General features: G+C 33.8%; 13 protein-coding genes and 5 long non-coding RNA genes across 28 annotated transcripts in view; 7 read left to right on the forward strand and 11 right to left on the reverse strand.

Annotated features, from left to right (window-relative positions):
- Positions 1–275: 275 nt before the first annotated feature.
- On the reverse strand, positions 276–56082 carry LOC145727868 (uncharacterized). 2 transcript variants are annotated; one of them, XM_081977714.1, is made up of 9 exons: positions 55445–56082; positions 31129–31337; positions 29072–29355; positions 16791–16900; positions 14265–14474; positions 7296–7474; positions 4287–4451; positions 3447–3573; positions 276–1487 (listed from the first exon to the last, which is right to left on the reverse strand). In XM_081977714.1, exons 1-9 carry the CDS (start codon positions 55476–55478, stop codon positions 1174–1176), a joined length of 1632 nt encoding a protein of 543 aa, XP_081833840.1. In that variant the 5' UTR covers positions 55479–56082; the 3' UTR covers positions 276–1173. The 2 variants fall into 2 exon arrangements, with proteins under 2 accessions (XP_081833840.1, XP_081833842.1); XM_081977716.1 differs by lacking the exon at positions 7296–7474 and adding an exon at positions 4960–5090 and having other exon boundaries at positions 55445–55981.
- Positions 26087–29052, reverse strand: LOC145727881 (uncharacterized). The gene is made up of 2 exons (XR_014177943.1): positions 26811–29052; positions 26087–26742 (listed from the first exon to the last, which is right to left on the reverse strand). It is a non-coding gene; the product is annotated as an uncharacterized LOC145727881 (long non-coding RNA).
- On the reverse strand, positions 50886–51572 carry LOC145728716 (uncharacterized). The gene is made up of 2 exons (XR_014178145.1): positions 51107–51572; positions 50886–51031 (listed from the first exon to the last, which is right to left on the reverse strand). It is a non-coding gene; the product is annotated as an uncharacterized LOC145728716 (long non-coding RNA).
- Positions 56083–60238: 4156 nt separating the features above from the next.
- Positions 60239–61998, forward strand: LOC145727480 (uncharacterized). Its single transcript, XR_014177890.1, has 2 exons — positions 60239–60801; positions 60898–61998. It is a non-coding gene; the product is annotated as an uncharacterized LOC145727480 (long non-coding RNA).
- Positions 61999–63944: 1946 nt separating this feature from the next.
- pbl (epithelial cell transforming 2 pebble) lies at positions 63945–88331 on the reverse strand. 3 transcript variants are annotated; one of them, XM_081977056.1, is made up of 14 exons: positions 87986–88330; positions 85946–86295; positions 84386–84601; positions 84182–84325; positions 82139–82924; positions 78382–78590; positions 77218–77362; positions 75188–75442; positions 74258–74528; positions 73541–73956; positions 71376–71555; positions 70225–70332; positions 66008–66157; positions 63945–64639 (listed from the first exon to the last, which is right to left on the reverse strand). In XM_081977056.1, exons 1-14 carry the CDS (start codon positions 88074–88076, stop codon positions 64520–64522), a joined length of 3441 nt encoding a protein of 1146 aa, XP_081833182.1. In that variant the 5' UTR covers positions 88077–88330; the 3' UTR covers positions 63945–64519. The 3 variants fall into 3 exon arrangements, with proteins under 3 accessions (XP_081833182.1, XP_081833183.1, XP_081833184.1); XM_081977057.1 differs by lacking the exon at positions 70225–70332 and having other exon boundaries at positions 87986–88331; XM_081977058.1 differs by lacking the exon at positions 82139–82924 and having other exon boundaries at positions 87986–88326.
- A 387-nt stretch (positions 88332–88718) lies between these two features.
- On the forward strand, positions 88719–95180 carry IntS4 (integrator complex subunit 4). Its single transcript, XM_081977703.1, has 12 exons — positions 88719–89355; positions 89419–89621; positions 90511–90763; positions 90822–91117; positions 91180–91378; positions 92287–92920; positions 93297–93540; positions 93596–93746; positions 93804–93984; positions 94039–94262; positions 94317–94542; positions 94954–95180. Exons 1-12 carry the CDS (start codon positions 89299–89301, stop codon positions 95172–95174), a joined length of 2889 nt encoding a protein of 962 aa, XP_081833829.1. The 5' UTR covers positions 88719–89298; the 3' UTR covers positions 95175–95180.
- A 1223-nt stretch (positions 95181–96403) lies between these two features.
- Sld5 (DNA replication complex GINS protein Sld5) lies at positions 96404–97421 on the forward strand. Its single transcript, XM_081977726.1, has 4 exons — positions 96404–96562; positions 96629–96825; positions 96884–97041; positions 97100–97421. Exons 1-4 carry the CDS (start codon positions 96443–96445, stop codon positions 97348–97350), a joined length of 726 nt encoding a protein of 241 aa, XP_081833852.1. The 5' UTR covers positions 96404–96442; the 3' UTR covers positions 97351–97421.
- Positions 97422–99679: 2258 nt separating this feature from the next.
- On the reverse strand, positions 99680–136952 carry LOC145727863 (uncharacterized). The gene is made up of 12 exons (XM_081977704.1): positions 136611–136952; positions 133584–133699; positions 132716–132884; positions 131672–131805; positions 128130–129293; positions 120179–120430; positions 119685–119771; positions 105548–105645; positions 105362–105490; positions 102493–102717; positions 102223–102313; positions 99680–102160 (listed from the first exon to the last, which is right to left on the reverse strand). Exons 1-12 carry the CDS (start codon positions 136831–136833, stop codon positions 102077–102079), a joined length of 2772 nt encoding a protein of 923 aa, XP_081833830.1. The 5' UTR covers positions 136834–136952; the 3' UTR covers positions 99680–102076.
- Positions 136953–138181: 1229 nt separating this feature from the next.
- LOC145727873 (alpha-soluble NSF attachment protein-like) lies at positions 138182–141535 on the reverse strand. Its single transcript, XM_081977724.1, has 5 exons — positions 141400–141535; positions 139310–139541; positions 138773–138984; positions 138560–138717; positions 138182–138406 (listed from the first exon to the last, which is right to left on the reverse strand). The coding sequence occupies exons 1-5, from the start codon at positions 141502–141504 to the stop codon at positions 138241–138243; spliced, it is 873 nt and encodes a 290-aa protein (XP_081833850.1). The 5' UTR covers positions 141505–141535; the 3' UTR covers positions 138182–138240.
- Positions 139709–144645, forward strand: LOC145727872 (cAMP-dependent protein kinase catalytic subunit beta-like). 3 transcript variants are annotated; one of them, XM_081977723.1, is made up of 6 exons: positions 139709–140420; positions 141819–141971; positions 142847–143076; positions 143136–143301; positions 144073–144240; positions 144295–144645. In XM_081977723.1, the coding sequence occupies exons 1-6, from the start codon at positions 140403–140405 to the stop codon at positions 144610–144612; spliced, it is 1053 nt and encodes a 350-aa protein (XP_081833849.1). In that variant the 5' UTR covers positions 139709–140402; the 3' UTR covers positions 144613–144645. The 3 variants fall into 3 exon arrangements, with proteins under 3 accessions (XP_081833849.1, XP_081833847.1, XP_081833848.1); XM_081977721.1 differs by lacking the exon at positions 139709–140420 and adding an exon at positions 141587–141766; XM_081977722.1 differs by lacking the exon at positions 139709–140420 and adding an exon at positions 141587–141719.
- Positions 144646–146216: 1571 nt separating this feature from the next.
- On the reverse strand, positions 146217–151220 carry LOC145727870 (uncharacterized). 2 transcript variants are annotated; one of them, XM_081977717.1, is made up of 5 exons: positions 151062–151220; positions 150687–150938; positions 148832–149588; positions 148182–148380; positions 146217–147642 (listed from the first exon to the last, which is right to left on the reverse strand). In XM_081977717.1, the coding sequence occupies exons 2-5, from the start codon at positions 150909–150911 to the stop codon at positions 147387–147389; spliced, it is 1437 nt and encodes a 478-aa protein (XP_081833843.1). In that variant the 5' UTR covers positions 150912–150938; positions 151062–151220; the 3' UTR covers positions 146217–147386. The 2 variants fall into 2 exon arrangements, with proteins under 2 accessions (XP_081833843.1, XP_081833844.1); XM_081977718.1 differs by having other exon boundaries at positions 150687–151001; positions 151062–151209.
- Positions 151221–151562: 342 nt separating this feature from the next.
- Pcif1 (Phosphorylated CTD-interacting factor 1) lies at positions 151563–165017 on the forward strand. 2 transcript variants are annotated; one of them, XM_081977706.1, is made up of 11 exons: positions 151563–151662; positions 151717–152195; positions 156419–156572; positions 156632–156753; positions 156815–156947; positions 157531–157666; positions 157722–157922; positions 157976–158113; positions 158176–158465; positions 160681–160950; positions 161003–165017. In XM_081977706.1, the coding sequence occupies exons 2-11, from the start codon at positions 151832–151834 to the stop codon at positions 161217–161219; spliced, it is 2025 nt and encodes a 674-aa protein (XP_081833832.1). In that variant the 5' UTR covers positions 151563–151662; positions 151717–151831; the 3' UTR covers positions 161220–165017. The 2 variants fall into 2 exon arrangements, with proteins under 2 accessions (XP_081833832.1, XP_081833831.1); XM_081977705.1 differs by having other exon boundaries at positions 151612–152195.
- Positions 165018–165554: 537 nt separating this feature from the next.
- Positions 165555–184684, reverse strand: Ge-1 (Enhancer of mRNA-decapping protein 4 homolog Ge-1). The gene is made up of 19 exons (XM_081977702.1): positions 184523–184684; positions 184340–184396; positions 180359–180564; positions 179960–180149; positions 179737–179885; positions 178648–178832; positions 178477–178589; positions 178202–178417; positions 177971–178148; positions 177767–177916; positions 177360–177716; positions 176486–176779; positions 174444–174581; positions 174164–174379; positions 173934–174099; positions 170231–170402; positions 169825–169981; positions 168364–168590; positions 165555–166208 (listed from the first exon to the last, which is right to left on the reverse strand). The coding sequence occupies exons 2-19, from the start codon at positions 184384–184386 to the stop codon at positions 166019–166021; spliced, it is 3351 nt and encodes a 1116-aa protein (XP_081833828.1). The 5' UTR covers positions 184387–184396; positions 184523–184684; the 3' UTR covers positions 165555–166018.
- On the forward strand, positions 172318–173216 carry LOC145727880 (uncharacterized). The gene is made up of 3 exons (XR_014177942.1): positions 172318–172353; positions 172419–172622; positions 172810–173216. It is a non-coding gene; the product is annotated as an uncharacterized LOC145727880 (long non-coding RNA).
- A 26659-nt stretch (positions 184685–211343) lies between the features above and the next one.
- Positions 211344–231777, forward strand: Fer2LCH (ferritin 2 light chain). Of its 4 annotated transcripts, none has more exons than XM_081979242.1 (3): positions 211344–211347; positions 228664–228783; positions 231076–231777. In XM_081979242.1, the coding sequence occupies exons 2-3, from the start codon at positions 228669–228671 to the stop codon at positions 231630–231632; spliced, it is 672 nt and encodes a 223-aa protein (XP_081835368.1). In that variant the 5' UTR covers positions 211344–211347; positions 228664–228668; the 3' UTR covers positions 231633–231777. The 4 variants fall into 4 exon arrangements, with proteins under 4 accessions (XP_081835368.1, XP_081835365.1, XP_081835366.1 ...); XM_081979239.1 differs by lacking the exon at positions 211344–211347 and adding an exon at positions 227567–227730; XM_081979240.1 differs by lacking the exon at positions 211344–211347 and adding an exon at positions 228120–228385.
- LOC145728764 (uncharacterized) lies at positions 218890–219558 on the reverse strand. Its single transcript, XM_081979244.1, has one exon. The coding sequence runs from the start codon at positions 219460–219462 to the stop codon at positions 218971–218973; it is 492 nt and encodes a 163-aa protein (XP_081835370.1). The 5' UTR covers positions 219463–219558; the 3' UTR covers positions 218890–218970.
- Fer1HCH (ferritin 1 heavy chain) lies at positions 220494–227529 on the reverse strand. The gene is made up of 4 exons (XM_081979243.1): positions 227286–227529; positions 222611–222888; positions 220898–221038; positions 220494–220764 (listed from the first exon to the last, which is right to left on the reverse strand). Exons 1-4 carry the CDS (start codon positions 227347–227349, stop codon positions 220621–220623), a joined length of 627 nt encoding a protein of 208 aa, XP_081835369.1. The 5' UTR covers positions 227350–227529; the 3' UTR covers positions 220494–220620.
- An 11761-nt stretch (positions 231778–243538) lies between the features above and the next one.
- The window catches only part of LOC145728363 (uncharacterized), a 581-nt gene continuing 327 nt past the window's right edge, over positions 243539–243792 (reverse strand). Inside the window, exon 2 of the long non-coding RNA XR_014178072.1 lies at positions 243539–243792. This exon is cut by the window's right edge and continues 95 nt beyond it. This is a non-coding gene — a long non-coding RNA (uncharacterized LOC145728363).

Consider the following 243792-nt stretch of genomic DNA (forward strand, 5'->3'; position numbering starts at 1 on the left):
ATACGCCCCGCAGAATGTTAACTGCCTCTGTTGTTTCATCTCCAGCGTTGATTTTTATGGTGGCTGTCTGGTTCCAGTACAGGTTTTGTATAATTCTGAGGTCTTTATCATCCATTCTACACTTACGAATTATTATTTAATTATTTTCCACGGATGCAAAACATAATTGAACTTGGAAACCGGGAATAAGTTCACTACAAATTTCTCCATTTAAGTCCCAATACTAACTTGGGCCACACTATCGGTTACCTCCTAAACCACGCCAAATAATAAACTTTTTAAAAAATAACTTTTTTATACTTTTATTCTGACAACATTGAACAAATATTATTCCAAAAAATATACATTTTATACGATTAAATAATAACAACAAACTGACAGTCCTTAAAGTTACAGTTTACAAATCCTTATCAGTTAATTTGCAGTGTTGCAAAAAAATATATACATATACAAGTCAATATTTATAAAACTAGGAATAATAGCAAAAACAGTTCAGATTAAGTCAAATTGATGAAATTTGTATGTGTATCTTAACTGAAAAAAACATGATAAATCGATTTGACTTGCCACATTTATTGAATTACCTTGCTTGATTCAAATAATGAGTATTAACCGCAATGAATCATGGAAAGAAAGGTAAAATAGCTAACTGATATTTATATACAAAACAGTACATAAATTGGCTTACCTATCTAATAAAGACAATATGCATTGCCCTCTTTAGTATTTACAATAAAATCTAAACATTTATTTTAAAGAGAGCTCCTTAATACCAATTTTTGTATTAAATTAAATATAAATTTTACATTCGAATTTTCATATTAGCTTAATTTTAATCAAAATTTGTTCAACTACCTTTACAAAAAAAAAAACATGTTAGTCAAAGTTTACTAATATAAAAAGGCAGTTGTGTAATGTAGATTTCATTGATTTGGAGGATTTCTGATTTTTAGTTTAGGTCTAATTTTTACCTAAATACAATCAATCCAAACCAACATTTTATATACAGGGGGTCGTAAAAGCTAACGTTTTCCCCTAGAGATCTGACAGGTCAGTTCATTGCTAACCGGGTTATCACGATACCTCGAGTTTAGCAAATTTTTACTCAAGAAAACCTGTACATTAGGTGTATTCTAACCACACTCTACTACTACATTTAGGGCATTTTACGCATTACGACCTTTCTAACGAATGCGTTTCTATTACATGCTCGCTGATCACTTTTGCACAATTGTTATTGTTGTTGTTAATCACCATTGGCGAATGCGGCGAATCTGAATGAAATGTATCGGAACAATTCGATTGTGGACTGGGTGAAGCTGTTTGTGACATGCACATAGCATTGTAGTAGTCAGCTGGGCCTCTGTTTTGCGGTGAATGCTGTGAATAAGGGCTGAGTTTTTGATGAGGCTGGGCTCCGTAGATATAACTATTGTTTGTATGTTGTTGTTGCAGGTGGGGTAGCCCCGAGGCTAGTCCGAATGAGTCTGTAAGAGAAAAAATACAAGTTAGTGAATATAAATGATTAAAGTATACACAAGTTATTAACAAACATAATTTAAATTGGATATTATTGTAAGGTTATAAGTAAAAATAGAATTTTACTTTAGAGGTAAAAATATCAAATTTACATTGAATGATCGTCCAAGAAATTATTTTCTAAGGTAAACAGGGAATTCTATAACAAACCCAGAGAAGTCCCAGACGAATTCGAATTCACGGAAAACGGTAAATTATCAAGAATTTTCTTTTACAAATATTCTCAGGATTTTGAATATTCTTTCCCTTCATTAAACTCTCAGTAAGTTACTGTGAACTTACGCCTCTTTATATTTGCAGTTATGAATAAATGCTGTTTACCGCAATGAAAAGTATGGCTTTGCAACAATTTAGGCTTTGCATAGTCTTTAAAACCTTTTTCACGTGGAAAAGCTTGAAAATTAATTCAAACCAACGTTGCCAAAACGAAAACGCTTGATTCAGTCATTTGGGCAACTCGAAAAGCTCAAGAAGCTTTTAAAACATGTGGCTGGAATAACATGGACCACTTTGGCAAACTGAACTAGCTCTGTCAACTGACAGACTGTCACCTGTCAAAATTAATCAAACAGTGTATAGTCAAAATTTTACCCTTTGAGAATGACGTCAAGCAGGTGAAAAAACACGCATGTCTGGAATTAGATCACAAATTTTAACCTACAAATGCTTTGAAAAATGAGTGATCATGAGAGTTTCAGTTGACATCCGGAAACTGTTTCTTTTCGTACTCGAAAAAAAGCAGCACATTTAGAATTAGCATTTGGGCCTTCTCATTGTAGCGCAGCATTTTTATACCTTTGATATTCGTTTAAATCAAAGTGACAGTAAATGTCAACGTTTTTAATTTGACAGGACGACAAAATTAACCACGTGCCTTTTTTGCTAAAATTGTTTATTTCATATGTTTGATATGCGATAAACAAAGATGTAAAAAGATGACGTCATTCTCAAAAGGTAAAAATCCAACTATAGTGTAGTTGCGTATCTTTAATGAAACACTGCAAATTGTTATTCTTAACTCTGTGTAATTAAATTTGGCAATTCTTACATTAAGTGACGTTAAATTTGACAGTTATGAGACTTAATGACACTTCACAGAGTGGAATGACACTTCATAGAGCACCAAATTTAACATTTGTAAGACTAAGTGACACTTTCTTATTTTTATTTCGTCACCTGACATCTACCAATTGTCAAAACTGATTCAGCGCTAACATACAGGGTGTCCCAATAAGCCGTGCACACCGCTGTTTCTCGAAAACTATACATAGTATGGCTAAGAAAAAAAATTTTAATTAGTAAATGTGGCCAAAGGAAAATCCTGGATATAATTTTCAACTTTATAAATCCATCGCTAGGGGGCAAATAAGTAAAATGAAAAATGTCCAAAAACTCTAAAAATTTAAATGGAAAGGTAGAGTAAAAATCACATAAAAGTAATCCCCTATTCTCTACGAAGAATTTTCTATTTAACTTGTTTTTTTTTTGTCCAAAGTTTGCTTTGAAGGAAATGCAATATCTCGAAAACAGCTAATCGTAGAAACTTCGTTTTTGCGGCATTTTAAAGAGCATTTTCTGTTCTGTAGAGTGTCCCAAAACAATGTTCCATTTAGTTTTTGGTCTTTTCGATAGAGGGCGTTTTTACAAAAATTGCACTTTCATCTTAGATATCTCGAAAAAATGAAATGCAAAGCTTCCTATTACTTATTCCATAAGCAATTAGATTATCTATCGTTGTGTGTTCATCCGTAGCTTCAGAACTTTAAAATACAATAGGTCTTCGAGTTGTTGGAACTTCTTCTCTTTCTGAACCAAGAACTTACCAACAGTTTGTAGTGGCAATGTGAGAAAAATGGCTTACATTTATTTTCATTTAGCTTTAGGCAGAATATTTAACCACAACTTACCCAGTGAGGTATTTTCTAGTTTAACCGCATTTTCCAACTTGATTCTGTTGTTCATCGCTGCCCGGTTGGAAACTGAATTTCCATTTGACTGTCCTGATTTACTGCCTTTTGGTTTCCTTTTTCTAGTCTGAAATAAAATACATTTTTTTTTAAAATGTATTTACTGAATACTTTAGTATTATTACTAAAATGATGTGAAAAATCTGTGATTTGCGTACAGTGTTTTAATTTTTTGTAATACTAATAATAAATTCACTTACCATTAGCATTAATTTGTGAAAAAAACTCCAGTCATTCAGTTAAACTTTTCATCTCTTGCTATACAGAAAAAACTAGCCAGTCTACTGGCACCACCACCTGATTGGTTGGTGGGAGAGCATTATACAAATATATTTGATTCGCAAGCAACAGAAATTTCGAGTTTGGAAATCAGAAGTAAGTAACTGATATCATTAATCAATTTAATAGTCACCTATAGAACATCTGATAATCATGGAGAAAAGTTACACTTGTTACGGATATGAAGGAGTTTGATTTGGATAGAAATTGTTCGAATAAAATCATAATAAAACCTACAAATAATGAATAAATATATGTATTTAACTTGTAATTTGTTTCATTATAGAATAATTAAAATTTAACAATAGGAAATGTCATTCATGAAACGTAAGTGACTACACATTTTGCCAAACTTGTTAAAATCTACTTGTAACTTACAAACTAGTTGTGAAATAGGCCACTATGTAGGTGTATGAAAAAGTAGACTTATAAAAACGAATAAATAAACTCTGATAATGTTTTATGGTTAATTAAATGATTGACAACACCAAATTTTCTTACCTGAATTGTATCTTTTTTCATTGACATAGGTCGGTTAACTGAATGTAGCTTATAGTACAGTCCGCAAGCGTTGCAGACAGGTTCTCCTTGAGCATTTCTCCTCCAAAGTGATGTCTGAGTAGTTTTGCAGTTCGTGCAAGTCAGCCCAGCCCGCCGTGATGCAGACTATAGGAAATAATGTGGATGTTATTACAAGAAAGTTTAAAAGACAATAAAATGTTAAGTGAATGAAGGAGGAAACTGCCGATGGTGAGAAAAGCCATTGTGTGTCTGACCAAATCTGCACGAAAAAGTTCGTTATAACCATTTAAAAGGAAAAGTTGGTTTGGCTTTAAAGAAAAAAGGAAAGGACTATGATGAGTCTGAATTATGTGCAAATTACCCTCATTTTTCTTTTAGTTTCTTTTCAAACAACTATATGTATTTTGCATCAGGTTTTTGTTACTTTTCTATGTAACACAGGGTTTCCTTTTACTTTGACTTTATCCTTTCCCAAGCTTAAAACTTTAGTTTGCTATAATTCTTCAACGATCAGTCTGAAGTTCTAAGCTGATTTTTCATCGTATACAAACAAACCGCGTACATTTAATACGCATGTATGGGGTTTTTAGCAAAAACTGTACGAACTTTTTTGTGCTATAGAGTTTAGAAAGGAACAAAGAAGTGAACCTACCAATCGTCGACTACTGCTTTTCTCCTCGTTAATTATGGTAGGGGGAACGGGCGTGCGGGCTGCCCCGTTGTACCCTTGATAGTAGTTCTTGAAGTAATCCGGAACACCCCCGGTACCCGGTTCGGCCGCCACTGGAACAACGCAACAGACGGGGGTGAATAATGTACGCTTTGACAATTTTACAAAAAAAAAAACAAAAATTTTAATGAACCGACTCTTGCAGCAGCTCAGCCTCGTATAGGTACACTGGGGGTGTTTGGTTTACCATAGAAGTATAGTTTGGACGAACGAAAAAGCATTAAAAATTTGGACACAAATTATTCAAGCTTTAAAAACTAACATAGTGTGCAATGTGATGATGCAACCGGTATACCACGAAAGTCACCGTACTTACCTAAAATAAATGTTATAAGCTTCTTATAGCGCGAGATCTGGTATAAGAAATATATACCCTGTTATTTAATAAGCAATATAGTATTATGCTAGATAATGATAAAACTGCAATATTACAATATTAAACTTTGATTAGTTATTACAGCTCTGAGATAGTGGCTCATCAGCTAAGATAATATGTTCTAAGACATAGGAAAGCAAACTTTTCTCTCTACTGTGGAGTTTCCAGGTATACACAGTTAAATTAAGGTTACCAATACACTCTGGTAAGTTATTTTATCGAATTACATATCAAATGAAAGGCTATATTATACCTAATCTAGCTGTATGAAGCTACCATATCAAAAAGTTCGATAAATCCATGGTTTGCATATAAATACAATTACTTACTTTTGATACTCTCTGGAAGAGTGTGAAAGTCACTCAAAAATGTCACTTTCAAAGGAGCTCTGGCAAAATTCGCAAACTCAAATTTAAGGGTTAAGTTCACCATTGAAAACGTTATGCCGAGGTCTACCAGATTTCCATACTTTTGCGGGCAGTAATTGTACCGCTTTGGTAAGTTTGCTTTAATTTCAGTCTTAAATCAACCCCTTGGCCTGCATCGATAAGGGAATGGCTGGAAAGATTGGAAAGGAGCAGACATTCGCCGATGATGTGTATCTGAAGGATATAAGACAAATTTTGAAATAATGGAAAAAAAAAGAAAAACTGCATGTGGAGAAGGCTTTGACTTTCTGCAGATGGGTGAAGTAAAAGTGAAATATGAAAAATGAATTCAGACTGAATAGGAAAGTGAAAACGTGTAGCAAAGCGCAATGAAGTGGGATTAGGAAAACCGTCACAACAGAGCAATGGAGGAGGGTGTAAGTGAGGCGTATGAGAAAGGGAAAAGGGTGATTGAGATGCTGATCGACAGCGGCATATGCTGCAAACTCCCAACTTGCACAGTGTGATTGAAGAAAAGGGAGAAAGAGGGACAGAGTTAAACCGTAACAGTTAAGTAAGTAAAGAGACAAAATTAGGGTATAAGGGAAGCGACTATGCTGGTGGGGAGTGCGAGAAAAATAGGTGCGAAACTAGACTTGGGTGATTGGGATGTTAGATTTAGAATGACAAAGGAGAAAAAGTAAGGAAACTGTATGAAATGAGTAAGTAGGTTAAAAGGTAAAAGCCTCGTTGTCCTAGAAGAACACGATGGCTTAAAGGAGTATTTAGCAAAACACAGAAACAAGGTCTTTTGTAAGTGTGATTTGCAAGAACAACTATTATCTCAGACTCATCTCAACTCTCGTCCAGAAAGTTTTAACATTTTAATTCTGGGAAACCATAGATTCAGCAAACTTTGTAATAAATCAACTTAGTATTGTTGCATTGGCAGGAAGACAACCTTTCGTTTGATACGTAATTCGATAAAACCATTTATGAGTGTATATTAATAACGCTTACCTGTTTATACCTGAACACTTAACTTGAGGAAAAAGTAAGTTCCTTGAAATATACCCCTTAAGCTGATAAGCGACTTACATAAATCATCAATCATTGCATAGTAACCTTTTTGTCTTCTATCAATACTTTGGAATAAATAACTGTCCAGCATTATATTCTATAATCTTTGTTATCATTAAATAACAGATGAGGGCATATATTTCTTATTCCGGAGGAAATAAAAAAACCTTTTATTGTCATGCAATCATCCCATGCAAATATTCAAATTTAAAATTTTTCGTTCGACCACACAAACGGCCTAAACTAACAGTTCCATTTGGCTTTGTTACAACCCATCAAATCATTTGATATGACGAGTAACCGTCACCGCATTGGCTCCCGTTATATTCTTTTTGAACATGGTGGCGAATGCGGCAGGTTGCGTCTCACCAGAGCGGCAAATGTAATGGCGAAGACGGTGAAATGGAAAAGATAAAAATAAAACAAGTAAGTACCAATCTACGAGGCTGCTTGACTAAAGGTCGGTTCATGCCGTTCATTTTGTGGTATAGGCCGCAGGCATTGCATAGGTAGTGGCCAGTGCCGTCGCGACGCCATAACGGGGTATCAATGGCGCCGCAATTTACACATTCTCTGCCTTCAGTGAAGTACTCGGCAGTAGTACCTGGAGCAACTAATAAAAAAGAAATCTAATGATCAAATTACACGGGTTAGGATACCTGCAATAATGTTATTACAGTACATTCACGTCCTAAAATGTAAAAATAATGAGTATATCTGGCTTCACATTTTAAAAGCTATTATGATCAAATCAAAGTTCATTCAAACAATGCGTTTTTTGCCAGGTTATCCAAAATTTTGCAAGGCAAAATTTTTATTAAAAAGCACAAAGTTGGTTAATATAACTCTTAAATATTAAACGTTTACTAATATACATTTGAAAATTGAACCACAACACTTGGCCCACTTGGTTCAAGAGCGTAAACTTTGAGAGATACAAACTGAAAGGAGGGCGTATAGTGGCATCAATAAAAATGTTCATCAACTAATATTGTAGGTGAAATAGTGCTCGCACAATATGGTGAACGCAAATTTCTGTTTAATCGGAACTACCTTGTGTTCTCGTATGTGCAGTACTGTGAAATGTATTATTGTTAATTGGCGCGTTGCTATTGGTAAAAGTGGAAGAACCATTTGTGCAAACAATTTCAAGTTTCACTCACTGTTACTGGACACCCTTTACGGTCTTGTCATTTGAATTATAGATATAAATCTGATAATATGGCTTAATTCAAGACTGAACACTGTTAAATCCATTTTTTGGAAAAATCGATATTTCTTCTGACACATGATGTTAATTAAGAATCGCCCAAAAACGTCCCGAGGTAATACCCTAGACAATTTTTAGCCATTTCTCTGTAACATTTATGTTTCAGATCCGCCTAGAACTCAGCGAACCAGCTTAGCAGCCTACGTGGATGACACTACGATCATGGCCCGGAGCAGGAGCGGCCGACTCCTGACCCGATACCTGCAAGAGGAGACCACAGCATTGGAGAAATGGTGCAACAAATGGAAGATCGACCTAAACGCGGAAAAAACGCAGTCGATTGTCGTCAAAAGAAGACCAAAGATGAGGATAGAAGGCAACGTCAGGTTAAAAGACATGGACATCGAGTGGAGCAACAAGGCGACATACCTTGGGGTCAAGATGGACAAAAAACTAACGTGGGAAAGCCACATAGAATACGCCAGACAGAAAGCCAGAGCGACCAGAGCAAAACTGTACCCCATGACAAGATGACAAGCAGGACATCGAAGCTGGCACTTCGGAACAAAGTGACGCTCATCAAGGCGGTTCTTCAACCGCACCTGACCGCGCAAAGAAACTCTAAGCTGTGGAAAACATTGCACTCCGGACAGCGATGGTCGCCCCATGGTACCAGACGGACGAAAGCCGGCTGTTTGGACATCCTATAGTTTGCCAGGACCACCAGAGATGGATGAGCTGATGATGAAAGAAGAAATGGACGACAAGAAGAGCCCCTCCGTCGGCGGGGGCATCCTTCTCCCAGGATAGAGGATGCCGATGTAACTCTGGGAACTTCCCGAAAGGGAAAATTCCTGGACTTTTAGCGACTTCCTCTTCCAGACCTCTCCTTTTGGTCTACAGCGATGGGAGAGTAAAATGCAGTAGTCTTGCTTGACCCATCTATCAGAGGCCGCATTCCCAGCCAAAGAATATTGGCGCGCACTCTAGACAACAAGTTACTATGTAAGAAAATAGTGAAAAATATTTATTAGTAAAGTGACTGCAATTTAATACTTTTCTTTTTTTGCACACGTTCTTGTCCCACTTTGATTGTCTCTAGCCATCCTATATGGTCTTATTGGTCATGGGTTTACTTTAAAAATTATGTAACAGATAATATTGGATCTACACCCAACTAAAATGACACATAAAAAGCTGCTGCCATAACTTAATTCGAGCTTGAGGACTGAATGAGATCAATCAAACCAGTTTCCGTAGGACCACCCTGTATTTCATGTAAATGTGTAAAAAAGCAATAGTCAACAAATATGCTACTTATCTTTCAAATATCTCGCTTATTTTGCAGTTTTTATTAATGTTTTGTGTTTTTTTAAAACTATTATACCTTAATTTTTAATTTAATAAGCTCAACTTTGTTAAATAAATACTCGACCGATTTGGTTCAGCACTCTTATTTAAAGAGTGGAGTTAATCACCAATTTTTTATATGTTTATAAGGTAACTGCTAAATATAAAATGAAAATCCGTTTGTTACCCTAAAAAGCCAAAGGCCACCTCTAATCAATAATAATAATAATATTAGAAATAGGATTAGTCATGGTGTCTGCAAGGCTTTGAGAGCAAATGTACAAGAGCGATTCCCATTTAAACCCTAAAGATTTATGGGCCGTTTGCATTTCATTTGCTGGCATTTGTAAAAAATTGGCGCCACTAAACCCTATAAACAGATCAAATTTGTTAGGTATTGGGTTACCTACCCATTTTCGGGTCTAGTGTTTTCAAAATCTGGGTGGGCGAAACCGATGACAAGTGCGCCACAACTTAGAATAGGCGCGTAATTATTGGTAAATAATTTGAATATTCTGCCTGGCATACGAATAGTCAAAAAAACGTATTAAAGGAATGTCCAGTATTGTAGAATGTATTTCAAATAACAGAAAAATACAATTTCGAGTGTATGAGGAGCCTTAACATATTGATTTTATTAAGAAAGAAAAGGCAGAGAGATCGGTGAGTCACTGTCTTAATGTCGAGACCCAGCAAGGTGGGATTTTTAAAACAATGTTGGGGTTTGACGATTGTCTTTATTTTTACAAAAGGTATATAGACAGATCGGGCGGAAACAGGTAAATCGACAAGGATGCTTTACGACAGCGATGAAACACAGGAAATGTCAGGGTAAATGGTTTCATAGACGTTATTGGAATTGAAGGTAGAACGAAATGGGCAAATAACTGCAGACAGGGTCGTACTAGTATATCTTAAAAATGAATTTTCTTAAGCAAACTTTCTCGGATGCACTACAAATAAAAAATAATTATTTTATTCGTACCTACTGCTAATATAGTCAAACAAATCCTGCATCCACTACACACAAAACAAGTACTTCATTTCATTATTTTAAAAATACAAAAATAAATAACAGTACGGATCTGGTATGAAAGAATTCTAGTTTTGTCCTTATCATGGGCGCGTGCCACTAAACATGGAACATGTCTTCCAACTTTTCTTATCTTAATTACTCCGAACCTAACTTGCCACTTACTGCTTAGACAAGCTTCCTAGTTACTATTTAAAGTGTCTTCTTTTCTTCAAAAATAATAGACTTAAGCTAAAGTCAACAAATATTTCTCTTGTGTAAGTTAATCCCTTAAGGCGGTTAAATCACCTTTCAGATTTTGCATGACTCGAAAAAGTGCAAGAATAAAGTTGCATTTCCGACTGGCTTGGTTTGATTCGAAGTGGGTTGCAATTGTTTAGACTACCTTCGATTTTTCGAGACAAGTCATAATATGCGCGTTAAAAACGTAAATCAAAACTAAGATAAAACCAACCAGTAGGTCTGATTTATAATATACAGGGTGGATCATAAGTAAGGGAACATGCGGCTAAAGTATATTCCTGACCTGAAGATAATACGATTTAAGTAAATTGTCTTGTACCTTCTTCTTCTTTTTCTTATTCATATTTAAGATCTTGCAATCTGTTTGCAGGTTCCTCTGGATCAGTTCCTGGGAGGTGGACTGCCAGCTGTCCTTCCATCTCTTAGGTGGTCTTCCGGGTGCACTTTTCCCTATTGGTTTCCCTTCAAGTGCGATGCGTGGCAGTCTTCCTTCTTCCATTCTTCTCACGTGAGCGTACCAATATCGTTTTCTTTGTCTCAACCAACTTACGATGTCTTGCACTAATGCCAGTGTTCCTAATTCGGTCTATTCTTGTTTTTCCCATTATAGTCCTCAGCGTTTTCATTTCGGCTACTCGAAGTATTCTCTTCGTTTTTTTGGTTTCTTCCCTGATTTCTATTCCGTATGTCATGGCTGGCCTGATACAAGTCTTATAGATCCTGACCTTGCTATCTTTTCGCATGTATTCGTTCGCGCATATTATCTGCCTTAAGCAGCCCGATAGAACCATACCCAGATATTTGAATTGTGAGACTTGCTCGATGATTTTGTCCTAAACTACCAGTTTACATCTTAGGGGATCTTTAGCAAAGGTTATGCTTTTCGTTTTGTCCATAGATATGGTCATGTTCATCGCTTGGTTGACCTGGCAGAATTTGTGTAGTTCTCTGTAGATCGTCCTCCGTTTCCGCGAACATAGTTGCGTATTACGATTCAGTATGAAATAAAGACTATATTTACAGCGTGGTTTCTCAAAGAAACACATCGCCTTCTCTTAAAGTCTTCTAAAATTCCTTAATTTTTTAAACAAAATTTCTAAGAATTTTCCATCTCTAGCTTTGACAATGCAGACTATTCATTAAAACAAATAAAGTAAAAATACTTTAAAAAATTGTAATTGAACGCTTGTAATTACAAAACTATACGATCCACATATAAAAAATGCCTTGTTTGATAATATGCTTATTAATAACTAATTTTGAGTAGTTAATAACATCCGTGAGTAATTCGTTGACAGCTGATGCTATTTTAATTTGTATGTCTGTGAAATTTTTGCCTAAAGAGAGTATTGGTTTTACTCGAATGTAATTGCTATCACTCACTCAAAACTTCATCTTTGCGTGTAATAGCTATCATATTACATGTTCGGTGAATAATAAATATATCATTATTGTTTTCTAGGGTTTTAAAAAGACTCGTTGTTTTTAACACTTAAATAACCATTGTTTACGACTTTTTTATGGGTAAGGTATAGCTATTGCAAAGTTTTGAAATGTCAACTAACAAGCACGTATCAACATGTTGATAAAACATTGACCGAGGTTAGTTACTGATATTTATATGAAGTTAAATGCATATTTTTAACGCGTGTTAGCTCATTATTAACAGCTATCAAATCGATTGCGAAAACCGGCCGATGTTTAATTATCAACAAAACCTAAACTTGACCTTAGCCACGGTCTTTTCGTATCTTTTGCCACTATTTCGAGAAGTAAAGTATTGTTTGTTCGCCCGAATATGCCTATTTGGATAGGCTTTTATAATCGCTGGGTAAACTTACCTTTGACGTATTTAATTTTGAATCGTTATGAAGTAAAAAGATAACATTTTTGGTGGTGTTAGTGCCTCAAGAAAAAATATCGCACTTTCTAGGGTGTAGTTTCCGTTTTGGTACCTCGGCGCCCCGTCAGGTATTTGTGGCTGCGAGGGTGGAAATCCGATATCCACTTATAAAAATGTTTTAAAATATAGTACAAGAAACCCCACTTGTAAAGCCATAAATATTAACGGATTTGAAAGCTCAGAGGACCGATAGGTTATAAAAGACTAAAGGACGAGTGGCAAAAAACCACACACACGCAGCTTAAAACACACACGTTTTTGGGTAAAAGAAACCGATTTGTTTGACGCCCCCTTATCTGGTCTGTATCTCCCATCAGTTATGTTAATCTCGCGTATTTCGTCGCTAAATCGTTCGTTTTCATTTCAAGAAATAAATAAAATTTATGCCTTTTTAAGACCTTTGCTTAATAACAAACTGCTCACAGAAAAAATCGGATTTCGCCCGGTATATCCGAAATCCGTTAGCCAAATTTAATCATCATTTTTTAAAATGAAATAAAAACCATTTCGTATAGAATGAAAATAAGTAATAGAATATTTTTTTAAAAATAGACAAAGTATGACAAAATTTAATTTTTTGGTATCTCGGAACTTGTTTTCCGGTTTTTATGGTCTACAAAAAAAAATAGTGTTTTCGAAAAATTGTACATTTTGTAACTTCATCTTTTTTGATGAATTAGAAATTTCATTGTTTCTAAAGTCAGTGACGTACAGGGTACTGACACAAAAAAAATTCATAAAAAACAGGAAAAAAACTCTCTCTAGTCTTTTTATTATTTACGACGCTGTACAGCGTTTTTCAAATCTTAGTCATTTCGCCCAAATAATAATCAAAAATTTCTTGTTAATGCTAATTTCATATACAGGGTAGTTAAGAATTTAATACGAAAACTTAATCCGCGTATTATTTTGTAACCGTTTTTGCAAATGACTTTTTTTTTCAGAAAATACATATCAATAATTTCATACTGCAAATTAGTAGACAAATTGGGTGAATTGTTTTGTTAAATTTTCTCAAAAACTGTAGAACAACAAAAATAAAAAGCAAAAAAATAAACTTATGTAAAAAAATCCAAAATTCCATTCCAATTCCATTTTTGTGATCATCATCTTTCTTTTTTCTTATAGAACAAAAATATTGAAATTTTAGACAAAATAGTGCATTTTCAGTTATTGAGTTATTTGCAAAAGGTGCAAAAATAACATTTTTGGCTTAATTTTACAGTAACTAATTACGTGACGCATCATAAAATAAGTTTGGTGAGCAAAAAAAAGGAAGAAGTTAAGAAAAAATACCCTACAAAAAATATTACAACGCTTAAGCAGTTAGCTGTTATCCAAATTTGTGCACAAGTTCTCAAAAACTGCATAAACTACAAAAAAAATGGAACAAAGATTAAAACCCTGTTTTAATTAGAATTTGTCACCCCTTAAAGTTCGTACAAATACTTAACGAACACCCTGTTTAATAATTTAATACACATTTTTTGTAGTTGACAAATTTGCTAATAATTTTTCTTCCTATATCCTGTATAACAATTTTATCCAATTTTGGGCACTAATTTTAGAAAAAAACGACATTTCAAAATCGTTTTTGCTTATTTATAACCATTCGGATATTCAGACTTCGGACACAACTTTGTAAAAATGTGACAAGTACTTACTCGCTGATAAAGTCACAGCAGCACTAGGCCTGTTTCTTGCCATCGGTGAAGAGAAATTTCCATCAGCATAACCAAAGTCTTCATAGTTAATGTTTCCGTATGGGGTAGGTCTAGGAGTATTTTGAAACGCCAGCCTGCTGAATGCCGGTAAGGAATTGTTAACCGATGTTGGTACTTCTTGAGCCATCATTCCATTGTTGGGATTAACACCTTTATTAAAAAAAAATATTGAATATTATTATTGTTATAAATCAATAGAAAATTGATAATTAAAGTAAAACTATAGAAGTGTGGAAATTTGATGTGCGAACAAATGATATGGAAAGAGAAACCCCCTGAGTTAATGATAAAGACAGAAGACTAAACCTAAAAGTGGCATCCCTATTTCTCAGCAACAAATTGTATTAGGATAAGTTTGTATCTTCATATCAGTATAACACAATGGACAGTTGTTAAGTTACGCCAAAAATATAAATGCAAGACTATTTAAAATTTAAAGAACGCTGAGAATATTATGATTGCTACATTAAAATGCAATAAACACGAAATGGATTATTACACCTTTACCAATAGTTAAGTAGTAGAGTTAGCAGTAATATACTATGCTAATGGTATTCACGGTTTCTGTACAATTTAGTGACTTTAACGTGTGAATTACTAGATTTTAAAAGATTTTTTTAATCACGACTACCCATTTCACGTGCTTTCTATGACGTAAACTAATATTCAACAATTTAGTTTTTTATGACTGAAACACCCTAACTGTGTACTTAATAATAGTGCAAAACCGAACACGTTCGATTGTTTATGTCCACATTTACAAAGCACATGTTTTCAGAACGAAAAAAATTAACTGTTAAAGATAAGAAAGGCAAATAGAAATTTAAGAAGAGAATTAATGGAAATAAGACTGCAAAACAAATAAACATTTACTACAATTTACTTCAAATTAGTTGTTCTTGACTTTCTGTGGAAGCTTTCTATTTCGAAAATGACACATAAGTATGTAATAATTTATCACCATAAATAAATAAACACTGTATTACGCAAACAAACATATCTTTTCAAGTTGTTTTTGAGGTACATATGCGGCAAAAATTCAAAGTATTTTTGTTCTATAATGAGTTTTGCAACATTAGTTTATTTCAAAAAACATCGTTATACCAATATGAACAAAATTAATATTTACTTAGTTAAATTGCTTGTATTATTTGACAAACTTCTTGTATCTAAACACTCAAAGAAGTGTAATTGAAAATGTATTCATTTGAAGCAAAAGTGGGCTACATTGACATTTTGTTTTGTTGCCTCTGAAGGAATATATTTGTATGAGAAAGTTCATAACATAAATAATATTTTATCTTTAAATGTTTTATTAGTGGAGACCAACAGTGTATTCTTATAATTACTGATTGTGGTTCGAAAATGAATTGTAAAGTAGCCAATTTTACGTGTAAGTACTTTTTCATAATTAACTGTAGTTAGCATGCCAAATTTTGTATATACTTTAAAATACCGGTTTTCCAAAAATCACTATAAGATTAAATATTCATGGAATAACACCTTGCCTCATGCTTTTTACAACACCATGTAACGGTTTTTGAGTATTTATTTTCGTGATCTAATGAGTTTTCAATTAGATTGTTAAATAAATTTCACACTGTTACATAATGTAATTTAAAACTAGTTTTCAGGAGAAGAAAATTTTATTTTACGTTCATTTTGAGTTAATATTTTGATGTTAATTTTGAATTAAATTTTGGCAGTATTTTGAACAATGCACAATGTATGAGAAATTGTTCCGTACTTAACTGGCAACAGAACTAACTTTTTTTAACACTTATATTTTTCAGATTTCTCCGGCATTGGGTGTATATGAATTCGGTTTAGTACATATTTAGGTCACCCTGTACAGTTACTATTATAAAAATACAGAATCTGTCCAGTTACTGCTTTATAACGCAATCTTTATTCACCCCCAAATAATTTCTTTAATACTTTCGATAATTTCCTGCGTTTTGCAATAATCAACTAAAAAGGATTTAAGAGTGCAAGAGGGTCACAAGGAACCTAATCACCCTGTATATAGAAAAATAACATGACTAAAAAACCGCTAAGCCATTAGATTCTACGGAAAATAAAAAAAGTTTAAAGATGTCTGAGACACGAGGGTACCTCAAAAGTAAAATTTCTCAATTTACCACTGTTTCTAAAAAACGAAAAAGTTTGCGAAAATTCTGTTAATTTTACAAAAAAGTAGCAGTTTACCGATTAACGAACAATTTAAAAATAACAAATATGAAAAAAATCACTTGAGGTAAATTTGTTCATTATATCATATTGTATTATAGTTGGATATGTTCCGGTAAAGAGTGAAAATTAATTTAACTAGAAAACATTTTGGGCTTTCTGTTTAAGTCAAATATACACCATGTAAAGAATCTTAAACAGTTGATATTCTGAGAGTGCGTGCTTTTTTCAATTCACATGATTTATTTTATCTTAATTTAGATAAAGCAAACTTACCAGTGTTAGTCCATAATTGTGTTTGAGGATGAATTTCAGGTGAACCATTATTATAGTAATGCATTGAGGAGGCACCATATCCGGTATTTCGTGAATGTGAAAACATCGAACTGCGAACAAAGAAAAATTTTGGTCAACATCAATTTCAAAAATTTCAGGAAAAAAACACAAAACAAACAAAGAATTTTAAAAACTACACATTAACAAAAAAAATAATATGACAATCACTAACTTGTAATGTGGAGAAAAGCTATTCAAATTGTCTCTATAAGTTGAATCCATTGGTAAAGACATGTCGGATACAAACTCAAATAAAAAATTCGAACATAAACAAAAATCACTCTGAACCGACCGCACGATAGCGAACTACTAAACACGAAGAATCAACTGAACTGATACTGTCGACTGAAGTCACACAGACACTCAGTACGAAACTACTAGCACTACTAGCAGTACTGGCCATTGAGACCGGGCGGATCTTCTTCGCAATGGTCAGGTGATTAGGTGACGTCACAGTTTTACGCCCCTACAAAGTGGGGGTTGTAACTTCGTTATGTAGACCTTCAAAACTTGTTGTCTAAGAAGAAAATTATCATTTTTGTTTTCACTTTTATGTTGTGAATTATGAAATTTTTTTATATCGCTAAAGCGAATGAAGTAGTAAAAGAAATCACGAATCGCTTTTACTCACATTTGTTGTATTATTAGCAACAGCACCTAACATACCAGGTGTCCAAGAGCACCCTGGACATAGGAGATTAACATGGGTAAATGGTTTTGATTTTGTTGCGCCTGTACGGTTCATTTAATGGAAAAACGCTTTAGATAAAAGTTGTAGAGCACATTTTCGGCTATCAACTTGTAATTTTTTCAACACCGTAGATTTGACCATTAAGACGAAAAACGGATCTAAAATTCGGAAATTTTAAATCTCGCGCCAAGCGGTCGTCAAGGAACTGTGCTACCAACCTTTCAAAATCATAACAAATCGCTGTCAGTCATTCTGTAATCAAAACATTCAAAACAAGTTTATTTAGTAATAATTTTTGAGTTACTACCCACATAATGCGAAGAAAATACAAATAAATCGTGATAAAAATACTTTATTAGTAGCCACAGCCCAAAAATGTGGTAAGTTGCGTTTATAACCTCATTCAATTTCTCTACTCAACTTATTTACTTTGTAGCAAAATTCTTTAAGAAAACACTGGTTTTGCTTGCATATATTTAATGAGGATGACCGAATCACCTATCTCAAACATCTTCATAACACTACCAAACGATTTAAAGTGATGAAAACAGTGGACAATGAAGCCAGATCTTTGAAGATAAGTTTCCTACTGTACAGGGACAACAACAAAGGGGCCAAATACTTCCTTCAAAAGTGGTGTGATTTAGCTTGATTGACAACACAAAACAGAAAGCCAAAAGAGCAAAGACAAAAAAAACTGGTTAAAACTGTTTCTAATCCAGTGGTGAAAAAGTATAGAGGAAACTGCTTGGAACACAATTTTTCACTTTTTGGTTTGGACTAGTTAGAAGGTGAACATGGGGCCTATTCTTGAAAGCAGGAAACGGTATTCTCAAGAGAAGTGTTGATAGAATGTGACAGAAGCAGCAGACAATTGAGGGTTTTGTCACATTCCACAGGTCTTTCTCTTGATAATTCCCTTCCCTCCGTTCAAGAATACACACCCATATCAAAAGTACCCGCCCGTAGCCCTTAAACCGGAGGTAAGGGGAGGTTTTCAAAGTCTCATTTTTCGGTTTTCTGTTTAGATCTCGAAATATAATCTTTAGAGTTTTCGAGATATTGGACCTTGAACTTTTTTTTAATCACATGTTTTCTTTTTTTGATAACTCTTCAACAACGCAAGTCTAATTCAGTCAGTATTTTCGAAAATCGGTTATGCCACTGAAATTTGCTGTGTAATTAGTAAACTGTCCTTAAAATCTAGAGACGTACTGTATTTTTTCCATAAACAAACCGTACTTTACTGAAACTGTAATCATTACTATCAAAAATTAAAGTCAGTTAAAATGCAATGAAACCCAGTTTCAGTCAGTATTTTTGAAATCTGGGGGTTACGGCCCTGAAATTAGCTGTGTGACCAGTAAATTGACCATCGAATCCAGGGACGAATAGCATTTTTTCCATAAACAACTCAACTCAAACTATGAGAAATTGTTTGAAAATGAAGGAGAATGTGCCCAGCAAGGATGAGGGTGTAATTTAAATTACCCTGTAGAACCTTTACTTTATTTCAACTGTCTATTTGTCTTGGTTTTTTACTATGCATATCACAACTTTTGTGTTTTCTATTTGTCCTATTCGGACAATAAATCCAGTACCTGCCTGTATAACAGTTCAGAAAGGTTACATGTGCAAACATCTTTCCGGCAATAGCTTGAATAGGTACAGGCAATATATCAAATAGGTATCAAAATTTATATTTATATTTAAAATAGTAAATTAACAAAATATGGGTAAAAATTGCATTGATCGGTTGATCAGACCTTACGATTTCAGGTAAGGAAAAGTTTATCATATATCAAAACCTCCTTTGCTGATATGTCAAAACTTTGTCCGATCTAAAGATATATTCTCTATATCAGGAAGAATTTTTCTCTTCAAAATATTCTTCCTGCAATGGAAAACTTTAACTTCCTGAGTTATGGTATTTTCTAGGAATGGTAAATGAAGATATTCCACAAGAATATGTAATGTTCAGTCGTTGGGACCGACGTCGAACCGATTTACAACAGATGTCCAGAAATTTTTATTTAAATTTTTAAGTAGTAAACGAATGATAAGTGTAACTTTATTCACAACAGAGTTCATTTACATTTGGCACGTGCCCAGCACGTTCCTCTATGTAGACATGCAAAGGAAGTTAGTACCCTTCAGTGAATACACGTGTGTCCTTATAAAATGCTGCAGTTCCTATGTAAAAAACCTTTTTTGTCATTAAGTAATTACCCTTCTGGCGACAATATTGACCAGTCGTATTTTCTTCCGGACACTAGGACATAACCGGTACATGCAGTACTACTTAACTTCACCGGAACTGCCTGTGTGTTTTGTTCAGCACGCGCCTAATGGTTTTTCCTACAAACGGAATGCTTTGCTTCCGGATTGGTTTTAAGCTTTTTGTTAATTTTACATGAACATACAGAGTGATTTTTTGTTAAGAATGTTAAGGGGATTGTCAAAATTCGATCAAGGCTGAAGATAGATATTTTACATTAAAACAGTAACATTATTGTTAAAAACATATAAAACCATTGCAGCCTGTATAATAATAGACATAATAGAAATCATCTGATACTCACCAAGTTGTGAAGAAATAGTATTTGGTCCACCTTTTTGTCATTCGTTCATAAAATAACTTTTTCTACCGTCAGCTAATATTTTTGTTAAAATACACTTCATATTTGTTAAAAATTAAATTTACTACTGACACCTTTAATAATATTGAAAAGAATTCTACTGACGTATCAAACATTTTGTACGGGGAAAAACTCAAAATTTACTTCCGGATGATAACAACTTATCAGCACTAGGAAAACTATACAGGATGCTTTCTAACATTTTCCACTCTACCCGCCATTTCCGACAGTTACTCTCACAAACTCAACTAAAACTTTTTTGATCACACGGTGTTTTGCTTATTCTGCTGCGGTGAACGATTGGTCATGACTTTGATTATTGTAGCTTCATACGCACCTAAACAAACTGCCTCAAGGTGATTGAACTATATTTGTTAAACACCTAATTGGTATTTAATTAGTTTGTTAGACCTGAGTGTCGACAAACCAATAATAATTATTTGCTGTGGAATTTTATCAGATTTTAGGGTTACGCTTTCTTAGTATTGTTTTATCTAAAAAATGTTTACTGTTCATCCTAAATACATTAGTACTTAAAGAGTCGTTCTCATAAGAAACTGTCATAAAACTTAATTATTTTGATTTTAGCTTTAAAGGAGTATTTTGCAGTATTTAGTGCAATTATTAATGAAATTAAGAGTTGTTGGTTAAAAAATATGCAAAAATTATGTATGGTCAACAAGTTTAAAAATGATGACTTAGCAAACCAGAAAGAAGGAAAAATGCAAAATGAAGAGTATAGTCTGGATATTATGATTCTTTTATGTCATGATCGTCGTCTTCTTCTTCTGCTGCGTGTCCATTAATGGATGTTTGCGATCACCTTTGTCCACTCTTCCTTATTACGTATGGTATGCATTAGTTCTTACATTGTCCTCAGTCCTGTCCACTGCCTAACGCTGCGGAGCCATGACATCTTTTTCCTGCCGATTCCTCTCTTTCCCTCAATCTTCCCCTCAATTATCAATTGCAGGAATTGGTACCTCTCGTTGCGTATTACGTACCAGGTATGCTGTTTTTCGACGTTTAATGATGTCCAACAGTTCGCGGTCTTTATTGATTATCATTGAATCCTCAGTACACGCTTATAGACCCAAATTTCGAATGCTTCCAGCTTGTTCATAGTGCTCATCTTCAGTGTCCATCCCTCCATGCCATAAAGCAACACTGTCCAGACATAGCATTTGACAAATGTAATTCTCAAGCCAAGATTGAAATCAGTATTGGTAAGCACTTTTTTGAATTTTATGAACGCACTTCGGGCATTTTCAATCCGGCATCTGATTTCTGTGTCTGATTCTCATATGTTAGGCTTGAGTTTTGAAATTCTTGTGGCTTTCGAGTAATTATCGAAAGAATATCCCGCAAATCCATGTTATCTGCAATTAGAACTGTATCGCCCAACAAATCCTATTTAAAATATAAATTTTATGCTTTTTATTGTTTTCTCTAAACGGTTTTTAAAAATGGGATTAATAGTGTAAAATATTTGAACGTAAAACAGACCGTGTTGCAATAAAACGCTTGACAGGGATAACTAATTAATGTGTTTTCGTTCTTGGGAAAAGGGCATTCGACCAGTGCGCGTTCTTAAGGGATAGACGTTAAACAGATGCAGAGATTTAGGATAATAAGGAGTGATGTTTGATGGATTTGAAGAAAGTACGGTTTTCGCGGTCGTCTATGACTTACATTACAAGTATCTGACATTTTTCAATCCAGAGCGATCTGATCAACCGATAGTTTGTTTTTTTTGTCGATAATTATTCACCTTCAGAGCATTTTTTAATTTTTCATTGGCTTTTTGACGAAATCCGTAATCTGACGGCTAATCCTATAATAACAGAGTATTTTGGAGATAAGGGGTGAGTTGAATCACAGTGTAAGAGGTTTTAATAGTTATTTTCTACGACCCCTAAAGAAAATAAAATTTTCCCTCATTTGAGAGATGAAAGTATTACTTTCACAACGAAGGGAATGAAAGTGCCATCAGTAAAAGTCATATTTTCTAAAAACCGTTTTTTCTTGACAAATTGACAAACATATATTTTCTAACAACACATTCTTTTTCAGCCAGGTATTTCTCTACGTAATTTTTTCTACGATCAATGTTATGTTTTATGAAAAAAAGCAGCAGTTAAATACTATGTTAATACCTGGCTGAAAAGGAAGGTTGTTTGTCAATTTGTCAAGAAAGTGTGACTTTTACTGGTGACACTTTTCCTCCCTAGGTAGTGAAAGTGATACTTTCATCTCTCAAATGGGGGAGGAAAATGTTATTTTTTATAGGGGTTGTAGAAAAAATCCATTCGTTAAGTTTTCGTTGTTTCCATGTAGCGTCAAATCGAGGAAAATCTAACACACCATCATTAGTTTCTGTCTAGTTTATTGTGATAATTACTAATAAAGTAACAATGTCGATGACTTTATCACAATCTGCACCACTATGCTGGATACAGAAACTCCCATCAATTTGTTTGTAGAACGTATTTTCGTATTGACAGACAATAAAAAAAGAGAAGTCAGAAAGAGTGCATTACCAGCGAAGAATCAGCTAAATATTGTTCTAATAACGTTTGCAAAATTTTACCAGTTGCTCAAGCACCCTGGTTTATAGGGATCACAGTTTGTCAGAGCTCGTCAAATGTTGCAGTCGTTGCAGTCAAATAAATCTTCTTGGTAAAGTGCGTATGAGACTCCCTGTCAATGCCTTTATACCTTTGATGTTTCGGTGATGTTTCAGCGTTTGTTCAGACTTTACGAACCAGACTCTTGGCATTTCAGCGAGTCAGAAAAAAAGACAAATTGACAAATCGAAAAACAAACAATACCTCGCGCTGATCAAGCAAGTATCCCGTTTCTTAGCGAATCCGCACTTTAATCTTGGCTATCTAATGTAGCATCGTGTGAACTTGCCGACCGCCTACGAGTTAGCAAATAATTAGTATACTTATTTAAGAGTCGAATTTCTGTTGAATGAACCACGGATGTGACCCATATTTGTAACCGATATCGTTTTACGTTCATGTTTGTATGTTGAATTATATCTAGTATCTAGTTACACTAAACTGAAAAATGTGAATGACTTTTACGAGACCTGTAGCATAATCCTCAAGCAGTTTAGTTTTGCTGAAGTATTTCAATCCGTTGAGTCGAATTGGTCTTGTGGAGAAACGTACATCAGATCTAACAGAATTCTCATTTCTTTTTCAAACACCGCACTTTTGCTGGAGTGTGAAATAAATGTTTGCCTCAGTGATGTTAATGTTAATCTGCTACCATTTTTGGCAGATACTGATTTATAGTCCAGTTAAATCTTTCCACCATCCCATGAGACAGAGGATACAATGGTATGCCCAAAGGTCGCATTATCCGTGGGAACACTGCTGACGTGGCTCATGTTCAGTGGTTTACAAAATTCAACAGTCAGAAAAAACGGGGTTGGAAGGAGGTTGGGGGAAAGTCGGTAAGGAGAATTTTTTATTTTACATGGAAGAAAAAACTATTACCAAAAATTTTAAAGTTGAGAATGCAGTAGGGAATTGAGGGGAGTGAAATCTTATTGTGGAAAAAAGCTGCTGATGGTGATCCCAAGTACATAGACATCACTAGCAACACAACAGAGGAACAAACAGAACATGTAATTTGGTTGGGTTAGGGTTGCAAATGTTTGCACTTTAGGATACAATCGGTGATTGCAGCGCCAGTTTCTGCTGTTTCTAAATTACATGTTCTGTTTGCTGCTCTCACATCAATCGCCAATTCGAATAGAACACCTCTAAACCGGTTGTCCATCAACTCAGTTGTTTTACGACACCAGTAAAGTGTTGATTACTTAAAAAGGTCCACCATTGTGCATTTCGGAGATAGAAGGTGGAAGTTTATTGGGCCCAGAAACTGCAGTAAGTTTCATCAAGGACATGGAAAGGTAAAATGTAACATAATCTGGAACCACGAGTTGACTAGGACCGTTCCATCAGTGCTTCTCCATAACATCTTTATAGTAACCTATTATCCATCAAAGAGTCCCATGGAGTCCATAATGCTTTCCAAGCCGGACCCATTGACTTCTGGACAAAGCGTCTCAATTTCCGTGGGCTCTTCCTGGGGATGTTCAAACTTGAAGACGTATTGTTAAATCCATCTGACTATTTGTCCCCCTTATTTGTAAAAGTAATTTCAATTCTCCATGGTCAGTTCTGATCAGGAACCTTTTACTATACAAATAGCGAATTATTGTTCGTTTTGAACGTGAGAAAGTACAGCACCTATTCTAAAATTTCTTGAAACATCCATCCTTGGTAAAGTAAGCTTGGACTGGAAGATACAGCCTTCCCAAGTCTTGCAAAAGCCTGATTACATTAACGGGTCCTTGAAAATGGTGTTTGGTTTTCTGTCAGTTTTGTAATGTCAGCAATCACGTTACGAATCTTCTGTAATAGGTGCATAATCCCAAAAAATCCTGACTTCATGTTTGTCTCGGTGAATCCTTAATAGCAAAAATCTTACTTTCATTGGCGTTAATGCTTTTCTTCAACTCGGTTTGCCATAAATACTCGAATTGATTCTGAAATCAACTGCATTTCTTGTAGTTTAACTAAGATAGGCATTCCATACATGTTGAATATATTTTTAAGATTTCTGACAAGTTTCCCGAAATCTCTGCTTATGGCAAATATGTCGTATAAATACACAACACGTTTTCCATGTCAGCCCTTTTTAAAAACAAGCTCTATTAGTGGCTCAAAAGTAGAACGACCAAGGTAGAAAATCTTTTCCCATTCCGTAGTCATTTCCTTGTCATAAATCAATCAAAACAATCGATTAAAAGGTCAGAGTATATGTTATGCATATGATCATTCTCTTTGCAAATAGTAATGAAATCACGTTGATAAGTTTTAAATCACCAAAACAAAAGAGCGGTGAAATTTTCAAACTTTAACGATTACCACTGACAACTAAAAAAAAACCATGAACCAAGAACGCCTTGTAGTATCTAACTTGTTTCTACTTACAGCTTACAAATTCATTGTTTGTTAACTTTATATTTTTTAATTTTCAGAATCAAGGGCTAAATTAGAAAGTAATACAAAGCAAATGTTCTGGCAAATTGCCCTATAAAGGCAGCAGAAGCCATATTCCCCTAGTTAGATAGGGGATTCAGGAAGAAAAGCAAATGCACTTTACTTTATCATTGGGACACCCTGTAGAAAACATACGGGTAGAGTCGATTCTACACAGGTCGTTTGAGAAGTGTTTATGTGGTCATCGTAAGATATCTTTCATGTGTGTCACGTGCAATAAAAATCTGATTATTTGCGTTATTGTACTGTTAACAATCAATTCATACTTATCAAGATAATTTCCTTTGCTGAGATAACAAAAATAATGGCCTATAGAACATTCAGGTATATTAGCAAAACCTCTTTTTCAAGGACTCTGAAATACCTCAGATGACAACTGCTTTAACAATCACCTTTTGATGTTATTATTAATAATTTTATCGATCGTCAATACCATTAGCACACAACAATGTGCTCTATTTCCGCCGAAAAATTACCAGTATTTATGATGCATACCACAGATCATTGATTGTTCGGATTTTCAGTACTTGACATTATTAGTCAATATAGTTAATATTTATTGTTTTGCAGTCTTGAATAATAATTGTGACTCATTGTCAAGAGGTACTGCTTTAACTACTATTGTTTTGTATTAGGTCGGTTTACATGTTTTCTAACAACAAATGTCGTTTCTCTCAGCACGGTAGCATATTTGCGGACGATGCATGTTTTAACCACAAATGATATCAATTGTGAAATCGCGATTGAATAAAAACATATGATTAATAACAATGCTTTGTTTAAACTTTTAGTAGTGTTAAACACAAAGGAGTGCAGTAAGAAATGATGTATTGATAATCTAATTTATTTAATTTTACTGACTTGATCAGATTACTCACACGTAGATAATGACAATTAACAAATCTAGATAACATTTATAATAAAACGAAATTTAAACACATTCATACATTAAAAACTGCGTGTTCTTTGTAATTACTATGGACCGATAATGGTTACCTAAACAGATAAATGTTAAAAGATCGGTTAAATTAGACCAAACTTGAGAAATTTAATGTCAATATGACGTCTGAACATTGTTGCCAAATTTTGTTCGGTTGAGGAACTATTAAAAAATTTTTTTCTTTTAAATTATTGCGGAACTGATTTATTTATTTTGACAATAACATTTATGTCATTAAGAATTTAAGTTTTAGTTTACTACAAACCCCTCTAAAAACGCCAAAAATTCTGTTTTTTTTTTTTAATTTTTAAGGTCAACCGGTGAGTTGTACGGAAAAATGTTATATTTAATAAAAAAGCGTCTCTTTGAGGGGCATACATAGTAAAAATTTCACATTACCGTTTTGCTCACTCAAACCGTTTTCGAGAGATCGAGCAAAATGTCCGTTAAAAGGTAATCAAATTTAACGCCCTCTAGCGGCCAAATGGGGCAACTTTACAGTCCGGCTCAACGTCACGTGATAGCTGCCATTCATTAGCTACCTACGAACATATGATATGTCTAGGGAATCTTTCAAATAATCAATTCATTTTTGGAAAAATGCACCTACATTTTCCTTCAAAGGGTCATTTTTAACTAACTTTGGCATGGAGAACATGAATCTAGTGTCCGTTTTGCTGTAACTGATGCGGGCAGACATTGTCGTACATGCGCTTGCAGAACATCGCGAATGTATCCATCTGTATTTAAAGCTCCATTAACAACCACCAACTCTATTGGTGCCCCTAAGCATATTCCACCCCAGACCATCACTGAGCCTCCACCATAAGAGACAGTGGGAGTAAAATTAAATTGTTCATCCTGTTCTCCTCGGCGGCGATATAATTTCCCAAATTTCCCAATTTTCGTGCTCCCTAGCAAAGCCTAGTCTGGCCACACGATGACGTCGCTGGAATAATGGAGCTTTCTTGGTTCTATAGGCCTTCAAACCAACTTCCTTAAGCCTTCTGCTAATGGTCCGATCACTTGTTCTTCTTCCACGTACTTTTTCCAGATCGCTTCTTAGTTGCGGTACTGTTTTACGCCTATTCAATAATGTTTGCAAAACTATGAATCATCATCTTCTCTAGCTGTGGTTGACCGTTTTCTTCCTTGACCTCGTCTCCTCACATACTCTCCCGTTTGCCTCCAACATCTTACATTACGATATATCGTAGATTTTGATTTTCCTAACATGTCAGCAACATCGCTGTAACTTGTACCAATTTCAATTAGCAGTAGAAGCCATATCACCCATGTTGGATTTGTTGGAAGAATCAAAATGATGAATGTTCTTGACTTTCGCTTGACAAGAACCAATGACGTATAGCAAATTTGATTAGGAGACCATGGCAATAGATTACCTCTAAAACAGGTGTGGAAAAATAAGATCAATATCCACATTTTCTTCGAAACCCTGTATTTGGTTTAATAATTGAGATATCAGAGGGAATAAAAAAGGGAAATGTTCAGAAAATAACGGGCTACCATTTGATGTTATAAACTGTATTCAATTCTCAGTTGTCACTCTACAGGGTGTCTTAAAGAGCACAGAAAATTCCTTACTTCCTTTTCGTACCTGTATATGACATAAAGACAAAACATTTAGAAATCGTAATAAGACAGATGTATTCATGAAGAATCAAGCTACAATTCATAAAATGAATGATCAAAATCGAGCGAAAAATTGAAGAGAAAATTGATGTTAAACTAAGTCTAAATTTTCACCGTTCCTCTAATTTTACCGGTGTGTACGTCAACTGTATTAGGTACTTGCAATTAACACACGTATTCACATAAAATATTGTATGAAAGCTTTTAAATGCCTAGAAAACCACTTGAACGAACGGTAAACAGGTCATAACACACCGCAATTACGTTATCTATTGTATAATACGGAAGCTTTGACTGGCATTTTAGTTGGTGAAAAAAATGACAACTATAAAGACTTCTAAACCCTAAATTTAGTAAATAATGAATAATTCCAAGAGTCACATTAAACCGGAAAACGTTTTGCGATAAGGAAGCTTCCCGCTACGTTTGTTATTAATGCTAAATGCGGTTAAAGCTTGACAGAAACTCGGAAAAGTCTCGCAATTGGTGGAAATTTTACATTCTGCTCGGTTACCCACCATAATAAGCCTGCATTAAAAATAATAATTTATGCGGGCGAACTTTGTTATCAACCGAATGGGGTAATGGTCTCGTTCTGGGTTTGAACTTTACTGATATGGACTGCACATTAAAGTTAATGGTATAAATAGGGCTACACTGACAATGAAAACACTATAGGAGGAATACTATACTATTTATACAACTGTATAAAGAAACATACAGGTTAAACTAGTCTTATAGTTTAGTAGTCTACAAACTGTACTAGAAAAGAAATACAGTATGGAGTATGGTAGAAAGTATGGAATAAATTTTATCATTCAAATTTAGGGAGTTATCTTTCAGAAAAATGCTCGGACACGTATGTTATCATTTTTAACTGCGCATTTTTTGAGAAAAATATACAGGGTGTCCCAAAATTGAAATACGACCTTTGAGTTGACATTTTCAAATGAGAACACCCATTTTTTATTGCATTTATGGATTGTACGTAAATTTCTGGGTATTTTTCATGTAGCATATCCCATGTCAATATACAGCTGTTTTCGAGAAAATAAAATTTAGTTTTGTTACTTAATACATATTTAGTAATAATTTTAATAATAATAACTTTTTAATAATTAATAACCAGTAATTTCTTGACGAAACAGTTTTCGGATATCGGCTTATTTTTGGAAATATTTTTTTTAAGAACATTGTTATAAAAACTAACTGACCTGGCCAAAGCTCCACTAGAGATGTTCGGTCCTTCTAGTCCCCCTCCCGTGTAACTAATGTGCGTAGTAAGCTGCGTTAGCTGAGCACCAGATGGCATAATGGAACCAGAGTCCTCAGCTACTCCCTGCGACACTCCTATATTGGAGTAAGCCGTCATTTCCCGACTTGGTGAACTTGGACTAGGAGTTCCACTTTGTTGAGGAGACGTTCCATTTGAGATGTGCCCTTGTGTGGTTCCAAGTTGTAGCAACGTTGTTCCAGGATCTGGTTCTTCGATATGGACCTAAAAACATCACAAGTTTTCAAAGTTTGTTATATAATAATAATTATCTTTATTTCCAATTACATAAAATTAAGAATGTAGACGTCGATAGGTGGTCCAATGTATAAGCATATCTAAGCTGATAAACAAAAACTTATTTAAAAAATCATTCTATTACATCTTTCTTACCACACCTAAAAGAGGTTATTCTTTACTAGAGCATTTTAAGCACATACCTATATACAAAACTTCTTTCTAATCAAAAGTTAATCTGTGAACAGGAGGACAATTTACATCTGTGCTCGTGTTACAAGTATGGAACGGTTCAAGATTAAAAATATACTACTTTTGTACTCTCTTAAAACTGTTAATAGTCAACCTAAATTTTCTTCTGAAGATTTCTTAAAGGCCATTTTTAGTATAATTCTTATAGCGCGCTTTTGAGCAGAGAGAACGGACTCGAAGTTTGCACAGTACCAAGTCGTATACTATTTGTATGCTACAGGTATTTAGATGTAACACTTATTCCATAATGTATGGCAAGTCTATGTATCAGCCTTTGCATATGTTCATCCCAGTTCAGAAATTAATAAGTTCCAAGAATTTTGTTCTATGCAACCTCTGCCATTGCCAAGAGGTAAAAACTGCGGTCTTTCTGTTTTTGATTGTGTAGTCCTGAATAGCATGACTTTTGTTTTATCATTAGTAAGCAAAAGTTTATTTACTGAGAATCACTGAATTACTCTATTACCGAATTCCTACTGTGATCAAATCTCAATTCTCTATTCCCTACAAGAAGATTAGTGTCACCTGCATAACAAGTAAGATTTGGCTTTAATAACGTGGGGTGTAGTATTTTTGGAACACGGATATTGGGACCTTTTATACTTTCCACCAGATTTTAACTGCAGAACGTTACCTTATCTTATTAAAAGATCAATTACAAGAAAGTTTAGGTATTCTGCCACTAAAAAGAAAATCTACAAAATTGCTGGTTCCCACAAGACGGAACTCCTGCTTACAACTTCGAGAGTACCTGTCTCAACGGTTTCCAGAAAGATCGATAGGAACTTATGCTCACGTTTCCGGGCCAGCACGATCGCCAGACTTGACACCACTCGCCTTCTTCTTTAGGGGTTACATTAAAAACCAAGTTTACGTTCACCATTTTGACACTGAAGACCAACTTTTGAGAGCAGTTACCGAAACATTTAATTTAATAACTCAAGATCTAGTATCCATGATTGTAATTTCAACAATTCAATTTTTAGATAATAATGGTTACCCTTTTGAACATTTATTATAAACTTTTTTGATTCTCGTTTCAGTAAGTTTTAAAAATGACACATACTCCTCAAGTTGACAGATAGACGTCTAAAATTTGACCTACTATGCTGTTTTTTTATTAACATAATTTACATGTAAAATAGGCATAATTTATAAAAAAATGTTTTTTTTTACGTAATAACCAGTACAATTCATATTGTTATACATTGATGAATTCTCTATTAAAAAGTAGAACTCAGAAAGGTGGCGTGAGAAAGAATTTTCTCTTTTTTGATATGATTTAAAATAACTTCCAAAAAAGCTTTTTTTTCTATATCTCCGCTTTTTTCTAATTTAACCGACTTCCTATCTCTTACGGTTTCGGAGATTTCCATGCAATGCATTCTATCTTGTGTTTGTTTATTGTATTAAATAGTAAACATAGTAATAGCGCTATCTATAGTCGGACTTGCTAACCACTATTTACACGTAGCGCGCTCTTGCGACGCTTATTAAAACTATTCCTACCTCATCAAAGCGATAAAACCCATTTCCGTGTTCTTCTGGTATCAGATTAATTCTATGGTAATTATCTTCGATTTCAGTCGGCTGGTACGTCGCAAACTCGAGTGGGGGTGTGGCAGCCTGCGAATGAGGCGATAGGTCCGCCCCTTCTCGTTGGGAGGCGGGACTGTACGACGTTGCCAGTTGTTGCTGATCTTCCCCATACTGTCCCTCTAAAATATTATTTTTTTATTTATTCTGTATGTCATGAGTAATTAAATTCTACATTAGCGCATAAGTGGTATGAGAACATTTTTTTATTTAGAAAAAAGTTTGAATAATTTTTGTTTGAATTTGAAACACCTTGTATTTGTGAAAAATTATATACCTATAAGTTATTACCATTGCTAAAAGTTATTTACTTATTTTAGTACTACCACAATAATTATACTATTTAGACAGTAAATTTATGGTACTTTGTATGTTTTGGCCAACTGTACTTTTTTGCGTTTTACTTTTTTCTCATTTAGACATTTTTGTTTAGTGCACGTAAAAATAAACTAACCAGTTATAAAATTCATTATTACACATAATTAACATAGAAATCATATCAGATAATTACAATATGAACGCTTTATTACAACACCTGTGATCTATGATAAAACCAAAATATAAACAGTATGACATAACCAATGTAATAGACAGGTTAATTAAGGTTTTGAATTAGGTGATTGCTCATTTATTTGTTCATATCATATACGTTATTAGTATTTTAATCTGGATTTTGTTTCATTTTTGCCAAATTCAACATGACAAAGTTCAATTAAAAAATTGTTAGTTATAAACTGTGGTTTGTGCATGGTTAAAATAACATTTTTGAGTCAAATTTCCAAGAAATTTCCAAAAATGTAAACTGAATTTCAACTTATCATTTCTTTTTTGCTTCAAGAGCTACCAAGAAAACGTAAGAGGAAAGTTGCAGAAATTTAACTATCAGCAAGAAATTTTCTTCAAAAGTCTATGGAAGATACTTCTTAAAAACTGCAAAAAAACACAAGAATGACACTGTATACGAGTTTAATTGTAAATGTAAAAGAGAAAAGTTGTAGGAAATTTAATTCTTCATATACAAGATTGAAAAGAGACAGGAGCATTTAACTCGCAAAATTCATTGAAAATACTTCCCAAAAATTGTGATAATTGAACAAGAGTGCTAGTGTATTATAAATATAATTCCAACCAAATCAAAAATGCGTAAAAACGGAAAGTTGTAGGAAATATATAGTTCTACGTATACCTACTAGAGTGAAGGGGGCAATTCTGTTCTCAAGGTCTATAGAAGTTACTTCCCAAAAAATGCAAAAAAACACAAAAATGCTAGGGTACCTATATGAGTTTAAATCCAATTTATCGTATCTTCATTGCTTAAAAAGCTATAAAAAAAAGTAAAAGAGGTAACTTGGAGGAAGATTAATTTTTCATAAACAAGAGTGAAAGAAGGCAATTTTGCTCTCAACATCCATGGGATATACTTTCCAAAAACTGCAAAGAAACACAAGGATAACAGGTGTATATGAGTCTAATTTCAGAATCTTCAATTGCTGCAAGAGTTATCAAGAAGACGTAAAAGATGAACAATACATGATGTTATAATATTTTTGAATACGGGGTTGCCAACAGAAATGCTAATTACGTATCTGGAATATATTGATAAGCCACCAAGTAAATAAAGTTTAAGTGTTTAGAACATTGTGTTTACAAAAATATTGTACTTTAGTAGAACGAACAGAGAAGAACTTTAGCGTCCTGAAGATTGGACATCAACAACAGTTTAATCAGACATTTTTTGTGGGATCATTTGCTTCAATTGAGCTGTACAAGATTTCTTCTCATTATTTTCTTAAGCAGATTATGTAAAAAATTCCATGTGAGAACAAATAGTGTTTATTTATATTTTGATTTCTGTACTGAAACAATGGCACTGATTCATCAAGACTGTGCAGGTCATTGATATAAATCATATAAAACACAAGTAAAATTTTCTAGAAGTAACGAGTATTTAGTTAAACGATCACTTTTTCCACCCTAAATTAATAAAAATATAAAGTCTGACGTCTTAGCTAATCTTTAGAGATTTTGTCATTTCAAAACACATGTATCACCGTGTTTGGGTAATTTTAGACTTGCATATATGCAGTGATATTGTATCCCATAAACATGAAGCCGTTATCGAAGTTGAGGCAGGTCACTGTCGCACGAAAGGTGCGTTATCACAAATTTTACATTTTATATTGGTATGAACGAACTTTATCACAAACACTACTACTTTTATGGGTTATACGCGTGGGAAATTGAATGCGCTGTCATCATGTAACCATAATTCCCATATTTATTTGGGTGGTTTGTAGTATTGGTGAATGCGTTAGGATCGATATGGTTTCACTGATTTAACGCTGCGTCACTTCAATAACTCTTACGAAACTGGGCAGCTAATTAGCCCTGCAATCCGTTTATAATTGGATATTTTCTTAAAAGCTCAATAATCTCATTTGTTATTTCTAAAATCGCTGGATAACCGCAAAGATATAAATCAGTCAAGTCGATTGGTTACGTAAGCAAAGACCAAGCAGTAGCGCTTTCTTGACCTTTCGGGTCGAGCTTTGCTTTCATTTGATTCCAACTGGATCGAATTTAATTTCACTTCTCTTGTGATTTTAGTTCACATTGAACGAAATAAATACTGATACACGTGTGTGGAATGTTATTACAGGAAATTATTGCTTATTAGTGCTTTGGATTAAAACAAAGATGACATTACAACAATTGATACAAATAAAGAAAAAAGTTTTGGCAAAGAAAGTCGGTTTACTAGGTCAATGACAGAAATAAAGTTCAGTCACAGAAACAATGATTCAAATTAGTACACTGACAACTTTCCGTGTCAAATAACATAAATAACCCTGTATGACACTGTGCTATGACTAAACATTGGAATTCTGGTATTATAGCGGTATCTGATGTGATATTTTGCGATTAAAGCAGGTTTTACAGTTTGATGCAAAGAAATTGACCAATCTATTCATAAAGTAGTTTCAAGAACGAATCTTATCAGTGTAAAACCAAATTGTATGTTACCTTCAAACAATTTTACGTTACACACGTTAATTGTTTTGTTGTATAAGAAATAAGACTGGTACTATTTTCATCCAACTTGTTTGGTCCGCAAGTTTTGCATGTTGCTAACACTTCGAACAATATTTCATTTCTTCCAGATCTCAAAAAAGTGGTTCAAATTTTCTTGAAATAAGCCACTACTTTTGGGTTTTGACATGAGAACTGAAAATAGTTTGAGACAAAAATGGACCAATCTTATTTGTTGGTAAACAAATTTAAAAACTATAAAACATTTTTTCAAAAAGAATTTTCACATTTCTGACATCTCTAGATTATTGAAAAAGTTATCTTTAGAGGGTTTAAATAAATTATTAATTTCTTCCAGGTCCAAAATAGCTTTATTATGGTTCAAATTTGCTTAAAGAAGCTAATTAATAAGCTATTTTAATCGATTTTGCCATAATAACTGAGAATAGTTGGATACAAATGACATTCTTCGAAATAAGTCATTCTGCATTTTTTTAAAGAAAATTTTCACATTTTTGACAAATTTGTGGATTTTGTGAAAGTTATCTTTAGAAGTTTTAATGAAATTTTATTACAGCAAAAACAACAAATACAATTATAGTTCTAATGTGTTTGACATAAGCCACAATCTTAATGAATTTTGTCATAAGAACTGCCAATAGTTTGAAGCAAAAATGGACTTAATGATTTTATTTTTTACGAAACAAACTAAGAAACTAGGCATTTATTCATTAAGAATTTTCACAATTTTGACACATAAGGGTTGTTGTGAATATGATCTATAGAAGGTTTAATCAAAGACTTAATTTCCAAGTCCCATACAGCTTTATTATGGTTCAAATTTGCTTGAACTATCCTAATGGGCTTCGCCATAAGAAGTGAGAATTTTTGATCTGTTACTAAACAAATTTAGGAACTAGGCAGATTTTCACTGAAAATTTTGACATTTTTGACACATTTGTTGTAAAAGTAATTTTTAGAAGGTTTAAATATTTCATTTCCTGCAGGTTTCAAAAACAACTCACTGACAGAATCTAAGTAATAACTAATTTAGTAGTAAAAACTTCAGAGAATTTACCTATACGGTCAGTTCCGGAACAGTCAAAGCTGTAGAAACCATTATATGGGTATCCAGGATGTTTTTAAATTTTCAAATTAAAATATCAAAAATACAACAAAAACAAGTACAAATAGCTATATAGGGATCTAAATACTACATTCTCTTCGTTGGTGAAGGTGTTTTTATTGACAGCTTTTGACTTGAAGTTCATGAATTTATATGAGGAATAAACTTGGATAAAATAAATGTGTCCAATTCCAACACTTAATATTCCTACAAATTATGAAGCGTAATATGGAAGCTTGTACTTGACCACAATTCTTGAAACAAACATGTTCTCGGTTAATTTTAGATTCTGGGAGTTAAATATGTGTGGTTTATTCTGATTGATGTACAACAGCAAAACATACCGCAATGATGAAATAACTGCGGTATGATAAAATGAGAAGTTTTTATACACTTTAGTTTTCTACCAAAAATTTGCATTAATCTACTTATGGTGGTTTATTTGAACGACAACATAAGCCAAGCTATATAAATTGAAACTGATGTCTGCAGTCAGTCAAAGTCATAACGCAAGCACAAATGCCCTAAGAATCACTTTCGTGTGCAGAAAATACATCGGTCATTGACATTATTTTTCTGAGGTTTAATTTATCATTAAGATACGGACACACAAAACATCAGTAGCACAAACCAATCAAAATCAGTTTGAATCCAAGAAACGGTAACAAAGAGTAAACTAATTGAATGTATAATAATTTGGTAAATAATAGTAACTAATAAATATGTCTGCTTTAAAGCAATAAACAAAAAAACACATTTTACATAAATATACGCATTCGATTGGCTGGATGGGTGCAGCTTATCAAACAACCCAGTCCAGGAAGTCCGTCGCCTGCAAGACAGGATAACCACAATCTGATAACAATCGTCAACCATAAATAAACAATGACATACTCCTCGTTTTATCGACAATGCACCATATTTGCTGACACGTCAAAATTTGTCCTTTTTATCTGTGCCAAGTTTAACGCCCCTAAACTGCACCGAGCATCGATGCTTTTTACTGATATCGGCAAAGAGTAACCACATCACATAAGTTCTTTTGTTTGTAGTTAAGGGATGGCATTCAACTTCACAAGTGATATATTCAAAATTAATTTTAGTTTAATAGTCACAGACTATACACTTAAACATGCATCAAAGTAATTGAATTACTATTACAAACTACAAAATGTAGCAAGTAATTCAATTATCAGTTGCAACAAAATTTAAATAGTACTTGATATACCAATTACTTCTGCAAAGTAGTTTAAAAAAGGTAAGGTAAACTGTGTTATACAGTGCGTTTTTTTAACGCGCAACATAGGATTTCACGTGTTAAATTTTTAAGCCCATGTTATTTTGGAACTACAGATGTAAAACTTGACGAGTGTGTCTTTAGTACCCAATTAGCAAAAAATCATCTTTTTTCGAAAAGATTTTATCTTTCCATACTCCCGTCTATATGGTATAGGTGTTTTTGATACTGACAGGGCAAATAGCAGGTAAAATTTGGCGTAGAAAGTAACCAGGGTGGTCAAAATCTGAATATTAACTTTATATCAAGAAAGTTAAGTATACAAGAAGCATTTTTTAAATTAATTGTTCAATTTGACCTCGGTTTGAAGCCAAACAGTATCCCAAACATTAATTTTAATTCCATTACATATTTTTTAAAGCAACCCCATGACCAATAGAGGGTGGCTAGAGACAATCAAAGTGGGACAAGATCGTGTGCAAAAAATGAAAAGTATTAAATTACAGCTACTTTACTAATAAATAATTTTAACTTTTTTCTTACATAGTAACTTGTTGTCTAGGGTATTACATCGGTACGTTTTTGGGCATTTCTTAATTAACGTCATGTGTCCGAAGAAATATCGATTTTTCCGGAAGATGGATATAACACTGTTCAATCTTGAGTTAAGCCATATTAGCAAGTTTGTATCTATCATGCAAATGCCGTTGTACAACATTATCTGTTACATAATCTGAGTACTTTTCAGGACAAGCCCCATATTTTCATTTCAATCCAGCGACAGTGAGTGAAACTTGAAATTGTTTGCACAAGTCGTTCTTCCTTTTAACAGTCTCTAATCACCCTGAATGATTCTATCGGTCAAGGGAGTTGAGTTAAAATTATGCTACACATAATATGGGACCTATACGTGACCTAAGATGACAGTTGAAAGCTACTGTCTTAATTCAAGATTGAGCACTGCTATGTCGCATTTTTTGGATAAATCGATATTCCTTGAGTCACAGGATGTTAATTGGGGATCGGTCAACGTCCCCGAGATATTTACCTAAGCAACACTTTCTTATGTTGTAACCAACCAAAAAAAAAAAATAATCAATTGGGGACTACTTCAAAATTTCACTTTTTTGCACCCTGTATAGTACAGTGGCGGTACATTTAACTCTGTTTTTTGAGTTTTGGTTAATGATAGTCCAAACCGCATCAAAATCTGTCGCTTCGTTTAGAAATGGTAAGGTTTTAAAAATAAAAAATAAAATTTGAAAGCTTTTTAAATTTATTATTTTTTTTAATTTTCATCTTTTATCAATAGAATGATGAACACAACGCAAGTTGTAGATACAATTTTAGATATTTTGAAAACGGTTTTAAATATTTTTGTGGAATACCTGAAGAGGAATAACATGCAGTCCTCTCCACTATAACGTTGTTATAGTTGTTATAGTAAAGCAGTCTGTGTGTTATTCCCTCCTTCTGGAATTCAAACACCTTCACTAAGAGAGATAAATAGACTTCTACTTCATATTTGTTTGAAATTTTTGTCAAACTGGTAAATAGAATATAATATAATTCATTTTGTGATTGAATTTTACTTTAAAAGTACGTATGAGTACGAATTTTTGCTTGGGTAAAGTAACAAAAATGTCAAACTAAGTAAAAGTACTTCTTACTTTCTTAAAATTTATAATCATGTTTCTAAATGCTTTTGAAATAAAGCTTTGAAACATAAAAAAAACTCACGTTGGCGCTGTATAGAAAATAAAGTGTCTTTTGTGGTACTTTCACCCAAAACATCAAAAAGTTTGACATAAAACTGAATATTTGTTTCGGGTCGGATTAAAAATATTTGCACGTGCATTGGCAGTTGATCATCCTTAAAGTGCCGACTCAGAAAACCCCAAAAATATTGACTAAAACAACAAACTAGTTTCGAATTCAAACCGCAAATCCGTCGTCCTTGTAGGTAAATATTGCCCAAAAACTTGGGGCACATTATGTCAATAATTGTGGATGTCGCGTGGACGATTGATCTCGCTCGGCCTAGTGTATTTAGGACTGTTTGCCGATTTGTAGGCTCACTCAAAATTTCACACTTAACCACTTTTGAAACCCCTCATAAAAACTGTGTTTCTTAAAAAAAAACAAACCTATTTAAGCCTTCAACACATCGTTTAGTTAACCTTTCAAAACTATCATTAATTTGGTCCATAAAATCGGTTTAATCAGTGTTTCAAGTACCTGCAAACGGCTTTTTTTAAAAACGGATCATATATCTAAATATTTATGGGATAAACGGATGATACGATATCGGAAACATAATCGTTCCTCCGATAAACTTGAAGCCCTAATCCCGAATGTCTAGCCAGAAAGGTCACACATTGAGCAGTAAACCCATTAATCAACATTCAGATAAGTATTCTTTAGTTTTACGAGGTAATATAGCCATCAAGGGCACTGGAAAAAGAAAAGCTTAACGACGGCGCTTGCCATAAAATTGAATTATTCTTTACATATTTCAATTTTAATTGCTATGCAAAAATTGCACATTTGTAAGTAATACAAAAAATGTTTAGTGCATATGAAGGAGAAGAGGAATTTACAGTTCCAGTTACTCCGAAAATAGAGAAAAACTTTACAGCTGTTTTCTTTCGGTTTGTGATTTCGGATCCAAACGCGTTATGATTCAAAAGTCACGTGACCTTCATGTGATTTTATAATCATGCTGTCATGTGATTTTTAGATCATAATGCGTTTAGATCCGAAATCATGGGTCGAAAGCAAGCGTCTCATGATTTTAGTTTTGATGATTTAGTTCTAGTTTTGATCTGACTGAGTCTAATATCAAAACTGGCATGAATAATTTGCTTAATTTTTGCCACATGTTTGCTTACTTTAAATAGATCACCCTGTATTTTATTTGATCAATCGAAAAAACATTTTTTCTGATTTCAAATATATCTAAACAAAATAATATCTAAGGTGGTTACTTTTTAAAAATATAAATTGTAGTTGTCAAACGTAACAGTATTGTTGCTATGAATACTAAAACAATTTAATTTTTTGACTAATATTAGCAAGCTCAAAAGTGCATTATCAAATTCACATGGTGTGTCTCTTTACAATTTAAGTTTTTCCAACTATCTAAATTTAATTTAATAAATTTTCAAGTTTAGAATGACATTATCAACATCATGCTTAGCTTTCACAACTGTCTAAATTTGATTTAGCAAATTATGACAGTTTAAACAATTTGTATGGTCACGTGACTGTTTTGACAACTGTCAACTGGCCTATACAGCGTTGCAAGCTTCAAAATGGGATTACCAAAGTCACGTGACATGTCTCTTATATATTTGAAATCAGAAAAATATTATTGTGTGTTTTATTTCAAAAAATCAAAACATGTCAAAAAAAAAAACAAAAGGAGGGTCGATTATGAAATCGGATTCAGGCAAATTCAGTCAAAATTAAAAATATTACGAAATAATAGTTCTCAAAAAGTTAAGATAAAAACATGCAAGCCGTTATGCTCTATCTCATTCATTTTTCAAACGTATACATATAGGTGATAATACATAAAAAATATTTGAAATCGATAGGACTAATCAAAAATACAATACCATATAAGGTATTCCAATTAAAATAAGCAAGTTGTCATCAACTTCCGGTTAAACCGGAAGTGACAGAAAGATGAAAATATTATTAAAACATAGCACTCATCAAATTTTTTGAAAAAATTCCAAAATTTTAAGTTTCTATTTAGATTGGATCCTAATAAACTTTTAAACGGTTTGGGTGGTTAACCCTGTATAAACAGTCGGCCTGTATATAATTTTAAACTGAACACTCTGTATAGTAAAAAAGCATACTTAATCCAACTAAAACATATTCAATGTTTTAACACTTCTGATTATACCGAAAGAGGTACCAATTTGATTGTTTAAAATGGAACATCCAGTATATTATGTTTTTAAATACTCCCAACAATTAAAGGTATCAAACTGAATAGGAAAAATGTAATTTATTAAAAGCAAAAAAAGGTGAATCAGAAATGAACAAGGATGATAGGTCGGCGTCAAGTTGTTTCTGCTTGTTGGCTTCATCAGTCATGTCCTCTATAATACCTGTCGCTGGCTTATCATCCTTGTTCATTTCTGCTTCACCTTTTTTGATAAATAATTACCCATTAAACCACTTTTTTTCGATTTCAAGGTTAAATTACATTTTTACATTGGAGTGCCATAAAAATAACTAAACAATTTGTCGCTCCGCACCAGATTGAGATAAAGCAAAACGGTTTCCATGTTCCTATCTTAACTTTTTGAATACACTCCTCACATGACAATATTTTTAATTTTGACAGATGTCCAAAAATTTTACAACAAAATTTCGCCTGCCAAACTTCAAACGTGATTATCTCAGCAGTTAAATATAGACATAGGTTAAGATACATACATGAGACCCTAAATAATTGGGAGTATTTAAAAATATAATAGTATACAGGGTGTTCAATTTTAAATATTTGTGTGTAGTTGGTTATTAAATTATTATTAATATTACAAGTGCCACAACATTTTACTTGATTAGAAGACTAATTTTCTTTATATCGAAGTCTTTCGTCCTAGGACACTCCGTACACAAGCTCAAAAAAAAGGTGCAACTAACAACCAACTATTTTTAGGTAATTCTTTGCCAAAATAAAGACTAAATATCTAAACTAGACGACTTATTTAATATGTGGCAAAGCCTAGCTAAATATTTTGCTTTCTGTGTCGTTTCTCAAAAGGTCATTTGACGGAAACCACCTGTAAACACAAAATTACGGCAAGTCAATAAGGAAACGTTCCGGTCAGAACAATGGACCTGTTACGCTGTGCTAGGTGACTGACTGAGCTTGATTTTTTCTCCTTTTGCAATACGAAACCCGGAACCGTTAAATGGTAGTGGGCCCTGCCACTGGTTGACATAATTTCCATGTCGTATCAGGAATTTATGACTCTTTGAAATATGAGTTTGCTGACGGTCGCTATATAGGCTCGGATCGATTCGACTTGGACTATAAAAATCGAGAAAAGTTAGAAGCAGGTCGATTTGATTTTTTTAAGTCATAATTCATTATTTTTTTTTATCGGAGAAATCACTTATATATTTTAAATTGATAGGAAGCAGCTGGGTCAATCACACAAAATTGTAGTGTTAGGAGTTTTGCCTTTGTGACCATGTGAACCAGTATATATGCTAAAAATCAAATAAAAATAGGATGACGTAACGATGCAATAGTATGGTAAATTTTTCGAATGTGATAAACATCTAACCTTTTTGTTTAATTTTCCTCTAAAAAGTTGTTTTCGTTTTTCAACTAAAAACCGCCTCACCATTGAAGAAAACCCAGAAGAGATACCAAGGTGCGTATTCTTGAAGGAAGGGAGTAATCAAGAGAAAGGTCTGCAGAATGTGACAGGATCCCGTCAGCTGTTCCTGTCACATTCTATCAATTCCGATCCCTGGTTTCAAGAATTAGGAAGGACCCAGGTCGATTAAATTGCGACAAAGTTGGGCCTGTATAGGATATCTGTTATAAAAATATAAGGAAATAAAATTTAAACATCAACTTACTGAAACAAGTTAGTTGGTTATTATATTAAAAAATTTGCCTTTAAAATATGCAATAAATTAAAATCAATAATCAAACTTTTCATATTGAGTATCTATTACAAATCACTGCAACAGAGAGGCAATACACTAGTTTTGCACTAATCATCAATGATGAACACCCCACATTAAATCGTAGCAAAATGTTGGAATAAATGTTTAATGTTTACACTTAGAGAGTGCCTTTAGAACCTTATTCCTGGATTCCTAGACAGCAAGACATGAAGAAGACATTTATTGCTAAATTGGCACACCCTGTAGAGTGAGTTAGTAGAGTACGGTGTTTTAATCGCACATTCAGACGAATTTGGGACACTATACAGTTGTGAAGCTGGTGGCATTTTCGGTTACACCGGAAGTTTTATTTTAAAAAGAACACTCTGTATATTATTACATATTTGGATTGTACACAAAAGTCTGACCAACTTTTGTGTACATTGGATGTCTTTATTCAGTTGGATTTGCAACAAAGTAGCCCAAAATTGCAATTTCTATGTTTGCATTGTTAACGATTGGTTTCGTTAATATTTTCAATATTTGTCTGACAGCTTTTGGTGATGACTTTTGTTTTTGTTTTTTATACTTGAATCTTTCTTCCTACAAAATAATACATTTATTTTAAAGATCAGTGAAGGTTACAAGCATGCGTGCAATACAGTAGCAGGTTGAACAAATTAGGTTTTTGCCTTGCAGTAAAGCGCTTTGTTTAATAGGTCAGCTTATCGCAAAGTATGAATAATGTCTGATGCATACGGCACGTTGTTATTGCTTTACGAGCGACATGTTTCCAGTACGGTTTTAATAAATTTAAATAGGAATTCTGCTGTTTTTCTTCAGTAACGATAACGTGCTTATTATTTTGCTTGATTCAGCAAATACGCCAAAGATAATAATAAGAAATTTGATTCTGTCGATATACTTGTTTGATGATTTAATGTTGTTTATTATGGGTTTAAATAATTTACCTTATTTGGTTTGGTCGCGATACACTGCACTTAAATACAACACAGGCTATAACCGGTTTCACTCGTACTTCCACTACCATTTACCTGAGAAACACACTTACTCCAGTAACCCAACACGTTCCGGAATCAGGAAACGACTGAGTCGCTATAAAGCTGGTAGAATGCACCAAAACAACACTAAGGTGATAACTTATCACACGGCTTTATCGTTTATTTATTATTATATGGTTGAGTTTATAGCGTTTTATCGCACAGTTGATAAAGTAGGAATTTGCGCTAGACTGTTTGGATTTTCGGTCCAACTGTCAAAGTGCTCGAACCTACAACAATTAACTAAAATGCTCCTTTTTTTCTTAAAAAGGGTCTTGTAAACATTAAGCATCCACGAGTTTGGTCACCAAATTTTTTTTGCATATAGATTACGGCTTCTATAGAAAAAACTCCGATACAGATCCAAAAATTTACAATGATTTGGTAGAGGAACCACAATTTACCTTCTGCAATGTTGTCAAATATAGTCTTAAATAGCTGTTACACTGTTCCACAATGAGTTGTACTATTAACAATGCAGAACAATTAGTTACAATTTATAAAAACAAGCTTTGCCACCTATACTAATCGGATGTTTAGGCTACCAAACATATTTTTATGATTAAAAACAATAAAAATTAGTTGAAGTATTAATAATTAATAACGAAAAAAAAAAAACCGTCTGGCAATGCCGCATAATTCACAGAGGATAACATTGAATGACATCTGAAGTTGACGTACATACTGTCAAGTATCAGAGCCGCTTTCCAGCCGACCATTTTATGCACATTAACGAGCATATGTGCACCAAACTTTTTCCGATGTGCGTTCCCAGTTCGCATTTTTAGACGTGAGCTTGGTACGCAAACGCCTTCCCCCCTTTCCCCTGGTGCACCACCCGCAATATTTGGGCTTCAAGCACAAGTCATTGTTGTTTGAGGTTAAACACGAAATAATTGTTTTGGTTTCTGCACTTCTGAGTTAAAACATTAAATAATATGGATTGTGGTAATTTGGAAAGTGAGGTGATCCTGCAATTGGAAGACACAGAAGGCAAATTGCACAACTGCAGTATGCCAATAGCCGATTATAATCAGAATATCGCAGGAGGTTAGTTAAAAACACTTTAATTTTTTTAATTCTCAACTTTTCTTCATCCATAGTTGAATCTTAAAAATCTACCTTAACATCTGTAAATAATTTCACTTAAACTTAAAAAAACAGCACTGAAAATTTGTAGTTAATTTAAAAAGTTTAACGACAAAAGTGACACTGGCACGAATCCTTGACGCAAAACCGCAAAAAGACAGTTCCAGGCTGCGAGTTCCTGTTTCGAAAATTTGCGCTTCATGCGTGGGGTTTGGCGCTTTGACGAAATGTCGGCTGGAAAGCGGCTCTGATACTTGACAGTATGTACGTCAACTTCAGATGTCATTCAATGTTCCTTCAATTATGAGGTTAAAGCACAGTTGCCGCCTTTTTTCTTTGTTTACTTTACAATATTGGTGGATTTCGCACTTGGTTAGTCTAGCGGTCGGTTATTAATGCATATTTTTTTCCTAAATTTGCAATAAACAAATATTGACACTAATACGAATCGGCTACTACGGTTAGCAGTAGGTTGCCAAGAATTATTTTGGTTTTTAATAGCCGCAGTTTTTATGAAAAGGAAAAAACAAGCTTATGGAAACGCCGAAAAAGTTGGTGAGTAGATTGTTAGTAGAAAGCGAAAACGCTCTAGAGCAGAAAATAATTCACTTTCTGCGCACGTGCGGCGAATAACCACTTTCTGCTTTGAAATGAAAGCGTACATGAGGTACTTTCAAAGTCAGTCGTCGAAAAATACATTTATATTAGCTATTTACCTATTTTTGTATTATATAGGGTGTCCGGAAATGATGCAAGCAACACTTATCGAGGTTCTATACAAGGTAATTCATATTCGACCCTCACCATTGGGATCTCGGAAAGGATAAGAGATACGAGAAAGTTTAAGGGGCAAAGTTGCTCAATTTAAAGTTAAACCGAATACCGTTTTAAAAATTTCGATTTTCCTACTACTTCCAATGATATCTGAAAAAAATTTGGTTAAAATTCATAAAAGACTGATATGATTGTAATCATATAATATATATAAGGTCTGTTCGCAGAGGGAATCTCCAACTAGTAATCAGAGAAATAGATACATTCATTGACCACAAGTCAGAAAACGTCTTACTCACGTGAACATTCAACCAATGAAACTTGACATTTACTGTTTCTGAGTTGGAAACCAGTCAGAGATTGCCTCTGCGAACAGACCTAATATAACCATGGCTATCCTCAGTTTGTTGCAGGTCCCTAACTAAACCTCTTCAAAAACTGTATTCGATGTTGGATAATCAAAAGCATTTCTAAAAAGAAAAACTTTAGTTTGTGTTTGTAAAAGTATTACAGTTTTCACTCTTGTAAATTGTAAATTTTATTTTGAATTTCAAGCAATGTGCCTCCAATTATATTCACGTTCAGCACAAGTCACAAAGTTTAACAGCCGTTCAAGGTTAAAATCAACATAAATGCATTCTATGTGCACCAATGACCATTAAAATGGAACAATGGTTTCTTTAGTAGTTTTGCACTACGCTTCTGGTCTTAGGCGTTCAATACATTTAATGACTTATTTATTCCCTACATTCAATATTGCTGTGATATTTCCAAATTGCGATAAGGAACTACTAAAAAGACTCTTATACAGGGTGGCCCACAGCTAAGGTCAAACCTTTAAGTACGAGTTTTGGTAAAATAAGAAATAAACTCTCAGACATGTCAACTTTGATTTCTAATGGCGTTTTCGATTGGCAGGTTTAGTGCAAAACCAGTGTATTAGTATACTGTTGTACAGAGTGTTTGGATTTAGTCTGTTTCTGGCAGGAAAGCTCCATTTCCCGACTAGATAGGAAAAAACATGTCTAGATCTCGATTTTTGAAAATTTTGGGCAAAATTTGAAAAAGCCCTCTAGCGCCGCAAACTGACAAGATATCGAAATACGGTTTTTGCCATTAATCTTTTCTCAAAAATCGACCTCTAGACATGTATACTAGTGTTACTAGTTTTTGTCTATCTAAACTGTCAGTCAAAACATTCTAAATCCGGACATCCTGTACTAATGTCATTTGATAGAGCAGCATACATTTACATTAGTTTAGCACTAAACTTGCCAAGCGGAAACGCCGTAAAAGAATATGTTTTCCAGTATACAGGATAACTTACTTTTGATTCTCAAGTCAAAATCTACTATTTGTATGTAATTTTTTAAGTTTGCCTGAATTTTGACTACTAATTTAACTATATTTAACCTAACCTAACTTTTTCGAATGTTTTGATTTTATTAGCGTTGATATGTGGTGAAGACCTTTACTGTAAGAATATGGACTACTACTTTTAAATATTATTTTAGCTATAAAAATAGAAACAGTCAAAGACAGAGTATAAAAGTTGTTATTTTAAAAACAAATTGTTTAACACCTGCATCTTCTTTATTAATTGCTTTGTATGTATTTAAGAGATTTTTTTTTACCAGATAAGTCTTAATTAAACTTATGACCTTTCTGTAGAGACACCCTGTGTATGTAAAAAGAATGTGCCATAAGAAATCCTTTCCCACATTTCTGACTTATACAGCTGAAATTCTAGAATGGACTGTGGACGAAATTTAAACAGGTGAACCATAAAAGGTAATTGTTGACAAAAAACAAACAAGTGTCCAATAAAAGAGTTCATCTCAGCTGTTGACAAAGTCAACGGAAATCTCACATAGCAGCCTAATAAATAACCATAAACAGGGTCGAGTTGAGTTTCCACTTCGTATTCCTTAACAATGCCCGCCATAGTGTTTCACGTGTGCGAGTAAACATTGAGCCGTTTGCAGTGACCCTGCGTTTTGTTGATTGTTTGGATGGTACTGCACTATTAAGACTTACCTTGAGAAAGATGCTGACCGTTAAAAAAAATTAGGTGAGGTAACTGGCTAGTTAAAAAATTGTCTAACTTATTTTGTTAAAACTTTTTGATAAAGTTTAATGAAGAAAAAATTATGAAAAAGAGTCTCATTTTTATTCTCATAAAAAAACTTAAAAAGTTTTTATTTGACAGTTAACAGCATGTACATTGAACAGTAATTGACACTTAAAACGGGTTTTTTATTCTTTGCACCAAAACGGAGATAAGCCAAAAAACAATATGATTTGATGCCACCTATCAGTTATTTTGTTTTGCTTGTTGGGAATTCCGTCTGACATAAAAGGAAAAAAAAATTCCGAATCATTTCACAGGATTTCCAACTGTTGTCAGTCAATATGACCGGTGAAAGTTGATTTCTGCTCAGTAAGTTGCCATTTTTGCATGAATCTTCTTATGCCAGAACAACGCTTGCAAATTGTGTAAATTAATTTCCGTTCGCTAAACTTTAAAACCGTTTATTTTACAGTCAACATAAACGTACATCCGAGCAAGTTTTTCAGAAGAAGTTGTAGCTGCTTTGGAGTGTAATGTGAGGAGGAGCCGAATGGATTAATTTTGCGTGAACAGCAGTTGGAGCTGTAGAAGTGCATGTAAAGTTGCCGAAAATCATGCATGAAGGTTGTTGCCCTAGAAACAGCTTGAATGAATTTTATGGTTATTTGACAAAAAGTAACCGATCCGAAGGAGATGGCACTTTTTTAGGGAAATGACCATAAAATGCATGAAAGCTGTTTCCTTGGGGCAACAAGTCTGAATGCAAGATTTTGAGTATAATTTGTGGCTTGGCATACCGCAGTATTCATTATCAAATTCTGTTCAAACCCCAAACAATGCGCTGTATGTTGCATTATTGAGATGGAGAATTGTGATCCATTGTCGCTTATTATTCGACGAGGCACTCCATAGCGGAATATGACTTCCTCTATTAAAGTTTTGACACAACTCTCTGCGGGGGCGTTCCTTAATGGGAAGATTTCTAGCCAACGGCTGGCATGGTCTTCAATTATGAAGATCCAGCGATAACCTTTGTTTGATTCGGGTAGAGGTCCAAACAGGTAGGGCCAACACTTCAAACCTCTGAGCCTGAGCTGGAGTTTACAGAAGCCCACTCCGCTTCGAGTTGCTTTCCTTACATTTTTGGCATTTGTCACAGCTGGCCACTCCAGGTCCGGCATATTTCAGAAGTTCGTTTGGGATGAGGTCTGTCCCGGCAGCTTTTCGGTTTTTTAATTTTTTTATTTTTGCCATTACCTCTTCTTGTGGCTTCTCCGGTGTTATAGAGTCCCTGAAATATTTTCCCATTCATCTTTGGTGGACTCCTTTTGTTTGCACAAACTCGTTTATTGGCTTTTTCCTGTTCTTGAGCATCTTCCAGACTTTCTTCTGTGCTCCATATCGCTTGTAAATTTTGCCCAGTAATCTCGTTTTATGGCTTTGATTCTGGCGTTGATTCTGTTTCTCACTTTGGGGCAACAAGTTGGAGACCTCCTGTATATGAGGTAGGATTTCTTTTTCTGTTGTGAAAGCTCTTTAACTTCGTGACAGAACCAGGGTTTTTTGCTATTATTTGTACCATTTATATTGACTTTTCTATTAATTTTAACATAAACGCAAAATCCCGAAATACGTACGTCAACTTGAGTATTACGTATTACGTTTTTCAGCCACTTGAAGTGTCTATCTAACAAAAAATACGCACGACCGGCAATCATAAATCATCTACGTAAAACCGTAAAATTAAAAACTAACTCATAGAGCAAATTATATAGTAAAGCACAAGTTGTTTATAAAATATAGCAAACCACCAGTTTTGACCTTGTTAGTAGCCATATTTGACTGCAAACTTTAACAATTATACTACATATTTCACTTAGCGTATTGGCAATTGGCAAACGAAATAACAAGTTTTGTGTTCTTTTACTTAGATGTACATTGTTTTGAATAGTTTTTTTAGCAGTAAAATACCTCTGGAAAATTATATTGACTTAATAATAGTATATTAATATTACATATTCAGGTGGAAAGTGTTTGCTTTCTGTCGAGAAATTAGGTAGTTCGCCGGATAGAAATTAAACTTTTCACCGTGGTTTGTATACTATTTTATTTTCAACCATTTATCAGAATCTTATCAAACTTTTAATAAATCATTCAGTTGAAATATTGATCTCTAATAGTCTCTACTGCTTTGTACAGTGAAATTTGTCGGTTTTTTTTAGTTCATAATCAATTTTCATGACCTTTTTCCCACAATTTTCAGCCTCACAGTTTTTTGTATCTCTACTAGGTTAGAGATATTCCACAAAATCTATTTTGGAGACCAGAAACTCCATTTTCTTGAATTGTTCTGTACCAACAATTTTGACACCTGTTGCTTTGACCTTAACTCTTGTTTGGTACAATTTGTTACGACTTTGGATGGATATCCATAAAACATTTTCATCGACGTATAAAAGTTGGTTAGTTGGTTTTAGAGTTTGGCTGCTAGAGAGGGTCCAAGTAGAGCGAGTTATCCAGTTCAACCAATTTGACACTGTTTTCCTGTTCGCATACATTTGACACTGTTCGCAGGATATAATCAGTAGAAGTTATTATTAAATCGTTATTAAAACGCACACCACCAACGCTTTTTCGACGATGATATAAATCACATCTAACATATTTGGAACGTAGCTTAAAAGCACGTTCCTGACCTTAAATTGGCTAAAAATATGAAACTATTCATTTATTATTACACAATATTAATTGACCTTGCCAATTAACATCTCGATCTTCTTAAAACAAGGGATACCATATTAGGAAAATATGTGCCAGTCGAATTAAATCGTTTGAAATAAATTCCGGTTGTTGTAGAACAGTCTGAACTCATTTCTGTAACATTAACTTGTGCCAGGATTATCAGTGTAATATCACGATCCAACGCAGTGATTATTCAATTCCTTTATTTCGTAAATAGTTACGGAAAGCCCGTCTCTTCGAACGCATTACAACAAATTTAAATTGTTTGCTTAAACAACAAAATATTGAAAGACTAAAGTAAACGGATGAATTTATGGTTATTAATATTGTCGCTGGGTAGCCTTTTGACCTTTATCAGACTTTGCTCTTATCTCGCTCAAACATTTAATGAACACAAGAACTTTTTCGAATGTACACATAATAAACGACTTTCGATATTTAAGTGGATTTTTATAAATGAAATAGTTTTAATATTTCTTCAAGGAAATGTAGAGGAAGCATACGATAGAATTAGTTTAAGTGAGGTTGTTGTTCATAGGAGTGCAGCAAGTTTGTCATAAAGTCATTACAATAAAAGGTTTACAGGGTGCTGCTTCTTGCTAAATATCATTTCTTATAATGATTTTACATCGCTTAAATCATGTACTACACTTTATAATTCTGTACATTTAAGATCCTGGAGGACAAAACATGTAAACCTTATCAAAATTAATTATACCACAACTTGTTTTACGTCTTATTATTGACCATTTTTGCTTGGCACTATTTTCAGTTTGAATAGCAAAACCTATTAGGTCCAATAACATTTTTCAAATTTGAATCACAATGACATCTGAGTTTTACAGTAATCTGTAGAGAAATCAAAAACGTGCAAAACTTCTTAATTAAAAGACATTGTTCATACATTCATTTATTGAAGAAAAAACATACAAAGAACATAGCTTGGTACCACCTCAACTTCTTATGTCAAAAGCCATTAAGTTAATGATTATTCCAAGCAAATTTAAACCACATTGACATCTGTTGACTTTTACAGCAATCTGTAGAGAAGTCAAACACGTGAAAACTTAACTTAACTCAAAGGCTTATTTTGTATATTGAAAAAATAATCTTACTATGGTTATTTTAGCTTGGTACTACTTCAAGTTCTTATGGTAACAGCCATTAAGTTGGCGATTATTTGAATAAAGTTTGAGTCACATTGACATCTGTCTTTTTGTTTAAACTGAATGTTTTCAGGTAGAAAATACCTTCAAATCCTCAACAAAATTATTAAAATAGAGTGAATCAATTTGAAGAAACAACCGCTCAAAAATAAAATAGCACCCTCAGATGTCATAAATCGCCAATAGGTTATTACATTTTTATTAAGGTACAGAGGGGCAGAAACCAGAAAAGTACGCCTAGTTTCACTCCCGCTGCATTTGTTCTGTCAATGGTGCTAACTTAACTTATCTATACAAGAGCTTGTAAAATCAGTATGGTTTTTTTGTAACTTTCTACTAGTTGTCGGGAGAAGGCAGTAAAACTGACCCAAAGCGTCAGGTCGTAAACTCATTGAATTTGCCAGAGAAACTAAGCCTGAACGTAACGTAATGGCAATTTACGTTACAAGTCCAGGAAATAGCTTATTTAAGTACAAGTCTGGATGATGTTTACTGTAATTTTTAGATAAGTACTTTAATTGCATTTCACTGTAAGTAGTAAATAAATAGTAATTCTTACTTTTTCTGGTTGAGCTTTTAACACCCCTGTATATGTTTTGTACAGAAACTGGTACAACTTGTTAACCATTCAGTTGATTTAACTTAGTTAACACTTTCTGTTAAGATGAAAATTGCATGCATTTTAGTAAAAAGTACCGAAGCAATTGGAAAACTGATTTCTGTTAAATCTTCAGAGCACAAAAAAGGCAGTTTAGGATATGTTTGTCAATTTGCCAAGAAAGTGTCATAACTCCACATAACTTTTACTGGTGGCGTTAAACATAACGTAACGGGGAGGAATAGTATATTACATACTCAGGTGGAAAGTATTTGATTTCTGTCGAGAGATTTGGTGGTTAAGTAAGGTAATAAGTTCCATAAAACCTGACTTTGTTCAGATTACAGTTAAAACAAATTCTAGACAAAGACAAAGCCTAATGAGCAGGACAATGAATGCAACTCAATTCAACGACACATGCTATGCAACAAACAATATGAAGCAGAATGATGTGTATTACATAATTATCTGGCAGAGTCTTTCAAAGAAATGTTTTTTAGAATTAGAATTTCTGCCACTGTTCCTTAATAATGATACTTATAGAAAAAGATGTTACTTTGGATTTTTATTTTTAATTGCAGTGGTATGTTAGCAATGTAATAATCATAGGAAAGATTGTGCATTTGTTGTGCATTTTTTCTTGAGATAGTTAAACCGAATTGAATATTTCTTATTAAGAAGACTTCATCATTTACGACCTTATGACTAAAACGACTTTAGTGTTGTTTAAACGACCTACCATGATTAAGAATCAAAAAATCAAATTTTGTCTTTATTTCAAAACACTTCTTCTGTTATTGGAAAAGGCACATTTAGCGTCATCAAAATATGTAAAATATACAGGGTATCCCATAAAAAAACTTTAGTTTATACGTTTATTAGACGAAACTACATAAAAAGTACCAAAATGCTGACTTTTAAAAACCCACTGTATTATGTATTACGAAAACCTATGGCTCTAACTTAATAAATAATTGAGATATCCTGCAATCCCAGCAAAAAATCAAGAAAAAAAAATACTTACATACAGCATTTAAAATCACAGCTATATCACTAAAAATTTGACCAGCATTAAAAACGATTAATTAAGATAGCTCTAAGTTACTTGAAGAACTGAAAACGCAAACAAAGTGCTAAACTCTAAAGAAAAGCTATAAAAGTTAACTACAATTCTATGACTTCTTGTGGTTTACCTTCTACATAAAAAAACAATTTTTAAGAATAGTTAGGTACATTTAACAGTCAACAGATTTAATGTATTGAACATTATGTCGAACCCAAATATAATAAACAGAAAATGTATTAAGTACTAGTAGAAAGTTTAAGTGGTAAACCTTTGACATAAATTACGCATTATATTTCAAAGATACAGGATGTCAAAAAAAAACCTGTAAATAAAAATAACGTTATTTAATAGGCTTAACAATGTAGGCTCTAAGTAGCTCAATATCGCAATTACGTAATAGTTATTTAGAAAAAACTGGAAAAAAACACCCTGTAAAATTACTGCAAATTGCAAAAAATTACGGATATTTGATACTATAATTATAAGAAAACTTGGTAGGGGGATGATTTTCCAAAAAAGTAACAGCTCTCGTTTAGATTTAATTTCGTTAAAATTCGTATTTAAAGTTGTTTGTTTTTTTTGTATACCTTTCTAGGTTTATAAGAAACTAGCATAGGAATGTAGAAACAGATTTTGACAATTAAAACTTTCCTATCACAGTCAATAGCAACAACGCTTTCTTCATATTTTCTGTTCCCATTGATAAAAACTTCATTGACAAAAGATAAACAATTTCAAAAATCATTAAGGTTTAGCTAATCTCATTACAATGCGAGGCAAAGATAAGTTAGCTTATCGATCTCTTTTGTCTCATATTAGGCAAAACCGTTAAATAAAATATTAGTCATTGTATGTACAGGGTGTCCGAAGGTTTCTGTAGCGGACTTAAACTACGTCTTTTACCTCCACAAAGAAGCGTATTTTGCAATATTTGAACAATAATAATTCTTAGCGGAAATATAATAATATGGAAATAAAAAATAATATTTTGGCAGCATTTTGTGTCAGTCCACAGAAATTTACTTTTAGAAATTCAAATTATTTCTTTCATTTTTTTTTGTTTTGTGCTGCTTCACAGCTATGTTGTATAATAAATAACTAGGTAAATATAACTACTACTATATACAATTTATAATTACAATCAATTTGTATACACTTTAACTCCTTGCCTTTACCATATAATTTTCTCGTATTGATCTAAAGAGGATCTCAAATTGGTCGGATCGGTTATTTGGAAACAAGATGATATTTTATTGTAGGAGTTTGACTATAAATTTAGAATGCTAAACCCTTTTATAAAAGAGGAGAAAAGCCATATTATGAGCCCATAAGAAAAACAAAAGTGGCGCCCCCTAGGTCCTAATTTTTCTCTAATTATCTCCGTTATGTCATACAATGGGCTAAAAGATACCATGCATTTTTGGTATTCGACAATTAATTCTAATGTCAACGGTTAGTGACATAATTAAAAAAAATTACAGGTTTTAGTAATTTTGTAATAATTCGATACCCCCTGCAGATATCTTGGATTTTAAGACACATTCTGAACGGACACTAAATGGCGCAACTTTTTCTCCATTTAACGAACCCTGTAACTATTGCCATTTCCAATATCCCAATGATGGGGTCACCTTGAAAGTTCCCACCCTGTATATTGGACGAAGCATCTTTTGGCCTAAACCAACAAACCATCAATCCTATACTTTAGTGAGGCCACAAATTTTTTAAAATATATGAAATTTTGCTTTGTTTCACTGTCTTGAAGAGTGGTCATATTTGAATAAAAGTACATACCAATGATATTTTTTTTTCTAAACTTTAGATCACTGATAAACAGTTTGTTTCAAAAGTAAGTTGTTAAATAAAGTTACACGTGTTTACGTTAATTAAAAAAAAAATATATGTTCAGAAAGTTGATAACGTGTGGCGGCATTATTTGCGGTTTTACTAAACAGGAAACGGTTTACACTCAACCACAGTCTCTACTTAGTTTACTGTGGTGAAAAATCCTGACATATTTAATAATTGAAAAGAAATTCCAAAAACAATATTCAGACTTTTTCCACAAGTGGTCCCCTATACGACTGGCATTTATCATATTTTTTTATCTTTTAAGTTTAGTTTTATTTTTTATTATAAAGTTTAAAATTGTGCATACATAATTGTCTTCAGTTTGACCGGCTTTTTGAAATGATTTATAATTATATTAATATTAATTATTTACCTTATGGAATGTTTTTAATGAAGAGCTTCTTGATAAAAAACTTAAAAATTGAATAAAACACTACTAGACTAGAAAATTTATGGTATAATTTTTGGGCTCAACCAAAAAAATGAAATTGAACATATCCGGAGGGTTTTTAGAAAAAAATGACCACTAATTTTAGAATTTATTCCATACGTTCGCACTATATGTATGTAAAAAACAAAATAAGTGATAAAAAATGTAAACATACGGAAAATCCGCTAAAAACAGGATCTAAACCGTTCAGGGTTTATCACACATAAACTACACGATCCGGCCTATCAAGGATTGTTAAAAAAAAAAAACGCAAAGCTAATGCAAATAAACCGAACAATAAAATAATCTAACATACACACATATAAAAATTTATCGACTTACCGTAGACGCGCTGATAAGCTGGCTTATTTTTCATATCTGGCCCTGTTATCACCCACTGGTAACTTATCGTCGGGGTTCCACTAAAAACTGTTGTTTGTGACAGTCTCTGATCGAATCGCCAGCGTATCGGAGCGCAGCCTTACGTGGGTACCCGAGGTTCTGCAGTTCGACTCAAGCCCCCTCTGGAGAGGGGCGACCGAATCGGTCGCGGGGGGGTGGGGGAAAGTACCACTGCGCTTATTTGTTACCCGGACGCCATTGTGTTTGTCTTCGCCGGCACCAGTTTACGTCAAAGGTACGACCTGAAGGATGATTTAATTTTGTCTGGTCTTATCGGATTTCCTTCCTAACCGTAGCCAGTTATATACCTTTGGCTTTAAATTGCGGTTATTTCAAGTAGAAAATAGTGCTTTTTTGTGAACCTTTTTTTATAACTTCCCTATATGTGGTGTTATATTAATTTTTTCTACGAATGAGAGAGAGAGAGAGAAAATAATGTATTGTACACAAGGGTGAAAAAGATTGAGCACTCCGCTTCTTTCTTTTTCACCCTTGTTGTACAATATACTATTGTTTTCAAACGAGAATGATGAAAAATATCGTTTATTAAAAAATATTCTTGGACTCTAAATGAAATATACTATTGTTGACTTACCAACATTATTTTTATCGTTTAATAAAATACACTACTAAAACGATGTGATTGTAATTCGGTTATTTTTGTATGTTTTAATTACATTGGCAGCAAAAAAATATTTCCAATTTATAATACTACAATACCCAGCTAAGGAAAAATATAGTAGTTTTCCTCATCAGTGCGCAAAGTTATACTTTCCGCACGTAAAAGCAGTTAGATGGACAAACTTTAAGTGCGGTAAAACTACTTTTCGCACGTGTTAGGAACAATACTTTACGTATACGGGAAAATTCTACTGCATACTACTCTTCTTGCATATGTAAAAGTTTGCGCAAAGTAGGTTTTTTTTACTCCTACAGGGATATTGGTTCATTCCTTAACAGTTTAGAGAACGGATAAGTAGGCAATTGCCAACGGTTGAACGAATACAGAATCCTAGACTTTCCGCAACTGTGCGATATTAAATAGACCAATCACATACAATCTTCAGCGTGCGTAAAGAAATAGACCAATCAAAGACAATCTTCAGCGTGCGTAAAGAAATAGACCAATTACAGCTAATCTTGAACGTAAACAAAATAATTCTTCTGATTGTCATCCTCACTGACAGTTGGCTTCAAAACATTGCATTTTGGCTTATGTTTTGAGGCAATGAAAAAGCCGTTCAAGTTTCAGTTAGTGTTCAATTAAAGAATAAAAACATCTACTTTATTATATGATAAAGCAAATGATACAAACTTACAATTTACAATGAATCAAATCCATTCAACCACCGCCCTCTGTACAAGAAAGTATAGAATGTCACTTTTAATGGCGGCGTTAGCGGTTTTTGTTTTGTACACAAACCTATGCAGATGCAGTAGAAAATATGTTTTTTTTTTATTTTTTCGTGTAGTTGATTAGAAGTTGTGAGTGAAAAATCAAAGAACGCTTCATTCCTGATCCAGATATGTATAGATATGGCTTTTTATACCCAATAAAGTCCAGCCAAAGCAAGTTTGGTTAGAACCCTTTGTCCTGGAAAGTACAACAAACGAACAAACTAATGTAAAAACTGCTCAATCAAAGAAAATTTGGAAATCCTTGAATCTAGGTAAGCAAAACTGGTAAATGGGTTTTATATTATTACCAAAAGACCTTTCTTTTAAAATGTAAATGTGCCAATGGAACTTCTAAAAGCTGTCCTGTTTCTTCAGAGTAAACCTTTGTTGCTTTCAAAATGCAGGCGGCCTCAAAATGTAACTCACATACCTATGTATGTAAAAGGCAATAAGTTTACTGAATGAGAAAGCATATTGTACTTACCACTGAGTATTGTGTTGTAGTAAAATCATTCCAGATCAAAGCTTTCAACCACTGTTGGGTTCGAGCAGGGTCTCGTCAGTCTTTTACTTTCCAAAAAGTAAAAGACTGACAATTTTGGGCCTTTCACCAAATTGCTTTTACAATTTGGCAAACAACAAGTGGACGGCATATTGTAGAGGCAATAGAATTTAAGTTAAAAAACCAACAACAAATTATAGAAAAATGAAGGAACAATAACAATAGTGATAACACAATAAAATGAACACAAACTACACTTTCACTAGAACAATAAACATATAAACAACAATATATAAAATAGCAAACAAAAATTACTTTGGCATCCCAAGTCTTGACTTTAAACCTTAAAAATTAATTTAATCATCGAAAAACTCAATTTCCACAATACAAACAAATGCAAACTGTCAACCACTATTTCGGCCATATTGGAATTTTTGGCATGCACCTTCTTGGCTTTCTTGTACAGAGGGCGGTGATCAAATCCATTCAACACCTCAACCTAAAAGACGAAGTTAATCAGCTGTCACCCGGTGACAATTCGGAACACCGGTCAAACTTTGGCTGCGACAAAAGTGATAATGTAAACACGGAAACGTTTCAAACATTGGTTCATTTGGTAATAACAAGAACCATTTACCAGTTTTGCTTACCTAGTTTCAAGGATTTACAGATTTTCTTACATTGAACAGTTTAAACTAGTTTGCTGTGTACTTTCCAGGACAAATGTTCTAATCAGAATTATTTTGTTTACGTTCAAGATTAGCTGTAATTGGTCTATTCCTTTACGCACGCTGAAGATTGTCTGTGATTGGTCTATTTCATATCGCACAGTTGCGGAAAGTCTAGGATTCTGTATTCGTTCAACCGTTGGTAATTGCCTACTTATCAGTTTTCCAAACTGTTAAGGAATGAACCAGTATCCCTGTAGGAGTAGAAAAAAGTATTAAGAGGGGAACACTTGATCGGTTGCCATATTAATGTTAATAAATGCAGAGTATTTTTATTTTATAAGCCATTTGGTAACACATATATTACCTATTCAAAATTGCTCATACCACACTAGTAATGTAAATAACTATTATTATATTGCCCGGTCATTATAAATACTGTTATTACTACCACAGACTTAAAAGTTACGTTTAGGTAGTTATAAATAAATTGCAAATATGACTTTCAGCATTATTAATGATGCCCAGCCAATATGATGACGGCCAAATTGACCGTAACATAATCATTTCATATAGGTACAATTCTTGCTGTTTTCCTCTTAACCATAAGTTTTTCTTGTCCACTTTATAAAAACATTCTTCAAACAAACAGGCCATAGAAATGATTGTCATGTTCAATAAATGCATTACAAATAACCGCTCCCGACCTTCAAGATGGGCGTTACCCGATCCGCCTAGATAATGATAGTTGAATAGTAAAAGGTCTGCCACTTAGTGCAGTACAAAAGAGCCTGAAAATAACCAAAATTGACTTGTTTTGACAGAACTGCAACATGCAATTGACCTGTTTGTTTGGACTTTGATCGGATTTACGACTTGCAATTTAGCCCTTGTCCTATTAAACGGCTGCTGGTCATCTGTGTACACAAGTTTGTTTTGACAATTTTCTTTAGAATTAGTCATAAGTCTTTTACTACCCTTAGCTTTTTCGTCTTTAAAGCAAAGCAATACGACCATTAAGTTCCATAGTTAGGTGTCTGGTTAATAATCAGATTTTGATTGAGATTGAATGAACCAGATATACAGGGTGTTCCACGATAAAGGCGTCATATTTCAGGGTTTGACAGTGAAGGAAAAAAACTTAAGTTTGTTATTTAAACTGTGCTTCAAAGTTGTTTCGTTACGGAAATACAGAGTGTTTAAGTTTGAAATAAAAACAATTCAATTTTTTTTAATAATATATCATCGTGAGATGTGAGGACAACAGGAGGCTCTTAAGAGTGATTTGCATTTGATGAAAAAGCAGTAACGGTCCATTTTTTTCTGTAAAATATCGTGTACTCAACATGGCCGAATGGACGCCACTGGTGGAATTAAAAACAACTAATTTTATTAAAATTTTCATTGAATTGCAAATTTTATTCACATTTTTACACCCTATAGGTTTGTAAAGAAACTACTTTGGAGCTTATAGTTTATGGTACATAACAAACTTGGGTTATTTTCTCATGCAATATCAAGCCCTAAAATATGACGTATTTATCGTGAAACACCCTGTATATTCTTGTCAGGTATACAAGATAATGATTATATTATTATAAAAAAATTCATATATATTCTCTAACAACAGCCAAATACTAAGAGTAGTAAAGGTTCTAAGAGCTCTCTATCCAAAAATAACCTCTCCTATTCTAGATTAAACTCAAAATAAAGTGAATCTGAAGTTGTTCACTATTTACTATAATACTACGACTACGTAAAATTAGTCTACAGTCTGTCCCAAATTCTATGCTCACCATTGGATTCTCAGTTATTATTGAAGTAACAAAAATGTTTAAATTAGAAAAGTTTTAAAGAATTATATGGCTAATTCAAATCTTTTCTGAAAAAATATTCTATATTTTTTTGTTTTGAAGATATTTCGAAAAAACTGAACTGTTAGGTTACTTACTGTTAAGGAGAGTATAATGGCCATCAGTATGTTCTCTCTAACGCCCTTGGTACATAAATAGCTATATTAGGAAAATACCTTGACATTGATATTACCAAGATAGTTATTGTTGTTCTAGAATTCATGCAGGTAGTTGTCGTATTATGACATCACATATCACTATATACCAAACCTGTTAGTTAGGACCATACCCACTGCAAGGATTTGGCGCTGTATAAAAATCTACGTTTTGCATTCTAATAATAGATGTCACCATCATATCATAAAATCCAGGAGGAAGGTAAGACAAAATTTTTGGTTAATTGGTATTTTGACTAGAGCTGCCATTATTTTGAAAAAGTGTCACGTTTAATTTGCAAACTTATTTGTTCCATATTTGTTATATATATTTATGTTTTTTTGTTTTTATTTAAATAGTTTAGTAATTAAATTTTGTTCATTATTTCGTTAATTTCGTTAAGTTCAGAGTTTTAGAAGTAAAATAAATATGGAGTGTTATCGTGTTCGTATAAAAAGTGCGTCGTTCCGGAGTGTTTGGACGTTTTCTCAAAACGTCATACGTTCCCGAAAAAAAATCAAGAACTTTTAAAAAAATGGGTCAATTGCGTCCAAAATCCCATTCTCAAAAACAAAAGCAATGACCAAATTTACAAGTCCTACTGGGTTTGTGATGTTCACTTTAGCGATTTTGACAAAGTTCCTGGTACTCTAAGAGGGCTTCGAACAACGGCCATTCCCACGAAACTTTTGCCCCGATTGAAAGTACCATCCATACTGGGTAAGGAGGTACACAAATATATTTTTTTATCAATATTGGGTTTCATTTGGGACACGTAATAACAATAATGTGCTTACATGTTTTTCTTTATTCTAGGAACAAGTAGTTCATCTCCGACCCTAAAAAATGACGATGAGAATAGATCAAATGAAGAATCTTATAATAACATTCGCATAAATAATGATTCTTCTGAAATCATCAATCCATCCGTCGATTTTAACGGACACAATAATTACAATTCATGTAAGCCATTTTTCGTCTACGACGAATTTAACTTTCATATCAATAAGATTCAATACCGGATGATTAATTTTCTGTTTCCTTCACAAAAGGTGTAAAAAAATCTTAGTTTACAGATGCATATTAACAAAAATTCAAAAGGTATGTGAAAGAATAGAGGCTTAACAGGCTATATCAGCATAACGTCCCAAATTCGCTGGGGACATTCATTTCATTTTTTTTTTTTTTTATATATATTTTTTGATACCTCGATTAGGCAATCAAAAACATCTTTTTTTAAACCTTAAAGAAATTTTAAAACAAAAAATTGAGTTAAATCCGATAAACTGCAGAATACATAATTTGGCAGATAAAATTTTAAACCTTCTAATAAAGTGCGCAATTTATTTTTGGTGTAAGAAAATTAATAAAATAGTAAAGGGGCAAGATTCAAAATTTTTAAAATTTTATCATGTATTTCCAGATAAATCTTCAATTGATCCCATTAAGATCAAAGCCTATAAAAAATGGCAGTCTAAACGCAAGTTTAGAAAAACTTAAATACATGTATCGCTCGTTATATTTCAAACATTCCTATTTTTTTTTTAAATTACGTAAACAGCGAGTTTTACATATGAAACACATAAGAAATATATTATAGCTGATTACTAATTTTTTTATTAATATTATTAACTGAGTGAAGAGAGATGTAGCGGGTAAGGGACAAAGGAATTATAAATAACGATTTACCTACTAACTTTTAAGTTATCGTCTAGCTTTCTAAGCAAATATTATTAAAAGTTTGACGTGTTTAATAATTGTATGTTTATAGTGTCTTCTTATTATTGTAAAGTACACAAGCTCACATCATGCAGATAGTTTGCTATTGACAGCACCTCTTCAAAGTTCAAATGTACCTAGTATGTATCCATATTATTTATAAATAGCAAAAATAAAAATTTTATACGACTTTCTGAATGTGAGATATAATTTCTTGGTGATTTGTATAACTTTACCTACATTATTTTCCAGAATTTGCTGAGTGTGGAGTGTGCACAAGCGTTTTCAATATAGGGGGAGTTTACTTTCATTGGAACGATTAAGAATAATCGACCCATTATAACACATGTGGTTAAATGAGCCGACTTTCTTACGCTTGAAACGCATCTAATAATAAAGGGTGATTCTTTTAACCTATACGTCTAAATTTAGGGAATGATACCTTATGAAAAATAATGATTAATAATGTGAAAAAAGTTTAGTAAAAGTGAAGTTTTTTTATTTACAGAGACAAATTTGAAAAAAATACATTACCGTGAATTCAAAATTATAATTGAAACTGCATTATTAACTAATATGATTGATACCAACTGTTCGAAGTTATTTCCATCATTTTCTATAAATTGCTGAATCGATGAGACCTACTCGCACGGCCTAAACCGGGCAAAAACATTTTTACGATAACTGTGAATTGCATTGCAAATTCACTGTATTATCGATTATCTTCATAAATAAAATACTTTTACTAAATTTTTTTCCATGATTACTCATTATTTTTTTATAAGGTATCATTCGCTAAGTTTATCCGTATAGATTAAGAATCGCCCTGTATGTAATATTCTAAAAATAACAATACCTTTTTATAACTTCCCCTGTATCAAAATGTATGACAGCCGGTAATATAGAAAACTTGAGTACAAACACTTCAAAAAGTTAGGACCATACCCACTGACAGCGCTGTAGTCAGCAGGTATACCCTAAATTTTCAACAATTGGTTAGCATGGTAGTTGCCCTTATATAGTAAGTGTTATGTGTATGACATTTTATGTAAATCGCACTCGAAAAATGTCAATGTGTTTTGACCGATTTTAGCTGCAACTTGAACTCATATTGTAGCATAAAATATCAGCATATAAAATCATTCCATATTGGATGGTAATCTAACACACCAGACTCTTGAAAAACGGTTTTTATGCAAGAAATAACACGTTTTTATCAGCGCACCGGAAAACTCACCAGTTAAAAACAGTGCACCAAAAATGGGCACTTTCGTGCGTTCTCACGGAAAAGGTACATATTAGCGACAATGAATATCGAGAACTTTTATACCTACTCCTGATGGTAGAAGATCCAATTTTTCCAAATAGTTATGAATTTGATTGGATTGGTAATTGGAGGGTTCTGATTCAACTGAATTATAGTGATACTATTTTTAATAAAGTTTTGTGAGAGTTTTATCTGGATCCTGTATAATGGATTGCAATCGGTCGGAATGAAACCGCGTGCGGAGTTGGATTGCCTGTCTTTAATAACTATTGTCAAAAAATCAATCGAACTCGAATGATTAGATGCTACGTCTTCTCTGTTCTACTATATGGATGTGAAAGCTGGACACTAAATCCACAGATCGAAAAGAGAATAGAAGCTTTCGAAATGTACGTGTATAGACGGATGCTGCAAATTTCATGGATACAAAGGAACACCAACGATGAAGTACTCCAGCGCATGCACAAACAAAAAAAACTACTGAGCACCATCAAGGAAAGAAAAATGCAATACCTGGGTCATGTGATGAGGGGTGATAAATACGAAATACTCATAATGGAAGGCAAAGTACAGGGAAAAAGATCAGTAAGAAGACGCAAGAACTCATGGCTAAAAGATTTAAGGAGATGGTTCGACCGCTCATCTGCAGAAATCCTTCGTGCTGCAGTTTCCAGAGCTACAATTGCCATTTGGATCGCCAACCTTCGGCAGGAGAGGACGTGATATGAACAAGAATAATCAATGAAGTTTGGATATTTGTTAAACAAACCAAAAACGTCACTGCTGTCTTGCCGTTCTCTACTTCAGTAAAATTTTCTGCTTAAAACTTCGGACACCAGAAAGGAGCTAAAACCGCAAACGAAATAAAAAACAAAAATAAAGCGGCATAAATTATTGGTTTATTTACATTTTCATAATTATATTATAGGTATCTAATAATAATAATAAAACTAAAATCACCTATAAGGTGGACGTATATCGCTTTCGTTACAGTATAAAACCACAATTCGAAATGTAATATCAAAACTTGTAAATAGCATTAAAATATAATATAACCTGAAATTTTGGAGAACAAAAATGTTAACGCTTACTAAGTATATTACCGTCAAATTTATTAACCTTAAAGACAATAATATATTTAGTTTTATTTTAGATAAAAATATATTTGAGCCGATATTCGAGTCTTAAACTGGAAGAAAATGGCCAACCTGCGAGCGTTTAGGCACTAAAATTTGTACGTAAGGAAATATATGGTAGAGAGACGTAAAGAGCTTTGCTCCGTCGGTGAAATAATAAATTAAAAATTATAAACAATTTAAGGCACTGGTTCAAAAAGGACTGTCCGATTTGGCCGCGTTTAGAACGGTTTCTCTTATGAATATCCGAACTTAAAACTAGTATGCACAGTAGCTTAAACATTGAGTAAAAATCACCATTACACTTCACAAATCACTATAACCGTTTTAATACGTCTATACCTAATGAGGAAGTTTTTGCTTTACGTGTAGGTTGTACGGAAAGAGGCGCTTGTGATTGTCGTCCATCTGAATTTTCGCTATTGCCTCCCAGCTCCTGAAACAAATTTCAAATACTTAGGAGTTGTCAAGCAAACGTTTTTCTAAATTTAAATTTGTAACAGACTAACGACTGTTTTAAAACTAATTAATTTTTTTTGTTCGACTTTTAGAACTTCTTTTGCAAAATAAAACGCAATTGCTTTGTCGTCTGTTTTCCGATTTTCTTTCTACCGAGCTTTACCGATCACCCGATCTTTATTTCTCAAAATGTCAAAGTTTGACGTAAATAACAGCGTTTTCGAAATATTTTGCCTCTTGTGATCCTATTTTACATTTAATAATAATTTAAAAAATAGTAAAAGGAAAAGCAAAAAATTGGAAGAAGCTCTGAGAAGGCTGGGGAACGTGTTCGACTGGTGGTGTCTGTCTCCAAGTTTGTACTTCCCCCAGTAATTCAGACATTTGGATCGAAATCTTTAAAGAGGCTGGAAGGGCGTTGTTTGGTTAGCAGATTTTTGGAAACAGCTTACGTTTAAGCAATTTTCCAAAAAGAAGTTCGGGTAGTTTGTCCTGATCAGGCAACTGATTGTTTGGAGCGATTTGACTGATGTTTGGGTACTGAATTCACAGCATCCGACACACAGGCAAAGAAAAGATCTACTAGAGGTGATCTGCACTGGTGATCGGAACTGTGGACTGTGGGTACCTATAAAGACTTTTATTTATCTGATGATCTAGGGGCAACCTTAAGGACCTCACTTTTGGATACGGGAGCAAAATTAAATCGGGGTTCTTTAAGGGATAACAGAATTCACGATAGTAAGCTTATCTAAGCAACAAAAAACAAGGTATAAATACTTTAATTTAGTGTCTTGCCATTTACAAAAACTAAACAAATTATTGGCATTATTAAGAAAAATCAAACACAAATAGTATGATGCAACAATGACAGGTAAATGTCTAAAAATGTGACGTTTGCTTATTTGCCACCTGTTTATGACATTGTTATGCTATCCTTCCATTTCATTTAGTTTTGCATGTGTACTTGACTAATCTATCTGTTTAGACCAGTTAAATAAGGAATATCAATTTGCGTTGTACTTAACTTAAACGAAAGCTCAGAGCAGTCATACTAATTCAAAAAATAATTTCGGAAAAGCAAGAAAACTGATTAATGGGTTATTAACAATAATAAAAAAGGTAAAGTCGCAAGAAACAAGGCCAAAAACCATTCGTCGTGTGTTTCTGCGTACTGGCTTAAGGCCGATCGGTATGTCTGTGACATTTTGCAGATGATCTGCAACAGTCAAATCACAATTTTAGCCTAGGTGATTCTTAGAGCGCCTTTTAAGAAAGTGTATGCCAAAATAACACCAAGAAACACAATAAATGAATCAATTTTAGGTTGAATTTGAACACTTACATTAATATTGCTGTAGCTAGCCAGCCGCATGTTGGCAAGTTGTGATGCCGGCGTCAAGTTGGTTGAGCTACCAAATGGGGACATCATAGAACTAACTGCACGCTTTAGTTTCGACGGGGTAGATTTGTTGAAAGAAAACGTCCGACCTACCTGTAAAAGTAACATTGTTTTAGATTACAGTTTCATCTTCTAATGGTTTTAATAGTTATTTGTTAACAATAAAACTACTTTCTGCAAGCGTGTCTTGTCAATGTTTTAATGAGTGTTAACTTTTAACAATGGCAAGACTATTGCTTTAACCCTTTCAAAGCTTTTAATTTTGATTTACATGTTGTTCAGAATTTTCTTTAGTACAAAAACACTAATTTTTTTTCAAATAACAAACTTATGGCTGACTTTCGGTACAACTGAAAGTGTCATAACATTCAAAAAATTGTAATATTACTACCGGTTGGAACAAACCTATTATAAAGAGCCATCCCTAGATATGGCGCTAAAGTATATGTGTTAAGGGCAATGTAAATAATTGGGAATTTTTTATAATGCCAGAGACAATTTTTGCCCAAAACTTGGACAAAATGATATTTTAATTTATAGGAAATATCACATTGTCCGGGCATTATTAATAATGCTGAAAGCCATATATGGACAATTTGAAAAATATTTTATACCAACCTTCAATTTCCTGATTAATATAAATGTGATCACTTGATTAGTATAGGTTCACATGAGCTTTTTTTATTATATTTAAAATCGGCCGCAATAATGGATATTTTTTAAATGCAATAAACAAAAAAAAGTTCATAGGTTCACATGATGCTAACCTAAGCGCGGGAATCAGAAGGAATAAAACAAAAAAAAGTTTTTGCAAACTGTCAACTGACACTAATGACAGAATGTGCTTGACTTGGCAACATCGGTGCTTATCGTCGCAGTTCTATCTTCCCGTTACATAGATTTCCTCTCTCCTTTTCATAGAGTTCACTCCTTTTCATGCTTACTTTTGAAATATGCTTTATTGTTACCAAAATTAGCGAATATTGACGAAATTGGCTCAGCTTGACATATGTCTTTCACAAACAGGTAAAGTATAGTAAAGTAGTAAAGTAAACTTAAACAAACAATTATACGGGGAAACAAAAATAAGTAAACATCTTTTCTGTAAAGGTACAATTTAACAATACGTATTCCTGGCGCCGTAAATATAGTCAGGAAGTTTTATGAGTGAAAATACGTGACCAAATCTTTTCAAATTTTAGATTATATTTTCTAAACTACTTTGCATTTAGGAACAGTTTCCTTATGGGAAACATTTGAGTGCTATCCTATAACCCGTTTTCCGTAACGTCCAACTTAAGGCTCGAATCAGATGAGAAAAGGCCACCGCATCATCAATGACGCAGTTTTTAAAACTATTTCTTTCTCCTTCTACAGTTGCCGTCGCATTAGATATAATCAGAGGCGTCCTATTAAAATATTCCCGAAAATATATTGTTAAGCGGTCAAAAAGCCACTTGGCAACGTAGTACGGTTTTTACTTGGACACAATTAAAACAGATGCGGCAGCGGCCAGGGACATTTGGACCTTTTTATATGCTTTTACTAGCCGGCACTCTAAACGGTGTTGCCAAGTTTAAAAAAATGTAGTGGCGGACAGGGAGACTTAGGGGGTTAGGTTAGGTTCCGTTTTAGTCTGGTGTTTTGGTTGTATTGTTGATGGTCGCAGTTGAAGTTCACATAGTGTTATGAATAAAAAACGTTATTTTGTCAAAATGTCTTTAAAAAAGGTTGGGCAGAAAGGTGTTATCATACACAGCCAAGGCCGTGAAATCGTCAGTAACGTCTTACAATTTATGAAGAAAGAAGCAGAAGGAGTTTCCATTCCTTTGAAAAACTTGTTGTCTTTTATTTTCTTTATTAAAAACGACGAAAATGTTTCATTTTACTGATAAAATAATAGCACGCCACTGACTGGCTGCAACAACTTGGAAAGTAACGAGAGCAGCAATATTTAAAGCGAGACGTACAGAGATCGTGACATCATCGTTTGATGACGCCTGTGGCCTTTTCTTAGCTGATTCGAGCTCTACCATGAAAATGTTCTGTAACAGTGTTAATAATAATGCTAGGTAATAATGAACTTTGAAAATAATGCACAATATTATTATACCATATTTTCAAAAATATACAGGGTGCTCTCAAAATTTGGTTGGTTATGAACTCTTCTTTTTCTTTCTTCTAAAACGGTCTTGAATCTACAGTGTTACTGTTCTCCTAAGATACTATACAGGGTGTCTCTAAATGGTCTGGACAACGCTATAGCGTAAGTATACGAACGATGATAACCCAAATAAGTAGATTTAGCCACATTTAGAGCTCGAATCAGCTAAGAAAAGGCCACAGGCGTCATCAAACGATGATGTCACGATCTCTGTACGTCTCGCTTTAAATATTGCTGCTCTCGTTACTTTCCAAGTTGTTGCAGCCAGTCAGTGGCGTGCTATTACTTTATCAGTAAAATGAAACATTTTCGTCGTTTTTAATAAAGAAAATAAAAGACAACAAGTTTTTCAAAGGAATGGAAACTCCTTCTGCTTCTTTCTTCATAAATTGTAAGACGTTACTGACGATTTCACGGCCTTGGCTGTATATGATAACACCTTTCTTTCCAACCCTTTTGAAAGACATTTTGACAAAATAACGTTTTTTATTCATAACACTATGTGAACTTCAACTGCGACCATCAACAATACAACCAAAACACCAGACTAAAACGGAACCTAACCTAACCCCCTAAGTCTCCCTGTCCGCCACTACATTTTATTAAACTTGGCAACACCGTTTAGAGTGCCGGCTAGTAAAAGCATATAAAAAGGTCCAAATGTCCCTGGCCGCTGCCGCATCTGTTTTAATTGTGTCCAAGTAAAAACCGTACTACGTTGCCAAGTGGCTTTTTGACCGCTTAACAATATATTTTCGGGAATATTTTAATAGGACGCCTCTGATTATATCTAATGCGACGGCAACTGTAGAAGGAGAAAGAAATAGTTTTAAAAACTGCGTCATTGATGATGCGGTGGCCTTTTCTCATCTGATTCGAGCTCTACCTTAGACTATAAGATGATAAGGGCGATAAAGAGGGTCAAAGATAAAAATTAAAAATTGATTTTACGAGTAATTAATATGCTGACAGACAAAATTAGCACAGTTTATTTAAGCATCCCGAGTTTACTTAAATTTAAATTTTCAACCCTTTTGCTGACAGGCCACTGAATATATTTTTGATAATTTGATATTACACAAAATGAACAAAAATTACTTACCTTATTGTCGCTGTGAGGTATAATATTAAAGCACAACTGATTTAGGATGAGTTTAAACTTTTTTATTAGAAAGAAGCTTATCCAGTCACTTCGTCAATCTAGCGTTATTTAGCAAACTAAAAATCTGACTTTTGATCGGTTCTTTAATAGGCAATAACTGACCTTCTAAATATTGACATTAACTCATACTAGGTAACGGTAAAATTTAGGCCTTTTAAGTTTGGAAAATGATACATATTTCTTCAACACTTTCAACTACAAAGAGTTTCAAACGTATTATATCTGAATTTATCTTTGATTCATCAGACTAACTCCACTACATGAATGTAATACCAGGAAGCGTGTTTTAAATGTGAAGTATTCACAAAAAAGTGCATTTGCAATAACTAATAACAAAGCCAAAACTAAAACACACAACCCACCAAGTGCTCAAACTGTGATGCCAAATTAAAACCAAAAACAAAAACCAATAATAGTTCCGTTTATTTCCCAAAACTACCTACTACAATATGAAAAAAAAACATTAGGGTACATTCACAACAATCACTTCTACTTTCCCAAGTTGCACAGTAAAATTGCTCTTTAAAACGTGAAGTAAAAATTGTGAAAACAACCAAACCGAGCGTAAACCAGAAATTAAATAAATAATACGACTAGACACATAAATCAAAATGTTTAAAAAAGATGCAAAGTGTGTGAATGAAGGGATCTTCATTTGTTAAAATCTTGAGACATCAATCATCGGTGGCTAAATTATTAATAGAAACTAAAACTTGCAAAAGTTATCCTGAATGTACTTGTTGTCATGACGACCTATTTACCAAGTGACGTTAACATTTACGAAGTAACGTTTATTTGCAAAGCATGTCCCTTAATATGACGGCTCATACTAACCTTCAAGCGAGTCTTGGCAAACTTGAAAGCTTTCGACAATGTCCCGTTGCTCAAATCACTAGTGTCGATGTCTAACTGGTGAGCCTCCAAGTAGGCCATAAATTTCTCCTACAAACAAAGAAAACACAAATACACAAAATGCAAATTGGGAAATCTTGAGTGGTTTCAAAAGTTTCTCAGATAAAAATACTAATGGATCCGTAAGGCAACCGACATATCACAAGTAACAAGTAGAGATGGAAAATTAATTTTTGGAGGCAATGTCAACAGAATTTAAGAAACTTTAGGAGAACTTAAGAAAATGATGATGCGCATTATAAGCAACAATTCAGGCCTCAAGTAGATGTGTTTCTTGGAGGAACCACACTGTAAGTAGTCTTTACAGCGCCATGGAGCTATATTTGACAGTTGGGAAGTGAAGGAACACTTTAATACGTTGCTTGCGTCACGTGACAGCCGTCATAACTGCAAAAGCCCACTCCACCTGAAAGTATAAAATAGATGTGTTCTGATCTTGCCAAAATGACTGAATCAAGCCTTTTATCTTTGGCAATGTTGATTTGCATGTAATTTTCAAGCTTTTCCACACGAAAATATGTTAAAAAACGCCGAAACTCCTCGTCCAAAATTCTATTGTCAAAATTATTGCAAAGCCATACTTTTAATTTTATTTTTGGAATCTACATGAAATTAAGCAATATTTTCAGCTGAGAGGGTGAAAACGAATGCGTCCAAAGTAACATCATTCAGGTAAAATAAACACTAAACAACATACCGGTAAAGGTGTAACTTTTTCAATGAAAAACAGTAAATAATTGCTGAATTAGGTGAAACATAAAACATTGTATGCACCACAGGCGTTAGCGAGAGTGTAATGTCCATCAAGCCTAAACCTATCCCTCGAGTCATATAGGCCCTCGAACTGTTTCATTATGTTCTCTCTAACGGCCCTTGGTACATAAATAGCTATAATCGTGATTTATATCGACGGACTTTTTAATGTTACAGCTGTCAGGGAAAAGTGGAGGCCTCACAATATTTATTTTTAAATATTATCTCCCATATGTACCGGCACTATGCCGATTGCGTTAATATTCTCCGTTTAATCGCAATAATAATAATTATATTTCACAAGTTAAAAAAAAACTTACAGCATCAGCAGAGCAAACATTGTTGGCCATAGTCCTGGTTAGAATCTTCAAAAATGCAAGTTTGTCAGCTTCCTCATCGACCATAGCAAAGGAATACAGTTTTTCTTTGGTTTCTTCGTTGCTCCGGCATACCAGGCTAAATACTTTTTGGCAGTCTTCTGTTTCTTTAATGTCTATAACCTAATAATGTTAAATATCGGGTTAGTAATGAACATTAATTACATGTAAAAATAAGATGCACGAATAATTTGTATAGCTAGGCCGTAAAATAGTATTTTTTCGGTCGAAAGAAAGTTTGGCGTCCAGGGCCGTTTTACGGCCGAGAGCAGCAATCTTGAGGACAAAAAAATCATTCCAGTGCCAAGATGTACACACATTTTTTTGTTCAAACAATACTCACTCCTGTCAGAAACATTCAGTTTTTTTCTATACGCGAAAATGAAATAGGACGACGAAGATTCCTGTACTCCTTTTGAATTAAAAGATGAGGCAAATGTGTTAATTTACTTTTTCCTTTAAGAAATTTGTTTAGGCACTTTTTAATGTAGATTACGATTATGTTAATATTACTTTTATAGATTCACTATTTTTTGAGTTGTGAACTAAACTTCTACTTTTCTAAATACGAGCCATATTTTATTTTTACTTCATCATTGTATTTTTGAAACCTTTTTGACGTGAATCAATTTTTTTTTAATTCTTTGTGTTAGTTTATTTTTCTTAAATACAGGGTGTCCGCCGGGAAGGTATACTACTTCGTTGGTTTATAATTTTTGATTAAATGAAAGAGAATGGATCTTATATTGATAAATGTTTTATTTAATGTCGGCAATTATGTATGGAATACAATATCAGATAAATGTCCGCCTCTGTTAGCCTCACAAATGCGAGCCCTTTTGAGCACATTTTTCATTACATTCTCACACATTTCACGCGGTATTTCATTAATTTCATGGCGAATATTTTGTTTGAGTTGCTCAAGCGTTTCTGGTTTGTTGTTCCGTTACGCCGTTTTGATTTTCAAAGAAGTAAGGTCCAATGATTCGTCCTGACCAAATTGCACACCAGACTGTCACTTTTAATGGATGTAAAGGATGAATAATTTGAAGGTTTTGCATTGCCCAGAACCGACTATTCTGTTTGTTCACATATAAAAACGGGGTTGTCATGGGCGAGCTGTAACATCCTATTGGCATATGTACGGCGGCGTAAATGGTCTTGTGGAAGAAGCTCTTGTGTCAACTGAATCTTAAATGGAAACAAATGCAAATCCTTGTGCAAAATTGTGGCCAAACTTGTTCTTTGAAGACCAAGCTCCTGAGCACGGCGTCGAATTGAGGTTGATGGATTGTTTTGAACACTTTCTTGAGCAGCAGTAATGTTTTCAGCCGATCTTGCAGTACGTTGTGGCCCATGCTTCACTTACAGATCCTCTTTCTTCGAAATCATTCACTACTCGATAAATAGTGCGTTTTGTTGGCACGTTGTTTCTCCCAAAAATTTCACGTTCAAGTTCAATTTCACTTTCTCATCGTCACAGTAATCGATGATTGATTTTGATAAAATGTTTTTAACGATTAAAACACGTTGGTTTATCGAATATTTCTCCATAATAAATTTGCCACGTGTGTACTTCACGACTGCCAAATATGAACTGTCAAGACTAACATTTACCACAATGGCGGCAAAACAAAGTAGTATATCTTCCCGGCGGACACCCCGTATCTTTTCAAGGACAACGAACAAAAGTTTGACATATATGTCTGACTTGATACACTCTTTAATAGCAATAAAAAAATTTAAATTGCCATTAAAAAAAAAAATAAATAACGTCATAATTCAAGTTTGGGGACACCCTCTATAAAATTTCCTTACACCAAAAAAAGCGCAATTTAAAATACTATTCGACGAGTCAGAGCATATTTTTAAATAAATACTTGATTTACTAAATTTATGCCAAGCTAGAGGCTCACACTGTATAACTTTTCTTAGTTACTGGACACTTTTCTTCTGAAAAACAGCAAAGAGCTACCACTAACTTCATTTTCATCAAATTAAATCACATACTATCTATTATACATAAGTTAAAAAGTAACCTTCTGCTATCATTGTTACTAAAATAATGGCTTGAAAACATGGATAAGTAGTGAAAAACAACAACTTACCCTTTTAATAGTATTTAAAGCAATCAACTTAACATGCTTGTAGGGCTTGACACTAGTCCGGCCCTGCATTTGGTAACTGCCCGCCGATGGACTTTTGACAAACGCCTTGGACGACTTCTTCTTGCACACCTCCAGCTTATCGCTGAATAGGAACAGCATCAAACTCGTTCCTTTATTGGCCAAACCCTCGGAAGACGACAGCTGCACCACCTCAGCCCTTGTCACGTAACTTCTATGAGACGACACAATGTCCGGCGGACAATTGTCGATGTCATTGAATATATTGAACAGGGTCACTTGACCTTCCGCTTTCCTTTTGTCTTCGTTTATATGCGTCATTACTTCGCGTAATGCGGCCAAAGCTTGATCAAGCGCAGCGTGGTCCGGATTAGTTCGTGGTGTATGTTTCAGTATGTCTATTGACAAATTGGTTAAATTTGTATTTTAAATAAACTACCGATATACAGGGTGATTGTTTTGTGCACGGAGAAAAGCATTTCAAAGACTAGTAGGTATTGGTTAGAAAGCCATTAAAATGATGACAAATGTCATTTATTTGATTAAGCCAATAGAAAACCAGTAGTTCAATGAAAAGAGAGAACAATTTGAAATCATGTCTGTCAAAACAAATATCACATCAATCGACAATTGACAACCACTTCGTCAGAGAGACTGATTAATGTCTTGTGATAAAAAAAAAACTTATTGAGTACTCACCATTCAGTAATAAGCAAATGCTGCCCAATCTTTGCACAGGCCTGATCATCAGCTCCTGTAAACTTTGTCGGCCGCACTCCGCTCTCGTCTGCATGGCTTTCAAGAAAGCGTGAAAACGGGGCTTCGACTGGTCACAGCTGGTCAGGACCTCCTTCATCTCCTCAAAATAGTTGATAAAAGGAGGATACGCCCTCTGGAGTTCGGTCGAATACTTGATGATTATGTTGCCGATGCTGCGTTCTTCGTTCCAATGCGCTGATAACCAGCGGAACTTAAAAGAAAAACCTTTTTACGTTTCACGATTATGTGCTAGTACAAGTTAGGGGTTGTTGTTTTGCATTTGTTTGACAGTCATTTTGAAGGTTTGAGTTCAGACTGTGTGATTTTCTTTGTAGTGATAAATTAGTCTTAAACCTTCAAAATGACTGGTGGTGCCTATGGCTGAGAGTGTGGTATGTATATGTTATAAAGTGCGTTTTTTTAACGCGCAACATAGGATTTTACGTGTTAAATTTTTAAGGCCATGTTAGACCATGTTATTTTGAAACTACAAGTGTAAAACTTGACGGGTGTGTCTTTGGTACCTTGAAACTGAAGTAAGTTTACCTAAAAAGTGATTAAAAACTCCCAAAAGTTTATTACCTAAGCAATAAGAGCTTCCTAAAGTAGGATTTACGTAGTTTTTATGCCGTGAAAGAATAAAAAGGTTTTCAGGGCGTTATAACCTACACCGTTTCTCTTCATAACGTATAGGTGAAACATAAATGTTTTATTCACTATTCCCTGAATTAATTTCTGCTATTAAGTAAGCAAATAAAAATAAAAGGTGGGAAACACAATCACATTATTGTGGAGACGACTTTGTGTTTCTCACTTTCCTTTTGTATTCCACTGCGAGAACATGGACTAAAAACGACGGAAATAACTTACCTCGTCCAACATTTTCACATGAGTGTCATATATAGGCGGCAACTTTCCAAAAATGAGATTCAATTCAGTGTTATTGAGTAGCGCGTCGTCTTCGGACATCCTTTCCAGGTAGTCCTTAAACAGTGTTACTATAATCTCGAGAATTTGTACATAATTATTCTCGGTTTGCAGTAATTCCAAAAAAACTGTATGTCGGGCAGTCAGGTTCTTCCGAGGAGAATCAATAGCCTGCTCGTCATGCGGTACTTTTTCTCCCTATAACCGAATATGGGGATGCAATTGAATGCAATATTGTTACGGCCACTCCAGAAAATACACACCCAAAATTCACTTGTTGAATCTTCAAAAGACCTATTAGAGTTCAACCCGCGATTGTAACTAGAATAAATACGAAGAATCCGATATGACCGATTAAAAAGAACCAATCTTGAAAATCGAGAGACTAAAGTAGATGTCATTTCTTAAACTGCAAAACCAAGGTTTGTACTGAAAGGTATAGACCTCAAACAAAACTGACGAAACTTAGGTCTACTGCATTCGACCTATACTTCTGTTATTATAAAAGGTTTATTTGCTCATGTCTCTTCCAGTAATAAAAACCAATATTTTTGACAAAAGATTTTATATTTTGTAGTAGGTTAAAGTGATCCATATTATTATTTAAAGGGCCCAATATAGTAATAAAACCTATATCCATAAATTTCGTCTGAGTCACAATTTTTGAAAGAATTGATAAAAGTTATGACCCATTGCATGATTGCACCGTCGTATTTAAAAGCACCTTAGTCTAAGTTTGGTTTTTGACTGGGAAATTTTGAATCTGGCTGTAATTACACGTGCTGTTTACCAACAGTTGAGGTACTGAAAACCCGCATTGTTAGACGTTGATAGACGCCAGAAAATTGTCAAATCTATACCGATTTCAGAAAAATACTTTTACTAGTCAATTTAAGGGATGGCCAACTGAGACAGGACGTCGGTTGTATCTAGAAAACTATAAAACTTGAAACAAAAAATGTTCATTTTAGAAATTTTTTGCATTTTTTGTGGTACCATTATAACCTAGATCTCAAAAAAGTGAGATAGAAATATGCAAACTGTTTTGTTCTATCTTCCACTGTTTGCCTGCTATAGCCTCCCAAATATTGAAGATTCTTCAAAACGACAATATTTAGAAATAAACTTAACAGAACAAGAATTGTCTAGATTCAGGAACACAATTAAAAAACCAAAACATCAGTTACTTCGAATCTTGATCTGCTAGGAATTGCTATTGTCAACATTAGCTGTAATGTGGTCATAAACCAAAAACATTTTTTTCGGTAATAAGAAGTATGCAGAAAAATATTTGACATCTGTTTTTTTCTTTTTTAAAAACACATTTTACTGCGAAAAATTCAGTGAAAACCCAGTGTTAAAACAATAGTAAGAGCTGTCTCAATAAGAAAGTTTTACGAAAAAGACCGATAATTATGGAATGAGTAACGTCCTTGTCACCTATGTTATAATATTGAAATGTCTCTTACTACGTCATAGGAGACCGTGCCCGGCTCATTTTAACTTTCCTTTTAAGCTTTTTATACAATTATTAGCGATGGAATATTGATTCAGATTCCACAGTAAAGACCGTAACAATTGCCTATTATATACCAGGTGTCCAAGAGCACCCTGGACATAGGAGATTAACATGGGAAAACGGTTTTGATTGTATTGTATGTCTACAACGTTGGGTTGGATCAATTAAATCATTTTTTCTGGACTCTGGAGTGGCAAACCTTCCATTATATTGTAACAATAATTATTAAATTACTTAATACAAAGACTATTTAAAAGATGAGACAGCTAATGCATTATTAAATTTTGGTGGATTACTAAGGAGACCGACTGGAAGGAAATCTGTGCGCTAGTGTCACGAACGTAAATCAACGTTAGCAAAGCTGCAATATTCCCCATTGGAGGGAGAAAGGATTCCCCAAGGATTGTTTGCTTTATCTTTTAAATAGTCTTTGCATAATATTGACCTTACTTACCGGACTCGTGGTGCAATCCAAGAATGAGCCAGATACACTTAAACGACCTGCGTCGCTGGCTGATGATCTGCGTTTATGCAGAGCGGGTGATTGCGTCTGTTGTGCCAATGATTGTATAGTATCATGAATTCGTTTACGCTTCCTCCTGCATCACACAAATATTCTAACCACTACACACACAGTCCCAAAGCAACAAGACATTAGAATATCTCTAGTGCGTTACTTAATAATCAATTTAATTGAATATTTTACGTTTATTTTTTTATTTTAAAGTATGTAAAAATACCTGATTGTAGATCATAACAATTAATTAAAAAACAAAATCAAATTTATTAAAAAAAAAAACTTTAGCTGTGACTTTAGCGTTAACAATTAATTAACTTTAGAAAAGAAGAGCGTTTATAAAAATTCCTAATTTAACCCGACAGTTTCCTGAAAAACTAACCCAAAGAAGACTTGCTACATATTGAAAAATTTCTGCACCAAATTAATAGTAAAAGTATATTCTTTTAACATATGGTTAGATCTTTTATAAAAAAGCACAAAATCAATCTTAACACAATGTTCAAACATAGTTATTACGTATTTCCGTTTTCCGTATCGTTGTTGATCGTTTTACTAGCAAAATGCTATATAAAAATGTAAGTCAACGGTTTACTTGAAGTGCCTAATATCACATCAAATCACCGACATACGTTTGTTTGCTGGTGAGACGCAACAGTCAGAAGTCTGACTGATGACTGATGAACGACTTGATTAAGCGGCTTGAATAAGTCTACGATGCAATACTCTATACTCTCCAAGTTCATTTATTAAATTTATAAATTAAATACCTTCAGTTTCTTGTGCCCAAAAACAAAATTATTATCTAATAGTTCTCTGTCTTATCGTTAATTTCTTCTTTATAATCATTCCAATTCGAGTTACTGAACTCTGCATTCTATTAAAATATAGACAGTATTTAAGATATGATATAGAAAAATAAGAATGCTGGTGAGGTTTGATCAATTTTAAATATTCAGGTCTTTAAAAAAAAATATAATTATTTTCAATTGATTGGTGTTAAACAATTTGATTACAACCAGAAGACATCTGGAAATATTCTAATGTCTGGAATATGTAGGACCCTTTAAATATCAATCGAAAAAAATAAAAATAAGTTACCTGCTCGCGCTACTAGGAGTAGTCGCATGACTATCCCGTCGCATACCAGGAGACGCAACGCCGTGATCAATATAATCATCGAACAGATACTCCTTTTCATCCAAGCTACACTCTTTTTGCACCGAAGTCCAGAACCATTCCGCCTTAACAATATAGGCCTGTCGAGATGGAACCTCAGGACGATCTACCACTGAGCTTTCGTCGACCACCTAAGGGTACGGGGTAATTAAATGTTCTACATCATTAATGCAGTTGTCAACTAGTACTACTATTAAAAACTTATTGGTACTATTAAAAACTTTAACATCACTGGAGCCGTAGAAGCTGCAATGCGACATGAGTTCTTCTAAAAAACTGTATGGCAAGACGTATGAAAAACTAAATTGACGTATTACAAAATATTTTAAGTAACTGTATACACCTTGGCCATAAAGTTGCTTAGACATTGTGAATAGTAGGTGAATGGAACTGTTGCTGAATGATCTGAGATATTGCGCTATCAATGTTTCAAAAAGAATGACGTTATCAAGTTTTAAACACCCATTCGACCAAAAACCATTGTAAACCGTGAAAATCTGTTTAGTGTTTCAAAATGACGAGGCAAAACACAGTTGCACAGTTTGCCCTTAGAATCAGAAGAATAGGTTAAATACAAGAAATGTATAGTATCTTTCAGACTATATAAAATACGCAAACTCAAAAATAATTATTGCATAATCAAAATGTAAAAATTAAATCAAAAAATGTAGATTTTATTATGGGATTTATTGATTTGATAACATAGAATGTAAGAATAAGAGAAACAAAAGTAGAATGTAGACATTGTTTTTTATAATATACTTAGTAACTGACATTTTCTTCTAAGTTAAGATACCTATCCATTATCAGATCAGGTCATCTGGAAAGTTCCCCCCCTGTATTATTTTCGAGGGACACTCTGTACGTAAAAGAATTACACACTAGGTATTTACTTTGGCTGAAGTTTACTTTGGTGTAATATTATGTTAAAGTTAAAATATGGAAGCATCTTCTTTTTCAACAAAAAACTCAAAACATAGAAAACAAAATTCTCATAAAAAAAACCCTGAAAATTCACTTGTCAAAAATAAGTCTTTGTGCTTAATTAATTACTCTGCAATATTTTCACTTATATTAATAGATTTGAGTAATACATCAGGTTTTTTTACGAAACTAATAACTGATATCGACATAACAATGAAGTACATTGGTATTCTATTTGAACAGTAAAGACGCATAAACCCTTGAAACACTGAAAATACTCTGAACTCGCGTTTACAACGGGCCTCAGTGGTATTACTGGTACTATTAAAATTGGCAGTATCTTATCATCACTATATTGAATGGTCGTTAAAGTATCTTCAATTTGAGACGTCAAAATTTACCCTCACATGATCAGTATTATTGATACTATTTCGAAATACTGTTAATAATACTGATCGTGTAAAGGTAGCTTGAATAGCTGGTGACTAATATTAGTACCTTGGATATTGGTGCTATTAATTTTATTTAATTAGTCTAAATGACGTATAAGGTATTTTGTTTTATCTTATTGATCATGACTGACAGCACAGATAAGAACTTTAAAGCTACGGTTTCCTAAAAAAGCGGTGCAGTCATCTTACGGCCGTAAAGTAGCGCTAAGTGATCACCAAGACGTTGTCAATGCAAACCATTGGAGTTGGTTTCCTAGAAAACGTCGAGTTTCATCGTAACGCAAAGTAGCGGTACCGTCAGTTGCATGACGACCGTAATAGCGGTGATAAACAGTTATTGGACGTTTTTTTTGCGTGTAGCGGTGACTTAATTCAATATCATGGGCTTAATCACTTTAGAGGTAACTGGGACCAGTAAAAATGACGAACAATTAATTGATTTTTTCACAAATCAAGGTATACAATATTGTATATCAAAATAATATAGAGTAGCTCTAAAATTTTAAAACCTCCAAACAATTTATTATGTCTTCTGATAGCTGTTCGATAAAAGTTTGGCCGCTTAACTCTGACTCACCCTGTATATTAACAGCCGTCATATGACGGCTGCCAGATAACGGCACCGCTTTTCTAGGAAACCATAGCTATAGAGTCCCGTTTCAATATTGATAATGAAAAGATATTTGATCTATTGTTGAAATAGGGGCAAAAGAATCAATTATGTCACAAAGTCATTCATACTGATACTGTGCAGCTTGCTCTAATAGAAATGACATTTTTTTTAAATACACTAAGCTTAGCCACCTTGTAAAAGTACAAGGTAATACCAAACCACTACACCCATTATGAGCAATAATTATTATTTGACAAGTAAAATCGTAAAGCTGTCATTTAGTATAAATTATTTTCTAAATGTCAACACTTTCTATTACAAGGAAATAAACACCTGAACCACAAAATGTGGTAATTAGAATAAACTGATATTTTTTAATATTTTAATAATTAAAATTTAAACCAATTATTATTGATTGGATAAAAATTTCAAATTGGAGTATAAAAACTGAAAATTTCAATTTAGAGAAAAAAATAGTTTGCACATTTTTATCTAATTTTCTGTAAACTGAAAAGAAATGCACTTAACATCTTTTTTTTTAATATTTTCAAGCTTCACGATTAAAACTACTGTTTATTTGTTAATTGACAGCTAGGCTACTAGTGTTAATCTGAAATACGAAAGTAACTGAGATAAATAAAACATTCTTGTTACCTCTAGTATTGAACTAAAAACAGCAATAAAAAATATAATTTTCTTAATAACACAGAGCCAACTGAACAACATGGCATGCCACTACTTTTTACGCCCAGTTATCTCAAATCAACCAACAACATGCCAAAATATATGAAAGAACTAAGGTGACCTCATGCAAGACAAATCTATTGTCACTAAAAACGTCGTGAAAAAATCTTTCCGTACAAGCAGTGGGGATGAAATGTACGTATACAATTTCTTATAATTTGTGATTTACGGTAAAAAATAAAGCAAATGTTAAAAGGTGAATAATAGCTCCAACAAAGCTCCTACAATAACACTACACTTATAACTCAAAATTTCAAAGAAGTTTAGTCACTTCTAAAATTAAATTAATACCGTGGATGTTAACTTAGATCGGCACAAAAAAAATTATTGCTAATACAGTGTGTGGATCTCTGCAACCGTAAGAGCTACAGAGTCGGTTAAATGAGGAAAGTTTTAGAGAATTTTATGTGAAACTTATTTCCGGTTTCCAAATTAAATTATCTTTCTCCGTTTAACGGAAAATTGGGAAAACGTCAGAGGCTGCATTTTAAACACTCTTTAACAAAGCCAAAGAGAGTTTTGAAACCTATTAAGGCACTTTTTTACGTAGAAAACGATAACGTAATTAGAAAAAATCTATCGTCATTGGTTTCCGAGATATGGAGGACGCCATCTTGAAGGCGGCCATAAGAATTTACAAGTTATCATCAAGAAACTCCAAATACTTAACAACCCAGCTGAAACCAATAAAAATGTGCAAGTATATTTTTTCGCCCAAATGAAAACATATGTAAAAAAGCATGCTAGATTTGCGCCTCATTTCCCCAACTTACTATAAATAAAAAAATATTAAAATCTGTAAAAGGATGCCATGAAGCCCCTAGGTTAGATGAGTGATAGCAGTTTTTCAATTGAAAAACAAGTAGGTATATATCAAAATAATAAATGTCACTTTAGTTCTTTCATAAAACCTATTAACATGAAACATGAAAATGGAAGTTAGTACCGCAAGAGCAGAGGTTCTCCTGGACGCCGAAACCAATTCGCTTCCACAATCGCTTTGTTGTCGGGATTGGAACGGTTTAGATCGAAGGGAAATATCAGGAAAGCAACTTGCGTTCATCAGCTGTCCCCGCTCTGATGGTTCTTCATTGAATGACAATTTCGATGAGTTCAGTTTCGATTTGCTCCTGGTAAAACGTGAAGAACTAAACGTCCTTGTAAAAAGATTTTTCTTCGATTTGCGCATGCTGCCTCTGGGAGTCGTATCCGACTCAATACACGCGCTTAGATTCTCCACGGTTTCCACATTAAACACCCCGGAATTAGAAACCGCACTCTCATTTAAAGAATGATTGAAAGAGGCCGCGTCAATTGTCCGCCTTCTATTCGAAAAATAGTTCATAGGGGTCTTAAAAAAACTGGACACCCTTTTTCTACGTTCACTGCAACACTTTTCCCGTTTTCTTTTAATTAGCGTATTATCCGGCGAAACAAATTTCCTTTTTCGTTTCACCGAAATGTTGCTTAGGTTTAAAGACTGGTCTTCAAAACAAATGCTGTCCATTTCACTGACTAGATCGTCATTATTGCGGGACACTTCCTGCAAAGTTTCCAAGCAAACTGTGCTGGAAGTGGCCTGAAGACAGCTGAAAGACGCAATGCTATTGTTGTTAGGAGTCTTAACGCTGTCGATGGCCTGAACGGAAAATGATTTGGGTTTTATGGTGGGGTTTGGGGAAAGTGGAGTTTTGGCAACTTCCAGCGTGAACACCTCCGAGTTTTCCATTACCTAAAACCCACAACCATGAAGTATGTGAGTCGATATAGATGGTGGTTGGGTGCTGAATTTTTGAATGGATGCTGGTAGCTGGCATTAGCTTTTGAGCACAAAATAAATGATTATATGTGATTATCAATAAAGGTATCTGAGTTCATTCTAAATTTTCATTTACAATTAAAATAAATCTGAACTAACATTAACAATTTTAAAAAGACAATCTTGGTCATTAACATAACCACACTTTACAATCTTTAAGTAAATTTATTTGATGACATAACTGAACAAATCATGTTTTTTATAAAGGGTTCCATAAGGCACTCTTCTATAAGGCGACAAAACAGAGGCGCGACAAAAAAAGTTGCTGAAATGTTCCAACTTTGTTGTAGAATTGTTGAAAAACATAAAGTTTCTGTTTTGTTTCTCCTTTGTCGGTTTAATGTGGACCCCGACATAATATTGCACCCCAAGAAAAATGATAATAGTAACTAAAACCGAAACGTCGGATATCAAATATGATACTTCAATCTATAAAAAATTATCCTGAATAGGTAGAGGCTATGACGATTGCCTCACATACTTTACGATTGTATTCTTAAACTGCTGCCACTAAGAAAATAATAACTTTATTAAAAATACTGTATCGTTCTAGTTGGCAGTTTAAAACGTAAGTATTTTCAGCTTGATATCCTATTAAAAATATCAGATATTAACAAATGGTTTCCACCATTTTCTTTACTTTTCTGTATTTTTTGTTTTGGTCTTTAAAAACGTCACATCCAATTTATAAAAACACTTTATAAATTATATTGATATACTTACTATCGAACTAAGAGCAATACAAAATTAATTTCTATTATGCTTTTAATTCTTAATGTTTAAGTGTTTAAACAAAATGCACTTTTAATGCATTAATTTCAAAGACAACCATGATATCACTATTTAAATGTGAATATATCTAAACATGTGCAAATGATAAGAATGAGATCATTCCTTAATTAAAAGCGGCGGCAATATCCATAAGAAGTTTTTATGGCAAAAGTCAAAACAAAAATATTTTTAAACAGTATCAAACATCTAGAGCAATGTTTATATGTAAACAGCACCTGCCCAACATCCATCCATAAATTGCTTATAACTGAAGGAGCTAAGCCAGGACAGAACAACCACTAATTACCCATAATAAAATATCCCTATCAGATTATGTATCTAAACATTAACGACACTTTAGAAGACCGTTTTTATCAAGCAAAACTCTATAAAACTTACCACATGACTGCATTCGAGATCAGCTAGTGTGGTTACTGTTCCACCGTTGGCCAATAAAACTTCTGTCATGTGCTTCTCTTCGTCTTCCGCAAATCCCACAAAACACACTTTAGCCCCGTGAAAAGGCTTCACCCTGTACTTATTCTGTCAAAAACAAAGTCACTTTTAAGTACCACAATTTTGCTGTTATAAAATAATGTTTACCACAAAATTGTCATTGGCAGCACTAAATTCTAAGTCCCAGCGATGATGTTCCCAACTGTCAATCACCCACTGTAAATCCATTACGGGAACTTTGAACGTGATGGCGTACTGATATTTTTCACCGCCACAACTTTTTGCGATCAAATGAGTCAAATTGGCGCGGGTATCTCTACGCACTGAACCGCCCATATGATGAATGAGAGGAACCAATTTTGCCTACAAAATGATCCTAACTGCAGCTTGACTCCTTTATGTCTGGGTTTCAATATTTTGATACAGTTTATTACAGGGGGCTACGAAAAAGTAGGCAAATCTGTTAACCACAGACTACTTGAGCAAAAGAAATATGTGTTTATATCAAACATCGTATAGAGTGCGTTTTTCGTTTTAACGCTATTTCACGTGATCATTTTTTGAGTTCATGTTAGACCATGTTATTTCATCATCATCTTTTTTCCAAAATATTTTATCTTTCCATACTCCTTGTATGTATGGTAGGTGCTTGGTGTTTTTTTAAATTTCCCGGCTAGATAGGAAAAAACTAGTATACCTACATGTCTAGAGCTCAATTTTTTTATTTTGATCTTTTAGCCTTTTCTGGAATTAATGGGCATTACTTATGAATTTATTAGCATTATTAGTGAGCATTGCTGGAGAACTAGTCATAAAAAATAAGTCAACTTTGACGCCCTCTAGCGGCCAAACTATCAACCTCAGTAGGAATACTTTTTTAGAAAGCTCTTTTCATTGGTTATCCATTGAGGTATAAAACTCTACTAAAAATGGTGAAAATAAAAGAATTATTGAATATTGAATACAAAGATGCACCAAAAAAGTCATAAAAAATCTTGACGCCCTCTTGCGGCCAAATGGTACTTCTAACAAAACGACTTTTATATGTCAGTGAAAAGCTCATTTCATTGGCTGTCTATCGACATATAAAAGCATAGGAATACAAAATGTTACAAATACGCGTGTTATTTACGGTTTAGTGAAATTGTTATGTAAACTTTGTGAACCCAACTTAAGTCAAGTAGTCATTATTTGTTCTAATTTGACATACAAGAATATACTCTTCCTAGAAATTTTTTCTAGTTCTAGTTTTTCTGGTAAGCTAAGGAGATCTGAAGATATCTGTGGAGATCTACAAAATTTCTGAAGTTATTCAAGAGATTCTGAGAAGAGCTGAGTAAATCTAAGGAGATTATAATCTACACTGTGACTAAAGTTCTACAGAAATAAAGCAAGTTTTTGAATGAACCTGGTAATTCAGTGAAACAATTAACACTTATCTCAACATCACATTATTTACTGTTTTGTTTTCTTAATCAATTAGGTTCTTGCCAAATCTCGCACTTCAAAGAGCAGTAGCTGTTGGTTTATCAATGTCATTACTTTTTATATTAACTTGGTGACCAGCAAAACAATGTTTAAAACTTGATAGCAGCAAACAGAAAGAGATAATCCCACAGCTTATGCCTTTGATGTTACCGCTATTGATTGTACCACACAGTAAATAATAAACCAGATTGTTTATGTTAGTAAAATTAAAGTACTTACAAGTTCATCAGGGTTTCTAAATCCAGTAACACAAACTACAACACCTTTCATAGCCATATTGAATAATGGTCGAGTATTGTTATCTGGCAGTTCTCTAGGTTCCTTTCTTGCTAACTGCTGTAATGCTGGAGGGCCCAGGACGTCTTTTTTTGCTTTCTTTAATGTATAAAACAAGTCACATTCAAAGTCATCCATCACGTAATATGTACAACAGGTTGTGTCATTAAAATATTCATGGGCATCTGTTGATGTAACAACAGGAACACCAAAACTTTCAGCCACTGTGCGAAGTTTACTGTTGTTGGCAAGGTCTCCAATAAGACATATTCTTTGGTCGGCCACAAGAGTGTCTGCAAATTAATTGTGAATTATAATAAAATAAATGTAGTAACTTATTGAGTACTACTAATGAGTTAGACAGCAACTGTGCCATTATAGAAGAGGAAACTAATGAGCATTTCTTGGTGTACTACAATGTAGGGCAGATCAAGCACGATAAAAACCGTAATTAATAGAACTCTGAAAATTTGGCAGAATAGGCAAATATTAATTGCTCTTAAAGGTGTATTAGATCACCCAGATCTAAATACGAACAATGACGTCAAAATACGTCTCATCGATAGTTTCATCACCATGACATCTACTGGTAAGGTTCTATGATGTCGCCTATGACTAAGATCTTCAGTAAAAAGAACGTCCTAATGCATCTTAAACATTATATAGCCTTGTGAAACGTTACAGGACGTTACGTCCCTATTCCTGTGACATTTGGCATTTAGTTAGTTGAACCTTTAATAACGTCAAGGGTTAGGTCATATGTTATTTGTCAGGAAATTTGGGCGACTTTTAATGACTGGTAGATGAATAATATGTATATTTTTAATTAATTTGTGTTAATTTCAAGGTTTATTATGATAAAACAATTATTTACAATACATGCTTTAACTGTCATTACAGAGTGTAACACTGTTTATTTTTGTGTATTAATTCGGAGATTAACTCTGCATTTTAAGAGGGTTGTAGTTTAACACATTGTAGTTTGGATAATTCCATCAGTTGCAACTTGTAACCTCTGGAAGATTGGACTTCCCTTTTTGGTTGTGTGATTTTGAAAATGTACTTTGATTTTTTAGTTTAATATTTGATGGGTAATTCACATCTAGGTAGGTAATTACATTAGTTCATTAGTTGGGTTCTGGTACAATATAGGTGCCCCCAATAAACTTGTTTTGAATGTTTTGATTAGAGAATGAGGGACAGTGATTTGTTATGATTTTAAAAGGTTGGTAGCTTCACCCCAGGTGATTTTTTCTGGGAAGTTTTCTTAAGGACCTCTTGGCGCAAAATTTTAAATTTTTGAATTTTAGAGCTGTTTGCGTCTTAATGGTCAAACCTAATGTGCTTACAACTTTTTTTTTCCATTAAATAAACCATCCAGGCGCAAAAAAAATAAAAACTGAATATCTTTTGTCCAGGGTTCTCCTGGACAGACTGTATATGAATTAGTAAAGTTTCAACCCAGCAACCCACCCTCTCCATTTACTTTCTCCTTGTCCCTTCTATATCTATGTAATGCAACCACTTTGAACCATGATTTATACAATAGGAATCTTAATTTTTAGAGGGTTCTTTTCTGATGCACTATCAAGAACCCTTCATATATGAGGCATTTATCATAAAACACCCTGCATATTAAATTTTTACAACAGTTTTATGAATTTGGATCTACTCCACCTTTGCTATGCTATGATGATAGCAATTAGTGTGTATATATGTCAGATTTTGGAACTACTTAAAAATTTAAAGTCTTAACTGAAGCATAACTTAGTTATACTTCATAACTATAGTGCTTTGCTCTCTTGAAATGGGTCACTAAAGTCGGATAGTGGTCCCAACAAACTACAAGTGGGTAAGTTTAACCTTGACAACATTTAAGTCAACAGAAACTTAACCTAACTGTTTGCATAAAATAAGTTATAGATTTCCCACATTTTAAATTGCAAGACCTTTTTTATTTAAAATAAATCTAATCCAATATACCTTCATTTTTGCCATTTTCCTCTCCATTAGTTGAGTCGCTACAAAGTGAACCTTGGGCCTGTATTTGAGGTTGAGCGTTATTTTCGTCCATTTTGGACCCAAGTTTGGGTTACATCAACAGGACACTACACCTACACACTTGTAGGTAGCGTACACTACACGAATTTTGGATCAGATCTTAACTCATTAAACACAGGTTAACTAAATAACATGTTTTCGAAATTATTAACAATAAATCCGACATTCTAGAGACGTTTTCCTTTGAGGTTGGCACAAAAAATTGGTGGATAAATTTTTGAAGTTTGATTGAAGTGAATATCGGCACTCTGATTGGCCGACGAATTTTCGGTTATATCCGTTTCCTCACATGCGTGAATAAAAAACTAAAAAGTCAAAATTGAAGGACAGCTGACAGTGACATATTTCATCAATTAGTTTGTCCCGAGTTTATTGGTGAAAATCAGACAGGTAGCACGTGGCTGCGCTAATCGTACGTAATCGAAGATCACGTGATAATTGTCACTTTTATGTTCGCTAGATCAAACGATGAATAACCGAATACATCTTATGTAATGAATTTATTTATTATTATTACTTATTTTAAAAATAATCCTCATTAACTAGATGTAAGATGTAACATTTGATAAATAGCAGCTGGCATCGCAAAAGGTTACAATTTTTATATTGTAAAGAAACTTCGGCTTTTAATAAACTGAGTTTTATTTATTTTGTTTTAATATCTTTGCGCTATTGCCGGGTGTACTTTTAGAATGTATGGACTGCTGCTCCTTGTGCTTGTATGAATCTTTATCATTGAGCATTTGCATAACAATTTTTGGAAAGTCGTTGCTGCTAAAGCTGATGTTTTTTCATTAAAAATTGGAAAATTAGAGACTTGTCAAATAAAATAATTTAAATAATGCACAATTTGGCAAGCCGGCTCAATCACAGTCCCAGCTCCCAGCTGAGTTAAATCAAAACAAAAATAGTGAGGTTATGTGTGTATGTGTTTAATGGGTTTTTTCTTATTTGCAATTTGTTCACATCAAAAGAAAATTGTGGATTTTCGGCATTTCCGTATTTTCTAGAAGTACAACTGGTTCTCGTCAAAATTTCTAGAGAACCAAAGTTCAAAAATAGTTCTCCTCTCTCTCAGTGTTTGTTTGTAAACATAGGTATAATATTTGAGTAATGTTCAATGTTTTGTGAAAACCTCTACAAACCATCCTTTACAGTAGTCTAACAAAATTTTTTTTAATTACCAGTACTTTGATTGACATAATCTAGAATTTCATAAAATCCAAGAAGTGAAGATGGCTGCATTACTTAAAAAAAGAGCTCTGGCTGAATACAGTCAGACAGTAGTACAGGTGAGTTTTCTCCATTGTTATAACGTTAATACAGTGTTTTTTACTTAATTTTTTATTATTTAGATTCAAGAACCTACTCAAGTGCCTATTAAAAAACTTAAATTAACCAAAAAGCCATTGACGGGAATTACTAACTCATTAACAACAGTTGTCAGTGGGTTAGAGGAGTGTACTACGAGTAATGAAGTAGTGAAACTTTTGCTGAGTATATCTGACAAGTTTGAAGTTGATCCTGGAGATGTATCAGAAGTAGTCAGAAAATTAAGGTAAGAATATAGTATTGGGTTTGACTGTGTTTTTCAATATTTATGGTTGGTTTTACAATTGGGCCTGTGCATAAAATGCTAAGTTACTTGACTAATACCTGTTTTTCCCTCATTTTACCATGTTCATAACCTTAAAAATAAGAAAATCACCAAGTCTAAACTAAACTTACAATAGGCTCACAAGCTCTCAATACAATTGGTGTTTTAAGATAAGAGATACACAATACACCCTCTGGTGATCAGTTTTAAAAACACTTTCCGGCATTCTAGCTGTCTTAGCTCTGTTAACTTTTTTGAAAAATTAAAAATTTTAAAGTGCTTTTTTTGTACTCATTTTACCTAATGTAAGGTCCTTTGGTATAAATATGCCCTTAGCAAAATAAAAGTTTGCCAAAATTGCACTTTTTGCAAAAATAGCATTTTTTTTTCTTTTGAATGATTGTAACTTTTTTATTTCAACTCTTATAGATTTCAGTAAAACTCCATTAGAAAGAGGATAAAAAATACTACAAAATGAGTCAAAACAATTGTGAGAATGTCAAAAACATTCTAAAAACCAACCATTATTGACAAATATGTTAGAACAAATGCAATTTTAGTGGTATTTTGATAAAAATGCTATCTGGTAGTTTCAAAAATGAGAAAATATTTATTGTTACATGAATTTAAAACTTTTTATCAAATAATAACGAAATAAGTCCAAAAATCTCTCCTTTATCCAAACTTGGCGTACTAATTGCGCAACTTTTTCTAGTTTAGGATAAAAAGAACACATTGTGAATAGCATTGTCCTCCCAACCAGGGTTGTCCTTTTCGGGGCCTCTGTATAATTTTGCAATATTACCGTGTAGTATTATTCAGTAATAATTCTTATAATTTGTATGTTTAGTGACCATTTCAAAAATGAAGCTGAATCAGCTGCTAGAGTAAAGATTTTAATGTTGCTGTGTGAAATCGGCGAGGAATATCCTTTAGAAGGCGTCAGCATTATTGACGAAATTATTATTTTAATAAAAAATGACCGATCTCATAAAGTACTGTCACAAGGGATGAAGACAATATTAAAACTGGGTCAATTAGTTAATGACAGCGTAACTGGATTTCATCAAAAGTTAGTCGAGTTAGCCAAGTATTACTTAAAGGTACGTAGGAAAAAGAGTTTTTTCAGGTTAACATTTCAAAATAATGTAAACTTTTAAGGATGCAAATCATGCAGTTAAATGTAGATGCCTTGAAATTATTGGGACCCATGCCCCAATATGCAAAGGGAAAGAGGCTGACGATTTATTTCATCTTATAAGTTGCTACTTTAATAATGAGGATGCCAGAGTTAGAAGTCAGGCATTTAGCACGGTCATTTTGTTGTATGAACGTGGTTTTAAAGTAAATCCTAATATCTATGTTTATGTATCTTCGGCGCTTAAAGATGATTATGAGATTGTAAGGAGGGTAGCTCTAAAATTGATTTGGATTTTAGGAAACGCTTATCCAGAAAAGTATGTAGATGTGTGTTAATAGATTTTTTTAGTTGAATTAACGACATGGATTATTCTTTTAGTGAAATTGTAGTTTCCGGAAGTGTACACGAAATTCGCTTGATTGATGATGCTTTTGGAAAAATTTGTAATGGTGTAACCGATTTGTCAATGCAAGTACGCACCTTAGCAGCAAAACTACTAGGGGGCATGAAACTTGTTAGTCCTAAGTTTTTGAACCAGACGCTTGACAAGAAGTTGATGTCAAACATGAGAAGAAAGGTAAGTACCGTGATTGTTATGTTTTTATTTATAGTATTAGACTTAAAAAGTATTGCAAATTCGAAAAATGATATTTTACAAAGTGTTAAGTGGTCATAAGTTAATTCTAAAAAAACTAATGGAATGAGGTATTTTCTATTTTTTGTATGTCCGAATAAATATTTTTGCCCGGATTATTGCTATTCTTTACAACAAAGCCCTTTCGGCTTTCGCTATATAAGCTTGAGAGTGCTAAATACCGACGCTTAGTGATTTCAATTAAAGAGATATGTATATGTATTAGGAAAGTATGGTTTTTTGAGCTGGAATTTTTCTTACAGGTATGTGGTGCGTGATTTTCGAGGTATAAGATTTACCGTCAGATTCGCGCGTTCAGCTATTTACAAAACCTTTCAGCATTCAAATAAAACGCTCAGCATGCCTTTTATTTGTTAAGAAAGGTTAAATAAATTTATTGTGGTTCTCTAATAAGTTTATATTATTTTCGTTTTGATACAAAAATAAGAGTTGCGTAGGGTCTGATGGTTTGTGTCTGCATGTTATCCAAGATATGGCATGTATTGGTGTAAAAGAAATATTAAATTAGTTTTTTGAGAGCATTAACTGCAGGTTTTTCTAAAATTTTTGAGTATACTATGTTGGACAGACTGCTGTCCTACTTAGGTGCGAATGGCATTTTGGCTGTTTATACTGCTAACCAGAAAAAATGCTAGTTTGTTTGAGGCCAATCAGGTTTGTATTCTTTTTAACACAACACAAGGTCCACGATTTGTGACGAATTTAAAAATAAGCATCTTCCAAACGCTCCAATCTTTTTTTTGCATTATACTGTAATATTTTTTGATGTATGTTAATTTTTTAAGCTGTAATTTACCTGTAAAAATCTATGTCTTTCATATTTTCAATAGAGAACTGCTCATGAAATGGCATGGGAAAACGTAACTAGTGGCGAATGGGCCAGTGGCAAAAAATGGGCCGACGACGCCCCTAAAGAACTGTTAGATGCTGACAGCATAAGTTTGATGAGTAGCGGGGCATGTGGAGCTTTTGTGCACGGTCTGGAAGACGAGTTTCTCGAAGTCCGTTCAGCCGCAGTTGAATCTTTATGTCAACTATCCATAAGCAATAATCATTTTGCAAACATGGCCCTCGATTTTATGGTCGACATGTTTAACGATGAAATTGAAGACGTTCGACTGAAAGCCATTGACAGTTTAAGGCTGATTTCGGAGCACATTATTTTGCGAGACGACCAACTAGAAACTATTCTTGGTGCTCTAGAAGATTTTTCACAAGAGGTTCGGGAAGGATTGCATAGAATGCTGGCTGCTTGTAGAATGTCAACCACTGCCGGTTTAAAATTGGCAGTGGATAAACTATTAGACAACTTGAAGAGGTATCCTCAGGATAAGCGTTCTACTTATCGATGTCTTCAGAGTATTGGCGGTAAGCATGCAGAGTTGGTGGTGCCGTTGGTTCCGTACTTTTTAAGTATACACCCGTTTTGTGATATGGCAGAGCCGGATGTTGAAAATCCACCTTGTATCCTTTTCATAATGTTATAGCTTAAGTTTTGTATACCTTCTTGTTGTTTTTTTAAGTATTACAAAAGGTCGATGGTTTTTGGTTTAATGATAAGTTAGGCCGGGCTTACCCAACTTCTTTATTATTATTATTCTTATTTTTTAATCCTTAAGGAGTTGAAGCTCGGTTATTTAATCGGAATATCACAAAAAAGTGTTTTCAGAAGGTGGCATTGATTTTTCAAAATAATCAATAAAAAACTGTTAAAAAATAAAATAGAAATTTGACATTTTCGAACTACTTTACTGTAGTATTCAGGATGAAAAAGAAGCTCCAATTATCTTTTTACTTTAATTAATTGTGAATATGAAGCAATCCTTAATTATGATTATAGATATTTGCCATTTAATTTTAATATTAAATGCAGCCAAACACACATCTACAATCATTCCTCTTTTGGAGTCACACACATTGAGGCACTATGCATATCTGAGAGATACAATGCCACAGTTTGTGCCAATTCTAAGTCTTTCTGATTCACACATTAATGCTACTCCTGGATCGTTTTCCGTGCCTGAAAGTTTAGCATATTTAAATAACGTTATTTCCAACTTAGATATGGCTGAAAGTATGACCAGGTGAAAAATCCGGTGTTTTTTATTAACCTTATCCACATGTATGGTACTGTTTTAGATCACACAACATGTCTTTTCTTCAAACCGCAATGGATCAACTAAGCCGATTAAGTGATATGGATTTTACGGTTTCTGGAACTGCTCAATTTACTTCCTTGTATATTGGAGCACAGCTTCAGATACTGCAAATACTTGATAGAGGTTACTGGGTTGGTTTTTATAGTCATCGTAATATTATTATTTCTTAAAAGTTAATATTCTTTCAGGTTAATCCAGCTTCTTTAGCCACACAGCAGCAAAACACTTTAAAAATAAATATCCAAATTCTCTTAGAACACTGTTTGAAATTGCAGTTTTTCTTTGTAGGACTCAGCCCTGCTGAGCAATGTGCCGTTAAACAGTTTCGATTAAGAGCCTTGGCTCTCAATTTAGTTTATATTGTTAAAGGTCAGGGTTTCTGAGTGGCATAAATGAGCAAACGTGATGTAAACTTAATTTCAGGAAGTAATTCTTCAGCTTTAGCCCCTTGTCATCATTTTCTAACCGCTGTAGAAGACATGCAAAGAGACCTGCAGCAAAGCAGCATTCAACCGGATAGTTTTACAGCTATGGTTTTTAAGGAATTATCTTTATTGGAAGAACCCAAACCAGGTGCAGTTGCAAGAATTTTAATTCCGATTTTGCTCGAATCTAAAATAGGCAGTATACCGCGTCCGAATGTTAATGTAAAAGTATCAATACATTTTTTATGTAATAACCTTTATAAGATAGTGTTTTAGATACGGATGAGTTCAGCTACAATCATAGATCCGACGGGACAAAGTGACACGTCACTTAAGTTTACAGCAGGACTAATTATGTCAGTTCCGTTTGAGGCTGAACTAAAATATCTGATTGACCCAAGCAGAGTGAGGTTGAAGGTAAAATATCCAGACCAAAGGACTCAAGTTGTTCTGCCAAGGCCTCAACATTTGAAGCCTCTTTATTACGATTCATCTAATGCAGGTAATATTAGTGTAGTAACTTGTAGCCGTTTTAAAATCTCAAGTATGAGAAGATTCGAAAAAAAACACTGTGACGTTTCTCAGATTATTGTAACAAAATTAGATTAATCAAAAATTCGGTTCTCGGGAATACACTCTTGCCATCTCTTCAATTAGAAATAAAATTTTTATTGGACAATAAAATTAAAAATATAAGTATCATTATTTAATTGCCACTTTTGTCGTTCTACAGTATACTAAGGCTTTTAACTTAATAATAGATTGTTGAATTAATTCTAACTGAACTAAAATTTTAACAAACAATAATTGTTGCACATCAGCTCAAATATTTGTGGTAGCATTTTCTTGCACATTTTTGTTATATTTTTACATTTTAATTAAATAGAATTAACTTGACTATTTTAATTGCCAGAATCTACGATTGGACATAACATAAGACTGCTGAGTTCAGTATTAGTGTCTCACCAAGTTTGGTCCGAAGCTTGTACCGTGGAAATAAACGTTGCTCTTTGCGTCCCTGAAGCGGACATTGGAAGAAGAAAGTCTAACCTGGAATCCAATCCATCGCTGATTGACTTATGTGCTCCTGTGAAAATAAGTATTGCACCTAAACCTATTAAAAAGACTTTGTAACTCTGAGTCTCATATTTTTTTAACCTTGTTGTGTTATAACTATTTAGAAATTACACTATACAAGGTGTCCCACGAGGTAAGGGACAAAAATTCACTACATGTTCTTTAGGTGAATTCGAGGCGAAAATGTCCTATAAACATGGGTGCGCAAATGCTTCCTTGCCAAGATATAATTTTTTAAAATTTAATAGTGTTATTGTGCCGGAATCTATAATAATTCTGAAATAATAATTTTATCTAACAAAAAAATTACAACTACTGTGAAAAAACCTGTTTACGATAATTGTTCAATTATCCAATTTATAGAATTACGTCAAATGATCTACTTTTCCGAGTCATCTTTTAAGATTCAAATGTCAAAACATAAAAAATGCCTTGTTGTTTTAATTTTCACGTCAATTATTATCCACTTTCAAAGAAAAAAATCTGAAAATGTGGTCAAATTATCAAGTCAATTTTCTAGCTTGAAACAAGAAAGTGTGAAAATGTTCTATTTGGTTAAATTATAAAGAAAATTTTCAGTTCTGAAATATAAAATAGGTCAAAGTTTGCTATAATTGCATGCCTTCAATTATAAGAATGAATTAAAAAAATAAGAAAATAGGTATAGTTTATGCGTAGTTGGGATAGAAAATCATTAATTCTTAATTATTTCAAAATCAATATTTTTTTAAATAAGTAACAAATACAAACACCCTAATTTTGAACAGGGAAGAAGACAAATTTATAAAAATAGGTATGTTTCATTTGAAAAACCTGCCTTTTTACCCTTTTTAGAAGGGACTTTTTGAGGCCAATTTTTGATGACCACCACAAACAAAAACCTAAAAAAAAGTTTGAAATGTGAAGTTTTGTCCTCGAATTTTAAACCAAAAAAAAGTAATAAAATAGAGTAGCTAAAAAATACATTTTTGTTTGGTGAAATTAACACAATGACTTATTTTTGTTTATATTCTTTTGCAGCATATTCTAAATATTTCCCTTTTAAAAATTCTGTTGACTCTGTGGAAAATGTTTTGAATAGTAAAATTGTTTGACGAAATTATTAGATTAGTAGTACTTCGACTCTGATATTTGTCCTCCAACAGAGACCAGCATCCATCCAAAATTCTGATTACGATCTTATGTGACACTTACTGATGTCACGTGACGTTGTATTCTACTTTCTTAATGCAAGCATGTGATAAAGCCATATTTCTTTGAGGTTATATCATTTAAATTTTGGCGGTCTTTATTCTTTGGTTTTGAGGTTAGAAAATAATAAATAAATGTTGAAAATTGTAAGGAAAATTAAAATTATTTACATTTCTTTTCTAATGGATATAGACATTGATATAGACCTAGACCAATTAGATCATGATGATGTTGCTTTCGAAGGTAGTGAGGGTGTAAGTTACCAGCTAATTCAGAAATCAATTATGTAAAAATACTTTAAAGGTAACTAAAATCAACAGGAGGAACTATCATTGGAAGGAGTTATACAGCTTATGGAAGAATCCTGGCAGAACGAAAAGTTTGCTCCCGAACTTTTGCCATACCGAACTGAAATTGTTGAAATCCTGTTAGGTCAAATAAATTACATGGGAAATAAGCTGGAAGAAATAGATAGCACTGATGTTAAAAAAGATATTCATCAAATGGAACTAGATAGGTTAGTGATTGGATAGGTTAGTAATTTAAATCACCTTTCCATATTTTGTTTGTCTTAGGTTGAAATTTCTTGTAACAAGTTATTTACGACTCAGATTAGAGAAAATTGAGACATTCTCCGCATTCATTTTGCAACAAGAAAAACAAAGAATAGATAAAAATGAGGATCCATATTTAAGTCCAAGTGAAATGGAGTATGCACAAGATTATGAGGAAAGTTAGTAATTTAGCCTTATGATAAACTTGCTAAACAACTAAATTTTAATTTCTCTCAGATTTAAAAAAACATTTTGAATCAGTGATGAGCTTTTGTCCAGGTGCCTCAGATCAACAGGCTCAAATAGTTACTCCTAATATTCATAGTATGGTATTTGTTAAGTCAAAAAAAGATATTGAAGGTGTAGCTCTAGATGATGGCAGTGGAGAAAATAATGATTTAATTGATTTTGCTAAGGGATCACAGGTTTTGGTAAGTTATAACAGTGTAGCAAAACTGGTTAAAGATGGTGATGTTTATCTTTGCTAAAATTTACTGTTAGTAGTGTCAATTTTTTTAATGAAAATGTATATGGGATAGTCAATACAATGGCAGAGTTATTTTTTGTTTTTTTGGAAGGTTACAAAAACCACCCTACATTTGTTTCTAAATTGTAGCTTTATCACATTAGAATGAAATGAAAGCAAAATGCAGGATTACTAAAGGATACTAAATCGAGGATGGGGAATTCAGTGGTGACATTCATTTTTGCGTAACTCTCCCCCAAACCCAGATTTTTACGGAAAGTTAAGTTTCTCGAACCGAGTAACATATACGGACAAACTGACTGCAGAAATGGATTCCTTGACCCCGAATTAGTTGAAAACGAGTACCATCAACCCTAACCTAGATCAATCCAAAATGGCGGCCATTTTGATTTTTTCCTTATAATGTAATTTCCGGCGTAGGTTTGATCGAATTTTTGGACGTGAACGAGGATAACGACAGTTTTATCATTAAATTTTTTTGAAAAATTTGACTTAAAGCTTTCCAAAAATATCCCCCCTCGAGTTGATTGATAACGTCGTTTGGCTGCTAGAGGGCGTCAAAGTTCCTTCACCATAAAATAACATATTTTGTGACACTCGTTGCTTTGACCCTAAATTACTCCCTTATTTGACAAGTTACGTCAAAATGTCATAGAAAACAAGAAATAGAGCAGATTTCAGGCTTTCCAAAACTATCCCCCCATGATTCGATTGATTGCACCGTTTGGCCGCTAGAAGGCGTCAAAGTTCTTTCACCATGAAATCACATATTTTTTGACACACGTTGTTTTGAGTCTAAATTGCTCCCTTACTTGACAAGATACGTCAAAATATTATAGAAAACAAAAGATGAGAGCCATTTTTAGTTGCCAGAAGCCTCTGAAACCTTCTTTAAGCTTGTTTTAAGGTTCTTTGGTATTAATATGCCCTTTGCTGTGCATTGGAACCTTCGTGGAGTAAAATAAAAAAATGCCAAAATTGCACTTTTTGCAAAAATGGCATTTTTTCAATTTTTAAAATGATTGTAACTTTTTTATTTGAACTCTTATAAATTTCATTTAAGCGCCATTAGGATAAAAAATACTACAAAATGAGCCAAAACTGGCCTCTCTAGCTCTTCATGTTACCGAGATATTGAATTTCAAAAAGTACCTAAAAAACCTCTCTAGTACCCCCCCATTCTTTCAATTTTTTTGAAAAGTGAAAAATTTTAAAGTGATTTTTTTGTGCTTATTTCACCTAATTTAAGGTTCTTTTGTATAAATATGCCCTTTGCTGTGCATTGGAACCCTTATAGAGCAAAATAAAAATTTTGACAAAAATTGAATTTTTTTGAAAAATCGTAGCTCTTTTATTTAAATTCGCAGGAAATTCGAAAAAGCATAAAAAATACTACAAAATGGATTAAAAATGGCCTCTGTAGCTCCTCATGTTACCGAGATATTGAATTTCAAAGGCTGAAATGATGACGTAACCGCGACGGGAAAAAAATGGACCATACGTCTAAATATCATAGAAAACAAAAAATATCCCCACATGAGTTGATTGATAACACCGTTTGGCCGATCTCGAACTAAGTGACAGCTACTGTCATTTTGACATGTCCCCAAATTAGTCGAAAATGAGTATCATCAAGCCTAGTGAAATCGGACTGGTTTTGCCGTTATTAGCTGTCAAAGTGACAGATTAACAATAATGCATCTCAAGCGTTTTTTTATCAAAACAAAACGAGTGAAGGGTGGTTTTTGACTAATTTTGGGGCGCCCAATCCATTGGTGAAATCACTTTTTTGATATCTCCACAAATCGCCAGTGTCTCGAATTGAGTGACAGTTACTGTCATTTTGACAGCTGAAATGGATTCCCCGTCCCCAAATTAGTCGAAAATGAGTAGCGAGTAGATGATAGCGCAAAACAATCGCGCAAACGCGAGAGACCCATGGTGACGTAAAAATCGTCACCGGCCCGAGCCGATACCGGCAAGATTGCGCTTATGGGATTAAGCACTCCTGTACTGTTTACCGTCCTTGAGTCTATGTTATGTTTTGAAATGTGACTTAACAATATGATTAATAAAAATAAGTAGTTTTCACCAATATCATCGAATAATCTAATATAGAAGTGTGTTTACGTTACACTATACTGCAGCTATAAAAGGAATATGTTGAAGAGAAATGGACTTAAATTTGATTTAAAATGGTAGGAACTTCTATTAGCGGGTATGGCAACGCTGTGGTACAAATAGTAATTTATAAGGCATTTACGAAAATTATACTGAGGAAAACGTTCTTCCAGGGTGTACTACAGTGAAACCGTAGTTAAATAAAAGTATTATCAAAGTAAGAGAACTTTATATTAATAAAATGCTTTCATAATAAAACTCGTCATAGAAAATAAAATAGTAGCAAAGATATTCGTAATTGAGAGATAAAACTAATAATCGTTAAGCTGGAATTATAGATAACATAACAACATAAAACAACAAAACCCTTTTACGCCATCAAAGGAAATTAAACCAGTTTGATTGGTTAGACACAAAAGAGTTGTGCTGTGTTATGTTTTATTGTTACAATCTAAAAATCCCGTTTTACAGTTCCGTAATTTTTCTTAAATCTAGATATTCATATAATAGTATCTGATCATTACATAATTTTTTACTTAATAATCAATAGTTAATCAAATTGTATATAGTTTAAAATATTTTAATCTCTAAGGAATAGCTCGTCAATGTGCGTACAGTATTTTTGTCGTTACTTACATACTAATCACTATTTCCAATACATGCATACCCGCTAAAGTTCAGTATATATATAATCATCTGTAAAAATTTCACGGAACGTATTCACTCAATATGTGCTTCAAAAATCACTACGTTTTTATATGTATATTTGAATGAAGAAATGCCTTTTTTGGGTGAGTTTTATCAATTCGGGAAAACTTTCCATTGAAAGTCAAAATTTTGGTAGTGACTTTTTGAAACTCCCTGAATGAGCACTCACACCTAATGTAATGTATTAATGTATAATCTATCACGTTACTGGCTTATTTGTACTAGAGTAAGATTATAATGTGGCCAGTTTAAAATACTTAAAAGTAAAAATATCACATGCTGTTTCACATTAGTTGAAGGAGGTTGTCCCTCTTAGTTTTCTGCTTGTTTTTTTAGGTTAAGTGTATTGCTTCCATTTCACCGATTGCCTCAAATATCGCCAGGTATTTTATTTAACATTTATATGTAAAAACAGTGTGACAACACAAGTTTTAAAAAAATGTACATTTTTCACATAGAACACGGTTGTTGTTAACTTATACATACAATGAACTGCGTCAAATGATGAGAAAACACAGATATAACAAACTTACTAGATAAAGAAATTGGGTGAATTTAGGTTTGGGAAGAATTTGCTGTTTCTCTCATTTTCTATTTTTTAACTTTCCGAGAAAAGCATACGCGTTATAAACAGAAGTTTCAATGTAACAAACTAAATTTACTGCGAAAGAGTTGTTTTAGCTTTGTTATGACTTCGATCTAACTGGTATTGACAACTGGAAGTGTTTTAATCTAAATCAACTTGAAATTCTATGTTTTTTTCTCTATTACAAGATTTAAATTACTCCAGCAGACAATAACAAATAATTGGAACTCTCTGTATGTACAGCGTCCCCAATTTCATGGGGAGTTACAATATCGGTTAGATTAAAGAAATTTGGAGTTCAATGCAGTTTCAAGGTTTCAAAAATTATTCCGAAAAAATAGGAGTTCTGATTGTTGGAACAATACAAAATACAAAATAATTGAAATTTGCCGCCACTATTAAGATGGCTAGTAGATTCTTATTTTTATGAAATTCGGTTTTGCTAGTTCATACTAAAACTAAAAGCAATTAAGTATAGTGCAAACAACAAACTATGTTCTCAAATTTAGTAACAAACCTTTAGTTCGTTTTAAGCAAATCATTAGTTAATAGATTAGCTATTCTTACAAAAAGTTGATGATGGTTGCCCTAAAACGCCGGGATGTAAAAGACCAGAAGTTTTTCCAAAATTCCGTATTTTTTCGGATATCTCCGGAAGTAATGGGAGTTTTTTAGATCCTAAAACTAGTTACGCAACATTGCTCCAATTCAACCGACCTTGTAACTCATGTCATTGCTGAGATTATACATACAAAGTTTTTTTCTCTTAAAATGAATCGCGAAATAATTGCTCTCTTATAATAGCACACACACCCTGTATGTGCAAACCTGATTTCCGATTAAAGTTTCTCCATCATTTAAAACACAAACAAGGTTTCTCAGATCACATGAAATCTTATACTTGTTAAGCTTGCTAATAATACGAAACACGATTCAAATTAAGTTCTAGTCAAAATGTATACAGTGCACAATCAATCAATTGACGCAGTTCATCCTGAACAAGAAAAATAAACACAAAGGAAGACAGAGTACAGTAAAATGGCCTATACAAATATTCGGCATAAAAAATATAAAAGAGAAATGCTCCACAGCCCTCTGATAAATATTGAATTATAGCATCTGACTGTGTGTATGTTTAGAATATATGTACATAAATTATGAAGAGCATGAACACACCCTGTAAAATTAATACTGAACAAACCGCACCGTGAATGATTTAAAACAATTTACATGCATAAAGTCTACTCAAGTTGTGTGCAGATCGCAAAGTCCTGAGTTAGGTCACCTGGTAGGTTTGGTACAATTGCTATTTTTATTTTTTATCTGGTGATTCCTTTCCCCTTATTTTTGATCCTAATTTGCTTAACAATCCACTGCCTGGTGCTTGCTCATATTTCTGTTGAAAGTAATAGTGATATATAAAGTGAATATTTGGTGCAAAATTTAGAAATTGCTTACCGCAACAGTATTAGTGTGCACTTTTATTGTAAGTGGCAGTCTAGGCGGACTGGAGTCTCGCTGATTTGGATTTTCCAAACATTGTCCCAATCTAAAAGAAGAAACAAATTAATGTAGTTACTCAGTACTATCACGTAACTTGTCGAAGACATTCTTATAAAACTTTGACATTTTTGACTATTTCTCAAAACAAATGAGTTTATGAACTCCATGGTCGACTTAACATGTATAATAGCAAGTTCACCGCTGTAATACTAATATGTTACTTACATGCATCGAAAGTTTTTACCCAAGTTCAGCCTGTAGAATTCTATCAGAGAATGTACATTGTAAAAGGCCTGGTCCATGTCCGTTGTCACAACATGTACTCTGCCATGTGTATATGGATCGGTATACTGGGCAACTTTAATTTGCACGTGACGCACTCTTCCCGCACAGAAGTAGTCGATGGACATAGTGCCTTTTCTGCTCTCACTATCTCTCAGCAGCCATTCTCTGTAAAATACAAAGTTTATTAGACGTGTTCTAAAAATTAATAAATTTGATGCAAAACTGCCAAATTGTTCGACCGAGACACGAAAAATAAGGATAGGAAATCTATAAAAATTTATTAACCTTAATTTATTATGGGAATACTGATTTCAAATCAGTAAAACTAGAACAAACATTAATATTGTAGAATCAGCCACATTAAGCCAGTTTGCACATCGTTTCAATGTTCAACACACACGTAGAAGTTGACTTCGCTCAATGTTCTCTCTCAAAGATGCTTAGACGTGAATCAACTCAGAAGATCTAGTAAATAAAGCACTTGATGAGCAGGACATAGGCATTCAAATTAACGGTGTAACAGTAAATAATCTGAGATACGCGGACGAAACAGTTATTTTAGCTAGAACACATGAATAACTACAGATGCTAATTAATAGAATAGTCGCAGTTAGTGAAGAATATGGATTATCCACTGAACATAAACAAAACAAAATATGTGCTGATAACCAAAACACCCCAAGAGAGAGACAGAAGTAGGAAATATGTAAAGAATCTTCTTCTTCTTCCGCTGCGTGTCCATTATTGGATGTTTGCGATCACATTTGTCCACTTTTCCTTATTACGTATGGTATGCATTACTTGCATTGTCCTCAGTCCTGCCAACTGCTTAACGTTGCGGAGCAATGACATTTTTTTCTGGCGATTCCTCTCTTTCCCTCAATTATCAATTGCAGGAATTGGTACCTCGTTGCGTATTACGTGGCCCAGGTATGCTGTTTTTCGACGTTTAATGGTGTCTAACAGTTCGCGGTCTTTTGATTATTCTCAAGACCTCATGGTTGGTTCTTCATGCAGTCCATGGAATCCTCAGCACATAGACCCACATCTCGAATGCTTCCAGCTTGTTCACAGTGCTCACCTTTAGTGTCCATCCCTCCATGCCATAAAGCAACACTGTCCAGACAAATCTAATTCTCAAGCCAAGATCGAAATCAGTATTGGTGAGCACTTTTTTTGAATTTCATGAACACACTGCGGGCATTTTCAATCCGGCATCTGATTTCTGTGTCTGATTCCCAGTTTCCACACAGCTACGTTCCTAGCTATTTAAATTTATTTACTCGCTCTATTGGTTGATTCTCATATGTTAGGCTTGAGTTTTGAAATTCTTGTGGCTTTCGAGTAATTATCATGAATTTAGTCTTCTTGGTGTTGATATTGAGGCCCATGTTCTTACTGCATTGCCCGACAGTCCCAAGCATATCCCGCAAATCCTCCATGTTATCTGCAATTAGAACTGTGTCGTCCGCATAACGAATATTGTTGACCCATACACCATTCACCTTAACGCCCACGTTGCGTTCTTCTACGACTTGAAGAGATATTGAAGGTATGAAGAGTTATGAAAAAGAAAACTGGAGCAAGGCAGAAGGATTTAGAGGAGCTTGCGGAATAAAATGGGTGGAATAAGGTGTGCGAAACGCTATGCCAAGAGGGAATTAAAAATTCACGCTCACTTAGGCATAGTTTAGCAAACGAGAGCATTGCGAAGCGAGTCATATCCGCACCCTTGGGTAAATGGTCGCATCGCGTTGAGTCTGGATTTGCATTTTAAAGTAGTACATTGTTCAACCAGCATAAAACACAAGCAATTCTTCGTTGAAAACAAATTTTTACCCGACTATTTATACAAAGAGTCGAGAGACAAGGCTTCTCTTGCTTTCAATAGAATCGGCAAGTCAATTTAAGTGCCTCGTCCAAGTGAGCGGATATTCACTAAATTACATGTCCTTTTTCTTCGGCGTCAAAAAACCAATGAAAGGATGATAAGATACCGAATAAATGTGTGGGAAGTGTAGGAAAAGAGGATGTTAAAATTATTCTACAAGGAATAGGTGTTTGGAATGTTTCTTACGGTAAAAAGCAGTTTAGATTCAGGAGATCAAGAAATTATCTAAATTTAATTAGTAGAATCAATGAGTACAAGGGGAGAGGATGACACCTAATTGTGGTAGCGCTGGACCTGAAAAAATACGTAGTATAAGGGAGAGCACGACTTTCTAAATGATAGGCTGGTAATGAGTGGATAGTTTGAAAAGACGATAAGAAAAGGGTGTCCACAATGGTGTATGAACAAATGCAAGAAGAGGCATGCATGGGCAGGCATTCGCCGACAATCAGTTACTACTGATCGCAGAAGTGTCTGTAAAACAGGTTGAAAAAATTGAAGAATTTTTAGGTCTGAGAAATATGTAGGGAATAGGAGAGAAAGGAAAGGATGTACTCCAACGAGTTAAAGACTAAGACGATGGTGATGATTGAATCCCTCAATTCAATTGAAGGGTCTCTAGTTTCAGCGCATAAAAAATGATTGATATATATAGGCAGTTTGAACCTTATCAATACAGTTTTTGTAACTATCACCGGAACCGTTTGTCGCACTGAGAGCAACTTTTGCAGGAATAGTGAGAATTATCTTTACAGTTTGTGACACCAATTCAGGAACACCCGCATAACAACTTTTCGTAACAAAACATTTAATATGAGATATACCGTGCAAAGTGACTTAATTGCATAATAAGTCTCTGCAGTTATGTACCATACTGTATATCTCACAATGAACTTTTAATATAAATTAGTGACTTACCCTTCCTTCTTATGTTTTCCCAGTACAGCATATGCAGAGTCTCTAGTAAGAGTTTTATGGTAATATTTTTGTGTCAAATGGGCGCCTTGTTTGAAGATTTGTGGATCATCTTCCAAGACTGCTGTTAACCTATGTCATAAAACAACTCTAGAAAATACAAAAAACATGCAACCGTCAAAACGTTACCGTGGGTCATGTCTAGCTGCTCTTTTTACTTCTGCGATCTCTCGTTCTCCCTGAATAATCCTACCAACTCCAGTTTCAAAGTCCATAGCCAGAAAGTCCTAAAAAAAAACGAAACACTCAGTATTTTGTTAATTGAAATCCAAATAATGTGATTTTAAATTTAATGTTCATTAACCATCAGTTTTAATTAGTTTGTGGATTATTGTTTTCTATGATGGATGTTTGCCTCACCAGCCTCAGTAGAGGGACGTAAATCTTCTATGGGAAAATGGCAACAAAAAGCGAGGATAATATTATTCTTTGTGCACTGTTCATTATGATATTATTCCTGCAGATCAAGCTATTAATCCCTCTCCTCAATATGGCTCTCATTTAAGTTCTGTCAACAAGCCTTTAGTGCATTAAGTAGTCGTGGACATTAGTATATTACTCAAAATTATGGTTTGAAATGTCGTAAAAATACCGTCTTGTACAACTCACTCTCAAAGGAAAAATACTAGGAAAGAGAGGTGTTGGTAGGAGGCAGATGTTGTGGCTGAGAAACATGAGCCAATGGACAGGGGTTTGTGAAGCTAATGAGCATTTCCCGCTGGCTGGTAAGAGGATAGAGAAGCTGTTGAAGAAATGTGTTTTTGACTTTGACGTATTTTAGACATATTCTAACCTGAAGAGGGTGAAAGATTCATGAAAAAGTTCAGCTATAAAATAATTATTTGCAAAAATTAAAAATAGTAAACAATGGATGAAGAAGACATTCATAGGCTTTCTTGATAGTAGACCGTGCTTCATCGAAACAGAATGCACATTATCCGTCTATTAAAAATACATGAGCCTATATAGGGTGTCCCACGACAAAGGCTAAATAAGCCATCACTTGTAAGTAACAATTTTGAAAAGAACCAGGGTCGTATCAACAGAAATTAATAATTAAATAACGAGGAAATATATATCATCATATTAAATAGGCCATATCAACTTCTTCGGTCTCTTTTATGCTTGACGAGATTGCCAGTTGCAGGCCTCCGCCTCCGCCGGATGCTTTTATGCACGTCTTACATTGTAAGTGATTGATCGTAAATGAAAAGTAAACGCATTAAGCGGATATCTATTACAAGATCAGTCTACATTATGTTAACCAACAGGAGAATATTACCGGCGATAAATAAGCTCCAAAGAGATAACGTGATCGTTTTCCACACGACAGGAAACGCCTTTATTGTATAAAAGATAAAATACTTTATTTTTATATCATGAGATCTGATTTAAGTTAAACAATATGAAATACACTTGGGGCAAAACACAGCTTTTATACTGGCGATGTGGCGAGTGGCGATACTTAAAAGTTCACTTTTTCGCACGCATTTTTGTTTAGTTTAGAGAGCTCTTCCTTTCCGTCCCTCTCGCTCTAGTTATCAATGAATGTGCGTCAAACTGGTCCGATCAATAAAATATTTTGGCTCTTAAGTAAAAATATCACGTTTACGCTCTAAGGGAGGGGTTTAAAAATTTCGTCTATTGACACCCAGCATCAAAATCATTGGTGAGAACCAAATTTAAAACCAATCATAGTTCGAATGATTCTTATGTATCAGATGCTAGTTATGCATCCTGCTGAAATTGCATCCAAAAACACGGAAGTATACAGAAATCTATAAGACGAATTACTGAGAAAAGGAAAATTTCAGTGAAGAAGATCTGTTGGAAGACGTCAGAACTCCTGGTTGAAAGGCCTTGGAAGATGGTTCAGATGTATTTTGACTGAGATATTTAGAGCTGCTGTGTTCAAGATAATATTGGCCATATAGATCACGTCAACCTTTGTGAGGAGAGGGCGTGATAAGAAGAAAAAGTATCGGCAATTATGTTTATTAATCCGTTACTTTCTAGCTATTGAAAATGTCAACTAAATTATCCTTCTGATATCTAAATTGACATGTTTTTTAGAACCTTTATACCTCAAAATGATTGTCTAAAATCTTCTGAAAAATGAATGCACTGCACGAATAAAGCTGTGTAATTAGTTTCGAAATTTACAGCAACGGTTTAATTAATTTTAAATGCATTAAGTCTTAAGATGTATAACGAAACCGGGTCTACAACCCACAACATTGTTGATTTTGAGCTTAATTGATAGAAACTTGCCAAGTTTGATAAATAGGTTCTTAATCTTACTATATTAAACATGGTGTATGCGGTAATTGCATGTGCATATCTTATCTTTCATTTACAGGTATTTTAATTAGAAATTGGATAATTTCATTACTGACGACAAATGTAGTTAGAGATTAGGTTAAGTCTGTCGGAAATAGACTGTCTGATGAATTAAATTACTTCAACTGCTTCCTGTTCTGTTTACGTTAAAATTTGAAATATAATTGCTATTTATGTTTGACCTATACATTATGAACAAATAATACCTTGGAAACGGGGTAGAGTATAGTGTTCATAACAACCTGAGAGCATTATAAACGGGCGTTATCATAACGCCCTGAAATCTTTTTTAATATTAGCAATGTAATCTTTTAGCTTCCATGTCATAAAGACTACGTATTTTCGTTACTTTTTGCTGCATTTTCTTTTATATTTTCTAAAATTTCGTCCAAATTTTGCTATTTCCACTGACTGACTATCAAAGTCACATTATTCAGGTAATATAAACACTAAAGAACATGGCGGTAAAGGTATACGGTTTCGTTTTGTTCGTTGGTGATCAAGCTCTATAGCTACTCTAATAAGCCATAATACGGCAAAACGCGGTAAATTGGATTTGCAATGAACAGTACGTAATAACAATAATAATAGATTATAGTATATTCTTCAACGAGTGAATAACATAGGCGAGAAGAAGACTATACTTTCTCAAATCGCCGCAGCAAGCTGATGAAAGCTGCTTTTTTTACTACCAACTGTGCTGAGCTTTATAGAAATGTTACACATGTAGACTGGCATAAACAATATCTTGGCCGTGTGGTTGCTGGTACTTTTGCCAGATTGGCTGTGAGGATAAACTAGGAATAACTTGATTAGCCAATATAGAGCAAGTAGAGTAGCATGTAATTGATACCATGAATCAATTTAAAAAATCACCTGGAATGAGCATATTAGTTGATAGTAGCAAAAAAATATTAGAAGGTCAACATTAGCACGTTGCGTATAATTATTACTTGTTTTGGAGCTATTTAGTGTCAAATTTATCAACATTATCAGGTATTCATTGGCCTCGTAATGATAGTCATCCGCTTAATTATAACATATGTTACTCAGTGTGTCATCCATTAGTTCTCGGGAAAAAGTAAAGTTATTATTCTAAAAATACACTATTCATGGTATGCAAAAAAGTGTCATAAAAAAGCACTTATCTTTACAGCTATTTGCGTTTTAAAAATTGTTATCTTTCAATCATTACGTGCAATTTTACCTTTAGTAGGTATAACTAGCTTTTTCAATATGCTATACAATTGAGCAATAATCTAAAAAATGACAAAAACGTGAATTTTGTCATGTCATGTCAATTTCTTTCTATATCTCATTACAGTTACACACTAAAACAAAACTAAACTAAAACAAAAAGTTCATATGAGTAGATCAAAGGAATCAAAAGGGTGGTCCAGTTTTAAATGTCAATAATTCACCATTCGATAGTCCATCAAAAAATAAGTTGACATACTTTACTTATAGTCTAAAAAATTGAACGCCAGTAAAAATTAGTCCACAAAATCTGGTTTTTGACTATTTTCAGTGTCAAAAATTAATCCTTAGGAAGTCTTCCTTAGGAAGCGGTCTTCAGGAAAATGACATATCGCATGTAAACTTATTTTTTGATAAGCTATTGAATGATGAATTATTATTGATAATTCAAACTGAACCACCCTGTACTAAACGGGAGCTACAACTTTTACAGACCTACAGACTTTGTTCAAGCTTTTGTCAGGTAAAAAGAGAAAAGCGTTTTAAGTGCCAAGCTTGTTCTGACAGCAGAGTGTCATAATTACCACGAATGTCATGTGTAAAGTGTGTGTCTATCACTGGGTTGGAGGGAAAGTACCACGGAGGGAAAGTAAGTGTTTTTTTAACTTTCTACTTAATTATAGTTATTTTAACAAATGAGTAAAGTGTATAAAAGTACAATACTAGTAAGTATTTTCACAGTTACAGCAGGATTGCAGTTCTACGCATTTTACATGCGGAAAGTGTATTTTCCGCACTCGATTGCTGACCGAACTTCCCGCACTTATTAGGCAAATAACTATAAACTTTCAAAGCGACATTGACCCAACTTTATGTTTATGTATTCCGTTGTTGTGGGTAATAAGCATATTGCAGCATTGTCCAGCTGTTTTTTCTATTTGTTACTTTGTCTTTAAAGCCGATCATATACGCCAGGATTGTAAGGTGTTTGCCAGATGACACATGCGTAAGGTCATTGTACAGTGAATCTAGTAAATAATTTATTTGTTTAGTCTGTTGCTTGCTGAAAGACTGCATCGGACGTTTTAATAGACCAGCTTCGGTATACCTATGCAGGTAACTGTAACGTGTCATCATCGGCTTAAGTGTCAAATTATTGATTATTGATCAGACGACTTTCTGGCACTAGAGGAGAACCTTTTCTCTGTTGTTTGAGGGCTGAAAATATCACTTTCACTCCCCCGCGAGTAAAAGTGAAATAAATGCGGAGTCTCTGACACTTTCTTAACAAATTGACAAACATATCCTTGGTAACAACACCTTCTTTTTCACACAGGGACTATTATTATCAACATTATTAATATAGTTCATATTTAACTGCTACTTTTCTCATAAAATATAACATTGCTAAGTAAAAGTAAACTACTTCTTAAACCTTCCAACAAAAGTTGCATTTTCCTCCCTTGTAAGCGTAAATAACTATTTTCTACTCGCGGGCGCAAAGTACGTATTTTGCAAAGTATTATGTCATGATTTTTTACACTGCATCTATTTATTTGCTACGTTATCAAAATATTAGTTCGAATGCATGTCAACAGAGTTCAGTATCTGCTTTACAGCTGTCAATAAATTAAAATTTTTCTTTTGGGAATTTTCTTAAGAAATGCAACAGTATAAAATGACAAACTTAGCGAACAGCGAATAGTTTGAGACACTCTATAAAATGTTAATATACACCAGGTAAATTATGCTGTGTCAAGACACCGTTTTCAATGCGATGATACAGTTATTAAAGATCATTAACAAGGTTAAAAGCCTCGTTAAAATCAGACTACTTTCTTGGATAATATTATCATTTGTAGCAACGAAATCATTGATAACTGTGAAAACGTATTTCCTAGGTAAATTAGCTTTCTTGTCAATTCCATGGTCTTGATTAAACCATTTTCAACACTTAGTTTACTTACTTCACGCAAATAAATGTTACTGGATTCGCTGCCAGAAAACGGATTTTGCAACAGTAATTTGGGTCAAGGTTTGAAACATAATTTCTGATATTTATGATAGGCTATAAAGAATATTCGTGTTGTAGGTATATCAGAATATCTAACCGGTTTTCAACAATCTCAAACTCGACTGCCAAGTGGAGATAAGAAAAATGTGTACATTTTAATGGAACACGTATTACTCACACACTTTGCAACTGATTGCTCTACAATGTAATACATTATTACCGGTATATTAATTTACCATCTGTTGGTCTGTATTTTCCCAGTATTCCATTGTTACAGTGAAAGTATAATTATAGTAATTTAGTTCATTATTATAGTAATATTGAACTAAAGAAAATATATCGACAAGTCTCTCAAGGTACTCTCAGAACAAAAAATCGATACTTTTAACTCATCATACATAAATAATAATTATTGTAGGTTCGACATCCATCTAGTTAATGTATCGTGAGAATATTGAAATTAGCAGTTATTTCCCATTTAAATTTAGACCAAGGAATAGCAATTTAACAAGAAGATACAGTTGAAAAGAGAAAGTGAATTAGAGAGATAGACTTTTCCTACCAAAGTTCAGCCAATCGACTAGGAGTTTCATTGGTTGGTCATTCAGGTTGTTGAAGAACGTTGCCATATCGCAAATCACAGCAAATATTTGTTTTAAAACATCAGTTTAAAGTTAATAATAGTTAATAAGGATATCTTTCAATGATAAAAAGGCAAACTAAACAACTATTATAAGAAAAGAATCAAAGGAATTATGCCGGCTATCCCGTCTTGTTAAATAGCTATTCTTTGTGGGCAGTAAATTATGACAGGTTATGGGCCCAACCACGTAATTGTAATTGTTCCTGGAAGTGTGGAATCTACATATGTTAAAAATGGCTGGATCAGGAGAAAAGTTAAACAGGAGAAAGAAAGGAGAAGAAGTTTATGGAATGTGGAAGGCTTTGGAAGCAGTGCAAAGTAATTTCAAGTCAATTATTTTTGAGGAAAAAGCTATCATCAGTGAAACTAGCTCAAGGTGTCTTGTTCGAAACAATGTTGTGATGTTTGATGAGGAAAGTGTTCGTGAGTTGAAGTCAATGGGTGCTAAATTAGAAGAAACTGACATTGTTTGCCATTTTTTGTTGAGATTACCTCAATCTGATGATCCACTTGTTACTATCCTTGAAACCAAAGCAGGAAACCAAATTTGGCAACTTTAGGAATTTTGATACTGTACCCTACAAACACATAACAAAATAAAAGGAGGTAAGCAAGTTAGATCCTAGAGGGACAGTTTGCATTATGATAGGTTACACTGACAATGGCTGTAGACTGTGGACTGAACACAAAAAGTGAAATTTAGCAGAGATAGATAGTATTTGATGAAAGTATTCTTACTTTATTGATTTACAAGCAAGAACAGAAGAAACTTATAACAAAATTTAAGAATGCTACAAATGAGTAAACATTAATTTGAAAGCATTCTGAGGCAAATTAAAAAATTAAAAGGTATTTCGAGATATTTCTAGGCAATTTGAGGCATTTTTGGCAGTTTTAAGGCATTATCACTATGAGGAATTTGGTTTGTGTTTAAACTGTGGTTAATATTAGAATAAAAAATGCATTTAAATATGTATCAATTTACAAAAAAATAATAAATTTATAACTTGTTTTAAAACCATATGATACAAAGTGCGGAAAAACCAGGAAATACCATTTTAAACTCAACTTTAAAAGTAATTAGCGCCAGGTTTGGTGATACTTAGCAGTTTTTTTTAATTGATGGGAGCATCATTATCTTAATTAGCTGTTGAATCACGTATGTGGGCATTGTTGCCAAATAGTGCCAATATGAAGCTGGTTAAGTACATAGATACCTAGATAGACGAAGTAATTAAAGCTAGTTAATGGTGATTTACGGTTATTGAGCATTTTTGTATCTTTTAAAGATACAAATGCAAGCAAAATGGAAAGACAACAGATATAACTGGACAATATTAAACATTAAACAAGACAAGACAATCCCGATTCCATTTTCCTTGTTAGAACACTTTCTAACCTCCATTTAACTAAAGCTCTATTAACTGTAGTTTCTGAGATAGCAATGCTAATGCGTCATATTTGTAACACCCTGTATTTGACAACGTTGTACGGAAAAATCGCCAAGAAAGCCAGCTGATTGCTTTCAGTGTCTCGTATAGAATGTGGTCACCATTGTAAATTTTTTGAATTTTATCGGAATTTTCTGAAGAAAATTGTGGATTTACCAAATTTGTTCTAAGTAGTATTATTATAGTATAATACGCAAGCCGCAATCTATACGTAAAAACGATTTTGTGACAAAAATCGTGAGTTAACCTGACCTAACCTAATGTTCACAAGATACCAATTATGGACTGATTTTCCAGTTGAAGATAGCCTTCTGCGGCTATTTGCAGCTACTGGTCTATTTCCATTTAAAACCAACATTTTCTATCATATTTGTATGAAAGGACCAAACAGAAATATTAAAATATTCTGCAATTTGGTGCAATAACGCTTTTTGCAAATCTTCCGTTCCTACATAATAATTCTGTTTAAACATTCATTTGATCTCTCATTGGGTTCGTCATAAATGTAATTATTTGGTTTTCCTAATCGACATTTTCTTAGAAATATGGACAAAGTAAGAGAAGTCTGCTTAAATTCCGTTTTTTTTAATTCAGCATTTTGTTGGACTACTCTCACTTTCAAAACATATAATGCTATACCGTGCTTGTAGTGCAATGTTTTATAACTTTGACAATTAATTAGACAAAATCAGCTGTTTTGTGTGAAAATTTTCCAGCTCACGTGCATTCATGACGTCATTTAGGAGAGGTAAAATTCGAACTCTACCTGCACCGGTTCTGTCTAAAATCTGTTTACCTTTTGCTTGCACCAACGTGTAACTTTATATTTTCAGACAATTATTGAGCTACTTCATCAAAGTTTAAGTTATACTTAATTGTTTTTGCCGGTATAAACTAGGCTTAATTGTCTCTTTGTTAAAATAATGCAAACAAATGAGTCAGGTTACGAATAGAAGGACATAACTATTGCTCTTCTTAGAAACATTAGACCACTTCCATGAAGCAGCTATCCTATTGCATATATTTTTGAACTTTGTATTAGTTCTTTGGGTATTGTTTATACAATTTAGAAATGACATGGTTAATTTTTGCCCTCCTCTCGGTCATAGGAGGTTAAATCAAAAACTCTGTAAACTTCAAGAACTATGACGTCATAATTATAAGTATATATATTGTAGGTATGTGTAAATGTACCTCTGTCAAATGGGATAGTAACGGGTCTTTCTTAGCGGGCAGTGGATGTTCATCCTCATCATTGGTGTTGGTTTTACACGTTTTACAGGATGTCAAATTTCCCATTTCCTGCCGCATCCCCTTCAGCTTTTCTAATACCGATTTGAAGCATTCCATTTTTCCTTCACGCCTTTGTCCCGAAAATATTTTTGAGTTTTTGTTTTTTAAATCTAGTCCTAGACATACGGCTCACGCTGTGTTGCCTATACAAATACACGTTGGACTAAAAATCCTTTCGTCATAACCACCGTGTTAATCCATCTAGCTAGACAACGACCCGTGTGTAACAAAGGACCTGCGGCGTGCGAGCTTTCGATCGGACGAACAGTGGCGGACCCGTCTCCAAATATACACCAACCCGACTAAACTACAAACTACAACAGTCTACAGACTGTTGCCAACTGCTTTGCGACCGGCGATCTACATTTACGTCATTCTATAGCGAAGAAAAACGTTTCTGCGCTTTGGGACTCCGCTTGAAAGTGACGACAAACGACAACGCTGTCTGCCGCCTTGGTTAATAGACTTTTTCGTGGCCGTAGAAAAAAGTCGTATTTTATATTTGATGTCATTAGTTTACATGAGATTATGTTACTTACTATTCTAGGTCACGCTGTCTGTAATTTTTACAATTTTGCGATTACGTTGTTGTTGCGATATGTTTTATCTATACCGAGTATCCGGATAATCAAACTTTAAAGAGGTCACAGCCGGGATGGTAAAAAGACATTTTTCTCTCTAAATTTCCAAGATAATGATTATTAAACATTGAAATTTTCAATAATCGTCAATCGTACGTTTGACCTCACTGAAACTTATTTTTGCCACTTTTTGGTACAATTACTACTAAACTGTGCAACTCCAGAACCAATTCTTCAGACGAAGGTAAAAATAAATTATAATTGACGTGTCAGTCTATATGTCATCCCAGGTAGTAAAGATTAAGCCTATTGACGTCATAATGAGGTTAGATCACATCGTTGGTCTAAAAATGTCGTGCAAATGACGCCTTATTTATATGTCCAAAACGTCTAAATATGACTTAAACAGTTTTGAGACATCTCATAATGTAATTTTTAGGTTAAATTTATTTTTCTAGTTTCTATGGTCACAATTCCAAAATTTGTCAACTCGCCTATACCAATTTTAATATAAACATTTACTAGTGCTAAAATAAGATACGCATACGCACAGTATCACATTACATCCATAAACGTCATTGAAATACGTCATATGTTGACATTAACGTATACAGGTGTGGTAAATCCAAAAACCGACCATAGGACAACCGTGTAACGGACAGAGAAACATAGATGATTGCATGCGCGGGACAAAGACAGAAAACTAAAAAAATATCAAGTAGGCCGTATTTTAAGCGCACTGTTGCCAAACGCCAAGTATCCAATATCGTGGACAAAATTAATTTTATTGTTGGATTATTCCTAATTTTTTCCATTCATTTGGATAATCTGTATACGGTCAGCGAGCTGTATTTAGTCCGATTTCTGTCATTAACAGTTTGAATGAAATTACTTATAACGATACTGAATATACTACGATATTGGATACTTGGCGTTTGGCAACAGCGCGCTTAAAATACGGCCTACTTGATATTTTTTTAGTTTTCTGTCTTTGTCCCGCGCATGCAATCATCTATGTTTCTCTGTCCGTTACACGGTTTTCCTATGGTCGGTTTTGGATTTACCACACCTGTATACGTATAGCCACAGACAAACTGAACAGGATGATTGTTTATATTTTACTCAATAGCTAACTTCATTAATAGTGATTTGACAGCATGGTTTAAGCAAAGTTGCAGTATTTTTCATGAATCGCCAGAATCTAATGTAAAAATTGACTGTCACCGGTCAACCTTTTTTGAAGCCAAATGTTTTGATTATTTAAATGATACACCCTATATTTTAGATGCTCTGCTATTTGAGATAAATGTTTTATTACATGTTTAAAATGTAATGTCGGTTGCTTTTCAAATTTTTTTTCAATTTTTCAATTCAACAACAATTTTAAATATTAGTAGTAATAGACCCCCGAAGGAATAACCTGGAAGTGAAACACGGAAATAGCATAGAGTAGGTTATGACATTTACTTGCTTTGGAATTGATATCACCAGCGACAGGAACACTTGTTAGGAAAATAACTATTTTCGACGACTGACTTTGAAAGTACCTCATGTACGCTTCCATTTCAAAGCAGAAAGTGGTCATTCGCCGCACGTGCGCAGAAAGTGAATTATTTTCTGCTCTAGAGCGTTTTCGCTTTCTACTAACAATCTAGTCACCAACTTTTTTCGGCGTTTCCATAACAACGCTTGACATACCTGTTTGAAATAACCACATTCCGTCAAAGTGATTTATCGGTGACAATGAGTTCGAGCGACGAAAATGATGTGAGTTGTCCTTCTAATCCACCCCACAGCAGTCGTCGAAAAAATATCGTCTATATTTCGAGCCAAAAGTACTTTTGCCGCTTTTACATGATTGCAGCGTTCGGCTTCGCCTCAAGCTGCAAATTTCATGTGCAAGCGGCAAATATATACTTTCCGCTCTTAATATAGAATATACTATTTTATACTCCTACAGGGATAATTATCAGTTTAGAGATGGATAAGTAGGCAATGGCCAGCGGCTGAACGAATATGAAATCCTAGACTTTCCGCAACTGTGAGTTATGAAATAGACCAATTACAGACAATCTTCAGCGTGCGATATGGAGCAGACCAATTACTGTAATCGTTGGGGGAGTGCCCGGATCTGTTCAGATGACTTCTGTCCTCTAAAGTTTGTACAACCTGAGAGCGGGGATTAGAAATTCTCTCAAAATTCTATCCTCCCGTCGCATGGAGACGTCACGGTTTACAGAAGGATCTAAAACCGTGACGGGAACAGGAGCAGGTGTGTATGATGTGACGTCGAGGACGAAGCTTAGCTTCGCTCTGGGTTCCATCACTGTATCATCTTCCAGGCCGAGATCTTTGCGATCATCCGATGCGGAAGGCTATCTTTATCTGTATGGACAGCACAAGGCAGCAATGGCTGCCTTAAAAGCTTATTCAACAAGGTCTGCGCTGGTGCTGGAGTGTAAGCATTTGTCGCTCACGCGGATGGCCAAAGTACGTCTAACTTGGGTTCTAGGGCACTCGGGTGTTAGGGGAAACGAGGAAGCGGACAGGTTGGCCCTTCGGAGCTCCAAAGAAGAACGCGTAGGATCCGAACCTATTCTAGAACTAGCCGGCACAGTCGGATCCACTATTGTGGACCGTATGTTCTGGCAAAGATCCGCTACTGCTTGGAATGAGGCCGGAGCCATGCGACAATGAGACAGATAAGTCGCAGTCCCTGATGGAACTATCCAGAAAGGATCTCAGATGTATGACAGGCCTTATCACTGACCACTGTCAGATGAAAAGACACTTGCACATTCTGGGCCTGTCAGTCCTGTCACAGAATCCGGAATGTCGCTTGTTGGAGGAAATTCCGATACACGTTCTCACACAGTGCCCGGCACTTGCGACAATCAGAAAGGAGCTTTGGGGTAAGAATGTGATCAACCCCTTCCTTAGATATTCAATCTACTCGGCCAAGGAGGCTTTATCAGGGCCACCGAACTGGAGGGGTAGTAGCTTGTGATTGGTCACAATGGGTCCGGCTAGCGGCCTAAGTGTCTTCTCCGAAAAGAGCCTCTCTAACAACAACAACAACAGCTATGTTGAACGTAAACACAATAATTCTTTTGATTGTCTTTCTCACTGACAGTTGGCATAAAAAACATCGCATTTTGGCTTTTGTTTTGGGGAAATGAAAAAGCATTTCACGATGATAATCCGGACACCGGTCGAACTTTGGCTGCGTCAAGACTAATATGTAAAAACGGAAACGTTTGAAAATTTGAGTATTTTGTGTAATTTATTAAATAACTCCAATTAGTCGCAGAAAAAATAGCCTTTAAAACTCGGGCAAATTGTCCATAACGCCCTCGTCCGATTGTAGTACCTCAAATTCTTGGTTGGCCACCTGGTACGTATTGTACATAAAAACATCCATAAATACCAACCATTTACACTCTTAATAGCACAGTGATTTCCATAAAAATCTTAGTTTGTTCAGTTTTTTTAATAATCATTCTTTTTATTAGATCTTTTTATTTATAGAGGAAACAGATTGCAATAATTAAACCGATACTAATCTAGAAACGTCACTTATTAAACCAGTTTGAGAGAGACAGATAGAGATAAAATCTCGTTTTAGCTTTAATAATATTTGTTTTTCAATTATTATTATTACGAGTACAAGTTGGTTCTGAACAATACATATTTTGTGGTAATGATGTGGTATACAGTCTCAAATCTTTCAGCCAATAGAAAGCTGTAATAAAATTGTTGGTCAATTATAAATTTGGTACACAATTCCGAATTCCAAGTACAACGTGGTAAAACCCACTAGTAGAGACCGGATCACATTTTTAAGAACATTTTTGCAATCCTCATTAAATTTCCTATTCGATAACCTAAAAATACTAAATAACTTAGTCCTTAGGAACAGTCAGAGAAGAAAGGACTGTGAATTCGAATTGCAAAAATGACCTAAATATCCTTTATGATAACTTTTAAAACGAAGAAATACACACAAATAGGTATAGTAGTTGGAAAAATTAACTACCATTTTCTTAGTCCTTTCTCCTAAATAAATAGTACCTAATATGTTAGTGCATGTATCAAACGATGAGGCTCTCTAGTGTACCTTCATATACACAGTGTCCAAAATTCGATTTTCTATACAGGAGTTTCGTTCCCCGTAAGAACTACTACAAAGGTTAAATAGAGAATGTTTTCGAGGATTTAATAGACAATCCAACGCTATTTTAATAACATTAACAATTTTTGCTTCGTTCTTGAGTTACTTTTGAAAAACCAAGATCGCGCATTTTCAGGAAATACACATTTAAGATACCACATTAACTTCTTTTTTCCTTATCGACTACATTTTGTTTTCTCATCTGGTTATAAATAGCACGTTTCTTGCTATAAAAAAATGATTCGATTGTTGAAGCGATATTGGAAAACTTATGCATTTGAAGTTATCTTTCAACGAAAAGAGAGACGGCACATAAATATTTAATAACAAAACTGTTATTTTTTTCTATATCTACTTGCTAGGTACTTTATGAATCTAGTAGAAAAAATATAGTTCTAATGTGACAAAGTCAAACCATAATATGTTGAGTGAACCTTAAGTGACAAAATTCTATGGCTTATTTTAAGTGGCAGTTAAGCTTCAATTAACGGATATTTTGTAGTGGAGAAAACCGAAATCATTTGTAAGTTGTCTGATATGTTATAATATATTTGATACAAGTTTTATTTGACTTACCTCTTCCTTCTTTCGTACTATACCCCTGCTAAGAGTATTTACCAATTTGAGATGTCTGAAGAAGTTAAGCAGAACTTGTTTTCCAAACTGAAACAAAAAAAAATGTTGAAATACATGCAGGTTGTCAGAAAATATCAATTTAAGACACGTAAGTGAAAAGTCATTTTTAATAGCCGGAAGAATTTGGGGCTGGTACTTTCACATCAGAATAATTCTATTCTAAAGATAATTGCTATAAAAACCGTGAAATCAGACCCTTCTATTGGTCAATTTTGTCATTTCTATAGAAATTATCCTAAGAATAAATTTATCTGGAGGTGAAAGTACCGGTCCTACTGTGTTTCGCAACATTTTCAAGTTTTGAAACTGCATTACTTGGGGTCACGTGACTGCTTCAATTGTTTTAAAACTCAATTTTTTCATTTTAAATTTTGACAGCTTCAATTTGACGTCCCGAAGTTCAAAACGGTATTTATTAGATTTAAACCACTTACCTGAGCAAATTTGATTGCTGTAAGCCATTGCAATCTGCTTTTGCATTCTATATCGTGTAGCAAATAATTTGCCACAAACATGAGTTTGAGTGGATGGTTGCGGTTACCGATGTCTCGCAAACATATAATTGCTTTCCTGTTTGGTATGAAATGTCTTTTACATTGTGTTGCGGCGTATGCTCTGAAGTTCGACACGTGACCGATTAGTATTAGTGGGTCTCCTTTTTTAGGTAAGTCTTTTAGAGCATCGTGCTGAAATAAAAATGTAGTTGTATTAGTAATATGTTCTGTTATACTTTGGCTAATAAGTATAAAAATGACGTTTCTTACGAAATTGATAATCTGTCGCACGCGGTTCAAGATGAACTAAATTGGGCTCCAAAATATCAAGTGTCATATATCTTTGAAAAGGTAGTTTTAAAGGGATGTTCCTTATAAAAGTTTTTAGTTTGTTTTTCAAAAAATATGTATTTTGTACAATGTTCAAAGGTATTTATACTGACAGATTCTATGCATCTATAGTAAAAATATGTTTCGACAAATAATAAATACACTCATTGGTGGAATTTTCATCCAACCATGCCAATTTACTACTGAATAAAGTTTTGTTGACATAAAATTCGAGTTTATATCATAGGTAATATAATAAGTAGTAGCATATAATAAAGGAAGAATGGAACGGTGAGATGTCGGTGGGGGTAGGAGGATAAATAACCTGACATATGCGGATGATACCGTAATCATCGCTGTCAGAAAAGAGGAACTAAAGGAGAGTATGGCTAGATTGTCTCTATGCTTGAATTGGAAGTCTTTAATACTAGAAGAACCTAAATATGATAACTACCTTTACTATAATTTAGAATATTGGCCATAAGAGCTCTTATTTCATTTTTCATGAAACACTTAAGACGAAAAGTTTGAAAAATCCCTGTAGTAAGTAATGATCAAGAAATATTTTACAAACAGTAACGATAAGTACAAAAACATAAGTGGTTTTATTATACAAATTCTAATTTACTAAGCTTAAGTTAAAATTGAAAAAAAGGCAAATATGACGTATAAAATAACCGTCTTCCTTCGTATAACACTTTGGAGCGGAAACGTTGTAATTTTGTGTGAGCGACCCTGGTAAAAGGCTGATAAGGTGATTTACGACAGATAACAAAAAACGGCGGCATTTTCCGACACTTCAAAGCAGAGATCTTACTGGTATTACATTCTTTGAACTGTGCCCTAATGGGCCACAATCTAGCAGACACATCAGACATGGCGCAGAATCGAGTAACTTGGGCCAAGGAAGTCAAGAGAATGAATACATGATGAAAAGATATTTAAACTGGAAAGGACAACGTCTGTCGAAGATCAGTGTATAATTTTGCAAGATTTTTTGAAAGAATGACAACAACATGTACAGAGAAAGTGTGGTAAAAACAAGATGTGGTTAAAATGAAAAAGTATACGGTGAAAATATTCCCAATGGGCTTCAGAAGAAGTTATTCATTCTGCTTTCATACGAATTTGCGGTCAACTGAACAAAAGTACGAATTGCTATCGATTATTTAAGTATGATTTAAACCATCCCATAACATCCCCTAGTAGTTTTAACACTTAACTTGAAACTAAACAAGTTGTTTGGAATTTGTTAAAATATTGTTTATGTCAGTATCGAGAGCCGTTCTGAACGTGCCTAAATCAATAATATGGGAATAAGCGGAACAACTAGAGGTTTAAATTTGGCCCAGTATCAAGCACTTTTCATTTCATCTTGATGAATACAGTGGCTCCTAGCCAAGTCTGTCACACGTGGTTTAATGTGTGCCTCATTGAATCCAGCTGGCTAAAAAATTCATATATCTTTTCATAATATTAAATTAGTTTTCAGTGGGCGAGGTATTGTTGAACTACGTCATGAGAGCGCCAAAAACCAACAAATTTGGCATCGATGCAATCAGCTGTTGGATTACTTTAATTGAAAAATGTATTTCAATTTCAGTAAAGTATGTTCAAGAGGTTTTTGGAGCTACTCTATCCGTAGAATCATATTTTCTTTCCTGCCTCCGCAACATTAGTCACGGCAGCCTCCATTTCTTCCCATACGTCACCCATGTTAGCTTCCTCTACCGTCTGTGGATCTATGGTTGTCAGTATTTTCTCATTAAGATTTTTGGTAACTTTGTTTTATATTACGGGTCATAATTTTGATTACCGCCATCAAGAGAACATGGTTTGAGGGCACATCGGCGCCCGGATTGGTGCATACTCTCTTTACCGATGTCCCATAACGTTTGTTGATGAGTATGTAATCGATCTAATTGCGGATTATGTTGTCTGTGCGATATCCTGGAGCCCTCCACGTATATAAGCGTCTAGGTGGCAGCTTGTACCATTGTACTTGTACATTTGATGTCACTTTGATTTAAATAAATATCCGTTTATAATAATTCTAAATGTGCTGCAACGAACACTGAACGAAACAGTTTTAAGATGGCATCCAGGTTATTACATCAACGTGTATGATGAGAATATCACGGGCTTTAAAAGTGAGTACTGCTACGACCCTATGTCGAATGAAAAAGGTTAGAATTTAAGCTGACGACTCCTATTTTCTTAGAAATATTGGTCAGAAAAAGCAAAATAACTGCATTTATGAAGAACACAATGAAAGATCAAATTAATGTATGCTAAAACAGAATTATTATGTAGAAATGGAAATTTTGGAAGAATTATTGGACCAAGTTGGAGAGCATTTAAAAACTTTCAGTGCCATTTCTGCCTTGCAAATCTGATGCAAACTATTGGTTTTGAATGGAAATAGACCAGTAACTATAAATAGCTACACAAAACTATCTCAGACCGAAAAATCACTATCAGTCAGTAATCTTAGTCAAAAATGTTATTAATTACCAAGCTATGATTTATGTTGATATGTAGTTTTAAAACTAGATACAGAGACAAAAGATTTCCACTTTGAGTGTGAATACACAATGAGTGAACCTACTTCTTGATCAATGATATTCAAGTTTAGGCATTTCGGAACGCGGCAGATAGAGTGCATTATAGCAAAATTTTCAGTCAATCAGTAAAAAGCCAATGAACCAAGCCCAATGACAGTCCAAACCGCATTAAAATCTGTTGATTCCTTTCGCAATAGCGAGGTTTTATAATTGACTCAAAAAAAATCACTGTCCCGGTTGACGTGCAGTTTAGTATCAGTTAAAGTTACTTAGGCTAGGTTTTCATTCAAAAAACAAACTTTAATGAATAGTTATAAATATATGGGTTTAGTAGATTAATGAAGTGTTATATTTATATTTTGAACCTTTTGTGACAAAATCAGTCTGTTCTGTTATAGGACGGATAATCAATCCATTTGGTATTTGTTAACAGTTGATGGCGGTTTTTGGAAGTTGGATTTCATGTACTGGGAATCAAACTTCACAGTTTAGCCGACGTTTCGCAAAACTTAATTTTGCATCTTCAGGGCACGCTATTGCTGTTTCTTTGTTATTGTTGTAAACATTCAAAATAAAGAAAGTTACTGAAACATGTCTTAAGTTTCTGTATATGGCTTGTCAAGAAATAGTAGGTATGACAAGTACGGGCGTACATGGTACCTACTCAACTTCTAGTTGAAAATCGATATGCCTATGTGGCTAAATAGGCTAAATTCAGATAGACTCAAGAAAGCCTAATTGCCCAAAATTACATGGCCCCTCAGAGCCACCATATTGTTTTAATACGCCACTGACGTAAAAATGGCATGGCAGATACGTAACGTAATAAAAAAGCAGTCGGGTTGACCGTCATTCGAATTATGTAATAACTGTTTGGCGAACGATTAAACCCTGTCTCTGACAGCAGGCTCTCAGCTGTAAAGATCAACGAATGGCTGGTAAAAACAGAAGTAAAAAGCTTTTTGTTCGCCTAGCAACAAAACCAACTCAATCGTCATACAGGGCCGTATAAGTTGAAAGAACTATTACTAAGTATCTTCCATGTATGAATCTATTTGCTTATTATGTTTACCTTGAGATAACAATTAATCAAAACTGCATGTTTTAATAATAGCTGATTTCTATAAAATATCAGTTTCAGGACATTGAATTTTATTTCTTTATTAAAAGTCCTATTCTGAGTTACATGACACTATCCCACTAATATTCTTCAACCAACTGTTTAAAAGACAAAGAGGAAAATTCACGACTAAAGAAAGGTTTTTTGTTGGAGAATGCGGATGCCGCAGGCAAATTTGACCTAAACTTCGTTATAGAACTGGTTGGGTAACCCTATACCACCCATACATCTAACATTCGACCTTCATATGGCACTTTGCCCAAATAAAAACGTGAAGAACCTTCTTTGCAGTCGAAAGATCCGCGTCCCAAACCAGTTTTTCTGTAACTTTACTGCCGTCAAGAAGATCAAAGAACGTGATTTATGATCGCACGTCCACCAACAAGAAGCTAGAAGATTGCATTGCAATTGCAACTCGTAATTAGGGCTGTTGCATTTCACATTATGTTGAATGACAAGTTATCGATATAACCGGATTTCAAATAAGCATTAATGAGACCGCTATAAATTGTAAAATATTGTATTTTAGTTACTTATTAACCAGATATGCCGGTAGTAATATAATTTATGGTCTATTTCAAAATGCAGTGCAACTTTAAGTGGTTAGAAGTATTTAATTTATCGTGACAGTCTTGCATTTTAAATTTTAAGTCATACCAAAGTGATCATTAGCGAATTTATAAAGTGCCTTGTAACTTTAAGACAAATTTATATAGGGTGCTCGAAAAAAGTGAGGGCAACCCTTAACGAGGTAGTTGTGCAGCAAAAATAATTGTAACCAGTCCAACACTTTTTCGTAACTCAATAATAACGGTTTTACCGGTTGTTTAAACTACATTCTAGTTCTATGGGAGCGTTGTCCAAAACAGAATAATAAGATAAAACAGAAAACATACTTTTTCTACCAAAAATTCAAAAATAAGCAGCGCCATTTAACGCCTGAAGGGATGTCATTTTATTTTAAATGACTTTTGTTTCAAATTCAATCAACTTTACTGTTCTGTTAAATTCTGAATAAATGACATTTGCATACATATAATATTTCTTTATTACGATAACATGATTATTTGGCAATACATCAGCTATATTAATAGAAGCTATACTAATAGAAGTTGATGTAAAAAATTAAAAAATTATCAATACCTGCTGCTGCATTCTAAAAAAAAATTTGAAATAATGAGAAATTTACTGAGTGAGCCAGAACTCAGTTCTTTACCAAATTAATTTCTGTTAATTTTTTTTTGAACTTTGTACTTAATAATGAAGAAATAATCATCGTATATTGCTGTGCTAAAAATTGAATTAAATATCGCATAATCTTGCACGACGGAATTTCCTTAAAAAAACGAGTTTTGCATCTAATTTGTAATAATATAGTAAACTAAAGGCTTCTTTTTAGATTTAGGATATGTGGTTGAAGTTCTAATATAAAATAAACCGTACAAAATGTAATTTCCATAAAAACTAATAATTTAATAAAAGGTTGTATACAGAAACAGATACTTGATTAGTCAGTAATACTATCTTGTTTCAACCAAGCCCAAATTTAACTACCTATAGTGATCAATCAATTTGAAAGATCAAAATTGCGTTCACGGAAATATTGATTGGTGAATAAATGAATAACCAATCGTCCTGAACTGGTTTAGTTTATATATTCAGTCAACCAATATTATGATCGTATTTCAGCCTGAAGTTTTACTATATTATTAACGGATTTTGATTATTACTTCATGAATTTATAACATACAAACACATCTAAAACTGCACTTACACAATCTTTATAGGTTTCAAGGGTAAAGAGTGTTTACTGATCGCAGACACGTATCTAATACAATAATTAAATAAAATCAATGCGCAATTACTCAACTGACCTTATTCTATCGTTTATACATTGTCATAGGTCAGTTGTGTTGTACTTGTTTGCAATTTATGAATTACACATTGCAAAAACGGTTTTTTACGTAGAACAGTTTATATCAATCAGACTATAAGCATGGCCACAACTTTTTTCACGTTTTTACTTTTTATTTAGTTTGATCAAAAAAGAGCAGATATTATTAATTTAAAATGTCATTCATATATGGTTTTACGGTTATGAAAATTGTGCTAATTTGCAATAGGCATATTATTATAAATTAACCTTATGTAGGCAAACGCTTTCTTTTTGAAATACAGAGTGTAAAAGCTTTAATATGCATTGTTATTTATGCTATTCTGCAGGGTGTCTCAATTTGGATGGTTTTACGAAATATCTCCAAAATTAGCAAGAGTAGAGCTACATATACTCGATTTTTGTGAAAGGAAGGATCTTAAAGGAAGTAGTCTTACCTTACGATTTTAAAAATATGACAGTTTGGAACCGTCCTTGTATTTTCCTTATTATTAGCAAAGCAGAAGAACTACAAATGATTTCCCATAGGACATTTAACATGGAATCCAAATATCTAATGCGTTTTTCTCTGAAACACATCGTTATTAAGATATGAATCAAATATACTTTTTTTAAACGGGACACCCTATATATTTTTTCAAATTTGAAATAAGCAAAAAATTACCTTTTTAAAATCTATAACAGAGAAGATAGAAATAAATTAAAAATCAACGTAGAAGTAGCTAATCTTCTGCAATCGAATAAGCCAATAGTAAAACATCATAGCGGCTGAACAAATAAATGACGTTTTATGAAGTATCTCAGTGTGTGTGGTGTGGTGCAGCTCAGAAACACCAAAATGCTATTAGTAGCTCCAAAAAAGGTAACTAGAAGCTTTCATACAGTAGTATGCAGTTCAAAAACACCAAAATGTCACCAGTGTCTTTCAAGCTGTCTTCTGAGTCTTGAAAGTATTATGAGAGGCTCAAACGATTTTTGCAGGTCAGAATAAACACCAAAATGGCATTAGTGATTCTTTAAAATTTAAAATTTTAAACAAGCAGTTTAACAAGTGTTTTCAGTTGCTTGGACTCTCAAGGTTGAGAGAAAAATGGGTTAAGTTTGACGCCCTTTAACGGACAAACGGTTTAACCTACCAACCAGTGTTCTCATATCTTTAGAAACCCCATTTTATTGGCTATCTATTGACTTATAAAAGTTTATATAGTGTGGACCAAATAATCGAGATATTTAGTTGAGTGAAATAGTGAAACACAAAATAAACCAAAACTGTCACTGTCCTTAAAATACTTAATCAAATCAAATTGTAAATTCCTTGAAAAAGCAAATATACAGGGTGTTTCAATTTCGTTCACTGACGACAGTCCTCATACCGGCTGAGTCACGTGACCCAACTTGAATTCGAAAAAAATTCAAGTCAAATTTGACGTTTTGCAGTTGACATCACATAGGTCAAAGTCCAAAATTCACTTTAACAAAGTGTCAATCCTTGATAACTGATTTAGAAGCTTGAAAATTGACATTCTAATATTGAAGACTGACTTTTTCTAGAGTTCAAGTTCATAAATCAATTTTCAAGACTCAAAGTCAAATTGTAAGTTTTGAAGTCAAGGTTCATCGATTTAAACACTTTCGGCTTGGTAATTGACTTCAAAGTTTGCACAGATTTAACCCTTTCAGCTTAAAACTGGACCTCAGAATGTACAAATTGGCTTCTAAACCTTAAAAATTCAATTGCCAAGCTTCAAAATACCTTATTAAGTCAATTTTTAAGCCACTTGCGCAGATTTAAACCGCTTAACCTTAAAAATTTACTTCTAAGCCTTGACAATTGACTTACTAAGTTTTTGTTGTTAATAAACAAACTACAAATTGCGGCATTTCACACTAAGCTTCCCGATTTATGTGTATTGAAACGCAGTTTTACGTTACGTGGGATAATCACATTATTATTCTGTGTTGTACGTAAAAATTATCACTTACCTCTTCCTGAAACTCCGAGTCAGCCATCAGATAAAACTTATACATATTTTTTTTATCGCTTGCAAAATACAGATGCTTATTTCGCAGCAGCAAATATTTTATTTTCCACTTTGTGTCTTTAGGCTGGTGGTTGGCATCTATTGCAACTGGAATAGTGAGCCCGTCTGCTCCTTTTCTGACTAGTACTTCGCCGCAGTACACAGGATCATATGCGTAGTCTTTATCGTCATCTCTGGTAAGATCTATAGCTCTGGTCACCGAAGCAAGTATGCGCCAACGTGTTTTTAATCCCTTATACGGATCTGGATATTCTTCCGAAGAGGGCGGACCTGACGAAAACTTTACAGTTAGTAAATCTTTGCTATCATCAATATATTCCCATTGTATGTGTGAGCTACCGGAGGGCATAGCGGGCTTAGATTTAACATTCCCTAACGAAGTGGATTTTTGGCCAATTTTACTTTCATCAATTGGTTCGAGTGCAGCTTTCTTGGTAGTTGGAGAAACTATAGGTTTACTAGTCATTCCGACAGTTCCTAAAGAATGTGATTTCTTAACGACGTTGCTCGTATCAACTAATTCGAGTTCAAGTTTTTTCTTAGCTCCAGAAGTTTTGCTAGTCAATGCCACCATTTCGATATTTTCTGCCGATATGGATTCTTTAACAATAACTTCGGGATATTGTGGCGTACTAGTTGACGGTTTTGCATCGTCGTCATGGTCAGATCGTTTTGATGTTCCTGCTAACGAAGATGTAGGTGATTTTCCTAAGACTGGCTGAATTTCAGCATATTTTCCGGGACTTTCAGCGGAAGCGGAGCTTTTACTAGGAGACTTTGACATCTCTCCAAAAGGAGATGAAGGTGTGTTCGCTTTTACGATATCCTTAAAACTTTTTTTTTCTTCGGGAGTCAATTGCTTTATTGATGACGTAGAAGGAAGTGAAGTAGGAGAAGCTAGGTCACCAAATTCATCTTCCTCAATTTGTTTTCCAAGTATTCCTTGTTCCTTTTCTGCTTCTACTAGTTCAGAGTCAACTCCCACACAATTTACATGAAAGAAAGTAGCACGGATTAATATTCTTTCAGGGCTTGGTTTAGTTACGTCAATTATCGGCGTTTTGTCCATAAAAAATCTAACTTCGTCCGGATGGTAAAAAAGGTTCTGAAAACAATAAAGAAAAGTGATTAATTCCATTGGAATTCCACAACTTATTTTGATTTTATACTGTCGTGCAATTGTGCTATTTTTATCAAAAAAATTATTTATAATATTTGTTTTTCTTTATAAATTTGAAGTCATCCGAGTTAATAATTTTGTCAACGCAGATTGTTTAGGTTATTTCTATACGAATAAACCAAGTTTTATCGCAAATGTTCCAACGCACCTAAATACTGGGTTCCAGTGAGACCCTTTTCCAAAATTTCTTGAAAATATAATCGTACTAATCACAGGTACTAATTGATTTGATTCAAACGACAAATTTTCTCCAAAACTATAAAAACTAATATACAGCGCGTCCCAAATTGGTTCCACATGTATTGGGTATCTCAATAACCGTAAGAGCTACAGAGTCGGTTAAATAGAGAAAGCCATTTTTTGGTTATTATTATATTTTAGTATTTTTTATTTTTATTTTTTTTACTGTGTTTTTCGCAGTTCAGATTTTGCTACCGCTTTTCCCCCTGACTGTACCAAATTTTGTAGCGGTTTTTTAGTTCATTAGAGAAGAAATTTAATGAGAATTCCAAAAATTTGCTTAGAAACACGGTTCAGTCACTCCAAATGGATTTTACAGGCAATTTTTTCCCTTACTGTCTTTTAGACCGTGTTCAAATTTTAGATCTTAATTTCAGTGATTTTCTCACGGTTTTTCTTAAATTACTCGAAAACGATGAAAGTTACATAAAATTGCAGGAGACCAAAAATATTTCTAATTAACTCTTTAACTCAGCACCGTAAGTTTGCAACACCATTTTGGCTTCCAGTAAGTATACAAGGTGTGCATCAAAATGACACCTTTGGTCATTGACTGTTTTTGTACCCAACCTGTACGCAATTTTTTAAATAGAATTTTTTGATCAACACCGCAGGAAAGATGAGCTCAAAACGGTTCTTTTAAGAGGTTGAACCACCCAGAACTCCCAAAAATAACCGAGTTACAGAGTGTTCAAATTTGAAACCACAATTTCACTTGTAAATTTGTTGCACCAAACCAGATTTTCCAAAATACCTAGAAAACGGTAAAAGTTGCGAAAAATTTGAAAAAGATTTAAATTGTTCCTAATCAACTTCTTAACTCAGTAACGTAAGCTTGCAGGACCGTGTTTGCTTCCAGTAGTATATAGGGTGTGCATGAAAATTCTGGTTATTGTTTTTGGTCACCCTGTACGCAATTTTTTAGATAGAATTTTTTTCCAAACCACTGGAAAGAGGAGCTCAAAATGAAGAGCTCAATTTGAGTAGTTCAACCTTCCTCAACAAAAATAATCGAATTACAGGGTGCTCAAATATCAAATTTGAAAATTTGTTGCATTAAACCAGTTTTTGCTTAATAACTGGAAAACGGCAAAAGTTACGAAAAATTTGCAAGAGACCAAAAATGTTCATAATCAACTCAGCGCAGTAAGTTTGGAGGACCGTTTTGCTTCCAGTATACAGGGTGTGCATGGAAAGTATGGTGATTCAGATTTATGACTTTTCAAATTAATGACAGCGTTGACAGAAAAATAATATCTTTCAAGAGGATTTCATTAGACCCCTAAATTTACTGGTCAAATTGGTAAATTTTCCAGTCACACTGAATTTTACTTACTTATACAGGGTGATTCCAAAGTTGGTGCTTTCCTTTCACCTGCGAATAGGGCTTCAAAAAATAAAGTTTTTTTTCCTTTTACGCTTTTTCGAAATATGAACAATAACGAAGATACAGGGTGTCAAAGTTTTTCTGAAAAAATAAAAATTTAATGATTTTGGCCAAATCCCTTGAAGCAATTAAACAAAATTTTGTAGGTGTCAGTAGCTACGTTGAAAGCAAATTTTCCAAGAAACAACAATTCTCTTGCGTTTACCAGTGGCGCGCGTATTATTTTTGTTAAAACATTTTCGAAAAAAAATATTACCCTACTGGTTTTCTTCATCATAAAATTTATTATTGAATTCCTTGTTCGATTCTAAAAATAAAACCCCTTTTATTATTTTTTGCTACGACGTACCGCTTTCGAGTAAAAATTAAATGCTGTCTTAATTTAAAATGTCAAATTATTAAAACTTAGTTCAAAGGCGGCTGAAATCTTTTGTTTATGTTTATGTTTGTTGATAAAGAATAACCTGTAGTTAGTTAAAATTAAATTTAAGTTATTTTTTATTTCGTTTTTTTTTCAGTAAAATTTTGACACCCTGTATCTTCGTTATTGTTTATATTTCGAAAAAGCGTCAAAGGAAAAAAAAACCTTATTTTTTGAAGCCCTATTCGCAGGTGAAAGGAAAGCACCAACTTTGGAATCACCCCGTATAATAAATAGTTAAAAAAGTGTACTTACGAATTTATCTAATGCCCAGTCCTTTTTGTCGTAGTCTCGTCTACAAACTAAATAATATTGGTTATGTTCATCAGAAATCATACCCCCAACTTGGTGCTCTTGTAAGACCAATTCACTGTCTTCAAGTCTGCGCCCTGCAAAAAAAAAAAATAAAAATTAATACACCGTTTGAAATTATACTAAACCGTCATGTTCTTGATCTCAATACTGTATCGTAAAGCCATAAAACTGATTTTTTTTTAAATTACATATTGAAATTTAGCATAATCCAAAAACTTGGACAGAAAATCTGTGATATTTTGCTTGGAAAAGGAGCACGTGATATCGAAATTATTTAAAATGGACTGACATGCGACTTTCCTAGAAAAAAAAATCATAACACTCCATATTTGGGCCAAAATCACTAATTAAAAATTGCATCGTTTTTGGGGGTAAGCACAGTTTGACAGTCAGAGACAAAATTGCTTATCAAACCCACTTGGAATAAAAAATGACTGTGTTAAACACATTTTTAGAATCCTCATCAAATTTCATATTCAATAACCTAAAAAGCACTGCAAGATTTGGTACAGTGAGAGAGAAAAGTGGTTTCAAAAATTTGAACTGCCAGAAACATAGTATTTGTAATTTACCGGTCAAATTCTCCTGGTCAAGTAAAATATTTACTTTATCGGTAATTTACCCATCTCTAAGTGTAAGTAAATTCTGGAAATTATTTTCAGCTTTCTAAATTCACTGCTGGGAAGCGTTTCGATGCCACTAATATGGTCGGAAACGATGAAAATTTAAATACAATAGTATAGCAAAAATACAGTAATTACCTCTTTTCGACGAACCATTCTGCTATTAAACTTTTTTTTCCATCGCTCCCTATAAAGTGGTCGGGGTGGTTTATTATTTATTTTATTTTTTTTAATTTATTATAGTATACCAAAATTTACTTTAAAAGAAATAAAATATCTCGTAAATGGCTGCTCGTAGAAACTTGATATGATGATAATTTTTATTATTACGAGAGAGTTTATTAAAAAAAAACATACTCACATGCGTAATATTGCTCCCACCACTCGACTATAGCATAGTCCATGTAGTCTTCAAAATGATATTTCTCGCTCAAAGCCTTACAAACGTCCAAGGCCGTCATCTTGTTTGTAACCCTCAGTGTTCGAAAATCCTTTTGAGGTGGATCCACATAATAAAAATTTATTGCTACCTAAATAAAACTTGAGTATTATTATTTTATTTTCCTACGATCGTGCGGAAAAGTGTACTTTGCCGCACGATTTTTCAAGGCGGAAGTAGCACTTTTCCGCTCTAGTGCGGTAAAGTACCGCACGATTTTGATTGCATTGATAATTTAATGTCTTTCGTTAAGTTATTATAGTTTAATTATACGTTATATTTAGTTATTTTTTTTACATGTTCAGTTTAAGTGACTATTTAATAACTACTTGTTAATGTATTACAATGTAAATGAATTGTGTTGCCTGTGTAGTACGGTTGTAATTCTAAGAAAAATATTTTGACAACGTCTAAAATCTCAACTGACAACCCACCTGCAAGAAATTTAATTAATTGGTTTTCTATTGTAACCCCTTCATCTACAAATAGCATGACATAAACATTAATTGTAAAATGCTAATGTTCTTATTGTAGTTTTCTGTAGGATTGTAGGAAAAATATTGTACCTAATACGTGCCGGAAGTGACTTTTCCGCACTCGATAGCGGACCGAACAAAATTTGTTTGTTTTTGTCAATGTGGGGTTCTAGAATGGGCGCACAGAAAAACGCGTTTTTTATTACTCCTAATAGAGATGAAAATACAGGGTTTTCAAAAAAGTATAAAGAATAATCTCTTTCCGCATTTGCTACGTGAATAATTGTTAAACGAATTGGAAAAATGCTACTTACCGACCCTTCAATGACAGGAATTCGAACATAATCTTCATTCCTCAGCTGTTGGTATTTCTTCAATGCTGCCTGGCCGCACACTGAGCAAGTTGGTTTTCCGCATTTACACTGGCCGACTAAAAAGAATTATACAAAGTGTTACAAAAAAGTAGCAGAAACTAGTTTTAAAGTAGACTAAAACGTTTAAAATCGGTTGTATAGTGCAAATTATGTAATCGTTTTGTTGAAACTAGTGACCCATTAACCTAACCTATTTTTGAACGATATTTTTCATTATACTTTACTTAAATATGCTTTATATGGCTTTATTGCAATTTCGTATGCCTGTACCCTGATGATTTATAATAAATTTATGTTTTTACATTTCATATCGCCTTCAAAAATTTCTTTTTGTTTTTGTCGAGAACGTGCCTTTAAATTAACTATTTACATACACCGTGAGAAAAAAGTTTTTCCCAAAATATTTCAAATGAGGTAAATAGAGAAAATTAATTCGTTTATTCTTTTTATGCGTTAAAAGGTGTTAGTGTCTTAAACCTTAAAGGTACCACAAAATAACGACATTTCGAATTTTTCCAATCAAGATGGCTTAATTGACATGGATCACTCTGTATATTTTTAAAACTAATAGTTTCGAAAATTCCAGATTGATTAGATTATTTCAATGTAATTGTCGAATGAATTATAAAGCAAGTTAAACGAGGGCAAATGGTTCGAACACAAAGGTTAAGTAACTTATTAGCACGACTATTGGTGACTAACATCGAACCCAACACAATTTACAATTAAATTTAAAATTTACATTAAATTACCATTTAACGTGAATTAGATGTAGCAGATCGTCTCTATAATTTAGTCATTAAAAAAAAGGTAATTGAAAAGGTTAAAATCACAATAAGAATTAAAAGGAAATACATGTACTTGATCTAAAAAAACAATTTATGGTAATTTTCGATGTGTCATAAATGAGAAAAGGAATATTGTAAAGGGTGATATATGACACGAAGACGACATAGACATCCTGTAATCAGTCGAAATTATACGGAAGTTTTCAGTCGATCTAATTTGTGTCAATATTTTTGAAGCGTGTTAGAAAATAATAAAAAATGTGACAATTATATCTTACGAAGCGGACTCTATAACTTTTAAACTAGTGCGCTAAAACTGTGTAAATGTACTGTCATTAAAAATACGTTTACCGTAAAATAATGATTACAAACCTGTAGTCTCATTTGATAATAGTTCATAACGCCAATGGGTAGTAGACAAATAATCCCTGTCTATCAGGAGTTCTTTTTTGTTTATTGGGTAACTCCATGGCATTCTCTTTGTAACTTTTAAATTTACCGTCATATTTTACACTTTGTATTTAAACTATTGCGACTAGATTAACACAGGTGGTAAACGAAAACATTACACAAAATCTGAAATGTACGATATAATGTATAGTAAAACCCGAATTTTGGACTAGGAATTAGTTTAAATGAACATCTAAAGTGAAATTTACCCGGACAACGTTTCTTTACGTATCGCCTCGGTCGCCTATATATTACTGAATTGATAATTCGAACTTTGATTGGTGCAATTATGTTTTATTGAAAGAATTCCCACGTGGAAGTTAAATCAACCTGACCAAAAAGGTCAATTATTTCGGTATTGTTACGTGCATTTTAAGAACTACGGTGTAGTAGTACGCGCGGTGTTTTTAGCAATATTTTTTTAAATATAACTCAAAAGTGAACAGTTTTGCAACTATGGGACCTTTTGTAGAGAAATGTTTGGGCTTTCAAATGAGATTTTTTTCGTTCCAATCGGTTAAAACGGGGCCGAGCAGTAGTGATCCAAAGTTGAAATTTGGCCCTATGGGAGCCAGTGCATTATATTTTTTGGTTAAAATCGGTTGAAAAATAAATTTTAAAAAAATTGACAAAATTCGAAAAACGGTGATTCTTCTAGGCTCTGTACGTCTTAGAACGAATTTGAGCTGACCAGTTGAATAAGAATATCCTGAAATACTTTTCGTCCCATTTAAAGTTTCCTCTAGGTCCAAGTATACAGGGTAAAAACTGCGTTTAAAAAAAGTTTTGAAAAATTGCAATTTTTTGGTGTATATAAACTTTAATAATTTCACTTTAATGTCATTGTCTGAAACGCCCTCTACAAGAAAGATCGAAAACTAAATTTCTTTCAAAGCAACTTTTAGACTTAATGAAGAGAGAGAAAAAAAAGTTTTAAAAAGACTAAGATAGTATTTTAATTTAAGTTTTGCAAATGATTGTTTTAGTTTAATAGCTTTATGGGTCAGATTTTGACAATTAATACGTTTGCAACAGTTTAAGATCGGTACAACAAATACAATAAATATGAATTGTACTGACTGTACTGTCTTTAAGCAATGTTTCATAGTTTGATAGCTTCATCAAGTTGTATTTGGCAGTAACAACCATTGTAACAGATCGAAATATATCTTCAATAGATAGTTTAAAAAAAAAACTGCCAAAAAACAACTCATGAAACTATAAAATGCATGATTTACACTGATTATATCGCTTTTAAACAAGCTGTCAAGTTTATGACAGATAAACAGATACACGGCACGACTGGTCATTTTTTTCTAATCTTGTATATAAATACATATTTTTTGTTGATTTAAAATGAATAAGTTAAATATATTAGTATTTACGCAGAATTCAAAAAGATTTAAAAGTATTCAAAGGTGATTTGAATTACCCAGAGGTGGGGAATTTTCCCCAAGTCTGGCTACACTGGTTTTATCGGATATCTCCGGAACTAATCGGATTTTTGAGCATTCTAGAACGGCATATTTTTTACCAATAAATATGCAATTTTGCCTGCATTTAATGGACCCTCGGTCCGCTACAGAAATAATCTAGATCTACACTCTTTTCGTCAAATTTGGGCCAGCCTGTATATCTAGACCTATCAAAAACATGTTTAATAGTTTCCATGTGGCCGCCATTTCACGTGTAGTATTTTAGATTTCCAACTTTTTATTCAGATACTTACAAACTCTGCCCACTTTACTCAAACTCTTCGAAACACTCCTGCGGACCTTGGCTCCCCTGCTTGTGTTAAGCGTATCATCCTTATTAAAGCTTGATGAAGGACCTGGTGACTGCAGTAAAGGCTCGTCTTGAGCCGGAAGGGTTTCGGTTTCGATATCCGAGGTGTCTTCTTCGCTTTGTGCGGTTTTGTCCTCCTTGTCGGAATCGATCCTAGCTTCGGCCATTTTACAATTATATTACACAACACTTAAAACAAAAAACGAACAAATTTAACGCCACAACACGAGGACGATACAACACTGAACGAAAAGTTGAGCCGCTTTGAAGCTGGAATGTAAAAATTATCCCCGTTTTTTGTCACACATTTGGTTGCTATCTAGATTTCAACAATAAACATTTTCTAACAAAAAATTGAAGGACATCGCTTGTACTCTTCTAGTTTATAAATCTTTGAAAATTTAAGCAGTTTAATGTATTATTACTATACAGGGTGTCTCCCGGAAAAGGACATCGTTCGATATACAAAAATGTACTATATCGACATAGGAAAGTTTAATAAAATTGACATCATATTGATGTGTCCAATAATCCAGCCAAAATATTTTTAAAATTGTTATACTTCTGGTTTAAACTAAATAACAAATACCTTTATAATTCCAAATTCCCATACAGGGTGAGTCATAATGGCTTGACGAAAATAAATCTTACACTCTTTAGGGACGAATTCTACACCTAAAAGTAGATAACTTGTTATGCAGAGTGTTAACAGTGTAACAGAAAACTGAGGCAAGAAAAACTGGGGGAAACTGGGCTAATCCCTGTATGCAAAAGAAGAGTAAGATCAAAATATACATATAAGACATGCGTCAGACCATTAATGACATATGGTATAGAAAGCGAAAGAGAATACCAACAAGACCAGAAGGTTGCTACGAGTCGCAGAAATGTCAATATTGAGAACAATACCCGAGAAAACAAGAAGAGATCACGTAAGATAATATATGTGGTTATATTGAGATGGGGAATGCAGAGGAGAAGAGAATAGTAACCGCGTGAAGGAGAATGACCGACGATGGAATACCATGCATTGTATTAGAGGGAAAACCAGCAGAGACCCGTCCACCCGGAAGACTACCAAAGGAGATGGAGAGATCGCTGGAAGTCCACATCTCAGGAAATAATACTGAGGCATGTCCGGAATCAACAGATCATCTAGATCTCTAACAAGTAGAAGAAGAAAAATAGAAGCAGCCCAGGATGACTCTGGTGGCACCCCAATCTGATATACGAGAAAACTTATCATTAACCTTTACACACGACATCCTACGATTCAGATACGATTCGATCAACCTCAGTAGAAGTCCTCTTATACCATAAGAAGATAATTTGTCAAATTAGAAAATCAAATTCTCTAGAGAGACATCCTCTTATCCCATCCTAGGAAGCAAGTAACTGCCCCTTCCCCTTCTAAATCCATACTGCCCTTCACAGATTATCTTACTTAAACTAACTATTTTATTGTCAATAAGGGTTTCAAAAAATTTTGATTTTGTTTTGAAATAAACTGACAAAATGTAGGAAAAATATATGTTGTGAAAAAAGTTTTATAATTCTGTAACGATTATAGGCTCTCATCGGATGCTTTCAATTCCCATGCTGTTCTTAGCTCTTAGAAGCATAGTCACGTGCCACATAGATAACTTCGAAGTTGCGTCGTATGTCCTTAGGGCGTCGGCATAACCATCCAAATCCTTTTGCTCGATGCAGTTCACTAGGCAACGAATTAGATGATATTCCCTGAAATTAATAATAAAAAAAAGGAAATTAAATTTGGTTATCTAAACCTAAAAATAGGGATATAACATTAACAATAATATGTATCATATTGCACTTAGCAGAGTGGAAGAGTCATATACAAGAAAGATATCGTATTAAAATATGACTTCTTACCTGGAATCCATAAAAGCTGGATACATTTCAACATAGCGATTCAGCACAGTTTCAACAATTTCAGGATCGTTGCACAAATGACAAATAGCTGCTCTAAAGAAAAACTCTTTGGCGTTGTATTGAAGAAGAGAACACGAGAGATCAAAACAGGCGATCTCCTACTAAAACACGCTAAAATAACAAAAATTGGTCCCATTTTACGAAATGATCTACCTGAAATATCTTGATCGCTTTCTGATATTGCTCGTCTATTGCGGCGAATTCAGCTACTTTCTGAGCACACTTATTCGCCATAGAATGATGATTTTCTTCGTGGAATAAGTCTGCAGCTTGCTCGTAGTGGTGAACTGCTCCGGTCAAGTTTCTCTCCTCTTCCATTAGCTGTGCTATGGTCTGATGCGTTTTTGCGGCTGTTAGAAACCTTCCTGCCAGGTGTCAAAATGTATTTTAGAATGGGAGAAGTAGTCTATTTAAAATATTGACAAGTACAATAAACGTTTGCTTGAAATCTTCCGTGCAGTTTGTCACATGTTGGTTGGAGAGAAGTTTACTTGCATTTTTTAATTTATATACAGGGTTTTTGTTAACTGTGTAAGCAAAGGAAAGCCCTTTCTTCAGTTCATTAGAAAATAATTTTTAAGTGTATTGAACTTTACACGTAAATCTTCTTAATACAACCCTATTCCTTTCAATCTTATTTCGGAAAACAATTCGTCTCACAACGTATGAAAAAACGCTGTTTTTACTTACCTAATTCCGAAAAATACTTGATGGCTTTCAAATAGAACTCTACTGCTTTGGCATAGTCGCAATGCTTGAAGCAATTACCCGCTTCTGAGTAATTTATGGCCGCTTCCAGGTGATTTTCGGTTTTGCAGTTCAGATCCGCCGCATCCGAAAAAGCCAAACCAGCTTGCAACCAGTTTTTGGCCATCTTGAAGAGATTGGCTGCTCTGATGTAGTATTCAATGGCTTCTTCTGTCTATTAATCCATTAGGTACAATTTAGAGTACATCCCAGGAAATCATTTTAGATAAACGAACAAAATCTTAATTAACAAAAATAATAATATAAATCTGAATAATAATTTTAGCTTGAAGAATCGAAAATCCCAGTCTGCTATACTTACTCATTGAGGGAGTTAGTTAAAAATTAGAAATGATCATCAAGATTTTTTTTTTTTATTGAGATATTCCAACATTCATCTTTGCAGCTTTCACCTTGTGGAAAAAGAATGAACGTTCCGGAACATTTGGAATAATTTACTTGGTGTAATGGTGTTTCTCGTGCAACTTGTAGAACGTTTTAACAGTGCCAAGTATTATCTTCTTAATAATATTGTTTCCATAAAGTGAAACGTGAACACATTAAGGTTAGTACACTTTAGCGAAAACAACGTTACTTTTCACCACACAATATCTGCGAACTGGAAATTCGCATTTACAGGGTGCTGGTCATTTTTCCAAATACCGGAAACATCAAGGCAACGTGAATGGATATCCAGCGGTATTATCTCCACTTTATTGGATCTCCATTCACGCTCACTGAGTATAGATCAATATTTAACAAAACCAACCAAATATAGCTCTTGTAGAGAGTCTTTCGTCAAGCACATGCGAAAGGGTACAGTCCTATTTTTTAAATAAGTTAAGTAAGTGAACTGCCCCGGTACAACGTACGATCTTCTTGTTTTAAATATAAAATGAAAATTTTGAAGTGTTGGTGTTGAGTGATGTTATTCGTATGTATCGCAACTATATTTACAGGACGTTGCCGAAAACTTTAGTTTAATTAGACCGGAGTTTGCAACTAGAAATGACTAGATTATAGCGAAAATAACGAAATGCTAAACTTTTTTAAGGTGAGTGGCTTTTATGCCTGATTACATCTTCAAAGTTAACCATTAATTTAAACTGTCATTAAAATTGAATTAATTTTTGTTCAAGTTAAACATTTGTGCATACTTCCAATTTTATAATAATAAAGTATTAACTAAAACTAATTTTCACATTACCTCTATTCAGATTTATTCATGAGATTGTTAGATCTAACTTAATCTATTCATTTTTTCCTTCTGTATGTACGGGGTGTTTCAAATTCTATGGGTTTACAGGGTATTTCCAAAACTGGCAAAGGTAGAGCAATGTGGTTTTTGCGAACCTGTGCTAGATTTTTCTGAAAGAAACGATGGAGTAGTCGTATCTTGTTAATTATTGAGAGTAGTCAATTATTGTTTTTTCCAATCATTGGAAACACTCGTAGAAAAAATGATGTTCCTATCACGTGCGGAAAGTGCCTTTTCCGCACTCGACTGATTCGAGTGATCGAGGACAATTTCAGTCAGCGTGCGGGAAAGTATTACTTTCCGCACTTGTTAGGAAAATAACTATTTCATAATTTTCACAAATTGTGTAATTTGCTTTTTTGTCAAAAATTTCAAATTTTTAAAATTGATTTTGGCTAGCATGATTTCTTTGGGGTGATAGTGGAAATTTGTTTTATATTGGCAACAGTCAATATCTGCCCTTATAAGAGGACTACGGTCTAAAAAGTGGAAAACCGTATATTTATACCGTCAACTTGCAATCTGATCGAAATACTATCCTCGAAATTAGTGATCCAAGTTAGTATGGTTAGAGAACAAAAAATTAATTAAATATTAATACAGTAACAGAGTATTAAGAGAAGAGAAAACGGGCCTGTTTATAGGTAAAGTTTGTCTTGTATCTTAAAGTTACCATTAGCAAAACTGAAACATCCTGTGTAGCACGTTAATATAGATAAGTGTATATTATTAAATTTTATGTGAGAGGTATTGAATGGATATTAAAAGTATTTACCTTGTTAGCACCTCCGAATAGGGACCTGAAAAATCCAGCTGGACTAAGCTTTTTGACTGCTTCCTCCCTCAACTGAATTGCTTTATTTTCAATGTGCGAAGCCATAACTGAAAGTAACCACTCACACCAATTTAAGTACACATTATCTACCAATAATTAATTGGTTGATAAAACATCAATCTGATGACAGTGACGGTTAAATCAAAGTGAAACTGTCACTTTAAAAAGTCGCCATATCTACTCGTCAAAAATGAACACTGATAATGCCAGCAATATGGCAGAAAGTAAGAACGAAAACTCCAAAAATGAAAACAGAAAAGGTCCGGTAGACATGAAGGAAATGATTAAAGCATCGTCAGCTTTTTCGGTACTGAGTTCGATCAAAATGGACTTCACTAACCTTGGTTTTTGTGTTCCAGAGGACGAGAACTAGAAGTGGATATGCGGAAACCTTGGAGAAGTTGCGCAAAGAGTTTAATGATAGATGGGAGAAAAATACCTCTTCATCGACGGAAGGTTTAAAGGATTTTGAACTTCTGACAACGTTAGGAACTGGATCATTTGGGCGTGTGGTAAGATATAGTTGTAGCCCCGTTTACTTTTATGTTCCATGGAGCGTGCAAAACGAATTCGATAACATAATTTGACAGTTGGTCAAAACTTTAGAGGATTTATGGCGTTAGTATTTAGAGTGCCTATCTTATTTTATGATACCTTGACAAAACGATTCTATAGCTTAAACGGCACGGGCCGTTGCTGTCCGTCAACGGACGGTGCCATATACTGATATGGCTCCAAAACCCAGAGCTGACACCGGAACATTTTCTCCCATACTAAGTCTGGAGAACTTCAAAGGAATTTTTGCCACAAAAAACTTCCATCTCCTTGAGGGGTGACGTAACGAAGCCGGCGCGCTCCCCCGGTTTGTCTCCCTGTGACTTCTTTTTATGGGGATATCTCAAATCCGCAACACCTGGACAACATTCGCTAAGCCATCGAAAATATTCCCGTCGAAAAAGCGGATGGATCATTGTATAGCTAGTGAGGGCCGCCATTTGTCCTATGTCATTTTTAAAATCACCTCTAGACTATTCTCAGATGTCCATAATCTATAAGAAAGAGGACGATCTGTGAGAGTAGATCTTTGAGAGCAATGGTTCTTTTATGTCTTGTCAATATGGCTTCAGACGAAAGAGGATCGAGTACAAGGACAATATAACAAAATATCTCTCCACAATGAGGAATATGATTTTTGACGCAGTTTTTGAGCAAAAACTCAGATATTAGAATTTCGCAACTGCAATCATAACTCTGATCGAATTAAAGACCAGACGAAAGAGTGTCTAACATCCGATTCAGGGTTCTAATCTTTCCCATATCCTAATACATCCCTGTAAACCAAAATGAATATTTTCTGTTGTATGTACATCTAATCAATGAGTGTTAGTTTTTAGTGCAACACAGAGAAAACGAACAATACTATGCCATGAAAGTGATAGACAAAATTCGCATCATAAAGCTCAAGCAAGTAGAGCACACTCTTTACGAAAAGAAGATCTTGGAGTCCGCAAAATTTCCTTTTCTGATCTCCCTGGAATTCTCCTTTAAGGACAATAGCTACATTTATTTCCTCATGCCGTTCATCAATGGAGGAGAAATGTTTACACATTTGAGAAAGTAAGTAGTATTTTGTTTTTTTTTTAACCAAAAACAAACTCATTTGTTTGTTTTTATAGGAGCCATAAGTTCGACGAAAACCTGTCAAAATTCTATGCGGCGCAGGTACTTTTGGCTCTAGAGTTTTTACATTATTGTGACGTCCTTTACAGGGATTTAAAACCGGAAAATATTCTCATAGATATGAAAGGCTATTTAAAGCTGGCTGATATGGGATTTTGTAAGGTCAGTTATGTTTCACTTTTCGTCATGTTTGTGTTGTTATAAAGCGGAGCTTGCTAAAGTACAGTTTTGAATTTAAAATATAATAGAAATTTGGTTTTAAAACGTGAATGTATGAAATGTTTGAACTGGTAGCTAAGTTACTTTCACACAGGTATTTTGCAGACAATTTTGCTCAAAGCGATTGCTAACATTTCTAAAGTAATTTGATGCTTTTAATTGATGACTCTAGTAACAAATCTGGCAAAATAGTCCAGTTAGTACTAAATAGTTCACTTTGTACTTAGATCACGCAATGAAACGTTTTACAGTTTTGCTCACTAGAATCTGAGTCCTACTGCCAGAATGGTGAGCAGAAGAGTAGGTACATAATAAAATTTCTTATTCTTCTTACCACCTTCTCTCTTCTTTACACCTGTAACCTGTTGTTTTGTGTTTTTAATATTTTTGAAAAGTTCTCGTTCCGCTAGACCGGCGCTTCGAAGAACGTCTTCGTTTCTGACATGATCGATCTTCAACAATGCCGGAGGTTCCACATTTCGAAGGCCTCAATTTTGTTGATGATTGATGTATTTAGCATGCACGGCACAACAACGTACAGTACATCCTGTATCTCAGATCCCAGTTATAAGTCTTAAGAAGGCTGTTCTAGCCTGCACTTAATCTCGGTCTAAATTTTATAAAATATCAATCTTGTCTTGAGTTAACTTCAATCGTCACAATTTTACCCAAATTTAACCAACACTCATGTTATACAAAATACTGATCTTACAGATAGTAAAAGGTCGCACATGGACTCTATGTGGTACACCTGAATACATTGCTCCAGAAATTATCTTAAGTAAAGGTTATGGTAAGGCTGTCGACTGGTGGTCCTATGGAGTATTGTTGTTTGAAATGTCAGCCGGATATCCACCTTTCACATCCAATGACCCAATGAAGGTATTGTGCTGCTTGAATGTTTTAGAGTTTGCAATTATTTTATGATTTTTCTAGGTGTACGAAAAAATAATCTCTTGCAAATACAAACCACCTTCGTTCTTCACTATGGAGTTGACAGACTTAATACGGAATTTGCTGCAGATCGACTTGAGTCGGAGGTTCGGTAATCTGAAGAATGGTACCGCAGACATTAAAGGACATCGATGGTTTCACCATACTAATTTTGAAGGGATTTACAATCGCCAAGTGGAGCCTCCTTTTAGACCGAAGATCAAAAATCCAGCTGACACTTCTAATTTTGACGATTATCCCGACACTGACTTAAGGGTTAGCGAACATAATTTATATGAGGAACAATTTGCAGAGTTTTAGTTAGGCACGATTTTAAAAATGTTGTTGTGTTTACCCTCTACAAGGTGATTCACGGGGATAGTGTATTAGAAGTGTCTAGGAAACGGCTTAATTTGGAGTGCATTTTAGTCGGGTTTCTACAGTATTTACGATGTTGCCGGACCAAACAAAATGAAGTATTAACCTTCGATTTTCATATCAAACATCCTTTGTAATACCATTACACAACAAAGCGCAGGTCCCCTTAGTAATTCTTCTTATTGCATCCTTATAATTAGCTTCCATTGTTTCTGGGATAATCATTAAATACTGATATCCTGAAAGGGGTCCTAATATAATTTTCTATCCTGAGTCAGACATTATTACCTGCCTGAACAACCCATACGCTAAAGGTCGGAAAAACATACAGTTTTACATTAAAAGAAAATTCAATTTAGAAAAAGTCTCTTTCCTATACCTACCTTCAACCGTTGTTAATCAGCAATTCTTTCTAAAAATGTGCCTTAAATCCATATCACCTGATTAAAGAAAAGTATAAAAAGTAGACACATGAATTTGTTCTAAATTGATTGTTTTTTCCTCCCAAACTATATTAGACAGATCATTTAAAGAAAATTACTTTTGGTAGTTTTAGTATTTCATCACTTTGTAGGTTTACCTACTTTCAGCCTATTTCAGGCATGGTGTAATACGTATAACTAAAGCTAGCATGCCTTTTCAAGATTTAAGATTTTAATTAATGGTCAGACTAAGGGTTTGCTCAAAAAACACGACTTTTATTAAATATCTCAAAAACGGTGCAAGAATCGTATTACAAGGTGAGAGAACAAAGTTTATGTCTGCAGGCAATTGGAAAAGTTTCTCTTTCCAAGTTAGTAACAAATCCAAATCTAGGTTTAATTTGGAGCACTGAAAAACTAGGTGCTTTAGAAACATTTTCTGAAGCCTTGGAGTATTCTACATCAATAATTACTTTGTGTAATTCTTCAAAAAGTACATCTTTTTTGAACAACCTGAAAGTTAAAGTTAAACAAAACTTATTCACTTATTGCACTAGTGTAAAAAAGTGGAACTTTAAATCGTATCGTATCTAAAAAATACACATTTAAGAGGGTAAGTTTATAGGAACTTTTTTCTAATATTTTTGGATGTACTATCTCTCCTTACAGTTTGTGATACCAATTCAGCGACACCCTGTACAACCAAAACACTCGTACATCTCAAAACCACACAAAGAAATATTTGCAACCCTGAAGCTGTAAACTGACTAACGCTGATCCAACAACATTGCAAAATTAAAAACATTTTAGAAATAGAGTTTAGGCCCGAGCAACAGAAATTTCCACAAAAAAGAAAAATAGGTATATTGAACCCTCTAGATACTTCTAATGTACCATTACCGTGAATCACTCTGTAAAATCACACTTTTATTTTCCACTTTGATATATTCCGTTTAGTCTTAAGACTACTATCGGTGTGTGTGTGTGTGTGTACGTTAGTATTATGCGTTTCGATGAGAAGAACTGTGTTAGTTCAATGCTCAGTCAACTGACTTTATAATAATTATTTTCAGTGATAATATTATTTCCCTTAATATTATTATACATGTTAATGATAAAGAAATATACTGAGAAATGTTTTATTTTGTTCACATTGAAGAGACAGACAAAATACATTTATTTCGATAAATTACATCTTAATATTAGTCATTAAATTTTATTCCAGAATTATGGCTACTGTACAGGGTGCTTGTATCTTTCTTAAAAAATCTTACCACTACTTACCATCAAATATATCCTGTTCAATAAAAATTGATTCTTATTTTTAGCTATTTAAGATACGATAATTAGTAGAAAGTAATACTTTAATGTGGGATTAGAAAATGAGGGTGATTTGTTACCAAAAGAATATGAATACAAGAATATCCCATAAATGTGTAAAGAATAGAAGCTATTTTGAACGTATACTTTTGAAACATTCTGTAAGTTTGGCTTTCTTCACAAAACAAAATGTAGCAGATGATCAGTAGCGGGACTCCCAAAACGAAGGATCGAGATTATTTCGATAATACGGTACTCCCGAAATCCTTCCTTCCTGAATCCCCTATCTAACTAGGGAAATATGGCTTCTGCTCCCTTTATGGGGCAATTTGTTTATTTTGGAATGGCTTGGTATCCAAGCCAAAGAAATCTCTTCTATGGGATGGAATCATAGACATTAACCGAGGCAACACTAAGAAAACTGGAAGCTTTCAAAATATGGCTTTAAAGGGAGATGATGAGAATATAATGGGTGAACAGAGTGACCAACAGGGCAGTGATGGAGAGAATGAAGGACATGGAAGTAATGAACACCATGAAGAGCAGAAAGCTTGAGTACCTCAGACATATTATGAGGAACGAAAGCAAATATCGCCTTTTAAAGTCGGTTCTCCAAGGAAAAGTTTATGGCAGAATACCACCAAAAAGAATGTAAATATCATGGCTTAAAGACTTAACAACGAGGTTATCAAAAACTATTACAGGACTATTTAAAGCAGCCGTGAACAATCATATCCAGGAGGATCGCTAATATTTGGAACAAATAGGCAGGAAACTGTAGTTTAGTAAAAACCGACCACTTTTACTATGTATGCATTTAAAGTGAAAGTTGCTTTGCACAACCTGCAATTTCTGTGACATTATAAGGTAAAACTTTAAGACCGCACAGACAAAATGTAGCGTTTAGACCAATCTTAACGTACCTATATTAAAAACAAACACCCTGCACTTGTCGTTATACGAAATGACATCAATTTACTGCGGATTAGGTTGCGAGGGATAATTATACGCATACTGGCCTTGCGGCGGAGGTCCCGGTGGTGGTTGACCAGGCTGCCCCGGATGACCAGACGGTGGTGCTCCTGGATGGCCCGCAGGCGGCCTGGGATACTGATATCCTTGAGGCGGTTGTTGCGGGTATTGGGGTTGCGGAGGGTAGTTTGGCTGCGGAGGGTAGTTTGCAGTGTTGGGCGGTCCGTACGGCGGGTATTGGTTAGGTGGTGCAGTATATCTGAAAAAGGTAATAATAGAGCCGCTGCACACTTTTTTTTTATTTCGTTAAATTTACGATTAATTACAATGAAAAACGGTTCTGGAAAGTTTTTCTATTACTGATACTGATGGGGGTAAATTTACTGTGACCTGGTATTTACCGGAAAAGTAAAGTAAAATTGGAAAAGCAAAATTCAGTGTGACAGGAAAATGTATCAATTTAACCACTAAATTTATGGGTTTAATAGAAATTTTCCTGTCATGGCTGTAATGTAATTTAAATAGTTATTTATGCAAAAAGTACATCCTTTTTGCAGGCAAGTGAAAGTTGTTATATGAGACTGAAGGTCCAGTTTAACAACACTTAGGTGCAAAAGAGGAATTTTTGCATGAATTGCATACAATATTTTTATAAAATCGACTTGTTTGTTGAAAAAAACACAGCATATACAGTGCGTTTTTTTTAACGCGCAACATAGGATTTTACGTGATGTATCATACCACAGATGCCGGCGTCAATTCTGACAATAGCAACTTCCGATAAAATAGAAAACTTACCCAGCATTTGGATTAGCTTGAGAACTCGGATTGTATGAAGGTTGGCCCGGATAAGGTTGAGAAGTAGGCGGTGGAGCCGGGCCTCCAGGTCCTGCAGATGGAGGAGCCGTATTTACCGGAGGACTCGAATTATTAGTAGGAGGCCCCGAGAACGGAGGCGACTGAGCATTGCTTTGTCCATATCCTTGCGGTGGAGGACCTGTAAATTTTTGATAAGGTAGGTGTAACAGGTTCATAGGTAATGTTTTAACAAAAGTATTTTTATTAGCAAATTCAAACTGCCCATTGTGTTTGCTTATTTCTTTATACAAAGTATCTCAAAATTATTCTGCAGTTATTAAACTTATTTAACAGCTTACTCTGTGTCAAAAATATTGCAACAAGTACGTCTAATAACCCCTCCTTACACAGCTGTAGGCAGTTGTTTTAATTTTGATTTTATTTTTGTTCCCTTTGGTGATTAATCTTTCTGTAAACAAGTTTAAATTAGGAAAGTAGGTACACTTTGTTCAAATTAATATAACAATACGCAAACATAAGAAAAATAACAACAGTAGTTTTCTTATTAATCCAAAATAGTCCTGAACAAAATTTCTTAAAAAAGCCTGTGGTTTATGACGTGTTACAATTTGGCCATTGTCAACACATACCTTGAGTTGGTGGGGCTTGATCAGGTGGTGGCCCGTACGGTCCAGACTGAATTGGTCCTTGCGGTGGTGGAGGACCTGGCTGCTGACTACCTTGAGATGGTGGCGGCGGATACCCTTGCTGCGGCGGTGGATAACCTCCTTGTGGAGGTGGCGGATAGTTTTGCGGAGGCGGGGCTCCTCCGTACGGCGCAGGTCCATTAGGAGGCCCTCCGTAAGGTGGCTGTGTTTGAGGAGGAGGATTAGGCGGAGCATAAGGAACAGTCGGTCCCTGAGCAGATGCAGACGACGGAGGAGGAGGCGTCCCGTAAGCAGGTTGCTGATAATTATTGTAAACAGTGGTTGGAGGTGGTTGACCGTAATTTCCTTGAGTGTTCGGTGGATATAACGGAGCTTGATTTGGAGGAGGATATTGTCCCTGAGGATAACCCTGTCCTTGTGGAGGATACTGATTCGGATACTGCCCTTGCTGGTAGCCTCTCTGAGGATAACCAGGGTGTGGCGCTGGTGCTGGGGGACCGGTCGGACCAGGTCTTCCAGGCTGTGGAGGGCCTGGTGGCTGACGGTATCCACTTGGTGGAGCCTGCTGTTGTTGTTGCTGCTGCTGCTGTTGGTGATTATAATTATTCATTTGTTGTGGTTCAGAAGGTGGCGGCTGCTGTGGTGGTGGGCCTTGAGTCGGCTGCGATGGCGGAGGACCTCCGGGTCCTGGTGGCTGATTATTAGGAGGAGGGCCAGATGGTCCAGGAGACTGAATCATCTATTAATTATTTTGTTTTCTTAGAGACAAAAAATGTTGCATTGTAACCTGCTAAACTAAGTTTCAGCAGATATTATGAATAACATGAATGAGTAGCTTTTAAAAAAAGAAATAACTAAACCTAATTCTAAATTATTAAAAAAATTAAAACAATACAAATACAAGACGAAGAAGAGCAACTTGAAAACGACCATACGTCCGTCATTGAGAAAGTTGTCAATAACATTTGTCTGTCAAAACGTCCGTATTTCAAATGTTTATGAATTTATATTTGTGGCATCATCTAAAGGCAATCCTGGTTAAGATTTAAAATTTCCATGCTGCTCCATGTGCTGGGTAGGAAAAAATAATGGGTTAAGAGCAGAGTTTTGTTTTGCGGTGCCGCATGCACATGACCCTTAAAGTGAATTTTTTAAAAATGTTTAATTAAGTAACCTTTCTAGATTTTGCCCTGGTAAGCTGAATTATTTGAACACTACTAAACTATTACTAGTAACTGTATTTTAATAGTAATACAGCAAATCTTGTAGGTTTTTTGTGTAGTATTGAATATTAAATTACTTTGCAAGACAAAAGTAATGATTAGAGTCCGGATTAAAAAACCGTAAATTCGTAAAAAAAGCGTGTAAAAAGCAGAATTATTTCCTCAAAAAAGCATACAAATCTGTAAAAAAGCACAAAAGTAAAATGAAATGTATTGAAATTAAATAAAGAAACACTTTTTAAATAGATTTATTTTAATTTATTTAAAAAACTTGAGAATGTTTGTTTGTCATGTTTGGTCAAAAACTAGTTCAGTTCACTCTCAATAACCTAAAAACTAAAATAAACTTTCAACAAACTATTATTATTTGAAGCAGGAGAAATCACTAAACTTTCATTTTGGTAACATAGGTAAACTAAAATTGGAAAAGTAAAATCCAGTATGACAGGAAAATTTATCCATTTTACCAGTAAATTCCAATTTGACCAGTAAACTTATGGCTGTTTTGATTTGTTATTTATTGTTTTGAAGATTTTGGTTACCTTAAGCAAACACAAGTAATATAGCGTCAAATATTCCATGCAAGTCCAACAACTTTGAGACTTGATACTTACAGGCAGAAGAGAATTAACATTCTGAGCATTATCAGCTATGGTAGCCAAAAAGACCAAATTGCGATGCAGCTGGGTTTGGTACTGAATGACTTCCTGGGCTTTCCCTTTGCTTTGATAATCTTGGATTGTTTGAATTAGGTGACCATTTTCATCCAGCAGTTTCTGAATTTGCTGGGGATTTGGTGGTTGCCTTGGGGCATTACTTCGAGCAAATGCTGTTGACATATTGTGGTATATTTACCACACTGAGAGCTGTGACAATAACAAATTGAAAACTTCTTAACTAATTTAAAAAATCTACTGTGGCAATTGTAGCTAAGGGAAGGAGTGATAAAGTACAAGAAGCAGGCTTAATTACTTGTCAGAAATACGCACCTATTTACGCAGGATGGTAAAACACTAATTAAATTCAGGAATAACCATGAACAAGGGTAAAATGTTTAAGGAAATGATACAAAAGTGGACTTAACTGGATTAGCAAGCACAATAATTGAAAGTTTAATTTACAAAAAAAAATGGGGTTAGAAAAACATATTGATTTTAATTGTCGATAACGGCGAAGAAAGATTTCTGTTTTACTTACATTATCATATCACGTGATATAATACGTGAATTTTAATTGGTGGATTTACTGTCAGTCCTAAACATAGATGTGCTGACATCTATTGGTATTTTAAAAACAGACACATTAAAAAGCAAATCAAATTGAAATGGTTCAACCATAATCACGTTAAGTGATTATGAATCAAAAACAAATAACAAAAAAATGTTTAATAACGTAACTTATGTACAGTTAAAATAGTCATGAACTGGAAAATATGCATTTACAGATATCTATTTTTATTTTTTAGTGTCACATTTCTCCGCTTGACATCATTGGCGCTGTCAAATTTCATTTTCAGCTTGTTTTGAGAATTTCCATTTTTCTCAGTCAGCAAATGGCGTCGCAAGTGGAAGTGTACGAATTTTTTTTCTGGTGATCATGACTGGACCAATCGCGTATTTTTGAACTTAATTTTTTGTTTTTCAGTAATAGTTTTATAATGTTATTACTAGTAGACGTTCTTGTCCAGCCTCCCTGCGATAAACTGGCACCAAGTTTGTGGTAAATCAAACAACAATAAGTGAATTTTTCTAGTTAAGATATGAATGAAGAAACTGAGTTAAAATCTCCAGAGGAGCGCCCAGTGTGGCCTCCAGTGGATGAAAACAGTGTTCAAGTGACTTCTCCCCATCACCATATGCCCATACCGACGACGCCCCAAGGCCCCCCTATAAATCAAGGTTTTGAATATGAACTGCCTTTTGAGCTTGTACAGCAAGGATGGAAAAAGTTTTGGTCTAAGCGAGAAAGTAGACCATACTTCTGGAACAAGCTGACTGGAGAGAGTTTGTGGGAAATGCCTCCTCTTTCAAAACCTCAGTTTGATCCCATAACGGATCCACTAGGTATTTCAGTACCCCCTTTGCCGGCTCCTCCACAACCTATACAAGCACCTATACCATTGGGTAAGCCTAGTTTTATGATAATTATTATAAATTAACAGAATCTTCTGATGGAGGAAAGTTTTAAAATAGTTTTTGGAAGCAAGATATTTATTTTCAATAAAAGGTAAAAATTAATTCAAAATTGTGTTTAAGGGTCTTAAAATAAATCTATAAACTAATCTTTTACTTGCACATTATACAATAGTAAATGTAATTTTAAGTGTAATTTGTAGCTAGAACTGAAATAGGTATGTATTTAATGGATCCTTAGCCAGACTTTTAGTAAACCCCATTTTAGTCTTATTTTTTATATGCTCACTTTACTTGAGGTTGAGGAACATTTTTCAAAGAAGGTAAATATAAAGAAGGTGGTACTTTATGTGGCAGCAAGTACCTACTTCTATTTGAGTTTCTATTCATATAGGTGAATGCTGGGGTGATTGGGAAATAATGTGCCTAACTTTCTGTTTAAGAAAGTACTAAAACACTTTATGCCCTTTATACACAACCCTACACAACCATCCAATGATTATTTTTCACCACGTTATTCATCCAATATTTATTAGTTTATTCATCATATGCTCCATCCTCAGTCCTCAGTGCTGTCAAACCTCCCTCAAACCATTTTCATGGTCATCTTTCAAGTCAAATAAGGTTGCAAATAAGTAGGTACACCTAACAGCTTCCAATATTCTAGATATTTGGATTTGAGGAGGGATTTGATTGGAAAAATACAAAAATATTTCTATTGTTCAAGTATTGGGCTTTCACCAAAATGTTTAAAAAAGGCAGTTCCTTAAAAAGGTTTACAAATGAGAGCAATGTTGGGGTTGGGCTTTTTTTCAAAGATTGAAGTATTAGTTAGTCCATTTTCACTCAGTGGAGCTATACAAATAACTACAGGGGTAACAGTAACACACAGTCCTGTCCACAATAAATTTAATAGGTCTTCAAACCCTATTTAAAAAAAGCCCAACATGTTTTGAGTGCAGTAGCAGATCACAGGGACTAGAAGAGCATTTTAATGTAAAAAAATTAAACTAAAATACAAAAGGAAGCTTACCTAGTACTAAATTGCAATATTATGCTGTCATTCTGTAAAAGAGGACAGGTCTGCTGCTTTGTATATATGTATTGATATTACCAAAAAAGTTATTTTTGATAATACAGCACTTGAATATCCATTCTGCATAATGTATTCAACTTCGCCAAGAACCAGTGCTCTGATATGAATAGTTCCCCACCAAAAGTGATAAAGCCCAGGATAAGGCACTTGGAATTAGACCATTTCCAGTGCTTTTCAGTATCCTGCAGAAAAGCATTTTATAGTGAATATGTACAAATAAATATTAAATGAAAACCGGGATGCAAAAAAACCCTATTTATCAAATCCAAAATAAGTGAAAAGCAGGTAATAAGATTGGAAGTTCAAACTTAATATTCAATTTTTATGTTTATGTTAGTTAAACTTTCAATAAAATTAATGTGTTTTTATGGTAAATAAAATCTGTGAATTTTTGTTGATAAGGCTTGTGTATGTATGTCAGGCTTCTTCAATGGCTCCTTCTACTTTTTAAATAGACTATTAGGGTAAATCTGCCAATTGCTTACAAACCTTCAGTCATGTTTGTTGGGCTGATAAAAGGGTAATATTGTCAACACTCAGACTTCACTTGAAAACAAACTGATGATCAAATCAAACATTAAAAAAAATTAATAGAAAAATTAAGCACCTTACCAGAGTTGCTAATCTGCTTTATAGGACATTTAGGGAATTTCTAGAATATAGAATTAATAATACTAATGCAAACATTTTTTTTTGTATAGCAACCAGTACCCGTTTTGGACCAGTCCACATTTTGCCTTTGTCCACAAACCTGCACCAAATCCAAATATCCCAGCTTAGCAGCTAGCAACTTGTGCTACATCATTTGAAGAGCTTTACAATATTTTTAAAGAAGTCGGAACTAACAAGTCGGCAATTTAAGTTAAAGTGGGGATTAGAGGTAAAATGGTTTTATTTTCAAATCTTGCTTTTAATTTTGTGTTTAAAAATCAGTTTATTACAGGATATTCTCAATTTTTTTTCAACCTATTAATTCTTGCAGAGTGCTACAAATTTGAACATGAGAAATTACAGAAGAAAATTATAAACCACAAGAAACACAGTGTTTGTTAAAATATCTGAAAGTGAAAAATTATTTTTGTATCACTGAGTTTTGAAGATATTTTACTGGTGCATTTTTACTAACTTTCATAATATACAGTATAAAACTGGTGTTTTGGTAGGTTTTCCAGAAGTGGAAAGAAGACACTATAAATAAAAATAACAGTTCCAGTTTTATTTTAGCTGACACAGTTAGATATACATATGAAACAAAAATTCTATTTAACCTATTAAATAATAAATAATTCTATTAAATTTCTATTTATGTCTTGTTTCTTAAGTTTATTGATACACATATTATAGTCTACGGGGACGTCGTCTTGAAACGGTTTGCTTATCTAAGCCCAGGCCAGCAAATATCTATGGAAATACACACCATATTAGATATCATATTTTCATTTTAATGTTTACTGGGTTTCAAAACAAAAGTGTACTAACTCCATAACAACTCGAAATTTGAGCCTGGTTTTAAAATGCATAAATCAATACACATGCCTATTTATATTTTTCAGTGTTTTTAATTCTTTGCTTTCAGTTATATTCATTTTATAGGAACTGAATGTATTACAAGGTTTTCAATTTTCTTATTACCTGGTTATAATCAATTTTCTAAATAAATCCCTTTAGTAAATAATTAAGAACTTTCAGGTGAAAACATAAGCATATTTTCACAAGACTGCAATTAAAAAACAATAAATGGAAGCAGTAGAAACTTTAATGTTACAAGACAATAACCAGGCTCACTTAAACTTGCCAGGTTTTAGAAAATTAAAATATCTTGCACTGTTCACCATCTTTTTGAATGTAGCCTACATATCAATTTTCTTTTTGTCGAGGATTGTCTTTTTCCGTAATATTATACTGCCTGGAAAATGTAAATAAATTGGCATACGCCCCTCGTAGACAATTTCTAAGAGATTTTTTCCGCCATTGTTTTTAAATCCCTTAATTTTTGGTTGCTAGTTAAAAGTGACACATTTTTCAATAGTGTTAATCTAGCATAACATTTCGAAAAAAAAATGACTGATGTTCTGCCATTTTACAATGCATGCCTTTTTATGTATTGGTAATTAACCCTAAAATATAAAATATATTCGGGGGCTCTTAGCCATCGATTAATGATCCTTTATCACACACCACCATATTTGTGTAAATTGGTTTGAACAAATATTTTGTTTATCAGTTTAATTTGGATAACAATTTGTGTGTGATAGAACAGAATTTTTATTTTGTACAGGAGTAGTTTTTATATTTTTATAATATTTTAAGTTGTGATGGCATTAATTGAACATTACTTACTAACTCCATTGAAATAGTTAAAGTTAAAAAAAGGATGAACGTTTTTTTTGTCAAATATTTTGATAATGAGTGAAGCAAATGCAGACAAATTGTTCAATAAAAAATAACTAGCTCAACTCTCAATTTTCCTTAAAACTCATGTTTTAATGAAATTCAACCTATTTTTACGCAGAGTTATGGTTATTGAGAATTTCATGTGAGCAGAACTTTCATTGCGGTTAAATGTCAAACGTAATGTAAAATTGAATGTTGGGTTAATTATTAACTATTTTTTTAGGGATCCTATCCATCCTGAACACTTGTTTGTAGTACTCCACTGAATTCTAAGAACTTTATATAGATCTTTGTAATCGTTGTTGATTTTGAAAACTTTTTTGTCGTTCAAGTTTGGCGTGTTAATTTCTAAATTCTTTTGGTTAATCATAAAACAGGACAGAACAAAAAAATTGAACCTAATGAGAGCAAAATGTCTGTTAGCTTCAATACGAAAAAGGCAAAAAAAAGTTGGGTTCAAAGACACTTTGGAAAAACATCACCCCGTACATTTTCATAACTGTTTAAAGGTGTTACAAATCATCCTGTATAGAAAGGCACTATTTTTGAATTCTTGTTTGACATGAGCATGCACTTTCATATGGTATCATGGTAAGTGGAGATTCTGTAAGACTTTATACAACGAATTTATAAGGTCACAGACTCATTTTAGCTCGTACAATATTTGTATCTTTTAAAGTACAAAAATTATTTAGCAGGTAATTTTTGTATTGTTTACCATTAGGTAAAAGACGAGCTTCAGAAGAAATTCAAGGCCCCCAAGCAAAAAAATTCATCCTCGCTGGTCCTTGGGACTTGGAAATACCAACAAATGTGATAATTTTTGAAAGACCACCTTGTATATACATGCACTCGCATCCCGAAGTAGAGGCGTATAGGTAAATACTGCACCGAGTCCTGCGCTTAGTAGCTCCATATATTTTGAGGATCATTGCAGATGTGCTTGGTTAGCCAAATTACGGCAGTGTTACCAGGAATTGTGCCATTCCAGGGAATCAATAGATGCACCCAAAGATTCATTTAATCGGTGGTTAATGGAACGGAAAGTTATTGATACAGGTATTTACATTTTTATAAATTTACAATGTCTTTAAGTAGCACACGATTGGTTTTGTTTCAGGATATGATCCGTTGTTACCTAGTAATTGTTATCCCGAAATTTCGTTATCTATGTATCGGGAAATTATGAATGATATCCCTATCAAATTGGTTAGGCCGAAGTTTACTGGTGATGCTAGGAAACAATTGTCCAGGTATATGTTTGACATTTAAAGTAAAGGCACTGAAGCAATCGTGGTCAATTTTGTTGCATGCGATACAATTGTTCGTCATTATTTGAGAGCAACGACTGTCAGCATGCGGCAAAATTTGTCAGTTGCATCAAGTCGCAAGTATTTCCATCGCAAATGGGTTCAGTAGCGAAGTATCGAGAATATGGACAAAACCCGTAATTTAGTTGAAAAATATCTTAAAAATCTTATTTTTTGGGATATTACAGATGACACAATACATTCAAAATAATAAAAATAATTAAAAGTGTGGAAAAATATATCTTGGAAACTGGAAACTATTGGAAAAGTGTCTAATGATAAAGTAAAAATGGCATAAACTACCTTTTGTAGATACAGAAAATAGAAGTGAATCTTCTCCAAAAACAGAATAGACTAATTGTACGTTATTTTCGTTATTTTTAAAAGTTGATGGCAAAAACAAAAGATTATCAACTAAGGACAATAATTCAAATTGACTTGAAAATGTAAGGAATATGTTGCCTGTATGTAGTTGTTTGTAGCAAGCAATTAAGTTGCCATAGTTTACAGTTTTAAAATGATTTAGGTGGGCAGAAGCAGCGAAATCAATCATGGAGTCCCGGAATGCAGAAGCTGAAAGTCGGAAAGTAGTAAAATGGAATGTTGATGAAACATTTCAATGGCTTAGGAAAACTGTTGGGGCAACATACGACGATTTTCAGGTTATTATTTTACGAAGCTACCTGGAAAAATTACAAAACTGTCTTGATTTGTTAGGATCGACTGGCCCATTTAAAACAACAGTGTCAACCACATTTGACAGAGACAGTACGAGCCTCGGTAGAAGGCATCTGTTTAAAACTGTACAATTTATCATGCGACTATGCCAAAAAAGTGAGGGAAAAGTCTAATAATATTTTAAGAGAACATGGCATGGAGCTGCCACCACATCCTTTTGCTGTACAGGCTGTGCGAAAGGTTTTGCTGCTGCACACTTGAAATAAATATTAAAACTAACAAGAGATTATTAGGTTTGGTGTTATCCAGTGCAATTTGCTATTGGATGTCCTCGACTGCCTGTTGTAGAGTATTCACCAGATAGGGACCAAGCGATGCTACGGTATCAAGGTGATACTTTAGCTATAAATAGTTTGTATCTTCAGAAGTTGGTAAGTTTTTAACCTAAAGATATTGTAGGCTTGCAGTGCTTAAACATTTTATATTAATGTAGGAACAACTCTACCGACATAGTTGCTTCGACGATCGAAAGTTTGAGCTATTTATTCCACGCGTGTGGGTGATGCTTAAACGTTACGCGACGTTTTTAGGAGTAAATCCTTCCCCAAATAACGCCAATCTGGATTTTAGGGACACACAACAATCCCTCCCGGTTACGGTGTTTGAGTGTCTGAACAAGGCTTTTGGAGTGACGTTTGAGTGTTTTTCTTCACCTTTGAACTGCTACTTCAGACAGTACTGTTCAGCATTTGGTGATTGTGATTCCTACTTTGGTAGTCGTGGGTAAGTGAAGTAACATAGTTTTGGATACAGTGGAAATAAAAAGAAATTTTTATATGGGATGACAAAAATAGGGGATAACATATAATTAATTTGCCCAATTTATTTTTGAGTGAATTATTTATTTTCAGGTACATTTAGTGCAAAACTAGTGAATTAGTGCTGTGCTTCAGTGATATTTGATACAGATTAGGTTACAAATACATTAGTTTTGCACAAAGTGTATTAAAAGAAAACGTCATTAGTCAGTACGATTAAATATATGTTTTATTTATTATTTTTATTTATGCCTGCTTTATACCTCCCATTTAAGAATTAAATTAAATTTAAATTTCCACTAAAATTAATATTTAAACTAAGAAATCTTGTTTAGGTTTATACTACAAATTAATAATTAGAAAAATAAATGACTGTTTTGACTTACTGGACGTTCGACGTTGATGTTTGACGTTGACGTTTCTATTGTCATCGTCATTACGCGTGTTTTGTGGATAAAGAAAATTTGTATTAAAATAATTTAAAAAATTTGTTCTTAAACCACTTTTTCGGTAAAAAATCCAATTATGGAAATAGACGATTCAAGTCTAATAGACTACGTATCGCAATTGAAGACAGCAATTTACATCATGAGTGATGACAAGTATGACAGTGATAGTTCCGAAAATCAACGAATTTAAACGAATTAAGCCGAACTTTAATAAAGTTGGTTTAACTTTAATTTAAAATTAATTTTAGTTTAGTGTAAATTGAAAGTATAAATGGGCTCGCTTGTAAGTTCACTTTCAGCTTTGATAAATTAATTTTAGTTTAAATGAAAGTTTAGTTTAATTGTTAATTGAGAGGTATAAAGCAGGCATTATTTGTTTTGTTTTTGTGTTCGTGTGACAATAACAGTCATTTTTTTGCCAAAAAAATCGTTTATTTTACCGAATCGTTTATTATAAACAGGGTGAGTATTTTTCGATACTTAGTAAAGGAAACTAGCAGACCTACAAAGTTGGTTAAATGGAGAAAGATCTGCAGTTTTAGAACATCAATTCAAAACCGTTTCTGTTTTTTAAAAAAGGGTCATGGGTTACTACATCGAGTTTAAACCAGAGATCTTTATTTACAAAATTTCTTATTGTAAAGATATACGGGGTGTCCCTTCGAGCAAAAAGAATCAGGAGGACCCCGTTTGTGCCTTAAGCGACCGAGACGGAAGTCGCCATCATTGTCCCCCACATTCACCTACTGCGCAATTGAATGAAACTTTCGAAGTTAGTCGTAAAACAGTTTTGTTTATATTTGGCGGTATGTGAAGTTTGAAGCTAAAAACCGCAAAGTTTTTTTGTTTGTTTTGCTTTTCGGTCCGTTAAAGGTTGATTTTTGCAAACTTAAATTAGTTGAATTATTATTGACGAGTGGATTTGTGAATAGTGGGCAACAGCAGATTGATTATCGTTACCGATTTCTGACAGTTTACGGCCGTCATACTGTCCCCCAATTTTATTCCCCTCTTTGATTGCTATTGCTCCTTTCTGTATTTTTTTATTCATTGGGGTGTCCAGATTTAGTGTTTTCACACAAAAAATGTTCAAAATTTGAAAAACGCCATCTAAGAATTGAGCTCTAGACATGTATACTAGTTTTTTCCTATCTAGCCGGGAAATGGAGTTTTCCTGTCAAAACACACTAAATCCGTACACCCTGTACATATACTATATCAGGAATGACAAGTTACACAGATTATCTGATTAGCTTATATTATTCAGCTCACAAATATCTACATCATACAAAATTTTTCTTCATGCAATAATAAACCGTCAAGATGGAATAAAAGCCGCAAAAAATTAGTTTTTGCTAAATATCTAGTGACCCAAGATCCTTTTGAAAACATGAAAAACGATTTTGATTTAGTCTTTTTAAACTGCAATTTCTATTCAACCTTGTAGCTGTGTTCGTTTTTAAGGTCTCTTTACTAAACAACGAAAAATAATTAACACTGTATAGTGAAAAAGCAAAAAAAAATTGTTTGCTGAATGCTTTCTACTGACACACTGTTGATTGTATCTTGTTGTGCTAAACAATTCTCTAACGTTACACACAAAAAGTTTTCTTCAAGTTTCTAGTTTTCTTCTTTATATTTAAATTTTCCAAGGCGGCTGGCAGGTTTTTTTATCTACATTACACACCGCATTAACCAACTTAAGTCCTGTGATTTGAAACGTTGTTTCAGTCCTTTTTTACAATTGAAAGCTGTGTCCGGATCCTTTGAAGCAAATCCGCCGTACTGCGAAGAACTGATGGAGGCTTCAGTGAATCACATGGAACGACTATTGCACGACAGCCCCGAACCTTTGAGCTTCATAGTGTTAGTGCCCGATTATCGGGAACCCACGCCCGCCGCTTTAGTTCGTTTAGAAAGCAGTCAATTCAAACGAAAACAAGTCACAATCCCCGCTTACGAGCACGAGTTTCGGCACGGCTTTCAACACGTTTTAAATAGGTAAGTTTACAAAAACCTAAGTACTTGTTCGTTAAGTGAGGGTGATATACAGGACTGAACTGAACGTGAGATCTAATCACGGCACCGTAATAGTTTGGCTACAAAATGCCGCGGGGCATCACAAATGGGAACCTACGGAGGAGCGAGTTCAAGCTCTTTTAGAAGCGTTTAGGCCGGGTAGAGAACGAGAAAGAGATAGACAGGAATTACTTAGCCCTACTAGACAAGGAGCTGCTGCGGAAAAACCCCAGGAAGTTATTGCAACGTAAATAAAGTTACGAATATAGTGTTATTGGATGGAATCCCATAGGAATTGGTCTTGAGATGATTGGGTATTCAGGGTGAGACAGTTTTTTGATCAATACCTGGGTAATGTTTGATTGTGTTTTACATAAACTGGAAACTTGCTAAGCTAACCTACATCAAAGATAATATAATTTGAGGAGTGATTTTAATAGAAATACAGGGTATTCCAAATTTTTCGGGAAGGTTTACCTTTTGCCACAATGTGGTAGCTGGATTTTCAACACCCACCACTTTTTTAGTGGATAGGAAATTATTTTAATCAAACTTTATATGTTCCTTGAAAATGTCTATCAGTTAAGTTTAAACAAGTTTTATCCAGCCAGCTGTCTTAGTTTCAACTTTAAGCAAAGAACAAGAGATTTCATTATTGACTAAAATATGCGATAATAAATTAAAGGTGGATCCACCTTCTAGTTTAACAGATATTTTAGTCAACAATGAAACCTGTTATTGTTTTTTTCTTAAAGTTTAAACTCTTGAGCTGAAAACTGGCTGGATAAAACTTCTCTCAACTTTCCTCTCCAGGCACTACAAAATGCTGCATATAATAGAATCATATGATGAGGGAAACGATGGACGCCTACGCAGAAATCTGCATGGCACTTAAAGAAGAACTGCTGATTACAGGAATTTTCAAACATAACATTTTAATAAAATTATTTACCGACCGCAGTATCTTAAAATGCGAAACAAGAGATAGATTTTTTTTACCTTAAGTGATACTCCAAAATTTTATGATTGCCGCTTCCATCTTGTGGAGAAATGTAGGGGATATTTGGAATACCCTGTATAGTAATAAAAAAATGCAAGGTATGCTATGCTTAGAGATGGTTCAAGGTAATTTTCTCCAAGAAGAATTTTCGGAAAACGGTAAATTATCGAGAATTTTCCATGAAGAGAAGAGAAGTAATACCAGGAGAGCTTTAAAATTACCGATAAGCTATTTTCGGGTTGGTTGGGAAAACGTGGTCCACTTTGTCGAACTCGACGCTTAATGACAGGCTTATTAGTCATCTGACCGCTGTCAAAACAGTTCCGTGAAACTGTAAAATGTCACAAGTTGTACCTCCTGAGAAAGCACGCCGCAAATTGTTCATAACCCTGTTAGAGGATTTAAATTTTGGCTTAACTAGCTAAACTTTATAACAAATATTCAAAATGTTCACTGTTTTACTCTGTGCTGAAAAGAATTTAAAAAAATTTTATAATTCTTTTCATCGTCTAGCTAATTATTGTGAATGTTTTCCACAATGAATGAATTTAGTGATGAGTTGCAAGGTATTGTACTTCTTTTTAGAAAAACGATATGTCCGACAATAATTTTGCAGAAGACTCAAAATAAAGTCAGCTAGTAGGAAAAAAAGTATTGAAATAATTGATACAGGGTTAACAATTATTTTGAAAAAACGATATTAATTTGAGAACTTTGCCGCCGTGAAGGGGCAATATGATTGAAGAATTGGAGCAAACAACTTTTTTTCTTAAATGATGACTTACACCTATGGCACTTTTAATTAGTTTCGCTCCTGGTCTAAAACTATTTATAAAATAAAATTGAATTTAAATTTAAAACTAAAAAACTTCAAGGACCTAGAGGAGGGAACAACAAAAATAAATACTTGTAAGTCTGTAGCCTTACGACACTTAGTTCTTGCAGTCTAACGATATTTTAAATGAGTAATTGATCTTGAATTGGTATTTTAGCTACTTTTTATTGCATTACTAAATATTAGCCCCTCAATTGGTTAGCTTAGCAAGTCTGTACTGAGCGAATTAGAACAGGATCGACATTTAAGAATTCCAGCCCATTTAATATATAAAAAAATAACAATTGACTGAGGTTGTGTTCACAAAACTAGATCTACTCTGTTCAGTGGGTAGCGTTAGCGTTAGAGAGAGTGGGACTTTTGCAGATTGCAATTACTGAAACACTCCGAGAACTAAATTTAAATCGACGACGGACAATGCTTAGCATTTTTATGAAGCATTTATATACCTTTTTTTACTGTAGGTAAAGCATATTATGATTTGGTGCAATCGAAAATATCTAGTCGCAACATAAAAGAAAATTATTTGCCTATTAAAGACGTTTAGTTTTTTGATTGCATAATTTATTAATAAAGGTGAGTGGAAAAATCGTATAACTCCGTATACGTAAATATTGTTCTTAATGCCGATTTTGGTACAGATTTTATGAATTTTTATTAATATTTTTATACACAACATTGTCCCTTAGTCTGTACGTTATGGTAACATTTAGACTTTTCCTACAAAACATAATATTTTATCGTTATTCTCAAAAGTATGATTTTAGAGTTATACTATTTTTCCACTCACCGAATTCAATTAGAAATTACGGAAATGGAGTCATGATTTTAATTTCAGGGTGTTAGGTGGAATGAAAAATGCATTGTGATTAATTAATTTATTGGGATTGGAAAGTTTTGTAATTGTTATTACTTTACAGTTAGGAAAGTTTGATTTTTTGCTAGGATTAACGTTTTTTTCATTTCACTTTCTTATACAGTGTGTTTACTGGAAATTACAAGCACACGAAACATTAAAATTCATTGCACGACAAACGTTGCGCAACAAATTGTTACGTTTCCGGTGGGCAACCCTGTATTAGTTTACATATCCAATTTTAGATAATCCAAACAACTTTGCAAGTTCCTAAATTTGGTTTAAACATTGTTATTATTATACATTGAAACTGGTAAGTTTAAATTAAAATCAATTGATAATAATTTTACTTGATCCGTACAATTTTAAAATTTGTAAAATTGATTTTAGAAACAGAGTATTCTTCAATGCAAAAGAGTTGTTTTAACATCTCTAACTCAGTCTGTTTAATGATATCTCATTATCTATAATAAATATCGAACATATTTAATTTATTATGTTTCATGAGTGATTTTTTAGGGGGGAGAATAAACTAATCAATAGGTTTTGTTCTACGCTTAATTCGAAGCCTTAACGTCAAAATTAGGATTCAAGATTATTTTAAATTTATTTTCTTTATATTTAGGGCCGGTATTTCTATCTGCTAATAAAGCAATTTATTTTTACTTGCTTTCCCAGTACCTAATTGATTTCTTCAAAATTTCCTACAGTAAAGTAATATGCATCCAGATGCATATAACAGAAAGGTTGTTAAAATTTCTATTTTAATAAGTCATTTTTGATTTAAAGACCCAAACCGAATGAGCAAGACGTACAAACCGCTTTTCATTTTCTGGCTGCCTTCCTATTATCCCTATATTATAGCTACTTGGTGTATCAAATAAAAATTCTTCAAATAAACTGCTTTATTCCTCCAAAAAATCTTGTTCCACGTTTGATATACTCAACTAAGTTATATTTGTCTAATGTATTTATAGGGATGTTTATTAGCAGATGGAAATACCGGCCCTTACTGTATAATCTTTATTTACAAATCCAGACGATTGAATGTCTAAACTTGGATAAGTGTCTTCGTTTACAGAAATTGACACGCATTGCTAGTTCGCCTTTAACAGAATAAGATTTAACGTTTTAGCGAAAGTACCTGAAAACAACAATTTTGTCTCGAGCTACGAGAAAATGACATCTTTTCTCATGTACATAAACCTTTTTTTATAGATAGTCGAAAAATTTACACTTTATAGGTAGGACAGAGTTTTATCTATGTAATTTTTTAAGTTATTTTTCTTATAGATTAAGTTTATTAAGCACTTACATAAATAAGTACATTTTGTTATTATACAAAAACTGCTATAAGATTTGGTGGTTGTTTTATTTGATACCCGAAGATAGAATCGTATGTAAAATTTTATTACTAATAAAAAAATAGTTTAAAAATACAGGGTGATGGTATCTAGAGAAGGGCTCAATATTTTTTGTTGGAATTTGGAGTGTAGCCAAGATTGGATCCAAACTTCCTTTCTATAGTTATTTTCCTAACAAGTGCGGAATGCAATACTTTTCCGCACGCGATTGCAATTGTACAAGCAGTCGAGTGTGGAAAAGACGCTTTCCACAAGTGTTAGGAACACATTTTTTCTACGAGCGGTTGAAAAGTATACCTATCTCAAAAAAATCAATAATTCTTTACTAAAAAAAAAAATAATTAGCTTGTAATAGCTGGCTAATCTTAAAGTCATGTTTTTTCAAACGGAACACCTAGTATATTACTTTATTTTCAGAATCTACGTTGAAAATTAATAACTAGTACCTAGAAAATGACTTATCTGTTGTGCGCTTCAGTTAAAATCTCAAGTAAAATGGTCATTCGATTTGGATGCTAAATTAAAATCAAGTTTTATGATGTATAAAAAAAAGTGTATTTATTTATCACAAACTAAAAATATTAAATCATTTTTTGTCGGCTGCTGTTACCTTCTTCGGTATTAACCAGAGACAAATTAAAAATAATAAAGCTACTTAATACGTGACGGGGTCTTTAAAAACTTACTATCACACCCTAGAAATGGGAGATAGACTTAAGATAAAAATAAAGGATACTTCATTAATTGAACAAAGCAGTCAACACTAAATGCAAATGTGATAAAAGTAAACTTTTTTAAGTTTTTAGCAAAAAAATAACACAAAAACAAAAGTGAAAAAAAAGGAAATCGTCTTAAAATCGTCCTAGTCTAAACTCACATACATACAAAACTTAACTTTTGCACTAGTCAACAACAGATCGCGACTCACACGTTCTTCTTAAAAATCTAAAAAAGAATCACTCATTCTTAATTACCTTTTAATAATCAAGAGCTGATTATTCGAACTGCCTAAGCATACTTTCAACGGCCATCTTCAGTAACCTTGCCTCGGTCATTTGTTTCAGCGGTGGATTGCCTTGCATAAACGACGTTAACTGTTTAAGCAGCTCCCTGAGAATTTTGGGAATAAACTGTTTTGTTTGAGGCGCTTCCGGTGACAACGCTAGGAATGCAGCTCGGATAAAACTGCAAAACAATTTTAAAAGATCCAAATGTTTAAACAAAAACTTATCAATTTGACAGCAGACATCACGTATTTGACAGATTTGTTCCAAAAGTTAAATGACATTGTTTACAATTACAAGGGGGCAGTCGTAATTTAATAAAAACTGATAAATAAAGAATAAGAATAAATAAGAATTTTTCAAACTTGTCACAGGTATAATGCCTTGATGAAGATATTCACACAAACTTTAACATTTAATTATTGTACTGCATGACTTTCAAATCAGATTTGAAGATACTCTGACGATGGTTCTTAATACTCATGACTTAAGTCCGGATTAAAAAGCACTAAAATCGTGAAAAAAGGCGCTTAAAAAGCAAAATCATTTTCCTCAAAAAAGCATAAAAATCTGTAAAAAACCTTAAACTTAAATCTGTAAAAAAATCACAAAACTATTTCAGAGATAAAAAGTTTTTTACTTTTTTTGAGAAATTTTTTTAAGCTTTCAAACTGCTTTAGAAGCATACGGAAGATTTTAGACTATTTTGAAAGTTTCCAAAAATGTTTTGAACTACTTGAAGAGCATTTGGAAGGTTTTTTGACTGTTTAAAGAGCATATTGAAGGTTCTAGAATGCTTTAGATGCATATGGAAACTCTTACACGGTTCTAGGAATTTTTGGAAGCTTCTAGACTGTTTTGATATCTTCTCGTAGCTTCTAGACTAGTTGAAAAGCATTTGGAATCTTTTAGACTGTTCTAAATGATTTTGGAAGCTTCTAGACTGTTTTGAAAGAGTTCCGACTGCTTTAGAAGCATTTTGGAGTTTCTGTAGAGTTTTGAAATATTTTTAGACTACTTTAGGAGTATTGAAGTTGCTGGAATGCTTTTATGACATTTGAATCTGAACTTTTGGAAGCTTTTAAAGGCTTTAGACTGCTTGAGAAGAATTTTGGAGTTTCTCCATTGTTTTAAAACCTTTTTAGACTAATTTAGGAGCATTTGGAAGATGTTTAGACAGTTTAAAGCGCCTTGAAGGTTCTAGATTCCTTTAGACGGTTTTAGAAACTTTTGCAAGCTGTTAAACTGATCTAGAAGCATACGGAAGCTTTTAGACTGTCTTGAAATTTTTTGAGAGCTTTTCGATAAATTGAAAAGCATTTGGAAGATTTTAGAGTGTCCTAAAAGCTTTTGGAAGCTTCTAGGCTGCTTTGTAAGCTTTTGCAAGGCATTTTGATCAGTTTAAATGTGTAAATTGATACTTATACATGTTTTTTTCAAACTTAAAAGTCAATTTAAAACTGTTATGGGAAGGTTTAAGACAATTGCAGAGGACTGTGGCACTTTTTAAAAGGTTGTAACATTTAGAAATCTATGAAATTTTCAAAATGGTCCTAGAGGCCTTTGGCAATTTAAAACTGTTATTTTAAGGTTTAAGACACTTGTAGAGGACTTTGGCACTTTTTAGAAGGTTGTCAGTAACATTTAGAAATCTATGGAATTTTCAAAATGGATCTAGAGGCCTTTGGCAATTTCAGACTGTTATGGGAAGAATTAAGACAGTTGGAGAGGACTCTGGCAATTTTTAAAAAGTATTTAACAGCATTTAGAATTTAGACGGTTATGGAACTTTAAAAATGGTCCTAGAAGCCTCTGGCATTTTAAAATAATTAGGGTTTAAGACACTAGTAGAATCCTTTGGCACTTTTAAGAAGGTTCTCAGTAGCATTTAGTGGTCTATAGAATTTTGAAAATAGTCCTAGAGGCATCTGGAAATTTTGGAACACTTTTAGAGAGCCTTGGCACTTTCTAAAAGGTTTTCAATAGCGTTTACAGGTCTATGGAACTTTGAAAATAGTCCTAGAGGCCTCTGGCAAATTAAAACAATTCCGGGAAGCTTTAAAACACTTGCAGATTCCTGTAAGACTTTTTAACAGGTTTTCAATAGCATTTATAGGTCTATAAAACTTTGAAAATAGTCCTAGAGGCCTCTGACAATTTAAAACAGTTATAGAAAGATTTTGGACAAACACTGAACCGTCAAACTGACAATAACTGGTACTATCATGTTATAGTCTTCTGACCTATAACAGTGTAACTTTTGGATAAATTAAATATTGCTAACTACTCTAAAGGTGATAGATTAATTTAATTAAAAAATGTAACAGTAAACTTACCTTAATTTGGTTTCCGTACTTTTGTGTAGTTCTAGACTGAGTTGCTGGATCAAAGCGAGTAACACATTCTGCGACAGAACACACTGTTCGTTAAATACTTTGTTGACATCCACGTGTTCACAAACAAATATAACCAGGTTTACGTTTTCAGCTGACAGAGCCACCTGAAAAGCTTCGCCATAAGCCCGTTTAGTTAGGGCTTGTTGTATGAGTACCATTGACTGTATCTGCAAATTAAAAACAGCAACTTATCAGTACTCGTTAATAAAAAAATCTAGCATTCTGTGCGGGTTATATACGATTTTTTTTCTACGTCTATTATAGAAAATCGACACTAGAATCGGAAAAATAAGTAAAATTAATATGAACGATGTGTCAGACCTAGAAAAACTAGTGTTATACAGGGTGATTCAGGTTTTAATACACAAATTTTAACCACGTACTCTACGTCCAAAAATAATCCCGGAAATGCGTCTTTCACGAAATACGCACAAAAAAAAAAATTATTTCTGACGTTACTTAAAACGCCTCATTAACTCAAAGCCAATTAAAGTAAAATTAGTTTTTATTGAATTATTTTGTCATTTATGAAGCAAATCATAAGTTATTATGCATCACTAAAATCAGAATTAAACGTACTATTTGGTGGGCGAAAAATCCAATATAGAAAGTTGATGATGACTGTCAAAAAACGAAACGTCGTGTGGCAAATTTGAATCCATCATCGAATAGCTGGGGAAAAGTGGCAATGAAAAGATGCTTTTAGTTTTGGGATAAATCTTCAAATAAGGTTAGAAATAAATAAAAACAAAACCACTCGGAAAATCGGAATTTTTTAAACTGCATTTGGTTAAGCTTTAATTTGCGCAACTTTGTCCCAATTTAAACTTTCTCTTATGGTTTCTGAACTGGCGAGATTTGAAATATGACAGCAGTTTAGTATGTCAACAAGGTCACTTTCAGGCGCACAAGTGCCGTTAGAGGTTAAAATAGTCTGAACTACGGTAAAAAACAACATTAACCACACTAAAATTAACTTAAAAAATCAAAACGTTGGATTACGCTACTTCAACCAAAGTTACTATTTCTTTTTGTCAAGCATAAAAATAGTGATATTTATTATGGTTTAATTTTGAATATGTTAATTTGAAACCATTGGAAAATCTTGCCACCACAATACTTTTCAATAGAAACTTAAATTAGGAAAAGCGGATAAACATTTCTGAGTTAAATCAAACAAAACATTTAACGAAAAATAACTGAAAACTTTAATAATTCTAAAATGCAACAAAAACATTAAACTCTACAAAACAAAATAAAATTAACTCAAAAATGTAAACTTAATTGAAAGTATTTTTTTTTAAATAATTAGTTTCTACAACCATGCAAAGCGTACTACTTGTAAGCAAAAAATCCGTAACTAGGAACACTATGAAAGCGACTATAACGAATTGAACGTACGTTAGAATCTCCAGAATGTGATGCTGGCGTCACTGCTCTGGAACGGCTGACGGCATTCAAAACGCCTTCTTCAATCAGTTGTGCTTGGTTTTTGAAACCTTGCTTCAGCTCGTTACCCACTACCTCTTTCACGTTTGACATCAGTTTTTCATTAACCCTAAAAATAATATAAAGTTTGACTGTAAAAATTCAATTTACAACGCCGATCGCTAATTATTATTTCTAATTTTCTAATTACTTAACATTCAGCTACGTTGTCACATGTTCGTATAGTTTGATGAAACAAAATAAGCAATCAACGCGATTTATTCTTATTATCGAGTTGTTCCAATTTACGTACCTGTGACTTGTGAGATTATTTATGTCGGTAAACCAAAACTACTGTTAGGAATATAAAACTACTTACGATTTAAACATTACGGTGAATTGCTTCTGAATTTCAGAGGACAAAGTACTGGCAAAGCTCTCGGATGTGGACTTCAAACTTTCAGATACCACTTGCATTTGGTTTACTAAATCTTTTCCTTTGTCTTGCACTCGCCTCTGACGTTCCATATACGTTTCTACGGAAGCTACATCTGAAACATAACAAGAAAATAATCGAAATAAATAAAACTTGCATGATTCTTTTGGTTGTGACTAGGATGTTTATTTGCTGTGACAGCAAAGAGTAAATGTGAAATGCCTAACAGTGAATTCACGTTCCTTCAAAAACCTTACAAGCGGTATTGGAGATATTTCTGTTTACATTTTTTTAATATGTAACACTTTAAAGCACTCTATCTCAAAATATGTATTTGCGGATTTACCTTGTTAATATGTATTTGTACACAGGACTTATTTTTCGTTAATCTATAACCAGTTTGGTTGAGAAACAAATTATCTAAAACACTCGGTGGTAAGCGAAACCACAATGAAGCAACTAGTCAACTGGACAAGAATTTTTACGCTTTGATAACTGAGTCAAACTACACCATTTACACATGTAGTTTAGAAAGCGTCAGTTGAATTTTAGAAACCATAAGATGGATTTAAAAATTATCACTTGTATTTCAGAAAAGGTACTTTCAATTTTAGAATAATAACTTTGATTTTCGAAATTGCAATTTGTATTTCAGATTAGTCACTTGTATTATAGAAAAGAGCAGTTGGATTTTAGACGTGGTCATTTGTAATTTGGAAAATTAAAGTTGAGCAAAAAAAGTAAATAGTTTAACGAATATTTTTAATAACATTGTGGTTTAAGCAGTTCAATGAAAAATCGATTTATCTCGAAAACCGTTTATTTTATCGAAATAAAGGAAGAGTACAATTTTTCGATAAAAATGTCAAGAGTATCCATTAATGGCGTTTGCAACTGAAAATAATGACAGCTGTCAAAGTTTAAGCAAATTGTGTCTTAGGTCCAGTTAGTTCCTGCCTTTCGAAGACGAGATACCTAGTTTTCATGTCAAATAGAAGGTATCTTTCGATAAAACATTAAACCCAATAATGATTACAATATACAAAGTGTTTCAAAAGTTAAGGCCAAAAACGTTAATTGGAAGGCAGTTCTTTGGGGCTCAATATTTCCCTTAAGAGTGACTTTAAAAAAAAGTTATATGAACAAATCGTATTATTTTGACCTCCCCTGCATGCCCCCGAGATATTGTCATATAGTTATAGGACACCCTGTATATTTTATATAAATTAATACTCCCGAAGGGCGGGTTTCTTTGCTTAAAGTGATACTAAAAAAAAACAATAAACTAATAACCACATAGAAACACAAAAAAATCTGAAATTGAAATAACGCGTTCTAAAATACAAGTGACGAATCTGAAATACAACTTACGTTTTCTGAAACCAAATTTACGATAATGAAATACAAGTTATAGATTCTGAGATCCAACTAATATTTTTAAAATCCAAGTGATATTTTCTAAACTACATGTGTAAATGGTGTAGTTCAACAATAGACAGTTTTCGTTACCAATTAAATATTAATCCGTTTAACGCTATTTGACAATTTTAACTTATGAAATGTCAATTACTATTTACCATTTCCGTTGTTACCCGGTACGTTACGGACGATAGTCAAATCCGTTACGGAAACGACTTGTCTCGACTGTCAATTTCAGCGGCCAATCGTTAATATTTCAAATTCATTCAAAATATGTTATTTTTATTTGTAACTAAACACTTATCAATGGCTTGACACACTTCTTTTAAGACTAGTGTCTTAAACAGTCCGAAATGGTGCAGAGTTACATTCTTACATAGGAAGATGATCAAATACTCTTGGAATGGTAACAAACAATCCCTATGTAGATGAATAGATGAATCCAAATGAGCGGACATACATTCAAATTTTTGCCAAACCACTGGTGAAAACCATCAATAAACCCAATAACAATTTGGAATTGGTGCTCCTTTTGCTTAAGCTGCGTTAGAATAAAGTCTTTCCAGATTACAGGTTTTATCATTGCAGGTTTCTTACTGTTCTCGCGGACTGAGTTTACCCGTGCGTCATCTCCCTGTGATTTAGAAGTAGACATCCATTATTCACTTCATCCTTGTCTATTGTTCACTTTCAGAAAGGGTAAATATATAAGTGAATGTCTTCCAAAAAAAAAACATTTACTGATTAGCGCTTCTATTTCAGTCATTGTCAGTTCGAAAACCATCGAAATTTATTTGATTTGTTTACTATTAATTCTTTTCCGTTTCTTTGTGTTGTTAATCATTTATAAAGTTTTCTATTTACCACACCACCACAGTTCTTTTAAGAGCTATTGTTTCTACCCTTTTAACATTCTGTAAGTACTTTCATAATATTATTATTAATATTTTTATTTTTTTTATGTCGGCTGTCACGGTCTAACCAAAATTGGCACAATTACTAACCTGTTTTGAAAAAAAAGTGGGAGTGTCTATTATGGTTTTTATTTAGCCATTTGGTTTTTCGTAAATTCGGAATTACTTACTATTACAGTATTTTTTTAGAAAATGCCTGGAAAAATTCTCCACAGACAAGTGGAGAAGACTTAACCTTTGTGAATATTTTAAATTGGAAAAAACCAATGGAGGACCTTTAGAAGCTTTATCATCTGTTCAGGAAGAAAATAAGAAATTTTAAGACCTTACATATTCTTACTGATGTATTTTTTTTGATACTAGAAGGTTGCTGCTTTGAAAATTTCCCGCAAAACTGTTTATTCGATTCGGAAAAAGCAAGCAAGTAATCTTGTGATTTCCTCACCTAGAAAACGTAAATCGAGACGTTATCGACGGGCCAAGACTACTGATTTATCTGAAAGCATTAAAATGGATGTTCGAAATACATTATATGATATGTACAACGATAGTATGTTAATAATAGTAAAATATATCTACTTTTGTAAGAAACATCTATTAACATTTCATTGTTTCCAGAGACTGAGATTTTTGGGTTGCATTATAGATTTTTCATAAAAATTTCTTGAAACATATTAATAATAAAGTCATAGAAAAAATAAAATAAGCGTCTAAAATGTTTTCCAGCGGGTTTAAAATAAAATAAGTGGATTGCAACCTGAAAATGAGATATGAGATACTACAGCATCACTCAGAATGTCTTATTGAATTTTTAATTTGTTGTATTTATTTTAGAGAAACATGTAACCATCCAGAATCTAAATCAAGAGCTTAAAGTTAAATAAATACTACATATTGGTGATTCATCTCTGCGAATTTTGGTAAATAAATTAGGTTTCAAATTTAGACGGAATTCTATGATCCAAACGGAGACTTCTCATAAATAAAAAATGTTATTTCGGTCAAGATATTTTTGATTTGCTTTGGTATAAGGTTGTTTTAGTGCAAAGATCTCTACTTTCTGACTGACAATACATGCAAAATTTTAAACGTGACGAACCTTTAAACACGCCCTTTTCTATAATATGAACACAACAGGTTTGTTGACGAAAACTTGATTTGATTCATATGATTATAAATGACGTAGCCTTCGTGACGCACGGGTAAACTCACTCCGCGAGAACAGTAGTTAGTTAGCTAATAAACATTAATGCAAAATGATAATAATACAAATAAATAATATTAGATTAATGAAAACAAGACACAAAACTTACATTCTTTTGTGCCTCTTGTGAAAGCTTCATTGATTTGCTGAAACATCTGAGCGCAAACTTTCTCCCAAGATGGCACTAATGATTGCGCTATCACATCTTTGTACGACTTCTCCAGGCTCGGACTTATTAAATTAGCTACGGATACGCTAAGAGACTCAACTAACGACTGAAAAATAAAGCAACACGAAATGCAATACACTGAAGACTTTGGATCAGTATAAAAAACATACCTTACTACTTAAAGCTTTGGCTAAACAATCCTTAACTGTAGCATCCATATTAGCAAACTTATGATTAAACTGACCCTCTATTTGTAATCTGTATGCTTCCATTGCCTGGTGTAAACTAGGCAATACAGTGTGTTTGATTTCATGCTGTACTATTTGTGGCACTTTTTCCGTTATTGCACTTGTTGATATTTGGCTCATTATGTTTACTAAATTTTCCTAAAAGTATAATACATTTTTTTAGGAATTTAACGTGATTACAAAACGTTATTGAATAACTTACCTGTAGTTCTCGGTCTCTAGTTTTCTGAAGCTGAACCAAATTCTCAAGCATTTTAGCGAAATGAAGTTGTTGTTTCGACATTGCTGCTTCTATTTCTTTGCCCAGATCGTCATCGTCTCTTTTAATGGGCCGCATAGCCTAAGAATTTAATTCCCGGGTAAGTAAATGCCTGTTATTCGCAAATAAATGTATTGTTTACTCGCGTGCTAGACAATTCACTTTCTGGCACGTTTTATACAGGGTGCCACGAATTTCTGTGTAAGTATTTGCGTTTCAAGATAAGAGATACTTTCTCTGGTGATCAGTTTTGAAAACAGTTTCGGGTATTCCAGCTGTCATTTCTCCGTATGTTTACGATGATTTTCGTTAGAAATTTAGCACTGGTTTCATAAATATAAAGTGACAGTGTCATATTATTTATAATGTTAGGTTAGAAACGGGTTGCCCGATTTTAGTTCAACTGGCGCTGCGATCTTAACTTGAAACGCCAATTGGATTCTTGCAAATTGCAATTTTTATACAATATTTCCCAAATTGCAGTAAGTATCGTACTGATCAGCATTAGTAAATGGCTTGGCCTCTACAAGTGCGTTTGCTCCTCTCTACTCCGTAAAATTGTGCTGACAGGACGTAAACAGATCTTGGACAACCAAAAACTTGTATGATTTTGTTAGGCTACTTAAGGCCAATCTATAGAAATTTGAACTTTGAAATGAAATGACACAAATAAAAGTAGAAGACACAAACTGTCACTTTTGAATTTCCAACAATATGCTGGCATCTCCTATGAAAAGACACTTAATTTTTGTTGACAAACTTTTTAATAAAATGCGAGAGAAACGTAGTCACTCAAATGTTAAAATTACGTTATTGATGACGTGAATGCAGTTTTCGTTGGCGTTTCCTTTATAATAATCTTCCTGAGAATACTCTGAAAGTTTACCACTTAGAATTTGATATAAAAACATGAATTTCAGCAATATATAATTATACCAATATCAGTTTTACAAATGTCAAATTTATAGCCTGAATTTACTATAATAACCGTCCTGATATTCCAAAAAAAATCCGTAGAAGGTTAATATCTCTCAATCTACCGAAAATTGAGCTGATAAATTATCATTATTTGTAAAAGCGGACGATTACCTAATAAAATTTGTTTTAAAGGCCAAATTTCAAGCGGGAACACCTCTGAAAGATTATCTCTAGGATTATCTATTCTTTGTCAATTTAAGCAACAAAATTGATATTTCTAAAATTGGTAAAAAGCCAAAAATTCAAGCAAAAAACTTCCAGAGGAACGTCCGACTTCAAATGTCACGTTTTAGAAGGAAAAGGAAGGCTGCAATGACAAAGTGTCAATTATCTGAATTACCTTTCACCAACCAAAAAAATATAATTTTTATTATTTCGCAAAATTGCAAGACTAAACCATATCATATGTAATCAGAAAAAAAGCTGTAATCGAAAATAAAAAATTTCAATGTGACGTAATTTTGTCATAATTTAACCAACCCTCTGTCTCTTACCGATTTCGAGATCCCCATACTTACACACAAATTTGAGGTACACTGTATATAGTTTAGAAAAGTTTACTTTCTCGATCTAGTAACTCAAAGTACCTAATTAATGTTTTGACATCTAAGCCAGCCATACACGTTACGATTCACCAAATATACTTGCTTCTATACTATGTCCGTAACGAAACAATTTTGGACCGTAGTTTAGAAAGTAAACTTCGGTTATTTTCTGATGCACAATCAAGCAAGATATTTTTTGGGAGAATAGTAAAAATGAAGAGAGATTATATCCTGCAGATGGCCAACAGTTCAGATACAAAACCGGAATTATGGTATTAAAATAAATATACGCCGTTCTCTAACTAGTGCAGACAAAATGAAATATGTGTGAACTGGCAGTTATAAGAGAAATTGTGCATCTAAATACTTGGGAAAGACACTTTTCCACACTAAACACATTCACTTTTGCTAACTAAATAATTATTGTAGAAAAGAAAATCGGGATTAAATATAAAAACTTACATTTCCTTGCGACTGGTTCACTAAACGTTTCAAATCCTCATGTAATTCTCCCAACATTAATGATTGTTCTTTTACCATAGTTTCCAGCCCGTTCATTCGCAAGTAAACCGTTTCTAAATCTTGTTTGTTAATATCGTTCCTTATGGCAGCTTCCTGAATTTGCTTTATAGTTTCATTATCTTTAACAATTGAACTGATTTTAGACCAATTTAAAGAGTCTTGATACAGCAAAGTTTCATCATTTGTTGCAGAGTAATCTTTATGAGGTGGTAATGGTAATCCTTCGTCGTCATCCTGAAATTAAATCAACGGTAAATGGCAGGAAAATGGCGTCCATAAGAAAAAATGGTATGAAGGGTGATGGTATCTCGAGACCGAAACTGAAAACGAAATACACAGAAAGATAGTCCTTAAAAAGTTGCTCTAACAATGTTCAAACCAAATTTTAAAATTTTTAAAATTAGCGTAAATACCTCGGTAAATACAGCACTTTTTTGAAAATGGTCGTTTTCGGTTTTTCGAAAATAATTTAAAAACGAAGTAAAAATTAAATATTTTTATACCGGTGTTGGATTGCCTATTAAATTCTCTAAAACTTTCCCCATGTAATCTTTGCAATAGCTCTTATGGGAAGCGAGATCCCTGTATAGAGAATCGATTCTTGGACATACTGTATTTTATACAAATATTGGCCAATACCAATTATAGGCACTCGTTAGGACAAAACGGTTTGCATGTTCCTGTCTTACTTTTCTAAAATCTATATTATTACTGTTAGCGCATTTTCAAAAATTTAACAAAACTCAAAAGTATAAAATTGCTCTGTGAATTTTAAACAACCCCCACTCAACATGCGATAAAAATAGATACTTACATGAGATTGAAGACTTGCTAAATTATTAAAGTACTCCTGTGTAGGGTACCCCGTTGAGGAGTTGTTTAAGGACAATATCTCTTGAACTTCTCGGCTTGGACTTGAACCGGCACTGGCAAAGTTTTCTTTTTGTGGTCGATCAAATTCGTCATCGATCGCTTTTTCTGCACCCTCCACTAGGACGTTTTCGTTCGTTATTGAATTGCGCACACTACTCGATTTCGAGTTTTTGCTAGGGCTAGTAAAATCGTCGGGTGTCATCAGTGTCAATTTGGAACTGCCGGTGTTTTGTTGCTGTTGAATCAGTAAAGTTACCGAATTTTGCAGATCACCTAATTCTGAAATAATTTCCACTTCCTAAAAATTACAATGATCAAACAATACTCTATCAAATTCTCAGTAATTACATCTGTGCTGCAATTTTTAACATCTTTTCGATCTCCAGTCACATTCTTAGTCACTGCTACACTATCATGCATTAAAGATTCAGGTATATAGGTGATGTTACATTCTTGAAACTTCTTGGGTTGGATAACCAGCATCCTCAAACTCTGGACCTAAAATATTGAAGGTATTTAACTATAAATTAAACTTAATTAGAATAATCCAACACAAAGCGCCATTTCGTCATCCAAATCTTCCTCAGTATCATACAAATCTTCAGTACTAGTGCTATAAGAGCATGGGACATTTTTTGTACTTGCTTCAAGGATATGAAAACTCAAAAATGGTGCCGGAACCAAGAAATGTGCTAGATTGGCAGCAGAAATCAATTGTTCCTTTTCATTCCTAGAAATATTACCTTTATTAAAAGAATCAAAATTCAATTCAATTCACAGTACTTTTGTAGCTTGAGCACATAAATAGCACGGTTATTTATATCTGAAACCACTAGGTATTGTCCAGTATAATCCGCAGATATGTTCAAAAACAATTCTGGAATTATACTCTTTGGATTGGGCTGGAAATTAATAGTTTGCAAGCATGTCCACGATTCACAAGACCAGAGTTTCAGTTCCGTATTATTACTGGCTCCTGTTACAGCAAATTTCCAGCACCTGTACAAGAAATTCCATAACAAAACTCGATTTTAAGAAAAAAAAAACGGAATGCTTACTGAGGAGTATATTCAAGGATGTTGTCTACAAAAATAACTGAAGTCAAAGATTTGCCATCATGGGGAACCCATTCATGCAGGCACTTTTGAAAGTCCGAATCATACATAAATAGCTGCAAAAAATTGTAAATTTGCGGTGTTTTCAGAAAGGAATTACACATTTTATCCTACTTGAAAAAATTTAACGAATCCATCCTCACAAGCAAGAGCGATAGCACAACCGTCGGAAGAAAATGAGGCGTCCACCAAATCTGATGTGTGCTCAATTTCAGTATAGCCTTCATAAGAGTTGTCAGGATTTATAGGCCCTTGATTGCCATATTTACTATTTAATGTAGCAACATTGTAAATTTCCGCTGTAATTAAATGATAAATAGTTCTAAAACCTTTTTAAAATGAGGTAACTTTAATTAGTTAAATAGCATTTATTAATGTTAACTCAGAAGTACAGAGTGGGCACTTTTCGTTGGTTTTACGGGATACAGAGTGAAGGGGTGATAGATAGAAACAGATAGGTGTTGCAAACGCGATTTTCGAGTTCTGTCTGCTGGTCCAATCAGAATTGGGCTGTCGTCATTTGCTTCAAATATACAGAGGATTTTTGGAAATTGGTCGTATTCGAATCTTTGCGATATCTTCGGTGTCATCTATGAATTTGTACTAAATTTAATGTTCCTGTATTACAAACCATATAACACCCATGGGTCCATTTAAAAAAACGAACTTGTAGCAGTTTTTCTACCTGTCCGGCTAAAAGGTAAATATTATCCACCCTGTAGGTTTTTTCATTTTCAGTCTTTGGGCTTTTAAACCATGTGGTATTGTCCTAACTGAGGGCAAAAGGTCAGCAAACCTCTCAGGACTTGAGAATTTAATTAATGTTTAGACCACAGTTTTGCTGACAATAAGGAAGTGTTTTATAAGGAGGAATTCAAAAATGAGATTAGAAACTGAGTGTTCTATTTGAAAATCAAAAGTTGGTGTATCTTCCGAATGATCTGGCAATAACGCAAAGTTCAAAATATTTTGGAAAGAAAGTTTGAACCCAGGTTACATTTCAAATTTCAACAAAAAATATTGAGTCAGTTCTGTAGATACTTCTAATATACCATCACAGTGAATTACCCAGTATATTTTTACATAAAGTCCTCACGGACAAGATCGATACATAAAAATGTTTCACCGATTATTAACGTACTAGTGCGGTAATAAAGGTTATTATGACACTGAAAATAAACTTGTCTTAATTTAGTTCCATACCTTTAGGTCCATTCAAAACAACAAACATCTTTTCAGAATCGTCAATAAGTTCCTCGTCCGCACTGGGCACATACGGACACCAAGCCAACCTGAAATTTGTTTTTGGTCGCACATGCTCCTTATGGTATATGTGCAATAATAAATAATAACTGCAACGCTGAGTCAAAGAAATACTTAAATATATGATATGAAAAAGTGTTAAATCAACTTCAGAAAAGGATACTGCAAAGACTCTTGGGTTTCCTCAATATTGTAAACCAAAATATTGCCATTGCAATCAACACATGCTAAAATGATCTCTGTTGACGTATAGGCAAAGGAGAGATCTTTGATTTCATCCTTCAAATTTTTTATTAAGGCCCTATTGCCATTGGTTTCCAAATTTGCAATGCGTATCATACCACCTTCCTTACCTAAAAGTAATTTAGTAAGTATTTATAATCAGATTAGAATGTCAATTATACTGGAGGTTCAACCTAACTAGGGACATAAGCGTTAACTCTGTACCCTTAATTTACTTGATTTTTATTTACTAATTTATTACACCAGAAAAATGAGCAAGGTGCAAGTGCCAGTTTGCTTGACATGTGTTCTGATACATACATACAGATACATTCATTACCTTTCATGGCATACGCAATAATTTTTCGAGTAATGTGGGCGGCAACTAAGTGTCCATGATAATATTTCAGTTCCCAGTTATAATCAGTACGATCTATGAGTTTCACTTTGGAACTGCCGTGGTTATGGTTGCCTTCACCACATTGTATGTTTACTACTTCACCTTGCAGGTCCACTACATATTCGCTCTCAGGACCTAGCATTTTGCTGAAACATTAATGATGTTTAAATAATAAAATAACTTATTCCCATTATTATACAAGTTGTAAATCATTCACTTTCTGATACAAATTTAAAATGTTTCAATTAAAAAAAAAATATTTTTTCAATTTGGTTCAAAGTTGTGACACTTCCGGTTATATCGAAAGTCGACCCTAGCTTTCTTATTTAAAATGATTCACCCAGTATATTATTACATGTTTGTAATAAATAATATTATTACAATTGGGGACTACTTGAAATTTTAATTTTTTTACCCGCACTTCTTTCACACCCTGTATAAGGTAGTTAGTGCATTAAAGCAAAAGTTTTTTACATCATTAAAAAGCCAATAAACCAAGCCCAATGACAGTCCAAACCGCATTAAAATCTATTGATTCGTTGCGAAATCATAAGATTTTAAAAATGACCCAAAAGAAATCACTGTCCCGGTTGACGTGGCGAGCAGTTTATATTTAATTTTCATAATATTCATAATTGTATCATATTCTATTGTTTTCGAGATACTGACATTTAAAAAATAACATTTTTACATTTTGAATTGTCACTCCCTCAGCTCCTAACTAGAATGAGATAGAGCAAAATGGCTTGCATGTTCCTATCTTAACTTTATCTCATCTATGCCAGGGTTACACTGCAAAGTTTGACTCTTTTTTTATACATTTACTCTTATACATTTTTGGCACCTGTCAATGTTAAAAATGTTATCAAATCATCAATTCATCTGATTAAGTGCTATGACAGTTTAATTGGTGAAATTGTCATTTTTCAAACGTCAATATCTCGAAAACAATTAAATATAGATAAAATAAATGTTATTACATGAAATCGTTGAGAGAGTAAAAAAATATAATAATAATCAGGAAAATTCTTTCCACTAAATAAGGCAAGTTTGTTGGTAAATTCCGAGACTTTTGGTAAACTAATTTACGCACAAATTGCTCTGTAATGTTTGTATATTACTAAGTCTACGTTACTATGGCGGAAACCATGACTTTATGCCCTAGGAGGGTAAAGTTTTAAAAAGGTAAAGTAAAAATTATCTATTCTAATTACTCAACTTCTTTTAATAAAAGAACTAACGCTTTGTCTGCTGTCTTTTGTATGTCCTGAGGGAAGGAAGCCCAGATTTTTCAAAATTTCGTATATTTTCGCAGATCTCTGGAAGTAATCGGAATTTTTCAAATGTTGAAACGGCATATTATTGGACTCTAAATTGCGTAACTTTACCCTAATTAACAGCTTATTAACACATAACATAACATTATGACAAACTGCAACACTAGATTTGTTGGTTATGAACTCTTCATAGATATAACCAACATAACAAAGTAAAGGTACAAGAAATCTGTTTTAAAATTCAATTTTGTCTTTATTGTAAAGTACTATCTAGACATCTAATTGTTGATATTTTCCTTAGCTCAGCTTTTTATAGAGAGTGTTTCAGGTTTTATGATCCGGACTTCAAGTTTGATTAGAAATAGTTATTTTCCTATGAAGTGCGGAAAGTGATACTTTTCCGCACGCCGACTGAACCAAGCGTAGCGAGTTTGGGCATCAGCCGAGTGCGGGAAAAGCACTTTCCGCACGTGATAGGAACATCATTTTCTCTACAAGCTTTTCCAATAATTCGAAAAAACAATAATTGAAAATAGGTAAATGATAAATTGAAACAGAAATGTTTAATAATAGTGAATTTAACAATTGTTCTTTTATACATATTACGTAACTAAAATATAACAGCACATTAAAAATATTATGTACAAAAATAATACTTGATTACCTTAAATGGGTTATTAATGTGGTAAACTGTCTACTTGTTACTAATATTAATGAAAAATGAACAATTATTGGTATTTTGTAAGTTTATATTACAGGATACATAAATTTAATTTTCCCACCCTAGTGCGGGAAAATCATTTCTATCCACACTGGTGCAGGAAAGTTGAGTTCTAATTTGCGCACGCTCGTAGAAAAAAAGATATTTAAGGGTTATTAATATAAGAATATGGCCGCAAACTCTTTATTTACACCCTGTAAATGAGAAAAAAAAATATATTGTTAACTTTCTATTTCCAAACTCACTTCTATTCTTTCTCTCATATATTCTTTGTGTACTTTGTTATCGTAATTGAACATTCTATCCATGATAATGCTTTTTTTTTGGGACATACTTTTTCTTGATAAAAAAGTATATACATAAACATAACAAGCACTACACACATGATGCCTAGTCAACTGTTGTGAGACATCGGGACCAAATCTGACAAGCATGTGCAGAAAAAACAAAGTTCAACACAAAGCATTTTGTGTAATAGAAAGAAACTTGTAAAATGTACAGTTGTGTTCATGTCCCCTTTGTACACTGTAAATCTGCCTATTATGCTACAAATTTGAAAATAAAGTGGTACAAGCCTACTTTTTTAAAAGCAACTTAGGGTAGGCAATAATTTGGGCTCTTTTGGCAGGATTACTGACAATATCTGACTTTTGCTGATTACTAACCAGTTATTGCTGACAATGCTAGCAAGAGATTTATAGATCGATTTACAATAGTCTAAAACTCTGTCCCATAGATTTAGAAACACAACTGTCATAGGCTCATTTAAGTCACTTTAGTGGATTGAAGATATATACTCTATGAGCTGCTATCTCAAGCAGTTTGTTCAAGTCAAGTCAAATATCCTTTTTAATAGTTTTCTCATCTTATCTATGGTTAGCACTATGTTAGTCATGCATCATTTTTAATACATTTACAAAAAATAATTATTGCAGCTTGTACTAAGCGGACACTAATTTTGGCATTGTCAACAGTAATTATAGATAGTAAAGTGTCACTTTGCATGTAAAAACTAAAAATACTTATTTAATTTACTAATTTTCAAGCTATATAACAATTAAACCCTTCACCTTAAACTTAATCTTATTATATCATTTTCTTGAAACTTCAGTTTGGCAACATTGCACATTTCCAGTAGTATTTCCAGGGAGGAATTTTTCCTAGATTTGGTGTAACCCGACCACTTTCAAAGCATTTTTTTTATGATTCTTTTCCCAAAAAACAGCTTCATCCACCCTTTTTTGGGTAGAACTAAGTTATTTAAACAATATGACATCAATTTCATCAAAAAAAAAACAAAAGGTGGTACCTATATTGCACCAGACCCAGAATTACATGTGCCTATGCTGTTCTGTTCAATTTTTAGTCAATTTTGTTATATTAATACACTACATTTTGAAATATATAAACAATGCCTCAAAATACTCTCAAATGCCTTATAAATATCTCAAAATGGCTTGTAATACCTCATAATGCTTGGTAATAATGGAAAAGTGCCTCATATTACCTCAAGTGTGTACACCAAATTATCTCACTGATCTACCCCTCCAGTCAGACTTAATCAGGTACTGCAGGAATAATAATTTCTAGGACTACCTCTTAAATCTCTAAATAGAAGTAGATTTTTTTAAAAAAAAAGGTAAAAGATTAATAACCTTTCAGAACAGAACTTTTTTTTTACTTGTCAAGCAGTCAGCCGAGCAGTCAGCATACAAAGTTGGGAAAAGATGATAAGTATATTTTAAAACACTTGTAAGAATACATTTTGATCAAGATTTTAGACTAAAAAATAGTACTTTTAGACTATAAATTACTGTGTACCTCTAGTTATGCTTTTTACTAATAATTACAACAATAAACATTGGATATGAAGTGATAACATAACCCCAAAAAGCAAGAGATATTTAGGCTTGGATAACTTACACAGTTTGGGCCAAATCGCCGCCTGGAAGCAGCTCCGCAGTTGACATGTTCCCAGCACTAAAATCCCAACACAAAAAAATCTTTAATAAAAAATCTCAATTTGATTTGTAAGCAGTTTTTAAATATCAATTTCTAGCTAAACTACTGAATGATTTAGGTAAGTATCACACACAAACAACTTACATCTTTTTATTATGGTTTTTTATGGATGACTAACACTAAGCCACTTTAAATTATACTTAATTTTTCACTTTGTTTAATTTTGAAACTCAGGAAAGATGCTTGGTTTGCTAGATTTGGGATTTGGTGCTAAAAACCGATTGAAAATGAAGGTTGAAGTTGAAGAAGGAAGATAAACAAACTGACAAGACAGATGACAACTGACGTAAATGTAATTTGAACTAGGAATGAGGCACGATTTTGGATTGTCGAATTGGTCGACTTTTAAATTACATGCGCAAAAGATTATTTTTTTAGAAGGATTATTTGCAAAAGATGCATTTTTCACGCACAAGGCAAATTTCTTCAAATAAAACGTATTAAGGTGCCGGACTTATTAAAAAGGGTGGTACAATTCAAATATGAAAGATCGCATATAAATCCAGCATTATCGATACGAATCCCAAGGTGTCGAGATATGTTTAAACTTATTTATGTTATCGACTACACATAGCGGTCTATTACGCACATTCCTATTAAGTAAATAAAACTTCGGTTGTCTCTTGTGTCAACAGATTCCTTGAAAATGTCTGTTGCGAAAATTAATAGATAGAATTATATCATATCGTTCTTAGATGGCGCCACAATGTCAACACTGAGAATATACATTTTTTAAACATTCAAAATTACTAAAATTTAGTTGCTATAGTTTGTGATGGAACACCGTGTATTTTAAAAAATTAAAAAAAGATCTTTAATTATGTTTCGTTGAAATTCTGTTATTAATACGTACAGGGTGTCCCAATAGTTTCTTCTGCACCGCTAGGGGGCGTTTCGATACCACTAAAATCTTCGAGCAAAAAAAACAAGGTTTGCTTCAGGAGGTAGCAAATACCCCGTTTAAGTATTAAGCGACCGAGACGGAAGTCGCCATCTTTGTCCCCCACATTCGCCTACTGCGGAATTGAATGAAACTTCCGAAGTTAGTCGTAAAACAGTTTTGTTTATATTTGGCGGTATGTGAAGTTTGAAGCTAAAAACCGCAAAGATTTGTTGTTTTTGTTTGTTTTGCTTTTCGGTCCGTTAAAGGTTAATTTTTGCAAACTTAAATTAGTTGAATTATTATTGACGAGTGGATTTGTGAATAGTGGGCAATAGCAGATTGATTATCGTCACTGATTTTCTGACAGTTTACGGCCGCCATACTGAACGATTTTTGTCCCCCTCTTTGATTGCTATTGCTCCTTCCTGCTATATTTTTTTATTCATTGACTAAAATGAAAAATGTTCAAAAACTCTGAAAATTTAAATGGAAAGGTAGTAAAAATTTCATAAAAGTATTAATCCCCTATTCTCTACGAAGAATTTGCCTATTTAACTTTTTTTCTATCTCTTCAAATAAGTTGCTTTGAAAGAAATGAAATATCTCGAAAACGGCTAATCGTAGAAACTTCGTTTTTGAGGCATTTTAAAGAGCATTTTCTGTCCTGTAGAGTGTTCCAAAACAATGTTCCATTTAGTTTTCGATCTTTTCGATAGAGGGCGTTTTTACAAAAATTGCACTTTCATGTTAGATATCTCGAAAAAATCAATAGCAATGGTATTCCTATTACCTATTCCATAAGCAATCAGATTATCTATCGAATCTCCAACTAGTAATCCGAGAAATAGATACATCCATTGGCCACAAGTCAGAAAACGTCATAGTCACGTGAGCATTCAACCAATGACACTTGACATTTACTGTTTCTCAGTTGGAAACCAGTCTGAGTTGTGCGTTGTTGTTGCTGCCCAGCTAAGTCTTGCTCTCCGGGATATTTCAGTTGTTTGATTTTGTTTTCCCAGCCTGATTGCATGTCCCAATTATATGCTTTCTTCGACGTATTCAAAAGCGTGACCTTTCATAGTTATTGCTGTTTCTTCACTGGTCATTACTTTGGCTTTGTTTAGATTTATCTTAAGTCTGATTTGTTTTGATGTCTCTTGCAGTTCTTCCAACATATCTCTCAGTTAATTGATGTCATTACAAATGACAGCAATATCATCAGCAAAACGGAGGGATTCAGTCGAATGTCATCTACATTGATACCTTTGTTTTTTTAGGGCGGGTTTTTAAGGGCGCTCTTCAATGTGAATTGCTTAGGGGATATCCCATTGACAGAGCCTCTTTTTTATTTTAAGCTTCTTTGCTGAAGAATCTTTGTCAATGGCTACTTGTAGTGGAGCGTTTTGGTAAATGTGTTTAATATTGATTGGTGTATCTTCTTTGTCTTCTTATTTGCGTTCAGAACAACTCAGGTTTCTCTGCTCTAATAAATTTGTTTAAAAGGACACAAAAGGCATATTCAAGCGTTGTTCCTCCCATCTTTAGCATTTCGGCGGTAATACCCCCGGTGCTTTCCTTTTTTTCATCTGCTCATTCAGGGGCCTTTCTTCGTTCACTTCTTTCAATACATTTGTTAAAGCATTGTTTTTTCTTTGCTTCTAATAGCAAAGGAAAAAACAACTTCAAGAAACAAATAGCTTGATTGTAACAAACATCTAATTAATTTAACTGCTGTTATAAGCAATTAAGTTCTCATAGCTGAGATGTAATGAAGCTTCAACTATTAGTGCTTTAGTGCCCATTGCCACACGAAGGAAGTCGTAATTGCCATATAAAAATATCGCGATTTTACGGCTTATGTGTTGATGTACTTCAGTCCAAAACAAAAAAATCTTGTTGGCATCGTGCGTGACCATAAATTAATAAACGAAATCCTAATTTAGATAACACACGCGCATCAGGTCATTAAGAAAGGTTCTATTAAACGAAAGATAATCTAATAAATTTGTTCATTCCTTGTATAGAAAACACTTGATTCCTAAAGAGGTGTTATACGCCGCAATTAAGAGAGATTTTTAATTAAGATAATTTTTTTCGAATTAGTATGTGTTAAATGTGCCCTTTGTTAACGGGTTATTCAGTAATTTCCAATATACCATTTACAAACTTTATATTAAGTACCGCATTCTTGCCTTAATTAAAAAAGTTTGAATTCATGAATATTGGTTGATCTCAAAAACAGAACAAACGAAGAAGAACAGAGATTATAAAGAGTATAGTTTATTAATATTTTTCATTTTTATTTATGCAACATTTTTACTCTAAGATCATCTCATTCAGTTGCTCGGTCAGGGTGCTTATGCTATAGGAGCTTAGTGAGATGAGATACGATTTCTCTCATGGTTCAGGCCATAAGAGAGGAATCTCACTAGGCTTGTATAGAATAAGCACCCAGGTGGGTTGTAGAAAAACGTCAATCTGATTTTTAACTGTAAGATATCAAGTGTAACTTTATAGAGTTTAATTTGCAGATTAAAGTTAAACTGAATTTATGCAGCTGACTATTATACTATGAGAAGCAGTAAAGTATAAAGTTTAGAATCAAATTTTTTTAAATGATATTTATCAGACACATTTGAAAATATTTTCATTATTCTCACTTTCAAGTTTTTACTTATTCTAGTATGTACTACTGTTTCGCAGGACGTTTGAACCAAATTTTAATAACTTTTTTTTAATCTTTATCTTCTTGTATTTTTGGAAGAAATCAGACATCAGTTTGAACACTTTTTGTCACTGAAATTGTTCTGCTTAGTATCTAATTATTTTAATTACAAAAATTTAGTGCAATTACTAAAAACACTAGTGCCTTAAAATGCTCTTTTTAATAATTCAGTAGCGTTATTAAAAGTTAAATTTTTAATCCGTTTGTAGAAAAAAAATAAAAAAATGGTGAACCATCCAGAAAAGGCATCTTGGAGTTAAATTTTAAAATATTTTACCTATTTTGCAACTCTGCTAGTTATGCAAATACAAGATTTAATGATCCACGACAAAAAAAAGTATTAATTTTATTTTAACCATACTCTAGTGTCTCGATAACTAATAGTTTGTAGACAAATCGACTTATACAGAATTGCTTTGTGGATTTCTCACGCAAATATTTTTAAAAAAATATACACTTCACAGCACGCAACCAATAAATTAAAACAATTGCAAATAAACAATAATTATTGTTGTTGACTGCCCCCGCGAGCATTATTTTTTTGAATGAAAACGTTCATGCTTGAAACTTAATCTAAATATAATTTCGATTTTGTTAAAAATACTAGTAGCTGCAAGGTGTGTTTTATTAAATAAAACTATATACTACATAATAATACAATCCGATAATAACTACATACATAACTCACGCATTCAAAACTTTGTCATACAAATATCCTACAGCTCTCAATGGAAACGGTCATAATAATGGGGTTTCAGATAGCCTATTCAAACTAATTTGATTGAAAGTCAAAATTAGCCTGTCATATTTCTGCAGGATTAATGCAAATTTAATTTTTAAGGCGTTTTCCTATTCGAAAACTTTGAAACCAACGTAGGCAGTTAAACAATTTCGAGTCGAAGAATTATAGTGGGTATCGACTTTACAATACGCCTTCTGCATTAAGGTTACCATGTTACACTTCACTGAGTTTTAGGTAACGCGCTAAAAATCCTCCGGTTAAATTCGTGCACTTCTTTTCTATAATCATCATAACTGACCGCCTATAAATTTCACTCCGCTATTATCTATTAATTAGGTTACTTTAAGATGAATTTCCGCGGCTTGCCAGCTAAAATAATGTTCCCAATTACTCTTCTTATTTCACTGCTATTCATTGATGTTTGATGTGGCCATGTTTTCCTATGTCTGGTGATGTAAATTTCACCTTTTGTGGTTCTTTATTCCTGTCCAACGTTTGATATTTCGAAACCACAACATCTTATTTCTGCCTATACCCGTTCTTCCCTTTTTTCTTTTAAAAGCAAACTCTTGTTGCGCAAAAATAATTCGCATTCTTTTCCTATCGTCCTCGTTGGTTTTTCTTGCTGTCCACAGGATTTTTCGGTAGATCCACATTTCAAATGCTTCCAGGCTAACCATTGTGCCAACTTTCAATATCCAGCCTTCCATACCATAAAACAGTATGGACCATACGTAAAATTTTGTGAATCTTATTCTTAGATTGAAGTCAAAGTCGGTTAGTAAAGACCTTTATAAATATCACGAGTAGCTTAGTACTATATGAATATACTAGCTTTTTCTATCCGGCATTTAATTTCTACGTCTGGTGACCAGTCTTCACATAACCAAGTCGCCAGAAAATTTAGCTTTTCTACTCGCTCTATATCTTCACTATCGTATGAGAGTTTTGCGTTCTAGAATATTATATTACTAGATTAATGTTAATTCCCATAAGTCGGCCGTGCATTCCAACTATGTCCAGAAGCCTTTGAAATTTATTCATATATTGTCTGCTATCAGGACTGTGTGGGTCCCCTTGCCGAAAAAGAACAATGCAACAAAATGTCAGGACCACAGACTAATCAGCCTCATGAGTCACAGTGTTCAACAATGGAATGACTTCCAGAGACACTTTCAGAGTGTGACTCATCAAATGATCTTCACATATGGAGAGGAAGATGACAAGAGATTTGGTTGGAAATTTTTCTGTATAGTAAATTTGGTTGAAAAGCCTTTGTAGCCTCTTATTAGTTGTCTAGTAACTTAAGCAATTCAACAGGCTTTAAAACCGTTTTCTTGTCTCTCAAGCTTTTTATTGCTCTAATAATCACTTCTACTGAGGCCTATTATCTGTAAAGAGGTTGCTAATAGATGGTTTCCAAATATCTTTTCTCTGTGCGTTATCTTCTGCTCTTTGTGTGTTTGTTAGAGAAAGTTTGTTTCCTGTACACCTACTGCAGCTGTTTCTTTTATTTTCATGTACAGATTATACTAACCAAGTTGTTCTTGTTTCATTTCTTTGTACTGTTCTTTCTGCCACTTACCTCTTAAAGCACTTCTTATAGTATTTTGCATCGTCATATATTTGTCTTGTCTACCGTGATTCTATGTGTTTTCTTTTTCAAACATTGTTAGTATTTTGTCTATCATTCAGTTTTTTCTTTTTAATATTTTGCTTGTATATTGTCTCCATTTCTGACGTATTCATCATCCTTTCCTCGATATCATTCCATGTGTTATTCATCTTCTTTGTTGCTTCTGATATGAAATGATGCCTCCGTCCCCAAGTCTGTCATTGTTTATCCTTGGTTCTTATTGTAATTTTTTCCCATTAGTGATCTTTATTTTTATTTCTGTAATGAGAAGGATGTGGTCTGATGGGACGTCAGCTCTAGGTTATGTGCAGGTTCTTATTACCATTATTACTGATGTTCCAAAACTTTTGTTGACCAATATGTAGTTATTTGGTTTCTGTTCGGAACAGTCTGCTGAGGCGCTTGTAGAGATGCCTGGGTGGCTGTCTAAACTAAGTGTTACTTATTTTCATGTCCTCCTCTTGGCAGAACTGGTATAGCCGCCCACATCGTTTGTTCCTATCTCCCAATTCATAAGGCCCTACTAGTTCGACTGGTATGTCCTACTTTGAAGTTGAAATCGCCTAGTATGGGGTTCATTTCATGTTTCTTAACGTTTTTATGGATTAGCTGTCTGCCTGTTACCAACAGAAAATTATTGAGAATAATAGTTGTACGGGGTTTCCGTTACAGTACCAAAAATGTACACCATTTAATATAAGTTATTCTACTCAGGTCGTGAGTTATAGCTGAAGTAATGCATCTTAAACACACTTGGAAAGTCACTAAGTAATTAAACACACACACGATTGTCTGAGATACATATATTAAGTAAAGTGGAGATAAAAGAACAAGACAACGGTAAATTCATAAAATAATAATAGTACCTAGCGAGAGCGTTTAATGATGAAAATCATTATGAGTGAATAATGCTCATTACACGCAATAAGACTATATTAATTTTTGTTGGTTGAAATTACCTTCTTCTAACAATAATTTAGAATCAGATCTACAATTATGTTAGAAAAACAATCTTAGATCAATTTTCTGATTTACAAATTTTTATAGTGTTCTCACAATTCACAAAACAATATGCCTTAAGAGTAATTGTAAGTAGTATAAAACCGCGTGCACTCTGGTAAGCTTGCTACTTACTAAACATTTTAAATCCTTATCATTCTAATCAAAAATAACATAACCAATTTGAAACAAAAGTATATAGACAACCAATCTATAAAGCACTAGTGCCTTAAAATGCAATTTTTGATAGTTAAGTAGCGTGCTAAAAGATGAATTTTTATTCCGTTTGTAGAAAATAAAATGTTACAGAGATTTAGAACAGCCCAAACCACCTGGAGATTAGAATCAAATTTTACCTTCTACCATATGTTTTTTAGTTTTTACCTTACATTCCGGAGGTATATCTGACAAAATCAAACGTATTACTAAAGAATATAACCTCAGAAAAATATTTAGAACTTAAAGCATATTAAGATAACACTTACTAAGACAAAACCTCACAATCAAACTATACAAGAAAGGTGATACATAAAATTTTTTGATTTTTGAGTATAACTAGGATCTTTCATGGAAATTTTGACACAAACTTTTTAAAACACCTTTTTTTACACTGTTACAGAAATAATTGCTGATCAAATATGTATATTATCCTTAAAACCCATTATATGTAACTGCGGTTGCACTTTTGTTCTGTTTTTGCTAGACTTTCTGAATGAATAGTACCTAGTGACTCAATAGTTCCATGTTTTTTTCATTTTTTTATGCGGTCATATCCTTGACCTTTGCTCCTATACATATTGCTTTAAAAGGATTTGTTATTTTCTTTTAATTTACTTTATTCCGATAAAATCTGGGCACGACTTTTATAAGCGATAAAGTTATTTTTACCTGTATCAAAGGAAATGACCTAATCACTGAATTAACTAAGACAATCACGGAAAATCGTTTCTGCGAAGGTTGAATTACCGCTGCAATCATGCATACACCAATCGTGCTTAAATAATATGGAACCTAAGACATAACCCCTTAAATTTAATCAGGAGTTTAAATTTATATGATTTTGGTTTTGTTATTTAGAAAAAAAATTATATATTGTACATAATTTTAAGTGTATCCTCAGTACCTACATCTTATATCTTGTTTATCTTATTAGGTACTGTATTGATGATGTACATTGTAGGTAACGTATAGCAACTGTGAACTAAGCTTTTTTAATCACTTTGCAGCTCTATTGGCGTTTCAAGTTTATTCAAGTTAAGATCGCAGCGCCAGTTGAACTAAAATCGGGCAACACGTTCCTAACCAATCAGTTCGCGACCAGTATGAGTGGTATGCCTAGTGGTATGATGTAGTTAACTATGAGCTTTGCTATTGGATGTGATAATCTCCACCTTTTATTTTGACTTCTGACATAGTTTATGACGTTGACTTACTTGACTCAATTTAGGTTAGGTTCACTTTTGTATTTGTAAGGTTAGGTCCAGTAGTGTCCTAGTAAAGTCCTAGTGGTTTATTTAAAAGATACGCTGGCAAATACGCAAAATACAGAAAGAACTTTTTATTTGACAACACTTAGAAAATTACTGACTGATATGCTGCACTGTTTCTGACGTGTGATGGAGAAAGATTCACATACACTAGTTGACATTGAGACATGAGAATCCGTAGGGTTCCGTTCTGTAACCTTTAGGCGTATTTTGGAGGCAGTATTAACTTGAGTTTTATCATTTAGAAACATAGGCCATCTTTTTTCATGAGAATGAGTTTAAATAAGACAGGCATTGTAAACAGTCCAGTAAACACTGACGCCGAAATACGTCTTTTGTTTTTTCTAATTTACATCAATGCATTTGGAGAATACGTCACCCATCAGCTGTCGTATGTTTGCGGATGACACCACTGTCTTTGCCAGATCTTCTTCGCCTGTTAATCTTCGGAGACTGGGGTGTACTTTGGAAGGCAGCGTTCGGTTGTAGTTTTTAAACTCGGTTTATGCGCATGGACTGTTTTAAACCCAGAAAAAACGCAAAGATATAAGATTTTAGACTATTTCGGGTGCTGGTATTCTACAATTCAGGACCAAACAGCCAAGAAGAGGACCACAATTCTCCCCAGACCTTTTATTCTCAAAATCTGGGTAGAACTTTTCCGCACTTATCCCGGTGCTAACTGGGCTCTGACTGCACTTTCTCCCGCTTTGCCTACGCAAAAGAGGGAAAACCATCCCCCACTCACTAGACCCTGACTCCCAAAACTTTAAGATGTAGAAACAGACGGATGAATGCCGGCTGTTTGAACATCTGCTAGCATTAATCATTCATATCAAAAAATAAAAAAAAAACATGCAGGTATGCACCACGTTTGAAAAATACTGTTTTACGTAACACGCTTTTTTTAAAAATCTGTTTTTTACATATAAAATAGAGCTTTTCTTAACTGGTTACATAAAGAATTATCCCCTACGATGATTATTCCGACACTTTAAGATGTAAAACCTCAAAAACAATTTGCATAACAGAAACAATGGTTTGTACAACTAAGAAATGACAAATTTACGAGCATATCCGCTTTCAAAAAAGTCGTATAAACAAATCCATACTACTGTGTTAACAGCAAAGAACGAATAAATATGCAAATCTGATCCACATTGTCGGTTGGGTATCGATTAACTCAGTTCGAGTGCAATAAATTTGTCTATCTGTAATGGGAAATTAGACATATCAATGTTATTTAAATAAACATAAGCCATACATCACACGAGCGTGGTAAAGGAACTAGAAGTTAGAAGAAATGTTTGAGATATAGATGTTGGATTCGCGACCTGAGGCGGTTAATATTAATACAATAGGTAATTACATTACTAATAAGTACCTTTAATCGATTTGCGCTAACTAATTTATAGCTTTATAAAGGTTTCTCACTGATTGCATATGATGATGGCAAGGACAAGTTGATGACGGTTAAGTCTCTAGTAGACATTAAGGCTTAACGTTATGTTATGTATACAATGGTCAACTGGCAAAGTAGTTAAGATGTAGACCAAAGATATTTTTCATTTGGTTGAGTGAGTACGGGCACAGTTTGAGGCACGAGCGGTCGTGACTATATAGAAATAGAAAAAAAAACGCGATCAAGTGAAAGAATCACTTGTCGTCAGATTAAATCACCTTTGAGTCAATTAACTGTTATGGCGGATAATTCACTTTGTCTTCAGTCGTTCGCGGTTCATTTGGTGTACATATTGCCTCGCTCTGGTTCACCGGGACAAATTAACAAGAAAATAGGTGACAGGATTGCCAGCGGACGATGTTATCAATAACAATAAGATCCCCCAGGTGGCACCGTATCGAAAAAGAACAAATATCACTGACACGCTTGACTTTCTATCTACTTGTTAGATACTAGGTTATTATTAATCAGGTAGAGAACGGCTTTGCTTTGATAAGATACCTGTCAAAAGTCTGAAAGAAAACCATTTTTGGAAATACATTCTAATTCAAGACAGAACGCAAAATTGGTTCCGGTCGTTAACATTAAATACTGATGTAGCTTTTGAATTGCAATACAAGATGTCCCATAATTACGTGATAATCTCTAAGGACTATACATATAGGAGAAATTAAAATAGAATGGTTTGATCATATGACAATTTAATTGACAAATAAATGTTTTCCAAGTGACCAATAAAAAAAAAACATACGTCACACTCAAAACATGCACCCGTCTATTGCTCGTACATTGTTTTTTCACACCAGCCCGGTTTTGAGCGTATATGTATTTATTTTAAAAACTTGAATAAAATTGTTTAGTGAATTGTTAAGTGAATGCCCTCCGACCGAGTTTTCTTCCCTCTGAGCTACCCCTTAACGTGACAATATGATAGAGTTATGTATTATTTTGTGAAAAAGGCTTTTTTTTCGTCTAGAATTGCTTCGCTGATAAAGGGTGGACAAGGAGAAAGTTTTGAATAGATGGAGGGAGAGAGCATATTGCAATTTCAAGGGTGATCAAAGGGTGAAGGGAGATATGGAATGTTAATAATGTAAGAGAATAACTAATAGACCAGCGCAATATAGGAAGGGGGCTACACATAAAAGTAGATGTTTCGCAAGCATTAAGTGTCGGTTCAACGCATTCGAGATGTACTTATATCGGCGTATTCTGCGCATATCCTGGATAGAACGAATAACCAACGAAGAGGTAATCAGGTGGATGAATAAAGATAAAGAACTATTAAAAACAATAGAAGAAAGAAAACTGCAATACATAGATCACGTCATGAGAGGAGTTATTGAGGAGGATAAAGGGCAGAGGAGATCTGTAGGCAGACGACTTCGTGACTCAAGGATCTGAGAAGATGGTTTGATCCAACGTCTATTGAGATATTCAGGGGAGCAGTTTCGAGCACGGAGGATCCAGTTGGATCTTCAACCTTCGGAGGGAAACGGCGTCATAAGAAGTAGAAGAAACTTGTTGTGGAGAAGACTGTGTTCTTGTTTTCATTCAATTGAATACACTTCCAATGTGAAATCATGGATTACTATGTATGTAATTCATTTTGAAATTGTGGAAAGATAGTGAGAGTAAAATTTAAATGGATGATGAGTGATGAAAGAATAGCAAAGAGAAACCTTTAACAAAAGACGGACAGTTTTTTAAATGTGTTAGGGAGTCGATATCGACATACTTCCACTGTATTTTAGGAGCTTCCAACTGCTACAGGACATGGCAGTCTTGTCTTCTTATCTGAAAAGGTTTTGACTTGGAGTGACATGTAAAGATAAAATGCATGAAAGAAAAGAAACAGAAGATGAGTTGGGGTAAACTGCTTTTAAGATTGGCAGAAGAATAGGGAGAATAGTAAATGAGTTGGGAGAAAGAGGTATTGATAAAAAAGACGGGGAAGTCGGTAGGCAAGAGCAAGCCCATGCTTGGATTGGAAGACCAACACTGCTGCTATTCAACTATGTAAATTGTTAAATAAAACAAATAATATTGAAACCAAAAATTACTTATTAATTGCCATTAGATTTTGGAGATGGGCAATTACAATAACGGGTGTCGCTATAATAAGAAGGCGAATAAATAAATATCATTAATTTACTGTTTCACGATTTTATAATGCATTTTCTATAAACCAGGCACGAATTCAGATAACGACCACTTTATTAGATTTACCGTCGACAAGTTGACATTTCGTTAATTAAGTTAATTCAAACCGCATACACCGTGTTTGCTAAATATTCCCATAATATCTATGCAGTAAACATAGATACGTAAAACGTACTGTTAGTGGATGCGAGACTGAACTAACTGTTTTCTATCATTGTTTCGAATGTGTTTGTCAGATACTTGAATGGCGCGAAAAACAATGATCAATCGATAGGAACCGTTTGATTTATTCGTTAGGTAAATGATTGATCTATTAGAGCAAGGCTATGGTAGTTCATCAGTAGTTTATACGTCTTTGGAATTCGAAAACATTAAAAACTTTTATTAAGATATCACTTTAGAGGAGAATGTGTAATGCCGTTTCAGATTTAAACAAGTTTTTGTGCACAACAGGTTTGCTCATGTTCGTTCCTCCTCGCTTTTCTGGTGAATAATATGCCCCTTTAGAGAGTGAGTTTTATAATGAAAGTAAGAGAGTAAACGGACAGAAACGAAAAAGGAGACCTTACAACAACGAGGTCAATAGCTGCCCTAATGCATGGGATCGGACCACGGCCGAAAGAGTGATTAGTGATGACGCTATCAAAGGGTCGGTTTCGCAATTCTGTTCATATAAATCCGCAGGTCCAGACGGGATAATTCCAATGATGCTGCAGTCGGGCCTAGAGATCTTACTCCCGTTTTAGCGGAGGATCTTCAGGGCCAGCGTGGCAATGGGATATGTCCCAAATGATTGGCGGTCAGCGGAAGTGGTCTTTATACCAAAACCCGGTAAAAGGGACTACACCGAGCCCAAATCATTCAGACCTATCAGGTTAAGGTCCATGCTCATGAAAACGCTGGAAAGGATGATAGACAGGTACCTAATAGAGGAAGTCCTCATCAAGACTCCGCTGCATAGTAATCAGCATGCATACAGGAAAGGAAGGTCGACAGATACGGCTTACATGAATTCTAAGTTCCCTATAAAGAATTCGGCTTATTTAATAATCACAGTTTACATAAAGAAGAATAATCATAGAGAAATTAGAATATTTTTGTCATTACAGTAACTGTTAAAAATAAATGAGAATAGTTTATTATAAATATCATCTCATTATGCAAAAAGGAAGATGTTCATTTAAGTGGAAACCATTTGAATGCCCCATAATTAACTCCAAAGGGAAGCACACACAAATATACGGATGGGTGTAGGTATTTTAAGTGCATTTATTTCACCTTATCGCCCGTAACAAGTGCATATAATAAGTCATATATAAATATTTATATGCAATTTAATTAATCCGCACGTGTTCCTTAGAAGGAAATTGATACCGCGACTTTCCTTTAGTCATACATTTCGATAAGACCAGCCTAATTAAATTGCCTGATCCTATGCAGTAAATAGCGTTATAGATTGATGTTATGCGTATATTAGTAGTTAATTTTGTCTTCTTTTTAGTTGTGTATGAGGGTTTCGTCTTCGTATACTTTAATAAATTATCATATTAGATTAAGGATTTTTTTTTCCATTTATTACCTATGTAATATTGAGAGCTGTCAAAAGGAAGTCAAGGTCGATTTTCAATTTTTGCCACATATATCAATCTTGCACTTTCAATAAAAGATGGCAAAACGACTGTATAGTATTGGCGTTTCAAGATAAGAGATACTCCCTCTGGTGATCAGTTTTAAAAACAGTTTCTCCTTTTGTTTACGTTGATTTTGGTTAGGAATATAGAAATGTCCTTTCAATTTGTTTGAAAAATAAAAAATTTTAAAGTGCTTTTTTTGTACTTATTTTACCTAATGTAAGGTCCTTTGGTATAAATATGTCCTTTGCTGTGCATTGGAACCCTCCTGGAGCAAAATCAAAAATTGCCAAAATAGCACTTTCTGTAAAAACAGCATTTTTTCAATTTTTGAACGATTGTAACATTCTTTAAATTTTTTTGAAAAATGCTTTTCATCATATGTATCAACTATACCTATATGTATCAACTAAACCACAAATGACTTAAACTGTAGCAATGTCTTAAAATAATTTGTTTGAAAACACATATTAAAATACAGTTGGAAAACAATAACAACGTAATCCTCATCATAAAATTACCGTTCCTGTTTTTGATATAAACTCTTATAAGTAATTTGTCCAGAAAACATGGTGAGTTATTAAAGCTAAAACCACATACAATTTCAGTCCATTACGATAATATTCGTCCAGCAATTTCGCAATGGTACCGCCAATTACAGTGAGCCCGTATTAAGTTGTTATTGCCTTACTTTTGGGGTACCAATTTTGGTTCTCAGTCAAATTAGGACTTTTCTGCCTCAACGTATCTCGTCGTCATCGGATGCAAAAACGCATTATGTTTACGCGCATATATGTGGGTAAGAATGATTACGAACGTACCAACACACGTATACATGCCGGCCAGTACTGGCATAAGTTTAAAATCGTGATGAATATGAGAAATTTAATTATAAAAATTGCGCACTAATTAAGATCCACGATTAAAACAAATTATGCTCATCTGTTAGAAAAAATAGGTTTCTTGATGAAGGCTTTCATCACCGTTTGAAAACTGTTAATCAAATCGTTACGCCTTTCATAGAAAATTGACGGACAGCTATTATTTTTATTTGACTAATCTGTTTAGGTTTCAGGTAACATACCTATTCTATCCAATATAAACATTTAAAAGTTCCACTTGAAATAAATAATGCAAGCAAATGTATTCAGTGTGGGGCTGTTCTTTGTATGCTTTATGGTCATTACGATGGTTGTCAATCAAAATGACGTGTTTATTTCGACCTAGAGGTCGCGGGAACCACTTATTAAAAATCAGTTAAGTATGTGATATACTGGGTGTCGTGCAACTATAAATGATTTATCTACTTTATTTGATGGGTTCTTTTATTTGATTTTTTCCATTAATCTTGGGACACCCTGTTTAAAGTGCCTTTGTTATTTACCCTAAAACAAACAATACAACCACAAACTTTTTAGGTTAAGATTTTGTTTGAATACCTCTCACATACTAAAAACTTCTATTTAGAGCTAGAATATTTATTTAAATACAAAGAGAAAGCAAATTGTGGTACGGAAAAGTGTGACACAAAAAAGAATCAGAATTAAGTTTTTTATCGTTTTAGAAGCTTTATTATTTTTTAGATTTTTTGGAATAAAACGTATTCAAAATGTAACACTCGATGACACTTTGTTTAGTTCAAATATAAAAAATATGTGGTAATGTTTTGATAAAAATATGAACGAAAATTAAAAATATGGGCAATATTTAGTAGTAAGTAAGCAAACGCAATAATATGTTAAGTATTTCCTTCATTAAGTCATTTATTCCTGCGATTCGCATTTAAGGAATCTCCCTGTTTATTATAGACTCTTTGCTGAGAGTCAACTTTGTGCATTCCTATTGGAGATTAATCAGAAATTTAATCCTTAAATGTGTTTCTGAATTTGACAAGTATTAAGTGCATCTAAATAAAATTGGCTGTACAAGGTGATCATTATTATTGATCGTTTACCTATACAAGGTGTACCAAATTCTTTAAATTCAGAATACTGTAGTTAACAGTTTGTGAAGTCTGAAATAGAAGACGAGTTGCTTATCAACAGGTTTAAATAATGAGGATTGTGAGAGTTGAAAATAGTATATTGTATAACAAGGATGAAAAACGAGTCCCTATCGCACAAGGATGAAAATGTATCAATCAGTTCAACAATTCAACACATCAATCGGATGAGGGCGATATGGACAATTCGCCCGAGTTTTTCAGGATATTTCCTTCCTTGCTTGCTGATTCCCCTATCTAACTAGGGCAGTATGGCTTCTGCTCCCTCTATGGGGCAATTTGCCATCGGTTTTCTTTCTACCAAGGATTGGCGCTTCTCGACATTTAATAATATTTATTTTGAGTTAACTGACAAATCTATATCTTGCTGAAGAGCAAATATATCTGCTTCCGAAAAAACCAGTTTGAGGAATTTGAAGTCATCTGTAAAGAAGAGGCTGAGAGAGTTTGAATCAAAAATATGACAAAAGCTATGTTGCTTCTCAGCGAACCTCCAGAAGTAACATAATATTTCTCAGAGTATTCTTTACTTATTTGACAGCTCTCTTTGACAGAGATTTACCCAGGAAGGTAACAACGTTCTTGAAAAAACCAATTAAGTAGTAGTTGATTATTGACTCTATCAAAAGCTAATGCAACATCTGTGCAAATGATATCCAGCTGCTTCTTATTTTCTATAGCGTCAGAGCAAAAATTGCTAATAACACAGATAAGATGTTGTAGATTTACCTAGAAGAAAACTATTCTGCTGTTTTGCCAAAGTTCTATGAATAAGTGTATAAATACTGACACAGAGAATTGATTCAAAAATTTGTGTCCAAGGAGATGGGATACTGATTGGTACTAATGGTGGGAATTTACAAAAATATTAAAACCTCCCGTTTTGTACATCGTTACTATAATAAACTGCCTTCTTTAAATTTTCTGAAAAATTTATAATATTTAAATTGATAGGTTAAATAGGGCAAGGCTCTTTATAATTTTTGGTTTTGTCATTTAAAATACTAACAAATTTCCAACCACATCAATTGATGCGTGCCAATATTAATGTTTTAAATCCTACAAGAAGTTACTAACAAAATAATACCAGTTTAAGAAATAAAAAACACACATACATCTTTTGCTTATATGATCACAGTTTCTAATACCAAAAGTTATATTCTGGTTTATAATTACCTAAAATAAATTATCTGACGTAATTCGATAAATTTCTAATAATTACGACAAATTAAGCTGATTAGTCATCATAAAACCTTATTAGCAGGAATGTGATTTTCGTTTAGAGTACCTTAATTGATCTTCCTTGACTGGAAGATTGTGTGTGTGTTATAAATAACCTGCATAACCATTTACGAAGAAAAAGTTGTTTATATTAGTGTCTTGAAGTATAAATTTTGTTTGGAGATGAAGCCAAACCAGTTTTAATTTCCTTTGTTGTGTTTCCACAAACAAAGAAACATGTTTTTCTTAGTATATCCATCCTGATTTAACCACAACCCATATTGCAGTAGAATGAATGAGAAGGTGCTTAATAGATTTTTTCCACTACTAACATGATAAACATATCATTATTGACCGATTAGTATATTGGGAAATTAGTTTTCTCTACCTTAATGGTCATTGTTGACCTAGGTCAAAAATAGAGTCTATAGACGGTTGTATAATACCGCTATATTATCCACGGTTTATGTCTTTTGACATATGGTCAATAAAAGCTTCTGTCTAAACCTTGGTTAATAATATAGTATTATCAGGAAGATTACAATGATTTTATGTCAGCTGCATTAAATTGTAGGTGGTCAGGCTTAATTAAAAATAATATTAATCCAATTAAATGATACAAGGTTGTGTAATTACCACCATATCTGCTAATAAGCAGCAAAATGCAGGTGCAAAAAATATAAAACAAAATGGTGCTCCAAAAATAGAAAATATAGCAAGTTTCTAGTTTTTAGCATTTTATTTAAAGTCATAGCACTGCAAATATATGTAAATACAGGGTTTACTTGATTCCATTTTTTCTTTAATTATTTGTATGTTCCAATTTTTGACAATAATTATCAGGGTTTTTTGCAAATTCCGTTTCATTATAATTATATTTCTAAAAATTGTGTAGCAAACTGCACTTAAAAATATATATGGTAATCGTGTTAAAAGTGCTTGAAGACTCTCATGCGAATTTCACAGCATGCCTTAAAAATGCACTTTTAACACTCATATCATAAATAGCTATTTTACGAAACATAAATTTTTAACTGTTACTTTAGAGAAAATTGCCTGTATGGGTACTTTTGTTACTTTCTTTAAATATTAATAACTTTAAACGTTCTTTTTTAATCTTCATTCTTATGAGGTATAAAAACCCTCATGTTCGTAACGTGCAGCAAAAACATTACCCAAACTGCGCTTCGCATTAACAGCGGAATGTTAATCACAAACTTTATGAAAAAATAATAAGTAAGTTGATTCATTAGACATTACGTCGACTACGAGTTGTTTATTAAAGCATGGAGCCGACATATCTGATATTAAGTCGTAATAAATTTTTTCGGTCATTAAGAATGGTTAGAAATTAGTGTTTTATCTAAAAATGAGCTTCTCTTAAGACATTAGAAATGATTAGATGATTTGCTGGGTAAGTAAGCAGATTTATGAAGCCAATGTTCTCTTCCTTGATTGTTAGTGCTATTAACCAGGTTATAGCAGAAGTATATATCATTTCACATTCCAGAACATTCAAAATATAGAAGAAAGTTGTCCTAAGAAGTCATTAGAATTATTCTGTTAAGACAAAAATTATTGCTAGATAAAATTAATTTACTATAGTAGAATGACCGGTTTCCTGTGGTGAGTGTACAAAAGACGATTGATGGATATTATTTTTCGTTATGTTATAATTAACGTAATTAATATATTCATGTTTTAAAATGCGCGTGACTTACCAGTCAAAACCTCCGTTGTGAAATTGTTGACGGCAATATTTGGGAAACATCCATACAGAACGTCCCACGCAAGAGATATCAATATATAAAATGTACTATTATAAAGACATTGAAAAATATCTAAGGATAGTTTTTTTTTTTTTAAATTAGTGGTTGTTGGAAATGGTCTTGATTTCAGTTGCATTTTCAAAATTATAAGGATGGATTTTTTGCCGTGCGAAGACCGTGCAATAACTGTAAGAGCAATTATAGAAGCTACTATTCAAAAGACAAAAAGCATGTTGTCATGTACAAAATTTTTGAGTGCTTCAAGTAGTTTGTTTGTTAGGTAATTCTTCTTCGTTAAAACAGCTTCTGCAGACGGATCTTCATGGATTTCCAGCAAATGTTATCTCTGTTGAGGTTTAGCAGAAGCTTTATTGGTTTGGGATAAGAATTTAGAAATTAGGCTCCTGCCCAGCGTTGTTGAAAAAGTTTCTCAGTCAGACTTTTCATTGAAAGAGCCGCTGTGCTGTAAACACACTAGGTTTGGGCTCCAGAAGCTCTTCCCGAGTTTCCAGGCTGGCGAGTCTGAGTTTTCTGAGCATATCTCCGAATTATTCAGCATTTTTCAAAGTTTAATGCGGACTTTAATTGAGTTATGAAATGTGCAATGCTGTCCTTCTGTAACCTTCTCATCATCATCAGACGGCTGTTCATGTCCACTATCTCCCTTAGTGTCTATCACCGCTTTCGGTCTTGTTTGTCCTGTATCCAGTTTCTCGGATTCCTCGGAGGTCTGCCTTTATTTCTCTAGGCTTTGTAGCTTGGTTTCGACTGCAGAATACGTTTTGATCCATTCGTTGTTCGTTCGTTCCAAATGGTTAGCCCAGTTCCACTTTGCGGTTGTAACTCTTTCTAATCTCAGTCACATCCGTCATATGTTGTATAGTCACCTTGGGTATACTGTTTCTCAGAGACAGACCCAGTATTGCCGCTCCATAGATCCCTGAGCACCTCTTAGCGGTAACATTTCTGCGCTATAGGTTAGTACTGGCAGTATACATAATTCTATGTTTGCCATTTGAGAACATTGTTTCTAAGTTCTCCAACATAGTCTGTGCTTGTTCAATACTCTCGGCAGTTATAACAATGTCATCAGCAAACCACATGTGGCTCAACAGCTCTTTGACGATATTTCTTCCATGTTTACTCTTTTAAAGGCATATTCTAATTCGGTGATGGTAAACAGTTTCGTCATGACGAACTTCTCTTTCGAGTTGAAATTCTATTTGTGTCTGATAGATGATCTTAACAGATTCTTAATATATATAATATATTTATTATTTTACGCTTTCGATATTAAAAAAAAATGCTTATCGAATTATATACCAGATTCGACACGAGTCGTTCTTCAAAAAAAATACCAGATTAACTAAAAATCAGTATACGGTCATAACTTACGTCAGTTAAGTCAATTTAACATAAAGTATTCACCGTAAATTTGCGAATAAGCAAAGCAATATTTTCTCATCATCCTCTGAATAAATATTCATTACATAATTGGCATGTGGCGTGCTATGATTGATGCACTGTAAGACCAATGAGAAACCATCAGTCATTTTTCTCGACACTTGAAAAGAGTAGAATTTCTCTGTTAAGTTTTTTAAGTGATTTAAGCTTTTATTCACGACATCAATACCGACAACCACCAAGGGCTTAAAACACGATTTAATTAATCCAACACTGGGTCTTAATAAAAGTCGTGTTCAACCTGCATTCTCGACCCATTATATCGGATTAAACTGTCGTTAATCAGCAGTACCGATACGCCCTAATACACCGGTACTACTCTTTAATTGTTTTTCCATTTTTAATTTATTATTTTTATCGCGCTTACAATGCAAACGGATATTGTTATTTATTCGACCAAATAAATCTCGTTGTGGCAGTGTCGTGATTGTATCTCTCTCGTTTAATTCGTTATTCAATCTCCACTAAGGGTTAGACTTTAATACTATGACGATATTTCAAGGTAAATACACATAGACGTGTTTACGGAACTAGTTTTACGAGTCCATTCATGTAAAGAAAAAATCTCCTCCTTACTTCGGAAAATCATTATTATAAGGCAATTAAAAAATAATTTTTATCAGAGAGTCGTTTTAAATTGTCCATTGTTTGGAACCACGGTACCGTTAAGGAACCGACCAAACTACCACCGATGGGACCAGCCCACAAGATTGCATCTTGAAGCTTTTTTTGTATACTTCATCACAACAACAGAGACGTTCTCGTTAAATTACATATGACCGTCAAGATAAAGTAATTTTGAAAAACGGTGACCTGGTTTCCACCTTATCGAAGCCTTTGCGCGCGTTTAGTATATCATCAGCAAATTTCATTGTAATTTATTTTTAATGGGCTGTTATTGGATGTAATTAGCTGAATATTGTAAATAAATGCGGTTGCAAGTAGGTAATCAACGTGTTCTCAAAATCAGCTTTAACCGAAGTTAAGGTTTCCCTATATGAGATGTGGGAAAAAAGTGAGGAAACTAATTTTATATTTAAAAAAGTTAAAGTTTACTTTATTCTATAATTGACATCTGGTATGTACTAGGGTATATAATGTTATTGAAAGTGTTATTTTCATATTCCGGGTACAAATAAACTCATGTTCTTTCCTCAACGTTGTCAATCAAAATTGGGATTGTTTACATGCACTCATTGTTAGGGTTTTGAAGATTAACCTTTGCCAGTTTTTCCAAATCATTAGAGATACTAAATCAGTTGCGCAATCTGAAGCCTAGTACCACTGGGTGCGAGGTTTGTTTACTGAAAATCAATCCCATTCCGTACTTATTGCCACTCTGAAGAACCCAAAACTTGGACCCATATTGCTCTAAATCGGCATAAACCGGATGGGTAATTTATAAAACAGTCTTTAGACAGACACCCGCGTGGAAAGTAAAAGCAGGTAATTTTCATCTTTCCACCTGGTTAACACATAAGAAATAACGTTATTACATACCTGGTTGAAAATAAAAGCTATTTTCACCCAACTCTCATTAGTACACCCTGTACTTAGCATAAAAGTCGATTTTGATTTCCTACAGTATATCCAAGTGTGTTCATTTACAGCTAGTTAATCTCAGGCAATTAATCCATGATTTTGAGCAAACTTATCAAAATAGTAAAATCTCATTAACTTGAGGGTTCATTATAACACCCTAAGTATCCGAGCCTGCTGGTGCGTAATAGGTTATTCAGCAAACTGCTGATTTTTTGTTATTGGTTTAAGCAACTTTAGAAAATAAAACAAAGTTGCCTATAACAAAGTTTTTTCTAATAAAGCTTTTTCGTTTCTACTGTGTATTTCAACACTCATTTTAAAATAAAGGGGTTCACTTAAAAAGATCTCAACTTCCTGGAAGATAGCTAGCATTGTTTTCGGTCTCATTACTTTCTTCACACACCTCGTACTAACTGAGAGCAACAACAATCGAGTTCTTTAGCATACTGCCGGTCCATAAATTTATGTAGGATCTGAATAATTTTAATGGCTCTCAACAGTCGTTTTTAAAGGTGCGAGACCTTTCAAAATGATTAGTTCACATAACTTAAACTAACAATTTAGGTTGTTAAATAAATTGCGGACTGCTTTTCTATATAAAGCCTTTTAACGGCCAACTAATTTTTGCACAAATTTACATAATGTAACGTTAAAATACAGGACACACACTCGAAACTACTTTTAATGGTACCATAAAATACATGGTACTCAAAATCAGACTCACAAAACGTTAACAAGGTCTTACTACTTATCGCCCTATGGAGCTTTTTTCATTTAGTTCTGGCAACAGAATATCGGTTAATGGTTTTTATTCAGCTCATTTATCACTCCGTTGATTAGTACCCAGTGTAGTACACTGTCCTTAATTATTGCCGATTAACTGCCATTCCTTCGGTTTGTGTTAATTTAGAAACTTGTTAATGTCCAATTTTTAACGCCTTTTGATGAAGTCCCGTAGGCGATGGAAGCAGGTGTTCGTAAGCGAGTATTTATTGATGTTGGAACAGCATTAACAATTTCCTGACAAATTAATTTTATGCCACCACGCTGCTTTTTTTTCATTTTTACAGGATATGTTAATTAATAAGTGGTTAAATCGGATTGATAGGTAATTAGTCACTGTGTATTTGATTAACTTTTAGTGAATCCCACCACAAGTTTTCAATGTGAAGTTGATGTATACCCTAAAAGCTCTTTGCAAACTTTTGAATTTGTTTTAAAGTTTCTTAAACTCTGTAATAGTGTATGAATGTGTAGGGTATATGTTCATTTTCGATTTCCTGGTAGAGTCTTTTTTATTCAATTATTTGTCTAATGCAACCACCTCTGAGTAGAACATATTTATACTCATAGAAACTTAATTAGACAATTAATGAATATATTTTACTTTTGTCGGATTTTATTGCAGTATTACTTACTTGAGAGAAATGTTTGTTTTCGTATTCCAATCAGCACATGAAAGTAACTGTCTTTGTCTTGGAATTGGCTGATATCCAAAAAGGTTAATTCGTTGCATCGACAAGCACCTGCTACTCCCATGATCGTTCCAACCTGTAAAAGGTTCAAAATAAAACATTTCATATGTAAATTGAAAGATTAACATCCTGAACTTCTTACTTTAACCTGTAAATATTCCTGATCCGGTGCTTTTCTTAAAAATTCTTCAATTTGTTCTCTCTCCAGTATCTTTGTCCTCTTCGGTTTGTAATTTCTTGATGCGGATTTTAAATATGAAGTAAGTTTACCATACTTCAAAATATCAATACTTCTATGCACTTTTAAAATAGAAACAAACGGAACCGGAGGGTGAAAGAGGGAAACGTATGCAAGGAGGTGGAGGTGAAGGACAGATTATTGCCGTTCTCATTGGGGAGGATATCAGTCGCTTACCTCGGAACCTGGGCGCATTGATTCTCTAGTCTGCATATCGGTTTTCTAAATTGTTAAGAACGTAAACAGACTAAAACGGTAAAGTGCAAATTTTGTGTGCGTTTTAAAAAAAATTCATTGTCAGGTCATTAACTTGATTTAATGTTATAATAGCAAATTAAGATTTGACTGGCTAGTGTGATAAAATAATGTTTTATGGCCTCGGTGCCGCAATTCTATTAAAAGGTTTCTGTTTATTTTATTTCGTCATGCAAAAGATATTTAATGCTAATTAAATATATTTAGCAAAACCATAACCGTTACGCCACTATAATTGATGTTCGTACACTTTGGCTTTATAGGTAGTTATAAAAAACTAGGTAATGTCTTTATCTATAATTTGATAATTTGTATGGTGTTTTTAGTACAATTTTCAAATTTTCCGGAAAGGTTACCGTGATTTCAAACCAATCATTAAAAGTTTGTCAGAATCAAATATTTATAGAAATTTGAAATTTTGGAAGTAAGATAAATTCGATGCGTGCTATATTTTAAAAATATTTTTATCTTTCTGTCACTACCGGTTTAACCGGAAGTAGTTGTCAACTTGCTTATTTTAGTCAAAGTCTTTGACTCAAATTTTTTTGTATTTTGTCATCGATTTCAAATATTCTTGATGTATCATATACCTATAGCTATCTGCAACGGTTTTCGAAATACTGACGTTTGAAAAATGACATTTTTAGTTTTTGGAGTGTCATACCTCCTAATCTGAATAAGATAGAGCAAAACAGCTTGCATGTTATCTTAACTTTTTGGGATTTATTGAGTAGTCATATTAGACAATTTAACAAGTGTCAATTTTTTACTGATCGTCATCATCTGTCATAATTAAAAATATTACCAAATGATAGACCTCAAAAACCTAAGATAAGAACATGCAAGGTCTTGCTCTATCTCATTCTGGTTAGGAGTTATGACACTTGAAGATGATTGTAGATAGATATAGGTTATGATACATCAAGAATATTTGAAATCGATAGGACTATTCAAAAATACAATAATATTCAGGGTGTTCCCATTAAAATCAACTTTCGGTTAAATCGGAAGGGACAGAAAGATAAAAATATTTTTAAAACATAGCACTCATCAAATTTGTTTTTATCTTGCTTCCAAAACTTTTTTTTTATATTGGATCCTAATAAACTTTTAATGAACGTTTTGGGCGGCTAACCCTGTATAAGCGTTTTAACTTTTACAATTTAAATTAAAACACAATATTTCCAATTAGTGATACAATCTATATGAACCATCGTTGCAGTGTGCTCGGATAAATAAATATGTGTATAATATATCATTTTTTTCATGGGTAGTAAGTAGTAGATTAAAGCCGGAGGCCAAACTAAATGGGAAAAATATCTATAGATGCAAACGAAAAACTACTTTTTGTGTAGATGTGAAATTTATATATTTAAACGTGACATACATTAGCCAACTGGGAAATCCAATTTAAACCAAAAAAACTCAGATTTCTCTACCTTGTGAAAACTTGACTGATGTTTTATGTTGGTATAATAATTTATGTTAATCCCTGACAATATTTTCTTTCTCGCATAGTGGAAAATTACTAAATAGGTTTAGCAACTAAGAGTTTGATTCGTTGCATACAACTTTGACATGGCTGAAAGAACACACTCGTTATTAAAACCAATAAACTTGGACGATTATTTGCTTAAAATCAATTTAACATACGTACACACGTCTATTAAACTTCTGAATGTTGATAGTTCGCACTTAAAGCGGTTTATTTATTGTCTTTCATTAACGGCGATAACTCAGTTTCAACACATACGAACTTGTCCTATCAAAGAACACGTTTTAATATTAGAATTGATAAGATTAAAAAAAAGACAAATTTGCACGCTGCAACCATTAAGTTAGATTGGATTACCATCCGCGATACCATTACGCATACTTTATAAAAGCAAAACCCACCCAGGTAATGTTTAATATTCAGGTTGTTACCTCATAAACAATAAACTCTGATTGCTTACATCTGTGGCTTGCTGATCAGAAGATAAATCTAAATTTTATTTCCCACTTAACAAGTAGAATTATATAGTTTTATTTGCGCAACAAGTTGCTGGCAACTGACCAGAACAAAGCAAAAACTTCAGTCCATCGAATTTTTATTGTTGCTTACCAGACAACATATCAATCATGTGTGAGCCGAAAAACGAAACATTTGTTTGCTGACATGGTAGCGTCATGAACCTTTTTCGATTACACGATTCGTTTCATAAAAAGCCGTCGAAATCATTCTTATGAATTCAACGCCGTTGAAATTCCTTACACATTTATTCCTTAAATGCATCATTTATCGTTGTGGACAGATTCTGCATGTTAACTTTACAAAAAAGTGTTCTGCTTCCTGTGCAGCTACTGAGTATAAAGTGCCGCAAAAGTTTGGGACAAATCCGTGTGAAAATTTCTAATGGTATTTATTTAGCATATAGTGTGGCTTAATTATTACTACTGGAACTGTAATTTAAGTAGATACTAAGTAGAACAATAAGTTTATTTCAAAATAAAATACGAATTCAAAAGAGATCCATCTGTTGTGAGCTAATAAAGCCCAAAAAAATTCAGTTTAGATCAGTAAAAAGTGCAATAGTAAGTACTACATGGTTTTCAACACTCTTAATCAATCAATGATTAATAAATCAATAATGATTTAAATCCAATCATTATACATACATATAGACATAAATCAATAATGATTGCATCGAGGTGCTTAGGAACACTGGCATTGACGAAAAGGAAATCTTTAGAAAAGCCCTGACGGAATTATCAGATCAATGGACAAGCAATCAGCAACATTAGATATGCCGACGACGCAGAAATTATAGCAAATAACAATTTCTATGGTGTAGAGGCTTGGACCACAACTGAGGCCCCTTTAAAAATACTGGAATCCTTCGAAATGTGGACATATCGACGTATTTTGAAAATATCCTGCACGGAACACATCACCAACATGGAAGTCATGCATAGACTAGGGAAAGAGAAGGAAGTCGTCTTTACAGTTAAAAAACGGAAGATGGAGTATTTTGGCCACGTACTAAAACATGAAAAATACCGCCTTCTACAGTTGGTTGTCCAGGACAAGGTGGATAGCAGGAGAGGACCAGGGAGGGGACGACTCCTTGGTTACACAACCTACGCCAGTGGTTTGGATTGTCATCTGTTGACCTGTTTAGAAGCGCAGTAAACAAGATAAGAATAGCCATGTTAATAGCCAACGTCCGCAACGGATAAGGCAATGAGAGAGAGAGATCTTCTGGCAAGTCCAATTTGAAGCTGGACGAATGATAAATGCTTCAGCAAATAAGAAAATGATATTCTACTGAATCTCAAAGCGTTACTTGTCTAGTCAAATAACATCTGCGTGATTCAAAGGTATTTGTTCACACATTGTACATTATTCGACACATTATACTCGTTCAGTGTCTCTCACGACGAAAGACATTTGACACAAGTTTGAAATGGTGTTTCTGTGAATAAAACGGTACAATATTTGTGTGATTTTAAGGCATTAGACTTCGACTATTGGAGATTTTTACTAAGATACCTTTTAATAATGTTTACTGGCATTGCTCATATTGAAAAAAGTTAAAACCGTACAACATATTTGACATAATGATATCGTTATTTAGTATGTAATATCACCCTAAAATCATATTTCGTTGATTGACATTTATTTTCAGACTGAACTAGATTTATGGACGGTCATCCAGTTAGTAGGAGCAGTTCGTCGAGCAAGTCCTATGGTTTACTGGTGATTGCACACAAACCTAGATAGTGAAGAGAAGACAAGTGGAGTGTGGTACATCCTTTTGAAGCATCTTCCATATTTCAGTTATTTTCCAAATAATGATCTAAACAGTTAAAAAAACTTTCATTTCATATTTATTAAACATGAATTTTAGAGGAATTTGTTTTAAACTTTTACCGCGTACTGTATACGAAACGCAACCATGATCAACCACTGCCAACCCACTAAAAGAAAATCGTTGCCAGGTGGTAGTGCTGCGATTGGTTTGCAACGACCTTGTCAAGGTTACAGAATTGGTTTGCATTTTTATGCACTTATTATTATATTAATCTAGTTTGGTGACGTAATCTGACTAGTTTATATTATGTTCTTTGGTATCTACAGGATGTATAATACGGTAATAAATTGGTAACACGTTTTGTATGCGATTTAAATAGTGTTATTTAAGCTGCTTAAGACAATGGACGTTGAATTTTGTAATTAATTCAATAGAAATAAATAACGTCTTTCGAAATGTTTATAGGTTTTTGTGTTGATACAATAATTAGTGCAGACTTCCATTCTCTCTTTTTTTACACTTATTATTATTTTATCAATTATTTATTAGCATTGAACTACTTTGTGTGTTAAACCACCATAAAACTTGCACTAAAGCAAGTTTGGTTGAGTTTGCCTTTATTTGTGTTGTGTTGTCCTGGTTTTTCTCCGGATTCCACAAACTGTACAAAACTCTCCGTTGGAGTAATCTGTTTTCTTAGTTAAGCTCATGAAATCACAATTATACCCTAGATAGATAATTATGTCTCAAATTATTCTCGGTGTAGTGCGCAATTTATTAAAAAATTAAAATTGATTAACTGACGTGAAAATGAAAATTTGCGTGGTTTGCAGATTTATGTTAATGTTGCAGTAAATTTACTAGCGGTTGTTATTTGCAAATTATTATTCTTCAAGATAGGACACAAAAGATCAAATAAAGTTAATTCCACCAAAACTTACGTACATCATCTTCTTTGTTTTGTATGTTATGTATTCTTTGTATGTACCTTACATATTACATAACTTTCCAATATAATTTTTTGGTGCGGCATTTAGTGGCAATCCCACCGTGCTTGATAATTATTTCTTATTGATTTTTTATACAAAGGATTGACATTACCAATCGTATTATTATTAAATAATTTCAATAGCACTACCAATGCACCATGCACCACAGTTTGGAAATACCCGGTATATATCACAATAAGCAATGAATATTAAACACTATTATTCATATTGCATAAACCTTACAGACAACAATCAATATTATTTATAAGTCTATCTCCTGGAGGGTTGTTTGTTATACTATATCATAACTGGTGAGAATTTAGACGATAAAAATTCCCTCGTACCTTTCAAGGTTACATTTACCACCGCAAATGAATGGATAATAAATATTATTAATTTTGAACTTTAGGTGACAGAGTTTATAAAGCAAATTATAGTTTTCAGACAGTGAATTACTTAAGTTATCTCTCCTACCAAAGCAATAGTAAAATTTATATTTGTCTCTATAGTAAACTCAGACCGAAAACCCCTCCGAACCTCCGAGTCCAACGCGACATACCTCCGCAAGACACTACCATGGAAGTGTCAAGTCGAAAAAGCCCGGACGAAAGCAAAGCTTGCCAGGACTCTGCTCTGTCTGCTCTGTCTCACGCCCCGTGGTATGTCAGAAACGACACCATCACTAGAGATCTTCAATACAAGACAGCGACAGAGAAGATCAAAGAACACGCATGCAAGTTCTTTGACAGGATGACGGAACACCAGAATCCACTTATTAGGAACGCCATCGGCTATAACCCAGAAATGGAAGCCTTCACAAACGGTCAAGACATCAGCTGCTGGACGATAGATGACAGCGCTGAACCCCCGAACATGACAACCACCCGGATTTGACAAACTCCCGATCTTGATAATTAATAATGTGTTTCTGTTTTTTAGGTTCAAATGACAGCCAGGACCAACAAACCAAGAAGAAGAAGACCCCCCTCACTGACTTTCCCCCCGGGTGGCGAGAATTTATTCTCAAAACTTGGGTAGAACCTATCCGTAGCTAAATCGGTGCTAACCGGGCTCTGGCTACAGCTCCCAGATTTTCCCCCGCCTGCCCAAAAGGTTACAGGGTAAGAAAATCAACCTCCTCACCTCCGATCCAACTCCTCACAAATATTCTTGGATGCAAGAATGGTTAGCCAACTAACCATCTGAACATCCAAGAATATGACAAGACCTCCACCAGGATGACCAGCTGACGAAGAAAGAGGATTTGAAGACAAGAAAAGCGCAGTTGTCAGCCGGGGCATCTCCTTACCCAGGACCGAAAGGGAAATATCAGTTTGGTTAACGGAGTCTTCTGTCCGGACTTTTCCTACCTGTGGAATTTTCCCTGAAGATACCAAAACTATTCCTAATCCTCCTTAACTCAGCACCGTAAGTTTGCTGGACTGATCTTGCTTCCAATATCCAGCATGTGCATGAAGATTATATTGATTGACTGTTTTCGGTCACCTTGTACGCAGTTTTTCAGATAGAATTTCGTACTCTACACCAATGGAAAGAGGAGCTCAAGACAGTTAATTTGGATGGTTTAACTTCCCTGAACTCCCAAAAATAGCCGAGTTACAGGGTGCTCAAATTTGAAAATCACAACTTCAACTGATTTGAAAATTTGTTGCACCAAATCAGTTTTTCCTAAATAACTCGAAAACGGTGAAAGAAGAAAAACGGGTTATTTTAAATGTGTGGTAAAATACATAGAGACTACAGACTAGAACTAAAAACTTTGTGGTTTCCAAAAACGTTTCGTAAATATTTTCATAAAATTTAATAGGTTAAGGCTGTAGAAAAAAGCATATTTTGCAGTAAGTTTTAAATCGTTTGATGAGCAGAAATAAATATCATGGGTAATAATGATGCACAAATTGATGTTCACATGCTTAGATTTAGGTTAGCTTGAACTATTAATTAGTAGGATAAAAATTGATAAACTTCTGTACGTTATTTTCTTGAAAGGTCAACCATATGGTGAATATAATAAAACGTTTTAAGACATCAGATAAGATCACAGAAAGAAGAAAAATTGGCAGTTTAGCTTGAATATCGATCTATTCACAAAGATATAGTAAATTATGGCATAATAAACCTTGTTATACAGCTATGGCGAAGTAAACACCATAATATATCCAATTACCTTAGCACAGTGTGATTATAGGGACTTTATTTCCTTTAAAGATATATGAAAAAAATTGAATAGATATTTGTTAACCTACTATACGCAGTTTAGAACATCGATGAAGAAGAATATACTGATGATTTCCTAGCATGGGTAAAGTAAATCCAATACCTAGTTTAACCTCATAAAAGTCAAAGGCTTGCGTCACCTATTAACGGCATTCAATATTTATAATTATACGCTTTGAAAATGTTGATTAGACCGCTTGGTGTCAGTCGGTTCCACATTTTCAACAAAATATATGTCTTTGCAGAATATACACATTAATTATCCATTAATACATTAATAAATTTTCCTGAAAGCAACCCGCTCGATAGCCAGATTTAATTCCGCGTGACTGCTTTATGATGCTTCGCACACCGCCATTTCTCTAAAACGATTTTTTAATTTTTTAATAAATGTATAAAACGTAATTGTTATAATTGAGGATGATTAAGCAAACTTAAAGATATGTGTGTTTAAATAATAATCAAATCCTCAGCGGGCGTGACTAATCGTTCTGGTTTTCTTTGTCTGCGACGTAATTACCATTTTTCTATGGTTGGAAAAAATCGTTCCAGTACGAAATGGTCGACTGGCTATTTTACCTCGCCTTATCATGGCGGTAATTGGGTGGCTGCTTAATTTTGTGCAATTAGTTACTGGGTGCTGTAGGCTGACATTAGTCTGCTAATAACTGCGGTTTTCGCGGTCTAAAGCCTTAATTCCTATAATTTTGATATCACCTTTTATTTTCGTAATATCAAGTCTTTGCTTTTAATAAGAATAGTATTGAACAACGGACATTGGGAAATTTTAACTATAATTATTATTAAATGGGTGTTTTTGGCTTATTGTCTATGTAAGAAAATAAGAAAATGTTGGTCATATACTTATTATACTTTCAATACCAGTAATAGATTGTGACCTGTGCCACATTGATATCATGAAATTGTATTCTGAATGATTTACGATATAAATGATGTTAAGATAAATTATTTTAGTACAAAAAACATAATCAACTATAGTCTATTTAAAAAGTAGGAGGAGCGAATGGAGAAGCCTGACATACACAAGCACAAGTTACCAAAAAAAGTTTAACTAACATAAACATAAAAATTGAATGCTAACCTTGAATTTTTTGATACAGTATACCAGGTGTCCAAGAGCACCCTGGACATAGGAGATTAACATGGGAAAACGGTTTTGATTTTTTTGCGTCTGTACTGTAAAACTTTTAAATAAATCAAAAATATCCACATTTTAAGTTTAAAAAGATCCTGTTATTTGAAATATATGATTTACAAACTGATGTTCACTTAATTATTTGGCTTCTACTAAACTTATCATTTTTTTAATCTGCCATCAAATATGTCGGTACGTATAATTCATAAATTTAAAGTGTCAGCATGACACTTTTAAATCTTGCCTAATTATTATTGTAAGAAACCGTTTCGCCTACTTAAATATATTAACAAAAAACTACAATTTATTTGCATATGATAATTTAGGTTTTGATTTAATTAGTAGGTGATAATAAAGATCTTATCGCTGTTGTGCTTCTGAAGAAACCTCTTTTCGATTCGGAGCAAAATGGTAGCTGTCATAATATCAATTAAGATCTAATTGATAACGTTTGGATTAGTCATTAGTGGCAAAAATAGTAATTATGTTTAATAACATTGTAGTAAATGTAGTAGGTATATTCGATCAAGGCTAATCAAAAAGATATCTCACTAATATATCAATATAGACAATTAACTAGGTACAGGTTCTCAAACAACTTTATGGGACATATTTTTAAAACTGATTATCACACACGTTTAACGTTTAACCACTTACTACTAACTCCAGTACCATAAAAGGGAATTTACAACCAGAGAAAATTAGTTTTATCAGTATTGCTTTGTTTTGCCTTTACAGAGCTCAAAGCTCAAACAGTTCTTAAAGTATTGGATTTCAACAAATTTGAAACCTAAATTTCCATATAAACCAGCATGTTTTTAACGTAAATGCAGGATAGAGAGTTCTTGGAAAGGTGGACTCATCCTAAAGCAATTTTTCCAGTGTGGACCCTTTTTTTCAAATAAAATATTCTCTTTAACAAGGTTGAAATAAGATGATGCAACTCTAAATAAAATAAATCAATAAAAAATTGTTACACATTAAATGTTAATTATTTAAACTAAAATTGTATAAGACAACGTAAAAACCATACACATTGATGGATTATTTTTTATTAATCACCACAGCGTGTAACATTCCGATAAAGGTTAACTTACCTGACCTCCTTAGAGCTTAAACTTATCCACTTATCCCACCATCAAAAATTTTCTTAATCGCCTACTCTAATACGAAGTATACATTTCTGACCCGATCATACTCCTCAATCTCCTCTTTTCTATCCCTTCTTCCCCACAACCTGGTCTTTCCCCAATCGTTCACTCTTCTTGTCCTTTTACTCTAAACAAATCATCCAACAATGCGTCTCACTTTTTTTTTATAAGTCGATTAATATTTGGGCGCCGAAGCAGGTCAACTGTCTGTTGAATTTCAGTAAGCGGCACATATTATAGACCCAGTTTCTTCTTTCCCCGTCTAATTCTTTCCAAAATAGCGAAAATCTAGGCATCACCACTGTTCCCTTTAATATCATCATACACGCCTCATTCCTCTCCATGCTCCATTATTACCACTTCCACACCTTTTTTTCAAATTATCTTCACTCGCGCATCCACCCACAGTTTTCTTCATTCATACCTTTTCTCTACAGCATCATCGTAAACTTCCATCAAGAGAAAAAAGTCCGTAAAGTCCCGTCATCTTCCTGACTAATTCAGTCATCTTAACCTCATTATCTTGTTCTATATTACAATCTCTTTCTATTTATTCTTACTCCTAACACATCTATATCTCTATTATAATATAACTCTATCATCAATCTATCCATTATCATTTAACCCTATTTTTACTTAATCGTTGTACAGATGAATTCTTCTTGAGAAACTGTCCACAAACATGGCGCGTGTCGTGCTCTCGGTGATTCTCTGTATTGGAATGGAAATTTCAAAATTATACATAAGAATCCCATGATAACAAGGCAGAACTAGTACAAATCAATGTCCTAGACAAAGATGAAGTAAAATATGGCAAAACGGATGTGACGACAGTCAACAATTGGCCATGTGACCACTTTATCAGGATGTATTATTAAAATCTTGTGGTCAACTGACAAATGACGTCACATCCGTTTGTGCTCACAAACACATGTTACTTATAAATCTTTGTCTACCTGTAGCATTGATTTGCTATAGTTCTCTTTTGATATCATCATGACAAGATATTCAAATTGAGATACAATCCCATGGGAATCTTATAATATAAATTTGAAATTTCTATACCTGTATAAACAGTTCTTGATGGTCTTTCACACATAAATAAACGTTTGTTTAATTTATTTATTTATGATGCTACTATTTTTTATAGGTGCACCCAAAGATCCTTTAATAGTGAAAGCATTCAAAATATCACTAAAATTCCTTAAATTCTCCCCGAACTAAAAGAGGTATGCGCTCGACAACCGGGTCAAGCAAAGAACTAACACTTGTTTTCGCTGTACAAATATGGCAAACCAACGGCAATTACGGCCGTTTTATGTAGCAGTTTAAATGAGCCTTTTTGTTTCTTGATACCCGATATGCATAATCTAATATAACCATGGTACAATTTTGCAAATCGTTTCTGGAATTACGAACTTTCTCATCAATTTACAACCATATTTATGTCTTTTCTAAACTTTCCATTTACATACAGATTTTAAAATTTAATTAAACATTTTCCAAGTCACTTAAATCCCATTTTGCTTACGGCCTTCTTAATTGATTTCTTCGCTTTAGACAGGTTAATGGATGCAATGTTAAACACTAACTTTCTGCGTTTCATATGGAAATTCCTCAAGTCTTCCTCAATATTCTGCATCTCTACAAACTCAAGTTTACTTAACTCTTCCATTGTCGAACCAAACTTGGTGAAATCAGGCGACCTTACTACCGCAGCAGTTAAAGTTCTGTCTCCGGCACCAGGAGTCAAAGTTCTATCTCCGCGACATGGAGATAGTGATTTTGAATAAGATCTTTGGAGACCTGGAACAGTTCGCGGCGCCATTCTAGGTAGACCTAGAGGTCGGGGTGGTGGTGGGGGGCTTGGGGGAAGTCTTCGCTCCATTTTCATAGGGGGACGTCCTGCCAAACTGCTAGTTCCCATGCGAGGTACTGCTCGAGACCTTGATGGGGTTCTAAAAGAGCCGGGGTCTCCGCAGTGGCAACCGTCAGCCATTTTCTATTTTATATTAAAATTACCACAGAAAATTTGAATGTAAAAGTATGAAAATTAATTATGACATTATCAAATATGAGTGACAGTTTAAATTAGTAATTTGTGTTTGGTGTACATTGATTACCTTAAAGGTATTAGGGTATTTAAGCTATACAGGGCAAATTTTTACAGGTTCCATTTCGGGTTTCTAGGAAATGCCGAAACACATTTCTGCGTTCTGAGAGTGGCCTACACTGAGAAGTTGACCACTTTGGAAGTAAAGGAGGTTCGCTCCTAGAAAAACATATGTTTCCAATTCTGACATTTGGCTCGAGAAGACTAGCAAGGGGTCATTTTCACAGCAGCAGTTGACGCAAATCCCTTTTTTGGCTAGATTTCACCCGTATATTTTTTATCACGTCAGTAGGTATTTGAAGCTCCTTTCTAGCAGATGAAGTTACATACATGATGAAGCCAATAAGCAGAAATACGTGTTGACGGTATATATTTTTTCTTCCTTTTTCCTGCACATTTTTGCGAAAAGATCTCATAAACCACATTCCTCGTTAATCATCATCCGCGTTAAACTTTATTCGTGGCCCACACGATGGTTTTCCTCGTAAACTTGACCCAAATCATGATATCCGCATGTATTGTTTTATAATTAATAAGTTGCTTCTATGTGCCCCGTGTTAAGTTTAGTCAGTGGAACACTGTGCGACACAATAAGTTATTCTGTAGTGTTAAAGATTCAATTGGGGCAACATTGCACCAAATTTAGACTAGTTAAGGTTTAGCGGAATCTATCTCTTTAAAATCGTGTAAATAATTACTTAAAGTTTAAACGGTAATACATCACGGGACTGCCAAAAGTCCTGCAGTGAGAAAACGCTATATTTTTAATTTGGTATGGTCAGAGAAAAAGATAAATGGATTGTTGCATCATTCGATCTTGCTTCTTCTGGGAAAGATCGAATAAAATTAAAATTCATGATTTAGGTACTAAACGGATGGAATAAGCAAAAGGGCTTTATGAAGAAAAAACAATCAGGAACCTAATAACTCTATATACTTATGAAATACAATTTGAACAAGTTATACACAAAAAAATAACATTGTAATAACCGTTTGAACTGTGAAATTATTAAGATAAGGAGCACTCAATAAATAATGAATGTCTTAAAGCAATTTTTTATCGAACAAAAACTCTCCCAGAGCCCCGTGTTTATCCATCATTTTATCCAAACTGGACAGTTTACCGGCCAGGTCGCGTTGACCCTCATATTGCTCAGTGAGGAAGTCGCCAGTCAAATAATCAACCAACTATAACAATTTATCAATTTTAAGTAAACTGTATTACAAAATACAGAAGAAAGATTGAAAGGTCGCATAGAGTGTTCATCAATCGAAACCAATACAATTTAATTAAAAGAATATTAATAAGGGTTTAACTTACGTGATAATCGTTAAAGGTGACATCATCTTCGCAAACTTTGATCAGATCCCTAATTCTCTTGGTCACCGAAGCTTCCAAGTTAAGAGCGTCTTTAAGAGCATCAACACCGTTGTTCCAAAATGTTTTTGCTGGAATTAAATCCTGAAACAAAACATAATAGATAGGTGCCTTACGGAAGCAAACTGTCTAATTAAGTAATGAAACATTACTTATGGAAATTGCAGTGAATTATTAAGCAAGTAGTGATTTTCTTATTGGACCTAATAAATATCCAGTCAAAATTCTGGTTTTATAGTAGAATTGTACTGTTTGTATGTTAATACGAATATCTAAAACTCTGAATAATAATTTACTGGACCGGGTCAACACAAAAAATATGAAGTCACTGACCGAAACGTTTGAGAATAGCTTGCATGAAACCATCATTCATAATTTGAATAGCAATAGCGGTTCGATAAATGAGACTGGAGACTGGTCATTTAACTAGTAAAAAACCACCTCCTATGATCATGTAACCTTAAAACGGTACAATAAATCTTTTATTTTAAAACTTTTGTTGTGATTTTGTTCCATTAAAAATTTGACTAAGTAAAAATCTGACACGTATTAAGTCATCAGTTAGTTAAGTTAACACAGTAAACGGTATTTTCAACAAGGTTAGTTAGGTTAGGTTAGGTTAGGTTAGGTTAGGTTATGCGGTTGACGAATATAAAAACAGCATCCCCCAGGGGCCGACTTGGTGAAAAGTTAGCATGTCTAAATGCTGGTCTGTTCCTGAAAAGGGCTAACTGTTGTTATATTATGGTGCTTTTGGTTATATTTGAAAGCGGTTTTGCCGGTTATTTCATCACACGGTTTTAACAAATGTGTGGATTCACACTAACTTTATTTTAAACGCTATATTTGGACTTAGCGACAATTCTGTTCTGAATCAATAACTTATCATGATTTGTATGAGGCTACAAACAAATGGGGATAATAAATGCTATACAATAAAAGTCAGTTTCGGGAATCCCGCAGGGAATCGTTGGGTACTAAGAAACACAATAATAAATTATTATTAATTGGTATTTCTTAAATTTTCCGTAGCGTATTAAGGAAGGGATTTCTATAATAGTTTAAATACGTCAGTAATTAATCTAATTTTTTATAGAGGCACACGGAAATTGTTGATGTGTTATGCGTAAAATTGTTTAGATATTATTGTAATCGTTTCTTTACTTTCAATTGTTAAATTAAAGCAATTAACATGTCTGACTACAAAAACAAGAATATGTAACGGGTTGAAGGCTTGTCAGGAAGCTGTTATTTCAATATATACCGGGTGTCGCGTTGGCAGAACACTCCGGCTATATCTTAGTGAAATTGTCTCGTAAACGTGATCAAGAAAAAACGATGAAAGCAGTTTTGATATTCCTAACTCTGTCACTAGGTGAAAAACTGTAAAATAAAAAGACATAACAATGAAAAAGGTTTGGAATATGACTTTTTTTATTTATCACTTATTAGTCATTGTTACGTAGGTACCTATCCCAATTTACTCTTATTTTGTCAAACTTAAATTCTTTAGCAAATTCTGATAATTCTCTATTTTTACAATTATCGCTATAAGGTGTTTCTGATGTTGCCAGATGTCGTTAAAAAATAATCAGAGGATTTAATCGACCTTTTTATAACAATTTATCAAAAAAAAAAAAGAAGCATTTTACTTACATTTGTGGGGATCATTCCAGTAACTCCAGTGGTAAGTTCTCCTCTCATCAGCAAGTAATGAATAAGCTTGATGGCGTGCTCACGTTCTTCACTTGCAGCTTCAAAGAAGAGTTTGGCAAAACCAGGTCTGTTAACTTGATCTTTAGAGAAATGAGCGCCCATTGCCAAGTATTGGAAAGCGGCTCTGAGCTCTTCCTTCACATGGGCTCTGACAACTTGAGTGCATCTGCTACTCATATCCAACCAATCAGTTGGAACGTTGGGCACTTTGTGTTCACCTGGGATAATATTTAAATAGTCAGATATTTGGATAGAAAATACCTAAAGTTTTAATAAATTATATAGCTTTGTTTCAGTTTGTGACTCTACATTGCTTTAGATGGAAAAGCAAACAGGAAAGACAAAAGACAAGAAAACTATGATTCACTCTATATTTCAGACATTTATGGTTTTGGAGAAAAATTCTTAAATTGCTAAAAGTTGTACATGAGTCTGGACAGTCACATGACCACTTTGATGAATATGACATTTTTTTGAGTTATGGATCAAAACATCGCTCATGCAGGACTGTTATACAGTTCTGGCAGCAAAGATAAAATAAAACTTTTTTCGCCTATGACGTTGGTTTGATTTTCCATACAAAATCGCATTTTCCAAGGTATTTTCTCCTCGATTTTCTCATTTACCCTGATAATTACTTCCTGATCATCGTCAGTGATTTTTTATTTGGACGACGTTTTTAGTTCGTTTGTTTTACGTTTTCTATTTAGTAAACTTTCCTTGGACTTTGAAACGATTAAAATAGAACAAAGCGCATTCTAACTATGTTTTTCAAATACACAACGTGTGACACCCCCGGAATTTAAGACGTAAATTACGACCATTGCCAAGATGCTTTTGATCCAAGTACCTCATATCAACGTTTGTGATCTTTACCAGTATTGAAACATTGAACTTTTTACTACGATCCCACTTTGACTTTTATTAGCACGGTAACGATTGTTTCAAAGGACATGCATTTTTCATTTTAGGATCATCACAAATATTTAATTTTTAAAATATTATCACAATCACGTAAATTTGATAAAGGTTTTGTTTTAATATTACAATGTTACTATGCTGAAGTGGAAAATTTTGTTAAAATAAATGATATTATACTTTTGAAACCTTTATCGCTTGATAAGTACGTGAGCCAATCGAAAATACCAAGGTCCTTGCCCTGGAAGCATATTCTTACATGTTTCTAGGTCAAATAAAATAGGAAATAACTTTTGAAAAAAAAAATGTAAATAGGTACATGTTGTTAAAAGAAATATCTGAAATAGGTACAAAAAGTCTGGAAAAGAAACACTTAATTAGGTTAAAGCATGTTTACAAAATGTTTGAAAACAAGGAAATAATAATCGGTGCCTGGTCTGACAATGTTCATGATTTGGTATTGCTAGATTTGTTTGTATTCAAATTCATACAAGATGCAGAGATAAAGAAGGCATATTAAAATTTAATTTGTTACAACTGACCTAACAAAAGTGATATTTGATTTGAAGGATGTAATTTGTTAATTTGGCATTTTGCCAAAAACTGGTGAAGGCTTTTGTTTTCCTCAAGTTGACCGAAAAATATTTCCCCTTCCTGAGAAAAATATTTGTTACAGTTATTATATCCAGAATCCAACAGAGGTAACCATTCATACAGGGTGTCCTAAATTATTTTTTTTAAACTCTGACACTCGCAGTAAGAGCATTAATTATATACCCTATACAGGGTGTTACAAATTTGATGCATTAACATTGCTATCTCGGAAACTATAGTTGATAGATCTTTAGTAATTGGAGGCAAATTTGCGCATTTTATTGCTAAAGAATTTGGTAAAAAAAAATCAAATTTGAGAGATATCCGACAAAATCAAATTTCTATTTTATTTTTTCACCAGAAAATAGAGCATAAAAAAGTGCCTCCAAAAGGTGCCATTGATTTTCCAAAATAATCAATAATAAAGTGGTAAAAATACTTTTTGGTTTTTATCAGATATCTCTAGCAATAAAATGCGCAACTTTGCCTCCATTTAACTAAAGCTCTATCAACTAGGTATAGTTTCTGAGAAAGCAATGCTGATGCATTGAATTTGTAACACCCTGTATAATAGGGGATTGCCCCGACTAGGCTAAATTGTGATTTGACTGTGCCAGATCATGTGAAAATGCGAGGGGTAAACCGCTGGGACATTATGGCAAGCATTATGGTGTACAAACAGGAATTAATGGGCATTATTGGAGGTACATTGGTATTTTGAAAACTATTAATAGAATTGGGAACGTCTAAGTTATATTATAAAAAAATCTACCATTCAAATTTAAACATAAATAAAGTTAGGTAATTTCAATGAATTCCGTTGGAATACAATGAAAAATTATGTATTTTGCAATTTTTTTTTTTAAATGTTCGACCAAATTGTCTGACCTACTCATGCAAGTTGGGAGACTGTTAGAAAGCTCATTTCATTGGCTATTCATTGACGTATAAAACACTACTAAAAATGGTGCAAATAAACGAGTTATTGAAGATTGAACAAAAGGATGCACGAAAAATGTCATACAAAAAAATAGTCAACTTTGACGTTTTATAGCGGCCAAACCGTCTAACCTATCAAACTATCAACCCAAGTTGGGAACTTTTTAGAAAGGTCATTCTATTGGCTATCCATTGACATATAAAACTTTAGCAAAAATAGTGTAATTAAGCGGGTTTTTGAATATTAAACAAAAGGATACACCAAAAAAATTGGTCAAAGTGGACGCCCTCTAGTGGCTAAACGGTACCACTAACCAACCGACTTTTCTACGTTAATGGAAAGCTCATTTCATTGGCTGTCCATCGACACATAAAAGTATATACAAAGTGTTGCAAACAGGCGTGTTATTTACGGTTTACAGACAGGGTGCCCCAGAAACACTTTTTTTACTGGTTAGGGCTAATTTGACCCTGGAAAATTAGGAAAACACGGTTACGTGAGCTACTAGTCTAGTCTACTACGATGTAATGCATAGAAATTTTTTGAAAAACCGATTTTGCAAAATGACAATTTTCGTAAGGGTCAAATTTGCATGAAAAGCCACCACTATTCCAATGGGTTTTGCGTTATGTTGGCCACTTAGGGCAAGCGAAAATCGACTTTAATGATTTTATTTCTACAGTTTTGCTACGGCTCTAAATTTGACACTCACTGTGCTAGGTTTGTGCCAAAGATAAGGGCCGACCTAAAAAAAAAATCCAAGTCAAGAAAGACGTTTAGTTAGCTTTGGAGTCCTCTGGCGGCCAAACGAAGCACCCTATCAACACAAACGGCCATATTTTTTCTATCCATTGACATGGTCAGAGAATCAGACAAAGGGAGTGTTTAATTTGAAAAACGTCCTTTTTTAGAACTGACATCTTGAGCTCTTTTTTTGACCATCCTGTATGATATATTTTATTGTTTTTCTTCACCCACTTTTGGAACAAACCTTGCATAACACGACAAAAGACAAAAAAAGAAAATAAAATAAAACGTTTCCTGATGCATAAATTAAAATTATTGTTTTGGAGACTGAAAATATTAAATTTCACATAGAACGAACATTAATACACGAAATATGTCTAGAATATGATGTAGATCCAAAAATGCAATAATATACAAGGTGTCCGATTTAAACTAAGCAGTAGTTGATATCTACTTCCGGCGAGACTTCCGGTTAAATCGTTGCACGCATATTTTCTTATTAAAGAAGGATTTTTTTGGACTCCAGTCGTAGTAATTCAGAACATTAATGGGTATTGTTGGGTTATGTTTGTTATTGGGAATTATTAGGAATTACTGGGCATTACAAAAACAAAGAGTTAGTGGACATTATTGGCATATTAGGAATTAGTGTACAAAATTGTACTCAGCGGTTTACCCCTCAGCAAAATGTCATACATAGTCTAGGGTGCTGTTAAACTTTGAGAAAAAAGAACAAGTATCAGGAGGCAACATATAGGGGGTTTGTGCATTAAGCGACCAAGCCGGAAGTCGCCATCTTTGTCCCCCACATTCGCCTACTGCGCAATTGAATGAAACTTCCGAAGTTAGTCGTAAAACAGTTTTGTTTATATTTGGTGGTATGTGAAGTTAGCAAAAAACCCCAAAGATTTGTTGTTTTTGTTTGTTTTGCTTTTCGGTCACTTAAAGGTTAATTTTTGCAAATTTAAATTAGTTGAATTATTATTGACTAGTGGATTTGTGAATAGTGTGCAACAGCAGATTGATTCTTGTCTAACGCCCTTGGTACATAAATAGCTATTAGTGATAAGCCCCTATGGACAATTTTTTGTTGTGGTGTAACCAATGTAATCAGTCTATGATAACAAACTAGTCAAAATAGATAACTGCAGAATGACCTTTGATCTCAGTATGGCCAGGTTTGGATTTAAAGCAAATAAATACTTAATTACATTCAAAATTAATAACAAAAATAATAAACCAGGAGACCAAAACCAGCAAGGTCATTGTAAATGTCAAAGTACCCTGTGGCCTCAATTGTCAATTAAAAACAAAACACTGCGTCATCAAATCGTTAGGCGCATGCTCTTGGAAATCATTGAGGAATGTTTAGTTAAAATTTCGATAAATTTTTATAAAAAAACCAAAAATACTTACATTGCAACTCGGCCAATGAGGACCCAACCAGCAAAAGGGATGCAACAGCCAAAAAAGCCTTCATATTGGTAGATTATTCAATCTAGACAAAAAAAACAAAGAACGAATTGTAGATAGCGCCAAATTATCGTTTGAGCCTGCCTTTACACGCACTGGTGCAGAAGGTTGACTATACGAACTAATCGTTTAAGGATGGATTTTTAATGTATTGTTAAAAACTTTTCGATGCACACGACACGAAATTTGTTTCGATTAACCTCACTCGGCACCATAACAGAAAACAGAAAACAGCTGAACGGCGATAAAAATGGCGCGCGCAAAACCACGCCGGGCGAACTATTCCATGCTGGTATGCCAGATTGCTCCAATAGTCTCAGTCGAGAAGGTTAATTGTACGCGAGCATTAGTTGCTTTTATTTATTTAGTGTGCGTAGTATGTCTGCAAGTAAGTATACCAATAGAATAATAAAAAATTTCAAAATTTTGCCAAATTATAGAAAGTGAGTGTATGAACGTAAAAATGTGTGTTAGTAATAAATTACTAAAGTGAAAATTGAATTATGAATTGAGCCTTAAATACTCAAAAGTCTTCTTTTAAATAAAAATAAGTGAGTGTCAAAACAAATTTTTTTAGGAACAAACTAGGTTTTCTTTGAATTTACTTAAGGTGATACTAAAACCGGATAAATTTAAAAAAGACCTGAGCGCAAATTGAAATAATAATCAAATTTGATTTAGCTTCAATCTTTATCCTAAATTAACTTGTAAAAATAAAGTATAATAACAAAAAAATTAATATACGTACGAACTACGAACCTTATTCACTTCTAAAATAATCTGTTCACAAATTTTTGCGCACGTCGTTGAAACTGACACAAAAACCTTAAAACTCACGATCTGGCAACACCGAACAATGACAATGCTCGTCTGTTTGTGGTTCTAGAAATCGACTGACCAAATTCTGTTGCGTTGTTCACAAAAACAAAGAAGTGTTTCCCAAATGAATGTTCGTGTGCAAAAGTTCAAAAGCAACTAATAACATAAAACTCTAAAGGGACATTTTCATAGGATCATTCGTGATTACGCTGACGAGTTGCCAGGTACGGTTTTTTTTGTTATCAACTACTTATTCTTTATCTGTCCCAAACGTACAAATATACACACAATAGAAATAATTTAGGTTTTTCAAATATACTGCCTACTCCATTTTGTTTATTTCAGTTGTTAGAAGGCTATTGAAGCCAGTTTGTTTAAGTAGAAATACTCTGAATATTTGACCTTATCAATAGTGAGGTTAGGATTACTTTTGCCTTTATGCAATTTTGCCAATAATGCAATTCTTTTTTTTTTGTTTGAAACGTTTGGTTTTTTTTTGTAGGGATCATGAAGGTCTTGTTGCTGTTTTTCGCTGCTGCCCTAGCAGTAGCATATGCTGTTGAAGTCGATGAGTGTTATCAAAATGTTGTCCAGACCTGCAGTAATAGCTTGTCCAAACAATGTAAGTATGAGGGTTCTCAGAAGTTTCAGTTAAATTAGATTTAGGGGTTATTGCATCATAATTTAAGCCAAGCTTAAGGTAAGTGTACTTCAGACTATGGATTTTTCCATGCTGTGTCACATTCAATATCAAAATCAACTTAAGCTTGGTTTAAAATATGAGGGTGTAAATGGGGGTAAGTAGCCATAGTTTGTTGGCTACATTGTTGAGTTCATAAAAGTATATGTTAAACTTTTGATGTCAAGACATAGAGCAATCCATAAATGATTTCATTATTTAAAGCCTTGGCTCTAGCTTTATTTATTTACTACAAACTCTACAGATATAAATATCCAATTACAGAGTACATTTATTTTAACTACTGTCTATCTATACCTACAAGTAATTTAAACTAATTAAATTAAATTAATTCATTTGCTCTTCTTTTAAATGAATTCAGGCCTTCACTAAATATATCAATATTATCCTGAATTTGGTTATATAGACTACACAATACATTGATAGGAGAATTGCAATAGTACCTAATTAGTTCTAGTATTGTTGATTGTTAATATAAAATGTTGATGGTTTTCTAGTTCTGTAAGTTGAAACACAAAAACTCAATCTAGCCAATAGTTCAAAATCACTTATAAAATTGTGTGTACCAGTTTATACAGGAAGAGAATGGATCCAATTTTTCTATGATTTTCTAGAGGTTTAAGATTGTGTATTTTCATTACATCAAATTTGGGAATGTGGATTTCAAACCTGCCAGTTTTGTTATAATACCTATCTTATTTAGTTATTATTGAAGTAACAAAAATGTTTAAATTAGAAATGTTTTAAAGAATTATATGGCTAATTCAAATCTATTTTGAAAAATATTCTATTATGTTTTGTTTTCAAAATATTTCAAAAAAACTGTACAGTGATGATTTCTTACATGAGCATTGTTTTGCAAACTGTTTATTGGACAGCCGGTAAACTTCCACATTGTTGGACACTTTGTTCTGAAGAATAATTTGATTGTCCCAAAAATGCTCTATCTTTATTGATTTTTAAGGTTAGGACACTAACTTTTGTTACTTACTTATGGAAGCCATATCTAATAGGCAAAAAATTTCTTAAATCTTAATTTTTTATCAGCTATACGATGTCGATTTCGTATTTGACGCCCGACGTTTCGTCTGTCGGCAGTCATCATCAACTTTCTTTTTTCTTATGAGCGACATATTACATTTTTAAACGTCAAAATAGTACGTTTAATTCTGATTTCAGTAATGTATAACAACTTGTGATTTGCTTCATAAATAACGAAATAGGTAATTCAATTTGTGACTTTACTGAAACAGATCAGGTGAAACATTTTACTGTCAAATCAAAACTTATCCCAAGGTGTCTGTTCTATAGGTTTAGTTTAACTGGCTGGAATAATATTTACAATAGGTCTAGCAAGTTTAGTACTTGATGGTGGAAAATGCTTTCATTGTTTGACTGTGATACTCACTGTGGTACATGTTAAATATTACGTATTTATGCAGAAAATGCGTCTATTTAACAAGGCTTGAAATGAACCATTGAAGAACCAATTGTTATATCACAAGAGGCATTATTTGCTTAATTATGTTATTTCATTCTTTTAGTTGTGTGTGTATGGCTATCATGAACGATTTTTAATCATGTCTGCAGGTGGTACTTATAGCTGGTTTGTAAATTGATTTTTTTATTTATTGCTCTATTGTAATGATTATACCAGTAATAAGGGCTTTTATCAATTACTTATGTAAATCTGTATTGATAATACATAGAACCCTTTGCATTAAAACGAAAACCTTCGTTAAAAGTTAACAATAATTTGATAGACTTGTAATTAGGAAATCACCACAGCTTGAAATAAAACTTTCCGCTGGTGTTTTCTTGATATTGAAAGCAATATAACTTTTATCATGATAAACATTGAGTCAGCATTTCCATAATAGAACATCTTTGTTGTTCTCCAGTCCATATACCTAATTACATTTAATGATTTAATAAGTGATTTATAATTGCAGTTCTTTGCGTATTTAAAAGATAAGGGCATTGTATTTGTTTGAAATTTGAACCTTTTGTTCGTTAGTACATATTACATCGGATTTTCGCTAGACATTTGTTATTCATTCAAATAATTTGAGTAGCAGAAACTTCCTGAAATCCCTTACTTTTAAATTGTTTCATTCTCAATGTCGATTTTCACATTTAATTTAATATTATAACAATACTTGAATTATCTATTACCACACTCCAATTGATATATTAAAAATTGTGTTTTTGCAGCTGGAATTTTGTCCAGATGTGACGCTCGATACGGCGCCATAGGTTCCTTGGAGTCTGGTCTACAAAAATTCAGCAATAACCTTATCCACAAATCTTTTGACTATCTCTTGATGGCCACCCATTACGGTAACTACATCAAAAACAGACCAGGTTTTGAGAAGCTTTTCCGCGATCTTTCCGATGAACTTTGGCAAGATGGTATTAACACCATCAAGTACATCAGCTCTCGTGGTGGTTCTATGAATTTCGCCAACGTTGACATTGATCCTACCAACAAGCCCTCATTGGAACAATTCGAATTGCATTCCATTGGAAGGGCTTTGGATATTGAAAAGACCATTGCTGAACAAGCCTTTGAGCTACACAAAGATGCTTCTGGACACAAGTCTGAGCACCACGATCCCGAAATTGCGCATCATTTGGAAGAGAAGTTTATGGAAAAACATCGCGATACTGTCAGGTCTCTGGCTGGTCATGCCAAGGATCTGAGCCGGATTATGGATGGGCCAGATTCTTCTTTGGGTCTTTACTTGTTCGATGAGTATTTGCAAAAATAAAAATTTTGTTTAATACATGATTTATGTATATTTAGAATTAAGTAGAATAGAAATATATGTACTGTGTTCTTTGGAGTTTGATGAGTTCTTTGTTACAATGTTTTTCCAAATAATACATATTTAATAAAACTAAAAAGTAAGTTAATTTGGTTTTTTTCTAATAAAATAATTATAGAAAAGAGTAGTCAGGTGAGTCCAGCTAGCTGCTTCTAAATAAAATATAATAATCTTTGAATGTTTTAGAAAGCTAATAATGGTGATTAGGTTAATTTCAATCTGAGGAGTTGTAAAAAACGTTATAACTATATAATATGAGTAGTTATTTACTTAGCAAGTGCGGAAGGTAATAACGCTTTGCGTTGATTCGGCAAATTGCAGGCGCAAGGAAAAAACACTTTCCCACACAACTGTTTAGGTACTGTATTATTTGTTTTATACGTGTAGATAACCGTTAGTTTTAAACTGATTGCATTCGACCTGCATTAGTTTGACAACAGCGTTTATTTCGATATTGATTTGTTGATCAGAGTCATTCTACTCTAAAATACGGACGAAAAACAAAAACTTTTCAGCGCCCAAATGAAAGAAAAAAATTCTTTTACAAACATAACACTTTTGATAAGAATATCTCGCCTATTTATTAAAAGACGATTGAAGTGATGAATCTAAAAGAATCCCGTTTGCGAAACGAGACCTTGGACTACAGTCGCGACGTCACAAATTCTACTTTACTGCTTTATCTTACCAAGGTGAGAGAGAGACAATGGTTGTAGTATTGATATAATAATTTTTACTTACGACAATCAAAACTTACAAATTATGAAACGGTTTTTTTAAGTTTTTCAGAAATCAATAATTAGGACAACGAAGTGGTGCCATTAATCTACCATGCCCTACTTTAACGGAAATCTATAAAATGAAGTGACTTGTTATTGACAATCAATAATCATTTACAAATTATAAAATGCACTAATGTTTTACTTGTATTTTTTTACATCTTAAGTATCAATGTTTGGTAAAGCACCGCCAAAACAGGATATTTACGAAAACTTAAAATTAAACTTTTAAAGCACCAGCAACAAAGTAACTAGCATTTTATAAATGGACGTCTTCTTTCTATGCTGAACTTGTGTGTCCTCATTTAAACTGTGTCTTGCCACCTTCGAGATCCTTCGATCTTAACTTACATGCGAATTTGTGACCCCTGTATATTTGACAACTGGACGGCTTAAAACCCATATTATCAGAAGAATCATTAAGTTAAAAATTATCCTTTTGCGGTCGAGTCTTCACTATACTTGGTTAGGAGCAAAAGATAATTGAAAATCATTTCCCTGTTGAGCCTCGAAATTAATTGTTCTCGAGAAACAAACATTCGATCAAAAAGATGAAAGCGCAATACATCATCAGGAGAGATTAATGGAAAGTATACCTTTTAAAAAGATTTAAAAAAAAATTAATTATAAATATTACTTTAAGGCTACAAAAAGACAGATTTGTATTTAAGACAAATTAGGGCTGGAATTTGCTATATGATTAAATGTGAATTCAATATTTAATATTTAGAATACAGTACTTTCATTTGGGTATTTGTCAGTGCCTCAAATGGTAATAAAAGCACGAGTTATAGTGCGCCGACGTTTTGGAAAATAATCCCTCCTCAGGACTCTACAAAATAATTATAAAATTTTGAGTAAATACTTAGCAGTTGACTACAAATTACATATTAAATACACTATTTAATTCTATGTTTGGCGATATGCACACCGTTCTAACAATATTTTAATTTTACATTAAAATGAAAGTAGCGCAATCACAGTAACATATAGACACTTAAAAAACAAAGAACAAATACTATAGACTAAAAAATAGGAAATATTGCATTGCATAGGTTAGAAAAGGAGGAGAGTATGTAAGTAACAAAATTTGGGTCATGTTTAGTCCCATCGACAAAACGTGTTTTTTTAGGTTTTTTGAGTGCCAAATAGTGGAAAGCGGTCTTGAGAACTCTCGGAAAATTCACATAAGCGCAGGAAAAATCGGAAAAAGTACTTTTTGAGTTTTTGCCAAAATCTGCCCTATATTTTGGCAGTGAGCAGAAATTTCCGGTGATTTTGTTAGTGAGGTTCTAGGATGACCAGAGGACCTCAAAAGAAACCAACCCACGATTTTGGTTGGGTTTCCTAACCCATAATCTACTTAAATTAGACCAAATTAAGCCAATTTTTACCTTTTTCAAGGATTTTTCTCGATTTTTTTTGATAACTTAAGATTTTTATTTTTTTATGGGAACTAGATAAAAGGACGAAGGACGATCCATATTAAATAGAAAAAAATTGCTCGACACCGATGGGCTTGGCTAAAATATCAAAAACTATCGTAAATTTAGCTAAAAACATGGACTTTTACGATTTTTTCCGATTTTGGAATTTTTGCTATAACAAAATTCGATGATGCCTATTTTCAATAACTAGCTATTAGTATACATCAACAAAAGGAGAAATAAGAAATAAAAAATAAAGAAATTGACCCCCAGACCCACTAATAATATTACATTTCCAGGCAATATATTATTAAGTTGTGCCAATATAGGTAGTCCGTTTTTTTACTTAAATCAAAAATTTGCAATTTCCTTGTAGATTTTACATTTGATGTAAATTTGTTGTATTATTCATTAACCTATATTGTTTTTACTCTTGAATTCTTCATAGAAAAATTTGTCCAGCCGCCTAGCAATGACTGCTCCAACAAAAAGTACCTAGTGGTTAGGGGTTGTTGAAATCAATCCACCTGCTGATATATTTGTTCAAGTCTTTATCAAATGATGTTCAGTCAACCCTACCAACATTTTATCGAAGGTGGAAAGAGAACTTTGAGGAGTATATGATGGCCTGGAGTTTGGATATAAAATCGACCAATGTTGGCTCTGCGGAAAGTCTTTCTTTACTTTTTTGGAAATAAGTATAACTAAATAACACTCAGTAGATTTCTTTAGTTTATTTAATAGCAAAGCAGTTTTTTAAAAGGTTTATCAAGTAATAATTATGTTTTAAAACGAGATACAGAATTCCTTCGAATCTACTATATAAAACTAATATACTATACACTACTGAGTAGTTGTCAGTAGTATGGAATTGTTTTGTCGAGAAACACTCAATTTTTGGTTTTTCTTCTATACATATTTACAATTTTGATTTCTCTTATGTCAATTATTATTTGGTGGATGTAATTAAGCGGTAGGCAGTGTCGTTTGGTAAAGTGTTGTTTACGTACATCAGTAAAATGCCAATAAATTCAGCAAAAAGTGAGTTAAAAAACCGTGTCTTTTGTGACGTGATGATCAATTTAAAATCTTCATTTCATGCAGATAAGCCATAGCAGTAAAACACGTTTGACATCAAATAAATTATAATAATTGTACCTTAATCAAGTTAACTATAACACGTGTTGTAACAGTTCCGCGTCAAATGTTGTTTGATTTCTTCAAGCGAAATTGATATTCCGTTCAGCAAATAGCGTTGATTATGTCGAACGGCGAGTGCAATATTATTATGCAGGATACACGCCCCCGTACAATCAATAGATACTAAAGCTATGTTTTATTTAATAAACACGCCTTTGACATTCGACATATAAACTTATAATTGCAGCGTTCTTTGTTCTAGGCCGCTTGCCAAGTATTGAGCGACATCTCTGATTCAAGCAGTACCGGCGTCACTTTCACTTTACTCCAAACAAAACAGTACTTCTAGTAATTTATTTAACTTTATATTTCAAATTTTTAAACGTTAAATTGAAGTTTGTGTAAATCAAGAGTTATGACTTTACTTTCAGTGATGAACAATAAAATGAACTCAACAATTTTGCAGTTAAATTTCAATCCGTCCCTGAAATGACATAGGAAAAATTAAAACGCCGACAACGCTACAAGTATGCAAATTAAAGTATAATCTTCTTGCTGTATTATTTTAAGATAGTGTAATAAAACACAACACCTTTAGTGCTTTAATTCCATTAGTAAGAACCGTAGATAACATCCGTGAGTGCGTCTAGTGTCACGACATCAGCTTGTCAGAAGGAAGTCAAACGTGGTCGTTTCAGTTTTTTCGAGTGTTTCTTAGTAGAAAAGGGATTCGAGTATTTTTTGTTTTAAATTACTAATTGAGGATGGCACATGCTAATTTCTTTGTTTTTGTATTCCGTTTCCTTTATACAAGTAAAGCATTGTGTGTTTATGTTGATTATTTAAAACTTATAGTAGCAAACGATCCTACAAGGTGGTAAATATTCATGTATTTGATACAAATATAAATCTGTTGCATCTCATTAATTAGAGAAGCTTATATCCTACCATATCCAAATCAAATCTCATAATGTTTATCAAATAGTAATTAAAAGGTTACAATTGCTTAAAATACTGAAAAAAGTAATTAAAGAAAGCCCAGTATATAAAAAGTATATTAATAGATCTAAAAGGACTAAATGCATCATTTTCTACAAAACTAATATGGTTTTGGCTCAGGAAGTTGATGCAAGACACAAGACCTCAAAAAAGGTTACAATAATAAATAATAATAAACATACACACACTTTTGCTTAACATCAATTTCCTCCTCAATCCTTTGCTCGATTTTGATCATGTTTTTTATGAATTGTAGCTTGATCCTTCATGAATACATCTGTCTTATTACGAATTTTAAATGGTTTATTGTCTTGAGACACCCTGTGGAGAGAACAACTGAGAATATAGTTTATTACATCAAATTGTAGCCCGTTATTTTCGAAACATTTCCTTTTTTTATTCCCTTTGATATCTCAATTATTAAAGAAAATACAGGAATTTTTTTAGAGGTTTGCCATGGTTTTCTAATCGAATTTGCTATACGTCATTGATTATTGTCAAGCGAAAGTCAAGAACATTCATCCTTTTGATTCTTAAAAATCCAACATGGGTGATATGGCTTCTACTGATGTGGCAAAGGCTGTAGCGTTGATTGAAATTGGTACAAGTTACAGCGATGTTGCTGACATGTTAGGAAAATCAAAATCTATCATAATGAAAACCGTTGGAGACCAACGGGAGAGTATGTGAGGAGACGAGGTCAAGAAAGAAAACGGTCAACCACGGATAGAGATGACAGATTCATAGTCTTGCAAACATTATTGAATAGGCGTAAAACAGTACCGCAACTAAGAAGCGAACTGGAAGAAGTACGTGGAAGAAGAACAAATGCTCGGATCATTAACAGAAGGCTTAAGGAAGTTGATTTGAAGGCATATAGAACAAAAAAAGCTCCATTACTCATCATGTAGCCAGACTAGGATTTGCTAGGGAGCACGAAAATTAGGAAAATGATCAGTGGGCCAATTTTTTTTGTTCACAGATGAGAGTCAATTTTGTGTTAATTACATCGACGGCAGGGAAAGGTTATATCGCCGCCAAGGAGAACAAGGTGAACAATTTAATTTTACTTCCACTACGGTGGAGGCTCAGTGATGGTCTGGGGTGGAATATGCTTAGAGGCACGAACAGAGTTGGTGGTTGTTAATGGAGCTTTAAATGCAGATGGATACATTCACTTCACTTCGACCTTTTCGATTTTAAATTTATAGGAACTTTTTAATTTGAATTCACTTTATAAATAAGCATTGATTTTTTTACATAACATTATTAATTGGATAAGTATTTCTCTTAATAATTCACTGCTGCATCAATTTATACACACACTGTATATGATTAAAATTACACTTCTTATAAACTCGACCTACGTTCCTAAGCATAACACACTTACGGATGTATTTAAGAAACAGCCATCAATCATTCAATTTCTTCACTGGACGCGAAAGTACGAATACTAAATATTAAGGTGCGAACAAAACTTTAAAAAAATGGACTGGACCAAACGGAACCTGGATTTACGGCCTTGAATTATGAGGACAAATTGTTACGATACCACAATGTTGCGAAAAACGAAACCCCATTAAATACTCCAGCAAGTTTTATGCGGCCATAAGAATTTGTCACGAAACGCTTTTTTCGAGTCCTTGTCAAATAGCAGTGGCGTAACCAGCTGCTCTCGTTATCTGATAGAGTTAAAGCGCGCCACTGTTGGCAGAAACAATTTTCAGGTCCATAAAACGAATTCTACGGTTCTTGTGAGCCGTGAAAAACTCGTTCCGCCAATACAGAGGTTCATAATGAAGGCCCAAATAAGCCTAAAGGCCATTATCATTACTATAAAAATGTTTAAACATTTCGGTTTGCAGAGTTATTGAGCCGGTCGCGCCTTGAAGCTTTTTTCGGGTACCGGGGCTGTAAATATTTAAGAAGTACCCAAGGCAAATAACAAGACTCTCGACGAAACTGGCAAGAAAAATTGATACGTTTGATAATCGTAAAAAGTCAGCACGGGTTCCTCGAATACCCAATATGCAAACAGTCAATATTGATCTGGCTGGAACTTTTGACCAGCCTGTTTGAAAATTTTTACGCGGTAGCCTTACATCTTGCTTGTTGTTATTGGAAACGACTTGTGTTAACATTTGTATAGGATTTGTTAAATATTTGAAAGAGGAATTTCCATATGTAAATGCAACTAACTTCTTTAGCGATTAATTGCCGGACAGTTGAAGAGACTTACACGTAAAGGCGCAAAATCTGAATGGGTTTTAATAAGTTTCTTAGTATATCTAGCGACAAGAATATTGTCGGTAGTAATTGCATAAGAACTACCCACAGGAACTACCGAATAATTTTACATAAAATTTTGTGTAGCTACTTGAGATGATTTTCCTATTGTTACTAAAAATGTACTCGACACTTATAGTGGATGGAACCTTCTTTTAGAAAAATTGCAGAGGGAAGAGAGGAGGATTGCTCCCTACTTCTCCACTGACAATTTTCGGTCTGATTGTTACCAATATGTTAAATAATTACAATTTGTATATTCGAAGGGTATTTAGTCTAAAATCATCAAACCTACTTGAGACCTTTCTAATCTTGAAGTACATATTTTCAATTATACACATAAGAATTACTACTCATTCAAATTGTAGGACCTCGCTGCGCTCGCCCTACAAACATTCATTCGTTACACAAAATCGATCTTTTCGTAACTGATTACATAAATAGCTATTACAGTATACTTTTCAAACTATACCATTGGCGTTGTTTATAATTTCTCCCTCCTCGTTTTTTATTACTTGGGTGCGTAGTTTGAATTCTTTAGAGAGATATCTTACTTTGTTAAACAATTTTCGAGACTCATGTTTGTTGGAATGTTCTTCAAGTTCCCTACAGACCCCTACGGTCATTTTTGTCTCGCCTGCTTGCTGTTTTGATCTCTTTGTTTAGTTGCTTAATTTTATCCTGGTTCTCTTCATTTCGCGCTAGTTTTAATTGCTTCCGTTGGTCGACAAGCTGTAAGGTGTTATCACTAATTCAATGTTTTTTCTGACGACACTCGCGACGGTGCAAATGAGGTTATGAATTTCTTTACTAGGTGGGTTTGTGCCGTTCTGAAGTGAGATTCAGTATCTTCTTCTATGTTGATAACACCCAAAAAATAATAATTACAATTACTTCACAATAATATAAAAGTTTCACTATTGTCCAACCTTAATTGTAAAGTAGGAAAATGTTGTGATGCACATTTTAATATTTACTTTTGTCGTTGAAATCAACTATAATTATGGTTTACGTCCAGAAAATTTTTCTAGTGTGTATTTACTTAGTTACTTATTACAGTTGATTTCATCATCATCATCATCATCAATCGACCAATCGCGTCCACTGCTGGACATAGGTCTCCCGTAGCTTCATCCATCCTTGCCGATCCTGTGCTGCCTCCATCCAGTTGGACCTTATCCTCTTGATGTCGTCTGTCCATCTGGTTGGTGGACGGCCTCTACTTCTGTATGCGTCTTGTTGTACAGTTGATTTACATTTCAGTAAAAGCTAATATTAAAAACTCTTTCGGCCGCTTTTAATAATGCAAAGTAAAGACTTCCTGCACTATGCGACAGCTTTATTATATCACGAGATTTGTAATTTAAATTGTCAATGGCAAAAAGTTGCTCCTGCAACCCAATGACTCAGAACGTCCTGCTATAAATCTTACTGCAAATTGTTTTTGAAACGCCTGCAGGCTGTAATTACACTGCTTTTTTATGGTCCGGAGTATTCAATTTCATACGTGACAATAAATAGGCTTGTAAAATCGAAGACCAAATTAAGTTGGTTAACCATAGTTTCCTGCGGGAAGTTTACCATTTCTCGGTCATCGTCTTCCACTTAATTAAAAAAGAAAGTTTCGTCGTGCTTACAAGTGTATACTCGAGAGCCGATTCCACAAGTAGAAAAAAAACTCGATAATTAATCGAGTAATTTCCATCTTTCGTTTGAAATGTCGCTGCTATCTGGGTCAGATCTTCGAAGTTAATAACAAGCGACAAACGATTCTGTTAATTTCTTTTGTATCTTCAGTGTACGCGACACGCGCTCTTTTAAATCTTGCGGTACCATTGGCGGAGATTGTGTACGATTAAAAATGTAAACCACACCCAAAAACATTCACTTATAGTACTGGAGATGGCACGTTTATTAGCTAGTTTCAAGTATTCATTCCTTAATAATAATCAACTTTTCTATAATAACTCTCAAAATGAGTAAGTTTTAACTCTCGCTTTTTTAGTATTATACTTTAATGATCAGAACATAACATCCTAAATAATATTTTTACTGATGCAGTTGAGATAGAGTAGGTTTATCTACAAGGTGTCCCAAGTACTTGACAAACACTAAGAGAGGACGAAAGAATATGGTTTGTTCATATAAATGATTTTTCCTGGAATTTCCATAAACGGTTTTTTTCTGACCTCATAGTTGATGACATTCGGAGAAATATAAAAAATTAGGTAAACATTTCAACTGAATTAGAAACACCGACCTCTGCCTTTCAGGCGCAACACTACCTACTGAGCTATGAATGAACATCAGAAACACACCTAGTGGTTTCAGTTCCAGATGATCTTTCCTCATCCAACAACCTTCATATAACTAACATCTAAAACTCAGGTAAAGACCGATAAGCTGAGTAAACAAATAAGTAGGTAGAGTGTTGCTCCAAAAAAGCATGTGAAACCAAATGATAATAAAACTTATTTTCCCTTAAAATAAGTAGTTTATTACCATCTTTATTATAATGTCGCTACATCTTTCCAAACGAGACAAATGTGCACATCCTTTAGGACGGGAAGTTACAGTAGGTTTCTTATAACTGAATTTTTTTGCATCACCTATGAAATAACAAGTCCTTTTACTTAAGTGTGGCAACGTTTACTGACGCTTTTAGCATTGAACCAGGCTCCCTAATTCCTAATAGATGATGTGAAGCGAGGTGTGAAGCCGTGTTCTGGATTATTTCAAAATACAGAGGGAGTCAAAACGCCTTAGAGGTTGACGCAAAGAAAACAAATACTGCATATTGTTGTTTCATTCCCAAGCATGTCCAAGTAAGCTTTAAAACATCGGCTAATACATAGTATATTATACAACGAGCACGTAATGCTTGTACGTAATAGCTATTTTTGTAAGACTTGTCTAATTTTGAGTGATTACAGCACCTGGTTTGAAGGCGGAAAGGACTAGTTCCTGTCTAGTTTCTGGTTACTAAAGCTAACAAACTGGGAAGTAACGAACGCGAAGTAAAATACAGGACTAAAAGAAATTTGTTAGAATATTTTAATTTTATTTAATAATTAAGATGATTTTAATGAAATTGTGCAAAAAATAGTGTAAGCATCACGAACAGTAACCGCTTTACTTATCTCAGACAAATTAGAGACAACAAACTTTGTCATACATCAGTAAAGCGTACTTACCAATCCAAATTACCAAAGAAATGTTATTCTTCTACTATAGAAATGTTATATGTAGTCATATAGCCGAAAGTGTTTTAGATTTCTAGACCAGATAATTATAAACAACTTTTTGAGGAGTTTTTTGATATTTGCGCCACCATGTATACTAACAAAGATGCAAAATACATAGAAAATCTGTCAGGCAGTAAATAGTCGTTTGCAGTCCTGGCTGCCATTCTGTCTACGAGTTTCGTGACTAGCTGCTTGAATTGCGTAATTAGAGACTGAATGCTCTAGTTTGGGGCCGTCTCGACTGCTACAATCTTAACTCAACAGGGTGACTGAACGATTTACTAGCCCAAAGGATGAATTTATAGACAACTCGGTTTTTGATTCAAGAGTTTCACTTTTTACGTTTCCGTTACGCTATTACGTTACATAATTCGGAATGCAATTTTCTATTGAACAGTCATTATAATATAAATGGGAACATTGTTCCGTGTGTAGAAAACAGGATTAACTATTAATACAGAAGCTTATTTATTTCCCTTTGAACGGCTTTACTGCCCCCCAGTCTCTTATGTATTATATTTAAAGACTGGTTTTCTTCATTTTTGTCAACCGTTTATGTGTAACTATTTCATTACTTGTGTGAAAATGAGTTTCAAGTTAAATACTCATTATACTCAGATAGTGGGCTTGATATGATTTATAAGTTAATACCATAAACATATCTATAACAAAAGAAGCCTAGATACAACTATTTTAACATAACATTGACAACTTTCTACTAGTCTTCCTAAATTTATCTCTACGTTAAAAACAGCAGGATTAAAATTGTGTTTTTTGGTCGTGATTTTACTATTATTTATACTGATGAAAGTAAAATTGGAACATTGTTACGCGTTTTCTACAATACATTTCTCACGTTTTAATTCGAAAACAACTTAATGTTTTTGTAGTAATTCAAAAGGGTAATATCTATTAAAAAATAATAGTGGAACAAAACGATTGGCACCCGGATTGTACTGGCGATGTTGTTCAGCTGCTTATAGAAACTTTTGCCGAATTTAAGGGTTCTGAACACCACTCCTGGATTAGGAGCTCTGTTCAGAATGCAAAAAAGGTTGTATTATGATTTCTATTTCCGAAGACCAGAGTTCCCAAAGGCCAAAAACTACTCTTCTAGAAACGGTGGCTCTTACTCTTAAGCTGCGGATGATTAGTCCCTCGGAATAGCGTTTAGACGGGGAAACAATCCGGAGAAGGGCTTAACGAGAGATCAGATCTTGGAGTTTCCTGATGCAGTTGTATTCTGCAGACGTGATGATGCGGTAGCATTTTGTTGATTAACGCTGCTAACGTGCTTCCTCTAGTGGCTCCTCTGGCAGCTTTGGGATGGTCCCGGTTTCTAACTTTTTTCCTTGGAACTTGGTTATCTGGGTGTCGAATAACCGCTCCCTTATATGGTTCCTGCGCTAATTGCTAAGACCTACCATCTCTTGGGGACATTTGACTATGACAGCTCCTTCATGAAAGGGTATTCTTGACCGATTAGTTATAGTACAAAACACAAAAGTTTTCGGGGTATCGGTCCTGAAGCGGATTTTTTTTTTAGAGTGAACTTTTCAGCTACCGAGCTAGACAGACACATTTTCTCATGTTGCTAGAACATTAAAACTAGTACTTTAAAAGTATTGTTCTTATGAATATGGAGCGATGATGTAAATGGTCTCTACGCATAAGGTCTACCTGTCCTTCTCAGAATTAAAAATAAACTATTTTTGAAAGTTCAATAGGTAAAAAGTTAACACTTCTCTTAAAACAAATCTCCTTAAGATCGATATCCCAAAAATGTGCACAAGTGAGTATGGCCAATCAAGATTATTATTATTATGTTTTCAAATAGATCATCGCTCAGATTTAATCAAGCAAATTTGCAACATGGCAAGTTGTCTCGGCTGTCTTGTGCAAACAGCTCAGGCTACTTCACGCTCCTGTAGCTCTTTATAATCTCTGATAAATTTAATAAATAAATAATCTAGTTGTTTCTTCATGCTAATAGTATTAAGAGCTTTTCCCGTTCAGATCTATGCACACGTGATCTGCACGTGATGTGTGTAAATAAGAGTCATTGCAAGCAGTGGTGATTTGTTTGTTCTACTGTTCCATCAAAACATCTGTAGTGGAAATCTTCTACAGCAAGGCGGTTCTCTCAATGGAAAGCCTGAGTGAAAAACTTTTTCAGTAACGCTGGGTAACTGCTCCCAGCATAAGACAAACAAAGCTTCTGCTAAAC

The sequence above is a fragment of the Ips typographus genome, linkage group LG4 (assembly GCF_016097725.1).
Source record: "Ips typographus isolate SLU linkage group LG4, UJ_Ityp_2.0, whole genome shotgun sequence".
In the NCBI taxonomy this organism is placed as follows: domain Eukaryota; kingdom Metazoa; phylum Arthropoda; class Insecta; order Coleoptera; family Curculionidae; genus Ips; species Ips typographus.

Bases quoted from the DNA above. Each gene is read 5' to 3' on its own strand.
- LOC145727868 (XM_081977714.1), bottom strand. From the start codon at position 55,478: ATGAAAAATAAGCCAGCTTATCAGCGCGTCTACG. The intron at 16,901-29,071 runs GTCAGTTAGTTT...CTTTGTTCGCAG, and splicing joins TCTAGTGGAGCTTTGGCCAG to TTCGATGTTTTCACATTCAC. The intron at 3,574-4,286 runs GTAAGAAAATTT...ATTTTATTTCAG, and splicing joins TGAAAAAAGATACAATTCAG to ACTAGAAAAAGGAAACCAAA.
- pbl (XM_081977056.1), bottom strand. From the start codon at position 88,076: ATGGACGAAAATAACGCTCAACCTCAAATACAGGCCCAAGGTTCACTT. The intron at 82,925-84,181 runs GTAAGTTTTATA...TGTGGGTTTTAG, and splicing joins ATCTCGAATGCAGTCATGTG to GTAATGGAAAACTCGGAGGT. The intron at 73,957-74,257 runs GTGAGTACTCAA...ATTTGTCAATAG, and splicing joins CATTTGCTTATTACTGAATG to ACATACTGAAACATACACCA.
- IntS4 (XM_081977703.1), top strand. From the start codon at position 89,299: ATGGCTGCATTACTTAAAAAAAGAGCTCTGGCTGAATACAGTCAGACA. The intron at 91,379-92,286 runs GTAAGTACCGTG...TATTTTCAATAG, and splicing joins TGTCAAACATGAGAAGAAAG to AGAACTGCTCATGAAATGGC. The intron at 93,541-93,595 runs GTGAAAAATCCG...GTACTGTTTTAG, and splicing joins ATGGCTGAAAGTATGACCAG to ATCACACAACATGTCTTTTC.
- Sld5 (XM_081977726.1), top strand. From the start codon at position 96,443: ATGTTGAAAATTGTAAGGAAAATTAAAATTATTTACATTTCTTTTCTA. The intron at 96,826-96,883 runs GTTAGTGATTGG...TGTTTGTCTTAG, and splicing joins CATCAAATGGAACTAGATAG to GTTGAAATTTCTTGTAACAA. The intron at 97,042-97,099 runs GTTAGTAATTTA...AATTTCTCTCAG, and splicing joins TGCACAAGATTATGAGGAAA to ATTTAAAAAAACATTTTGAA.
- LOC145727863 (XM_081977704.1), bottom strand. From the start codon at position 136,833: ATGGCCGAAGCTAGGATCGATTCCGACAAGGAGGACAAAACCGCACAA. The intron at 131,806-132,715 runs GTGAGTATGTTT...TTTTTTTTGCAG, and splicing joins GTGGGAGCAATATTACGCAT to GGCGCAGACTTGAAGACAGT. The intron at 105,491-105,547 runs GTAACGTTTTGA...TTTATGACATAG, and splicing joins GCAGCTAGACATGACCCACG to GTTAACAGCAGTCTTGGAAG.
- LOC145727873 (XM_081977724.1), bottom strand. From the start codon at position 141,504: ATGGCTTCGCACATTGAAAATAAAGCAATTCAGTTGAGGGAGGAAGCA. The intron at 139,542-141,399 runs GTAAATACTTTT...ATGGATTAATAG, and splicing joins TATTCGGAGGTGCTAACAAG to ACAGAAGAAGCCATTGAATA. The intron at 138,407-138,559 runs GTAAGAAGTCAT...TATTAATTTCAG, and splicing joins CCAGCTTTTATGGATTCCAG to GGAATATCATCTAATTCGTT.
- LOC145727872 (XM_081977721.1), top strand. From the start codon at position 141,650: ATGAACACTGATAATGCCAGCAATATGGCAGAAAGTAAGAACGAAAAC. The intron at 141,767-141,818 runs GTACTGAGTTCG...TTTGTGTTCCAG, and splicing joins AAGCATCGTCAGCTTTTTCG to AGGACGAGAACTAGAAGTGG. The intron at 141,972-142,846 runs GTAAGATATAGT...AATGAGTGTTAG, and splicing joins CTGGATCATTTGGGCGTGTG to TTTTTAGTGCAACACAGAGA.
- LOC145727870 (XM_081977717.1), bottom strand. From the start codon at position 150,911: ATGTCAACAGCATTTGCTCGAAGTAATGCCCCAAGGCAACCACCAAAT. The intron at 148,381-148,831 runs GTATGTGTTGAC...AAAAATTTACAG, and splicing joins TCAAGCCCCACCAACTCAAG to GTCCTCCACCGCAAGGATAT. The intron at 147,643-148,181 runs GTAAGTTTTCTA...TACCTTTTTCAG, and splicing joins CAAGCTAATCCAAATGCTGG to ATATACTGCACCACCTAACC.
- Pcif1 (XM_081977706.1), top strand. From the start codon at position 151,832: ATGAATGAAGAAACTGAGTTAAAATCTCCAGAGGAGCGCCCAGTGTGG. The intron at 157,667-157,721 runs GTTATTATTTTA...TTGATTTGTTAG, and splicing joins CAACATACGACGATTTTCAG to GATCGACTGGCCCATTTAAA. The intron at 158,114-158,175 runs GTAAGTTTTTAA...ATATTAATGTAG, and splicing joins GTTTGTATCTTCAGAAGTTG to GAACAACTCTACCGACATAG.
- Ge-1 (XM_081977702.1), bottom strand. From the start codon at position 184,386: ATGTCAACTGCGGAGCTGCTTCCAGGCGGCGATTTGGCCCAAACTGT. The intron at 178,833-179,736 runs GTATGGAACTAA...ATTTAATTACAG, and splicing joins TGTTTTGAATGGACCTAAAG to CGGAAATTTACAATGTTGCT. The intron at 174,100-174,163 runs GTATGTTTTTTA...TTTATTTTTCAG, and splicing joins CCAAAGCTTTAAGTAGTAAG to TCGTTAGTTGAGTCTCTTAG.
- LOC145728764 (XM_081979244.1), bottom strand. From the start codon at position 219,462: ATGGCTGACGGTTGCCACTGCGGAGACCCCGGCTCTTTTAGAACCCCA.
- Fer1HCH (XM_081979243.1), bottom strand. From the start codon at position 227,349: ATGAAGGCTTTTTTGGCTGTTGCATCCCTTTTGCTGGTTGGGTCCTCA. The intron at 221,039-222,610 runs GTAAGTAAAATG...GTTTTGTTTCAG, and splicing joins CTGGAATGATCCCCACAAAT to GATTTAATTCCAGCAAAAAC. The intron at 220,765-220,897 runs GTAAGTTAAACC...AAATTGTTATAG, and splicing joins TCACCTTTAACGATTATCAC to TTGGTTGATTATTTGACTGG.
- Fer2LCH (XM_081979239.1), top strand. The intron at 228,784-231,075 runs GTAAGTATGAGG...GTGTTTTTGCAG, and splicing joins TAATAGCTTGTCCAAACAAT to CTGGAATTTTGTCCAGATGT.